Source organism: Python bivittatus, unplaced genomic scaffold, assembly GCF_059951505.1.
Source record: "Python bivittatus isolate LINGU-HERP-01145 unplaced genomic scaffold, Pbiv_v1 ctg000680_np1212, whole genome shotgun sequence".
Lineage (NCBI taxonomy): Eukaryota > Metazoa > Chordata > Lepidosauria > Squamata > Pythonidae > Python > Python bivittatus.
Genome location: NW_028277095.1, coordinates 7,240,948 through 7,481,759, shown reverse-complemented (window position 1 = coordinate 7,481,759; position 240,812 = coordinate 7,240,948). Strand labels below are relative to the sequence as shown.

Sequence of the window (240,812 nt, the reverse complement as noted above, 5' to 3'; positions counted from 1 at the left end):
GGCTGTTCTGGGAAGTCTTTGGGACTTGAGTGCAACCATCTCCCAGTGCCAGGAATATTACATTAGTTTTTTGGTTTTTTTTAAGTCCATAGTGAAATATTGTATTTCTGTTATTTTATGTTACTATGATCGTTATGGTGTTGGCTGTGGTTGGTTTTGCCCACCCCTTAGAGTCACCTTGACGTGGTTTATGAATCCATAAATAATTACTAAACCAACCCAATTACTTAAATGGCATTGGTAATTTAAGCCTAAGTACAAATTGATGCAAGAGAGTTATTACTAGGAATCCAATTATAAGAATTAAAAATACCAAATCTATCAAAACATTATTGGGAAATTCCCAACAACGGGGCAACACATAAAACCCAGGCAGAGCTTCGGTCAAACTGTTGTGGCCGCCAGTGTGACCTTTTTGACCTCACCCTGCAGATCCAGAGAGCATTTTCCTCTCCTATATCCCCAAGCACAGGAACAAAAAGAAAACCAGATCTTCTGCAGAGGCTCTTTGGAGCCAACATTTGGTTCCAACAGCACTGAAGTGGGCTGGTCACAATGTCACCATGGTGGCCATAATCGTGCAAGCAAAATCTCGCGGGTATTAATTTAGAGCAAGAGTTTGATGTCTGTTGGTACTTAGATCTGTTGCGGGGTGGGTCGGAAGTCAGTCCGGTTTTTTTTTATTATTTTTATTTTTAAAAAACTTTTATTAAGATATATAAAAAGCACAGTTAAAACACAAATCAGAGAGTATAGAAAAGAAAGAAGATAGAACTAAAAGAAAAAGACAGAAACTAAAATAGTGAGAACAGATAGAAAAATGAAACGGAAAGTGACTTCCGACTATCTCCAATACAGATATAAGTACAAATTTAAAAAAGGTTAATTTCTTATACTAATTAATCCAAATTCACATTATTTCTATCGGCACAAACCGATCATTAAAATTAAAATCATTAATTAATTAAAATCATTAATTCCCCAATCAAAGCTTCAAATTGGAAGTCAATTCGTTTTTTGCTGTTTTTTCCTTTTCCTTTTCTTTTCTGCACGTTTGCTTTTTACTATTTTCTCTTTTTCTAATTCCTTCTTTTTTTCTTTCTTAATACTAGTTTTGGTCCGTTTTTAACTGTTCCTTTAAAAAAATGTAATGAAGTTATTATATTAAAAAAACCTCGCATGCCTTGGACATGCAAGACAGACAAAAAAGGGGCAGGGCTTCGACGGCATGGCTGTGGTTACCATCTTGACTTTTTTGACCGAACCTGAGGACGCCCCGGTCCCAGACAGTTGGAACATTCGATGGGGAAGTCTGCTTCTCTTTTAGATCACGACTGGCTTTCCAGGGAGCCTCACACCAATTGCCCCGTGTGCTTTCTCTCCTAATTGCAGGAATCATCGTGGGAAAAGGTTCGGATCCAACCAGGGCTGGTCCTCTGTCATTCCAGTTGCTGCTGATTTCGACTGTGTGTGTAAAGCCTCCCTTCCCGGAGCTCCTCACTCCCTGGAGAGCGAGTAAAATTGTGGATGATGACCGTTTCAATCCGGTTCCTCCTGTTTTTGATGCGGCTGGCTGGCGTAGATCCAGGGTTTATGTGGCAGGATTAGACTGGCCAAAAGGACACGGGATGGATGTCAAACACCAAAGCCTCTTTCTGTACCTGGCAGGTTTTCTTTTTAAGGGGTGATGTATCCCCAGAGTATTTCCAGGTTGTAATTGCTCGGAGTTACCGCTGCCCAAATCAGGAAGATGGTGTTAGAGACTTCCAATTTGTTCTGTTCAGCTGAGAGCAGTTTGAGACATCAAGGATGTGATTTATTCCTGAAACTCTTAGCAGAAGAGCCCCAGCTAATCTTGTTATCGTCCTCTTTGCCTTCTCTGCCGTGACCTCACTCCGATGCGGGGAGAGGAATTAGATAAATCTCATCTGAATGCAAACATACGAACTTTGTATTCTCAGACTGGCACCCAAATGAAAATAGAACAGTCGTTTAAAATTTGCATCCTGGCAAATGTTGCAATGCGCTCCCTCGATAAATATCTTTTAAAGGCGTATGGGGGGGGGGGGAATGTGTATATTCACAGGCCTAATGTATTAGAATTATTGCAATATGGAAAATAGTTTGCAAAAACAATGTATTGCGGACAAATGAATATATATTTGAAGAAATGTATATCAAATGGAGGGGGGGAAAGAACCGGACATGTTTGCAAAAATAAAAAAAAATGAGATAAACTAAAGTGAACTAATTTGACTGTCCTTAGAGACACCCTCCCCAAGCCCCCAAAGCTCTTTTCCAGGGTTGAGAACACAGCAGGCATCTCTTGCAAATGAGAGATGGGTGTACCTTTAGAAAAGCATGAGCTATTCTGTTATTTCAGGGTGCAAGGAATGTCGTGAGCTGAGAAGCTCAGGAAGATGGGGCTGAGGGGGACAGAAAGTCCTCGTTGGAGCCAACAGATAGCAGGGCCCAGGGCCTTCCTTGGTGTCGACTCATTTTTTTCTCCAGAAAAGTCAAGATGGAGATTAGAACTGACTCAGATGGGGAACACTAAGAAGCTTCTACATAGCTAGTTTCATGCACTCGATTAAACCATGGCTTGGTTTGACCATGCTTTGGGGAATATTCCAAAATTCCTGCAGGGCACACATTGAGCTAAGCTGTAAACTAAAGTTTAGACGTTATCTTGGTAGGGTCTTCCCCCAGAGCCAAAATCAAATCAACCAGAGTTGGATTTAGCCTAGTGCAGTGTTTCTCAACCTTAGCAACTTTAAGATATGTGGGCTTCAACTCATGGCTGGCTGGGGAATTCTGGGAGTTGAAGCCCACATATCTTAAAGTTGCTAAGGTTGAGAAACACTGCCCTAGGGTATGAGTTCAGGCCTATATCCACTTAGTGCAGGGTAGACTGTTCCACCAGGAAGGGCATCTTTTGGAACATGGTGGCCATCCCAAGGTACCTGAATCTTTGGGCCAACATCTCCCCCAAAAGTCCAAGGGCAGATCCCCCTTCCAGATTACCCCATCATGAGCATGAGTCATCCATCATTCAGGGTGGCCAAGAATACTTAACATTGTCCTCAACTCACCCCCAGCCAGCCGTTAACAGAACCTCTACTTGTGCTCTTCCTGGCTGGACACCAAGAGCGCTCTTTCCCACCTTCCCCCAGTCAAGCCGTGCTTCTGGTCTGCATGCTGCATTGCCATTCCTTGTAAGCAGCCCCCTTCATTCCACTTGGGGTGGGAATCCCCTCCCTTCGGTCACCAAATGCGGCTCACTGCAACTTTGGGGTTGGGTTGGGGTTTTTTTTACAAATTCATCAGGGGAAGGTGAAATGTTGGAGCCAAACCTGGTGTCTTATTTAGAGGTTGCAGAACCCCCTGGTTCTTTGGGCCAACCAGGAGCAGATGGACACTGGGTGAATTGCATTTCTGGTCATCAAGTAAGCATATGAAAAGGTGGGCCAGATCATGTTTGTACACCACTGGTTTTGCTGCAAGAACACGCTGTGCGTGACGGCTAGAGACCAGTGAACAATGATCGCTTCCTAGTCCAATGCATGTGGACATCTCCAGGGGGAGGCAAGTGTGCAAATGACACAGGCTGACGTCACCTGCCCTCCCTGTGATTGTGAGTTAATCCATCGTTTGCCCAAGACATTGAAACATAAACATACCAACTGGACTGGATTTGTCCAAATGCTAAGCCAGCAACACACACAGTTCTTTATATTATATATCCTGTATATTATTAAAGTTTTTTTAAAAGGGAGATAAAAACTAAGACAAAGAAAAGAAAAGAAAAAGAAAGAAATCAAAGAGAAAGCTAAAAGTGCAAGAAAGGAAAAGAAAAGGAAAAGAAAAATAGAAAAGAAAGAAAAAAGATACGAAGAAGTAGCTTCCGATCTTCTTTACAGCAGTTATAAGTACAGTTATAAATTTGCCTCTTACTTTATGGTTACAACATAACTCTCTTCTTTCTATGATCTACCCCGTCAAAAACATAAATCCTAAGTTCATTTTTTTCTGTTTCACACAAAAAGTCCGTAAGGGGTTTCTAGTCAGCAATAACCGTAGATATCGTCTTTTCTCTAATCAAAGAAGTCAAGGTGGCCATCTCAGCAACTTCCATCATCTTCACCAGCCATTCCTCCGTTATAGTAGTGCTGAATCTTTCCATCTTTGTGCATACAACGATCTCATTGCAGTCACCATCCACAAAATCAAAGTTCCGCGACTTTTTTCCAACTGTTCATCAGCCCCAAAAGAAAAACCTCTGGTCTCAATGCTATATTAATCTTTAAAGTCTTTTGAAATAATGTACATATTTGGATCCACTTTTTTAGCTTTTTTACATGTCCATCAAGCATGATAAAAAGTGCTCTCTTGTTGTTCACATTTCCGGCATAAATTCAAAGTACCCTTATATGTTTTAGACCATTTTTCCAGTGACAAACACCAACAATACATCATTTTATAAAAATTCTCTTTATAACATAATGTAAACTTCATTCCTTTCATCCACATATTTTCCCATTGTCCCATCTGAATATTATAACCAAAATTTTAGCCCACTTTAATCATACCTTCTTTCACTTGTTCTTCTTCTGTTTCAAATTTCAATAAAAGTTTATACACTTTAGCAATTATATGTTCATCCTTTGTACACAATGTCAGGTTCGGTCAGCACGAGGCTTCAGGGAAGCACGGGGCTGCAGGGAAGCTCGCAACCAGACCACGCGGAATCCACCGGCGGTAGCTAGCGGGGAAAAGAGGAACCGAAAGCGCCGCTAATTAACGAGCCACCTGCGGCCAGCTAAACAGGAAAACCGCAGCGGAAGCTTTTAATTACGAACTGATAACGGCGCGAGCAAGCAAGGAACGGGGCCGCAGGGCAGCGAAACAAGATCGCAACGCAGCACAGAACCCGCGGGTCTGCACGTAGCAGGGAGGGGCCAACCCAGCCGGAGGGGGACTGGCAATCAAGGACAATGGACTCTGACCGACCCTGCCATCATGAACGATCAGGGGGGACATTGGGGGCCTAATAGCCCACAGCCGCAACGCGATCACGAGGCGGGAAAAAGCGCGGGAAGGGGGAATATAACAAGTGATGCAATTGTACCAAGCCAGTCCTGGCTTTGCTTGTGACTACTACGTTACGCATGAGTAAACCTTCTTTGTGAACCACACGTGTCACGAGAGTTTCTCTGTCGAACGGGGCAAATCTCACATAAAGCCAGGACTCACCGTCAGCGCTACCCAGTACCACCGAGGAGCGTTTTCTTTCTCAATACAGGCATGACCAGCGACGAGGAATCCGTGGGTCAGCTGGAGCGCGAGGGATCCAGGCTCGCGGAAGGGCGGTCGGAGCCGCCCGGGAGCGACGGGGCAGCGGCCAGGGCCGGGCGCACTCCATCCGAGCGGTGGTCGATGGGCGTGAATCAAGGACCAGACGATTCGGGCGTTACGATGACCCGGGGTTCGGGGTTCCGGAACCGTGAGTGGAGCGAGAAATTCGCCCGACTAGAGGAGAGAGTCGAGCGACGCCTAGACGCCGTGGAGGCGATGCTCCAGACCCTACTACAGAGAGTGGGGCCACCGGCGGTGAACGAGGAGGCGAGCGACAGGGGGCGGTCCGACACCCCCGCCGGCACCACCCACGGCGCCCCGGTCGGAGGACCAACGGGCGGCAGACGCCCTGAGACTTCGAGGTATCACTGGGAAGTTCTCAGGGGACCCCGAACAGCTGCCGCACTTTCTGACGCACGTCAGGGGGTTCATGCAGAGGGGTGGTCACCTATTCGCCAGAGACGAGGACAGGGTATCCTACGTGGCCGAGCTGCTAGATGGCCAAGCCGCCAGCTGGGTGATCGGGCTGTACGATGCCAACGCGGCGGAACTACGGAGTTTCCCGGACTTCATGCAGGCGCTCCGGGACAGATTCGAGGACACATTGAGCGCCAAGCGGGCGGAGGACGACATCCTACAATTCAGGCAGCGGGGCAAATCGGTATCGGAATATGCCCTGGAGTTCCGGAGGTTGGCCGAGAAGCTCGCGGACTGGCCGGAGTCCCTGAAGGTGAAGTATTTTAAGAGGGGACTCAACCCAGAGATCCTGGAACGGGCACTGGGGCGGGACGACCCGGCCACAGTGAAGGATTGGATCTGGCTGGCCGGAACGGCGGAATCGGCGTGGCGGCAGATCCAACAGAGCACAAGACGACGGGACCAGACGAGGGACCGGCCGAGGGAGAGGACCCCCGAGGAGAGACGGAGCGGTCGACGACAGTCCACCGGGAGGCGAGAGGCGACCAGAGCCCCGAATCTGTGCTTCCGATGCGGAGGCAGAGGCCACCGAGCGGCGCAGTGCCCGACAGAGCGGGAAGGCGCCCCACCACGGCCCGAAGTCAAAACCCCGCGTGCGAACGGGAAAAGGACCGGTGACCGACCGCGGAAGGGGGCAGTGGCGGTGGTGACCGAGAAAGGACGCGGGGGGTGGTCGACCCCGGAGACAGCATCCTCCGGAGAGGACTCGGGGCCGGCGGGAAACGAGGCGCGCTCGCACTGAACGGCGTCCCAGTGCGAGCAGGGGAGTCGAGGCGCGCGGACCCAATAGGAGACGAGGACTGCCCACCGTTCCGGGTGAGGATACACGTCCGGGGGTGAGATCCGGAGGGAGGCGCAGCTACGGGCGCTACTGGACTCGGGCTGCACCCACTGCTTGATGCACCCAGCGGTGGTCTCGGGGCTCGGGCTACAGCTGAGGCGCCTCCGGGAGCCCATTTCATTCAGCCAGTTAGATGGCACGCTGGCAGGGGGGGGGGCAGCTCAGTATTATACCGAGCCGGTCCAGATGACGATCGGGAGTCACCGGGAAGAACTGAGGTTCGTGGTGGTCCCGGTGGCCGACTACGCGGTGGTACTCGGCTTGGCGTGGCTGCGGCGGCGGAACCCACGAGTCGATTGGACGGCGGAGGCAGTGCGGTTCGGGGTCGACAGACCGGCGAGGGGCGAGAGCAGAGGGGACCGAGCCGTGGAGACGGAGGCAGCCGCAACCACCGGCGGACAAGCGGAGGGTCCGGGACACCGGGAGACGGGGCGAGAGCAGATGGGGCCCGAGACCCGGGCGGCAACAGCAACAGCAGCAGCAGCAGCGCCGGGACCCCGGAGAACCGCCACGATCCCGAGGCGAGGGGAGGCAGCGGCGACTGGCGAGGCAACCGCAAAGCGAGGGGCCGGACCCGGGGAACCCCCGACGGGCAGCGGAATCCCGAGGCAGTATCGAGACCTGGCGGCAGCGTTCGGGGAGAAGGAGTCTGACCAGCTCCCACCACACCGGCCCAGTGATTGCGCCATCGAGCTAGAGCCAGGAGCGACCCTGCCTAAGCCAAAAATGTACTCCCTGTCGAGGAGGGAGATGGGAGCCCTGCGCGAGTTCATAGACAAGAACCTAGCACGGGGATTCATCCAACCCGCGAAGTCACCATTAGCGGCCCCGGTGTTATTCCGGGAGAAGAAGGACGGCTCGCTCCGTATGTGCGTAGACTACCGGGGGCTGAACGCAATCAGCACGGAGTACAAATACCCCCTCCCTCTGATGAAGGACTTGATGTCGCATCTGTCGAAGGGGAGGGTGTTCACAAAACTGGACTTGCGCGAAGCCTACTTCAGAGTTAGGATCCGCGCAAAAGATGAGTGGAAGACGGCGTTCAACACCCCGCTCGGAAGCTACCAGTTTTCCGTGATGCCGTTCGGATTAAAAGGGGCCCCGGGGGTATTTATGCAGCTAATTAATGAGGTGCTGCACGACCTACTCTACCGGGGCGTCCTGGTCTACCTGGACGACATCCTCATCTACACCGAGACCCTGGCGGAGCACGTGAGCCTGGTGCGCACGGTGCTCCAGAGACTGCTGAAGGCACAGCTGTACGCAAAGCTCTCGAAATGCGAGTTCCATCGAGAGCAACTAGACTACCTCGGCTACCGAATATCCAGCCGGGGAATTGAGATGGACCCGGCGAAAGTAAGGGATGTCCTGGGCTGGGAAGCGCCGCGAACCCGGAGGCAACTCCAAAGCTTCCTAGGGTTTGCGAACTTCTATCGTCAGTTCATCCCGAACTTCGCCCAAATCGCCCTTCCCCTAACCGACCTGCTAAAAACCAAGGGCACTGGGAAACCCCCCAAGCCCAGCATGGCACTCGCGTGGACTGCAGAATGCCAGGGGGCGTTTGAGGAACTAAAACAGCGGTTCACCGCAGAGCCGATCCTGCGCCATCCCGACCCAGACCGGCGGTTTATAATCCAAGTGGATGCATCAGACGTGGCAACGGGAGCAGTCCTGCTCCAACCCAGCCCGGAGGGGCCATCCACCCGTGCGCCTACGCCTCCCGCAAATTCACCGAGACGGAGAGGAGGTGGATGGTGTGGGAGAAAGAGGCGTACGCGGTCAAGTGGGCGCTGGCCACGTGGAGGCATCTACTGGAGGGGGCAACTGAACCGTTCGAGGTGTGGACGGACCATAAGAACCTCGAGGCCCTGAAGACCCCGCGTAAGCTATCCCCCAAACAGGCACGGTGGTCCCAATACTTCGGGAGGTTCAGGTTCACACTGAAACACATCCCCGGGAAGCGCAACTTCTTAGCGGATGGACTGTCTCGCATGCCCCAACACGCCAGCCTACGGGAGGAGATCGTGGACTCCGTCATCCCCGCCAGCAGGCTGGCTGCAAAGGCGGTGACCCGAAGCCAGACCAAGGGGGAGCGATGGGACGCGGCGTCTGAAGTAAGGCAAGGGTTCGCGGAGGCAGCGGAGCGGGACGGTTGGCTCAAGCAGAACCGAGAGGCGCTAACCGGCCAAGAGGGGTTGTGGTGGCACGAAGGAAAGCTGTACGTGCCCGAGGGTTGCCGACGGGAGGTCATGGAGAGAGCCCACGACAGCCGGAGCGCGGGGCATTACGGCTTCGTAAAGACACTCCACTTAATCCGGCGGCAGTTTTGGTGGCCCACGCTCCGGAAGGACGTGGAGGCGTACTCCGGGCGTTGCCCGGTGTGCGCAACAGCGAAAGGAGCCAAAGGCAAACCTAGAGGCCTACTCCAGCCGGTAGCGGAACCCGACGGCCCTTGGCAAGAGGTCGCCATGGACTTCATAGTGGAGCTCCCGGAGAGTAAGGGGAAGACCGCCATTTGGGTGGTCACGGACTTATTCTCCAAACAAGCGCACTTTGTAGCGTGCTGGCGAGTCCCCACGGCCGAGGGGCTGGCGAAACTGTTCGTGCAACATGTCTACCGACTCCACGGCGCACCTCGACGTATCGTCAGCGATCGGGGCGGCAACTTCATCGCGCGGTTCTGGCGGGAGTTCCTGAAGCGGGTGGGGACGAAACAAGCCCTATCCTCCGCGGCGCACCCGCAGACGGACGGAGCCACGGAACGCCTGAACGGGGGGCTCGAACAGTACCTGCGCTGCTACGTGGGGCACCAACAGGACGATTGGGCGGAGCTACTACCATTCGCGGAGGTGGCATACAACAACGCCGTCCACAAGAGCACCGGGTTCTCTCCGTTCAAAGTAGCCACCGGGAGAGAATTCGTCCCCATGCCGGAGCTGCCTCAGCCGGAATCCCAGATCAACTCCCTGGACGCCTGGTTCGCCCAAATCGACGAGACCCGGCGAGCGGCGCACGCGGCATTGCAAAGAGCCAAAGCCGACTACAAGAAGCACGCGGACCGCAAGAGGCTCCCCGAGGAAAAGTGGAAAGTGGGGGACCAGGTGTATCTGTCAACCAAAAACCTAAAGACGCACCAGGCATCGAAAAAACTCAGCCCGAGGTTTGTGGGGCCGTTCCCCATTTCGGAGATCATCAATCCGGTGACCGTCAGGCTGACGCTCCCGAAAAGCCTCGGGAAGATCCACCCGGTGTTCCATTGCAGCCTGCTAAAGTTGCACCAGCCGGGGAACGCCTGGCACAAGGCGGAGGGAGTACCACCACCCATCATGGTCGGGGGGGAGCAGCATTTCGAAATCAACCGGATACTGGACGCCCGGAGGCACAAGGGGCAGACCCAGCTCCTAGTGCAATGGAAACATTTCCCAAGTCCCACAGCGAATGGGTGAGTAAAACCCACATAAGGGCGCCGGACCTAGTGCGGGACTTTTACAGTAAATACCCCGGGAAGCCGAAATAGGACCGAGGGGGGGAGTTGTCGTCAGGGGGGCGGCATGTCAGGTTCGGTCAGCACGAGGCTTCAGGGAAGCACGGGGCTGCAGGGAAGCTCGCAACCAGACCACGCGGAATCCACCGGCGGTAGCTAGCGGGGAAAAGAGGAACCGAAAGCGCCGCTAATTAACGAGCCACCTGCGGCCAGCTAAACAGGAAAACCGCAGCGGAAGCTTTTAATTACGAACTGATAACGGCGCGAGCAAGCAAGGAACAGGGCCGCAGGGCAGCGAAACAAGATCGTAACGCAGCACAGAACCCGCGGGTCTGCACGTAGCAGGGAGGGGCCAACCCAGCCGGAGGGGGACTGGCAATCAAGGACAATGGACTCTGACCGACCCTGCCATCATGAACGATCAGGGGGGACATTGGGGGGCCTAATAGCCCACAGCCGCAACGCGATCACGAGGCGGGAAAAAGCGCGGGAAGGGGGGAATATAACAAGTGATGCAATTGTACCAAGCCAGTCCTGGCTTTGCTTGTGACTACTACGTTACGCATGAGTAAACCTTCTTTGTGAACCACACGTGTCACGAGAGTTTCTCTGTCGAACGGGGCAAATCTCACACACAATTCTGTTTCAAACTCAGTCATAGAATGTTCAAAACCCTAAACTTTTGTCTACTTTAAATCTTTCTAATAATTGTAAATAGGAGAACCATGGACAACTATATCCCTCTGCCACCAGTTCTTCTCTTGATTTCATTTTACATTCCCCTTGGCAAAATTCTGGTATCTCACAGTGTTAGCCATTTAGGTATTTCTCATCTATAAAATGCTTCTTGTGCTGAGAGCCACAAAGGTGTTTTCGGGCACAGCCTGGGTTTGTATCTATTCCATATTCTCAATATGACACATCTAATACAGTGATTTTTGAAATCCACATCGACTTAACTTTGTCGTACCATAAATAACCAGGCCACCCAAACCTCGAATCATGTTCTTCTAACTCCAATAATCTGCTATTTCTCAGCATCACCCACTCTTTCACCCAAACTGAACAGCAAACTGCAAAATACAATTTCAAATCAGGTAAACCCAGTCTTCCTCTTTCCTTTGCATCTTGTAACACCTTATATTTAACTCATGGTTTTTCCCCCTGCCACACAAATTTAGATATATCTTTCTGCCATTGTTTCAATGGTGCATCAGATGTCAAAACAGGTATCGTCTGAAATAAAAACGTCATTGGAGGCAAGACATCCATTTTTATCATAGAAATTCTCCCCAGCAATGACAGTTGTAGTTTCTCCCTTCTTAATGTGTCTTTTTTAACTTCATCCCATGTCTTAACATAGTTATTTGGAAATAACATACAGTTCATATTTGTCACAGTGATACCCAGATATTTTACCTCCTTCTCCATTTTAAAACCTGTTTTATTCATCCATTCTATCCAAAATATTTTCATATTTTTGTAACATCTTTGTCTTCTGTTTATTAATCTTGAAACCTGCTAATGCACCAAATTCTTTTAATTTGCCCATTAATATTTCCATTCCCTTTAAAGAATCTTCTGAACCAACACCAAGTCATCTGCAGAAGTCCTTAACTTATAAATTTATTTTTTAATCTTTACTCCCACAATCGTCTCATCTTGTCTTACATCTCTATTCAGTATTTCAAGAACCAAAATAAACAAGAGAGGAGACAGTGGGCATCCTTGTCTTGTTCTTTTCTGTATCTCACAGAGTTTTGTTAGATCTCCATCAGCAATTATTTGGGCTTTCTGTGAAGTGTAAATCGATCTTATCCATTTTATAAAGTTCCCTCCAAAATTCATATCTTCCAAAACCTCGAACAAGAAAGCCCAGTTCAAATTGTCAAAGGCATTCTCTGCATCTAGGAAAATGAGTGCGGCTTGTTTTTCATGATGTTGCTCCAAAGATTCCAAAATGTTCAACACATTTCTCATATTGTCCTTTAACGGTCTTTTAGGTAAAAACCCACCTTTATCCTCATGAATAAATTCTTGCAAAATTATTTTCAGCCTATCAGCTAGAATCATTGTGAACAACTTGAGGTCATTATTCAACAGTGATCTTGGCCTATCCTTTCTTGCCTTCCAGAGTTGTGGGTGCTCCATCACTGGAGGTTTTCAAGAAAAGATTAGACCATCAAGGCCTTGGGTAAGGGTTGGACTAGAAGACCTCAAAGGTCCCTTCCAACCTTATGATTCAATGAAATCTTGTCCCTCTTTAGGTATGAGGCATCTTTCCAACTCTCTGGCATCTTTCCTCCCTGTGGGATAGAGCTCATCGTGTTTTGTGAAGGTTGTAGAAGTTCATCCTCAAAACATTTATACTAAGAACCAGATAATCCATCTGGTGCAGGCAACACACACCTAAGAGGTCGAAATAACCAAGCTTTGCATGTTCTGCAAACACTGGCAGAGGCCTTTCTTTGATCCAGCTGTGTTCTGCAAATGGTGCCAATGTGTGAAGCATCGGTGATAGCACACCAGCGCATATGGTTTGAAGACAGCTTTCCTCTCTCCCCCTGGCCCACAGAAATGCCAGCAGAAGGGAGACCCAGCACCTATTTTTAGCCACGGCTATTTTCATGCAGCCGCAGCGTTCCAGATGTTGCACTTCGCACACGGCATAGTGGGTCTTCAAACACTTGGCGTAATTCATCCTGAACTCTTTGGGGATGTTGGCCCTCAATAAATAAGTACAGTTTTTAAAACAAAAATGAGCAGCAAGAACCGTAGTCGGTTCTCTTGCTCTTCAGAGCATCTTGTAGCTGAAAGGTAAGAGAGGGCTGGAGAAAAGTATATGTAAAGAGCACAGATTTGTTAATGAGGAATTTGCTAGACTCACTAAAAAAAAAAAGATGGAAATTTCCCCACTACTGTTTTGCTAGCAGGGGACAATCAAGCCTTATCCGTGTTATGATGTCATTCGAAAAAGCTTTTAAGCGGCAGCAGCAGGGCTAATCTTTATCAGCCAAGAACTATTGTATAAGTGCCTTCCAGCCTCTGAACACGCCATCTGCAAACGGTGCGGAAGAACAAAGAGAGCCCTAACAGAGGTGAATATGTGTGGCTCAGGGTTGAACTGTGGAGTCCTTGGGGTTCTCTGAGCTTGGTTCTTTTCTTGCAAACGTTTCATTACCTGGCTAGGTAACATCTGAAGAGAGATGAGATCAAAGAGAGCCCTATTTGATCTGCCTCGGCTCAGTGCTCCCTCACGAACAATGGCAATTCAGGGACGCGACGACCTTGCTGAAGTTAGCAGTGGGGAAAGTAACCTCGCCTTTCCTGAGGTCCGGCATCCTCCCTGCTCAGGGGTTCCAAAAAGAAAAGAGGGCGAGCGCCACAAGGGGATTGAAGCCCCACCCTTTTACGATGAGCATCGCGACACATGGAAATAAGGGGCTTTGATTGCATGGTTGTGGCTGCCTTGACTCCCCTGCAGAAGCCCCGATCCGGCTTCTGGCTATGTGCTTCCATCTGCATCGTACAGAGAGCATTATACATGCTGCCTTGAGTTGTAAAAGGCGGGATATAACCCAAATAAGTAAATAAACACGCTGAACTGGGTGAAAAGATGACCTGGGCTCTCCCAAGGCATCAGACTGCTAGGTCAGCTAGGCCCAGGTGAATTGTACTGCATGATCCCAGCCAAGGATTTTAATTAAATGTCTCGAAAATGCTCTCCCAAAGCTCATTTTCCTGATGTTTTGAAGCTCATGGGTTCTCTGCACGACTAAAGGAAAATACTTTGCACATTTGCATTAAAAGCGTCTGCATCTTTTGACCGCACGGGTTCAAAGCCGTCTCGGCATATAGACTTGCCGACATATTCGGGGAAAATGCTTTTTCTCAAATAGGATATAGAGACAGAAAGTAATACTTAAGAAGTCCTTTAAATAAAGTGTAGATCGATATTCTGTGCTGAGCATGTTTGTTTATTGTGATGTATGAAATAAGCCACAGGGGCTAATTTCCCACCAAATCAGGGGCATTTACTGTCGAAAAAGTCGAGATGGAGGCTGCGCCATGACTGCCACCTTGACTTTTTTGACACCCTTCCCCCTCCTGCCTGACCGTATGTTTAAAGCACTTTATATTTGTATTTATCAACTCTCTGGCAGAGCATCTGCAAATCTCTGGCAGCCCCTTTTGGAGACAGGACTGAATCTGGTGGAAATTATCCTCTTTGGCCTTTTCCATTCAGTTCGTGGTTGATAACGGGCCAAGTGTTGTCCAGCAATCTTTTTCATAGCTGGAGATTTTTGGAAGCTTGTAGAAATGCCTTATTCCTTTACTCCCAGGGCAGTGAAGAACATTTGCTAAACGGTGGCTAACTAAAAGCCACCTGGCACGTAACGGAGTTAGAAAATGGCCCAGAGAACATTTTTCATCCCATCAGACAGGTTCCTTCCACTCCGTCCATTTATCACTTTTGACAAATGGGTGATTACTCTTAATAATGTGGACATTTTTTATGGAAGGCACATCACGATCATTATTCACCCTCTAATAACCGCTCCGGTGAATTACTCTTGGGTCTTCTGGCCTTAAAAGGAGAGGCGAGAGACTCCCTTGAGTTCAGCTGTTGTAGGAGGAGACCCGGGTGAGTCGATGGGGGCAAAAAATCAGGGATCTGGAGGCATCTTTTCCAACGCACAGATTTGATTAAAAAGCACCGGCTTTCGTGAGCCGCAGCTGGGTTAGTCCATGGGGGCCAAGCGTCAGGAGGCGTCTGGTGTATCTTTTCCAACTCGCGCATTTTAGAAAAAGGTGTAAGGAACGGTTAGACTAACTGCCTATTTTGCTTCTGTACCTCAAGCTTCGGCTGACATAGGAACTGTTTGGCTGAAGGTCAGTTAAAGAAACCAGGAATCTTATAAACGTTATAAGGTGCTAAGCATATAAAAGTTATGCTGATTGTAAAGGGACATTGTAACAGTTTGCAGAGGTGCAAAAGGAAATGGAAAGATGTGGTTAAGCTAAAGGCCAAATGTCTTGCTTGTTCATATCAGAGCTCCTAGACACATTTCCTGAGCATGCAGGAACTTTTGCACCTGCTCTTGCTTCTAACCACACTATGGGTTCCACATCCACATCCTCTGCACGATTTGGGTAGGTTAGATAGCAATGCCTTATATGAGGAACCCCTGGAATAAGTGAGGACTAGAGACTTAATTGTCGGTTTATGCTGCTTAAGCTAATGTTTTGACAACCTTGGAAGGCGGGCACACTTGTGTGTGTGACCCTCCTCCTAGATGCTTCCTGATGACAAAAAGGTATAAAAGCTGTTGTAAACTGTTCTGGGTGTGGCTGTTCTCTGTCTTTTCTCTGCCAGCCGGACAGAGAGTGGTCCACTCTGCTTTTCTCTTGGCCAACAATAAAAGCTGAACTTTCTTTGGAAAAACCTCGGTCTAGAGTCTCGTTGGAACTTATGGATTCTGGGCTAGAAAAACCTTACAAAGGCATCAGCTTTTGGCGTTGCAAAAACAGCCCGGTTTGGCTTACTCCATTCAGACACCCAGGTGTGTCTGGATCGTAAGGAACCCACCCTCCTGGCTGAGAGCAAGGAAATGCTGGCAAACTGCTTTCAGGCAAGCTTTGCAGCAACCAAGGTTCGATTAGACCACACAAAGACCGGCCGAATGTAATGCCGCGATAAAGTTTTACTGATGGAAAGTGTTCAGCTGTTCCAACTCACTTGTTCCCACTAGCCCCCCCACTTAGCGAATCCTACTCAATTTGGCTACTCAAGGACTAGCTAGAGCAGTGTTTCTCCACCTTGGCCGCTTGAAGATGGGTGGACTTCAACTCCCAGAATTCCCCAGCCAGCACAGCTGGCTGGGGAATTCTGGGAGTTGAAGTCCACCCATCTTCAAGCGGCCAAGGTGGAGAAACACTGAGCTAGAGGCATGAGAGCCACCAAGTCTGGACTCAGAATGGGTCCAAGACCATGCTCCAGGGGCCCAAAATCCATGTTTCATGGATTTGTAAATTCAGTGGCTGTTGATGGGACTGAGGCTCCGCGTGCAGCTTCTCTTCCTCCCTTTTCCGATGGCAATTTTCTGCTGGCCTTTTGGCTCCGAAGGACCTGGTTCCTTCTGACCTGCTGTCCTAAGGCATCTCTTCCCAAGATTTCTGACTTTCTCCTCTCTGCTACGCACCTAGTTCATTTTTCAGCTGTGCCTGCAATTGTCTGCTTCAGCCTGGTCTCACAGTGGACGGAAAAGGTGCTACCCGAATTTTTCCTATGGGGATTTATGGATAACCAATTAGAAAAGACGCATGGAAGATGGGTTTTATATCTGCCAACGGCAGCAAGATTATTATGTGCGCAACGCCGGAGACGTGTGGAAACACCCGCGATGGACGACTGGATTGTGAAGATGGCAGGATTTGCAGAAGTGGCAAAATTGGCCTGTTTGATCAGGGATAAATACTTTTATAAAAGACTTTTATGGACTTTTTTTTGCTGAAAATGGGGAAAAAATGGAAATGGCAGTTTCTGGATTTGCTGATTAACAAGGGTTGAATATGGGATAGAAGGGAATCATGGAATGTAATTTAAAAAAGGGAGGAGAAATAATAATGTTGCAACTGCTGTAAAGAAGATCCGAAGTCGCTTCTTAAATTATCTTTTTCTTTTTTCTTTTTCTCTCTGTATCCTTTTTTTACACTTTTTCTTTGATCTTTTTTCCTTCTCTTAACTTTTCTTTACATAATTTTATGTTTATCTTTTATTTCTGTAAAAGTTCTTAATAAAATATATATATATATATATATATATATATATATATATATATATATATATTTTGTGTGAGTCGCCCAGATGGGCGGGGGAGAAATTTTATATATATATATATATATATATATGGGGGACGCGGTGGCACAGCGGCTTAATGACGCTGAAAGTTGCCGGCCAGAAATGGTCGACGCTTCAGCGGTTCGAGTCCAGCCTTCGCGTTAACAGGGTGAGCTCCTGTTTCCTCCCCAGTTCCTGTAAACCCAACAGTTCGAAAACTCACGTGAGTAGATAAATGGGTACTCTCACTCCGGTGGGAGGAAAAATGCTGGCGCGGCGCCTTGCAAAAAAGGAGTCGGGAGCAGTTGCCGGTAAGTGCGAAAAACCGTGTGCGCCTGAAAAGGGCGCGAAACAACGGAAACCCCACCTCCTGCGCTCGCCAGCTGGGCTCTGCTCTAGGAAGGAGGCTCTGGCAAACCACTTCCGAAACAATTGCCTTGAAAACTGCAAGGACTCGTCCAAGCAGTCACTGCAGAGTCGGTAACGACTGAGCGCAGATAAAATATATATATATATATATATATATATATATATATATATATATAAAGATGGAAAAGGTGCCACCTGATTGCATCTCATTTTTGGAGTTCAGCTGGAACTTGGAGAGCAGTGTTTCTCAAACTTGGCAACTTTAAGACGTGTGGACTTCAACTCCCAGAATTCCCCAGCCAGCATGGGGAATTCTGGGAGTTGAAGTCCACATGTCTTAAAGTTGCCAAGTTTGTGAAACACTGTTGTAGAGGCTACATAGAAACTCTGACAACAAAGCCGAAATGGGCTTCCACTGCTGTCTTCTGAGAGGCCTTTTTTTCTCCAAGTTAATTGTTTTATTGCATTATAAAGTATTAATAATACATTATCGAATACAGATAATACCCGAATACAGTGGTATTTACACAACAGAAACTGGAAACTGTGACCCGGCGGTGATTTAGATAAATTCAACCTTTAAAGATAAGGAAAAAAAGTTTAGATCATATATAATTTGGTATATAAATATGATTTCTAAGATGTTAATGAACCTAAGGTTGCTTAAGTTGTACAATTAATGCTAGCTTTGATAAAAAGTCACAAAAAGCATTGAATGATTTTATCATGTGAAAAGGGTTTTGATCTTTGAGCTGAATACTTAAGACTAAAGTCTCCACTGTATTATTATTTATTGTTATTTATGAATGTTAGGGGAGCAGTCTTAACATTCATAACGTAACAGTTTTAGCTTTCCAGTCTCGCCTACAGTGTTGGGATCTGCTGGTGGTCTCCCATCCACGCCCCTGAGGACAATCAGTTGTGCTTGACTGTGTCACACACGACACAGAACAGCTGAGTCCCCTAAATTCCCCCTGCCTAAATAAATGCAGATCTTTTATTTATGTATTGTTTATTTATTTGTACATCACATTTATATAGCCGCCCATCTCGCACAAGCGACTCTGGGCGGCATACAACAATTAAAATAAAATAACGCGCGAATAAAGACAGGCATTATAAAAAGATAAAAAAGTGATCATTAGAATAAACACATTCTCGTACATTTCAAAAAAAGATTTAACAGAAAGATTTTAAAATATACCAACCCCACAGAGAGAGCAGAATATCGATCGTAGTGGAGACATCTAAGAAGGTCTCCGGCGCCCGAAGACCCCAGGCCTGATGACACAACCGGGTCTTGAGGGACTCCCTAAACAACAGCATAAAGACCTTACAAATCAAGATCTGACTACTTAACAAGCTGTTCATCATTGTTAAGGCAGTCCAGTAGCTGGGCTTTCACCACAAACTTCCAACCCCCATTTTAGCGTAGCCTAATTGTTGTGAGAATCCAGCCACTGAGCGTCTTTCGACCCCTCAGCTCAAAAAACCGCGCTCTGAAATCCGCACCGCTTGGCCTGTTTTTCTGCACAAGACTAGCCTGGCCAGCGAGTCCTGGCCAGGGGAAAGAAGGAAATCTTTAGGGAGGCTGATGAATCATGACATGATTTGAGAAAATGCATCTCAGGAAGATGCAATGAAGATGCAACCAAGCGACGGAGACCTTGCCAAATACTGACGCAGAGGAAAAAAACTGATCGTGGTCAGGGCATTCCAACTTTAAGGATATGAGAGAGGGCTTCTTCTCGGACCAAGTTACACAAATTGCACGCAACCACTTGGGATGGTCGTGTGAACGTGCCCCTTGGCCCCTGCCATGCTCCCTGCCGTGGGTCTGTAAGGGGGACAAGTCATATTGTGGGCACATCATGTGGTGGCATCTATCAAATTCCCCAATTATCCCTCTTCTCCCTCATTTATTTATTTATTTATTTTTAGGTTCTTTTAATTAAAAAAGAAGGAAACCGTAGCACGTACCAAGCTAAACACCAGCTTTGGGCATGATCTATATTTACACCCCCCCTGAGGATACTGTTAGGAAATAAAATCTTGACAGTTTATAGCAGTGTTTCTCGACCTTGGGAACTTGAAGATGGGTGGACTTCAACTTCCAGAATTCCCCAGCCAGCATGGCTGGCTGGGGAATTCTGGGAGTTGAAGTCCACTCATCTTCAAGTTCCCAAGGTCGAGAAACACTGCTTTATAGTCTAAGGTTGTGTTTGCTTTGGGTATTTGAATATTTTGTGGCTGGTCACCCCATCTTGGCAGCTGTGTTAGTAAGAATGCCAACCACATGTTCTCAGGCTCCAAATTCCACAGTCCACCTGTGCCCACTATCCCCAAAAGGTTGTGGGGTGCTGTTTCCTGCTTAGAGATAGATGGTTAGCATAACTTTCCAATGCATTAAAGACAGTTTTGGAAAGAAAACGTGAAAGAAAATTCAGTAGGTAGGACAGAAGGCCTGGGTAGAAAATTCTCCAGTGAGGGTGACCGGGAAGCTTCTGCTGACCTGCCTAAGACTTACAATTCTCCAGTTCTCCAATTCTCGGTCCAGTTAAGGTAGTCTATGGGGAAGGGGGTCTGCATGGGTTGGTGATGCTCCCAGAAGCAATCAGGGTCATGAAAAATGCAAAAAAAAAGTTCAGAGTGACCACAACAAATGCAGGAGAGTCTGCGGGGAGAGTGGTGCCTGAAATTTATTTATTGATTATTTATTATTAAATGTATAGACCCTTCTTCTTTTTAACACCATGTTGGAGCTGCAATGTAGGTAAAAAAGGGGTGAGGCTTTGATCCTCTGGGTGTGGGCACCATCTTGACTTTTTTGACCTCTCTCCTGGTAGCAACAAAACAAGCATTTGAAGAAGATTAAGGGCACCGTTCCTTTTTAAATTTAATTGGGAGAGATCTCAATGGATTTAGTTACTCAGGGGCTGCTATTCTGACACTCAGGTTGCAAAAACCTTCCTGCCGTTCTGGAAAGACGGCCGCATAAACAGAGCACCTGGAAGAACATGGTCTTCCTAAGATTGCTGAGTGGCTTGAAGTTAATTCCTGGATTAAAAAAAAATCCTTCTGGAAAAAAGCACCACACAGTAGGATTCCTTTCCTTTCCTTTCCTTTCCTTTCCTTTCCTTTCCTTTCCTTTCCTTTCCTTTCCTTTCCTTTCCTTTCCTTTCCTTTCCTTTCCTTTCCTTTCCTTTTTTTTTTTTTTTCAGTTTTGCAGGGTGAAGCACGAAAATAATTAAAAAAAAAAAAAATCCAGCTGCTTTTGGAGAAAAAAAACGTTGGTCCTCTTTTCTTGGAGGAAGCATTCGGAGATCCAGAGATAAATGATTTGCTCTAGAAAGGTCAAGACAGAAAGAAACCCTTTCTCTTTTGATGGAAAAAGAGAGAGACTTTGCACTGTCTCTCAATGGGGGCTTGGCTTGTTTGTGGCCATCCTGCCTTTGATGTCAGCCAGAAACGGCCACAACAAAAGATCAGCTCAGAAGCTCCACAGGATCAGCCGTCACCTGGCGCTCAGGTCTGCCTCGGCGGCGGCTTCAGGCGTTGGTCTGACCCTCAGTGTGGACGGGTTTATGAGGTTCATTGCAACAGGCCCGCCTGTCACCTTGACCAAGGCCAAAGGAACAGCTCTGCTAAGACTCTGAGAGGCTGATTTGGATCTCCCCTCAAAGAGAGAAAGGGATCTGATGCCAGGGATCCTCGCCAACAGGTAGGGGGATTCACGGCAGTTATTGTTTTAAAAACCCTTCTGCACCAACCCCCGGCACTCTAAGCTCAGCCAGACCCATTAAAACCCAAAGGAATCCACTCGTGACACCCAAAACCAAAAACAACCTCCCCGCCAGTGTCCTTGGGATACTCTGGCAGTTCCCCATCGCCGGTTCACAGCACTGGCGGCAGGTCATCGTCCTTTCGGTGCCAGGGCCACAGGCGCCGCCAACGTTCCTCGGGGAGGCGCTCCCTTTCCACCTCCCGCATGCAGGCGACGTGGTCCCCGATGTCATCCATTGCCCGCTCTGCCCAGTCCTACGGGACTGTGCCGCTGTGGTGCTCCACCTCCTTGGTAGTCCCTTGATTAGGGTGTTTACTGCTTGATTTTCTGTCTTGGGTTAATCCTGGTTTAATCCCTGCTTATCTGGGTGATGATTGCTGGCAAGGAGATGTTCTGGCCTTTTTGTTCCCTTTCTATTATCTCTTTTGAATCGTGTGTAGCCGTTGTTTATCTCTTCGTACCTGTGGATGGCTGCCTTGTCTGAACACCAAGCTTCCAGGAATTCCCTCGGGTTTTTGGGTTTAGCTTACATTTCACATTTTTCACATGGGTGGCAACATACGTCACTCATGGGGAATGGTGAGAGGCAGGGCTGTCTGCGGGATATGGTCAAAAAAGTAAAAAAAGTCAAGAGGGCTGCACATCGGTGTCATCAAAGCTCACTTGGTTTTTTTTGGTGACTGCATGTAAGACATAAAAAAAAAAAAAGATGGAGCTCCTATCATAGCATTGCAGCCTCATCTTAACTTTTTTCTACCATCCTCTGCTAAAATCTAGCACATCTGGTGGGCCAAGTGACTGCCATAGCTATCTGTCTGGACCAAATGTAAGGCTACCCGTCCCTTTAAATCAGTGTTTTTCAAACTTGGCAACTTTAAGCTGGGTGGACTTCAGCTCCCAGAATTCCCCAGCCAGCTGTGCTGGCTGGGGAATTCTGGGAGCTGAAGTCCACCCAGCTTAAAGTTGCCAAGTTTGAAAAACACTGATTTCAGTCATGCTGGTTGGGGCTAGGGGGTGTTGCTGGGAGGGGCAGTTCCCACACAGCTGGCCTCGCCAAAGGTGTGTGAATCTCATCAATGACGCTTTGGCATATTGTGGTCTCACCTTGGTGTCACCACCTGCTTTGGGACTTGATAAAACCATGGCTGACTGGAAGCTGAGGATCTGGGATCTGGAGATCCAGAATGACAAAGCCAACGTTTCCCCTCCCTTTTGTACTACAAAAGATCTCCTGCCAGGTCTGTCCCGAGATATTTCTTTAACATCTCATATCACTCTTTGCTTTGGCCCGCATTGGGGCGCTACCCGTTAGGGCAGTGATGGCGAACCTTTTGGGCTCAGCGTGTCCAAAATTTGGAAAACGCCTAACTTGACTCTGCTGGTGTGTGTGTGTGTGTGCACACTCTGAGCACACTCACACTCTGAGCACACTCTGAGCACACACACACTCTGAGCAAAAGAGGACTAATTCTTTAATATTCATTTATTTTTTAAAAAATACAGTCCAACTGAGTGTGGTGCTATGCATTATATAGCATACATATAAATATGTATTATATTATATATATATAAACATATATAAACATAAATAATACATATAAATATGTATTATGTTATATATATAAACATCGAATAATTACAAAAATGGCATACGAGTAAAACAAAGTCAGTTGCTTTGGTAACTCAAACAGAGAATCCTTGTTGTCAGGTGTTGGTGAACGCTGGCGTGTCACCCAAAACATCGTGGTGTGTCACCTTCAACACGCGTGTCATAGGTTCGCCATCACTGCCTTGGGGCAATAGGTGGTAGATCGATAAACCTCCCGTAGGAAACTGAACTTGCTGCTGTTCGGACTTGGAGGCAGAATCTGCCTTATACGTGCCACTAACACGTCCGTTGTGCACCCCCCGGCAGTCAAGCTTAATACTCCCCATTGTTCATAATCCTGATTGCTATTCTGAGCTGGAGGCTGTTACGCTCCTCCTGGGTGACCGACCGCTCTTCAGAAACCTCCAGGAAGGTTGCAAATTTCTCATGGAGAGCCGAGAGTGTTGTGTTATTAACTGTTCGCTGCTCATGGTTTTAGGATTTCCGGGCAATTTTTAAACACCCCTTTTTATAGCGATCGTATTGTATTGCTGGTCTTGTTTTCTCCTGTTTGGCCTCGGACCGTAAATAAATTTGGATTGATTGATGGATGCTCTCTCCCAACTTTTGATCTAATTCTGCAAAACGGGGAGCACGGCACTGCCCGCCTCCCCGCTCTGCCCCCGCACAGAGCAGATACGGTCCTGTTCAGGCTCCTGGGGCTGGGGGCCTGCAAAGGAACTGGTGCACAGATTCGACCTGAAATAAATCAGACCCCAATAACTAAATCAAGAGGCTATCATAGACTCCTGGCATCCTGAAGTGGAAAGGGATCTTAGAGGTCGCCGAACACCCCCCCCCCCGCTCTGTGCAGGATTCACTCCAGCATCTCTGCAGATCTTCATCCAGCCTCTGTCAGGTAGTCTTCAAATAAATCGCATACCTTTCTGGCTGGGGAATTCTGGGAGTTGATGTCCACATGTCTTAAAGTTGCCGAGGTTGAGAAACCCTGGATTAGATGCTCTATAAGGGTGATGGGAGTCTCAGATTTCCTCCCAATTAATGTTACATGAACTCCTTACGCCATTTGTTCAGAACAGATACTGACAATCCAGCAACCGTGTTTACGAATGTGGGTTTTATGTATTGTGTGAATCCAGCCTGCGTTGTTGAAACCCAGAGGAACTTGCAGGGACTTTCCTTCTCTTCCTTGGGTGCACGAGCATCTCTCACCAAAATTCAGAGAAAGCCTTTTGTGTCCAGGTTGCCAGACACACGAGACGGCGTAGAGACGCCCTTCCGAGTGCACTGCAGGCTCAAGGGTGCGCGGCAACAAGGCAGCCGCTGCGAGGCCCGCCGAGCCAAACTTGGTTTGCTCACACCTGCCTTCGCTTGACGGCAGCTTCTTGCCTTGAGAGAACCTCACCTGTTTGGCAACGCAGCCTCCAACGTGGACGTGGAAAACGGGCAAACTCGGACACCGGCTGAAGTGGGTGGCCCCAACCCAGCTCGGGCACGGCCTTTCCCTGCTGAGGACCGGGAGGCTCGCCCTGCGGGGGCAGGATGGGGGGCTGAGCGATCGGGTTGCGCTGCGTTTGGAGAAAGGCAGAGAAAAGTCGGAGCGACGGAGAAGAAGGGGGAACGCTGTGGGGATGGTTGCTAGGGAAACCAGCAACCGTAGGCTGGCATGTTGCCTGCCAAAGAGGAGAAATAACAGTTCAAAGGTAAACTTGGCACGGGGACATTTTCTTTTGTTGAGGATGCTTTTCCGAGGACAAAAGCCGTCGGCAGCGCCTGCCTAGCTCCACTTCGGGGTCTCTTCTCCACACAGCCCAGGCGGGCCTCCGGGGAGTAGCCGCCAGGGAAGAGCTTGGCAAGGAGGCTTGGATTTTGCAGGGCTGACCGGAGAAGGAAGAAAGGAAGGAAGGAAGGAAGGAAGGAAGGAAGGAAGGAAGGAAGGAAGGAAGGAAGGAAGGAAGGAAGGAAGGAAGGAAGGAAGGAAACGTTTCCAATCCGTGGCCAGTAACTTGTCGGTTGGGTCCCCACCAGCAGATGTTTGAAGATCTGGTAAGTGTTCTTCATGCCTGGCACTAGCAGGTGCCATTGCACGCCCTCAGCCACAACCGAGGGAAAAAACCCACTGGCCTCTTTGGGGGTCTGTAGGAAGCTCCTGCTCCTGTGCGTTCCTCTGGCTGCAGCACTGCCCCACAGGTTTGGTAGTCTTCAGACGCGCAGGTTTTGCTTGGGGAAAAAAAAATGTTTGCTCAGTGCCCACGGATGCCTTTTCTCCCAAATGCTATGCCAGGGGGAGGTGGGATCAGGTCCTGCGAAGCTAATGTGGGGCAGGGAGGTCTTGGCCAGTAGACGAACCAGGCCACTGCAATCAAACCAAATGTGTGGGGAACCCAGTGGCAGCTAACCTGGCTTGAGGCTTCAGCTGGTGGGGCAAACCCAGGCAAAGAATTTTTGGAGCCCGGGAGGCAGGCCCAAACAGCAGGGGTGCGCAACCAGGGCCCTTTTCTTCCTTCGAAGTCAGCTTTCAAGGGTGGCCCAGGGTGGCATCCGTGTGATGGCAGCCAAGGGGGAAGAACTGGGGGGCTGTGGATGCGTGCTTCCCTAAGACAAGTGTCGTAAGCCTGTTGGGGCTTTTGTGCCTGTCGTTTGGTGCCCCGAAGGGGGCCGAGGGCTGCGTACAGATTGGTATCCTTGCCCTGCTGAAGTCTCAGAGCTGGGATCCAAGTGAGGGGGTCCAAAAAGTCAAGATGGGGGCTGTGATGTCCCTGGTTTAGCTCCACAGCATTGCCCCTGTTTGCAAACACTTCCTGTTTGATTTGGGGAGGGGGCGATGTTCAGCTGGGAGTGGGGGCCAACAGGAATTCTTTCTCCCTCCTTTCCCTCTAGGGTGGCCCTGGGGCTTTTCATCATCACCAAGTGGTTTCTTTTTTATTGCAATAATAAAGCGCGCTCTTTAACGGGAAGAGTGCTCGTGCGTCCGTCACAGCAGAGAGGGGATATAGAATGAATTGGGCAAGCCAGCACAATACTGAGGAGTCCCCAGAAAAAGACGGGGGTTGTGTTCACACAGCCGACTGGCACTGGTTAATCAACCATCAGCTAGCCAAACACTCTGGGTTGCTGTCACAAGCTAAGTGAACCATCAAAAAGCTAACCAAGGTTGGCACAACCACCCCTAAGACGTTGTGCACATAGAGGTTCTCTGACCTGCTTAAGTACATTGTGGGAATAGATGTTGAGAGGCAGCTGGGAGGACTATTGTAATAATTACTGATCAAAAATTCAACTCAATTTAAAACTCAGTTCAATGTTTAAGTAAATTAAAAAGTAGTGATCCTCACGCTATTCAAAGGACTTCATTCCAACTAAAAATTGGGCGAATTAAGTTAATACAGCAGGAGGGGAAGCAGGTCGTACTATTACTTTACTCTGGTGTAACAGTACAGATGCTGGACTAGGAGCCTAGCCCCAGCCTGGAAGCACCCTGGGTGGCTTTGGGCCAATCGTTCTCTCTCACCCAACCTACCTTAAAGGGTTGTTGTTGGGAAAAAAGAGAAGGAGAGAGTGGTACACTGCTTTGAGCTCCTAGAGGAAACCCAGGATATAAATCTAATAAACGTATAAATAAATACCCTATAACAAATTCCTAGTAAGATCCCATCAGCACCACTGAAGTTCTCGAAGAATCCTTCTAGCTAGTGTTCCATGGATGAGAAGGACTTTGGTGGCATCAGACAATCTTGGCAGAAATTGACTAGACAGCCCTGGACCATCTCTTATCTGTCAGTGACACCTCTTCTCTTCTCTTCTCTTCTCTTCTCTTCTCTTCTCTTCTCTTCTCTTCTCTTCTCTTCTCTTCTCTTCTCTTCTCTTCTCTTCTCTTCTCTTCTCTTCTCTTCTCTTCTCTTCTCTTCCCTTCCCTTCCCTTCCCTTCCCTTCCCTTCCCTTCCCTTCTCTTCTCTTCTCTTCTCTTCTCTTCTCTTCTCTTCTCTTCTCTTCTCTTCTCCTCCCCTCCCCTCCCCTCCCCTCCCCTCCCCTCCCTTCCGCTTTCTCTCCTCTCCCCGCCCCTCCTCTTCTTCTTTCCCTTCCCTCCCCTCCCCTTCCCTCCCCTTTTTCTCTTCTCTCCTACATTTTCTACATTACATTTAGCTGAAGCAAAGTAGCATTTCCCACCCCAAGCACTTTGGCTACCCTTCTGCAGCTTCTGAAAGGCCAGATCAGGAATATTCAGGAACGTCTGGATCCGGCTCTCTTTATTCCACAGGAAACCCACTTTGTCCTCAAGGGGCACCAGATCTCTGAAGCAGCCCAGGTGGGCCCAGCTTTGGGATTCAGCCGAATTCGGAGCACCCCCCCCCCCATCTAAGTGCACGCCCAAGCAACGTTAGGAAAGCAGCACGCAGTGCCGTGCCACGCTCTAAACAGAATGACCTCTCTTCTTAACATTGATTGCGTTGTCCTGGGTCATATATGGCTACCTGTGGAAAGGAGAAACGCCACTTTTGCTCCGGAGAAGGGCAAAGCAGGTGCGAGCAGAATAAAGGAACTCACAGGGCACACAGCCAACCGAACAGAATTTTCAACCATCTGTAATTTTCGGTATAAGAATAAGGGTTTTGCAAATATGCTTCTAAATTCATCTGTGCCATGTGGGCTGCACAGCTTTCCTCCAACCCAGTGCCCTCCATCATTGGATTGCATCTCCCATCATTCTGAGCCAGCCGAGAAATTGGCCAAGGCGTTTGGAGTTGCACCACCCAGGCCATTTCGCTCTCCCTTTGCAGGTCTGTGACCCGAGCAAAGGGGCTGCTGGGCTCTTCCGGAGCTAGAGCTGTTCGAAAGCTGCCGGGCCAAATAAGGATAACAAGAGAATGAGAGAAGAGCAAGTTAGATATCAAAACATGGGCTGGAGAAGAGGGGCCAAAATAGTCTGGCTGCCAGATGGTGCACCTGTCGTGGGGTGTCAGCACAGCATGGTCAAAAAAGTCACAATGGCAGCTGCGACAGTGAAACTCCACCTGCTTCTTACGTCAGGCTGTCAGGGCTGAGATTTTCACCCTGAAAAGAAAAAGAAGGGGGAGCTTTGGCATGCAGGGAGCATCCTGACCCCCTTTTCAACTCAGGGGCATTGGATTTCAGTAACCATAATCTGTGGGCTGGGCTGGCAGGGGATGATGGGAGGCATGAGGCTAAGCTTACCATCAGTGAAAACATTCATTGTGTCCTCAGGACCTTTCTAAGACTCTGAGAAGTTGGAGTGGGGTGGGGTGGGGTGGGGGGCTGGCAGAGCGGCTTGATACTCATTTCTGCCCCATGCCCTGTTTCCTTCTTACTGCATCCTACACTAGATCCATTTTTTGCCATGGCTCAGGACATGAGACAGTGTGGGGGAACCCCAAATACGGCAGTAACTCTTGAGGTTGTCTGTTGACTGCGAGTTTTACCATATTGAATGAAAAATATCAACCTATCTACTTATTTCAATACTGGGGCATACTATGGGTAGACCCCTCCCTAGGGTGGGCCCAGGGTCCTTGCTCCACTGCGCCCACAAGATATGTCTTAAAGGTGTCTTAAAGGTGCTCCTTCGCCCCCCACAAACCAGAGCTGGTGAGCTCCGGTTCTGGCAATGCTTTTTGATGGGGAACCCAGTCAATGTCTGGGTTTATGGACAGGCTGGGAGTTTCACGAGGCCCACTGTCCTTGCTGATTCAGACAACACTGTCCCCGGTTGCGCTTTCCACGGGTGCTGAGATTTCAAGACTTCTGTTCACAATGGCTCCACCGTCATTCCCAAGCATTCAAACTGGAACAAGGCAAGTCCGGCCAGGAGTAAGGACAATAGCTGCAGATGCTATAGAAGTACATATTAGAGCAGGGTTTCTCAACCTTGGCAACTTTAAGATATGTGGACATCAACTCCCAGAATCCCCAGCCAGCATGGCTGGCTGGAGAATTCTGGGAGTTGACGTCCGCATATCTTAAAGTTGCTAAGGATGAGAAACACTGCTTTAAGAGGTGTGGATGTCATCTCCCAGAATTCCCTGGCCAACAAGTTTTAAGATGTTTGGACATCAACTCCCAGAATTGATGGGAGTTGGTGTCTTCTGTTGGGAGTTGATGTCCCATCAGAATTGATGGGAGTTGGTGTCTTCTGGGAGTTGATGTCCACACATCTTAAAGTTGCTGAGACTGAGAAACTGTGGTCTAAACAAACTACTCTGCAATCTTTGTTCTTGTGTTTCTTTGACACTCAAGCGGACGTTAGTGGTGGGCCCTCATTCCTTGCAAAAAAAAGTCCTCTCTGCATTTGGCTCAGCGTCAGAACCAGCTGCGACAGGATAAAAGCAAAGCAAGCTGAGCTGTGATTGCAATTAGATCCTAGCTTTTAGATCAGGGCGACAAGGCTTCTAGATATGAAAGCCCTTCTCATCCTTACTTCCTGTGATTTCCCATCGTTATAATTGCACATCGGGGGGATTTCACCATGAAAAAAATTGTTTTCAGAAGGGCATGATGGATGTTGGGTTGAAGCATGGAGGAAAGAGAAGTTTCCTTAAATCATCTTCCAATTGTTTGGCAAGAGATGTTGGCCATCATCAAGGACCTCCACAAGGGGAGTCAAAAAAGGCAAGATGGCAGCTGCTGATTGCACAAAGACAGCACCTGTAATAAAGGGGCAGGGCTTTGATCACACCATGGCAGCAGCCATCTTGACTCAAGCAAGATAAAGTATGGATTGATTGCAGAATGTGCCATTAAGTCATTTTTGACTCCCAGTGACCACATAAATAGATTCTGTCCATGACTATCTGTCCCTAACCTGGTTCTTCAGCTATTTCAATGGTGTCCCCATCACTACTGCAACTGAGTCCACCCATCCTGCTGCTGGTCCTCCTCTTCTTCTCTTTCCTTGCACCTTTCCCAGCATTATAGACTTCTCAGTGGAGCTAGGTATTCAGATTGATTGATTGATTGATTGACTGATTATATGCCATCAAGTTGGTGGTGATTCTTAGAGGCCACATAGCTAGACCTTCTCCAGGATGATCTATAGACCCTTCAGGTCTTACTATAACTGAGTCCCTCCCCCTTGCAGCTGGCTGTCTTTTTCTTCTCCCTCCTTCCACCCTTCCCAGCATCAGAGGCTTCTCCAGGGAGCTGGTCTTTGCACAATGTGTCCAAAGTAGGATAATTTGAGCCTGGTCATTTGTGCCTCGAGTGAGAACTCTGGGTTGATGTGCTTGATGATCCACTGGCTTGTCTTCTTGGCTGTCCACGGTATTCTCAGGAGTCTTCTCCCACACCAAAGTTCAAAAGTGTCAATGCTCTTCCTCTCTTGCTTCTTCAAAGTCCAACATGGAGTGTCACAGGGCCTGCACAGTTCTGATCTTTGAAGGTATAGGCACATCATGGCATTTGAATATCTTTTCCAAGGCCTTCATGGCTGCTCTACCAAGTGCTGGTCTGTGGCTAAGTATAACCCTGCCTGATCCAATGAGTACTGTAGCATCTTTTGCTTCTTCCCAGCAACCAAGAGACTTCCCGTTTACTGCATTTCACTAGATTCCACCTACACGGTCTGCCAAATTTCTGGACTGACATTTCTCAGGATTTTTCCCAGTGTCAAATTTTCTTAAATTTTTCTTTTCTTGGCACCATTTTTTGAAAATGAAGATGTCTTTGCTGGGTAGTTCTGAAATAATCTCAGCTAGTATTGTCTCCTCTTAACTAATCACAGTTGATCCGTACGTTCCCGGAGACCTGGCAATGTAAGTCCAGGTTCAACATCCAAATGTGAATAATATGCATTTTTTCTGCAGCCAGCAGGGAAATGAAGTTAATAACAGTGGCAGAGTGTTCTCCTTGCTTGTTGTTGCTTAATCTTAGCTTCCTACATCAAAGATCAAATTTAGGATTCTTTTGTTTGCATCCCCTAAAATAACTGTACCTTTTTTCTTCTCTTCTGTCAAATGCTGGTGGATATGAAAATTGTAATAGCAACTAAACTTAGAACTGTGAAACCAGGATGAAGCAAACAAGAGAGAGAAATGAAGAGAGATCCATATTTGGAGCAAAGTGACTGTGATGGTGCTTTTTAAGGCTATGCAATTTGACAGTCAGGCTTTTTGGATGGACCTCATTCCTCTGCCCGAAATAGCTTTTCAAGAGGAATTGGCAAGGAAAACAATGAAAACAAGTCGAAACAGATCATATAATTCCACCGATTCCCACTGCCAATGATGGTTTTTCTCTGGGTTTAGACAGAAATAATTGTTTGATTAAAGGGAATAAAAGATCAAGTCTTTTATGGGCTTTTATGTATTGGAAGAAATATTTGCTGGCAAATGGGGAATCACATGAAATAGGATTAAAGGTCTTTTACGGCAGCTTAAAAATGCATAAACAAGGGGATTAATTTGACATAAAGTAGTGTTAGAATGGGGAATGTCCATGAGGATTGTCCATGAGGATTGTTCTTTTTGGTACCTTGAGCAAAAATGACTTTCCCACCCCCAAGGCATGATAAAAAGAAGGTTGTTTGGACTGAAATCTAATTATTGATACATTTAAAATCATAGAATCATAGCGTTGAAAGGGACCTCAGAGGTCATCAAGTCCAACCCCTGCACCCTGCAGGATTCACTACACCGTCCCTGATAGAGCACTGTCCAGCCTCTGCTTGAAAACCTCCAGAGAAGGGGAAGAAACCCCTCCACGTGGTAACCTGTTCCACGGATAGACAGCTCTTACTGTCAAGAAGTTCTTCCTAATGTCTCATCCTTATCTACATCCTTGAAGCTTCATCCCATGGGTTCTAGGCTTGCCCTCTGGAGCAAGTGGGAATAAACCCTCTACAATGTGACCCTCTACAGCCCTTCAGATATCTGAAGATGGCTATCATGTCCCCACTCAACCTTCTCTTTGCAAGCTAAACATATCCGGGTCTTTTAACCATTCCTTGTATAGCTTGGTTCCCAGTCCTTTCCCCATCTTGGTAGCCCTTCTCTGGACTTGCTCCAGTGGATCGATGTCCTCTTTAAATTGGGCTGTGCAGAATTGAACATGATACTCCAACTGAGGCAAAGTAGAGCAGGGACATGACTTCCCACGATCTGGATTCAATGCTCCTCTTGATGCTCCTCAAGATGTTGTTGGCCTTCTTTGCCTTTGTTGACTCCAACCCAGTTCTGGGCTCTTTTTAGAGTTTGTCAAACTGTGTGCTACAGAATCGTAGGGTACCGCAAGAACTTGACGGGTCCATGAGAGACTAAGGGCAAACAAAATCTGAAACAAAAAATTCTTTTTCTTTTCTGCAATTGTTCTATTATCTTTATCTTGTGGTCAAGTAGCAGATTGGCACCCAATGTTTTTGGGCCCCCAAGGACCACGGTGGGTGCAGAAATGAACTCCAAACTCATCTGTCCGAGGCCTCCTGTGCTTGAGTATTATGTTCTTCTGATAGGTGGGAAACCCGGAGCATCCAGAATGAAGCATTTCCTGACCCAGGGTTTCTCAACCTTGACCACTTTAAGAGATGTGGACGTCAACTCCCAGAATTCCCCAACCAGCCATGCTTATGATTTTCAAGTATCCGTAATAGATTGTGACCAACTGAATACATCTGAAAGTTTGACAGTAAGTGTGAAGCTCTGCAGAAAGAATAAATACCACAGACTGGGCTCAGCACAGAATAACATGATGAGCTATGATGAATTCTATCCATATTATTAAAAGTCTGTGCTAATTTTGAAATTCTATAAAATGGTAATCGAGGCTCTATGCATACAGAAACCCACATTTCAAGAGGAGGGACAATAAGTTTGTTTGTAACTGCTGTAAGGAAGTGGGGAAGTCATTTCTTTAGGTATCTTTTACTTGCCTTTTTCTTTTCCACATTTTTTCTATTATCTAGGAGCAGATTGGCACCCAACGGTTTTGGGCCCCCGAGGGCCACGGTGGGGGCAGAAACGAACCAGGGTGTGTGCGGGGGGGGGTGCTTTTTCTGACCACTCAGAGGCAGGGCTGGCTACCTTCTTTTCTTTTGGGGGGCTATTTTCCTCTACGGTTTAACGGGGATGAAACTTGGCAGCTCGGGCGGCAAGTCAGGCGGCTGCAGCCAGGCGGCCGGGGCTGCCGGGGGCTGCTTTCAACCTGCTTTCGGCCTGCCAGCCCGGTCCTGCCCGGCGACCCCACCTCCCCAGGCGGCAGAAGCCGCTGGCCAGGGATGATGGGCGTCGCAGTCCCAGCCGCCTGGGCTCGCGCGCCTGCCGGGGGCGGCTTGGGCGCCTTTCGGGCTGCCGAGCCGGGCAGCGGCGGGAGGAGCGGGCGCGGGAGCCGAGCCAGGCCAGCTGGGCACGGTCGCCGGCGGCGGGGCTGAGCGGCCGGCGCGCACGGAGGAAGCCGCCGCCCGCCGCGCTCTGGGCGAGCCAAGCCGGCATGCAGGTAAGGCGGGCCGGCGCTTCGGGCAGGTGCGGAGCAGGTCTCGCTTACAACAGCCCTGCAGGGTGGGCTAGGGCCAGCCCAGCCTCGCTCTCCAGAGCCGCTGCTCTGCGCCCCGGGACCGCCGGCGAGCCCGCGCGGAGGGGGCTGGGCTGGGGCCGGGGCCGGCTGAGCCCCTTCCTCGGCCAGGAGCACCCCGGAGAATCTGGGGCGCGCAGCCTCCCCCGGCAGAGGCCCTCGGGGGCGGAGGCCGAGATCGCCCATCCTCCCCAGCCAGCGAGCGGGCTCTGGTTTAAGCGGCTCCCCGTTAGAATTTGGCCACTGCACCCCCCCCCCCCCATTGCTTTCTGAAAGTCTGAGAAGACTCACCTACCTGGCCGGCTTGTTGTGAAGGTTAAAGACGGGTTAAGTTGATTTTTGAACCGTTGAAGGGACTGAATGGCTATGATTAGGTTTTCAGTATAGATCCAGAAAGAGTCCATGCCGGGAGGGGCTGCTGGCTGTTCAAACAGGCCGCTGTGCCCCCCGGAGAAATATTTGGCTTTGGGGCCCTTCCCGGTGAGAGATTGTGGGGAGGCTGGAAAAGATGGGAGGGAGCAGAGCCAAACCCTCAAGGAGCAGAAAGCCGGTTTCTCTGATCTGATTCTCTGATCAGTGTAAATGACAACAACGGTGTATTAAACTGGCATGCCACCCAACTTTCAATTATTCTGGGTGGTTCACAACAATCGAAGAAATTACAATCAAATCGATAAAAGATAAAAGTGCAACAGACCAGGCGGAATGAAGCGAGGGGTCTCGCTCTCCCTCGCCAAAGAGCCAGGTCTTCCAGCCCCTTTGAAACACCTCTGGGGGGCCATCTGGGTCTTGGCGGGGGGAGCCTCCTTCCAGAGGGCAGGCACTGCAAGAGAAAGGTGCACTTCCGGGGTCCTGATAGTGGCATTGTTTAGTCGAAGGAACCTGGAGCGTGCCAACCCTGCAGGATCAAATCAGTCAGGCAGATGTTATGGGAGACAGGCGGTCCCTAAATTGATAGGCATTTGTTTCATTCATCGGATGACGGGGCCTATGATGGTGGCAGAAGCCCAAACCCTGCCACCCAGTTAAGATGGAGGGCATTATCCATGCAGCCCCCGGGAGTCAACCTCAATTGGAGGAGATCTGGCTGTCCATCTGTTCCTCCGCTGGGAATGTCCTTGGCTCTCTCGTTCTCCGGAGACCCCCAAAGTCCTTCAGAACGGCCCAGATCCTCAGCAGTTGTGTTTCTTGCAGTGAGAGACGGTGGGGAGGCTGGGAAAGGAATGGAAGAGAGAGTTGAGCCAAACCATCAAGCAGTGTTTCTCAACCTTGGCAACTTTAAGCTGTGTGGACTTCAACTCCCAGAATTCCCCAGCCAGCTTGCTGGCTGGGGAATTCTGGGAGTTGAAGTCCACACAGCTTAAAGCTGCCAGGGTTGAGAAACACTGCATCAAGAAACAGAAAGCGAGTCGGTTGGCATGTTCTCTTGCAATTCAGCCCAGGTTTCTCTGATCTGATTCTCTGATCAGTGTAATCAATCCAGTTTTGTTTCATTCATCTGATGACGGGGCCTATGATGGTGGCAGAAGCCCAAACCCTGCAGTTAAGATGGAGGCCGTTATCCATGCAGCCCCCGGGAGTCAACCTCGACTGGAGGAGACCTGGCTGTCCATCTATTCCTCCGCTGGGAACGTTCTTGGCTCTCTCCTTCTCCGGAGACCCCCAAAGTCCTTCAGAACGGCCCAGATCCTCAGCGGTTGTGTTTCTTGCAGTGAGAGATGGTGGGGAGGCTGGGAAAGGAGCGCAGGGGAGGGTGAGCATAGGCACTCAAGAGGCAGGGGGGGAATCCTTGGGCAGCTTGTTTCGTAAGTGGCAACTCAGCCCGAGTGCAAGAAACAAGAGGAGGAGCATCTCCCATCATTGGAAGAGACACTGCTGTAACAAACCCACTATATAGGAGGCTGGGAATTCCTCTTACCATTTCCAAGATTCTGGAAGTATTTACTCCACGTCCTGCACTAAAGAGACTTTACTGAAGTCTGTGTAGTTCAGTGTTTTTCAACCTTGGCACCTTGAAGATGTGTGGACTTCAACTCAAGGCTGACTGGGGAATTCTGGAAGTTGAAGTCCACACATCTTCAAGCTGCCAAGGTTGAAAAACACTGCTTTAGGGTATACCTTGAGCTTCTGGCTTTGTTAGTGAGATGTTTTACATGCTTACTCCAAAGTAAGCACCAATGAGTTCACATAGGCATCTCCCCAAATTTGCAAATGTACTTTTTCCAAGATTCTTCCCTTGTTCCATTGCTGCTTGGAAAAGATTTGGAAAGGTGAGCTGAGCGGAGTTCAAGTGTCCTACAACTTGGCTGCGGGCTAGCATGTTCCCCAAACCAGTTCATGACCCCTGAGCCCCTGAGCCCTTGGCAGCCAGCGGTGGGTAATGGTGGGGGACAAGCCATGAGACTAGTCTCAGCTTCTGCTCACATCTGGATAAAGGGTTACAAGGGGGAGATGAAGCCATGGGTTGAAACTGGACCATAGTCACAACGTTTCCCTACATGTTAGCCTAGACCCCATCTTTCAGAATCAGGGATCTCATTCCCCCATATAAACATCATTTATATTCTCTTCTATTGGATAATAATAGCACAGATCTTTCCTGCAACGCTGTTGTAAAGGTTACTGAGATGACAGTGTAAAGTCCTTGGAACTTTGAAAGGTACTTCTGTAATTCCTAAAACGGTGTTTTTTGGGGGGGGGGGGTTCTGAGCCTTGTTTTCCTATCGTCATGTCGGGAGCAGCCCTAACACACCTCTCAGGGTAGCCATGAGGACAAATCAACTGGAAGTTGAAAAGCACCCGGCACAGGGAGAGGACTCCCTTGACTTCTGATGTCTTCACGGATCCATCTGTGTACTTTCTTGGAATGATTATTATGATTCTTTATTTAAATGTATTGGCCACCCAACTCCAGTGGGCTCTGGAATTATTTATTTGTTTGTTTGTTTGTTTGTATTGGCCGCCCGACTCCAGCGGACTCTGGGCGGTGTACAAAACTAGAAAAAACGAAAACAGCTGAAAACCTAAAATCAGACAGACAGCCCAGGTTAAAATGACCCAATCAACACATCAGCAAAACAAAACAGGGGCCTTAAAGAAGTCGTAAACACCCACCGCAGGCCTGGGAGCAAAGCCAGGTTTCCAAAGCTGCTTCACATCCATTCTGGCTCAGCTTCTTTCAAGACAAGTTCCTCAAATAATGCTGTAGCCCTGTAGGGAAGGCTCCTTGTCATGACAGGGCCAACGAGTTGAGCGTCTCCTCCTCCTCCTCTTGAAGAATCGCAGACCCTTTTGGTGTTGCTTTGCTCCTCCTCTGTCTCCAGAACTGACCTCTTGGCGCTTTTGCTGCAGACCCTCTTCCCAGTTTCTCCCCCTTCCCCATCCCATTCCTGCTCAGTGCCATTCTTGAGGTGGGAATCCAGGGCTGCCCAGAAGAGAGGGAGGGGTGACTGCCGCTCTTATCCCAAAGGCCAGCAGCAGCTGGAGCAGCTTTTGGGGATCGCTCCCTCTCCAGGCTTTTCTGTCTGGAAGGGCAGCCTCTCTGTCTTTCGGGGTGCCCACAATGGAGAAAGTTGGGGGGGAGGAATCTACACACTTTGCTCTTGTTAGATGCACCATTAAAAGCAGAGAGAGAGGGAGGGAGGGAGGATTCCTGGAGATCAGGAAGCGCCATCAGTCCCAGCTGGCATAGCCATTGTGGGAACGGTAGGGCACAATGTTCAGACAACAACCAGCTTGGCGTCCAGCAGGAATGCGATAAATCATTTGCACATTTCCTGCCAGCGTACCAATCAGGAAGCCGGGATGGGCTGAAGAACCTTGCGGATTGCCCCCTTGGGTTGGTGCCGCCCTCCTGCTTTAGGTGTGGCAGGGTGACGGGAGATCCTTTATGCGCAGATGGCCTAGCCGTAAGGAAGGGACATGCAGATAGCCGAAGCAAGCAAGATGCAGAAGACCCCAGACTGTGATCATTACATTAACGCTTAAATAGAGGTAATAGTTAATTATAGTGGCTGTTCACAAAGGCTTGGGTCTGATGAACACAAACATCCTGGAATTGGTCAGCTAATTAACACCTGCAACGGGGGGACAATCCATTTCCTTGTTTCAGGCTGTAGATGATGATTAGTAGATTGTAGTCCGCGGGAGCTCACGGCTGTGTCCCATCGCCAGGTGACGGGACCGGCTGCAGTCCTAGCCTGGCACTGGCTTTGCCCCACCGGAGGGGCTGGCGAAGCCCCGTTTCCTTTTCTTCCTCCACATGGTGTGTTTTGTCCCTTACATCAAGGTTCCTCAACCTTGGCAACTTTAAGACGGGTGGACTTCAACTCCCAGAATTCCCCAGCCAGCAAGGCTGGCTGGGGAATTCTGGGAGTTGAAGTCCACCCGTCTTAAAGTTGCCAAGGTTGAGGAACCCTGCCTTACATTGCTGAAACGAGGCTGGCCATCGAGTGTGTCCCAAATGCATAGAATTGCAACTCCCCCAGTCCCTTGCCATTGGCTGTGCAAGCCGGGGATGATGGGAACTGAAGTCTGAAACATCTGGAAGACACCAGGGAGCCTGATTCTGGTGTTTAGGGTACCCCTAAGTTCTTGCTGCTGTTTTCTTTTCTTTTCTTTTTTTGGCAACAAGAAGATGGCTTGGCAGGATCCAGGTATAATGTGAATAAGATAATCTGCGGGGATGGGAGAATCAGAGTCTTTTTCTTGTGCTCGTTGGTGTCGCTAATTATTCTGTCCAATAATCAGAGTTCTATCAGCAGGTTAGAAAGTTATTTTTAAAATTTCAGAGGGGGTTTGTTTAAGAAGGTTTTTCTCCAAGGGCCGCGAGTTATACATTTTCATCTAGCTTATTGACGTTTTCACGTTGATGGTCCGCTGCCTAGAGTCACTTGAGTAAACGCTGTACGAACATTGAGAAAAATTAAATCAACTGCATGTATTTGGGCTGCGTTTAGAATTTTAAAAAATGATTCTGACGCTAAATGTGGAGAAACGGCTGTTTACGGTAGACGGTGAAACAGCAAACTGTATGATGATTGTGGAATATTCCTAAGAGTTTGCTCCTTGTGGTAGATCTGCCTGCAAACTTGATAGCAAGATCTGGGTATCTGATTATTAATTAATTAATTAATTGATTCATTCATTCATTAAATTTATCCCCGCCCATCCTCCGGGCGGCTCACAACTCATTAAAACAATAAACAAATATACAGTTACATAAAACCTAAAAACCTGTACAAAACAATTTACTAAAAAAGAAAGAGTCCAGGAGGCCGATGGTTCAGAGCAGCAAACGCCAGGGCTCTATGGGGTTAGTGTTGTCCACAAAACCATGGTTTCAGCCCAGTCTTTTAACCCTAACCCAATGAAAGGCTGCACTCGAGAAACTTATTTACTCATTTATTAAGGCACCTTAGCAACAGAGGACTCCTTCCCAAGAAGAGAGCCCCGAACAAAGGAAACATGTACCTTTTATACTTTTCAAGGACAGCATTACCACCAGAGAGTACATGATTGGTCACACAGTTGAGCATGTGGACTTATGCCAAAATACCATTACACCTTTCCAAGCTATAGGTGCCCATGTCCATGAATCTTTCACATTTGCTTTCTCTCTTCTGTCTTTCCTCCTCTGAATTCCCCCTGGGCTTGACAGCTATTTACCTATCTAATCAACATCTTCCCCTTCCGGTCAATTAGCAGACTTAAAACAGAGATTAATGACCCACTCGGTTGTGGAATGCGAGTCTGCATCTCCAAGTGAGGAGTGTAGGTCCAACAATTTATGACCTCAGTTTAATTTCAATTTTTATTAATTAGCTCCACTTTTGCTGATGTCACTAGCCATCCCCACACCTGATGTCTTCCCTCCCCACCCCAGGCCAGATGGCAGAGCCAGGTCTTCAAATCCCTCTGGAAGGCCAGGAGTGAGGGGCCAATCTCACCTCTGGGGGCAAGATGTTCCCAAGGGCGGGGGCTACCGCAGAGAAGGCCCGCCTTCTGGACCCCGCTAGTCAGAGCTCTTTTGCTGAGGGGGTCCAGAGCATGCCCTCTCTGTGTGATCGGGTGGGACGGGTTGAAGTCGTAGGGGAGAGGCGGTCCCTTGGGTAACCCGGTCCCATGCCATGTAGGGCTTTAAAGGTGATAACCGACACCTTGAATTAGACCCGGAAGCAAACTGGTACCCAATGCAGCTCATGGAGCAACAGTGTTATATGGATCCCTCTTGGGGCTCCAAAGATAGCCCGCGCGGCTGCACTCTGGACCAGCTGTAGCCTCCGGATACTCTTCAAGGGTAGCCCCATGTAGAGTGCATTGCAGTAGTCTATCTGGGAGATAACAAGGGTGTGAGCGACTGTTCCTTTCAAATCAGCCTCTGTTTTATCGTTCCTGTACATTTGTACAGATACATATTCCCAGTCAGGATGGTCTCCTTGTTCTGCTGGCAAGCGAATTATCAGCCTCCCTGCGGGCTTTCTTCATGTTTTATGGTGGCAGAAAGTGATCTGCTGCCCCCATTAACCTGGACACAGATCTGGATAAAATGCGGCTGGAATGTGGTGGAATCTCTCCCAAACTGATTGAGTACAATTGGGAGCTTGGTAGAGCTGTTATTTCAGCTTTTTTAAAAAGGACTTTATTAAATTTCAGCAAAAAGTAAAATATAGAAAAGTCAAGAATAAAAAGAAAATAGCAAAAGAAGAAAATACCGACAAAAAGAAGTAACTTCTGGCTTTCTTTGGTACAGGTATAGATATAAAATACATTCACCTCTTATTCTAATATTTAAAAAAACTACAAAATAAATCTATATCAACAAAAAATATAAAGAAGTACAAAGTATTTCTATAAATCAGTCATCGATCCCCAAAATCAAAGTTTAATTTTTTTGAGTCTCAGGTAAAAAGTCCAGAGTGGTTTTATTTCAGCTTTTAAACTTCACTAGATTCTCTAACAACCAGAACAGCTGCTGGGGAGCGAATGTTTCTGTACGAATGAATTCTATGCTACACCCACAAGCCTGGATTATTTTTGCACGGTCTTAAAATGGGCATAAAATTTGGAAGGAGGAAAGAGGCTGAAAGAAAATTGTAGCGTGCCATCTTCCGGGCACGGCTTTAGGAATGCATCGCTTTCTTTCTGTACCTCCTTCCTTCTTCTCCCCACTCCCACCTCTTTAAGACATTGATCAACTGCTTCTCATTGTAAAATTTCAAACCCTCTTCCCATAAAATTCAAACAGTTTGAACAATAGGTTAAAGCAGTTGATAAAAGGGTACACTCAAACATTGCATAAATATTTTTTAAAAATGAAGTAAGCAAGCATTCTGGCTGGGGAATTCTGGGAATTGAAGTCCCTACATCTTAAAGCCACCAAGGTTGAGAAACACTGCCCTAGCACAGTAATCTGGACATGGGTCAAGGTGGGGTCTGGCAGAAGGGCTGGATTAGTTCAAAGGTCAAATGGCTACACTCACACAACGTGCTAAGCTTGGGTAGTGTTAACGTTGCATAGTTTTTCCCCCCTAGTTTAATGGGTTGTGTGAACCTAGACCACACAAGTGTCTCATGCCTTGTAGAAATGTTGCTAGTGTTTTTCTGTATGCACAGGAAGATCATTTTCAACAAGAGGAACTAGACGATTGCTCTCTCCTTTGAAAAGAAAAACATTCTCCCGATTTTCAGAGCTCCAAAAAGAAATTAGGACAGCCCATGGAGAACATGAGCTAACAGCACATAGTGGCATGCAGATAACCTGCTTATCCTGGTTACCAGTACTGAGTTAAAACATTTCTTGGGATTGCACAAAACACTGAACCATAAACTAACCAAAGAAGCAGGGTTTGTACCTCATGCAAAACCACCAAAAGTTTTTAAGCAAGCTTAGCGTGGTATGTAAATGCATCTCCTATTTCTTTAAGTGACCTGGTTATGTGACCTCTCCTGTATTGGAGAGATGCCGTGAAAACGTGAGGGAATAAAGGTTTACAATTTTGGAGCAAGCATGCGGGCTACCAGATTTGGATGCAAAGATCCAGACAATCACTAGATGGCAGCAAAGAGGGAGATCCTTCTATAGCAGGGTTCCTCAACCTTGTCAACTTTAAGACGGGTGGACTTCAACTCCCAGAATTCCCCAGCCAGCAAGTCCACCCGTCTTAAAGTTGACAAGGTTGAGGAACCCTGTTCTGTAGTTCTTTGCTACCATCTGAATGTTTGCAGTCCAGACCTGGAAGCCCTAGCAAATATCTGAAGACCAGTCAATGCAAGTATCTATACTGTGATCTCTAGACTAGTTAAGTTCCTCTTTCATTGACACAAACATATACTTAGAAATTGTTTGCAAAATACAGAGTGCAAGAATAATCACTGTGCTTTGCTTGAGTCTCATGCTGGCATTGCTAAACCACGATCTGCACTTCATTTACTCTGCAAGTCACTGGGGCTAATAACCTTGAGCTTGACTTCCCCCGCTGATTTGATTACATCTGTAGTGAATCTGTAGTTGCAGGGAATCAACAGAGAGTGACTGTTGCAGGATCATTGACCTCCCTTGTTGATCCCAAGATAAGAGTTAATTTGACTCTTTGTCCCTGAACGGATGGGATGTTGTCACCTGTAACAAGTAGGTTGCACAAATGCTGTCACAGCTGTCTTCTGAATTTGAGCCAGGCTGACAGTGACATTCCCTCCAGCTGCTGAACTTCCCTGCTTCTGGCCACCTGCAGCTTTCTCTGTCACTAGGCTTCCCAATCAAGGGATCCTAATGTACTGTTCCAAGGGCCGACATGCAGCGATTCTGTTTTCTCTCCCTTAGACTATATATTTCTAGTAAGAGAAAAGGACATGAGAAAATACAGAAGGGTTATGAGTTTCAGATGGTGGAACACGATTGCACAAGCTCAGGCCTGTCTCCATGCATCTTTAGAAGCTTGGTAATGTGCAAATAGGCCCACCTTAGTTAGGTGGTTTGCAGTCTCTGTGGTAGCTTTCTGAAACAGATGCCAATGTCGGTGGCCTTAAGCCCAATATTAATTAGTCATAAGCAGTGATTCAGGCTGAAAACAGAAGGGGAAGGTACAAAATAATTGATACCAAGCAGAGGCAGATAGGGAAGCAAATTAAGTCTATGTCCCCACCATGGTCCCCAGGACCTTCCACAATGGCTGTTGATGGACCTCGGTGAAGACCAAGAGACAACTTGGTGGGAGAAGCAAAAGTGTGTGGATGAGTCTAGGGCACTCTCTTGTCCTGAAGGTGAGACTCCTCCCCACACACAAAAAAGAGGGAAGAACCAACTTGGTTTGGTCAATGTCATAAAATGTAGAAGGTCACATCTTTTTGTCCCATGAGTCAAAATAGTAGTAGTGGGAGCTCAAGGTCATCAGCCTTCTGGAAGAAGACTTTGAATGAATGAACCAACAAGAGATAGGTGGAGCTGCACCAAAAAGCAGAGAGGGACTCCTGGTGCATCGTGCGGCAATGCTCTCCTGAATTTTCTTCAACCGTTCCTGTGCAGTGTGATGAAAGTCTTCAAGGTGCTTTCAGTTCTTTTCTAGAAAAGAACATTTTGGTGACGTTCTCCTGGGTAGGATCTGGTCTTCTTGGGCTTGCTTAGGTACAAAACGGCCAAGGGGAATATCCTGTCTTCCATAATGTAAGCCTTCCTCCACTGTTCTGCAGCCTCTTTTGCTTCCCACCCTTCTATTCCCAGGGGGATTTTTCAGATGGGAACATATGGGCAGCCAGAGAGGCTACAGAAAGATTGAAAGATATGTCACAGAGACCAAAAAACACCAACAGTCGCTCTTTTGCTACCCTGCAACTAGCAAGGAAGCTTAAAAGCACCATTGAGAGAAATTTGAAAGGAATTCTCAAGCACCTTGAGAATAAGGCATAAATTAAGTTGAGTCTTTTTTGGAGAAGAAGAAAGAAGAGAACCCTTGAGAAATGGCATTTTGATTTTGGCACAGTAATATCCATAGGCTTCTTCTAGTTGTCTGACTCAACTCCAGGACATCATGATCGATAAACGACAGACATATTAATTAGGATAAGAGCAGAGAAGTTTGAACTGGTGAGGAGAACAAAAGCTTCTCTGCATTTTTGACTGCAGCTTATGGCTGGTGTGCAGAACAGCAAGTCAGGATAGCATGTAACCAGTTCTGTCTTGGCAAGAACTCTACATACACCATGTTGATGGAATCTCCTTCCAGCTGAACCACAGTTTCAAAACTGACAGAAGCAGAGGATCCTGATTGAAGTCCTTGGGTGATGTTCTCGGCTCACATTCGCTCATTTGCCTTAGTTTCTTAGCCAAGAATTCAGGAATATAGTATTTCTAGGAGCTACAGACTGAACTCTTGCTATGAAAAATATAGGTAACCATGCTGCTCCGTGGTGTGCATCCATGAAATCTATGCTAATTGGATTGTAATTAAAGCACTACAAAGACCCAGCACACTAACTTCTGGCACGTACCCATGTTTCTGACGAAGGCCTAACCCTGGTGGTTCTCAGACAGCTACTGAACAAATGCTGTGAAATGTAATTGTTACTGTCAGAAACGATTTTATATATCTTTTAGTTTTTTCTGGACAGGACGGAAACCCAAACCCAGAAGTGCTCTTTGGGGTGTTAATTTAATGTTGCAAGTGGAATTGGTTAGACAGGTGAGCATGAATGAGAATGGACTCATTTGCAGTGCCCAGTTTCTCAAAGCTTCCATTCTGAGATTGCAAATCTCCACATTTATCTGTGTATTAGTATTTGCTTTTTAAAGCAGCATCTGTTGAAAATCCCAATTCATACATTACTGTGCTGTAAAGGGAATTAGTTATTTACGGCATTTCTGCATACCTCTTTATAATCAGCTTGAAGCCTGCTGGAAACCTACTCCAGAATTCAGGGAGAAATAATTTTAGGAATGTTAAAAGAGAGAAAGAGAGAGAGCGAGAGAGATCCGTGAATTAACTGCTTTGTTTCGGTAGTAATGACACTATCTCCTTTCAATTCAATTCACAGTTCCCTAATTTAGTCATGATTTCACATTTCTAAATCACGAAAACACTTTTCCACGTCACCATTTTGGTGAAGAAAGGTGATTCAAGATTCATCTTTTCACCATCATCGCCTCTGTGTGTGTCACTCCTCTCAATACATTGCTTTAAAGTAAGAAACATTTCCAAACATTCACTTGTCATTTTCCTCTGCTGCTCTTCACTTTTCAAATAAAGGGGCTCCAATTGTCACCGAGCTGGAGAATATTGTGTTCCCGTCGTGCAGTGCAGTATTAAGAATGTTCAGCTTCTCAACTATGGCCATTTAAGCATGCTAACGTTATGATTACATTTTGGCGGAGCACCACATCAGCACTTGGATGATTTTCCTTGGCTGGACGCTGGTAAACTTAGATTAATTGGTTATTTTATTTTACTTATATTTATTCTATATTATTTATAATTACTGTGGATGTTTTGACTGTTACAATTGTTGATTGACAATTTTTGTCCATTGTTTTGTAAAACTGCCACGAGCCTGTATTAATTTGGCAGTATACAAACAGAATGAATGAATGAACGAATGAACGGAGTTTGCTCCTCAGGTCAAACATTCATGTTAAAATATTCTGCCAAGACAGCCATCCTGTTGGATGACAGAGCAGCAGAGAAGGCGTTCTGTTTCATTTCCTCGGCATCTGCTTCAAACTACAAGTGATTCTTCCCAAGCACAATTCTCATAGTGTCTCTTTAGCAAGATTTTATTGAGAAGACAGGAACTGAACGACAAGAATTCCAGCACCTGAACTATTTCCAGGTAGAACCAATATATGCCTGTGTACATTGGGAGGGGATTTTTTATTTTCTAACAACCTTCCTGCGATCCAGTGAGGTCTTTTCACTGATAAACGAGAAACTTGCAGCGGGGTGTTTGCATCACCATCTTCTGAATCTCCATCAGTCTGGGAACCAATTCGGCAAATGTCCTTGCCTTTAAACCTCTTCTCTTGAAGCGGCCCACAGCTCTGCTGGCTGTTTTCAGAACACTGTGCAGTTCGGGGCTTAAATGTCCTGAAGCGAGGGCTGCTGTGTGGTGGGTCCACACAGCCCGAGGACCCCTGTCTCGAATTAAACCTTGAATCTCTCCATGCTGATTGTCTGGAGGGTGTGCTTCAGCAGCGCATAATCCCACACATGTGCTCGAGTATTTCTCAGTAATCTTGAAAAAGTCCTTCACTTTCTGGTCCCTATCACTTTCTCCAGAACAGTAAATCTCCCTTCATTTGGCCTTCCTCAATCAATCAGTAAATCTATTGATATATTATTAAATGAGCAATCTTTGCGCTGCGTGGACTTGTCTCTTGGCTCAACTTGACAAGCGTAATAGCAAGCATATTGGTAGGAGTTGTAACAAAGTTTTCTCCAAGTGTTTGGCACACTGTGCTCTTATGTATACAACTTAAGAAACACTTCACTTTTAGCTGCCGTGGTTTGTTACACCTTTGAATGAAATGAAGCCAAGGCTTGTTAGATACCCTTTCTGCCAGGCAGAGAAATCTGCAAGATGACAGGTGGTGTTGCCCTCCAAGCCCAAAGGCTGGGGGCTTAGAGAGTGATGCCCACACCTACCATCTTGCAGATCTTGACCCCCCCCCCACCCCCAGTTACTGCTGTCTTTATAACTGGTGTCAAAACACCTCTTTAATTTGTTGGGTTTTATATTCTTTGCAGAAAGAGTTTTGTGCCAAATTGCATGCAGAAGTGGTTGCTTCTAATTTACCAGGGCCCTTGGGAAGCCAAGAGAAAGCTAGCTCTCATACCTTCTTGCCCTGTGCATTGTCTTGCTTCCTTACTAAGAGACACAGAATCTTCATCTTTTCTTTTGACGCGTGTCAGAAACTTGCTGTCAGCCCCACCAGGTAGTCCAGAGCAGGAAATCAATGCCACAGGAAGGCTAAAACTACTTTTATTGAGATGGGCTATAAGAACAGAATCTTGCAAGTTGGATTGTGCTCGACCCCATCTTATACCCTTGTGAATTAGGGAGGTTTCTGTCTGGACCACTTCTGAATATTATCTCATTTCCCAGGGCTTAAGAAATGTTTCAACCGTTTTTGCCCAGGGAACGGTTCCTGCGTATCTCTGCCAAGGTCATCTTCTTTACCCTCCACTTGCTCAGTACAATTTTTGTGATGTTGTGGAAATGCACCAGCCTCGTAGACCTCAGTTTTGGATCCTGGGAGAATGGAATCTTGCTATGGGGAGTAGTAACGTGATGAGTTTAAAAGGAAAAACAGAGCCGAAACCCTGTTCTTTGAAATGAGTGCAAGTAGACAAAATGATGTTTCTGCAAATACAGAGTTAACATATTTTCAAATGAAAATGTTTAGCAGAATTATTTTTTAAAATGTTAACCTTTGAACAGGATGGGAAATAGAATCGCTATGGGGAGGTCTGGTGGATTTTGTGGATACGCCACATGTACACTCAAATTCTTTATTGTGGGCAATTAAACACGTTATCTCACTGAAGTTAGGAAAAAATAGGAAAGGAAATTTCCTTTGCTGGTTTGCTCTGGGTACCAGACAGATACAGTACTCCTTGTCTTAACTCTGCTTCTCTTAAACTGCTCTTAGCACGCTGGAGCTTGTAAACACTGGCAGGCTACAGTAGTAAGTCCTTTTTGACACACTCAGTTCCAGCGCACAAGCACCAGGAGAACATCACTGCCCATCTCATGCTTGGGGAACATCACATTCCCTCCGTGCTATAGCTCCCCGGCCCCTCCTCCCTTCTCTGTCATAATTCCCTCTGCAGAATGAGCATCAGGCCAGATGGTCAGAGATTTATGCCATGTTTATTCCTCGGAAATGCAAATGCTGTGTGTTAAAAAGAGAGAAAAAAATACTTGGGATTCATACAGGGCTGTGGCAATGTCTCATATTGAGCATATTTTTGCATCTCTCATAAGCATGTGTTAGACTTCAAAGTGATGCAAATCTTTATATTGCAAAGAAATCAAAAGTGTCATGAATCCCAGGGGATTCATTACCATTACTTTCTATTCTGTAGCCACTTTCTAATTTACCTCCTTTCCTGGATTCGGTGTGTAATTTCCAGAAATGGAAAGCAAAGAAGTTGAATGCAGTTCTTAACTATATACCAACTGGTTGCTTATTCAACTGTGCATATAACTATGATTGAAGTTTGGTTATTTACTCAGCATTAGCAAATGGGGAAGAGAAATACTGCTCCTGTTTTTGCATTTGGGCCGAAATGGAAAGAAATTGCAGGAGAATAAGGAGAACGTTGTCTCATAAAATGATGAGATCATGGCCTGGCTAGGTTCGCACAAGATAATTAGACCGTGCATCCTCATCATTTTGTAACATGTTTTGTAACATCATTTAAACATGTTTAACATGACATTATTCAACTTGGATTAATAAACATGATGGTTGTGTTCACATAGCCTGCATTGCCCAAACAGATGAGCAATATTCTGGCTTAATGTGGCCCATTTCATTCCTTGTTAGGATAGTGAGTGTGTTTCCAAAATACACCGGACCACAAACCATCCAATCCAGTTCTAGCTGTCTTGTGTGTTGTGAGAGCTCAGCTCCTGTAATAATCTGAGACTTGCTTAATGATGGCCTGCAAATTGGGGTGGGTGATGGATGAAATGACTGTGTTTCGGTATTGGTGAAAAGGGAAGAGAGAACAGAAAACATTAACACCAGACCCGGATTTCTAATTGTAACTGAAACGAGGCAAGATCCACCTCTTCTATTTTAAGAAGTAACATGAAATGATCTGTACAGTAGTTTCCTTTCTACTGATTCGGCTAAAACGGTCGTACCATTTGGTTTATTGGCTGGGGGAGTGTTGCGGGAGGTGACAGGGTCTACCCTTTGAAATAAAACAAATACTTTAAAGGGCTTTTGCTCTTTGGCCATCAGGCTGGCCTGTAAGGGCCATCGAGAGCCAAGGGCCTGGACCCTCGCACCCAACTTCATTCGAGAAGGTGGAGAGATGATCCCAGACCCAGAAGCCCTGGTCCTCTGGAAGGAACCCCGGCATGATCCAGGGAGGCGTATTGCTTCTCCTGGGTGCAGGGGGATCCAGGGGGAGAGAAGAGCATGCAACAGCCGGGGGTGGAGATGGAATTTAAAGTAGGTAAATACATCAGCCCAAAATAAAACTAGTTAAAAGCACGTATAACCCCCGCCCAACAACACGCCGCTTTCCCCTTCCCCCTGCCGGCTGCGGGAAGCCAAGCCTGCCTTCAGCTCAGCTTGCTGGAGGGAAGGCAGAACCCCCAGGAGGGTTGAAACCTCCCTCTTGCCTTGCAGCCGCCCAGGCGAGGCTCCTCCAGCATCTGTCTGCAAGGCTGTGACCTACTTTTAAGTGGGGCACATAAGCCGGGAGGGGGAGAGGTGGGACTGCCTGGCCCTTGGCCGGGTGGGTGGGGGGGGGGTTAAACTGGAAGTCCGCCCCTCTTCAAGTTGCCCAGGTGGAGAAACACCGTCCTAAGCAACATTATTGGCAATGGATGGAAGGTTCTCAGGAGCTAAATCAGCGCGGAGGATCCTGCAAGAACATCGTTGCAGGTGAAATTCAGCTGGTCAAGGGCCGAGCTACCCAGTTAGAAGGAACAGCCCTTTGTACTAAACCCGCAGCCTTAACGCAAAGCTTCGGGGAACGCAGGGCTGCCGTATCCGGGCTGCAAAAGTTGGGATTGCAGCTACGTGGCAGCAGAGGCATACGGAGAACTCTGGACTTGGCTGAAATCTAAGTGCCGTGTTTTTCAGACCTGGCAATGCGAAGAAGTGTGGAGTTCAACAGTCCAAACATCCACAGTAACTATAAATAATATAAAATAAGTATAACTAGATGAAAATAACCAAAGCTTACCAGCTTCTAGCCAAGGGATATCATCCAAGTACTGACATGGGGCTCCACACTGGTAGATACAGTCAATCTTCCCTTAAACCAGTGTTCCTCAACCTTGGCAACTTGAAGAGGTGTGGACTTCAACTCCCAGAATTCCCCAGCCAGCATGGCTGGCTGGGGAATTCTGGGAGTTGGTCCACACCTCTTCAAGTTGCCAAGGTTGAGGAACACTGCCTTAAACAGTCATAGCAGAGAGATGCAGATGCTGTGTTATGTCATGCGCCCATCGATGGGTTTTCCATAACTTGATCCCCCTCCCTACCATTCTGATAGATTCTATATATGTCTTCTTGCAACACCACAGAGTGCCAGGCCCTGGATGACTCCCCAAATTAATGCACTCTAGATAGCCATTGGCAGTGCAAAGGTCCATGAGTTAAGTTCTTGGTGGAAGAGTTGAGCTACATAGAACAACATCTGGCTGCCAACATAGAATGATTCCCAGTAAGGATGAAGACAGGGCTTGCCTCTTAGTGATCTAACATACTAGACCAGTGTTTCTCAACCTTGGCAACTGTAAAAGGGGTGGACTTCAACTCCCAGAATCCCCCAGCCAGCCACGTTGTTGATTCTGGAAGTTGAAGTCCACACCTCTTCAAGTTGCCAAGGTTGAGAAACGCTGCCTTAAACAGTCATAGTAGAGAGATGTAGATGTCGCGTTATGTCATGCGCCCATCTCTTCAAGTTGTCAAGGTTGAGAAACACTGCACTAGACGTAGCCCAATTCCGTCTTGTGAAGGAAACAAAGGGGGAATGGAGGCCACTGATCTCCTCTCTGTATCCTTTTAGGATGAGAATAAGGAAACTGATGGCAGCCTCTTGGGTGACCCAGGGCAAACCCCGCCCAGGAAGAAGGAGAACGTGAAGTGGCAGAAGCCGCGGCTCACGCGCAAAGCGCTGATGAAATGCTGCCTGGTAAAGTGGATCCTATCCAGTGCTGCTCCGCAGGGGTCAGGTGAGTAGCGAGGTGTCGCGGGGCGGAGAGTTCTGCAGGTGGAGGCCAACGTGTGGCAGAGAGTTCTGTAGGTCGCAAACTCTAGGATGGAACGAAGAAGTTTCCTCTTCTTTTCTCGGTTTATGGTTGGGTTTTTAATAGTGGACAAGACGGAGAAAAACAGGGTTGTTTCTTTGCATGAGGAAAGAGGGTCTGGTTAAGAAGGGTTGGGCTGATCCTATAGTCTGAATGGGACATCAAAGCTCATATTTTGGATGATCTCGAGATCTTTCCACATGCTACAAATTGTACCTTCCTATCTTGTTTGTTTGTGCTGGGCCTCCACTAGAAGCTTCAAGGGGATCCTCTAACTTCATATTCCCAGAGTTATGTTCACTACCAGTTTTGTTTCTGGCTGGAACTCATCAGGCATAGGTTGGATCTTGTGTATTCAATATTTTACCGGCATTTGAAGTCACACGCCTTGGACTTTGATGACGATAGTGGAGGCATTTAGCTTTTAGAGCAGTGTTTCTCAAACTTGGCACTTTAAGAGGTGTGGACTTCAACTCCCAGAATCCCCCAGCCAGCATGGCTGGCTGGGGGATTCTGGGAATTGAAGTCCACGCCTCTTAAAGTGGCCAAGTTTGAGAAACACTGTTTTAGAGCTATTTTGTGGTGTCAGCTGCTTGTAGGAAAGGAAGCCTATAAATGTTATGAATGGCGCACCTCTCTACTCATTTTCCCTCTTGGAGCTACAGATGTTAATTTTATTGGTGCCTCCTAGCACTCATTAGTGAATATAACCACTGTAACTATCTTTCCATCCGCCCATTCATCCATCCAGATTTTGTGAAAGTCTCAAAATGATATCTTGGTTAAGTTGTGGCTATGCAATCAAGGAGGTTCTGGGTGTGGAAGGAGAAAGTTCAGGCATTCACTTGCAGGACTGGATACCCAGGAAAGCCATTTTAATTTGTGCCTTTAGATGGGGAGGGGGGGAAAAAAACTTGAAAATTATAGTTGGAAAACGGGCTCCCTCTAGTGGCAAAGGCCTGACCCTAATTTATGGCCTGAAGAACTACAGTACCGCTTGTTTCTTCGCAAAAGGTTAAGTGCGTTTTATTGGTTCAGGAAGCTACCAAATTTAATCCAGGAATGCAAAGCCTGCCCATCTTATATGGGAGGGGGAGGGGGCTGCCACATTTTTACTGCTGCATTTAACACAGCTAAATTTAGCAGCTTTCCCCAACAGCTCTCCTCCTTGTTGGAGAAGCCTTTCTCGGATGAAAATCTTGGGTCTTAGATGCACGGGAGCAGCTCCATCATTTTAAAGAAAAGGCAGAGAGGAGGTCCACCTTCATCACAAACTAGGTATCCTACATTGAAAGAAGGAGCAAATCTCTTGAAAATGCCCCAAGGGAGGTGGGGGGAGAGGGGGGAGGGAATGGATCAGTAGGAGAAGCTGTGTATCCTTTCATCTGGTTCAGCAACGGGGTTGCACCTTGGTGGTCCATCTCTGCCTAGGATACAAATATTTGGCCTTCCCCAACAGGTCCTTCAGCTCTTAGATGGACAAGCAAACTCGCAACCATGATTAGTTTCATATTATTGCAGCAAGCTGATGGCACAGTAGGGTCAAAAGAGAACAAGACAGTCACCAGCACCTGCAGGGTGGCAATGAAACATGTCTTGTGCCAAGACATCACACTGCAAAGTATGTGATTTATATATGGCATTGAGAGACAAGTACTTAAAGGTGAGCATTCAGCTTTGGTGGGGACCTTGCCCATCTGAGAGGGGCCCCCATTCTAGAGCTGCCGTGGGCGGTGCTCAGCCTTCTGTGCTCAGGGGCTCAAGATGGATTGGCAACGGGCTGGGACCGGGCTCTGCTAAGCAGATGGGTAGATTGTATCTTGCAAGCTCAGTTGTGCTTCTCAAGAATTGGCATTGGCCATCGTATTTTAGTCTATCCATGAAGGGGGCTGTAATGGCCTGTGAGAATGACCTTGGGAGACAGGAAGATATATAATGGTATGTGGGAATGACCTTGGGAGACAGGTGGAAGAGCCGCAGCTGAGACAACGGTCTGATAAACGAAATTTGAGTCGTGGGGGTGGAGAAAGTGTCTCAGAATGGACCTTCCCTAGTTCTCTGGAAAGTAAAGGCAGGGGAGGGGGGAAGTGCTTTCAGACTTGTGAGATTCTGTTACAGGTGGTCCTTGTTTAACGACTGCCTCATTTAGCAACCGTTTGCAGTTACAGCGGTAATGAACAAGTAACTTTACGACCAGTCCTTGCATTGATGACCTTCACAGGTCTGTGAAAGCTGAAGGAAGACCATCAGCACCGTTGCGGTTTTACTTTGCAACCACTTTGCTAAAAGACCAAGTTGCCGGTCCCAATTGTGGTTGGTAAACAAGGACTGCCTGTACTGTAACCTTACAATAAAGGTAGCATTAGTACCCATAGTTTTGGTCTCCTGTCTGGACTACCTCAAAGGGCAGACATCACAGCCTTCCGTAATTTGTTATTTGTACATCCACTTGCTGCTGGTATTGCAGCAAAGCTGCAATGAGGTGCTTGGCTTATAACGGTGTACCCCAGGGAGGCCGTTTCTAAAATTCAAAGCAGGATCTTCTGCCTCTCTAGAAAGAGAGTATGGGACTTCAAGACTGATTTGCCCATCTGCAAAGGACACAGGCTTAACCTGGTTTTGTTTCTGCTCCCTTGGGGGAAATAGAGATGGGCCTTTGAAATCCAGAGCTCACTGGGCACATGGTGCACCCCCCCGCAGCGTTCGGAGGGACTGTGTCATTCATAGAGTCTTCACTCCAGAGGAGCCCCCCCGCCCCCCAAAGAACAGAATCATGGAAAGTCCGTCCCAGTGGATGTCTGTTCAGGAATTGCACAGGGTTCTCCGGAAATTACTTCTATGCAACTTACATATGGCTGCTATAAGTTCCCCACCCTAACTAGGTTTCCCTGGAAGGAAATCCCATGGGTCCCAGGATCCTCGCTTTCTCCTGATAAGCATGTAGAAGATGGCTGCTGGAAGCAGACTAGGAAGCCCCATCAGCAAGTCAGGTCCTCAACAGGCAACCGGGCCCAGTCAAGGCTGCAGGAACACTTGTGGCCCCAGCTAACAAGGGGTGGTGGTGATGATTTTTGAGGTTACTTAGCTTCCTGCTGACTCAGGCAGAAGACCATATTTTCTTTGCCCAATACTGATGGCCAAGTAGCTAAATTAACCGAAGGCAGCTCGTGGCAAGGGGTTCCCCACGTGCAACAAAACGCTTCTGTTTGGCTTAAGCACGTAGCGAAACGTGAGTCTGGTTGCTCCAAGAAATGCAAGGAGGCCATCCTGGCTGCTGCTGGACTCTGGCCAAATTGTTGGACTTTCAATCAAGTAGCTGATGCCAGCCAACAATGGGAAAGTTGGGGCTTGCTTACTTGTGTATTATTCAGGTTTCTAGGACTAACCAACTCATCACCACCCAACCCTGGTGACATCTTCCAATGAAGATGTTGGGGAGGTGGTGCAGCTGCAGCTGGAATGAAAAAGCATATTACTCAACTGACTCCTAGCCCATCAGTCACTGTCTGCCTTCTGCCTCCTCATTAATCGTGCAATTCCACTTCTTCACCCCACAACACACACATACACACAGAGGTATTCCCATCCTGTGCCTTGAAGAACATCCTAGTTTACAAAAATAAAAGCTTTACACACTTAGCAATATGCTGTCAAGGATGGGAGAGTTCTGCAGACTCAAGATGCTCTTAAGGGTAAAGAAGTCAAATGAGAAGTCCAGATCTATATCTAGAGGCTACCTTTTTTTAAAAAAGAAAAATGCATGGAATATTTTCCATACAGCAATACTAAAATCCAGGGGTATCTGCACAGTGTAGTCAGAAAAGTCAAGATGTCAGCCACAACGGTGTGATCACACTCTGCTTGCTTGGAAGCTTCTACATGTTTTGATTGTACCTTGGTGGCCAGCATCTTGACTTTTTTGACCATACTCTGAGGACACCCCTGCTAGAATCAAATAAGAGAGAAAACATGTCATTCAGGGATCTGCATGAACAGCAAAGTCATGGCGAATTCAGTGCAGAAGAGTGACAGTTTTGAGTCCAGCAAACACAGGAATTTGAATTTAGAGCATTACTGAGTGGAGCAAATTATTACACCGCCATGGTGATCCAGTGAAGGAGGAAACAGTGTGCTCCAAAGGTGATCAAATGCTAATTCAGTGAGATTGGAAATAGTGCCAGCTCCTTTCTGATTGCAGTGACTGCTCAGAACATACCCAGCCATTTATTACTGTAATGATTAGAGATGATTTCCAACATCTGTCCCACCAGGAGATCAAAAAGATCAACATGGTGGCCGTGACCACACAATCAAAGCCCTGTCCCTTTTTACATGCATCCAGGGCTTTGACTGCACAGTCACAGCAACCATCTTCACTTTTTAACCTCCCCTCCTGCTGTCAGCCCTTTGAGGTAGACCAGGTCAGGAAACAGACACACTATTTAATTGATCTGGGTTATCATAACAAAACCTTGAAAGCTTCTGAGTTTCTCCTTCCCTCCCTCTTATACCAAAGAGAGTCAAGGTGGGGCGATCTTGAGTTTCTTCTCACACATTCCTGTTTTTCTGGGCTAAACTTGTGTTTTACTAGCGGTCACCCCCAGTTTTCTTGAATGTCACCTCTATCGCTGGAGATGCTCCTGTGTCCCAATTTGTTTCCCTTCGTTTCTTTCTTTCTTTCTTAATGTGGTGCCCATTTCTTCTCATCTGTAAGACCTGAGCATCTCTTTCAATCTGAGGGAACTTGACATTGCTATTCCAGCCTGGTTATTCTCTAGGAGAAGAAAAAGGAATCGTGAGGAATGTTCGTGTCTGCAGCGGAGAGTCTAAAAAACTGATAACGTTGTCAGCTTGGAGAGATAAATGGGAGATGCAGTTTGGGTATCAACAAATATTGAGTGCAATGTCTCTTGGCTGGCTGCCATGCAAACATTCTTGGATATCAGATGAAAGCAATCTTGCTAGGATGACAGGCTCTAAATTAACCCCAGGTACCCAATCGTGCCATTTTGCAGTGCTGGGTTGCTTCTAAGAAGGAAGGATGCTCCAACACACTTTCCTGTAATTCGCTGCATGGCTTCTGTGCAGTTGGATGGAGGCCAGCAGGTGCTTCTGTGAACTGACAACCGTTCTACCTTTCGCCTGAAAATAAATAAGCATGTTGTTTGCTCTCACCTTTAGCAATGAGAGTAGGTCATGCAGGTTAAGCCAAGTAAAGGTCTAGTTCAGTGTTTCTCAACCTTGGCCACTTTAAGAGGTGTGGACTTCAACTCCCAGAATTCCCTAGCCAGCTTGCTGGCTGGGGAATTCTGGGAGTTGAAGTCCACACCTCTTAAAGTGGCCAAGGTTGAGAAACACTGCTCTCGTTGATTGAACTATCCATTTGGGTGAATCATATATTTACAAGTATGTCCTTGTGGGTTTTTTTTTTTAATGAACCCTCTTCGGTCACTAGTTTCTACCAGCTTTGGCCTATTATCCAGTTGTGGCTCTCGAGGTCCTAAAGATAGAGAAAACATCCTTGCTTCCCTTTGCTTCGCGTTTATACCTAAAATTTAGAACCGGACCAAAAAGTCTCAGTTGGGCTGCAGAAAACGCCGCCATCTAATGGTCATCTGTGTTTTTGCAGCCCCGCTCTGGTCGCCCTAGCAAAAAAGGAGTAAATGCAGCGTTCACCTCCTGGCCAGGAGGTATGTGGGATTCTTGGTGGATGACTGCTTTAATTCCCTTTTAAAAATCTGCTTTCCAACCTTTTCTGTCCCTTTGAAAGGACCCCAATTTATTTATTTATTTATTTGCATTTCGAATTTGCCACCGCCCATTTCACCGCAGAGCGAAATTAGGTTGGGCAAGGAAGCGGCGGCTTGATAGCATGAAAGGATCCTTAATTTTAATTTAAATATTCGTGTTTACTGTTCTCCTTTTGGGGGGGACACTTGTTTGCCTTTGATTCTGACTGAAAGTTCTTGGGCTTTTTAGATTTCAAAAAAAGCAAGGTAGATTTTGCAGATTTCAGTGGGGTAAATCACAGTTCAGTGCTAAGATAAGCTTTCTTTCCTCCAACGCAGCTGCAAGGAAGGGTTTGGGAGCCTTAAACAAACTATAGTTTGTTTTTGCATCCGGCAGCCTTAAACAAACTATAGTTTGTTTTTGCATCCAGCAGGGACAAGCCTTAAACAAACTGTAGTTTGTTTTTGCATCCGGCAGCCTTAAACAAACTGTAGTTTGTTTTTGCATCCGGCAGCTGGTTTAAATAATAAATAGGCTACACGTGGATGGTGGCTTATGATCCTGGCTTGTTGCAACAAGCCATAGTTTTTGACCTTGGCAGGGTTCCTTGTTCTGGGGTAACAGGGCTTTAGGTTGAAAGCAGATGCTGAGGTTTCCAGCTTCCCTCGGCTGCCCCAGAAGGGGAGAAGGGGCAGAGTAGCGTTATTCCCGAAGTCATCCCCGAGCAGTTCCTGTGGCTTGGTTTCCCCGAAGAGCAAATCCTGCTGTCTTCTTGCATTTATCCCCCCCTTTAGTAATCTGTCCTTCACTGATAGCCTGAATTATGCAGTAACTGTCTTAGATGCAGCTGGTAGAATGAAATTACAGCAGTGTTTCTCAACCTCGGCAGGTTTCAGCTGGGTGGACTTCAACTCCCAGAATTCCCCAGCCAGCCTTGCTGGCTGGGGAATTCTGGGAGTTGAAGTCCACCCAGCTGAAACCTGCCGAGGTTGAGAAACACTGAATTAGAGGCTCACAGTCCTTGTACAAAGCCGGCGAGGCAGCCTTTGGATCCAAGGACAAAAATAGCCGAGTGATTTCCACCCTCCCTTCTCCTCTTTTAAGCAAAAGGTTCCGAATGAATGGGCAGGTTTACCACCTGCATAAAAAATGGGCAGCGAGGCCGGTATCTTCTCTCTGACTCTTTTGAAAGCCTGCCCAGCGGCCCCGCTCACCCTGAGACGAAACAATGGAGCGCGCGATCTCTATGAAAGTGGCAGAAGCCCAAATGCCACCGTGGGGAATGGGGAAGGGCGAAGGATGCTGTGGGCGTTTATGCATTCTGAAGGCCAAAGGGAAGTCGCCCGAGCGTAGGGTCCAGCCTGGTGTACGCAGCTAAATGTTTCCTGGCTTTTCTCCCTGTTAAGTCATGCACAGGTTGACCCAGAAAGTCAGAAATGAGAGGAAAGCAGAAATGTAAGGTCATGCTACTGCTGCTGCTGCTGCTGCTGCTGCGGGGAAGTTTGGGGCTCAAGGAAGACTCAGCTGGAGCCAGAAGGCCTCAGGGCATCTCCCTGCCTGTAGGGAGAGGTCAAAAAAGTCAAAAGGACAGCTGTCGCCACGCCCTGCCCTTTTATACATGGGTTGCATGTGCAAGAAGAGATGGGGCTTCCATCACATGGCTCTGGCTGCCACCTTGACGCGTGCACACACACAAACCAGGGATGCCTCTAAGCTCTGGGTCAGCCAAGGGCGGTGGTGGTGGCAGAGGAGCAACATGGAAGGGTCTTGAACGAGGAGGCTGATGTGGCTCTAATAGCTCCTGATAAGGAGCAAGAGGAGAGGGAGGAGGGGGCTGAGGAGGGGGCTGTGTTCCTCCTGCACAGTTGTGGGCTTCGAGAAGAGGGTCCGGATGCCGGTCTTTGCAATGCTCACCGCGCTGCTTTAGTCCACATGGTCACATCTTTGCATTTTGCCCTAACCCTAACCCCGTGGCTGGAAGGAGTCCTCCCAGGACATTTTTCACCCCAGAAGTGCAGGGCTCTTTCCGAAGCTCAGACATCTTCAGCGGGAAGAAGAGCAGATTGTGAACCAGTTCGGTAGTTTCCAGGTTGCCTGCTATTTATTTTACTAGATTCCTCTTTTGGATCTGACATCAGAGCTGCTGTCCTGGGGATGAACCCAACCAAGCTCGCCTTGCCTCTGGAGCCCGCTACTCACAAAGGGCCAGCCTGATCCCCTGGAAGACCCGGGGCGTGAATTTCAGGGTCGGTCCCCTCTGCTGACAACGACAAAGGCTTCCGATCTCCCTGGAGCATTTCAGTGCCGCTCCTGTGGCAGTGCAGAGTCAGATCTTAGTCACCCCGGTTGGTTCAGCCCAGAGCAAACATGTCCTGCTGCTTCTGGATCCATCGATGGGGTCGTTCACGGCTGCAGGCTGGAGTGCTGCAGGGCCAGCCGGCGTGCAGAGCAAGGCAGATGCTCTGTCTGAGTTGATGCTGCTGGGACGTGCTAAACAGAAGCTGCTCTGGATCTGGTGGTGGGCCGTTCGAGGCAAAGGGGAACGTTGGGTCTCCTTGCAGGGCTCCAGGTCCGTAGCAGTTGACATTTCTGCCCAGTGCCAGAGTAGCTGGGCATATCAGAAGGACCCCCAAGGGAAGCAGAACCTTCTGTCGGCTACCAGCTGGGCCTTCTCTTTGCCTTTTCACCTTTTGATTTTAGTGAATTCTTTATATTTAAGAAATGCGATACGCTGCCCACTCCTTTCGCAGCTCAGGGAGCCTCTGCAGGTACGGTAGAAACATGGCTAATATAAAATACCAAAGCTGAAACAGCCGCATTAAAAGACTAGGAAAGTAGAGTTTTAGATCTCTCCAAAAATACTGTACGAGGCCTTGCTTCAGGTCCATCATGTGCCACAGACAAAACTAAATTGGTTGTTGATGTCCAGTGTCTCCGCAGAGGACTTCTTCCAAGTCCTCCTCAGTGACCTAAGTGGGTGGGACAGATGGTGGTGGTGGGGTCCTTTTGATGGCTCTGCAATAGCAGCGGGCCAGGTGTTGGCACAGATGCTGCAAATACAAACCCTTGAATTCAGATTACATCTCAGTGATCATTTATTTATTTATTTATTTATTTATTTATTTATTTATTTATTTACTTTTATTTATCAAACATATATGGCTGTCCATCTCACAACTTATGATTTGCCTTAAAGTTCCATCTTAAATCAGCGTTACATTAAATCATCGCAAATAGGGCACGTAGGACCGCTGTGTTCAATTGTTCTTGCTCAACTTCTGGAGTTTCCCTTGCAAAACAAATCAGAACCAAACAGACCCAAATGTTCTCCCTCTTAGAAAGTTCTGGACTCGGTCCAGCTCATTGGAGGGAGGAGATGGATCAATCCTGCTGCTGCGAGGGGCAACCATGATCTAGTTCTTGATGTTCTTCTGGGAGTTCTTGATGTTCTTGATCTGAGCTCCCCGGTGCTTAGAAGAACTTACTTCAGGTTGTAACATTGCAACATTCTGGGGTCCCCAAGACCCACTAGTGGCAGATGAGGCAAAGAAACTGAGCGTGGCATGAGACCACAACATGAGTTAATTGCTACCTGATCTTATGAGAAGGGAAACCATGCATGTAGTTGCCATGTTTGGTGAGCTGTGCCTGTTCTTGGTGCATCTCATTTGGCCTTCTGATTCTCTTCCTAGTATAATTTTGTCAGGCATCTGGAGGTCACCTTGCAAGTCTCAACTTCAGAAATGTCCTAACATCTCTAAGAAAGCCCATTCTTAACCCAAAGATGCCAACATATTGACAGAAAGTTGGGATGTAGAAGCCAAGCTCTGGCTGGTATGATAATGGGACACGTTAATTTCTCTCACTCAGTTTAGCCTGTTTATTTATTTGGTTTATTATTTATATCTTTATTTGGTTGTCATTTCCAACAGGACTTTCACTTAACAAACCACACAGCAAAGTTTTCCTTTTTTCATATATTGATGATCTCTTTGGTTGTTGGAAATCATCCAGGGACATGAATGCCGGGGTGAAGCATTCCTCTGGAGGAGAGTATCCTGTCACAGCGGAGAGCTGAAGGGACAGTTGTGCTCCAGCGGTGTAGGGGGACAGGGAGTACCTTAGCTCAGGGTAACACTAAGCTAAGATCTTCCTGTAATTCCCCAAAAGAATGTCTTTGAAAGAAGCTTTCCCCCCCGTAACTTATCTTCAGAGTATTTGACAATTCTTTCACTTTTCTCTTGGTGGGCTTGAATTTCTGGTTGAAAGTTGACAGAGGAAGCAACTGCAGGAGGCGGTGGGACACCTTTCCCTCACAGAAGCCCCCTGACTGCCCCCACTTTCCAAGGTGAAAAAGCCCCCTGATGGAATTGGAAAGGGAACTCAACACTTCATGTGCCAGCCTGTTCCACTGGCTGACAGCTCATATAATCAGTAAGTGTCTCCTGATGTTAGCAGAACCTGCTTCCTTCTGGTTTAACCTCTTGGTTCTGGTCCTGCTTGTGGAGCAACAGAGAATAAGTCCATTCCCTTTTCAGGTATGTCAAGATTGCTATCATACTTCCCCTCAGTTGTGTCTTCTGCAGGCTAGCCATAGCCAGTTGCTTTAACTTTTCCTTACAGGGCTTAGTCAGGGTTTGAGCAGGTTGTGCTCCTTAACTCCATTTGTATGTGAACCCAACCAGTGTTCAGTTCCAGGTTCTTCCTTGTCGTGGCCACCTGATTTCAGGGTGTCAGCGAAGGAAGTCCCTATGTGTTTCATAAGGTCTCCCCAAAAGTAGGGCTGGATTCAGGTGCTTGCAAGCTTCACCACTGTGGTCACCAACCACGAAAACTGCTGAGTTCATGGCCATCTATTCAGCTGAGACAGAGTGACAAACACAGTTAATGTGGAGTGAATCAATACAGATGGAAAAATCAATTGGGGAAATGAATTATTGCCAGGGATAATCTGGATATGCAAATTGTGCCTCCAAGGCATGGCAGAGGCTACAAGCATCAAACACCATGAAGTGTTCAGAAGCAGAGTGAATGCCATCTGAATCTCAGAGGCTCTTGGCCTTGGACCCCAGGCCATCGAGGGCGGCGTTTTTTCAAACTTGGCCCCTTTCAGAGGTATGGATGTCAACTCTGGAGAATTCTGGGAGTTGAAGTCCACACCTCTTCAAGCATGCTGGCTGGGGGATTCTGGGAGTTGAGATCCACACCTCTTGTAGTGGCCAAGTTTGAAAAACACTGACCTAGGGGCTACTTTAGCAGTTCTGTTCTTCTCTGCTGCACCAAACGCGAGACCGCTTTGGTTGTGGGCCTGGAAAACCTTGAAATCCCACCTTAGAGGAGGAAGCAAAGTGACCCAGAGGAGAGACTCAGGTAGCTTCAGTGAAATGGAAAAGTGCAAGGGAGTCAGAAAGGCCTCTGTCCCTCCCAGTGACCTGGTGTTTCTTGCTGTACTTCTAAAGTTAGGTTCATGATGGCAGGGTCGGTCAGAGTCCATTGTCCTTGATTGCCAGTCCCCCTCCGGCTGGGTTGGTCCCTCCCTGCTACGTGCAGACCCGCGGGTTCTGTGCTGCGTTGCGATCTTGTTTCGCTGCCCTGCGGCCCCGTTCCTTGCATGCTCGCGCCGTTATCAGTTCATAGTTAAAAGCTTCCGCTGTGGTTTTCCTGTTTAGCTGGCCGCAGGTGGCTCGTTAATTAGCGGCGCTTTCGGTTCCTCTTTTCCCCGCTAGCTACCGCCGGTGGATTCCGCGTGGTCTGGTTGCGAGCTTCCCTGCAGCCCCGTGCTTCCCTGAAGCCTCGTGCTGACCGAACCTGACATGCCGCCCCCCTGAAGACAACTCCCCCCCCTCGGTCCTATTTCGGCTTCCCGGGGTATTTACTGTAAAAGTCCCGCACTAGGTCCGGCGCCCTTATGTGGGTTTTACTCACCCATTCGCTGTGGGACTTGGGGAAATGTTTCCATTGCACTAGGAGCTGGGTCTGCCCCTTGTGCCTCCGGGCGTCCAGTATCCGGTTGATTTCGAAATGCTGCTCCCCCCCGACCATGATGGGTGGCGGTACTCCTTCCGCCTTGTGCCAGGCGTTCCCCGGCTGGTGCAACTTTAGCAGGCTGCAATGGAACACCGGGTGGATCTTCCCGAGGCTTTTCGGGAGCGTCAGCCTGACGGTCACTGGATTGATGACCTCCGAAATGGGGAACGGCCCCACAAACCTCGGGCTGAGTTTTTTCGATGCCTGGTGCGTCTTTAGGTTTTTGGTTGACAGATACACCTGGTCCCCCACTTTCCACTTTTCCTCGGGGAGCCTCTTGCGGTCCGCGTGCTTCTTGTAGTCGGCTTTGGCTCTTTGCAATGCCGCGTGCGCCGCTCGCCGGGTCTCGTCGATTTGGGCGAACCAGGCGTCCAGGGAGTTGATCTGGGATTCCGGCTGAGGCAGCTCCGGCATGGGGACGAAATCTCTCCCGGTGGCTACTTTGAACGGAGAGAACCCGGTACTCTTGTGGACGGCGTTGTTGTATGCCACCTCCGCGAATGGTAGTAGCTCCGCCCAATCGTCCTGTTGGTGCCCCACGTAGCAGCGCAGGTACTGTTCGAGCCCCCGTTCAGGCGTTCCGTGGCTCCGTCCGTCTGCGGGTGCGCCGCGGAGGATAGGGCTTGTTTCGTCCCCACCCGCTTCAGGAACTCCCGCCAGAACCTCGCGATGAAGTTGCCGCCCCGATCGCTGACGATACGTCGAGGTGCGCCGTGGAGTCGGTAGACATGTTGCACGAACAGTCTCGCCAGCCCCTCGGCCGTGGGGACTCGCCGGCACGCTACAAAGTGCGCTTGTTTGGAGAATAAGTCCGTGACCACCCAAATGGCGGTCTTCCCCTTACTCTCCGGGAGCTCCACTATGAAGTCCATGGCGACCTCTTGCCAAGGGCCGTCGGGTTCCGCTACCGACTGGAGTAGGCCTCTAGGTTTGCCTTTGGCTCCTTTCGCTGTTGCGCACACCGGGCAACCCCCCGAGTACGCCTCCACGTCCTTCCGGAGCGTTGGCCACCAAAACTGCCGCCGGATTAAGTGGAGTGTCTTTACGAAGCCGTAATGCCCTGCGCTCCGGCTGTCGTGGGCTCTCTCCATGACCTCCCGTCGGCAACCCTCGGGCACGTACAGCTTTCCTTCGTGCCACCACAACCCCTCTTGGCCGGTTAGCGCCTCTCGGTTCTGCTTGAGCCAAGCGTCCCGCTCCGCCGCCTCCGCGAACCCTTGCCTTACTTCAGGCGCCGCATCCCGTCGCTCCCCCTTGGTCTGGCTTCGGGTCACCGCCTTTGCAGCCAGCCTGCTGGCGGGGATGACGGAGTCCACGATCTCCTCCCGTAGGCTGGCGTGTTGGGGCATGCGAGACAGTCCATCCGCTAGGAAGTTGCGCTTCCCGGGGATGTGTTTCAGTGTGAACCTGAACCTCCCGAAGTATTGGGACCACCGTGCCTGTTTGGGGGATAGCTTACGCGGGGTCTTCAGGGCCTCGAGGTTCTTATGGTCCGTCCACACCTCGAACGGTTCAGTTGCCCCCTCCAGTAGATGCCTCCACGTGGCCAGCGCCCACTTGACCGCGTACGCCTCTTTCTCCCACACCATCCACCTCCTCTCCGTCTCGGTGAATTTGCGGGAGGCGTAGGCGCACGGGTGGATGGCCCCCTCCGGGCTGGGTTGGAGCAGGACTGCTCCCGTTGCCACGTCTGATGCATCCACTTGGATTATAAACCGCCGGTCTGGGTCGGGATGGCGCAGGATCGGCTCTGCGGTGAACCGCCGTTTTAGTTCCTCAAACGCCCCCTGGCATTCTGCAGTCCACGCGAGTGCCATGCTGGGCTTGGGGGGTTTCCCAGTGCCCTTGGTTTTTAGCAGGTCGGTTAGGGGAAGGGCAATTTGGGCGAAGTTCGGGATGAACTGACGATAGAAGTTCGCAAACCCTAGGAAGCTTTGGAGTTGCCTCTGGGTTCGCGGCGCTTCCCAGCCCAGGACATCCCTTACTTTCGCCGGGTCCATCTCAATTCCCCGGCTGGATATTCGGTAGCCGAGGTAGTCTAGTTGCTCTCGATGGAACTCGCATTTCGAGAGCTTTGCGTACAGCTGTGCCTTCAGCAGTCTCTGGAGCACCGTGCGCACCAGGCTCACGTGCTCCGCCAGGGTCTCGGTGTAGATGAGGATGTCGTCCAGGTAGACCAGGACGCCCCGGTAGAGTAGGTCGTGCAGCACCTCATTAATTAGCTGCATAAATACCCCCGGGGCCCCTTTTAATCCGAACGGCATCACGGAAAACTGGTAGCTTCCGAGCGGGGTGTTGAACGCCGTCTTCCACTCATCTTTTGCGCGGATCCTGACTCTGAAGTAGGCTTCGCGCAAGTCCAGTTTTGTGAACACCCTCCCCTTCGACAGATGCGACATCAAGTCCTTCATCAGGGGGAGGGGTATTTGTACTCCGTGCTGATTGCGTTCAGCCCCCGGTAGTCTACGCACATACGGAGCGAGCCGTCCTTCTTCTCCCGGAATAACACCGGGGCCGCTAATGGTGACTTCGCGGGTTGGATGAATCCCCGCGCTAGGTTCTTGTCTATGAACTCGCGCAGGGCCCCCATCTCCCTCCTCGACAGGGAGTACATTTTCGGCTTAGGCAGGGTCGCTCCTGGCTCTAGCTCGATGGCGCAATCACTGGGCCGGTGTGGTGGGAGCTGGTCGGACTCCTTCTCCCCGAACGCTGCCGCCAGGTCTCGATACTGCCTCGGGATTCCGCCGCCTGTCGGGGTTTCCCCGGGTCCGGCCCCTCGCTTTGCGGTCGCCTCGCCAGTCGCCGCTGCCTCCCCTCGCCTCGGGATCGTGGCGGGTCTCCGGGGTCCCGGCGCTGCTGCTGCTGCTGTTGCCGCCCGGGTCTCGGGCCCCATCTGCTCTCGCCCCGTCTCCCGGTGTCCCGGACCCTCCGCTTGCCCGCCGGTGGTTGCGGCTGCCTCCGTCTCCACGGCTCGGTCCCCTCTGCTCTCGCCCCTCGCCGGTCTGTCGACCCCGAACCGCACTGCCTCCACCGTCCAGTCGACTCGTGGATTCCGCCGCCGCAGCCACGCCAAGCCGAGTACCACCGCGTAGTCGGCCACCGGGACCACCACGAACCTCAGTTCTTCCCGGTGACTCCCGATCGTCATCTGGACCGGCTCGGTGTAATACTGAGCTGGCCCCCCCCCTGCCAGCGTGCCATCTAGCTGGCTGAATGAAATGGGCTCCCGGAGGCGCCTCAGCTGTAGCCCGAGCCCCGAGACCACCGCTGGGTGCATCAAGCAGTGGGTGCAGCCCGAGTCCAGTAGCGCCCGTAGCTGCGCCTCCCCTCCGGATCTCACCCCCCAGACGTGTATCCTCACCCGGAACGGTGGGCAGTCCTCGTCTCCTATTGGGTCCGCGCGCCTCGACTCCCCTGCTCGCACTGGGACGCCGTTCAGTGCGAGCGCGCCTCGTTTCCCGCCGGCTCCGAGTCCTCTCCGGAGGATGCTGTCTCCGGGGTCGACCACCCCCCGCGTCCTTTCTCGGTCACCGCCGCCACTGCCCCCTTCCGCGGTCGGTCACCGGTCCTTTTCCCGTTCGCACGCGGGGTTTTGACTTCGGGCCGTGGTGGGGCGCCTTCCCGCTCCGTCGGGCACTGCGCCGCTCGGTGGCCTCTGCCTCCGCATCGGAAGCACAGATTCGGGGCTCTGGTCGCCTCTCGCCTCCCGGTGGAACGCCGTCGACCGCTCCGCCTCTCCTCGGGGGTCCTCTCCCTCGGCTGGTCCCTCGTCTGGTCCCATCGTCTTGTGCTCTGTTGGATCTGCCGCCACGCCGATTCCGCCGTTCCGGCCAGCCAGATCCAATCCTTCACTGTGGACGGGTCGTCCCGCCCCAGTGCCTGTTCCAGGATCTCTGGGTTGAGTCCCCTCTTAAAATACTTCACCTTCAGGGACTCCGGCCAGTCCGCGAGCTTCTCGGCCAACCTCCGGAACTCCAGGGCATATTCCGATACCGATTTGCCCCGCTGTCTGAACTGTAGGATGTCGTCCTCCGCCCGCTTGGCGCTCAATGTGTCCTCGAATCTGTCCCGGAGCGCCTGCATGAAGTCCGGGAAACTCCGTAGTTCCACTGCGTTGGCATCGTACAGCCCGATCACCCAGCTGGCTGCTTGGCCATCTAGCAGCTCGGCCACGTAGGATACCCTGTCCTCGTCTCTAGCGAATAGGTGACCACCCCTCTGCATGAACCCCCTGACGTGCGTCAGAAAGTGCGGCAGCTGTTCGGGGTCCCCTGAGAACTTCCCAGTGATACCTCGAAGTCTCAGGGCGTCTGCCGCCCGTTGGTCCTCCGACCAGGGCGCCATGGGTGGTGCCGGCGGGGGTGTCGGACCGCCCCCCCTGTCGCTCGCCTCCTCGTTCACCGCCGGTGGCCCCACTCTCTGTAGTAGGGTCTGGAGCATCGCCTCCACGGCGTCTAGGCGTCGCTCGACTCTCTCCTCTAGTTGGGCGAATTTCTTGCTCCACTCACGGTTTCGGAACCCCGAACCCCGGGTCATCGTAACGCCTGAATCGTCTGGTCCTTGGTTCACGCCCATCGACCACCGCTCGGATGGAGTGCGCCCGGCCCTGGCCGCTGCCCCGTCGCTCCCGGGCGGCTCCGACCGCCCTTCCGCGAGCCTGGATCCCTCGCGCTTCAGCTGACCCACGGATTCCTCGTCGCTGGTCATGCCTGTATTGAGAAAGAAAACGCTCCTCGGTGGTACCGGGTAGCGCTGACGGTGTCCTGGCTTTATGTAAGATTTGCCCCGTTCGGCAGAGAAACTCTCGTGACACGTGTGGTTCACAAAGAAGGTTTACTCATGCGTAACGTAGTAGTCACAAGCAAAGCCAGGACTGGCTTGGTACAATTGCATCACTTGTTATATTCCCCCCTTCCCGCGCTTTTTCCCGCCTCGTGATCGCGTTGCGGCTGTGGGCTATTAGGCCCCCCAATGTCCCCCCTGATCGTTCATGATGGCAGGGTCGGTCAGAGTCCATTGTCCTTGATTGCCAGTCCCCCTCCGGCTGGGTTGGTCCCTCCCTGCTACGTGCAGACCCGCGGGTTCTGTGCTGCGTTGCGATCTTGTTTCGCTGCCTGCGGCCCCGTTCCTTGCTTGCTCGCGCCGTTATCAGTTCATAGTTAAAAGCTTCCGCTGCGGTTTTCCTGTTTAGCTGGCCGCAGGTGGCTCGTTAATTAGCGGCGCTTTCGGTTCCTCTTTTCCCCGCTAGCTACTGCCGGTGGATTCCGCGTGGTCTGGTTGCGAGCTTCCCTGCAGCCCCGTGCTTCCCTGAAGCCTCGTGCTGACCGAACCTGACATCAGAGGTATGGATGTCAACTCTGGAGAATTCTGGGAGTTGAAGTCCACACCTCTTCAAGCATGCTGGCTGGGGGATTCTGGGAGTTGAGATCCACACCTCTTGTAGTGGCCAAGTTTGAAAAACACTGACCTAGGGGCTACTTTAGCAGTTCTGTTCTTCTCTGCTGCACCAAACGCGAGACCGCTTTGGTTGTGGGCCTGGAAAACCTTGAAATCCCACCTTAGAGGAGGAAGCAAAGTGACCCAGAGGAGAGACTCAGGTAGCTTCAGTGAAATGGAAAAGTGCAAGGGAGTCAGAAAGGCCTCTGTCCCTCCCAGTGACCTGGTGTTTCTTGCTGTACTTCTAAAGTTAGCTCCTCCAATAAGTAAGAACCGGAGGGACAGAGTATGCTTATCGCTTGTTTATGATGTCCTAAAATATACCCAAGGCCGCCTCTGTGGAAATTCTGTGGCTTACTCACAAGGAGTCACGATCCTACTTTACACTCAGTATTTAAAGGAGGAAGAAAGCCATCCGCATCAGCAGTGGCTCCATTCAGACATTTTGCTCCAATCTTTAAGAAAATTTCTCTTGCAGCGAGCATCCTCTGCATTGGGATTTTTCTTTTAGCACCTAGCCAATGAGTCAGTGAGTTGGATTTAGTGGCCAGGAGACAACCAAAAGTGAACAAGGATGAAGCTTAACACAGTGTTTCTCAACTTCAGGAACTTTAAGACGTGTGGACTTCAATTCCCAGAATTCCCCAGCCAGCCATGCTGGCTGGGGAATTCTGGGAGTTGAAGTCCACACGTCTTAAAGTTCCCGAGGTTGAGAAACACTGGTTTAATGAGTCACAGAAAGACACATGTTGGGTTAGTCTGACTATTCCAGCTATGCCAGCATTTGTAGGCACACAGAGGTCATTAGAAAATCCTCAGAAAGATCAGAAAGATTGCCAGCATCCATGTTATGTACAGATAGTCCTCGACTTACAACCATTTGTTTAATGACTGTTCAAAGTTATGACAGTGCTGAAAAGGTGACTTACGACCAGTCCTCACACTTGCGACCGTCACAGCATCCCCGCAGTCACACAATCAAAATTTGGGCACTTGGCAACCGGCATGTATTTACAAGAGTTGCAAAGTCCCGGGGTCATGTGATTGCCATCTGCGACCTGCCCAGGGGGCTTCCAACAAGCAAAGTCAATGGGGGAAGCCAGATTCGCTTAACGACCATGGCAAAAATGGTCGTAAAATCAGGCACGACTCAATCACTGCATTGGTTAGCAATATAAGTTCTAGTCCCAATTGTGGGTGTAAGTTGAGAACTATTGGTATTTCCCAACATAGTAGGGCTGCTATTAGATTTCGAGGTGTCAGTTCTTTACAATGGCACGCCTCTGACTTTCATGCATCAGATTTTATGTTTTTTGGCTTCCAACAGAGCTGCAGTCCAGATCTAGGAGAGATAGCTAAAAGGAGGAAAAAAATTCAAGCCTGCAAAGAGAAGGACAGAGTGGAAGCAGAGATGGTGGAGGGGCCCTCTGCGGAAGTAGGAACAAAGAATGAGACTATGGATAGCTCCAGTAAGCTCCGCTGATAAACTTCTCCAGTTTTGTTATATTGCTATTACATTAATTTCCACTTCATCCCTGAGAGTTCAAGGAAGGTGATGTTTTCCTCCCCTTTCATCCCCACGGAAACAAGCCTGTGAGGTAGTTAGAGTTGAGATGTTAATTCTTGTTTTTATTGTTTTATTTCTGGCTTCTGCTTTGGGGGAGAGAACCGGAGGGTATGCGTGTATTTAAGAGATTTAAGAGGTTTTGCTGCCTTAAATATGAAGGTAGTCATACCAGTTTGGGGCAGGCAGACAAACCTGACCTTCAACATTCAGAATTATTTTGTTTAGAGGGAGACGTTCTGAGGCCCACCAACCCCATCATTGATGTACGAAGCAGATGACCCAGCAGTGGTGCTCAGCAGCAGCAGCAATCAAGGCCGTGGGTCCTTGGAAGACCTTGGGGGGAAAGCATAAGTTTCTGGGCTCGTTTCTGAGCAGCTCCTCTCCCCAAAGCCTCAAAGGTGCTTTCATCAAACTGAATGAGATCTGGTAAAAAGCACGCAGCGCCGTTTTTCTGCATCACATTCATTCTGCTGCTGCCTGCTGGAGACCTCAGAAAGTCATTTCTTGTAAGAGCCGAGTCCGGTTGAAGAACACTTTCAGAGGGTCTTTTCTTAAAGGCAGCGTCCACAAACTGAGTGGAGAGTGCAAAAAATTCAGAGCGTGCAGCTTCTTCATCTAACAGGGAAACCTTTCCTAACTTTTGGACTTATCCTCGAAGGCAGTGTTTTTCAACCTTGGCAGCTTGAAGATGGGGCTGGGGGATTCTGGGAGTTGGTCCACCCATCTTCAAGCTGCCAGGGTTGAGAAACACTGCTTGAAGCCCATCAACAGCCCTCCATGCTTGCGAACCTTGGTCTTATGGAAGGAGAGGACAAGCAGAGACCAAGGTCAGGGATCCAGTGGGCACTTTTGGGGAGGAGAAAAGAGGTTAAGCATCTCTAGTCCAGGGACCAAAACAGCTGAGACAATATCAGAAACCCAAAGAGCAAGAGGCAACCCCATGTTTGGAGTTAAGGGGAAGAGCTAAAACAAGACTCTGACTGAACAAGAAAGGCCGTAGACCATATTGTTTTCCTTTTGCCCAAGGCTTTTACACAGAGGCAATAGAGGGTTTCATCCAAACTTCTCCTGGTTATAGCCTCTTAAGGAAGCAGCATCAGGAGAAATTCTCATCTTCCATAGAATCATTACACCCGAGAAGCATGACCTTGCATTTCAGTGCATTGCTCTACTGCTCACCCTCAGGCTTTGTGATCTTGATGGCTGGCTAGAATCTGTGGGATCTGGTGCCTGAAGGGCAGGTTGTGAAGAAGCAGAGGGATCTGGCCACATGCTTAGATCTTCTCTTGTAGGCGAGAGTCCAGTCATAAGGCTTGTGCTCTCCTTTCCAGTTCTCTCATCTCTTTGGACAAAGACTTACTCACAGGGCCAGGACCGCCCACTGGGTGGTACAAGATTTAATTTCCATCAGAAAATCTCTTGGTAGTGCCAGGGCATTGCCCATGAATCTGAAGAAAAACACCACCCCGAGAATGTGCAAATATTTCCCTCACCTGTGCGTGGCTCATTGTAACCCATTTAGAGGGAGTAACTGTAACAGAGGGCACCGGGTTGAAGAAGGCTGGCCATTATATCTGTTTTGACTCCAACCCTTGGACTTTGCAGCCACTTTCTGCTGAAGGACATCCATCATCCTTTGGAGCAGTGTTTTCCAGCCTTGACAACATCCAGCTGTGCAGACTTCAAACCCTAGAATTCCACAGCCAGCATGGCCATTGATGAGAATTCTAGGAATTGAAGTCCACATACCTGGAAGTTACCAAGGTTGGGAAACACTGTTTTGGAGGACACAGATTTGCCACCCTTCTCCAACTCAGGAGTTGGCTTTACAGTATGGCTGAGGAAAGTGTGACTTCCTTGATGTGGCTGAACTACAAGTCCCAGAATTCCTCCTTGGTTTCAAGTAGGTGCTTCAGTGACAGCTGGAGTGTCCCAGGTTCCAGCCCTACATCCATTAAGACATGTAAAGGAAATATCCTTCTATGGGAGCCATATATCTGTAGTGATGAAGGCGTTGGACTGGGACTGGACTAGTCTATTGGCCACAAACTCCTTGGTAGACTTTAGGCCAGCCACGCTAAGCTATTTCACAAGGTTCTGGTTGGGGGAAATAAAACTGAAGGAAGGGGTACCATGTACGAAGGCTTGAGCTTTTGGAGCAGTGTTTCTCAACCTTGGCCACTTTAAGACGCGTGGACTTCATCTCCCAGAATTCCCCAGCCAGCATGGCTGGCTGGGGAATTCTGGGAGATGAAGTCCACGCGTCTTAAAGCGGCCAAGGTTGAGAAACACTGTCGTGGAGGAAAAGCAACCCAATATAACGAATAATGACCCCCTTGTGAAGAACGCATCAACAAACCATGATGCTTCCAGAATAAAGACCTAGCGCGGAGGCGTCTCCTGCAGGCCTCCGTGCTTCAGCTGCTACTGAGACAGCTGTTTTCTGCAGGGCACACGCACCATTCTTTCAAGGCGATTTTTGCATCAGCCCTTGCAACACGGACCCTTTGCCCAACGCAGCTGAGAAAGTCACCTTCTTCCTGGAGCACCGCCTGATCACAGATGCTCCAGCCAAGTGGGGAGTTGCCATCTTTGTAGAAAGGTGGCTGGGACACTGTCATTCCTAGTGAGCCTTTAGTTATGAAGGAGTTGGGTGGAAAAGTATCTCCCCCCTCCCCCAAAAAACCCTGCAATGATCCGTCCGTGTTGCAAGAGATGGACTCGGGGAGCTCACCTACTCCCATCTTTTTCTGTTGTGTTCTGTCCTGCATCATGCAGCCATCGGAGATACGACGGGAAAGGAGCGTTAAGTGGAGCAGGATTCTGCCTTTGTGCCAGTAGCTGGACAAGACAGCTGATTGGAGGACATTCAGGGCACGTTGAGCTGAAACTAAACCATTTTCTAACCCCACCTCACACTAGCTGGGTACAATTGTTCACATGACATATTATCCTCTCTGAATCCCCTGAGATGTGTTGTGCAAGGGTTTTCAAACACAGGGTGACCGCGATTCACTGAAATAATACATGAGTTTGTGTGACTAAAACTAGTGAGTTCATTGGGGTTAAGGCTGGGCAAGAAATAAATGTACCACTTACTTTTAATAATTAAACTTTATATCTTTAAATAAACCGTTAAACTCTATAATTAAACTTTAAATCTGCAATTTGCAGGGCTTCTCCGGCTTGGTGGCATCACACAGAGGCATCCACAGGATCCAGTGCTTTTGTCCAAGTTGACCAAAGCAGGATTGCACCATTGTGCATGTGTTTGTGTGATGCTGTGATGCACATGGGAAAGAGGCAGAACTGGCATTGCAGTGGTGCAATCCTGGTTTCATAATTTGCTTCCCCGTGTGGACACCTCTGCTACCACAATGGTGCACTGGCGTCTGTGCAGACAAAACCAGGATCAAGTTTGGACAGCACCAGGTTGATTGAGTTGAGAAATAATTCGCTTAGAACCTGCTGATCCACAGTTTGAGAACTTCTGATACAGTGTGAACTTATTTAGCGTAATCAGAAATACAGACCTGCGTACAACTTTTGCACAATCTTTCTCAGAATTCCTGCTGAGATGAAATCGCTTACTCAGTGGTGGCTCCACTGAAACGGGAGTGAGCTCCGTTGCACACAAGGGCGTAGCCTTTCTATCCTGCTGGTGCAAAAACACGTGAGGGTTAGTTACCCAAACCGGGGTCAAGGCAGAGGAGTTTCGCCAGGCTACCTGCTAGACTTAAATGAGGCTTTCTATTTGTTTCAAGTCCCCAGGAGTTTTTGGGAGCAGGGACTTCCAAGGGCAAAACAGAACGAAAGCGTTTGTGCCCAGAAGGAGGTGGGAATGGACAGAATGGTAATGGATAAGCATGAATAAAATAAAAAATAACATCCCTAAAAACAGGGAATTTCCAAGTTTGTGGAACCCGGAGGTTCCGTGACGGCATTCTAAGGGAAGAGAGAGACTAAGGGGGAAAAAAGATCACTTGAATCCAGCCACTTTTCTGTCACTGGAATTGTGCCTCATCATCAGGAGCTCTGGCAACTTTCATTATTTTTTATTTTATTTTTATTTTTATTTTTACTTTATTTTTATTTTTCTTTTATTATTATTTTTTAAACTAACAAGTTCTGTGGCCTGAAAAAGCTTGAAACCCCATAGTCTAGACCAGTGTTTCTCAACCTTGGCAGCTTTAAGAGGTGTGGACTCCAACTCCCAGAATTCCCCAGCCAGCTGCTGCTAGGTGGGGAGGGTGGTGGCGATCTATTTCTTTTTCCTTAAAGCAGTAAAATCTCTTAGTCCAAACAAGAAGGTCCAGTTCCTTCAGCCCAGAGATAAAGATAAAATCTCCATCCAGTGGAACTCCATGGGCATAGCCCTGGGCATGTCTTCATGGGCACTGCCATGTACTTTCCCTGGCACCACTCTGAAAGTGGTGTGCCATGGTCTCCTGTAAGGCTTTCTCCAACTTCCCAGGCTAACCTATAGCCCCAGGCATCTGCAGGAGCTTGGTCCTTTCCTCATTCTGACAAAATCAGCACCATGTCCCTGTTGTACGTGTGTGCAACATCATGACACACATACGAAAAGGACAAAGCTTGCATTATGTGCCACAATTACAGCTTTCAACATGCTGCCTCCCCATGCCACCCTCTGCAAACACTGATATTTACAACCCTGGGATCTCCTGGTGGTCTCCTTTCCCCAAAGCTGTCATTTTTTTGGAGAAGTAGCTGTGCAGTGACCGCAGAATGGTAGAGAACTATTTTTATGTGTTTTTAAAAATTATTTTTAAAGCATTTGAAGGAACAGAATCAATAGCTGCAAAAAAGAAGAAAAGAAGATAAAAAGAGGCATAATGGATAAAGACTAAAACAAGGAGTTTACAATTATACAATTTGAAATTAGTCAATTAATTAATTAAAAGCACAGAACAAAATTCCTTGAGTCGTTTAAAAAAAAAACCTACAAAAATCTCTATAAAACCCTGAACTATTTAATTTCAGTCCCTTTAATCACTGATTTGAAAAGGTAAAATTCATATCTGCAGAAACTTTGCCCAGCTTAACGTGCCCCGTTGAAGCCATACGTGGTTTTAAAATCAATACATCTGCACTGCTGAAAACCATTTCGTTCTACGACAGTCAGAAAAGGAGTCCTCTCCAACGTGTACCCGTTCAATCCATGCAAGAAAGGAAATAAAATAGAAATGATAAAAATGAGCATCAAAGGAAAAGGAGAGGGATGAAAACCACGGCAATCTGGACTGCATCATAAGGACCTGGAAGAAGCCACTTAGCACCATGGCATTGCTGATGCTAATTATGCTGTTTGCATCATTTATATCTTGACGGGCAGCTGGTCCTCCCCTTTTGCTCCTCCTGCAGACGCCCGGGGTCTGCGTTCAGCCCTGAGCGGTCCATCCTGAACGGTAGCGAACTGTAGCACAAAGCGTACTGACCATTTACGTGTGGTGGGTATTTCTGTCTGCTAGCAATAAAATCCATAAAAGTCATTAATGCATCCCGGGCGTTCAGCACAATGAGAGGAGAGTTGCTGCTGGTGTAATAAAAGCATTGTAGAAAGCTGTCAGCTAAAGATTCTACTTGATCAAAACTGAAAAGGCAGATGCAGTGCTAAATAAATTCACACACACACACACACACACAAAACAGCTCTGGGGAGGTGTGCAAAATTGGACTTGGCAGGGTCTCTTTATAGGTACAGTGGCCACATTTTTCTGGAAAAAAAAAAGGACAATCGTGCAAAAGGGGCAAGAGGTTCATAAGGATAAAAAAAATAATTGTTTATTTTATTTTTATTTATTTATTTATTTATAAATTTTATTGTGGGGAGATGGGCGGGGACAAATTAAATAAATAATAATAATAATAATAATTTATTTGTTTATTTATTATTAAATTTGCATGCTGCCCATCTCACTGCAGAGTGACTCTGGGTGGTTTACAGTAAAAAGAACAAATATTAGTTAAAATAGAATAACTATGAATTAAAATACATTACAGATCGACTTCCTTTATAAATAATATAGTTTATGTTTATAACTTGGCTTTACCAAGGGAAATTCAAGAGCGACATCAAGAAAAACTTTACGAAAAAGCGTATTCTAATAAAAATATCTAAAATCAAACAGTGTAGGTAAATTTATTTTAAAAAGACCATCCAATTTCCATATTTTCCATATGAACGTGGAGGACTGTGCATGAAGTAGTACCATTTGTATGGCAAAAGTGAAATGACCAAAAGAAAGGACAAAAGTGAGTTTTTGATAAATAAATAGATCTAAAGGACAGCTTTCTGAAATAAAGGACTGTCCTTTATCATAAGGGACATATGGTCACTGTACTTATAGCTCCGGGACATCCACGGGAGGTTGTCTGCAACTACACAATTGAAGCCCCTATCTTGACTTTTTTAACCTTCCCCAATACTTCTGGGAGGGTAGGAGACCTTTGGCGCTGGGTTAACACAATATCCAGTTGCAAATTCTTTTTTTTTAAGCACCAAGTTTTTACAAGCTTGCATTTGGAACTGGAAACCCTTGGATTGGAAACTCTCCTGCAGACCCCTGCAAGTTGAAAATAAGAATAAGAACTTACTGAACCATTGATCACCGGCAGTGGGGAACATCTTCCAGTCCAGCCTTTGGGCCAGACCCCATTTTGTGGCAGGGAGAGGCGGAACATTTCCGATTCTTTGCAGATGTGCAGAGCAGCAAAGCAGGATAATGCACGCTGTATATCAATCTAGACTTGACTTGACTGGATCTTCCCTCCCTCCCTCCCTCCCTCCCTCCCTCCTCATTCATTTTCCAATAGTTGGCCCCCAAAGTAAAATCAATCCACTTTCAAAACCAACCAACTCAGCGCATTGGTTTATTTTTTATTTATCCCCACCTCATTCAGGTGCCAGCACCAAACGGAACTTTTCTACAAGTCCTGAATTCCAGAAACTCCCCCCTGAAAGCTGAGCAGGAAAAATACACCACGGAAGCTCCAAGTTGCCGTTCCGGGGACATTTCATCCTCCCAAATTTGCTTCTGGATGCCGGGCACCTCCAGGAATCCTGGGGATTACAGTGGGACAGGGATGGGCAACTTCAGTGTGGCCAAGAGGCTGCGCATGAAGAAGGAAAAGTCCTCTCTGGGGTGCAGGGGCTGTGGCCAACGACGTCATGATGTGGCCGGGGAGGGGGGCAGAGGCCAACTTTCTGGCCTTTTGTGGTTTTGGTTGCCACAATGCAGGAAGGGGGCAGAGGCCCTGGAGAGAGCAGAGAAGAACAGCAAAGATGGTGAGGGGCCTGGAGGCCAAGCCCTGTGAAGGCCCGTCAAAAGAACTGGGTGCATTTAGCCGCGAGAAGGGGGGGGCAGGACAGCCGTCTTCCAGCGCTCAAGGGGCTGTCCCAGGGAAGGGGGCGGGCATATCTCTGCGGTTCGTGAGCTTAGGATAATAACCGACGGGTGGAAGCTTCACAGGCAGATCCAACTCAAAGGGACGTCCTGGCTGCGCGAAGCAGGGGACCAGCTCGCCTGCGGAAGTCATGGATGCTCCACCACTGGAGGGTTTCAAGCCCAGGCTGGACCGCCATTGGTCTGGGACGGTATGAAGATTTCTGTCCCGGGCAGGGGGTTGGACTGCAAGACCTTGAGGGCCCCTCCCCACCCTCTGATTCTACGATTCTGTAGTTGAACACAGCGCATATCGCTTAAGTGTTGCCCATCATGAGCTGCATGGAGCATAATTCTGAGACACGACTGGTGCAGGGGAAGCGTTGAGAAAAATCTCGGAGAAGGCACGCAGTGTTGAAAGTGTTGGAGGGGAAGAAGGGATAAAATGCCGTCCCATTAAAGGGTGCAATGATGGGGCCCAGTTGGTGAGGAGTTCTTGCCCCCCTCCCCAAACATCTCCCATAACCAGCAGGAAGGGGAGCAGACAAGCCAGAGACAGAGAGTTGATTGGAGTGGCCATTTGCACATATCCCCAGAAACGGCCAGAAAAATAAAAATAGAAATGCAGTGCAATGCACCTTAGTGTTTGGAGGGAGACTGTGACCAGCTTGGGGTGCCTGCAGGGTATGGTTAAAAAAGTCAACATAGTGGCCAGGTGGTGTGATTGAAGCTCTACCTGTTGTTTCTGCCCACCAGGTGTAGACAAGGTCCTCTTCTGAAGGGACCTTGACTTGTGAACCTCTCTCTCTCTCTCTCTCTCTCTCACACACACACACAGACACATTTTCATTAGTCCCTTGGTGGAACAGGGAAACAGTGAGTTGTTTTTTCAAGTTCAAGGATGGAAAGATGAAAGTGGACTTTTAGGGGTTTTTTTAAACTGGGTGAAATTGACAAAAGTTCTGCCAGTTTCCCTTTCCAGGCCAAGTGACAGGAAGAATGGCCTGCCTACCTCCCTTCCTCCCTTCCTCCCTTCCTTCTTTCCTCCTTTGCTTGCTTCCTTCCTTCCTTCCTTCCTTCCCAAGAAAAGAGGGGGTCTTGTGCAAGGGGACCTGAGAGACCCACCTACAGAAACGAAAGTGAGGGGCACTCACTTTCCCAGCTCAGGTGGGGGGATAAAGAAGGAGATCAATCAACCAGTTAAAGGCCTTGGTAAACATCGCCTGGACAGAACCTCAGGACATCTCCATGGGCAAAGCAGAGGAAGGGGTTAAAATCCAGAAAGGGATTTCTTAAAGTGGCTTCCTTGCTCCCCAGTTTTTCCTTGGGACCTGAGCAGCCAAGCCTGTAGGGCAGGGTTCCTCAACCTCAGCAACTTTAAGAGGGGTGGACTTCAACTCCCAGAATTCCCCAGCCAGCCATGCTGGGTGGGGAATTCTGGGAGTTGAAGTCCACCCCTCTTAAAGTTGCTGAGGTTGAGGAACCCTGCTGCAGGGTGAACCATTAATTTATGGCTCAGCATAAAGTCATAGGAACCCACCCCCCGGTTGACTGAGGAATTCTGGGAGTTGAAGTCCCTGCATCTTAAAGTTGCTGAGGTGGAGAAACACTGCCTTAACCAGCTGTGTGAACTGGGCCATCATGTTAAGCCATTATATGGCTCCTTTGTTTGAACAGAGGATGTTACATCAGCTCCACAATGATCTTCGGCTAAACTGGCTTAGGTTTAGTGTGTCGTGCGAACCCAGTTCTGCCTCCTGCCAATCTGGCCGGTCCTAACTGTGTCCTTCAGCTACAGTTTTGAGAAGGAAAAGAGGATTTTATTTTATTTTATTTTATTTCTCTGCAAATGATTTGGGAGGGGGTGGAGTTGGGGGGAGGTTGGCACGTAGGAGCTAAATTTCCCTGGGGAGGATGGAGATGTCCACCAGCTCCCCTGCCCCTCCCGTCTTCGACCTGCTCCCCGCCCCAGTTCTAGACCCCCAACTTGGCCTATGCTGTTTATTGAATGCCCGTGTTAAGTACATGCTTGGCCCGATCCCAGGGACACAGCTAAACACACAACCATAAACTCAAATAAATATCCAGAACCATTATAGTGCACAGCGATGAGGCCCTGATTGATTGCCTTCGATTGCTCTTACCACAGTGGAATAATACCTGCTTACTCATAGTTTATTAAAAACAGCCTCTTTCCTTTCTCGGCTCTTAATAATTCATGGCTCTAATTGTGTAGAAAGGCAAACTTTAATAGGCCAGCCCTGTCGTCCTCCCTCTTCCCTCTCTGCGGCGCTGAGCCCTCTTCCTCGGCCCTTCCCTGCGCCGTGGCTGGGGCTGAGATGCCTGCCTGGCGCCCACCCCCCTTTCGGCCCTGCGAACCCCCCCCGGGCTCCCCACGTTCCTTGTGCTGCCCCAACCAGCCGCTCCGCAGTGCTGCTGGGCTTGCCCACGTCTCAACTCCGTCTCCGAGTCCCACAAGGAGCCCTCTCCGATTTCGCTTAAGTGTGCACCTTCACCGACACGTGTGGCGAAGAGCCTTCTGCCAGCATCGGTTTGGGCTCCGCTGAGGGGATGGGGTTTTCTGAGCATCCGTGGAAAGTTTTTTTTCCCTGCTGATTTGGGATTTGGAGAAGCCAAGATTAAACCACAGACCAAGCGTCTGTCTGGTTCACTGAGAGCCAGGGTTGCACTGCGGTTAAGGCTCTGGACCAGGGCTGGGAGACTCAGATTCAAGTCCGCCTTTCGCCAACAAAACTCCCGGGCTGACTTTGGGCCAGTCCCTCTCTGTCAGCCCAGCCTACCTCACAGGGTGGTTTGTTTTGGGAAAAACAGGAGGAGAAAAGAGAACCTCCTTGAGCTTCTGGAGAAAAGGCCATGGACTGTATAAATCTAATAAACCAACACAGAGAACATTCATCTCTTTTAGGGTGGCGTAACTAAACATCTAAGGACCACTCCCTGCCCGCCCCCCAGGTCAGTAGAAAAGCATGCCACAGACAGACTCACGCAGTAGCCAGTCTGTACCATCTTTCGCCCCCTAAAGAAAGAAACCTCAGGTGTTCGATAGAGCAGATTTACCCAGCCCTGGCCCTGCGGTCAGAGAGGAGGCGAAGGAAGAGCTCACGCAGACATCTAGCTGGCACCTCCTCTGTGGGAGGGTCGTCGGGAGGATCACAAAAGCCATTAATTACTTCATCCGTTAATTTCTTGCAACATGCCAAAGTCTCTTCTGTAGTGTTTCCTGGCGACTCCAGCTCCACCCTCCTGAAATTGCCCCAGTTCATTGGAACACACTCCATGCTGAGCTGAAACAGCTTCTCTCTTTTCAGGTGGCTTTAAAAACCTACCACTTAAAACATACTTTTAACTGTGGGTGACTTTGTATTTATTTTCAGCATCTTTGGATTTAACGCTGGCTTTGTACTGTTATGGTAAGCCCCCAAGGACTGGGGTAAGTTGCAGAAAAAGGGAGGGAGGGAGGGAGGGAGGGAGGGAGGAAGGAAGGAAGGAAGGAAGGAAGGAAGGAAGGAAGGAAGGAAGGAAGGAAGGAAGGAGGCAGGCAGGCAGGCAGGCAGGCAGGCAGGCAGGCAAGAAGGAAGGAAGGAAGGAAGGAAGGAAGGAAGGAAGGAAGGAAGGAAGGAAGGAAGGAAGGAAGGAAGGAAGGAAGGAAGGAAGGAAGGAAGCAGGCAGGCAGGCAGGCAGGCAGGCAAGAAGGAAGGAAGGAAGGAAGGAAGGAAGGAAGGAAGGAAGGAAGGAAGGAAGGAAGGAAGGAAGGAAGGAAGGAAGCAGGCAGGCAGGCAGGCAAGAAGGAAGGAAGGAAGGAAGGAAGGAAGGAAGGAAGGAAGGAAGGAAGGAAGGAAGGAAGGAAGGAAGGAAGGAAGGAAGGAATAGCTGACCTGAAGAAATGTTGATGGCTTTCAACTCAGGTGCGTGTAAAAGGGATGAGAACAATGACTATTGTTTGTGTTAAGTGCATCTTACTGCCAACATCAGACACAGGACCAGATGTCATATACTGGGGACACCCAGATACTGGGGACACCTATATATTAGAAGGGGATCCTTGTGAATGTTCCAGAGCTGTCTGTCTGGCACCATGGTCAAACAATTTTGGGTTGATCCAACACTGTTCTTAAATACCTTGGTGCCATACAATAATAAAAGAGAGGATTGCTTCATTTGGGACAAGGTATTCTTGGAATGCCTTCCCCTTAAAAGAAATGTCTATGTCTATATCAAGAGGGACTTGGTAGGGTTGTATGACCTATTGGGAAGAGGGCTTTCAAAAGGACCAACCCAGGGAAGGACTGAGGCCACCTTTGTCTTGTTGCAGGCTCACTGGGGCAACTTGAAGGACCTTCTCTATCATCTGAGCATGTAGGTGCCAGCACAGGCAGCACTTCGACTACATGTGCTCAGTGGACGCGAGGAGGCCCTCCAAGGGGTTGAGCCGAGCTTTGGACAGAACAATTGGGCTCTGACTTTGGAGAAATACTTCAGACACTTTGCAAAGCGCTCAGCCCTAGAAAAACTCCTTTGAGTCAAGCTGGACCTCCTGTGGTTTCACATACACCTCTGTATAGTTTCCTTGACAAGAATATAGAAATGGGTATTTTCAACTGTTGGGGTTTGTCAACAGTGCTGAGATTCTCTAGAGCAGGGTTCCTCAACCTCGGCAACTTTAAGATGGGTGGACTTCAACTCCCAGAATTCCCCAGCCAGCATGGCTGGCTGGGGAATTCTGGGAGTTGAAGTCCACCCATCTTAAAGTTGCTGAGGTTGAAGAACCCTGCTGTAGAGATCTCCAACCCAAATACTAACGAGGCTCAACACTGCTTAAATTCACAGCCCAGACAAGGCCGGCATGTTTCATTCTTTGCACCCTAAGGTCAAGATATTTGTTTTATTTTCTCAAGCATTTTAATTCATCAGAGGACATCATTTGCTGAACGCTTTAGTTGCTGTTCCAGTAGGGGGTTAAAGTTAGGGTTGGATTGAATATTTTAATATTTCATGAGATAAATCAATGATTGCCGCTCATTTGCCCCGAAATAGCTTGGCAAGTGGGCAGTCCTATACGTTAAATGAATGAACAAGCGGAGTTCTGCATCTGGCTGGCAAAACTATGTAAGACCTCTTGATGGCAGCAAAGAGGCTGTTCTTTCAGCGCCTTTTGGCAGCCATCTAGCGTCTTCTGAAATGCTTGCCTTACGTAAACTCTATTGGAAAAAAAGTGGAATACAGATGTTTAAGTAAATAATTTATTAAATAAAGACACGGCTGGGGGGCTGACCTGCAGTCCTCTTTGGCATTCCAGAGTTTTTATTCCATTGTTTCCCAGCCCATCCCCAGCGTTGGGGAGGCTCGACAGTGTAATCCAGCATAACTGGTGGGCGCCAGGTTGGAGAAGGCTGGGTCGTGCTTGGTTTTGCTGCCTGGCATTCATCATCAAGCCGGCGATGACCTGCTCTCCATAAGTACTTTGCAGATTTCTGACTGCCAGTCTGAATGAGGTCTCCGATACAGAGAATAACTAAAACCCCGTGCCTACCACACATTCATCTTCATCCAGCTCAAACGATCTTCTCTGACCAAACAAAATCTCTTTGGGCTTCATTTATTAAAAGACTAATGCCAGGCAGTTTCTGCCCCCCGTCCAAATTAAACATCTTGCACTTAACCCAAGATGCAAAGAGGCAGCCGGTCCCCTCTTAAGCACAAGATTCATGGTGGGGGTTGCTGCTGTGATTTATTTATGCTTAAAATTCTAGACTGCCCAACCTCAACAATTCTGGGCGGCTTAACTTATAAAAAAACAGTAGAAAAGCAAGATTAAGAGCCTCAAAGGCAGCAGCATCCGAGGGGAGCAACCACCACCTCTCTCCCGCACCCCCGGACCCCCGGTCACCCCTTATTCAAGGTCTGCAGCCTCATTTTTAATGCTCCTTTAAGGGCTGGAAAGGTGGAGGCCACACAAATGATCGTTTTCAGGGCTTTTTAGAAAGTGAAGTTATAACTGTACAGCACCAGGGGGGGGGGGGGTGACAGGGCCACATACATAAAAACGGGGCAGGGTTTCGATTGCACCATGGTGGCTTTTGACTTTTTGGACCCACCCGCAGACCCCCCGTGATACAGCAGCAAACTATCACCGTTTGTCTGCAGACCACCCACCTCTGCATCCTTGTGTGCAAATATGCTTTGTTTCTATGAAAAAGCGTTGATCAAGCATGCCCAGCCTCCCCCGTGGCTTTGATCGCCCCCACCCTGCACCCCTGACCCTTCCAAAGTGGTCCAAATTACAGCTCGGATCGCCTGCCGTTTATTGCCAAGATTGGGGTGCAAAGTACAAATAAAGATGCCCTTGAGCAGAGCTCCTCGTGATGATCTGACACGTCCATGCAGGTTCCTTGGCAGAGATTCAGAAGAGGTCCAAGATGCTTTTTCACTTTCCCAGACAAGGTGTACGAGCACTGCCTGGAGGTCGAGGCTTTCTCGGCTGAGGCTGGACCTGGAGATTTGGCAGGTGGTGATTTAAGGATGGGGCTCTGGAAAAAGATGTCTACGGTGGGAGGCAGGAAGCCAGACTGAAGAATTCCAGCAACTGCCTGGAGGAAATGCAGGCCTTCTTTAGAGTCAAAGCCTCTCCCTAGTGCAATGGGCTGTGGGAGGAACAGGGGACCCCTGCCTCCTGTCATTGTAGAAGTCTAGCCTGGTCTCCGGCTGTTGGCTGGTGATGTCCATCGGGTTGGAAGGGAGTTAAGAGGTCATCAGGTCCAACCCCCTGCATGCTGCAGGAGGTTGCCAGAACTAGTCCTCACACCTCGGTCTCCTGTCCACAGGCACAGTCTAACCTTGCTGGGCTGTTTTTGGGTGGCTTGCCGGATTTTTATTTCATTATTTTTTTGCAGCTTTGTTGTTTTATATTTTGAGGTTGGGCTGTTTTATTGATTGATAAGCCAGTCAGTAAATACTTCCCTAACTAAATCCACATGAATGCCTGACTAGGACAAGTTAACTTCCAAGATTTGGGTGTGGGAGGGAATGACTAGAGGATGACCTCGTGCTGTGTAAGGGATTACAGTTTTATCCTGTTCTGCATCAAAACCATCTCTGGGATAAATCACTGGGTGGGGATTCGAATCTCAGGTCTCCCTGGATGAGGGTGGGTACAGTCTCTACAGCGCACGCACAGCTCAGCAATATCTTGGCTAGGAGCTGCAGAGGAGCGTGGCTGAAACGACTCTTTGCAAAGAAAGACAATATTGAAGTCAGAGAAACTGCCATATTTTGTACATTCACATTTTACCGTAGTGACGCGGCTGCAACAATTCAGCCTTTCTTTCTGCAAAGTAAAATGTGATGCTGGTCGTCAAAAAGCGACTGTGTTGGGCTTTCTTTAGCGTGCGGACCCTCCGATCCCATCAGAAGCCAGCTCTTTCAGTACCTTCGATCCTTGAATGGCAACACGAAAGAGCACGTCTTTACACGCCAGGAAAACCTTGGTGGGTCCTTCCTGCGTGAAACCTGCTGTGGTGAACATGTGTGTGTGTGTGTCCCTGTGTGTACGCAAATCCACCGAGCTTCCGTGGGCAGATCCTTCTAACGCGGTCCCACCACGGTTTGAAAGAGCCCGCTTGGGAACGCGGCGGGGAGGAGCAGCAGAAACACCTGGTGGTTTCCTGGCCACGGTCTTGCCCTGTGGCTGCCTGAGCTGCGTGCCAGCCTGACCTGTGGTGGCAACCCTGTCCTTTTGCCAGCACCTTGTGGTGAGGGAGAGCAATGTCCAGGAGGGAGTTGCGGAAGAACGCAGAACAAACACGCCGGCCCATTTCTCATCAATGGCATTCTTCTCTCTCTTGGAAGGGGGACCATTGGTTAGGCCTTCTGCTCGTCTGGCCCAGCCTCCGTTGCTGATCTCATTTTATTGCGTGCCCCACTGCCGTTCATGGCCTGACACCTTCCTGGCATCTCGGGCTACAAGTCCCCTGATCCCCAGCGAGCCCTTGTGGTGCATGTGATTGCTTAAGCGTACCATTTGCCACTTGCAATGTTTGTAATAAGTTCGTATGCTGTTTGGGGTCCTGGTGGAAATGGGCATAGATGGGTTCTAGCACGGAATCTGTCCTAAGGGGGAAAGAGCAGGAACAAGCAGGCTGGGGTGGGTGGGATTTCTGAAGTTCTCCCAGCTCTCGGGAAGATAAAAGAACATAGCAGATTGGTGCAATTAAGGTGGAAATGAGTGTAGCCTGGTGGAAACTGGCAGCATTGAGTGGATTTGGAAGCATTTTCAGATGCTCTTGTATTTAAGTCATTCTTTGACTAGTTGGTCCAAAGGAATTCTGATAGATTTGCAAACCTGGCCTAGATTTTGGGGCAAAGACGCAGCAGCGTTCTCTCTGCCCATGTGGTTAACGCCACCTCTAACACATGCCTCTTGGATCACCAAACCGTATATTCTTTGTTCCCTTTATAACATTTCGCTGGAAGGGATTTTTATTACCAACACAGCAGTCTTTTTTTTTTCTTTTGGACACTAGCCCAAACAAGATCTTTGGGGAGACGGTTCTAGCAAGCAGGCGAGCAAACAAGCCGAAGAACTCTCCAGGTTGTGCGATGGCATCCATTAAACCGACTGGCCAATGTTTGCTAATGCACCCGGGATTGAAAGAATGCAGGCTTGGAGCTTTTATACATTTAAACATCTTTAATATTTTACACGGAGAGAAATAGGGATCAATGTCTTATTTAGATGGGGATGTTTAGGGGGTAAATGTTCCCCGCGCCTTTCCCAAATGAAGGAGAGGATCTAGGAGGAGTGGGACAGGGAGAGGAGATTAAAGAAGTAAGTTTCTAAAGTGAGGGCGATGCCTGGGCAGGTATTTAAAAAACGAAGCAAGTACTCTCGGTGAATTATAGCCTATGGATGTATTATAATAGTAAGTTATTTAGTTATGTTCTGTGAAGAGTAAGAGTGGAATGTAAGGCTCCGAGGTTGCAAAGCCAGATGTGGCAGAGATCTGTAATGGGTGTCCAAAGTGCAATGTGTGTAAAAAAGGGGGATGGGGCTTAAATTGTGTGTTGCATCTGCCATCCTGACTCTACATACACACACACACACGGAGTAGATGCTTTTTGGCTGGAGACGCCCTTTGGAGAGTTGCGAGTGCATGGGGGGCACACCCAAAAACAGCTGACATGCAAGACTTGCTTCTTCACAAAATGAGCAGAGGGCCTGGCTACTCATAAAACAACCCCTGAGCAAACTTTGGAGGTTTTCTGGGGGCACCTAGGTGAAAATAAACCTGATGCCACAAGTTAGGACTTTGCTTGGCAGGCCAGCTTCCCATTTACTTTTTCACTGAAAGACTCTTGGGGAAAAAAGGAGGTGGGGAGGGAGTCTCATGGAAGCAAAAGCGATACCTTGGGGCATTTATGGGCCCAGCACTACCCACGCCTGAGATAGGAAAATAATAGAATTATGGAGTTGGAAGCATCTAGCTGGGGGTCCCCCAAACTGGTCAAGGGTTGATGGAACTATCCAAGGGGTCAGTGTTATTATTATTATTTGTAGTGCTATTCGTTAAAGTCATATTTATTAAATTATTTGCATATAATAAATGTTTGGGGGTCAATGAACAATCTGAAACTTCATTAAGGGATTGATGAGCTGAAGAGTCTGGGGACCCCTGATCTAGCCCAACCCTCTGTAATGTGCAGGAAGACCAATTCAACCATCCTTGGGACATAGGTGCCCAGCCTCTTTGTAAAAACTGCTAGTGATGGAGAACCCACCACCTCCATAGTGTCAGCCTTGCTAGGTAGACCAGCCAGGAAACATGACCAGATGAGCTAATTTGCCTTTATTGTAAGGCTACATTAACAGAATCTTGCAAGTCTGAAAATACAATTCTCTCACTGTCTCCTTTACAGCCCAAGAACCTAGGGAGGGTCTCTTCTGAGCCTCTTGCCCCACCCATTCTCCAGCTGTGGGCTATGCTGTCTCTTATCCAACCATTGTCTTGTCTGCAGCTCTTCCCCCTGTCTCCCAAGGTTATTCCCACACACTATTACACTCTCTCTCAGCCCTAGGGAAGAGGCAATGACAAGCTACTTCTGAAATCTTGCCAAGAAAATTGCAGGGACTTGTCCAGGCTGTAGCCAACAGTCAACACTGAGTCGAAGGCACACACACGCACCTTGACTTGCTGAATCATTAACAACCACCAAACACAAGGGTGAAAAGCTTTGTTTTCACCCTATGTTGTTGATTAGGCTATTGTCAGCCTCGGGGGGTAAACCAGATAGAAATCACAACTATTGTATTGTAAAGCCACGTTAACAGAATCTTGCCAGTCTGAAAGTACAATTCTCCCGCTGTCTCTTTTACAGCCCGAGAAACTAAGGAGGGTCCCATCTGAGATGTTTTCCACCCTCCCATTCCTTCTGTGGGCTCAGCTGCCTTTTATCTGACTGTTCCCTTGGCTGTGGCTCTTCCCCCTGTCTCCCAAGGTCATTCCCACAGACCATTACAACAGGAAGACTGTTCCTCTGCTGTTCATGTTTTACCCAAGTTTTTCCCAATATTTAAAACAAATCAGTAGTTGCAACTTATACTTATTATTTCTGGTCCTTGTCTCTGTCCCCATGGAAAGTAGTTCCAGACCATCTTCCCTGTAGCTTCCCTTTATGTTCCTGAACTTTATTTCACTTTTGTTATTTTATTATTTTATTTTATTGATTTATATGGCCACCTATCTCAAATATATGACTCGGGGTGGCTGACGGTATCAAAAACGACCAAAGCATGTATAAGAAGCATGAGACATATAGCAGCTGGGAAAATCAGAGAATTTCAGCATAACTAAGAAGCAGGGTCCGTCCCCACTGGGGACCCCAGACACGTCTCCCTTAAGCCTTCTTGTATTATGATATGGACATACATCTGACTCTGAAAAATTATCTGAACGAAGTTAGGTAGTGATGAACCATTTTCTCACCTAGGGACCTTTCTGGAATAACCTTCCGTGAGGGGTGGGCTCCTTTCTGTCCCACTAGGATGAACATTGGAGAAGCAAGAGATTCAGCAGCTGCCTCTGCACTTTGCAAGCACATTTTCTTCCCCTGTAAAACCATTGCTCTGGCTGATTGAGTCAATTTATTTTCTTTTTCTTCCAGCTCTCGTTGCTTTTTCCCCTCAATTTCAATTTGCTTGTAACAAGTTGTTGTAATTCTGGTGCTTTTATCTGCCTTTATTGGAGGAGTCCCACTGCTGCTGGATTTTATAGCTCCATTGGTATAATCCTGTGGCTGTAAGCATCAAACTATGCTCCGTCCAGAAAATATGTACTAAGGAAGCAGTGCTCTTCATTCTTAGCTGGGTTGGGGAATATATTTAGTGGGGTCCTTTCTAGTTTATTTGCTCCAGACGCAGCTGCTAACACACACGATTCGAAGAATTCATATCTCAGTTTCCCTAAAAATTGTCCTAGAGAGCTGGAATGTAAGAGACAGAAGTATTCCAGTGACCACCTTGACTGGCAAACAGATCTGTTGTGAGAGATGCTGTGTAATGTAGTAGGTTTTTTTTTACTAGTTATGGGGAACTAGGCTTCAATCTCCAAAGCTCGCAGGATGATTTGGGCAAGTGACTGTTCCTTAGTCTTAACAACCCAAAAGATGAGTCATGAAGTGGTGAGAACCATGGAAATAACTGAGCTCTGGGGGGGGGGGGGGAAACAGGGTGTAAATATTATATGGAAATCACCCTACTAAAAGCTCCAGAGACAGAGCTAAATACTCAAAATGCATTGGAGCAGTTGTAGGGATTAATGGAAGAACTTTGTGCCACGAGCTAGGTACTTCTCTTCCATGTCAACCTCATAAGTGTCAGTGCTTGATGAGGTGAGATGCTTGGACAAAGAGGCCACCTTTGGACAGACCTTCACCCAGATAACAGTTCCTGCAAGAAACTCGCTGCCACCAGCTCAAGCTGTTGGGGACAAGAGTATTTTTCATGATTTAAAATAGGAGTCAAGTGGCAACGAGGGCAAGTTTTTGCAAGTTACGGCCTCCTTCTTCCTTTGAATGGCATCCAACTGAGAATTGTGTGTATGTTATGTGAAGGATCCTGGGACACACCCCACAGCTGGAGCAACCACGATACCCCCCTTTTTAACTCACAGAGGAGCCCAGTTGGTAGCAGCATAAGAAAAGATAGGAATTGTAAAGAAGGCCATCTGCAAAAATTGCAAAACAATAATTGTGCAACTTTTTAAAAATATGACTACTCTGTTTAAGAACGAGTTCCGTTCCCAAGGTCTGTCCTTAAGTCGAATTCGTATGTAAGCTGGAACGGTATTATTGTATAATACTGCATAAGTTGTTCAGTATTAATGTGAACCATTGTGCATTTCACTTGAATCATCATGTATTTAACTCAAATTTTGCAGCATTTGCTACATTTGCTTAAACTGGGCGTTCTTAACCCGGGGACTACTTGTATCTTATGGGTGATGTAATGGTCTGTGGGAATGACCTTGGGAGACAGGAGGGAGAGCCGCAGATTGGACAACTGGCATGTAAAAGATATCTCAGCCCACAGAAGGAAAAGGGGTGTGGGAAGCGTTTCAGAAGGGACCCTCCCCAGTTTTCCGGAGAGTAAAAGAGAGGAGGGGAGAAATACTTTCAATCTTACAAGATTCTCTTAATGTAACCTTACAATAAAGATAGAGTTAGTACTCATCGTTCTGTTTCTTGTCTGGACTACCTGGAAGGGCTAACAGGCATTTTCTAAAACCGGTTGAGTTGAATGAAAATGCAGTTTTTAAAGGAGCCAGACATTCCCTGTATTTTTCTTCAGGGAAACACCAAAAGCTTTTTCTTATAGCTGCTCTCTGATTATTTGGGCAGCCGGGTCTGCAGGGGGAGTCAACAAAGTCAAGGCAACACGATCAAAGCTTTGCTGTGTGTTTACACGTGTGTGACACCTGTGTCTTGACTTTTTTAAAAAAAATTATTATTAGTATTAAGTCTTAATACATTATATCGTTTCAGTAGTGTTGTTTATGCAGTACTGATTAAGGACTATTGCCACTCTATTGCAGTGTTTCTCAGTCTCAGCAACTTTAAGATGTTTGGATTTCAACTCCCAGAATTCCCCAGTCAGCCATCCTAGCTGGGGAATTCTGGGAGTTGAAGTCCACACATCTTAAAGTTGCTGAGGTTGAGAAACACTGCTCTATTGTTTAGATAACACAGACTGTTGGACATAAAGAGAGGAAAAAGAAGTATTCTATCAAAATGCATTACCAGTTGGGATGTCAGTATTACAAGCATAAGAGTGACTTTTTTTATCCAGAACCGAGCATAATATTAAAAAGAAAAAACTGCTGTAGTTTCAAAATATGTGTTTCAAGGTTTCAATCTCGAGCTGATTATTTAGTGTTAAAGTTTCCATGATATTGTCATTCGCTCTCTCTCTTTACATACTACATATTATTCTTTTCTATTCTATTCCGGCATCTTGGAAGATATTATCACTTATGTATGTATTTGGTTTTATTGTATTTTTAGACGATTTTTATTCTATTTTTGTTGTTGTTGTTGTTTAGTCGTTAAGTCGTGTCCGACTCTTCGTGACCCCATGAACCACATTGCGCCAGGCCTTCCGGTCCTTCACTGCCTCCCTGAGTTTGCTCAGTTTCATGCTCATTGCTTCAGTGATGCTATCTAACCATCTCATCCTCTGCCGTCCTCTTCTCCTTTTGCCTTCAATCTTTCCCAGCATCAGGGTCTTCTCCAAAGAGATCTCTCTTCGCATTAGGTGACCAAAATATCTGAGCTTGAGCTTCATTATCGATCCTTCCAATGAGCAATCAGGGTTGATTTCCTTTAAGATTGACTGGTTTGACCTCCTAGCAGTCCAGGGGACTCTCAAGAGTCTTCTCCAGCACCACAGTTCAAAGGCATCAATTCTTCGGCGCTCAGCCTTCTTTATGGTCCAGCTCTCACAGCCATACATTACTACTGGAAAAACCATAGCTTTGATTATGCGGATCTTTGTCGGCAAGGTGACGTCTCTGCTTTTTAATATCCTATCTAGGCTTGCCATAGCTTTCCTCCCAAGGAGCAAGCGTCTTTTAATTTCATGGCTGCAGTCTCCGTCTGCGGTGATCTTGGAGCCCAAATAAATGAAGTCTGTTACTGCTTCCATTTCTGCCCCTTCTATTTGCCAGGAATTGATGGGTCCAGATGCCATGATCTTAGTTTTTTTAATGTTGAGTTTCAAGCCAGCTTTTGCACTCTCCTCTTTTACCCTCATCAAGAGGCTCTTTAGTTCTTCTTCACTTTCTGCCATGAGGGTGGTATCGTCCGCATATCTGAGGTTGTTGATGATTCTCCCTGCAATCTTAATTCCGGCTTGTGATTCTTCCAGCCTGGCATTTCTCATGATGTACTCTGCATATAGGTTAAATAAGCAGGGTGACAGTATACAGCCTTGTCGTACTCCTTTCCCTATTTTGAACCAATCGGTTGTTCCGTGACTGGTTCTAACTTGCTTCTTGGCCCGCATACAGATTTCTCAGGAGACAGGTAAGGTGGTCTGGTACTCCCATCTCTTTAAGAATTTGCCACAGTTTGTTGTGAACCACACAATCAAAGGCTTTTGCATAGTCAATGAAGCAGAAGTAGATATTTTTCTGGAACTCTCGTGCTTTCTCCATGATCCAGCGAATGTTGGCAATTTGATCTCTAGTTCCTCTGCCTCTTCGAAACCCAGCTTGTACATCTGGTAGTTCTCGGTTCACGTACTGCTGAAGCCTAGCTTGTAGGATTTTGAGCATGACCTTGCTAGCATGTGAAATGAGTGCAATTGTGCGATAGTTTGAGCATTCTTTGGCGTTGCCCTTCTTTGGAATTGGAATGTAAACTGACCTTTTCCAATCCCGTGGCCACTGTTGCGTTTTCCAAACTTGCTGGCATATTGAGTGCAGCACTTTAACACCATCATCTTTTAGTATTTTAAATAACTCAGCTGGAATACTGTCATCTCCACTAGCTTTGTTGTTAGCAATGCTTCCTAAGGCCCACTTGACTTCACTCTCTGGGATGTCTGGCTCAAGGTCAGTGACCACACCAGCATGGACATCGGGGACATTAAGATCTTTCTTGTATAGTTCTTCTGTGTATTCTTGCCACCTCTTCTTAATCTCTTCTGCTTCTGTTAGGTCCCTGCCTTTTTTGTCCTTTATCATGCCCATCTTTGCACTAAACGTTCCTTTGATATCTCCAATTTTCTTGAAGAGATCTCTAGTCTTCCCCATTCTATTGTTTTCCTCAATTTCTTTGCACTGTTCATTTAAGAAGGCCTTCTTATCTCTCCTTGCTATTCTCTGGAAATCTGCATTCAGTTGCCTATATCTTTCCCTTTCACCCTTGCTTTTCGCATTCCTTCTTTCCACAGCTATTTGTAAAGCCTCATCAGGCAGCCATTTTGCTTTCTTGCATTTCTTTTTCCTTGGGATGGTTTTAGTTGCTGCCTCCTGTACAATGTTACGGACCTCCGTCCATAGTTCTTCAGGCACTCTGTCTACCAAATCTAACCCTCTAAATCTATTCATCACCTTCACTGTGTACTCACAAGGAATATGATCTAAGTCATACCTGAGTGGTCTAGTGGTTTTCCCTACATTCTTCAATTTAAGCCTAAACTTTGCAGTAAGAAGCTCATGATCTGAGCCACAGTCAGCTCCTGGTCTTGTTTTTGCTGTCTGTATAGAGCTTCTCCATCTTTGGCTGCAAAGTATATAATCAATCTGGTTTCGGTATTGACCATCTGGTGATGTCCATGTGTAGAGTCGTCTCTTGTGTTGTTGGAAAAGAGTGTTTGCTATGACTAGCTTGTTCTCTTGACAGAACTCTATTAGTCTTTGCCCTGCTTCATTTTGTACTCCAAGGCCAAACTTGCCTGTTATTCCGGTTACTCCTTGACTTCCTACTTTAGTATTCCAATCCCCTGTGATGAAAAGGACATCTTTTTTTGGTGCTAGTTCTAGAAGGTGTTGTAGGTCTTCATAGAACCGGTCAACTTCAGCTTCTTCAGCATCAGTGGTTGGGGCATAGACTTGGATGACTGTGATGTTGAATGGTTTGCCTTGGATTCGCACTGAGATCATTCTGTCGTTTTTGAGGTTGTACCCCATTACTGCCTTTCCCACTCTCTTATTGACTATGAGTGCAACTCCATTTCTTCTAAGGGTTTCTTGCCCACAGTAATAGATATAACGGTCATCTGAATTAAATTCACCCATTCCCGTCCATTTCAGTTCGCTGATTCCCAAGATGTTGATGTTCAGTCTTGTCATCTCATGTTTGACCACATCCAGCTTGCCTTGGTTCATAGATCTTACATTCCAGGTACTATACAATATTGTTCTTTACAGCATCGGACCTTCTTTTCGCTTCCAGATACATCCACAGCTGAACGTCCTTTCGGCTTTGGCCCAGCCGCTTCACTCTTTCTGGAGTTACTTGGAATTGCCCTCCGCTCTTCCCCAGTAGCATACTGGACACCTTCCGACCTGAGGGGCTCATCTTCCGGCGTCATATCTTTTAGCCTTTTAACATTGTCCATGGGGTTTTCTTGGCAAGGATCCTGGAGTGGGTTGCCATTTCCTTCTCCAGTGGACCACATTTTGTCAGAACTCTCTGTCATGACCTGTCCGTCTTGGGTGGCCCTGCACGGTATAGCTCATGGCTTCACTGAGTTACGCAAGCCCCTTCGCCACGACAAGGCAGTGATCCATGAAGGGGTATTCTATTTTAACTGATATTTATTTGTTGTTTTTACCACCAACCACCTAGAGTCACTTCCTCGTGAGATGGGCGGTGTCTAAATTTGAAATGAGCAATAAAAAATATAAAAAATAAAAATATTATGAAAAAGAGGTAGATCAGCAAAGCAAATGTAACAACGGTTAAAATACCAAAAAGGAAGAAGAAGAAGAAGAAGAAGAAGAAGAAGAAGAAGAAGAAGAAGAAGAAGAAGAAGAAGAAGAAGAAGAAGAAGAAGAAGAGGAGGAGGAGGAGGAGGAGGAGGAGGAGGAGGAGGAGGGGGAGGGGGGAGGAGGAGGAGGAGGAGGAGGAGGGGGAGGGGGGAGGAGGAGGAGGAGGAAGGGGAAGAAGAAGAAGAAGAGGAAGAGGAAGAGGAAGAGGAAGAGGAAGAAGAGGAGGAGGAAGAAGAAGAAAGTGAGAAAGGAAAAAGGGGGAAAAAAGAAAAAAGACTTTTTTGACCCCCACCCTACTCTGCAGACACCCCCCTGCCTTTTGGCTAGGGGTTCTAGGCTCTCGTCCCAATTCCTTTTGCGCACGCGCATCTTCTCATGCGTTCTCCACTGACTTGTTGGTCTCTGCGCACTTTTTGTTCGCTGCATGGCTATCCAGCGGAACTACCTGTTACCTGATTTCACATTCAGAAAGGGTTTCTCCTTTCTTCGAAGGAAAGGGTTCCCCCCTCCCCACCCCCTTGAAATGAATTGGATTTATGCTGCTGCTCTTTTAATGTGTGATTCGTTCCGTCCCTTCTGGTGAGGTTAAGAACAAGCTTGTCTCTCAGTCATTCAGCACTTAAAATGAATAATTAAAAAACAACTGCATAATAGAAATAGATAAGGAGCATAAACCTCCTAAGCCACAGGACACGAAGCAAAGTTCCCTTTGCTTTCTGCTATGAGTTATTGAGCTTTTTAAAATCGTTTCCTGATGAAGGCAAAATTCTTAAATTGCGGCGATCCATCTGCAAAAATGACAGGGAGGGCAATTTATCATTTTTTTGCCTTTCTAAGGCCCCTGGATGAAGCGGGTTATCTGGACCCTTTTCAGTCTGGGTTCAGGCCGGGGCAGAGCGTTGGTCGCTCTTGCTGATGACCTCTGGAGGGCCCAGAGCGGGTGGTGCGACTGTCCTGGCTGACCTGGAGCTCACTGACCATAGTTCCCTTCTGGACTGGCTTCGGGGGCTGGGCGTGGGGGCCCTGTTTTGCAGTGGCTCTCCTCCTTCCTTCCTGGCCAGTTCCAGTCGGTGTTAGTGGCCCCTCAGGGCTCGGATCTCTCCCCTCTCAACATCTGCATCGTGGTGCAATATCATCAGTGTGCTGATGATACCCAGCTATGCATCTCCACCCCTGGCCGGGCAGGTGATGCTGTTACGGTGCTGTCCGAGCGCCTGGAGGCTGTAAGGGTCTGGGTGGGGATGAACCAGCTTGACTCAACCCCGGCAAGAGGGAACGGCTTTGGGTTTTTGGCCCCCAGAGCCTGTGACTTGTCGTCTTTGACTCTGGACGGGGTTGCACTCCCCTGGACCAAGCTGGTGCGCAATTTGGGGGTCCCCCTGGACTCACAGCTCCTGCTGGATGAGCAGGTGGCAGCGATGGCCAGGGGCGCCTTTGCACAGATCTGTCTTATGCGCCAACTGTGTCCTTTCCTGGCCCGGGAGGCCTTGCTCACGGTCACTCATGCCTTGGTCACTTCCTGTTTGGATTACTGCAATGCCCTTTACGTGGGGCTGCCCTTGAAAGCCACTCAGAAGTTCCAACTAGTCCAGAAGGCAGCGGTGCTCACAGTATTGGGTTCTCATAGGTTCACCCAGGTTACACCTTTACTGCGTGAGCTGCACCGGCTCCGAGTTTCCTTCCAGGTGCAATTCAAGGTGCTGGTTATCCCCTTGAAAGCTCTACATGGCATGGGACCCGGTTACTTGTGGGACCGCCTCTCCCTAAGAATATCTGCCTGTCCCACTAGATCGGATAGGGTAGCACGCTCCAAGCCCCCCCTACCTAGTGGGACCTCGGAAGCGTGCCTTTTCCGTGGCTGCCCCTACCTTGTGGAACCCGCTCCCCCCGGCGATTCGGCAGGCCCCCACCCTCGTAGCCTTTCGGAAGGCCGTTAAGAGCTTTTTACCAAGGGGCTGGAATAGGATGGTATAGATAGAACGTATGGAAGGAGGACCGCCGGAGTTTGCTAAGGTGACGATTAAAGCGCAGGGTCTTTGTTCCATTGTTTTCCTGTTTTATGATGGTTTTATAGTTATGGATTTTATTGTTGTTGCGAGCTGCCCAGAGTTGCTTAAGATGGGTGGTCATATGAATCTTTTAAATAAATTAAATAAATATATAGGGTTACATGCTGTTGTGTAAAACACTGGCTTTTTAAGAAGTCTTTAAAGACATCTTAATACACATGCAGTTCACAGGCTAAACCAATGTTTCTCCACCTTGGCTGCTTGGAGATGGGTGGACTTCGACTCCCAGAATTCCCCAGCCAGCCATGCTGGCTGGGGAATTCTGGGAGTCGAAGTCCACCCATCTCCAAGCAGCCAAGGTGGAGAAACACTGGCCTAAAACATACCGAGTCTTTAAAAGATGCATGGGACCTCAGGTGGCTTGTGGTCCTGTGGCTGCAAATTATGGGAATTGAAATCTCGGCACATCTGGAGGGCAGCAGGTTGGGGAAAGTGATGGAGACCTGCCGCAAAATGGGGTGGCAGAGGGGCCTTTTTATACTGGCCCCATTTTCAAAGCAACACACTGCCCCTCAAAAGCTGCCTACAAAGGAGGCCATTCCTAAACAGTCTGCGAGCATCGTCTGGCCGGGAACAGCTTGAGGCACGAGAGCCTTTTGGAAAGGGGTTCCCCACCTGCTGTTGAGCCTGCCAGAGAAAAGGTGCCCTGAGCTTCCTCACAAGGATGCCCCCCACCCTGCCCCAGCCTCTCTTAATTTTCTTTCCTAGATGGGAACTGAATTGGTCTCCGTTCAGGAAAAGTGCTCTGCACATGCTCAGAGGCACTGCCGTTCAACCATTGGAAAGGGGGAAAAAAAGATGTTTGGTTTTGAAACTCGATCCTCAGCGGAGGGGTGGGGGGCACCTTTGGTCCACTGGCTGCCAAATCATGCTCCCCGAGACCTCCGTTTGGCCCTGGACTGTCCTGATTTTCCCCTGAAGGCTGAGCGGTTCACCTCTGCTCTGCTATTCCACGTCAAGTTTGAAATAAACTGGCCCCAAGCAGCTACACTTGATCCTTCCATCCCCGGGGATGAGGCTGGACCACAGCGTCGTTTCCATGGTGACTCTGGTCTCCTGCATCCTGGATGCTGCTGCTGCCAGAGCCCAGAGGAGAAGCGCCCAGCCTCCTCCTCCTCCTCCTCCTCCCCCTCCCTCCAGGTGGGGGCTGATATTTTATAGCCGCCCTTGGAGCCAATGGCATTGCAGGCAGCCGGGATGCCAGCAGAGATCAGGCGACTCCCTTCTCCCACATCTGCGGTGCATTGCAGGGCGTCCGGGGTGCTTCGGAGGAACTCTGGTTGACCCCTGCAGGCTCCTGCGCCGGATCAGGCAGGCGGCGACTTCTCGCTGGACCCTGGAGACTTTTCAGCCATGACGTCCCCTGAGCTTGGGAAGACGCCGGAGCTGCTCCGCCGGGATCCCTCTGGCCCAGCGTTGCTGCTGGGAGAAGTTTTTGCTTCCAAGTTTTGAAAGTTTGAGGGCTGGCTGCTGCCGTGGCTTTTTCCTTCATGAGCCCGGAAGGACAGGCCCCTCTCGGGTGCCGCGCCGCCCCCACCCGCCCCCACCTTCTCTCCTTCTCGCCTGTGCCCACTTCTGCCCCGCGACGGCCCCGGGGGCACACCTGAAGGAGGGTTTGCCCAGCAGCAGCCTTTGCGGGGGAGGCGGACTGGGAGATGGGAGCCGGTGGGGTCAAGGCAGCCAGCAGCTGACAGCGGAGCGCCTCCCCGGCACCTCGGCACGCGTGTTCCCAGGGGAGCTGCGCTGGCCCTGGAAAGGGGTGCGACTCACATGCCCCCAGAACTGCCCTGCGCCCACCGCAGGACCCTGGCTGGCCATGGCGATCCAGGGAATGGAGCTTTGCGCTGTGGCCGTGGTCATTATCCTCTTCATCGCTGTCCTCAAACAGTTCGGGATCCTGGAACCCATGTCCATGGAAGGTAACCTGGGAATGTCCCCTTTACTGTCTCCAATTCTGCTGCTTCTCTAATGTGGCCGCCTCGCTTTCCCCACCCCTCTGTCTCTCTCTCTCTCTCTGTCTCTCTCTCTCCAAACTTCTTGTATTCCTGGTCCAAGACGTTGCTTGTGAAGACGAGTCTTCGGCTCCTTGAATGCTCTCGTTCCATGCCTCTCTGCTCCCATTTTCCTTTCTGACTTATTACTCAGACTGAGCTGACCTCTCCTTTCCTCAGCCTGCTGCTGTCCTTTCCTTGGCTCTTAAGGAATCTTCTGAAAGCAGAGATTTTTGCCCATCTTCCCCAGGAGGGTAACCCCATCTTCCCCAGTTGCCCGAGATAAACACGAGCCAAAAGCTTTGCAAAGATTCAGCTGACCTGAAGCTTTCGCATTTCACAGAACTCTTCCTTGGAACCCCAAAAATCAAGGGGGTGGAGGGGGAAATGTCTTGAAAGGGCAGGTGGGTTGGCCCTGTCTGCTCTCCCAGGACTGAGAGGGAGATGGTGGAACATCTTGCTGCCCAATCACTTATAAATAATATAATAATGAGTGTGTGTGTGTGTGTGTGTGTGTATTCCTTCGTTAAACCCCTATCTCACTGTTCCTCCAGAAGCTCAGCATGGAACACGTAGTGCTCCTCCATCTCCTCCTCCAACCTTTCCCCACAGCTAAGGGGTAGCTTGGGCTGAGAGATTTGACTGGCTCAAAGGCATCCATGGGTGACCCCCACCACACTCTAAATGGGCACTTAGCTGTGTGCAGACCGAAGGATAGCTGCTAGGAAGGAGAGAGTGGCACCTGGCTTTGTGGCCCCCAAAGTTCAACAACTTGGACAAAGTCAAGCAGGTGGGCCCTGGATGGTTCTGAAAGGAACCCATGGTTGAAATCAGCTCTGAGCTCTGTGAAAGAGGATGTGAATCAAATACGTTAGGGCTATCACATACGGACTGCAAAAACCTGGGTCACTCCTACATGGCAGCAACCCCTAACTCTTTGCTGCCCTCTAATGACCCCCTGGACTTTTGCAGCCCAAGTATTTTAGGACCAAAGTGGGTTCCATTTCTCAGGAGGTCAAATGGGGCAGTTGTACCCTGCCACCTTCTCTCGTTCCAAAGATGGTGTCTACCATCTTCTACCCAACTTCAAAGTGAAGACTCTCGTGACCTCATGGACACTTCCATGTCGTCTTCTGGGCAATTGCACTGGAGAAGGTTGCTTATTGGCTATTTCTTTTTGGCTATTTCTGACCAGGAAAGCCCCCTAGCCACCACTGTAATTTCCCAAGAATAATTAGGAGGCCCTTGTGAGGCCCTTGTCTTGGAAAAAGTGATCCTGAAGGTTGTCCTTCTGTTTCACAGCTGCCAGTTTCCAATTTAAGGTATCCTCATTATTCTGATCCTATAAGAAAATAAAGTCAGGCAGAGTGGAATTTGTGGAATTTGGCAAGGGAAATTTCCACAGACTACACATTGTCTTTCCCTAATGTGGACTCCAGGGTGGAAATTTGTTCACAGTATCCTCAGTGGACAAAAAAACCACAATGCAGAAAGAAATTAAATTGGCACAGGGTGCAGAAGGCAAGTGGGAAGGAACTTAAAAAAACATTTTACCTCTGATCTGTTAAAAGTTTTAGAAACTTTGGTAACTAAAGAAGGCAGTAGCTTTAGAGTAAATCAGAAGTAGTTTGAAAAGAGGTTCCCTTTCTAGAGTATGTTGTGAACCCATAGTCTTTGAAGTTGAGTAAAAAGAGCCAGAAAGGTTTTTGCTGATCTGATTTAGCAGGGTTGCAAACAAAGTTATTGTAGACACGGTGAACATCAATCCTTCTTTAAAACTACTTCAGATCACCTCAACATCAATCACTTTCAGCTTTTAAATACCCCCAGTTCCATTCCTTGCGGGGCATCCCTTCACTGAAACATACTGTTTATCTGTCAAGCCATGACGTCATATGTAAAAAGTTTCAGAACTTAGCCAAGTTTTGCAGATTGTGGAATTGAATGCAGGAATATGCAGTGTCAGCTCATGCAAAAATAAAGAAGAAAGTGATGAATGTTGAAGGTGTGGTGGTACCTGTCTGAAAAGCTCTGTTTTATTGATAACCCCAAACCGAGGCAAATGTCAGTTCACTCCCTGAATTTCCAGATTCAGAATTCTGCAAACGGGATGGCAAATCCTGCAGTAGGCAGACTTATCAGAGAGAGGGGATTCAAGGCAGAATCTGTTTTCTTGTGAAACAGTAGTAAAGAAAGTGACTCTGAGCTTGTGCAAAATGCATTTTGGGAGAACCACCTCCCAAGGCTGGTGTAATTGGTTTTCCTGCACACTGCAGATGGTTGGATAGATGATCTTTGGGATCCAATTCATTGTCCTATGCATTAACTTCTGGAGGTGCTGCATGTATTTATACAGGGGAAAGGGGATGAAAAATACGTTTCTCTTTCTCTGCTGCTGTTGCTAACATGAAAAAATGAAAGAATATTGGCAATACCAGATCCAAGGGTCAGCTCTGTTCAGGTGTCTCACCCACATGCTTTGCTCTAGGGTCGCTTTCCCCAACCTTGTGTTTCCAGATGTCTTGGACTTCCATGCTTGGGCCTGGTCAGTAGGATAATTGAAGTTTCAGCCCAAGAATCTGGAGATCTGCTGTAGATATTTTGCAAAAAAGATCAATGCCTTTTTTGTTTCTCTGTGATTATATTACTTATTCTTCAATGCAAGATATAAGTCCTTAAATAGAGGAAACCTATGCTGAATTTACAAGGGGAAATCCTGAGAAATGTACATTATTGTCAATAGAGGGACAACAAATGTGGATAGAATCATGATTTTATTTTTTTAAAAATAAAGCTAGCTAGAAAAACAGGGATATTCAAGTAGAGTCTTCATTAGAGGAAGAAAATATTGTATACAGTTCATTAGAAATCTTATCCAGGTGGGAGAGGAAGAAAGAGGAGATATTTGTTGTTGTTTTCTGGGCACACTGTTGACATATATATCTTTCATTTCCAGATTTTTTTTCTCTTTTGTTGTTGTTATCATTATTATTATTATTGTTCACTTTTTGTAGGGAAGGTTGCAGAGATGGTGGTAGGACAGAATTTCTGGATTACCTGCATCTCCTTCAGCAGGTACAGGATGGAGACCACCTTGGTCTCTCTTGCGGATGGCTTGTGGTGGGATGGGTGGTCATGGTGCACCTCTCCTGGTCCTGTTGATCCACCATGAAACCTTTGGGAACCCCTGGGAGGGTTCAGGATTGGACCCGCTCTTCTGCAGAGGTTCCAATCTTTCCTTAGAGATAGGCCAGGTCAAGAAACAGGACAGCCAAAGATTCCAGGAATGTTCTTCATTGCACAGTATTAAGGTAGAATTACAGACTCTTGAAAGCCGGTCTGATTTTGTTATACTGAACACAATCAAGATGGTTATTTTGAGTTTCCTTTTCATGCTTGCTTCAGTCCCTGGACTCTGAAATCTCGGATGCAAGTCCTTCCTTGGTGCCTTGTTCCTACCTTCCCCAAGATCAGCTCAAAATCCCTTTGCGGGCAGTCTCAAGCTAGCATTGATGGGGGAGAAGAGACCAAGCCCTTCAGTGGGCTGGGGGGGGGGGGAGCAGGGCCTCCCTCCCTCTCTTATTCTCTTTAACATGTATATGAAGCCACTGGGGGAGTTCATCAGTCAGTTTGAGGTGAAGTATTGTTTATTCATTCAGTCAGTCTGCGCCCAGTCACAATCAAGCCAGACAGTCAACCACAACACAGCTAAAATATCCATATTAGATCAATTAAAACTGTTCATAAAATATATATAATGTAGAAGAGCAGTATCTTCAGTCTGCTCATGATATCTACCCCCAGGTGGGGTGCCTGGAGGTTGTGGGGGACTGGAACAGACCCAGATTGAATCCCATCAGGACATAACGAAATGCTTGGGCAGGGTCCTTCTGGTGCCATGGAAGGTTCTCTTGGCCTCTTCATTGGAGGGAGTAGGTTCTCCTGCTAGAGCAGCAAGTGGAGGCCATGGTCAAGAGAGCTCCTGGCCAGTCTTAGTTGGTCTGCCAGTTGTGACCTTTCTTGGACCAGGATGCGTTGGAGACAGTGACTCAGGTCCTTATCATCTCCTGGTAAGATTACTACCATTTTCTTTACATGGAGCTGCCCCTAAAGATGACTGGGAAGCTGTGCTGTGCAGGACCCGGGTTCTCGACTGCTGACCTGGTTTAGCAGAAGAACACCCATGTTGCAGGGACTGCTCTGTCTCCCAGCAGGCTTCTCGGCCCAATTTAAGGGGCCGGTAATTACCTCTAAACCATCTTGGGTCCTTGCTATCTTTGGGGCCTTCCCCTCCAAGTGGAATTAGCCAATCCGGTTAACCAAGAAAGGATATTTAGGGCTCCCATCCCCAAGGGATGGGCGGTGATAGGGAACCAGAGAATAGCCTTCTTGGTTGCAGCCGCCTCCCTCAGAGAACAGCCTCCCTCCTGCTTTCTTTGATCTCCTGCTTACAACCATCTAGAATCTATGGAGTAGGTGGCAGATAAATGCATGTCTCAATAAATACAGATTAACAGCAATCAATCAGAAAAACTATTCCAGGGAACTCAGAATCTTGTGTGATCCTTGGTGATTTCTCCTTGTAGTTTTCCTGAGCGCAATATTAATGCAACTCATTCTGAAAAAGTGAGGTGGAGAACATACCACTTAGCAAAAGTAAACAAACACATTTTCTTTCATTGATTCCCAAACAAGGTTTCCTCTCTCTCTTCATGCATTTTGCTGTTATAAGCAGGAAGATGGAACCACTTTGTGCTTGGATTCATATTCCCAGGGCCCAGGTCAGCCTTCCCCCATCTTGCAGATCCTTTCTAAATAATTGCAATGTCTGGAATTCCCAGCTAGCTGCCGTCTGGGAGCTCCAATACCCAGGAGAGTGCCAGGTAGACCCCATGGAAGCAATAGTTGACACAGCAGATGGTGATGATCCCAGTTGCTTAACCAGGATGATTGCAAGAAACAAGCCTATTGAAAACCACACTGAGACAGGCTTTGTAGTCATTATCATTATCACCCTCCTGATATTTCACAGATGGAGAGGGGAAGCAAAACAGTATATTGCCTAAGATGCTTTAAAGAGTTTACAGTGGAAGTAGGAAGTGGAACAAGGACACCCTAGTTCCCAGTCTTGTCCCATTGCCTGCAGGTGCTGAGAAAGGATATGTCTCTCTCCTCTGAATGTCGTTTCTCCATTCACCATCTCATAATTGTGGGAGCTCATAAGCATTTTGGTCCACCCAGAGACCTCCAGATAACACCACTGCACTGTGAGCTGCGCTGCTCCCAGTAGGCTTCCATGTGCAATTCAAGGTGTTAGCTGCTGCATAGAAAGCCCTACGTGATAGAGGGTGAGGTTATTCGTGGGGCCACCTGTCTCCTGATGGTTCTGCTTGACTCACCAGAACCAGCAGGGTGGGGATGCTCCAGGTCCCTCCCATGAAGTAGTGTCATTTAGCGAGACCCAGGAGACATGCCTTCTCTGTTGTCATGCCTGCCTTCTGGAATAGCATTCCCCCTGAGGTTTCGTTGGTCCCGTCCTGGTTAGCCTTTTGGAGAGCCTTAAAGAACTGGCTGTTTTCTCAGGTGTTTGGCCAAGAGGTTAGGTGAACCCAGCTGAATGATCAAACAATTGGAGATGTGAGTTATTTATGTCCCTTGGCTTATACTGTGTTCTGCTGTTATCATCTAAATTCTGTTATTGTACAGTTTTAATATATTGTGAGCTGCTCAGAGTTGTAGGAGCAAGATGGGCTGCCATATAAATTGTTAAAAATAAAATAATGTCATCCTCAACCGTCCGGCACAATGCAGTGGCAGAGTATCAGTAACCATTAAGGGAGCTGAGCAGCTGATGATAAAATACTAATCAAAGAGGAAAACTTGCTTGCCGGAGCCTTAAATCAAGAACCTGAAACGCATCCAAGGAGGCCTCAAGGATGGCCATATCTCCCCTTCTCTCTTCATCTGCACCCTGGCAAAAGCCCTGCCAGGAGGGAAGGAGGGAGGAAGAAAGAAAGAAAAAAGAAAAAGAGAAAGAGAAAAAAGAGGGAGAAGGAGAAGGAGGAAGGAAGGAAGGAAGGAAGGAAGGAAGGAAGGAAGGAAGGAAGGAAGGAAGGAAGGAAGGAAGGGAGAAAGGAAGGAGGGAAGGGAGAAAGGAAGGAGAAAAAAGAGTGAGGGAGGGAGGGGAAGGAGGAAGGCAAAGAGGAGAGAATCCCCCAAATGCTTGGATCCCCAGATGTCTTTGTGTGGAAACAGGGGAAGAGCACCTGAGACCACCAGAAGCCCCCACAACCAGCTCGCCTTGACAACAGCTCAGGGTGGGTCCAGAACAGCCGGGTGCTGCTCATCCTATTTTTGAAAGACGCTCACCGTTGCTGCATCATGCTTTGCTCTGCCCTTGCCGAAGCGGACAATCCTGCACTACCTTTCAGTGCTTGTTTGGGAAAAGTAATAATAAAAAACCCTAATCATCATAAATCTGCCAAACAGAGACGGTCTTAAGGTGAGGAAAAGCACAACAGTGAATTTGGGAGACCGAATGAGATTGGATAGGAGGCCCTTAGCTGGGATGGCACAAAGCTTGTTCTGCTGAGTCAGAACAGAAGATCCTTCTCGGCCAGCATCTGCTTGCAGGTCTGTCGACGAGGCAGGTTGGGCGGATTTGATGGAGCTCTTCTTCCAGCTTCACATACCTCAACCTCCAAGGTCCTGGACCAGGCAAATGCATCCTGAAGATAAACTCTCTGAGTCAGCGTGGAAGCAACTGAGATATTTATTTGCTGAATTTATATGCTCACATATCCTGCGACTCTTCAAGGAAATCTAAAGAAATGCCTCATCTCATGGCAGCTGTCCTTCATCTGGTGCTTTCCAGAGGGCATGGGACTACTGGGCCCAGAATTCCCAGCCAGCTCATTTGGACCCTCCTTTGCATCTTGAGGACAGTAGTGCAGAGAAGGCTGTTTCTTCAGTCTTCAGTCCATACTAAACCTGCCTTCAAGTGATCATAGAAAAATAGTATCCCAAGAGTGGGAGGGGCCTTGGGGGTCCAACCCCCCCAACCAGAGCAGGAATCCTCAGACCATCCCAGACAAATGGTTGTCCAACCTTTCTTGAAAACCTTCAGTGATGGAGTACCCACAGCTCCAGGAGGCATGTTGTCCCTTTGCTTGGTAGTCAGGAAATTCCTCCTTATTTTGAGTTTGGATCTCTGTAAAGCTTCCACCCACTGGTTCTTGTCCTACCCTCGGGAACTACAGAGAAGAAATCCACCCCTCTTCCCTGCGACAGCCCTTTGGGTATTGGAGGATGGCTGTCATGGCTAAGAAAATGCCCAGTTCTTTTGACTGTTCTCCATAGGATTTAGCCTCCAAGCCCCTCACCATCTTCATTGCTGTTCTCTGCACTCTTTCCAGGTCTTCTACATCCTTTTTGTATTGTGGTGCCCAAAACTGGACACAGTATTCCAGGTGAGGTCTGACCATCTGTCAGCCCTTTGAGGTAGACCAGACTAGGAAACCAAAGTCATGCATGTTAATACTACTTTTATGATAAGGTTACAATAACAGAATCTTGCAAGTCTGAATGTGCCTCCCCCTTCCCTGCCTTTATCTTCATGAGAACTGAGGAGGGTCAAGTCTGATACACTTTCCCAAATTACAGTTCTGTCCCAGATTCAGATTTCTTTTATCTGATGATTGTCTTGGTTGTGGCTCTTCCTCCTGTTTCTCAAGGTTATTTTTACAGCCCATTACATCATCTTCTCTTGGCCTACCCAACACTTATAAATATTTGGATGAGATAATTTTTTAGAGCATCACACACTTAAGTTGAATGTTTTGTAGTCCAGCAAAGAGACAAAGAATGTAGTCATGAAGCCTTGTTGAACACTGAGGTCTTCTGCCCTTTTCTCCTACTCTCCATCTCCAGTCCCTAAGAATGGAAGACTTTGTAAGCATTTAGGAAACAACAATGAAAAGGTTGATGGCTGCTGGAGCCCCAGCCCTAAGACCAAAGATTACAACTGGGGCTTTTGAATAATGGGGACCGTGAAATTATCCTTCATTTTTTCCTGCCAGTTCTCATTCGTGTACATGAAAGTTGAAAGTTCTTTCTGGGAAATTGTTCTGGATCGTATTTCTTATTTGCCTGGGTGATGAAGGATCAAGGGATAGATGTGAATGTCCTGCCTTTTTTTGAATATCCCTCTCCAGCCGTGTCCCAAAGGAAGACTGTTTTCAGTCACATGTTTAAGGTCTTGCTAAGAGTCAGTCCTGTCTTTGGGAAAATGGAAAAGGAATTTCTCCTTTCCTGGAAAACATTACTGGAAATTGTCCATTAATGGAAATTGTCCATTCAGCTTTCTTGGCCAAGACATTTGGTGAATAATCTTGAAATCTTAGGCTATAATAGGAAAAAATAGTAAATAAGGTCTCCCTTAAGAGAGGTGTATAAAATTATTCACAGAATTGCATAATATTAGAATCTGAAATGATCCAGTGAAACGAACTGAATGAGGAGACACTGAGGAAAGTAAAATGAGATGACATCCTTACCCAGAGTACAGTTAGCTTACTGAATTCAATGCTTCAAAACAGTTGCTTGGAAAAAGCAGGAGACAACTCCTGTCCTTGTGTCCTGCTTATGTGGGTCCAAGACATGTCTCCTGGATCAGTATGGAGAAAAGGATGATGGACGAGATAAAGCTTCTTCTTCGTTCCATCTGTCTCCATTACTGCAGACTTTCAGGAGATTTACCTTTTTCACAGGGCCTTTTGTTTATCCTCTCAGGTTTTCTCCACCCACCTTCCAAGAAATATACGGAGTTTGTCCACTTTCTGCAGTTAGATGAAGAAGTGATTTGATTTGATTTTTCCTGAGAAATAGATGAATCTGTCATTCTGTTGCCTGACAGCAACCACTGAGCGATACACTGATCAAAATCCATGGTTCATAATGCAAAGGCAGTTCAGGTTAAGTGGGACTGATTATTTTAGAGATAGCCTCTGCCTCCAAGGTATATTTTTCTTTGTGGAACTCACTTGTCAAAGAGACTCCCCAGGTCCTTGAAGAGCGAATTCTGCAAGAACCCAGATTAGGTCTATCAGGAATCCCTTCATTTCTTTTAAAGCAGTATCCCTTCAAATCCTCTAGCTAGTTTCAAAAAGTAGAGACCAGATCTTAGAATCACAGAACCCATAGGAAGAATGAGTTGAAAGAGATCTTATAGGTCACTGAGTCCTATCACTGCTCAGTGCAAGAATCCACTAAAAGATCCCTGACAGGAAAACCGCCAACAAGGGAACATCCATCACTGTTCTAGGGAGATGGGTTAACAGCTCTTACCAACAGCAAATTCTTTGTTTCTTGAATTTCAACCTGTTGATCCTTGTCCTGCCTTCGGTTTCAACAAAGAACAGGTCTGCTTTCTGTCACAGAGGATAATCTTTTAGATCTGTGTAGATTGCTATCATATCTTCTGTAGTCTTCTCTTACGCAAGCCAAATGGTACTCTTCTTTGACCACTGCTCACAGGACTTGGTTTCTAGGTCCTTATCATCCTGGTGGGGAGCCAGTTTGGTGTAGTGATTAAAGGCACCGGAATAGAAGCCAGGAAACCCTGGGTTCTAGTCCTGCCTTAGGTATGAAAGCCAACTGGGTGACTTTGGGCCAGTCATACTCTCTCAGCCCTAGGAAGAAGATACAGGCAAACGATTTCTGAAAATGTTGCCAAGAAAGCTGCATGGACTTATTCCTGCAGCCACCTGGAGACAAGGATGAATCTACCATCACCACCACTTCTTCCTGGTGGTTTCCCTTTGAACCCACTCCAGTTTCTCCATGTTCATGGGGAAGTGCCCAAAACTGGACACAGGGCTCCAAATGCAGAATACGCAGTGGAACAATTACCCCCCATGACCTAGATGCTTCTTTGAGCACAGCCCAAGATCACATTGGCCTTTTGAGTTACTGCATCACAGAGCAAGTTCACATTTAGCTATGGCCCACCAGTATTCCTAGGTCCTTTCACGTTTCTACCAAATGATATTTTCCCAGTCTTCTTAATTGTAAAGTGCATGGTGGGGAGAAGGTTATGCAAAGATAGAATTCTGGGTGGTGGTTGAAAACAGACTGTAGTTGTTCCACACCCCACCCCGCACCCCATAGTTGAGGCAGGTTTTGATGATAATACTTACGAGGATCATTAGTATATTACATTTATGACTCTCTTTTTCTCTGGGACTTCAAGGTTCTTTACAAGGGATCTCACTCATTTTAGCCTCAAAATATTTATTTATTTATTTATTTATTTATTTATTTACTCATTCATTCATTCATTCATTCATTTTATATAGCCACCCATTTCAGACCAGTGACTAAAATAATTCTGTCCAGTAGGCTGGGATAAGAAATTGACCAAACCAACATTTCCCAGTGAGTGATAACTTGAATCTTGATCTCTGCAGATCCAGACATCTTAGCCATGAAGACTCCTGGGTTTTTAAAAAATTATGCTTTGTGTTTCTTTGATTCATTATAACCATATATTTTATTTTGATATTCTGGTCTATTATTAAAATTAAAATTTCTATTATTCAGATCACTGCTGCTCAAAGGCATTGGAATTCACTTCCCACAACTGCCTAGTTAGCATATTCCATGTTGGCTAGAGATGATAGGACCTATAGTCCAATGTGCCTGGAGGTTATCAGAGGACAGCTGGGGTTATATATCATCTTTGATATATACCTTGAAAGCTCTTCTGAATCATGAGGCAGGGAAGAAGGTTTAGAGTGGAAAAGAAATTAGAACATCAGTCCTTCCCACTGGGCTGGTGATGGGTAGGTGACAATGGGTGTTATGTTCTGGCCCTCAAGTGGCCCAAACTGGTGCTGGGGCAAGCTGGTTAGGTGGATCAGTCCTAAGGCTATCTCTAGTTACTGGTCATGATGGCTACATATTACCTTCATTATCTGCCTCTCCAGTTCCTGAGGATCATGGATGGAAAGTTCTTTTTAGAGCTAGATGTTTAACATCTTGGATTTCATGACCTGACAGGACCTTTTTTAGTTTATTACTCTCTGTGTCTACTTGGGAGCAAGCACCATTTTGTTGCATAAAGCCATCAAGTATCTTTATAGTCAGCATTCCACGAACCCCCTTTTGGGTCTCTGCATCCTGAATCAATGTAATCTTTTTTTCCTCCATTATTTTTCATCTGACCAAGTCAGTGCTGTAGTCCGGTAAATCAAAGCTTAAGGGAAGCCCAAAATATTGAAATCAGATTTCAGATTATGCATGAATTGACTTGTGTTATTTCCTCGAATAAAGTCCCGATCTGTTTGATAATTTGAAATGTACAGTTGCCTCATTCTAGGCCCCTGTTCCTCCCTCTGAGGATCTTGAGCATCTCTAATGAGAGACTTGCTGAAGTTCCCTCCTGTTGATCACATTAAAGAAAGTAAGAAAAAGAAAAGAGTTGTGTCCATAGGCCTCTTATGCAAGCCATAAGGATGTTATGTGCGTCATGATGTCCTTGTGCAGATAATACAAATTATGGGTGTTACCACTGATGCAGATTACATGATTTATCTCATTTGCACAGTGAGGTCATAACATACATGATACAACTCATACTGTTGTACTCAGACCTTGCTGTCTTGACCAACCTCCCCTCCTATTTCTAATTCTAGGAAGCCCATTAGCAGGATCCAAACTTGGTGTATAGTGGGAGAATTTCTATGGAGATCAGTTGATATACTGTATATCTGAATAGTTCCAGTATTTTTCTTAAGTTTTGGGGGAATTCTTACAACGCCTGTCTGAAATATTTCTGATCTTTTAATTTATGTGTATTGTAGAGTTGTGGTTTATACATTCTAAGAATAGAAAATATTCTTTTAGAAATGTTGATTTTGTTAAAAAATAGTCTCATTCTGTATTTCGTTACAACATTATAGATTAATATGTAGCTTAAGTTAATTTGTAGAATACAGTTTATAAGATTTGTATACTTTCATTCGATCCTCCTGATGAATGATTAGTAGGCCCAAAAGATTTAGGACATCATTAATTACCTGTTACTATTATAACATATAAATTGTATAAGTGCCCATTTATATTCCTTGTTTACTGGAAAGTGTCTGCCGCTTATTGACATTGTTTTTAGTTACAAACAAGACTTGAAATTAGCTAAGAGAGGCAGCTGAGTCATCTCCTGCTGTCTTGTTAATTATCTTGCCTTGAAATAATTCCAGATTTTTCCAACTCTGCTGGAAATCAAAAGGATGAGCGATAGTAAGAGTGATTTCAGAACTGGTCAAGATCGTTTCTTACATTCAGCAACTGAAACTGAGACCCAAAGAGACAGAAATACATTAGACCAGCCGTTTCTATTCCATAATAGCTATCAAGCATCTTCCAAATGTCTAAGCATGTGATTCCTTTTAAGACTTTTCTTTCTTTCTTTCTTTCTTTCTTTCTTTCTTTCTTTCTTTCTTTCTTTCTTTCTTTCTTTCTTTCTTTCTTTCTTTCTTTCTTTCTTTCTCTCTCCCTCCCTCCCTCCCTCCCTCCCTCCCTCCCTCCTTCCTTCCTTCATTCCTTTCTTTCTTTCTTTCTTTCTTTCTTTCTTTCTTTCTTTCTTTCTTTCTTTCTTTCTTTCTTTCTTTCTCTCCCTCCCTCCCTCCCTCCCTCTTTCTTTCTTTCTTTCTTTCTTTCTTTCTTTCTTTATTTCTTTATATTTTTCTTTCTTTCTTTCTTTCTTTCTTTCTTTCTTTCTTCCTCCCTCCCTCCCTCCCTCCCTCTTTCTTTCTTTCTTTCTTTCTTTCTTTCTTTCTTTCTTTCTTTCTTTCTTTCTTTCTCCCTCCCTCCCTCCCTCCCTCCCTCCCTCCCTCCTTTCTTTCTTTCTTTCTTTCTTTCTTTCTTTCTTTCTTTCTTTCTTTCTTTCTTTCTTTCTCCCTCCCTCCCTCCCTCCCTCCCTACCTCCCTCCTTTCTTTCTTTCTTTCTTTCTTTCTTTCTTTCTTTCTTTCTTTCTTTCTTTCTTTCTTTCTTTCTTTCTTTCTTTCTTTCTTTCTTTCTTTCTTTCTTTCTCTGGGAATGCCTGTGGCAAGGAGGTCCAAAAATTAAGTAGTTCTAAGCTGAACGGCTGGTTCTAAGTTGAAAGATGCCTCATTTCTGGGTTTTCGATGCCAAACCCCTTTGCAGATCATCTTTGCCCATCAGGCGCACTGCCCAGTGGTGTCCATGGAGAGGGGTCAAAATCTGCCAGAAGGTGGGCCCAGCATTGTGATCCAAGCCCACTCTTTTGTTTGTGCTTCGATGTTGCATGCGCAAAAGGGGTGGGCTTGGATTGCAACTGTGTGCCTACCATCTTGAAGACACACCCTGCGGGCCTGCTGTTTCTGCAGGTTGCCTGCAAGTTTTGATTGATTTGATACAGTTAGAGTTTTTCTGCTCTTGAATGCCTACTTCCAGTCTCGCTTTCAAGAGAAGCCTGGCAGCTGAGCCCCTTGCCCTTGTGCAAGCCGCACTATGTGCGTGTGCCATAAGGCTACCAGAACTGGGCTGCAAATGTTCCAATGACCACTAGGGGGCAACCAAGAGTTTTAACATTTTCTGAATCTCTTTGCTGCCATCCGAAGGCTTTGGCAACTCGGATCTGTTCATTCTAGCATTGTGTGAAAGTCACAAGGAGTAGGTTGAAACATTTCATCCAGCGGTTCCCAGCCGTTTCTATGCCCCACACCCCTAGGAAATGTGTGACTAATGTTCTCACCCCCTACAAAAGTAATATCACATTTGAAGATGAAGAAGTCTAACTTCTAATGAGGTGAACAAATTGAACTGAAAAAAATAAGCTTTTAACTCAGTGCATAAAATGGTTGCACCCCCTGAAATTCCATCTCACACCCCCTGGGGGTGTGGGCACCCCAGGTTGGGAATCCCTGATTTTGTCCCTTCTTTCCCTTCTAATAATTACATCAATTTTAATGAAGAGCCTCCTTCAACCAGTGGCATATTTTTCCCCCCAGATTTGTGTGGAAATCTGAAAAAAGACAGCTACTTTTGGGAACAGCAGAGAAGAGCTTGCTTATGTATGGCTTGATGCTCTATAGCAGTGTTTCTCAACCTTGGCCCCTTTAAGACCTGTGGACTTCAACTCCCAGAATTCCCCAGCCAGCCAGGCTGGCTGGGGAATTCTGGGAGTTGAAGTCCACAGGTCTTAAAGGGGCCAAGGTTGAGAAACACTGCTCTATCATTTTTGGAAAGGCACACAGCCTACTCACCAGGCCCAGCCTTGCTTAGCTTTTTGCAAGATCAGCAAAGGTCAACTAGGTGCTGCCTCCTGAGTGGAGAGGAAAGCAGAAAGCCCTTGAAAAGTGGGTTTTTGACAGATGGCATGTATTATTTGGAGCTGTTCCATGAACTGGAGCTCTGAAGGATGGTTTTGACCTCCATCATTGCACGATGTTTCCAGAAGCTCTGACTGGTCAGTACAAACAGTAACATTTTACGCTTCCCACTGTCTCCAGCCAGCAGGTAATTTGCTTATTCAGTGTGGAAGACAGATGTCGGACTACATCTGGAAGGTTGTAGATTGGGAAAGTCTGATTTATATGCTTTGTGTCCTATGCAGGAAACATCTAAAATGTCCTTATGGGAAAAGCCCACATAAACAAACAAGCAAATATCTAAAAAGTCCTTATGGGAAAAGAAGGAAGGCAGGCAGGCAGGCAGGCAGGCAAGGGGAAGAGAGGGAGGGAGGAGGGACGGAGGGAGGGAGGGAAAGAAGGAAGGATGGATGGAAGGATGGAAGGAAGGATGGAAGGAAGGCAGGCAGGCAGGCAGGCAGGCAGGCAGGCAGGCAGGCGAGGGGATGAGTGGGAGGGAGGAGGGACGGAGGGAGGGAGGGAAGGAAGGAAGGAAGGAAGGAAGGAAGGAAGGAAGGAAGGAAGGAAGGAAGGCAGGCAGGCAGGCAGGCAGGCAGGTGAGGGGAAGAGAGGGAGGGAGGGAGGGACGGAGGGAGGGAGGGAGGGAAGGAAGGAAGGAAGGAAGGAAGGAAGGAAGGAAGGAAGGCAGGCAGGCAGGCAGGCAGGCAGGCAGGCAGGCGAGGGGAAGAGAGGGAGGGAGGAGGGACGGAGGGAGGGAGGGAGGGAAGGAAGGAAGGAAGGAAGGAAGGAAGGAAGGAAGGAAGGAAGGAAGGAGAAGGGGAGGGAGGGAGGGAGGGAGGAGAAAAGGAGGAGAGAGGCAGGCAGGCAGGCATTATGGGAAAGGTCTAAACAACCAAACATCTAAAAAAATCCTTATGGGAAAAGTCTAAATAAACAAATAAGGTAAACATTTTGCCTGGGTGTTCAAATGACCCAGAACCACCCTTATCAGGAATTATGGAATTGTGGAAAGTGAAACGGAATTGGGAAAAGCCGGTTTGCTAAAGCTGGGGATTGATGCAAGGAGAGGAGTTGTGCCACTGAGTTGCCGCAAGTCTCTGTTTACTGGAAGGCTGAAGCAGTTACTTTTCTAAATACCAAACGAATGGATAAACAGTTTTGCTGCATGGCTCTCCTCAGGCAGTCGCCTTGCCGAAAAACCCATCACTCAGGAACATCGTGCCGCGGCTGAGAAACTTTTGCAGAATTCTCTAGTGATGCAATAATGGAAGAAATGCCCTCGGCACTTGCTTGGAGAGCCTTCCTCATTGCTCCTAGGTTAATCCAGCAGCACTAAAATGGATCTTGGGACTACGCTGGTTGTGTTTCAAGGATAGGTTTCATCACCAGCTAGTCAACTGTGTTGTCATCCAACTCATTGTGCAGTCCAAACTCAGCTGCTGTGGTTGTGTTAATAGTCCAGTGTGTTGAATGGACTGAGAATGTTGGACTGATTGAGTCAATTACAGTAATGTTACCTATGAATTAAAGGAACCGATTTTAAAAAGAGGAGCCCAGAGTGCAGGCTAAATACAACTGTATTTTATAGCCTGGGTGTCTGTTCATACTAAACCAGGTCTACTTTTAGCCCTGGGTTGTTGAATAAGCCACAGAAACCCCAATGGCTGCTTTTCACCCAGCATGTTAAGCCAAGCCAACTAGGACTAACAGTGGTGGGTTCAAGAGATACAGAAAATTTCTGAGAGCTCAGTGAATTGGATAAACCCAGGCCTATCTGATTAGTTGATCTGGGCTTTAAATCCTCATTCAGCCATGAAGCTCACTGGGGAAACTTCAGACAACAACGTCTGCCTATCCCAGGTCCTTGGGAAGGACTCGCTAGGTGGATAGAAATGTCAAATCCAGTCTGAACATCTGGCTGACTGCGACCAACCATAGTTTACTAAATGTATATGCTGCCCGATTCTCAATGACTCTGGGCGGCTCACAACAATCAAAGAAATCACAATCAAATCCATAAAACATAAAAGATAAAGATAAAAGATGGTGATGAAGTGAGGGGTCTCGCTCTCCCTCACCAAAGGCCTGGGTGAAGAGCCAGGTCTTCAAGCCCCTTTGAAACACCACTGGGGGGGCATCTGGATCTTGGGGGGGGGAGCCTCGTTCCAGAGGGCAGGCGCTGCTACAGAGAAGGTGCCCTTCTGGGATTCCCACAGATGGCATTGTTTAATTGAAGGAACCCAGAGCATGCCAGCTTTGTAGGATTGAATCATCTGGGCAGATGTTATGGGAGACAGGCGGTCCCTCAGATAGCATCCCCTCAGTCCTATTTCCTTCCCAACGTTGTTCTGAGGATGAAGTTGGTGAGCTGGGTGGGATAAAAACAAGGTCTGGATTACCAGTATGGATATCAATTCTCCAGTTTTCTACATAAGTCTCAATGGACTGAATGCAAGGATCTTGTTGGCTGTTGGTTCTTTCAACAATCCTGCCCCAACCTAGTAGCGCCTCCACACGTTGGCCATTGTGGGTGGCCTAATGGATGTTTTGGCCCAATTTATATTGAGCTCACGTGGAAAGGCTAAAAGTGTGTATAGATAACTGAAACCCATGTGGTGGAGGGAGCCAATTCCATCTGAATTCTTTCATTTGACTTTTCCCCTGTCCCACCCTCCAACAGCTTTTCTTGAAAAAAGCAGAGCACTTTATATATGTGTTTGATAAGTCAAGGACCTTGGTGGCCATATTTAAGGGGAAATGTTGATTCCGTCTCATCCCTGGCCCACTGTGGAGGCAGCCTTCTCTTTAGCTGTTCCAATGTCCAAGTGATGGTTTCCCTCAAGTCTTTCAGTAGGCCGTTGATGGTGACAGTACAAAGGGCCTCCTTCCAGCTGTGGAAGAAGACAATTGACAGAACTACCTAAATAATGTTATAAGGCAGCTTGCAAAGTAGTTATTTGGAATTCCTTTCTCACACGTCTCTCGGGACCAAGACATCTTTTTTTGCAACCCGCCCCCTTAACATCTCTGCTCCTTCCTTCCCTCCTTAACAGCTCTCTCATGCCTTCCCCGAGGACAGGTCTACATTCTCTTAGAGAAATCTGGCGTTACATCAAATGCAAACAAAGCTTCCACACCTTGCCAGCTCCAGCTGGATGAATTCTAGAGATTTTCTGCTCCTCAATAAATATGTCCATGCATCACACTTGTATGTATGTATGTGTGTATATATTATATATGTAGGTACAGGTAGTCCTCGTGTACCACCTGCCTTGTGCAACAATTGTTCAAAGTTACAACAAAACTTAAAAAACTCCTTTGCAACCAATCCTCGCATTTACGACGGTTGCCACATCCCTTAGTCACATGACCACCATTCTCATGTTTCCCAACTGGCTTGTGACAAGCAGAGTTAATGGAGAAGGCAGAAGTAAAATTGTAAGTCGTGGTCACATGATTTTTTTGCTTAGCGACTGTGTCACTTCACTTAATGACCAAAGGGGAAGTGAGTTTGTAAATCTGTTGTGGTCACATGATTTTCCACTTAGCAACCATGTCACTTAGTGACTGTGTTGCCAGTCCCAGTTGTGGTCACTAAGTGAGGGCTACCTATATACATGTATGTGTGCATGTGTGAGTGTGTGTGTGTGTGTGTGTGTGTGTATACACATGAACACACCTGCCAAAAGCCACACACCAAAAAGGTCCAGTCAGGACCATAAACAAATAAATGAATTAATAACTACTGATTAAAATTAATTGCCTGTAAATAAAGTACCCACTTACACAATTAACTCATTGCCTGGCCACACAGTAATACGCAGAATTGTAAAGACCAATATTCAGCTGACACCAGAGCTTTTCTTGCTGGGACAAACAACTAGAAAAGGCTTATGGATGATCGTTTTCGTATATAGTAACCGCCACAAGATTACTATAAGCACAAAGATGGAAAGACTGAAATACCTACAATGGAGGAATGGTTGGTGAAGATGACAGAATTTGCAGAAATTGCAAAATTGGCTTGCTTAATTAGAGAAAAGACAATAACTACATTTGTCAGTGACTGGAAACCCTTTACTGTATGGACTTTTTGCTGAAAACGGAAAAAAATAAACTTGCAATTTATGGGTTTGACCATCAGAAAGAGTAGAGTGTGGAAAGAAGGGAGCCACGATGTCACCTTAGAGAGAGAGGATAAAATCTGAATGCATTTATAACTGCGGTAAAGAAGGTCGGAAGTAAATTCTTTGTATTTTGTCTTTCGTTTCTTTTTATTTATTTCTTATTTACATATCACTTTTCTTTACTTCTCTTTATCTTTTTAAAATTTGCACTGCTTTTATTCTGTACAACATTTCTCATGATAAAAGACGAACCCATCGCCTGGCCACCTGTCATCCTCACCTGCATACACCGCCCTCCCTACACCTTCCCACGGGATGACAAGGGGGTCGGGGAGGGAGCAGCTTCCTCGGGAGGCACAAAACGAAGCGAAGTGAGGGCCCGAGTTGTGTTGCCAGTTGCGTTTAGGCCTTATCCAAAGGATTAAAATTCAGCAGGTAGAGATCAACCCCCCACCACACACAAAAAAAGCTAGTTTTCAGAGGTATCCACCCTGGAGATTGGTGACAGAGCAAGTGACGAACGTGCACCGCAATGTTGTGATGTAAACGGCATCTCCTCTTGATGTCACAACACACGTGCACACAAACAAAGGAGGTTTGTTTGCTTTGGGCTGAGTGAGATGTGGTTTGTAAGCCAATCTTCTTAGGTGGTTGAGCTTGGTATTGGAGCCCAGCCACTCGCTCTTATTCAGCAAACCATGATTAAAGCAAAACCATAGCTTTTGGTGTGGTGTATAAACCTAGCACATATTAGTGGCCAGTCTGAGACTAAAGATTTATCCTATTATTTGCTTTATCATCTTTTACAACAGGTTCCTGAATATGTTATAGGGCTTGGGCGGGGTCAAATAAGTTAAGATGGTGACCACAAGCTTACAATCAAAGTGGGGCTTCTTTTTTATGTGCATGGTGGGGCCACAGCCACCATCTTGACTTTTTTAACCCCCTGGGGATGCCCCTGATGGGACTCAAGAACATCAAGGTCATTATTCTGGAGGAAGGGTAAGATGAAGCTTTATTCTTCTCCTGTATGAGCAAGTTTAGAAGTGCAAGCTATCTGTTCTCAGTGAGAAGTTTAATGCACAATCACACACATTTTCTTTGTTATGGTAGTCCTTCGGGTTCAAAGAAGACATGCTGTTGTGCAGTTCATCTGTGGACACGGAGGTGGCTCTGCAGTCCCAGTCTGGAAGCACAGAGTCTAGCACAGTGTTTCTCAACCTTGGCACCCTGAAGATGTGTGGACTTCAACTCCCAGAATGCCCCAGCCAGCCATGCTGGCTGAGGGATTCTGGAAGTTGAAGTCCACACATCTTCAAACAGCCAGGGTTGAGAAACACTGCTTGAAGCCCATCAACAGCCCTCCATGCTTGTGAACCTTAGTCCACACATCTTCAAGCTGTTGGTCTAGCACAGTGGGGGGACTGGAAGTCCTTTGTCGCAGGAACTGTGGGCATTCTTCTGTGACGCCGCTCATGGTTTTTGATCAGTTTTTGGCGGCATCTGTCTTCAAAGCTGGTGCAGGGTTCATAGCATGGGGCTCGCCAGCGGGTTCTATCAGCGGCCACAGCTTCTAGATCCCTTGGCTGGATGTCATGGTGACATAGAATTTCTTTCACAGCATCTTTGTAGCACTTGTGTGGTCAACCTTGAGGTCTCTTCCCAGACTCCAGTACACTATAGAGCAGTGTTTCTCAACCTTGGCCACTTTAAGATGTGTGGACTCCAACTCCCAGAATTCCCCAGCCAGCCATGCTGGCTGGGGAATTCTGGGAGTTGAAGTCCATACATCTTAAAGTGGCCAAGGTTGAGAAACACTGCTATAGAGCAACTGGTGAGGCGTATGGTGGTCATCCATTCTGATGACGTGTCCCACCCACCACATCTGGGCTCTGATCATCAGGGACTCAATGCTGGTGGACTCTCCGCCATCCAAGACCTCCAGGTTGGAGACACAGTCTTGCCAACGAATGCCAAGGATGGACAAGTACTAAACTGCAGTCAAATGCTTTCCTAATATATTGTCGATTGGCCGGGTCATTAAACCAATTATCCTGCAAATGGGCATTTCTACAGGGGGGACCTTTAAAAGCAAGCTTGCCTTCTTTTTACAGACAGCAGCGACAGTGAGTTGGAGCTCTCAACTATCCGGCATCAACCCGAAGGACTAGACCAGCTCCAACTTCTAACCAAATTCACCAAAAAGGAGCTGCAGTCCCTCTATAGAGGTTTCAAGAACGTGAGTTTTTCTTGTCCACCTGCTTCTCCTTTTCTCTCCTTTGTTTATTTTTACGTTTTTCATTTATGCATTTAAAATACGTGTACTCCTGTACTCAACACACAGGAGCTGTGATGTTTATTCTTTATTTATTTCACAATCTTTAGAGCCTGCCCCATGCCTAGCAGAGTCGGGGTGAGGGACACAAGATCCAAGCAAACAAAATTTTAAATCGGCCCGCAAAATTCAAATAATCACTTCACTGTCTCTTTCTTTCCCAGCGTTCAGAGAGAGAGAGAGAGCTCTTCAGCCTCCAGTATACGCAGTGACGGGGAGACCACCACCTCTCTTGGTCCACCAGTTTCTCTCTAGAACCTCTCTGATTCCACTATTAAACTATTTTTACTCTCAGGAGGTTTCTCCTGAGGTCCAGTTGGAATCTTCCTTCCTGTGAGAACGTGGCTATAATTCCATGTTCTGCACTCTGAGAAGGCCACTGCCTTCTTCAGGTACTATATGAACCCCATCGGTCATCTTTTCTCAAGGCCAAATGCCCAGCTCTCTTCACAGGATCTGGTCCCATCCCTTGCCTGTCTCCTTGCCCTTCTCTGCACATCTTCTGACTCTTCTGTATCCCTAGGAAAGTGTGGTGCTCCACAAGGGGTTTGTCTCACCGCACTACCTTCTAGATGGCCTCTAAGTGCCCTTTTCCATACATCTTGAAGAAATACTGGGTCCCCTTGTGTTAAATGTCATTCCTCCATGAGTTTGACTCTGTGGTTCTAATAGTTTTGCCTAGAGATCTACTGGGAGGAGGAAGATCCCAAGTTTCAGGACCTCCATCTTCTAGTTTCAGGATGAGTTGCCTGTGGGTGGCATGGTTCCAGACTGCTAAGAGTGTGCCTCACGGCTGAAATTCAGAGGCAGAGTTTTTCTTTTTCTTTTTTTCTTGGTTTTCTTCTCCAGAAATAAGGGTGGAAATGGAAAAAGGAGGCCTCTGGGAGACAGCCCAGTCCCATTTCTACCCCGAACCATCTCCCAAACTATTCCAAACTGTGCTGTCAAACTTCTATTGTTTTGCTACCAAATGTTGATGGTGTCATTTTGGTTCCTGGGGGAGGGATGAGAGTTTTTTCAAGTTTTTCAACACTTTGCCTCCTAGAAGTTTCCAGCTCTCATTCCCTGCCTAAGAAGCCCGTAAAGACACTAAAAAAGCCCACCAAAAATCAGGCCCACCTCTCCTGTGACACCATCATCCTTCCCGCAGTATCACCTGTGGGCCTCCAGCTGGTTCGGGGAGTGTATTGCAAACCGCAGTTCTGGGAAAGTCCTCACTTTTCTTCTAATGGCATGCCATTCTCAGGCCCCCAGTCCATCTTTCTTGATGGAGTTTTTCTCTATCTCTGTAGCTTTATGACATTGGACCCTACCAGCTTTCTTTTACCCACATGTCCCTCACTCCACTGTCCCAGGTTCTAACAGAAATGGACAATAATAGAGGACCCACCCCAGTTCATCGGTCGACTCCTTTCAACTTGAACATTTGGCCTTCTGAGGAAAAGTTTCTTCTCGGTCTTCTGAAGGGAGAAGTGATAGTAGTCTTGAAATATCTGAAGGGTTGTCCCACAGAAGAGGGAGGGGACTTATTCTCTACTGCCCCACAGGGCAGGAGCAGAACCAAGGGGTAAACCTACAAGGAAGAAGATTCAGGAGGAACTTCCTGGCTGTACAAGCAGTCAGCCAGTGGAACAGCCTGCCCCAAGAAGAGGTGAATTCTCCTTTGCCAGAGGTCTTCAAAGAGAGGCTGAACGGTCAGAGATGCTGTAGCAGATCCTGCACTGAGCAAATGGCTCAACTAGATGAGTCTCCTTCCACCTCTATGGCTCTAATCCTGAAATCACCTGTTTCAGTTACATGTTTCTAACAGCGATTGACCCCACTCAACCTGTCCAGACATTAAGTAATCCCTTGGCCTTGGTTTACGCACTGTGGGTCTGTAAACCATATGTTCATCGTTCATATGAAACTAGCCCGTTGTAGCTTATTCAACAACTGTGGTCAAAGAATGGATTAGTATAGGGACGGACAACATGCTGTCCCCAACTCTTTCTTGCAGCCCCCATCACAGTAGTCAGAACTTGGCAGAGCTGTCCCTCCCATACTGAGTCCAACATGCTCCAGTGTAAACCCTAAAATACTATGTCATGTGTATGTGTGTGCATGCGCATGCGTGTATGTATACTCACACCAGTACACACCAGGAATGATCTGCAAATCCTGCAGTCCTGACACAGCCCTGCCCAGGCCTGCAGCCCCCCGCCCCCAAAGTTGTCCAGCCTTAGCCCTAGGGGTGTGACTTCATCATAGGGTTGCATCAAGCTGTCCTCCCAACCATTCGCTGCATTTCCTCCCCAGACAGAAGCGGTGCAGTTCCAGAAAAATCCCCAAGTGGCCCAGGTTCCTCTCCATCTCTCAGAAGGCCCCCCTGGCACAGAGCTGGGCGGTTGAGTAGTCCTGCTCAAGAAGCCAGGGGAGTTGGTAAGAACTTTCCCCCCTTCCAAGAAACCACCTCTATCTTCTGTGCCATGTATCTTTAATCACTTTCCTGTAATGCTTGGCTCTTGACGGCGGCTGAAATAAATGCTACCCTATCTGTAGTTTCTGAGTCACTTCTTGGTGCCGCCACAGCAAGACTTCCCTTGGAGGATATCCCAGAACCAGCTGGCACATCCACGGCCTTTGCTTTCAGACACACTCTCTGGATTCCAGCTGCGTTAGCACTGCTGCGCGCCAAAGCCTGGCGCTGCCCGTCCTCCAAGGCATCCCTTTGGCTCCAGTGACCCCCAGATCAAAACCTCTCTTTTGATCCCCCTGCTTCTTAGTCAAAAGACAGCCTCGGGTTACCTAAAAAATAGATGCGGCACTCCAGCTCCATCCAGGGCGTGGAGAGCCCCTGGCAAGCAAGGGTGGCCGTAGGGGGCATGGGGGCAAAAGTCTTTGTTTTTGAAAAAGGGTGTAGGGCTTCAATTGCATGGTCACGGCTGCCAGTTTGGCTCTTCAGACTCCCCCTGCAGATGTCCCCGTCTGGTGGCCCCATAAGGAAGAGCTCATCTAAGACTTGGTGGTGGGGCAGGTGGGCCTGAGGTCATGAGTTCTGCACTGCAGCTTTAAGTCATCATCAGTTAATCTGGACTTGCTGAATTGAGGTGGGGTGGGGGACAAATTCAGACCTCGATTTATGTATGATCCTAAGGGATGGGCAACGGCTTGAAGTCTGTGGCTTCAGCTTTAAAATTCTTACATTTTTATAGCTGAGGCTCGACTAGGATGATGCTATCGTGTTCTGATCAAAGGGAGCAGGAGAAAATTTTGGGGCCTTATTTGGGTGGTTTCAAAGAAACTGAGCAAGGTTGGGCTCGGTGTGGAGAACACCAGAAAGCCCCAAATGGTGAATTAGACTGGGAAGATCAGCCAGAAGAAGAGCAACACGGCCAATTATTCTTGTATTGTTGCCCAGAAAATGTACATGGGGTCACCGGGTATCAAGCTCAACTCAAAGGTGACTTCACTTTAAGCGTATTGAAGCCTTAGCACACCTCTTTTATTATCTTTCCAGATGAAACCTGGAGGAGAATCATCCCAACATTATAATTGGATTTGCTAATGAATATTGGGGGCATGACTTGGGTGACCTTTGGGGCTGTAAGAAAGAGGGCCAGAATAGCCCCCAAACTGCCCACTTCTACCTTAAAATCACAGTAGATCAACTCTTTGGAGCAAGGGAAGCCTTGGGAAGGAGATGAGGTGGTCTTCAGTCAAGAAAGAAAGGGAGAAGCAGAAGAAAAACTTGAGTTGGCCTCCGAATGCCAAGTCAATGTGGGAGTTTGTTCCTTTCAGGTGTAACTTCTGTGTGGTTTGCCTTTAGGAATGTCCCAGTGGCCTGGTGGATGAAGAGACCTTCAAGCTCATCTATGCCCAATTCTTCCCCCAGGGAGGTGAGTCTGCCATGCATCTCGACAGCTTTTATGGACCAAGTGATTTCTCAGCTTCTTCAGGGGGTGGCATTTAATTCAGAAGCAGGAATTCCTAATAGCCCCTTCAGGGTTGCAGCAGCCTTGATCAGAAGCCCTCGAAGTGTGCTCAACTACTATTGCCAGAATTCCCACCGGGCCTGGCTGGGCCTTGACAGATTAGAAGGGAATGTCAAGTTGAATCAGAATAAAGGGTTTTCTGGTCTGGCATACAATTCCCACACTAGTCCTTCCAGTTGCCTTTGAGAAACCCACAAACTGTATGTTTCTTACGTTTTCTTGTAGGCACTTTAGCTTAGTCAGGAATTGAGCAGGATGGCCGTTTTCTAAATATATCCACAAACACCACAAGAACTGGATATCTGCACATTCCAGTATGAACTGACTTGACTGGCGCCTCCTGGGCATCTACAGTCCTGCAGGATAGGACAAGCCTTTGTCATACATTCCAGATGTGCATACATTGCGTGACTTGTTTGATTCATAATACGTGATCAGCCTTAGCCCAAACAGATCAGCATCTGGGCCTAAGGGTTACACTTAGAGCAGTGTTGTCCAAACTTGGCCACTTTAAGATGAGTGGACTTCAACTCCCAGAATTCCCCAGCCAGCCATGCTGGCTGGGGAATTCTGGAAGTTGAAGTCCACTCATCTTAAAGTGGCCAAGTTTGGACAACACTGGCTTAGAGAAAAGAAGAAGCTCCTTCGATGGGGTTTTCTTGGACTTCGCTTAAGAACCACACAGGAATTCACAGCCAGCAGCTGTGCCTGGGAAAAGGAAATATTGGGGCAAATGCTTTGAAAAAGCTACAATACTGTTCAGCGGCATAAAAAAAGTACTCAGACGATCAACTATTCCTTCCTTTTACTTATCCTGCTGCAAAGCCTGAGCGTTTAAATTTGCATAATATTAACATTTCCCATGGCCCCCTGGGATGAGTTGAAAATAATTTAAGATTAGGCTTTCCCAGATGAGCTGAAGTCTGACTCTTATTTTATTTATTTATAGTTCGAATAAATGAAGTCTGAAGTCTGATTTGCATTCTCCATGAGTGCCCAGCCTGCATGACTATTGGGCGTGTTGGCTGAGGATGATGGGATCATCCAGGGGGTACCAGGCTTAAGAAACTAATTTTAATAAAGTCATCCTTGAGACAAGCTTGGCTTTCTCTGACTTTATGGACCCGTCTGTATAGTTTTCTTGACAACAGAAGCAAGGGGTTGCCCACTGTTTCTTCTGAGACGGTGTTTGATTTCCCAGTCTAGCTTGTACTTGGGTCCAAAAATATTCCCTTGGTCCACTCATTTTGGAGGCCAAAAGTGGGGTGCAGTAGCCTGTGGGAAGCGTGGTATCAAATCCATGCTCAGCCTAAGCTCAGCCTAAACAACTTTCTTCCATTCTCCCTTCCGTGATGATAAGAGAGAAGAGTCACTTTGGGTGAGATGGGTGGCTATATACATATGATTGATTGATTGATTGATTGATTGATTGATTGATTGATTAATAAATAAGGAATATCTGACATGGCGTCCTGGGGAAGGAATTGGACCCTGCAGGGAGTAAAGGAGACTCTTCAAGCTGGCATCTCATCTTCTTCCGCCATTTCTTTTGCAGATGCCACCATGTATGCCCACTTCCTGTTCAACGCCTTTGACATGGACCGGAATGGAGCCATCCGATTTGAAGTAAGGTGAATTTTCTGTATCTTGGAGGGTTAGCTCTTTGGATAGAAACCAGGCAGTTGTCCTGAAAAGAACTGAAGGCAGGTTGAGATGCTTCCCTGCCCCATACAGGAGACCAAGGAGATTTGGGTATGCTACTAAAGCGGCTGACCCAGTTTTCCCCAGTTGGAGATGAGGGGGAAAGGAGCCGTTCACCAGGATCAGACTGAGAAAGACGGGTGAGGTAAGAAAAGTACCATGGTGTCCTCAAGGGAGGACTTTGGGGCAGCTGAGTGTCTTCCCATTAATAGAACAGGAATTCAAACTCATATGGATGGGAACGGGCTAATATGTGTTAGACCATTAAGTGAAAAATTTAGAATTCCCCAATCCCATCACCCATTTCAGATTTGGGCAAAATGTCCATAGTTCTCCTTTTTGGAGCTGTGTCTCCACTCAGCCCAGTCCTTCTCTTGATATGTCAGTCCTGGGAGACCAGACTAGGAAACTGAAGTTTTTGAACATTAAAATTACTTTTATTATGAGGTTATAGTAATAAAACCTTGCAAGTCTGAATGTGCTTCTCTCTCCCTCCCTTTATCTTCAAGAGATCTTCAACAGAACTAGAGAGGGTCAAGTCTGAGACGCTTTCTCAAATTACATTTCTGTCCCAGACTCAAATTTCTTTTATCTGACCGTTGTTTTGGCTGAGGCTCTTCCTCCTGTACCTCAAGGTCATTCCTTCCGCCCTTTAAATGGTATAATTTTCACCCCAGCCCAGAAAGCTTCTTTTCCAACTTCTGCTGAGCATCAGAGTTGGGTTTTATTCAAACACGTCTCCTAAAAGTTTGTTTTCTTTTTAGTTGAAAATGCTAAATTTGCAGAGGAATGCTATACATAACTACTCAAAGGTGTATCTATGGATATTTGTGCAAATGGCCCAGTGTGCGTAGGACTATAGCCTGATGTGTGTGTATATAGTCAGGCTTTTCCACATGGCGGGGAGGTGGGAGAGGAAAGAAGTCAAGATGGCGGACATGACTGCATGATGGGAGCTCCACCCCTTATTAGCATGAGGGCAAAGCTTTGATCACATGGTTGCACCAGCCACCTTGCATTTTTTGACCCACGCCCCTCCCCTGATGCCCCTGTGTATAGTGGTTGTAATTACAATACCTTTTCAGTGTATGCAAATTGCCTTCATTTGATAAAAAGAGGGGAATGGGCGGGCAGTGTCTGAAAAGTATAATTATGAATATTGTGACCTTCCCGAAAAATGCATTTTTACCTGTGGAGAAGAAGCAAAAGGTGTATCTCATGCAGCAATTTCATATGTATATGTAAAAATTTTACCCTTTTAAATCTTCCTAGTTGTCCTGAAAGTGTGAGATAAATAGATAAAGTAATTGTGTCCATTGAAACATCACAGATAATATCGGTGCTCTGATTCATTGCAGCCTTTTTGGACCGAGGCTTGTCCAGATAAATCTAGATCTGGAAAACAGGAACATGAAATTCTGAATCCAAAATTAGAAGCAAAGGAGTCAGATTAATATGAAAGGAAGTGATCTGTGAGGCATCACATGCCCTTTAAAGTCCCAACCGCTTGAGACAGAATTTCTCAATCTCAGCAGCTTTAAGATGTGTGGACTTCAACTCCCAGAACTCCCCAGCTTGCTTCCTGGTTGGGGAATTCTGGGATTTGAAGTCCACGTGTCTTAAAGTTCGTTTAAAATGTATACCCTGAAAAATAGATTGGGAATAGTAGAAGCTTCTCTCCTGAGATGAAGGGGGTGGAGCTGGAGGAGGGATTTTTAATGAGGCCGGTACTTGGATGGGAGACCACCAGGAAGACCACTAGGGCTGTAAACTAAACTGAGGAGTCAGAAAATTTCTTTGGAAGAAAACAATGGCAGATCCTGCTGTATTGCTTCCAAGAAAACGACAGAGGTGTGTCCATGTCCTCAGCAGGAGCTGAGTCTGAAATCTCTCCTTTTCCTCTGCACGGGAAAGGATGGACACAGTCCTGATACTGCTAAAAGGTCTGGATGGCTGATTATTACACTTCTGTTTCTTCTTTTGAAGCAGTTATCTTCAAATATTATTTCATGTAAATAGTTTTAAAAAAATATTTTATTATTTATGTTAAATTTAAATTAACTTAAATAATGTTGAACATCATTTGAATTTACAGCTTTAAAAATAATGATTTTTATTGATTTTTTTTTTATTTCTTTCTCTTTTTTATACGATTACATGCATTTATCCTTGGGGAGCAAAAAGATAAATAAAGCTTGTTCAGAGTTTTATGGAGATTTCTAGGTTGTTTTTTTTTTTAACAAAATGTACTTAGTTCTACGCAATCAATCAGTCAAATAATTAATGAAATACTGAACTTTAAATTTCATGACAATTGTAAACCCCATTTATTTACTGATATCTTGTCCTTTTATCCACTACTTCTCTTCTCTTCTCTTCTCTTCTCTTCTCTTCTCTTCTCTTCTCTTCTCTTCTCTTCTCTTCTCTTTCTCTAGTTATTTATTATGAGTTTCTTTTTCTTTCTTTTTTGAAATGTTTTAATAAAACTTAAAAAATAGGCATTATTGGGGTGCATTTGATTTCTGGGGAGTGTGGTAGAGGCATAAATTTGGATACATGACAGAGGCATGATGATGGCTACAACTCTGACCCTTTTTCATGTGCAAAATATAAAAAAAGATCAGGTTTCCACCCTATGGTTCCAGCCGCCATCTTGACTTTTTTGACCCCCCTCCCCACACAGACAGCTATGGTGGCACAGCTTTCTATGGTTAGCCTATCACTTCAATAATGCCACAGTAAACAAAGGCACAAACTGAACTTCGGGGCTGCATAATTGGATAACAACAAAGCAAATGACAGTTTACATTTTGCCCTTGATGAATTGTAGGCACTAGGAACCCAAGGCCTTGTTTGCATTTTTTCTCCTGAAAGTGTGAATATGGGTTAATATGTCCCTGAGTTAAGAATGTCCGGGTTACAGATGACCCATAGTTAAGAACGGAGCCTATTGTAGCAAAATTCGAGTTAAATACACAATGCTTCGAGTTAAATGCACAGTGGTTGGAGTTCATTACACAATACGACTCATCCAGTATTATACAATAATATTGTTCCGACTTACATACAAATTCGACTTAAGGACAGACCTTGGGAACCGAACTTGTTCGTAAACTGGGGACTCGCTGTATAATAAACGACAATACACTTATTATTCGCCTGACACACTTAATCAGGCATGTTAAATATTAACTGCTGCGTTCATATCTCTCCAGTGGCTTGTTGATGTCTAAAACTTTAAGACCGGGACAAATTAACCCAATTTCCACAACATTACAGGAACAAGCTTTCCGACGGTCCCTTTGCAACCACCCGGGGAGCTGAAAACCGCGATGGCTCTCCTTGGGAAGAGTCCTTAGAACCAGGAAGCGATGAATAACTTAACCTGGTTAAATACGTCGCCTAGTTAAGCAGGCGCCTTGCTTTCAATGCGAGCCAAGCGCAGCGTCACCTCGGCCGTTGCTGGTGGTTCTTGCCGTGCTCAGGGGCAGTGACTGACCCGCGTGTGCCTGTTGTTGTCTTGAACAGGACTTTGTCATCGGCCTGTCCATTTTGCTGCGTGGCACGGTGCATGAGAAACTCAGCTGGGCATTTAACCTCTATGACATCAACAAGGACGGCTATATCACCAAGGAGGTACTAACTAAATCCTACATCAATACCCGGGACGCCCGGGACAATTTCACGCCACCCTGCTCCAACTTGCAAAGTTGCCAGGCTCTGCGCAGCAGTGTTCAAAATTCGCCAGAGGGCGACCTGTGTTTGGGGCTGTCAGGATCTGCGCAAGCTAGAAATTAAAGCTTAATTAAATGTAGACTAGTGATGCATAGTTGACAGGGTTAAATGTTAGAATGGTTAATTGGAGCCCTGTTTGCTTGTTCCTGCCATCAAAGTTAGGAGAGAAGGGGGAGGAAGGTGCCAAGCCAGGTGCTACCGTTATCTCTGCAGAGGCGCCAACAAGGTCAAGCAACCGTGAGACCAGGAGAAAGGCGCGAGGAATTTCAAGCAGGAAAAGAAAGGAGAAGGGGGGGAAAATGGGCTTAAAAAGGGAAGGTTTTGCTTTGTAGGCTTAGACTCAACAAACTATGGATGCTGTGCATTTCTCCTAATAAAGAAATCTTTAATGGAACTAATTAGAGTCCAGAGGATTTGCTGAACTTGGGAAATGAGTGTGCAGACTCTGACAGGGGCTCAGCTTTGTAAGCGAGGTTTAATGAGCACCTTGTTCGTCATATTCGAGTGCTTTGTAATTTGATAAAGTCTTCCACATCCTAGCCTTTTATGCTCCCCTACACCCATTTAATGCTCTTACCCCTTCTTTTAGATTCCAGCTTTTTATATATACGTTTAGTATCTATCTATCTATCTATCTATCTATCTATCTATCTATCTATCTATCTATCTATCTATCTATCTATCTATCTTTTACATCTTCTAGCTTTATATATTTTTATTTGTACTCTTGATGTATCTTTTATGCTTTTTTCATGAGTGTACCCCACCCTCCTTATGCTGGTCTATGACCGTAATAAAGATTTGATCTGATACTTACTAAAATGCCAGGTGAGATGCGGATGGCAAGCCTAGCGCACTGGCGCTGCCACACGTCTGTGGTTTGTGAAACCCTGCTTGTCCTTATGAACGAAAGCAGACCCTCGCTTTGTCTTATGACCCATCACTGATAAATCGGTCCGTTGTTAATCCCCAGAATTTTTAGGGGCTGCTTTATTAATGCATTATCTGCATGGATTAGGGATCAGCAATCTGTCATGTTTGGTTTTGCCATTTTTGATGACAGATCTGTCAGGTTTAGTCTGTCAAATTTGACTCTTTAAAAAAAAAAAAGATTGTTTTAAAATGTGTGTGCATTTGGACACGCGTTCTTCCAAATCTGTGCATTTTTGTTCGCAAGTTGGCCCAGTATAAAACTTTTTTGCAAACCATGTTTGCAATCCATTCATAGTTGTGCATTATTTCCACGAATATTGCAGTTTTGTTCCGAGTTTGCCCTAAGGGACTGCAGACGTCAACATTCAGAGAATTGTAGTTTTGAAGGAGAACTAGGTCTTGGTTCGTGAGTAGGTCTGAAACAGTGAAATGAGAAAAAAAATTAAGTATATACTAAGCAAATGTCTCTCCTGTTCCCTGGTATGAATTGTGGAGCACTGATGTTTTTTCAGGTTTTATTTAAGGTCTCTGTTGAATGTGTCTGCAACATGGATAAGTACAAGCAATGTCTGCAGGGTATGGTCATATGTGTGGCACATTAAAAAAAAAAAACTATTGTAGCTGCCATCTTGACTTTTCTGACCATACCCTGCGGTCGCCCCTGATAAACACCATCGTTCTTCTTACGTGTAGTAGCTGGGAGTTTGTATGCTCGTCTTTTAATACACAGCTAGTTTGATAGACTCCCAAATTCTGTCCTAAGAGAAGTTGCCTTCTGAATAAATTATGCTAAGTGTATGCATTATCTTCACGTAATCAACTTGCATCCGTTCCTATTTTGGATGATCTACATCTGCTGAGCCCAGGAGAAGTGAGATCTTGGTAACGATTCCTTTTGCCCGCCCCATCCGTTTTCGAGGCTGTCTTGGGGGCTAGAAATCTGCCTTTTTCTTTTTATGTCTCGGACATTGTTCAGTCCGTAGCTCTTTCTAGAATCACTGCATAACCATCATGCACAGCTCCCAGGAACTTATTTCAAGCTTTAATTCAGAGGAAGCTTGAGCCTGCTGGGAATTGCGGACAATTTGTCCAACATTTCTGGAAGTCACGGGCAAAGTGAGCAAATATGAGAAAGTTGACGAAATGAGTTTTCTCAGGGCTCTGAGTTCACAGCCCACTGGGCCTCCTGCTTCTCTGCCCTCTTCCTCCAACCTGGCACCTCTCGTCAGGCTGATGCATCTCTCAGTGCCTGGTCTCCAAGCTGGAGAACCAGCCTCTCCCACTGCCAGACCCAGAACGGCTTGGCAGATGGACCCGGGGTCTGGTGGGAAGGGGCAGTCTAAAGTGGCCAACAGGTACAGGGTGGATCTCACTTCTGAGGGGGCACCTGAGCACACCACTGACAGAATTGTCGAGGAAGGGCATCAGATGGTAAGGTTTAAGGAAGAAAATGTGGCCGCAACACCAGAACAGCTAAGAATGACTTCTCTCCATTTGGTTGGCCTCCAGACAGCATGTTCTGGGGATCAGATGCAAGGTGTGGCAGAAGAAGAGGTTGCTGGAGCATGTTGATGGCATGGTTAGATGGAAGGAAGGAAATCTGCCCGATATAAATAATCACAGGGACTGAGCATTCAGCCTCTGGGAACCATGGGGGTTTTAGTCTAGTGCATTTGGAGGCCGGAGGGATGATAAAAGTTGGTCTGGGGTTGTGGAGAGGAGATTTAAGGATAGTGGATGGAGTAGCTGATGATCATTCAGTGGCTGATGAGTTTGCAAGAATAAAAGCAGGACTCTGAAGGACAGAGGTCAGATCCTGATTAGAGTAATAGCTCTTGCTTTCCACACGTTATTCACTGAGGAGCAGACCCTACCTCTATCTCCAACCCCCGTCAAACTGCCGTGCCTTGGTGGAACATTCTCTGTGAGATTGCCCACTGTCAAAGCTTTCTTCTCCTTCCCTGCCAGGAGATGTTGGCAATAATGAAATCCATCTATGACATGATGGGCCGCTATACCTACCCGAGCCTGCGGGAAGATGCTCCTATCGAGCACGTGGAAAAGTTCTTCCAGGTAAAATGAAGAAATGGATTCTGCCCGTCGTCAGCAACTGGGGATGAAGACAAGCCACCGTGAAGTCACGTGTGCCATCACATCATGGCGCAAATGACATGGATTATGCCATCATCGTGCAGCTTATAGAATTGGCATCATTTGTGTGATGACTTCAGGATGCCCATGAGGTCGCTTGCCTCCTCTTGCTGCCGTGCAGTCTTCAGCCAGTGTCTGCAATGACTGCATGACTCAATGCGCAGATGCTGAGAGTAGCAAGTGGGGTCCACAAGGAAGTGTCAGAGTATTAAAAAGGCATCTAAGGCCAGTCCAAAAAAGGGTTACCTTGTTTGTTCTCCATTTTCTTCCAGTGGCTCATTGGGGCAGTTTTTCTCAACCTGGACGCTTCATTTCCCAGAATTCCCAGGCCCAGCCAATGCAGAGGATTCTGGGAATTGGAATCGGCACAGCTGGGGGGCACCCAAATTGCACTGAGGTTGCATCAATGTTGCCTGAGCCCTCTCTGAGTTGTGCTTACAAAACCCACTCCATAAAACTGGCCTATTCCCTGTTTTTCTTGAGGGGGGCATAGAAGGGGGCAATTATTGACACCGGGTTGTACATGGATTGGAAAGCTACCCTTTGAGTGCAGGAACGTAGCAGCCGAGAGCAACTGATGCTCTAGGGCAGTGTTGTCCAAACTTGGCCACTTTAAGATGAGTGGACTTCAACTCCCAGAATTCCCCAGCCAGCATGGCTGGCTGGGGAATTCTGGGAGTTGAAGTCCACTCATCTTAAAGTGGCCAAGTTTGGACAACACTGCTCTAGGAAATCTAACCAGGCGTCACGGATCAGGGAGGAAACTCCAGATGGGTGTCTGGGGGGACGGCGTGCTACTTCTGGGGCTAAGACCAGCGCACCCTTGGATCAGCGCCTCCCACTCACAGAGCACATTTTGTCTTGCAGAAAATGGACAAGAATCAGGATGGCGTAGTCACAATCGAAGAGTTCTTAGAGACTTGTCAAAAGGTGAGTCCTTCGTGGTGGCATCCTGACCCTGCCCCGTTTGAACCTGCAAGAGTTTTTTTTTTTTTTAAAGTTTAAAGCTTTGGTGGGGCAGCCTGTCACCCCCCGCCTCACCCCGGTCCGAAAGGAAGAGGCTGGCCGAGCCTCCAGAAATTTTGGGTGATGCTCTCTTCTCTGGATAACAGCGAGACTTCTGTCTCTCCCAGTCGTGATTCGATCCGACCGAGGCAAATTGCATTTATTGCTTTTGCTGTTTTCCGTAAGCCTGTGTAATCCCAGGACTTGCCCAACAGTCTCTGGCCCATATTCCTTCTGCATTAATATTTGGCACCCACAGTTTCACCCTTCTTGGCAAGGCAGAACCGCCAGCTGCCAGAACAGCCGGCCTGTCGTGCTCCTGCGTGAGCCATGGCTCTGGGCTCACCTCCTGGCTGGAAAATGCTCAAGATGCTGATACAGAGACCCAGCGGGCAGCCTCCTCCGAGGTCAGCTAATGCTGCTCTCTCCATGTGCTGAATGCAATTCGGCCTCTAGCTTTATTTTTTTAAATTGAACTGTGATTAGCAAACATTATCAAGTAACTAAATTAACAGCAATCCAAGATGCATAGAGAAAAGAGGGATAGAAAAAAGAAAGAAAGAAAGAAAGAAAGAAAGAAAGAAAGAAAGAAAGAAAGAAAGAAAGAAAGAAAGAAAGAAAGAAAGAAAGATCTAATAACAAAAGAAACAGGTACTATCCATGCACAAATTTTCCATCCATGTAAATTATTGTCATATTCTGGTTTATTGTTATTTTGGGAAACCATAAAATCCATCCAAAGTTGATAGAACTGGGGGTCCTGCCTCTCATTATTTTAACTCTGATTTTTTTCTAACGTGGCAATGGAAAAGGCCTTGTTAATCCACTCTCAAGTGTTGCGTTATCTAGAGTTTTCCAGCGTTGGGCAATTCTTACGTGAGCTGCTAAAATCAAGCAGATAAGTTGCTTATTTTTAAACCTGAGATTTGGTCCTATAAATAAATGCAGTAAGTCTACCTCAAAGCAACCTCTTCTGAGGACAGCTAATTCTGCTTTCTCCGCGCGCTGAATGCAATTGGGGCGTCTAGTTATAAGTCCTGCAGAGATCAGAAGGAAGGCTACGTCGAGGCCACAAGGGTGGTGGAATAAGGCAGATGTGCAGCGGGTCCCCTCCTTGGGTAGATGAATGCTTTAGGGTCTACAGCAGTGTTTCTCAACCTTGGGAACTCTAAGATGTGTGGACTTCAACTCCCAGAATTCCCCAGCCAGCATGGCTGGCTGGGGAATTCTGGGAGTTGAAGTCCACACATCTTAGAGTTCCCAAGGTTGAGAAACATGGGTCTACAGCATGCTTCTTCCCTTGCCTATTTCTTGTGTGTCTGTGTGTGTGTGCTTACAAGTCAGTGTTGACTCCTGGTGACCACCTGGACTAGTCCCTGCAGTTTTCTTGGCAAGATTTCAGAAGGGCTTTGCCCTGACCTGCTTCCTAGGACTGAGAGAGAAGGACTGGCTGAAGGTCACCCAGCTGGCTTTGTGCCTAAGGGAGGACTACAACTCACAGCCTCCCAGTTTCTAGCCTGGTGCCTTCACCACGACACCCAACTGTCCCTCAACACCTAGGAAATTGCTCTACTAAAGCCCAGAGCCAAGAGATCTTCCTTCCTCTGAACCTCCGGTGTTTCCTTGTGTTTCTTTCTCTGTTGACCTCTCTTGCTTCTGCAGGATGAAAACATCATGAGCTCCATGCAGCTGTTTGAAAATGTCATTTAGGACGCTCAGGTTCCTGCCTGTTTTTTCCTGATCCATCTGCCTCCTTGGCCTGCACTTAACTGTAGACGGACCCCCTCCGTCTTTCTTGTGAAGCACACGTCTTTTGGAGAAACACCAACCAACCAAAAACTCTTTTTATATCTGACGAAGGGAAGGGGGGTGAAGACAAAAGAGAGAGCAAGGGATGTGGCTGGCTGACAAAACTCCCGGATTTTCCTGATGGCAGCATCCGGGAACAGGAGGGAGGAAGGAGAGGAAGGGGTTGGGGGGATCTGGGCCCCGTCTTGGCATGTCTTCTTGGCTCAGGGAGAGGGATTTCCAGCAGTGTGGCGGGTTTTTTTCTAAAGAGTAAAAGATTGTCCTGCTCCTCATTTACTGAACTGTAATCCTCAAACATCAGACCTTTCATGACTTGAAGAAAACGATTAAAATTTTCCTCTACAAGGTTTAGTTTTGGGGGCTTCTGTTCACTTCCGTGGATTTCCCCAGAATTTGGGAAGGGCTGGACACAGGTGCTGAGGGGGGCTCTCCCGCACGGCCTGTCGGGGAGAACGTCTGGTCCCGGGGAGCCGCCACCTGGCCCTCCAGGCCTGGCCCTTCCTTTCAGCTGAAGCGAGCAGAAGGACGCTGGTCAGTTCCAAAAGGGCCATCTGCTTCCCCCGTGCGCTGAATCCCGAACTAGCCCACTGCATTTTTGCTAAGCGCGCTATGCAGACTCAGCCCTGGGTTGAGTTTTCGGCAGAGCGACAGCGTGCCATGCAGACCCACGTTTACGAGAACTAATGCGGGCTGAGTGCGTCATCCTAACGTGGCTGGGAGGGGGGCATTACAAGGCCACCCCGGGATGATTTTCTCAGTAATCACCTTCTCCTCTTCAGAAGCAGATTCAGTGACTGAGTGATGGCATCGTTGGGGGCGGGGGCGGGGATGCTTACTAGTGTTCATTCGGAGCTCCGTTTTAGCCAACTGCCTTGGCACCAGGAGTACCCATGGGAGGGTCAACACAGTCAAGATGGCGGTTGCAACCACAAAGTCAAAACCCTGCCTCTTTGACCGTCAGGTCACAACTGCCACCTGGACTTTTCTGGCCCTCCTCTGTGGACCCCCCTGGTTGGCACACGCAGTCTGGAAATTGTGGAGGACCCCAGTGAATCCCAAGGGCGCATCTTTTGGCAATGAACATCCTCCCTCCCTCATTTGCCTCTTTATTTTAAATATTCTTTCGTGGAAACCAATCAGGGGAGGTTGGCATGCGGCGCCCCCAAGCAGCATTGCCTGATATCATCCCTATTTCCAAGAATGAAATGAGTGGGCCCATAAGGATTGGAGGAGGTGGCGGAAAGGTGGTTGACTGTGACCCAGTTTCTTTGGAGAGTGTCCCTTGCTTAGAAAATAAAAGGAAAAGTAAAGTTGGGTGTGGCAGGAAGTGCCTGAGCAACTAAACCCCATAGTTTGCCTTCTTCTAAATACGGTGGCATGACTGGCCTTGCGCAGCACAGCAAACACTTTGGAAACAGCCAAGTTCTTCTGGCTGCCATTGTGGACCCATAACCTGCCTTCAAAATGCCAAAGGTGCCACTTCCTTTGAATGATGGAGCATGCCTGCAGTCATGTGCTGGTGGAAGGTAGGACTACACATATATCTGAACTTATATATGATCCAGTAGGACATCTAGTCTATTTTCAAGTTTTCTTTCCTCCAGGAAACTTCTCCGTTGACTGATCTGATCATGGATTGTTAGGATTTGTGTAGAGTTGGTGGAGAGAAGACTTATAGGAAACTCAGTGTGCAGATGGACAAAACTCTGAATTCTGGACCTGGAACCTTCTGATGTTCTTTGGAATTCCTGGTTGCTTTTCCTAGAGCGCATCATTCCTGGTGGGCTTGTAATTTTCCAGATTTAGATGGCTTCTGACTAGTTTCACTTCCAGAAAAAGACGAACCACCTCTGGAACATCTGGACTGGTGCATTCTAGCAGGAAAGCAGAATGTTCTGGATTTCCAGAAACATCAGAACCTCCCATGGCTGGAACATGGAGCTCTAGGTGGCCCTAGAGAGGATGGATTGCTCTACACTGAGAGGCCATTCATCTTTCTAGATGTGTTTATAAGCGATGATGTACATCAGTGCATGCCTATACGGATTAAATTACAGTACAAAACAAGGGAGAGAAGGAAGAAGCCCTGTGTGTGATCTACTCAGGTGGCCACCAGAAACTTCCAAGGAAAGAGAAAACGCTCAGCTGAAAAGAAAACCAGCTTCGCGTGGGGCCCATAGTGGATTTCTAGGAAACTAATCCCAGTTTAGAAATGAAAAATGGCAAATGGTGTTTCCTTTGGCAATGCTCCAAAACAAGATAATCTAGAACAGTGTTTCTCAACCTTGGCCACTTGAAGATGGGTGGACTTCAACTTCCAGAATTCCCCAGCCACCCGGGGTTAGGGGTAATTCTGGGAGTTGAAGTCCACCCATCTCCAAGTGGCCAAGGTTGAGAAACACTGATCTGGAAGGCCAAACAAATTCATATCCTCATTGGCCAAACAAAAATCATGGCCCTGAGATGTTCTCCCTTGGCACTGGAAAGGGGACTTACCCCTTTCTTCTTTCTCCATGTCAGATTCCAAAATTCCTTTTTTCTCAAGTTCTGGGTACCACCGATGGTGGCTCCTGGCCCCTCTTTCTCTCTCACTGTCTTGCCTGGGTGCTCCAGTCACCTTGGGCCAGTTAGGGTCTCCCAGGGCCAGCCAGCTTGCATCGTCCTCTCCTGTCCATCCCCGAACCCATCAGGACGTTGCAAGTTTGCCCTCCAAGCAGCCCCGGTGCCCAGCTTAAGGAATGGCCGCATGACTGGTAGCCAGCATCCCCCAAAACCTCCCTTTGGGGCGAAGCAGCCCCGGGTTCTTGTTCTCTGTGAGATTCCGCCACTGTCTATTTTAATAAAATAAATGTAGGAAACATCGAAGAAGCTTCTGCCCCTGCTGTTTCTCTTCTCCCGTCCACAGGTGTTGCCCTCCAGTTCCCACCATCGCCAGTTGGCCCTCTGGGGGTCTACAGGGGACCTGGTTGAGCTCGGCTGGTTTTTTGGGGGCTTGCCACGAGTTTGCAAAAGGAAGACGCTGAAGCATTTAAGACCGTCTTTGCAAAGCAGAACATATTTATGTGCTCTGGGCAAACATAAGCTTAAACGTGAAAAAGGGTTCCCTTTTAGATAAATGCAGCAATGCTACCTCCCGGGTACGAGAGTTGGGGGTCATGAAAGTAACTGCTAGAACAGATGCGTTAAACTTCTGGAAATGAGGGGCTTCTTTCCTTCCCCAGAGGGTGATCGTTCTGTTTGCAGTCCAAAAAACATAAAGTCCCGGGTTTTATCTGTATTCTTACAACATGCTAAGCGTATCTTGTGGTGAACAAGCCACCATAACTAAATCTGAACTAAATTAGCCACATGATATGCGGGGTGAACCAGGCTACTGCGCAAAGCCCCATCTCTTGATTCCTTTGGGTTTAGCCACAGAATCATACATTGTCCATGGGAAGGGATCACAAGGGTCACCTAGTCCAACCCCTGGATGGATTCTGCTCACACACCTGGAGTTTAGGAAAATCACAAAGAGGGAGGAGAGCAACAGTCTTCCTCCACTCAAGAGCACTGGCAGGAGAGTCAGAAAAGTCAAAATGGTGGCCTTGACTGCATGAAGACTGGCTCCTTTTTAAAGGCGTTGTTGCAGACACATTGGAGCTTCAATGATTATCATTTATTATGAAATTTTTTAAATCCCCTTTTGTATATATAAGTCAAGGTGGCGAATATACCGAATAGTCCTGCCTCCTATTTTCCCCACAACAACAACCCTGTGAGGTGGGTTGGGTTGAGAAAGAGCGACTAGCCCAAAGTCTCCAGCTGGCTCATGCAGTTGTAGCTGCCATTTTGACTTTTATGACCTCTGTAGACATGACTTTTATGACCTCTTTTATGACCTCCCCTGTAGACAGCTCTGCACTAGGATAACATTCCTGTTGAGCTGACTCCAAGATTCCTTTCCTGAATAATCTCCACCGGGTCCGATCCTGCTGGGTTCATGCAACGTACTTAGATCGTGCATGGCTCAGTGTTTCTTCTGGCACTTGGGCTTGTTCTATAGGCCCAAGAACTGTGGCTTCTTCACCCGGGGTTAGGGGTAAGCGTGTTGCACGAGCCCAACCACTGTGTGCAAAGGCACAGCATATTCCCAGGGCGGGGGATTGTATTGGAGAGTTTGTCTCGATTGCGCACTCATGACATCGGTGTTTCTCAACCTTGGCTGCTTGGAGATGGGTGGACTTCAACTCCCAGAGTCCCCCAGCCAGCATGCATGGACTTCAACTCCCAGATTTCCTCAGCTGGGAGTTGAAGGCCACACATCTTAAAGTGGCTGAGGTTTAGAGCACTGGTCTACGTGATAGTTCTCTATGGTAGAATTCTGATTAATACCATAAAGCTGTGTTTCTCAACCGTGGCAGCTCGAAGATGTGTGGACTTCAACTCCCAGAATTCCCCAGCCAGCCATGCTGGCTGGGGAATTCTGGGAGTTGAAGTCCACACATCTTCGAGCTGCCAAGGTTGAGAAACACTGCATTAAGTTAAGAGGGGGCAGGTCTCTTGGTGAGACCTCTTGACCAACGTGTGGTGGAGAACTTGGCTGGAGACACCACGAGAAGGACAAATCATACAAGACTAGATGAAGTAAAACCAGACTTTACCCCGGAAGGGGCTGAAAACGAAGCTAAAGCTTAAATATTTTGGACACGCAAGGAGAAGGTAGGAGCCTCGGAGAAGACCCATCTGACGGCATGAAAAAGTCTCAAGGGAGGCCAGCAGAAGACCTCCTGTCCTTGATGGCGCAAGCAGCAGCTTGTAGGATCTCCACGAAGCCGCCACCGACAGACAATCCTGGCAAAGTTAATGATGTCCAACAGGTCAGGAGTTGGAAGCCACTGAATGACCTAAAAACCCCCCTGCAGAGATGGTCCTTTCCACCCCAACCTCCTTGGCTGGGTTCACACGTGAGCATGGGCAGAGATGGAGTGCTTGTGGTTCAGCCTGTGTGTGAATCGGGCCATTCCCACATAGCATGCTCGCCCCAGCACGGCCACTGTCTTTTGTCCACCCGAGTCTGCGGTTGCACGAACGCAGCCCAAGCGACGCTTGCAACGTTTTGCACCAACGCGCATCCCTTTGCAAGGGCTTGCCATGAACTGCATTCGGACGTTCTCTCGGGAGCAATTACAGCTGCTCAGGGATGACGGTGGGGAAATTGCGAGAGCGCCGACTGGGCAACAGACCCGGACTTTCCACTCCTTTTCAACCTCCTTTTACAACAGCGCGGCTTTCCGCTTGGGGGAGCCCGAGGGAACGAAGAAAGAGGAGGATGCCGGGAATTGCAGTCTTCTCTTGCTCGGAGGAACTACAGAAAGCAGTGCGCATGCGTAGTTGTGATCGTGGCTTTCGCCTCATACAGCCATAGAGATAGATAAAGTGTAGAGCTGCCCCTGAGTCACAGTTACAGAACTCTTGAGAGTACAGTAGGTGCAGTTACAAGATATATAATAAGCCACATATATAGGGAAAGGATGGGGGGCAGAGTAACTTTCCCCCCCTGCTTTACCTTCTGAGAGTTGTAGGTGCTCAGTAGGGAATCCTGAAGGTCAGGTGTTCCTGGCCGTGTCTTTACGGCAGTATTTCTCAACCTTGTCCACTTTAAGATAGCTGGACTTCAACTCCCAGAATCCACCAGTGCAGCATCTCTTAAAGCGGCCAAGGTCGAGAAACACGATTTCTTCATCGTATTAATCAGATTTCCATCAAAAAGCAGTGCTTCTCAATCTGGGCAAGTTTGACGGGGGTAGACTTCGACTCCCCTCTGAGGAATCTGTTAAAGTCCATGCATGCTGGCTGGGGAATTCTGGGAGTTGCAGTCCACAGCTCTTAAAGATGCTGAGGCTGAGAAACAGGAGGTCGAGCCGTCACCCGGTGCAAAAGTTAAGGATGCCACAGTACAAATGGGAAGAAAACTGGGAGCCGCTACAGCAGCGTTTCTCCGCCTGGGGAACTTGAGGCTGGCTGGGAACTCAAGGCTGGCTGGGGAATTCTGGGAGTGGAAGTCCGCCCCTCCTCAAGTTCCCCAGGCGGAGAAACGCTGCACTGGAGCTTCTGCAAAAGGGCGACCGGGTTACCGCCCGCGCATCTCGGCTTCTTGCGACCCCGGCCAGGTTGCAGCCCGACCTCCGTGTCGCCCAGCGAAGGAGGGCGCGGTGCAGGGGGGCGCGGGGGGCGAGCCACCCGCTTCGGGGCTCAGCCGCGCCGCGCCCGGGGCGCCCCTCCCGCCCGGCCTCCCTCGCAGGGTTGTTGCTGGATCTCGGCGGGCGCCGAGGAGGAAGGCGGGGCAGCGCAGCGCAGCGCAGCGCGGCCGCAGCCTCCTCCCACGCCGGCGCTGCCCCCGATTCGGAGGGCCGGGGCGGCGGGGCTGCCCTCCAGGGAGGGGCCCCGGGGCCCTCCCCCGCGCCCCTCCGGCCCCCAGCGCCGCCCGCGGCCCCGCCCTCCGCGGCGCCCCGCGAACCGCTCCCTCGGCGCGCCGGGCGGCCACCAGGGGGCGCTAAGAGTCTCGCGGCTCCCCGGATTGGCTTGGACTGGATTGGATAGGGACGGACGGACGGAAAGACAGATGATGGATGGATGGATGGATGGATGGATGGATGGATGGATGGATGGATGGATGGATAGAGATGGATGGATGGATGGATGGATGGATAGATAGAGATGGATGGATGGATGGATGGATAGAGATGGATGGATGGATGGATGGATGGATGGATGGATGGATGGATGGATGGATGGATAGAGATGGATGGATGGATGGATGGATGGATGGATGGATGGATAGATAGAGATGGATGGATGGATGGATGGATGGATAGATAGATAGATAGGGATGGATGGATGGATGGATGGATGGATGGATGGATGGATGGATAGATAGAGATGGATGGATGGATGGATGGATGGATGGATGGATGGATGGATAGATAGGGATAGATGGATGGATGGATGGATGGATGGATGGATGGATAGAGATGGATGGATGGATGGATGGATGGATAGATAGAGATGGATGGATGGATGGATGGATGGATGGATAGAGATGGATGGATGGATGGATGGATGGATAGATAGAGATGGATGGATGGATGGATGGATGGATAGAGATGGATGGATGGATGGATGGATGGATGGATGGATAGAGATGGATGGATGGATGGATGGATGGATGGATGGATGGATGGATAGATAGAGATGGATGGATGGATGGATGGATGGATAGATAGATAGATAGGGATGGATGGATGGATGGATGGATGGATGGATGGATGGATGGATAGATAGAGATGGATGGATGGATGGATGGATGGATGGATGGATGGATAGATAGGGATAGATGGATGGATGGATGGATGGATGGATGGATAGAGATGGATGGATGGATGGATGGATGGATAGATAGATAGATAGATAGATAGGGATGGATGGATGGATGGATGGATGGATAGATAGATAGGGATGGATGGATGGATGGATGGATGGATAGATAGGGATGGATGGATGGATGGATGGATGGAGATAATAGGTGGATGGATGGATGGAGGATAGATAGATGATAGATAATAGATGATAGATAGAGATGGATGGATAGATAGATAATAGATAGATGATAGATAAATGATAGGTGATAGAGATTCTATCTATCTATCTATCTATCTATCTATCTATCTATCTATCTATCTATCTATCTATCTATCTATCTATCTATCTATCAAACTTGTCACCGCCCATCCTGTCGAAATGGCTCTGGGTGGTTTACCAAACGGTTAAAATCAATTAAAACTACAAAATTGCAATTACTATTCATGAATAGAAAATAAATAGATCCAAGAATAAGTGTATCCCGTCTCTCAGGGAGCGGCACCAAGGCGCCAGCCGCCCCCAGCCTGGGTGAGATTGTAAGAGAGGGATGGGGGGGGGGGGGAGAGACCAGACTTCGTTCAGCCTCCTCCAGGCAAATTCCCCACCTGTCTTCCTCCACCCACCTTGGCTAAGAATCCACCTTTGATCCCCAGCAGGGTTTCTCCACCTGCCCCCTTGAAGATGGGTGGGCTTCAATTCCCAGGACTTGCAGTGGCTTCCTCCAAGACAGGCTGGGCGTCGCCGGCTCATACAGGTGGCAGGGAGCCAATCAGGGTTCCTGGGAGAATCAAGCAGAGCCAGGCAGGAAGCTCAGGCAGGCTGAACCAGTCTCTTTGCATTCTAAAATTCTGTTTAGCACAGTCTGATTGTTCAAACAACGCCGTTAGACTGCAAAAAATCATCATCATCATCATCATCATCATCATCATCATCATCATCATCATCATCATCATCCATGGCTATTTTTATAAGAAAAAGCAAAGGAAGGGGCGAGAAATAAAACTACAGTACACAGAACTAGTGTTTACTTTACACCAGTGTTTCTCAACCTTGGCTGCTTGAAGATGGGTGGACTTCAGCTCCCAGAATTCCCCAGCTGGGAGTTGTTCACACATCTTAAACTTGCTGAGGTTGAGAAGCGCTGCTCTACACGATCGGTCTCTACGGCAGAATTCTGTTTAATGCCATAAAGCTGTGTTTCTCAACCTTGGCCCCTTTAAGACTGTGGAGCCCCCAACCATGGCTGGCTGGGGAATTCTGGGAGTTGAAGTCCACACGTCTTAAAGCGGCCAAGGTTGAGAAACAGTACATTAGAGGAAAGGGTAAGGAGAAAACCCACTTCTTGGGTGCCATCCCAACAGGGGTTCATAGCGGGTCCTAAACTGTGACGCTTTGGAAAACTTTTAAAAACCCACGGCTGGGTTCAAGCAAAATGCGAACCCCCATTGCAAGGTTTGCAGCGTGGTGCCCTGTGATTGCTTCAGGAAGCCTCAGCAAAGCAACTATATATTTATATATTCATTTATTTTTTATTATTTCATTTATTTTTTATTATTTCATTTATTATTATTTATTATTTTTGTTTTGTGCTATACAGAGGCCGTTTTCTGACTCCGACTGCAGCCGTCTATTACTGGAGGGTGCCTTCGATGCACGCGCTTTGAAAGCCTCCCGCCAAAGAAGCAGGTCCCCTCTGCATTTCCTATCTCCCGCGTCCACTCCCCGGAAAGCCTCCGACGGAACGCTCTTCCGGCTTCACGCGCCGCGGGGATACCTGGGAACTGTAGTCCGCCTGGCTGGCGAAAGCTGATGCAGCAGTGCGCTCGGGCGTCCCGCTGCGGCTTCTCCTCCCGGCGGCTCGCAGGTACGTGGGGAGCGGCGGCGCACGGACCCAGGTCTCCCCCCACCCAGGCTGGGGTGCGTGCAGCGTCCCCCCAGATTGCAGCTGAAGCTCCCGCTGCAGAAACAGGGGCGGACCCGGGACTGTTGCAAGCCAGCCAAACGGGGGTCCTGCTGAAGTCCACCCATCTTCAAGCTTCAACAAGTTGGGGAGGGGGTCGAATAAGGATTTAAACACCCCCCCCCTTTTGTTTTCCTCGCCTCGCCCTTCCTCAAGGTCATTTTTTTCTCCATGCACTTTGCCCTGTAAGGAAAGGGAGGGGTGGAAAAATGCACCCATTGCAAACGCTCGTTCGTGGGGAGCGGCTCGTTTTTCTGCGCGAAAGGAAAAGTTGGGGTCCGTTTTATCCCGCCTTCCTGGAATTGCATGATGCTTCCTCCCACCAGGGATGGATCCCGCTCTTTGACGCCTTCCTTGGCCACCACGAGGACTAGAAACTTGTTTTCTTCAAAAAAAGTAGCAGCAGTTGACGTTCCCAGAAGGGAACGGGGTAGTCCTGCCTTCTGCACCTGGGGTTTTGCAGCCCAACTCTGGAAAAAAAGTGTTTCTCAACCTTGGCAGCTTGAAGATGGGTGGACTTCAACTCCCAGAATTCCCCAGCCAGCATGGCTGGCTGGGGAATTCTGGGAGTTGAAGTCCAACCATCTTCAAGCTGCCAAGGTTGAGAAACACAACTCTGTATACCACAGAGAGGACTCTCAAAGCATATTTCTGATGTTCTCAGATGGAACTTTGCCCCCTACCCTGCTCTGCCTTGGGTTGACACGCCACACAGAGCCAAAGTTTCTTGACCAACCACAATTGGCAGACCATGGTTCACTCTGATACTGGTTATGTTTGCACAACACGCAGGGCCGAACTAGACCGCCGAGCCCAGGAGACGATTTAGAAGGGACTACTAGTAGAGTCAGGGCAGTTGAAGGAACGCTAGTGTGATGGAGAGGTTCAGCTGTTGGCCTAGAACTGGCGTTCAAGCCCATCGTCAGCTGTGGAAGCTCCTGGGTGGCTTTGGGACAACCGCTTTTTCTCAACCTAAGAGTGTGGTGGTCGTGGGGATAAAAGTGGAGTAAGCCGTGCTGTGGAGGCTGCCCTGAAGCAAAGGGAAGAAACACACGTGAGAACAGAGGGAGGGCCAGGAGACCCCAGGACCACTTTCTAAGAGCCCCCTTTGGGTTCTCTTCAGGTTTGGATGCGGTGTCCACTGCCAGGGGTTCTTCCTTTGGCCCTCAAGCTGAGCTGGGCTTGGAAGAACGTAGGTTGCAGGGGGATTTCCCAGCTGCGCGGGGCCATGAGGCTGGTTCAGTTCCATGCCAAAGGGTCAGCAACCGAGCCCCGGATTGGGCTGGAGGAGCGAGATGGCGGCAGTGTGGTTGACCTGAACGCTTTTGACGCATCCTTGCCCAAGACCTTGCGAGAATTCCTGGAGGCAGGGGAGCCAGCGCTTGCAGTTGCCAGAAGGTATGTGAGAATGGAACTACTGGCTGGTCCAGAGGAGAAGCAGGGGATGAAGAAGAAAGGTCTCAGTTGCAAGGCTGCCAGAACTTTTAAGGTGGCAGGGAGTAGAGGATGAAGCTGGAGAGACGGGAAGGGAAGTGTGGGGAGAAGAAACCCCTCTGGGATGCTCCTTGGAAGCCTTGCCCATATTCCCAGCTTCATCTACAGACCCCTTTCCAAAGTCACCTTTTTGGAAAGGTCTGTAGCTTAGCCTTCCGGCTGAAATGGAGCTTGTTACACAAATTTCTGCCCTTCCTACCTGTTGAGCAGGTACTGTAAGTTCCTTACTAGTGCAACTCTGTAGAAATATCACAATCTTCAGTTACACCAGGGATGTCTACAGGATGTGGTCCAAGAAGTCAAAATGGCAGCCATGACGGTGTGACCAGAGCACACAAAAACCAGGCAGAGCTTTGATTGCATCATTGCCATCGTGACCTTTTGGACCATTTCACGTGGACGCTTCTGATTCACGTCATCCATGATGCACCACTCTGATGGGTTTCCAGCAAGTAACCCTGGAGTCCAGGCTGAAGAGAGGGAACCCTTCTCGGGATTAGTGCAGTAGGTTTGAGAGAAGTTTCATATTATCATTCAGGATATGCAGATCTTGCCTTTCTCCTTAATGCGGTGAAAATGGAAGTCCATTATACTTGAATTTTATGCTGCCTTCCTGTTCAAAATAAGCAGAAAGGCTACAGAAGAAAATGAATGTGCAAAATAGAAAACTGGATGTGCAAAATGAGACATGGAAATCATGCTGGGAGGAATAAAATGATTGGGCTCCAAAGGTTTGGCGGAAGAGATGGGTCTTAGCTGCTCTCCTAAGACAGAGAGGATCAGAGGCATCTCTTGAAGGACTGCATTCCACAGGAGGGGAGAGATGAAGGAGAAGGGCCACATCCTGCATTTGTTGTGTTGTTTCTTACAGTGAAGCACATTTGGTAGATTTTGGGAAAGCCAAGATCCTTCTAACCCCATCTACCACATTCAGAAGAGCAGTTTCTTGTACCATCTGTGGTTGTCCTGCAGCCCCTGTTTGAAGGCATTGATGTTTTTGAGCTCCTTCCACAGAGCACAGCAATCTGGCTGTCCTTCTCTGCCCCGGTCTGAACTGACCCTCTTGGCTCCCATCACCAACCCAGATAAAGTGATCTGTGTTGGCATGAACTACGTGGACCACTGCCTGGAGCAGAATGTCAAGATCCCCAAGGAGCCAATCATCTTCAGCAAGTTCCCCAGTTCCATTGTGGGACCTTATGATGCCATTATTCACCCGGCGGAGAGCAACGTGAGTCTGTTTGCAAGCTGGGTCCTTTCAGAGAAGTGGTGGGAATGGTCTACCTGATATGGCTTCCAGGAGGTAGGGAGAAGCAATGTGGCAGGCAGAAGCTGGGATGGGTCCTTCCACCTGTTTTTTGTATACATACCAAATGGTGTCTAAAATAGTCAGAAAAGGGAGTTTGCAACTTTGGTGTAGTGGTGACTAGGAACAGGGAGACTGTGACTTCTGGTTCCATTGTAGGCATGAAACCAGCCAGATGACCTTGGGCCAGTCCCTCTTTCTCAGCCCTAGGAAGAAGGCCAGGGCAAGTCACTTCTAAAAATGCTGCCTAGAAAACTCTAGAGACATGCCCATGTAGGTCACCAGGAGTCAAGTATGACTCAAAGTCAGTATGAGAGTCAATCTGATCTAGTGGTGAAGGAGCTGGACCAGGAACAGGGAGACCATGAGCTCTAGTCCCATCTTGGGCACAAAGCCAGCTGGGTGACCTTGGGCCAGTCCCTCTCTCTCAACCCCAGGAAGAAGAAGGCCAGGGCAAACCACTTCCAAAAATGTTACCAAGAAAACTGCAGGGACTTTTCCAGTTGCCAGGAATCAAAGCTAACTTGAAGGGATAAAAAAAACCCAAAACAAATGTTTCCAGTAAGTACATCTAAAATCTTAGCCAACATTGCCTATGAAAACAAATTTCCGATCAAAGTTGCAAATCCCTCCATCTGGACGACCATCTCCTCCCACCCCTAGACAGCCTCCCTTGGATTGGAGGCCTCGGCTTGTTTCCCATCCACCTGAAGAAGGTTTTTGGACCTTCTTCGGATGGGGAGGTAGGGTTTACGGTTGGGAACGAGAATGGAAAGTCTCAGGGGCAAAGGTCTCCTGTTCTGGCCCCTCTGTACCCCTTGGTCCTTCCAAACCAGCTGATAATTGTGCTGCTGGATTTTGGTGGCAAAAGAATGTGATTTCAGGCAAGGAGAGGGCTTATAGGGGTTTCAAGGGTTGAAATAGGAGCAGTTTACCTTCCAGAGGCCTCTCCCACCATTATTTTTAAAAAGAAAAGAATTCTGCTGCTGAAAATTAGCCTTTTCCTGCCAAACTGGAATGCTGGGGACTGCTGATAGTTGTGGATTGCTCACCCTTTTCCATTATTTTGAATAGGATGAACTCACAGAAATGAGTTAAGTCTCCTACCTCTTGCTCGGGGGCTCCACGGGGTCTTTCTGTGTGTGTCAACAAAGTCAAGATGGCAGCCATGACTACGCAACCCAATCTTTGGTCCCTGTTTTACATGCCTTACCTGTGCAGCCTCCAGTCTTTTTCTATGGCAGACAATACAGGTAGTCCTCGTTTAACGACCGTTCATTTAACGGCAGTTCGAAGTTACAACGGCCTTGGAAGAAGTGCTTTATGACCTGTACTTGCACTTACAACCATTGCAAACCATTGGACCACCCTCTGCGGTCACGTGATCATGATTTGCAACCTTTTTTACAACAGCCATTAAGCAAATCATGTTATTAAGTGAATTCCAGCCAAAAATGTCCATTGGGGAAACTGGATTCACTTAACAACCATGCGATTCACTTAACGACCATCATAAAAAAGGTCATAAAGCTGGGTCTGGTCACGTGGTGACTTGCTTAATGACCACCCCACTTAACAACCAATTTTCCAGTCCCTGGCATGGGCGTTAGGTGAGGACTACCTGTATTTTCAAGAGATTCTTTTTCTGCAGAACAGTGGATGTTATAAAATTAAGTGTGAATGTCCTTGTTATTGTTTACACCCCTTGCAGCATTACAGCTATACTATTACTTAAAAATCTAAATAATTTGCATCAGCAGGACTGTTGAGGTGCTTCTCCCCTGGCTTGTATTATTCCCTGGGCTGTTTCTACCTTAGCTCACCTTGGACACCCCCTTGCCATGGACACACTCTCCTGCAACAGGTGGTGGGACAGAAATGGGGTGGATGGTCCTCTGCGGCCATTCTGGAGTCCCTTGGCCCTTTGGGCAGCAAGCCAGAGGCTCATCCTTGTGTGTTTCCTCTTCTAGGAAATTGACTGGGAAGTTGAGCTGGCCTTTGTCATTGGGAAGAAAGGAAAACACATCCAGGTAACTCAGAAGTTGGCAGGGAGCAGCTGAGAGTTGGCGTTAGAAAGTAGCCTTGATGATGTTTGTCTCCCTTCAGTTTAGCCACTCTCCAGCGTAAGGAGAGCCGTAGTGTGGCCCTGAATGTGTCTGCATGGGAGTAAATTCGTGCTATTTCTTCCTTAAAGGTACAGAGAGGATTGCAGCTGAATAAGGAGAAATCCAAAGGCCTGTTGTCCTCTGTCAGCATTGTTAGTGGCCTTGGAGCTCTGAGGCATCTTTTAACTTGAAAAGAGAAAGGTCTCCATGCCCTTGGAGCGGTTTGGTCTAATTGGTCATGATGAGCAGACAAGTGAAAGGGAAGAGAGGAAGGACAAGCAGATGTAGAATGAAGGCATGCAAAGACATTTAGGGCTTGGATGCATGGGGGAGCGTGCTATGGCCCCATGTGCTCCTTCTGATGAGCATCTAGTTGGCCCTGGATGGAACAAAAGACCAGTGGGGTTCTCTCATTCTCCAGCACTTTCTACTTTCTCCCCAAGACTTAAGACACAGGGCTTCAGTCTCATTAATGCTTCAGCTGGGATGACTGGAAGGTCAGACATCTCACAGCATGCTGAAGGACTTTGCCGTGGTCTCTAAATCCTAACAGGGTCAGCCCCTTGGAGTCAGATGGCGAGGTGGCCAAGCCGCACCATCTTGTTGATGGCCAGGGCAAAACCAGGGCTAAGTTAGAAGGTAGAGACTAGATCCAGATATGCTGGCAAGAAGGAAGGAATGGGAGAGTCTCCCAGGCCCCCCAAAGGAAGCGGTGGGGCTTGGGAGATTGGAGGTGGGGCTTAAGACCGTTTTGGTTCTGCTCCGAGGCTTTATTGTTAGTCCCACTGAAGCCATTGGTCGTGGAATCATAGTGTTGGAAGGGACCTTTGAAAGAAGCAGGAAAGGAGGGTCCTCTCTGCTTATCGATTCTGTTATTGTCCAGTTTGATACTGTCTTGATGTTTTATAAGCAGAGTTGGGTGCAAAACTGCTTTCAAAAATTTATTTCTGCCAATACATTTCAGCTGAATTTATTGGCAGAAAAACTGGGCGAAGGCATTGCCTGAATTTCTCCAGCGGAAGGAGAAATTTTCTAATTTTCTTTTGCCTTTGTGGTGAAAATGTTGTGGAGAATGAACAGCTGGTCTTCAAAGGGTGCTGGAGAGAGAAGTATGCCATAAAAGACAGGATGCTTATAAATACCCCTTGGCTGTTTTATCCGTACATTCATTCAGGAATATCTCGCTGGACCTAGGACAATGTCACCCGGATTCTCTTCTCTTTTGAAAGAAGAAATCAAAAGCTTTGATCAAACCGAGTGAGAATGGGATGAAAATAAATGTCACAGAGGGCCTCCGGCATGAGTTCGTAGTTCTGGCCACTTGCTACTTTGATTTATTTTAGATTAGCCTTCTCCAAATGGTATCAACTCCCAGAATCACAGGTAGGAGGGGAAAGAGAGAAGGAAGGAGAGAATGAGAAAATGTGCCTTTTCTTTTTTAAAGAACATTTCTATGTGATGTTAAAACTCTTGAAGCATTGTATTATTTCAATGTCGATTTCAATGCAGCCACATTTATATAATGTGGTTGAACATTACGAACACTCTATTATTTAGACAGCTTGAAGTATTGGGAATAAAAAAGAGAAAAGTAAAACTTCCATCCGTGTTAATTGCAATTTAGGGTGTCCACGTTACAAAACATCAAATGATTTGACTTTTCATCCGAAATGAAGTATAGCATAAGAAAAGAACCGCTGCAATTCACATCGAAGTATTAGTTCTGTATTAATAGTTTCGGTCTTGCGAATGCATGCGCTTTTCAAAGAAAGGGCAGGAGGGCCCCAGGAACAAAACCAGGCAGGTGACAGATGGGTGACAGGTAGGAAGCACCAGATCTTCTGAGCCTGGCCTGACTGGACAGAAGGGACGGGGCAGATGCTGCCGAGCATCTCGTGGCCACAGAGCCATTGTGGAGCAGGGGAGGGAGGAGGCTTCTGCCCAGCCCAGATTCCCAACTCCCTGTGCCCTGACACCCAACAGATGCCAGAGTCTCCTTGCATGAGATGGGCGGCTATATAAATATGATCAATCAGTCAATCAATCAGTCAATCAATCTTGAGGTAGAATATTTTTGTGGCCTCCTTTTCTTCCTCCCCAGGAATCTAATGCCATGGCCCACGTGGCTGGTTTTATGGTGGCCCACGATGTGAGTGCCCGAGACTGGCAGATGAGGAACGGGAAGCAGTGGCTGTTAGGGAAGACTTTTGACACCTTTTGCCCGCTGGGCCCAGCTCTCGTCACCAAGGACTCCGTGTCAGGTTTGGAAGCTGCAAGTCACTCTTCTGGCCTTCTTTGGGCCTCCTTGTTTTGCAAGCTGGAGCAGAAGATAAGTGGTGGGGCTGCAGTTGCAGGGGACTCTGGAGGATAGGGATTATCTGGGCCCCTGGCAGTCTGGGTTCAGACCTGGGCATGCAACAGAAACTATATTGGTTGTGGTTATGGATGAGCTTTGAAGGAGCTTGGATGGAGGTGACACAACCGTTCTTGTCCTCCTAGATATCTCAGCAGCTTTTGATATGGTGGACCACCAGTGGGAGATTGGAGTTGGAGGCATGGTGTTGTGGTGGTTCCACTCCTTCCTGAGTGGGTGGGTCCAGAGGGTGACAGTTGGGGGAGAGAGAGTTTGGACCCCTGGGAACTTTGTTACAGAGACCCTCAAGGTTCAGTCCTCTCCTCTGTCCTCTTCAACTTCTATGTAAAACCTCTGGGAGAGGTCATCAGCCAGTTCGTGGTGAAGTATCATCAATTTGCTGATGATACTCAGTTATGCAACTCCATCGCAGGCCCATTGGAGATGCGGGGGAGGTCAACCCAAACAGGACAGAGGGGCTGTTGATTCAGATGCCAACTAATTCCAGGACTGCACATTTTTGACTTGTGATGGGGGTGTGCTCTCCCAGAAAGAAGCAGGTTTGCAATCTGAGGGTCCTCCTGGACTCAGATGCCTGCTCCAGTTACAGCCATACCTGGAACAGGATGCACTGAAGACAGGTCACTCATAGCCTTGTCACCTCTCAGTTAGATGACTGTAACTTGCTCTACATGGGGCTGCCCTTGAAGACCACCCAAACATTTCACTGGTCTGGAATGAAACATGCTTAGCGGTCAATCCTGATACTGCCACATTACCCTTTTGCTACAGAGGTTGCCCTGGTTACTAGCGGGTTTCTGAATGGAATTCAAGATGCTGATCGCTACCTATGAAAACCTGTATGGGTAAGGCCTGGGTATGTGGAGGTCGCCTTCCCCTCTAGTTTCTGCCCATCCTACACAGGCCAGGGAGCACCTGCTGAAGGTCCCCACCTACCAGGAGGTATTGAAATGGTATGTGGGAATGACCTTGGGAGACGGGAGGAAGAGGTGCTGCCTAGGGAACAATCGGATGAGGGGGAGAACCCACAGCTGCATATCGGGCAGAGGAAGAAACTCAGAAAAGATTCTCCCTAACTGATCAGGCTGTAAAGAAGACCGCAGGAGATCTGTACTTTCACACTTGAAGATTCTGTTAATGTAGCCTTACAAGAAAGTAGAATTAGCTCATCTGGTCGTATTTCCTGTCTGGTCTACCTGGGAAGGCTGACATCAATCTTGCAAGCCCAAAAGTACAAATCTGGCTTTGCATTTTAATTGCATTTTCATTTTTTATTTGTATTTTATTTGGAACACTTAATTTCTGTAAGCTACCTAGAGTCCAGCTGGTTTTAGGAAGCAAGAAAAAATTTGCAGACCAGCGAAGAAATAAATAAGATGAGCCTGCCTTGATTGGGATCCGAGGGGTTAGCATGGGGGAAAGCGCTATGTAATTCAGTCTTTCTCCTTTGTATGCATTTTGGAGGAACATGACAGTAAGCAATTTCCTAGAAACAGAGTGTTCCAAACACCCACACCCACAAACACACACACACACACACACAGCTACCCACCCAAGCATACCTGTCCCTTGGCTTAATTTCTGGTGAAACATTTCTGGATTTAAAGACATTGTAGAGGGCGTCTGCTTTGCACAAAAATGTCCTCTGAGATGTTTTTGTAATGAATCTAGCCAGTGCGGTAGGCATCTGAGACCCTTGGCTTGGCTGGGAGAAGCAGAGCAGAAGGACCTTTCTTGAGAACCATTGCTTTCAGTTAATCCATCAATCAGTTGGCCAGCCAGCCATGCTGTACACCTAAGTGATCCTGTGGGCAAAATACTGAGGAAGCCAGAGGATCATCTCCAAATAAAAATGATCTTTCTAAGATTGGAAAGTGAGGCTTGGAATCACAGTGCCAAGTCATCTTTCCTCTTTTCTGCCCTGCAACTTCTCCCAGCCTGGTCTTCTCCTGCTCTCTCCCCACTTTCTGGCTGGCCTCCGGGGTCCTCTCCTGGCCTGGATGTTTCCCTTCCACTTCCTGCAACTGCTCCCTTCTAAATGCCTGGCTGTGCTTCTCCTCATTGGGCCATTGCAGTTGACCCAGAAAGCATCTTTGCTGGGCTGGGTGGTCAGAGGCCCTCAGTGCCTGGGGCAGCCCTCATAAGGGTGCAGATCAGCCAGGAGGGCACCAGAGGGCAGAGAAGGAGGGCTGCCCACATGGCTTGACTCCAAGGAGCCTGGGGACGCCCGCTTGGGAATGGCTGGAAGTTGCACACTGGTGATGTCCCCCTTGTGTTGTGTGCCGATTTAAATGACAGGCTCCCATACTTGCATTTGCACATATAAAGGTGCAGATTTCGTACAGGTCTCTTGTCCTGTTTGGAAAGTGCATTTCCTCTTTTGGTTCTGTTTTAACATTCCTGTTCTGGGAAAACAACGTCCCTTTAATTTTATGGCTCTATGCTCTCCTGTTCCTATCCAGATCCTCACAATTTGGGCATCCGCTGCCGAGTGAACGGTGAACTTGTCCAGAACAGCAGCACCAACCAGATGATCTTCAAAACAGAGGCGCTTGTCGCATGGGTTTCCCAGTGAGTGTTGCCCCCATCCTCATTCTTTGCAGTGACCTCGTAAGAAAGCCGCCCATGGGGGCAAAACCCAGCACAGGCCCAGGTTAAGGTGGCAGTTTTGACCTTCAGAAGAGGGTTGGGGTTCCACCACCGACAAGTTCCACTAAGTTCCACTACTTCTGCTAGAGCATCCTTCCCCAGTCTCGATGCTCTTTGGATATGTTGGACAACTCCTCCCGTTGGCCTTGTGGCTGGAAAGGATGGGAGTTGCAGTCCAACATAACTGGCAGGTGCCAGAGCAACATAAGAGGCATTGTCAGAGGGTGAAGAAGCAGAGGGTCCCAGCCAGACTCAGATCGCCATTTTCTCCTTTCCCATCTACACACAAGGAGTCTCTAGCCAGAATTTGGAATGCCTGGATCTCCTTCAGGGCCAAGTTTTGGAAGATACCTCTGTGGAGTTCAGGCAGGAAGCCATGTCTCCGTGAGCTCACATGCTTATTTGTTGCATTTTCTATTGTTTATCCTAAATGTGGCACTTGGGAAGTCTTGGGTTTTATAAAATGAGCAGCATAGTTGGGATTGAGGGAGCTGCATTTCTGTGAATATGCTGAGGTAAAGACAGCTGAAATCCTGAGAACTCCTAAAAGGAAATGTTGTTGCCTTCCCCAGGAGTAGCAAAGCCAATAAATTCTCGAGAGGAGGAAGTAACCTAGAGGCACTTCTCTCAGGGATGGTCAAACCAAGTCCTGGATGGTTCCTTGACCGTTCCTTCTGTAGCTATGGCATCAGGCTGTCCGTGGACGCTTTTTGAATGATATATGAGGAGAAGCAGTGAAGATGGAATGGTGGCTCAACTCATTTGCCTCCCATTCCAGCAAAGGAGGGCAGGGTTAGGGAATGGGCCTGGCGACACCACTGCTCATAAGCCCATTGCACCCCCTTCAATCCGATGCCTCCAGATATGTTGAACTATAGCTCCCCAAGAAGATGGGAAGATACGGTCCTAACGCATCTGGAGGGCATCAAGCTGGGGCAGACTGGCTTCAGCATGGATTTGTGGTGGTCTAAGCTACTGTCTTTACAGCTGTTCAACAGTTTTGGCAGAGTTATATATTGTTTGATTGAATTTGTAGCCGCTTGCCTTTTTCTTGAGAGCGCAAGGTGGCTGACAAGAGTTAAAGGTAAGTCCTCCTTGAGGTCAGCTTGATTCCTGGTGACTTTATGGATGCATCTGGGCAATTTCATTGGTGACAGTCAGAAGTGGATTGCCATTACTTTGAGATGGTTCTTTGACCTCAGTCTGGCTTACAGCTGTGGGATCTACTGGTAGAACCCTGTTCAGTTTTTCAAGACCAGCTAGACGCTGTCACCACCTAGCTGAGGTCACCCATAATTCTACCCTCATTACAGTAATCTTGTGAGAAAGATTACTGGGCTGAGAGTGAGTGACTGCCCCAAAAGCCGCAGGTAACCTTCCATAGTTGAGGGCTCTTAAAGCAGGATCTTCTTGTCCAGATGTGACATCTGAACCACTAGCTCTCCATCAGGCTGTTCTTGTTCTGCTAATTCTTTCTAAGTCTTGCTGTGCTTGATGTTCTTTGCAGGTTTGTCACACTGTACCCAGGAGATGTCTTCCTCACTGGGACACCACCAGGGGTTGGAGTTTTCCGGAAGCCCCCCACTTTCCTCAAGGTGACTGCTGTTCCTAGTTCATCAAAGGTTCTGGTCTTCTGCCCTTCTTGGAATGGTTTTGAGTGGAGTCATTTCTGGGATTTCTGTATTTTCTTCTCCCTCTGCAGTGTTGACATCAGTAGTCCACTGCTCTTTTCTGAGCACAAAATGGCACATCAGTTGTCATTCGAAGCTCCATAATCCAAGTCCTGCAGAGGTTGTAGGCCAGCCCAACTGCAGGATGCCAGGCTGCAAAAGGCCATTCTGAAAAATGTGCTTAGGAGTGCCGCTGAAATATCTTTTATTTCCCAATCGCTTTACCCCCCTTGCATGTGATGTACTGCCCCATTTTGGGAGGGCAGACAGGCAACCCTGTCTGGTTCCTGCAACCCTATATGCAGTTCTGAACTGGGAAATGTAGTCCAAACGGGCTGTTTTTCAGGACAAACTTTAGCATGGCCTTACATTATGTGTTTAGGACTTGAAGTGCGCATTGGGAGAGAGAGGTTTGAGGTAGATGAGGTCTGTGTGTGTTGGAAATTGCATCTTCCTGGGAGCGTGCTACCTGTTCTTGCAATTCATTAAGGGACAGGGCTGTTGTAATCCTGTTGTCCCGACAGAGAGGAGATGAAGTACAGTGTGAAATTGATGAGCTGGGAACCATCTGCAACAAGGTGATGTGAAGATTTTTCTGCTGCGTCCCTCCACGAAACAATCGGCTGGAGTTAAAATCCATGAGCACCTTCACTGATTCTAATCATGAGCGTAAATAGGAAGTTCTTACAATTCTGATGATGTCTCCTGGAATTACTTCTGCCACCCATCGCAAGCGGAGGTGGCCGTCAAGCTAAAATTCAGAAGCCACCAGCAATTTGTGGACATCTCAGTTAAGCCAAGAGGAGAAAGGCAACATGGGTGAGCGGTGCCCTTTAGTGATACCCATGCAAGTTTACACCCAAGCAAGATTATGATTTCTGGTGAGGTACCTGTGATGGACTGATGTTGGTGCTGGTTATCTCCTTTATTACCTGAAGGTTCTCCAGAAGGTTGATTCAGAATAAAGCAGTTTTTGACAAACTGAGATTGGGATCTAAATTGTTTTAAAACTTGCAGATGGATAAAAAGGAGGGTGCTGCTGTTCAGTCTTTGGCTGCGCAGGTATTTTTTGGGAGAAAAAAAGGCAGAGAGAGCAGGAGGGTTTTAGGTGGGAGGGAGCATCAGCTGTAGTTTATCTCCCAAACTTCCCTGTAGGAAACCTCTTTCCTGTAAACTCCCCAACCCCCAGCACAGAAGCACAGAATTTAAATCTTGGGCTATAAAAACTCGGGTTTCTTAGGTCAGGACTGGCAGCTGTAGAAAGAATACCCCAATCTCCAAGGCCCTGATTTCTTTTAATAGTTAAATAATAAATATAGTTTCTACCAATTACAGAGCTGCTGCGATAGAAGATGCAGCTATTTTAATTTCTTATTCACACTCAGGAAGAGTATGGATCTTTTGCCTGCTCTTGCAAGCTGTTGTTGATGGCAAAACAAGGGGGGGAGCAGAATAAGAGACTTGGGGAGGGCTTCTTGGGGTGGACATAATACCTTAAAAATTTGGTAAATGTTGACATTGAACATAATCGGCTAGCAATAACCAAAGTCTGAATGTCAGTACTGTAGCTCTCAACAGTCTGGTGGCCGACAGATGTTTCGAGCAGATGTTCTCCCCAGCCTTGGCCAATGGGAGCAGCAGCAAAGAATTGGGGGTGGAGAAGCCCAACTTTCTGCAGGATGCCAGGAAACCTGTGGGGGGTGTGCACATTAATTCCCCTTGTTACGCGTAGTGCCAGAAGGGAGTAAGACTTTAAAAGCAGAGGTTGGAAAAGGAGATACAGTCCCAAGTAGTCCCTGTACCCATCTTTCTATTCTTGCAAATTGCCCTTTGTTTCCATAGATCACTTCAAATGTGTTGTCTTTTCCTTTAAAAGTTCTCCTCCTTCTTTCTGAGCATCTCAGCTCCGTCTTTCTCTGTCTTTGCCTACCTCTCACCCTTTCTTTGCGTATCTGCTTTGCGATTTAGCCCCTGCTCATTCTTCCTATACGACCAACCCAACGTACCTCTTTCATACCGGTCTGTCATTTATATATTCAACTCGCATTCCTTCAAGCACCCATTTGGACGCCCTCCTTGTTTTAGCACACTCACTTCATAAGCACCCTCTGCAAAACTAAGTGGGCAAAACACACACTCATGCGCAGCTCTTCTTGCTTTTTCAGACAAATGTCCAGCACCACACACAGCATCTGCACATCTGAAAATTTCTGTATTCATTTTCCCATCGTTAGTAAACATTCTGCCAAGTTCCACAAATTCATCTTCTCGCTCTAGCTTTTTGCCCCTTATATATAATTTGCAATCATTTGCTCCATTTTCCCTGTGAAAAATAACTTCCTTGATCTCTGATCCATTAATGATCAGATTTATACTCCTCATTGTATCGTGCAATCTGGCGTTCACTGAAAATCATTCAGGCTGTCAACCATCGACATGGCATTATGTGTGTACAAAAGTACACACACGTTCACATTCCCAACACACACACACTTAACATCACCCCAAGCATTCTTTAGACATTTATCCAGGAATATGCTTAAACTCTGAAAAAAGAGGTGTCAGAACTGTTTGCTTTATATTGACACGGAGTTTGAAATATTAACTAATCCCAAGATACCTAAAAACGTTGACAATGAAAATCCCGATTTTTTTTTACAGATACATACCTTAGTACATACAAACATACCTTAGATCCAATTGGAAGCATATTATACTTATTCCAACTGACTGAATAACCAAATAGTTTATCAAATTATTTTATAATATCCACATATTTTAGTAGAGATCATTGATGATGATTGCGGGGGGTGCCTTCGAGCCCATTTTTTTACTCCTGGTGACTGCTTGGACAAGTCCCTGCAGTTTTCCTGGCAAGGTTTTTCAGAAGGGGTTGGCCCTGGCCTCCTTCCTAGGACTGAGAGGAGGTGACTGGCCCAAGGTCACCCAGCTGGCTTCGTGCCTCAGGTAGGATTAGAACTCCCGGTCTCCCGGTTTCTAGTCTGGTGCCTTTAACCACTATACGAAACTCTATTTGAGTCAGCCTTGACTCTTAATGACCACATGGATGAATCCCCGCTGTTTTCCTGGCAACATTTTTGGAAGTGGTTTGGTGCTGTCTTCTTCCTAGGGCCGAGAGAGAGGGACTGGCCCAAAGCCATCCTGCCATCTTCCGTGCCTGGGCAGGACTAGAACTAAAGTGTCTCCGTTCCTCATCCATGACCTTCACCACTTGCCTCTATTGGTCCTCCAACAGTTTATAAACCTATAAATAGTTGATGAAACAACAGTACCCACAAATTCTGGTAGAGAAGATGGATAATGATCAGCTGGACCTATGCTGTCATCTGCACGCAACAATAAGTTTTGCTCGGCCACCGTTCTAGTCAAGTATCCCTCAACTGTCTAACGTTCCACACCACATTAAATATAAGATGAAACATGGGACAGATCTCACAGAACATCTCGACAGGTGAAGAAATCATTCCATCTGTAATTAGAGTTTACGGATTAAAATGCCACATTTTAATCCGATCCACCGAAACAGAAGGTAATCGGCTTTTCACCAACACACGTTCCAAAAACTTAAATTGCACCACGTCAAGCCCTTTTTACTCATTCGGAGAAGCCACCGCTGCCAAGTAAAGCTTCTGACTGTATTTCTAAAATAGCAATTAACAAGTAATGTATTCTGAAGCTTATTGCCCTTTGAGAACACTAAAGCTGCACAGGATGAACGATCAAATGTAATAATACTCTCTGTAATTTCTCCGCCATAGCTCCTGTCAAGATTTTAGCATTCAGGTTTAACAAATAAATCGGGTGACGGCTTATCCTGCACACACCGCTAGATTTTTTTATGCACTGTCAGTATTCGTTATATAAGCTGCAGAGAAAGAAGGAAAAACGTTATTCACAAAAGCATCATGAGAAACCTTTAAATAGAAATAATACTATGTTGTTGGCTGTTGGGTTCAACCTAGAAACCAAATTAACCTGTCCCCACCCCCCGTGCTCCCAAGAGATGTGTTTTGTACACTTTAATGAATACTCAGTGCTCCTTTTTTAGTAATACAGAGAAGATACAAACAAGGTTACTAGCCTGAGTTTGATCTCTGCCATGCGCAGCGGTCCTTAATGGTAAATGCCACTCTGTTTGGGCACATTTTGGCCGCCAGGGTTAGGGTTAGAACCTCTAATCTGGCAGGTTAGAACCTCTAATCTGGACTTTGCAAGACAAGATACTTCTGCCTGCATCCCATGAATTTGGAGGTACCTGTTTCTTGGGACACAAATCCAAGTATATAATCACCTTCTATCTTTATAGAGAGATGGCAGAGTTAATCTGTCTCAGCAAATATTGCAACACGATCACTTGTAGATAGAACAAGTCTACAGAGTCCAGGAGAACAAATGTCAAAATAAATCGGTGCGTTATAAAATATGTTGCTTCTTGTCTTCAAGCTAATCACTGGCTATGCTGGCATAACCCACTTCACCAACATGCTGCACTTGGTTAGCGTTAACCCTGGTTAGGTTTTTATGGCTTAGAGTGTGTGCGCACCCAGCTAGTGTGGGTTAGTTCATGATTCCACAGATTGAATGAACCTAGAAAATGGGTTCCTTCAATAACTGGATTATGCGTGTTGTGTGAATGCAGACACTGTGATGTACAGAAATAGAAACAGCTAAAAGATGTGGGCTTTAGTTTAAGAAGAGATTGAGAGCTATTTTGATAATGTGGTGTTCTCCCACAGATCCTACCATCCTGTCACACGCTTTCATCTTAGGTAGCACCCAAGCAGAGTATATGTTCTAAAGCAGCATTTCCATCACAAATGAAGTATTTCAGCTGTAGTTCTGGCTCCTGAAACTTCATTGCTAGGGTTGGTTGGCTGAGAAAAAGTAGGTGTGTGCAGGAACACCCTTAGAAGATGGCTGGTGTGGGTCTCCCGGGGTGTGTGGCCGTGTTCTGGAAGTTTGGGTTCCTAATGTTTCGCCAGCATCTGTGACCGGCATCTTCAAAGGGCAGGAGCACAGTCTGTGCCCGGAAGACCCACACCAGCCATCGTATTCTGGCCATGAAAGCCTTCGACAATACCCTTAAAAGACCTTGACTCCATATCCTGCCGCATTTTAGAAGGAGTTAAAAAGAATGTTTTCCTTCTGGCTGGCGGTTCCTTGTTTCAGAAATGGAATTTTTGATAACACGAATATAATACAAACCACACTCATAATGCTTCAATGCTAATGGGTTTTATTAACTGAACTCGCTTCATTGCTGGCACTCCAAATTCCCTCTTCCTGGAAAACCACATTTCAAAACTAGAGCCACTAACGAAACAGCAACCAAAATGGAGGGGTGGGGGAGTAACTGTCTCTTATCCAGATTTCCCACCATGAACCTTGAAGCCACAGCTTCTGCCTGTTAAAGGAAGACCTATTAAAGGTTCTAGTAGATAAATTGATGAATGAAATTCTCCAGTTTCTTTTGATTTTCTTGGGCAATGAAAGTTTCAGAGAGGTGAAGAATACATTCCTTTTCTTCTGTCACTTCCTTGAACACCTGGAAGAGAAATCAAGATGGGAATCCTTTTCCAAGAGACCAGATAGCTGGCAAACTGACACACCTACAGGGCTTTCCTAATTAGTAAGCATTAATAAATCCCTGTATGGCAACCAATGAAGCTTTTGCACCATTATCTTTCACACAGTAGACGAGTATGGTGCTAACCTTGAAGAAGGAATGTAAGAATGGTTAAGTGAATGTCCACTTAGTCCAAGGAAGGAAGAGCGAGTGAGAAAAGCTCAAGATTACCCTGCCTTGATTTTCTTAGGTATAAGAGGAACAGAGGGAAATTCTGGCACATGTTCAAGATTTTTTCACTATATCTTACACTGATAAAGTAGAATTCCAGGAGTCCTTGCATTGTATATTCCCTGCCCTGGCCTAACTTGAAAGGTTGACCCACATTTTGCACTATGGTGGAGAGGAGATGACACAGGTCTGGTGTTTTCCTATTTTCCAAATTTCCTATTTTACTTCTCAAGAACAAGCAGCTTAAAACCAGCACAGTGTCCCCTTAGCAGTTAAGGGCATTTTAATACCAGTTGATCTGGGACAATCATGGAAGAAAACATTTCCCTGTGGTTCTATAAATTGACCTGATGATCAGTGTTCATATTGTTTTGTGTGTGCAAAAACAAAGGAGAAACTCTGCTGTTGCCAGCAGATTGCACAGAGTACCCAGCTATGCATCTCCACCCCTGGCCGGGTAGGTGATACTGTTATGGTGCTGTCCAAGCGCCTGGAGGCTGTAAGGGTCTGGGTGGGGATGAACTGGCTTTGACTCAACCCTGGCAAGATGGAGTGGCTATGGGTTTTTGGCCCCCCAGGGCCTGTGACTTGTCATCTTTGACTCTGGACGGGGTTGCACTCCCCCGACTGAGCTGGTGCGCAATTTGGGGGTCCCCCTGGACTCACAGCTCCTGCTGGATGAGCAGGTGGCAGCCGTGGCTAGGGGGGCCTTTGCACAGATCCGTCTTGTGTGCCCACCGCGCCCCTTCCTGGCCTGGGAGGCCTTGCTCACGGTCACTCACGCCTTGGTCACTTCCTGTTTGGTTACTGCAACACGCTCTACCTGGGGCTGGCCTTGAGGACCACCTGGAAGATACAACTGGTCCAGAATGTGGTGGCACATGTAGTGATGGGTGCCCTTAGGTTCACCCATGTTATGCCCCTGTTGTGTGAGTTGCACTGGCTCCCAGTTTCTGAAAAGTGCTCAAAACCTGGGTTTTCCGCCAAGCGCTGAGATAGGGTGAGATGGATTTGTTGTGGGCTGCACAGGGAAGTGCAACTGTGGTGCCAAGTCTACTGGTTTAATGTTTTTATTACAAATAGATGTTATTTTACTTTTGGGTTGTGAGACACCCAGAGTTTGGTACAAGATGAGCAGCCATATAAATTTTTTAAATCAATCAATCAGTCAGTCAGTCAATCAGCCTTGGAATGCTTCTGGTACGATTAGAGTATTTGTTCTGAATACAAAAAGCTTCAAATTAAGGATGTTTTGCATATCACTCTTTTACCTTATTTACTTTTGGGGGGGCGGGGAGGGACTGGATAGAAAGGCTTGGGGGACCATTTGCTTCCCATTTATGGTCCTAAAGCTACACATGGTGGTATCTGCATGTATGTTTAGCTTTAGGTTATCCCAAAGAGTGGACAGATAAAAGCAGGAATGGTTAATAATGCAGCAAAAATTTTTTTAAAAAATCTTGTCCCTATGGGGAAGTAGCTTTTCAGAAAGGAAGCGAGGTGCAGGATTTGAATGATGGTGCACAGGACTGTTTCCCTTCTACATTATAGTCCTGGAGTAAAAACACCTCTCTGACCTTGAAGAGGAGATGTCTTTGTTGGCTAAATAGGAGCGGATGGAGATTCCTGTGATGAGCACAGCCTGGGAGGAGAGTTAAACCGTCCTCCCCTTTAGATGTGCCACATCCTGAAACCTGATCCCTCTGTCCTCCCAGCACTGTTCTTTTAAGAGGAAAGAAACCCCCTTTACTTTCTGAAAAGCTGCATATTGGAACTTGGATTCTGAAGCTTAGCTGCAAAGGTTTTTGCAGTCTGGCGAATCTCAAGAGTGTTAGGTCCTTACCCCTAATTCTTTGCAGATGCGAATGGCAGTGGCAGTCAAAGTTCTGTTGGCACATTCTGAAAAGTAAGCAAAAGAAACCGCAGTAAAGCATTTGGATGCATCTCAGGGTTAGGATAGGAGACAGCCTGAAATGGCTTCCATAGACTTGACTGTCCAGGTGAATCTTGTCCTCGACTTACGACCACAATTGGAACTTCTGTCGCGAAGCGATGCAGTCGTTAAGTAAGTCGCATCTGATTTTACAACCATTTTTGCTGCAGTCACTAAGCGAATCCAGCTTCCCCCCTGACTTGTTGGAAGCCCCCTGGGAAGGTCACAAATGGCAATCATGTGACCCCGGGATGCTGCAACCATCGTAAATACATGTCAGTTGCCAAGCACCCAAATTTTGGTCACATGACTGGGGATGCTGCGATGGGTGCAAGTGTGAGGACCGGTTGTAAGTCATTTTTTCAGTGTCGTAACTTTCAATGGTTGTTCAACAAATAGTTGTAATTTGAGGACAACCTGTACTGTATTAGGCACTGGGGGCAGAGTTGGTGCCCAGAAAATAAGCTTCTAGGCAAAATCCACAGGGTTTTCTACACATCCTTGGTTAAATCGCTAAAAGAAGAACAGCTACTAGTGTAATGCAGCAGCTGGAAGACTGACCTTTCCAAAGTGAGAAGTCCAAGGCTCTTTTAGGCTAGCTATTCTCTCTGCTTCAGTCTAATTGGAATTATGATATATAACAGGAGAAGCATTGGAAAATTCAAAAACGGTGTAAATACAAATTATGACATGTTATTCTTTAAGGTGGATACAATACACACGAGGATAGGGAGATTTTGGGAGAAAGAAAAAGACTGAAAAATGTAAAATGTTGGGAATCCTTAACACTGATTAAAAGGGGATGTGGGAAATGGCTTGAAATCTGATTTAAGCACACACACCCATTTTGTATTTCTATATGCTACAATGAAGAAAACTGAATGATTACATAAACAATAGATATCGTGAATAAAGTCTGTGTCTCAGAAAATCTCTGCCCAGGAACCTGCTAATTTTTTTTGCTAAATCTGCATTAACAGCAGTCACTGAGGACATGGGGGTTGGGGTGGTAAAAAAGTCAAGATGGCAGCTGCAGAGTTTTTTGGAAACCCCCCTCCCCGAATCCCCTGGTGGTCAGGGTTCAAATTTGTGGGAACTGTGTTTTTCTTTTTGTTAAGTACAACCTCTGCCCCCCAGCTCCACCAAGCAGTGAAAAACAACGGCCTTTAAACCCCCCAGAATATATTTTCAATTCCAATTGTCAGTTGACTTCTCAGAATTGAACATCTTCTATTGAACTCAGGCCAGAACTTGGATGAGGGAGACTGTCCACCCAACTGGAGTCAAGCATCATGAGATATTTCTATTCTCGTGCTTAACTTCCTCCTCTGCCAATCCCAACATTTACCCTATTTTTAGCAAACCACTGTCAAAAGTTACTCCCTTTCCTATCTTACGACAATAAGGTCAGCTAAAACAATGGAACTGTGTCAGCCAACCAATTCAAGACTCTCAGCAACTTGATATGGTTAAGTTCAGCAGAACCATGCACTTCATTAGCAAGTTCGTAAGAGTTCAGCAACCTTGTCAACGGCCATTCCATTTTGTTCTTGATTCATTTCTACCCTCTTTGTATAGTAAAACCTTGTTTTAATGGACTGAGGAGGGAATTGTCTGTTATTCAGAAATGAAGGTAGGTCACTGTGGTGATTATATGTCAGCTGTATGATGACAATGCCTACTGTCTTATAAAAAATATCTATTTATTGCATTTCTATCCCGCCTTTCCTGTATGATAGGATTCCTTCATTTCTTTCCACAACAACAATCATGTGAAGTAGTTGGGCTGTGAGGTCCAAAGTCACCCATGGAGTTTCTTGGCTATGGGTGGACTAGGACCGGGGTCTCCCTGCTGTTAGTCCAACATTCAAAATGCTTGCTTTCACACTTGGTCCAATGCACGCAAAGGGTATTCTACTGAGGTCTGGTAAACTGAGAGTTTACTATTATGACTTCTGCTTCTGTTCCAGCCTACAAAGTCCAACATATTTGAAGGGGGTGCCAAATGGGGAAAAACTAAGAGGGCCAATGTTCTCCAAGCTGTCTTTTTTTTCTCATGGTCCCCTGCTAAGGCCATCAGTAGAGGATGAGCTTCATCTGTCCAAGGCTTTTGGCCGGACACATGGAGAGCTCTTGGTAGACCTTCTAGCAGGTGGGTAGGAATGTTCATGTTTCACTTTGAGGAAGAGGGAGGGCCACAATGAGTAGGACAAGGATGCCAAGTGGATGGATCCATCTGACCCCTGAGAACAAAGCCAGGACTTCCCATTTTTCCTGACAAGGAGCGGGGGCTAATTTAGGATTCATACTACTTCCTTTTTAGTGTAATTTGTGATGCAAATCAACTTGTTGATTTTATACAATTATTGAGGGGTGGGGGGGAGGGAGAGGAGGTGTTCCACAAAAGGACCCTAGCAATGCAGGGGGAAGGGCCTCTCCTTCCCATCCCCCCAGGTAGGCAATGTACCCCTTCCTGGCCATCAGATTTCTATCTTTATTCCAACTGAGTGCTGCATTCTGGTCCCTACATTTTGAATTAGGCTCACGTGGCAAGAGCAACAGACGTTTCTCGCTGGAACTGGGGCCTTCCTAATCCACAGCTCAGTTTCCTTGCTGCTCCTTTACCCCAATTTCACCCTTCCGATGTCACACTGCACCATCTGGGCTTCTAGACTCACCAAAGGAACCGTCCTCTCTCGCCAGCCTCATCAAGACCTGGTACAGCTCTTCCATGTACAGAGATTCTACAGGGAAAATGGTTAGCATAGTTAGACAGCCTTAAGGATGGGCCAGACCATCTTCCAAGCAAAGATAGCTCAAGAGGGACTCTTCCCTGCTATGGACAGATGCTCGTATATCACAACAAGTTGTCTTGCAAATGAAAATCCCAACATCAAATACAGAGCAGGGAATTCAGCAGTATCATTGAGTGCATTTTCAAACCAGACTGCACCCCTCTCCCCAAAGCCTCACGACAGCTTATCAATAAAGCACAAGTTAAAAAAAAAAAAAAAGGAAATCTCTTCAAATTCAAGATAGTAACTTATACCGTATTCAATGTATTCAATAGTCAACGTATTAAAGGGAAAAGTATATTTAAGAGGGGTGGAACTGTTTAGACCAGTGTTTCTCAATGTTGGTTACTTTAAGATGTGTGGATTTCAGCTCCCAGAATTCCCCAGCCAGTCCATACATCTTAAAGTTGCCAAGGTTGAGAAACACCGGTATAGACAACTGAAGAGGTTCTGCTGTTTGATAACACCAGTTTATTGCAAACACAGATGGTATGAAAAATAAATATGCAGGACATAGCTGTGTGCTAGGATCGTAGAACTCACCAGATGCTATCAGGGGGTCCTTCGGCAAGGTCAGGAACAGAGAGCCCAGGCAGCTTTCTTGTGACTACCTCTACACCCAAGAGAGTGTTGAGTTGTTTTGTGGTGACAAGCTCCCAGTTCAGGGTGACCAATGCTCTCAAAATGCTCTGGAACCCTTCATAACTCTCTGGGGTTTCAGGCGAGGAAGAAAGAGATCTCAGAAAAAGACTTTTTGAAAACGTTGCTCTCATTCTAATGGTACTTTGCTGGCCTCTCACCCAATTGGCACTGCTTTACTCACCCAAACAAGCCGGCTATGGGTCAGAGGCAAACAAGGCCTTGGGCCAGAGAAAGGCCTTCCAACAGATCCACGGCTGCTGATAACCACCTCCTCTTGCAATAGTTACCTGTCTTCCATACACACAGAAAGCTACTCAAAGCTTTAGAAGCCCAATTCACACCCAAGGTTTTAAGAGCAAACCTTCCCCAAATGCTGCCATCACTTTCCTGGAAAAAATTATGGCTGCCCCACGCCCCCAAAACCCAGTTGGGAAGCCCACCTGGCTGAGGGAAATCCAGTTCTTGAAGGAAGGCAATGGCTCTCTCTAAAGTCTTCAGCAAAGGGCCAAGGAGGGAACAGAGGAACACAAATAGGTTGGAGCAACTCTCCAGCTGACTTACCTAAGGGGAGAAAAAGGATTGTGTAAGGGACCCACCAAAGACCTGAACCACAGAAAGGGAAGGAACCTACAGCTTGACATTGATCATCACAAATGGGGAACTGCTTGACCTTCTTGTGGGTGACTTTTCCTTGGGACCATCCCATCTGAAAAGGGGAGAAAGCGGTCTTGTATTCCATTCTGAATGCAGCTTCCAAAGATTTTGGAAGGGTGGACTGCAGGGCTGGAGCCAAAGCCAAGACCTGCATGGACTCACCTTCCCCACACCACTTTCTAAACAGAGCGAAAGCCTCCAAGCCACTAGAGCAGATTTGAACCAAAATAGGGGAAACTGGTTTCTTTTTTGCTTGAGATGCATGCTTTTCTTCTAGATGGACATGATCTCTTTTTCTATTTTTGTTTTCTCCTTTTTGAAGTGTAAGCTGCCGGAGTTCTCTGGAGTTAGGGAGGGAGGGAGGGAGGGAGGGAGGAAGGAAGGAAGGAAGGGAAGGGAGGGAGGGAGGGAGGGAGGGAGGGAGGGAGGGAGGGAGGGAAGGAAGGAAGGAAGGAAGGAAGGAAGGAAGGAAGGAAGGAAGGAAGGAAGGAAGGGAGGGAGGGAGGGAGGGAGGGAGGGAGGGAGGGAGGGAGGGAGGGAGGGAGGGAGGGAGGGAGGGAGGGAGGAAGGGTTCCTCAGCATTTTTCAGGCCTAGGCTGATACTGCTGGCAAAAAGTTGGGGGCCATTTGGGTGAGACACAACACAAGAAGGATGTGGGGTCCCCTCTCCTTATGAAAACGACCGATCTCTTTTGCAGATATTTGTCTCAGCATGTTTCAAGGAGGAGGCAATAGCTGTGGGAATTCCGTTCCTCGCTTGGAGGGACGTCTGCCTGCCTTCTGCACCCAGAAGATGGCACTGTCTATCCAGAAGCTTGGGAGATGCTGGGTGGGACAGGAAGGCAGCCGCGCCAGGCGAAAGATGCTCGGGCGGGAAGTGTGATGAGCTTGGCAGGCCCCCTCGTTCAGCCCCAGCCGCTTAATTACAGAGAACTTTGCTTCCTTTTGATAAGAGGGAGGGAGGTTTCAAAGCGGCAACCCACACTGCTGGCATTTGAAGAGACAGGTTGTGAACTCCGGAAGCGTCATGCGTGTGCCGAGAAACAAAAGAAAGAGGAATTGATATGATAATTCGATGTTCTTTTTACAATGGGGATGAGGAAGAAGCCTTCAGGGCTGGCGGTGAGGTTTTTTCCTTTCTTCCCACATGATTAGTTAAGAGCCTTGCAAGAGCAGGAAATGTGACAGCAGCACGCTTTCCCCTCACCCTTGGCATGCAAGTGCCATGCACAACAACACCCAAGAGTGACGTTGAGCACTGCTCTTCCCCACAGGAGGGAGGTCCATAAAAGATCTGTTCCCCAAGTGCAGATGAGTAGATGAGATCTTCTCTGGCAAGCCCTAGCCTTTTCGGACCTAGACCTCATCTGCAATTGCAACTGGCCAGGCAGAACTCTTTCATTTTTCTTAACTGTTCCTCTTCCTCCGCCGTTTCTCGCTCCTGGTGGAGATGGCGGGCTTCCCTTCGCCAGATGTGTTCGAGCAGAAGCTGGATAACCATCCTTTGAGTTGAACTTAACTCTCAGGGCTTTCATGGATGCATTCGTAGAGTTTCTTTGGCAAGTCTGGAGGCCCTCTGCTCCAGCTTCTTCTGGCCGTTTTTGACTTCCCAGTTTAGCCCACAGCTCTGGGACTTCCTGGTAGACTTCCATACCAAATACTAACCTGATCTGACCCAGCTTAGCTTCTCAAGATCAACAATGGTCAAGCATGCTTTAAGGGTTAAGCTGAAACATGGGTTTGAACGACCCCTCCAACTCTAGGATTCCTTGATCCCAGACCTGCACTTTTTACACTTGCATAGGGGAAGAAACATATTGCTATGTGCAGCTTATCATGGGATGGTTGGAAAAAGCTGCCTGGGTGGGAATAAAAATGTGGCAGCTGTGATCCTTTTGCCTCTGATGTCTCTCTTGTTCTTCAAGAAACAACTAAATCAATGGACAGTGTCTCTCCTTGTATTTGATACCATTCACTTTGTGTCCTACTCAAATCAGTTAACCGAGCAAAGTTGCTCCTGATTTAGTTTGACCTGCCCATTTCTAGTAGGGAGGCGCCAGAAGGCAAGGTGTGTTCCCTGTCTGCACTGTGGCCACTGGAAATGTTGAAATAACAGGGATGCGTGAAGCAAAGCCGAGTCCTCTCCATGAAACAGTTCAGCCCGGGTGGAGGCAACACAGTTTGCTTTGCTGAAGCAAAGAGAGGCTGCTCCCTCAACAAAGCAACTGGGTGGCCTTGGCCACTTTGGGTCAGTGCTGGAGAAGATGGCACTCTCCAAAGTCATGCTAGGCACAGCAGCTTTGGGACTGTCTGCAGGGTCCTGGAACCACCCAAACTGGAAGACCATCACCACGTGTGGAGCGGGCTCGAGGCCGGCTGCCTCCTTGCACAGATTGGGACATAACTTGTGGAGCCACCCAGCCTTGAAGACCTTTGGATCCTTCCTGCTTGCCCAAAATTGCCATGCCAATTGAGCATTGACCTGGGCAGCTTTAGTGCACACCGAGAGGGTCCCAAACTACATTGCAACTTCTTCCCACTCGTCTCTCACCCTAGGCCATCACAAAGCAAGCTTCCTCTTACTTTTGCCTCTTTGCACACCCAGCAGCCCCTTCCCTTCATCCTCTCCATTTCCATCAGCATGGATTCCATTCATCCATGATGTTCTGCAAGGGTAAAATCTAACCCAGGCCAATACTTTCCGGGCTGGCCATACGATCTGCAAGCATGTGTGTGAGACTCCATCAAGACCCCACGGGTCCAGGCTTAGCCCACATGAAGGTCTAGCAAGAGCTTCAAAGGAGGAAAGGTATGTGAGCATGGAGGGAAAGGGTCAACCCAGCATTCAGGAGGGTCTCTCGTTACTTTGAAGCAGCACTTCCCAGCTTCGTGCCCGTAGTCACTGTCACTGTCGCCAAAGTCATCGGTTGCTTTCCACAGAAGCTTCTCGGTGAAGCGCTTCTGGGCTGTGTCACACAGGAAGTGATCACTGGGCACCTGCAGGAGGGAAAGAAGAAGAGGCACCCATCACTCTCAACTCTGGGAAACAGGGAGAGGAGCAATTGAGTAAGTTAATGGTCCAATGGAGCCGCTGTGAACCTCAAGCACCCCAACGAGACAGGCCACTCTTCTCTTTGCCCTGAGCAACACGTAGCTCTGATCTTGCTGTTGCCCATCAGTTTCCAACAAAAGAACCGAGGCAACACTGTTAATCTTTCCTGCATTGCTAGAAAAGCTGGAGAAACCAGACATTCAAGGCTGGCATGTCCTTAATCTCAACCTTGGCAACTTGAAGATGTGCAGAATTCAACTCTGCTTGCAATTGCCAATTTCTGGCTGAGAGGGAACTGTCTTTTTGGCCAGCGAGGAATAATTAAAGCAACTTTTCTTTTTTTGCTGTCCTCTGGCTGAATTAAAAAAAAAAAAAAACTTCTGCGAATCAAGTTATGCCAGTTGAGTTCCCTGGCTGCAGTGCAGACACCCACGGTCACACAAGTTCCTGTCCTGGATTCATCATCTCCTGCCTTGTTCTTTACAGGACTCATCTCTAAAGACGTAGCATGCCTTTGAGCAGCACCTCAAGCAGAAACAGAGGTCAGGCAGGACATTTCGACCAAAAAGCAACCTTCTTAAGATACAAGGCTGAGGCATTTCCCCAATTTTAATTCAGGGTGGGGGGAAAGGATACAGATACTCCTCACTTAATGACTGCCCTGTTTAGCAACCGTTTGAAGTTACGATGGTGCTGAAAAAGTAACTTCATGACTGGTCCTCGCACTTACAACCGTCACAGTGTCCCACAGTTACGTGATTGCCATTTGCGTGCTTCACAGCCAGCTTCCAACAAGCAAAGTCAATGGAGAAGCTGGCAGTAAAATTGCAAGTTGCAATCATGTGATATCTTGCTTAACCTTGGCGCTTAACGACAGAGGTGCCAGTCCCAATTGTGGTTGTTAATTGAGGACTACTTGTATCTTGTTCATTATAAATATGGTAAAAGTAGGTGCAACGATGAACAGGGAAGAGCATTCCTTACCTCATCGGCCACCAGCAGTCCACACTGAACCAGCTTGTCCACAGCTTCCTGACAATAGTAGTACACGGACTGGCAAGGCTGGGAGGAAGCAGGAGAAGGCATCAACGTCTACATGAACAGAGAGCTGGCCAACGTACGCACCTTGGAAGAGCATGAATTATTCAAAAACATTTGGCTCCTCCCGTCTTCCACTTCTGTGATTCTCAGATTGATTTATTAAAATGCTTGCTACCTGTTAGCTTTAATAAAAAGGCCACAGTTATAACAGGGGTTAGCAAGATGCTCCTCACCCCCAAGACGTCACCCAAACTACAGAAGTGTGATTTTCCATGATTTAGGGCCAAAGAAGAAATAAAATATGAGTGGGAGGTGCCCAATCAACTTAATTTGAGTTACTGTTAAAGAACACATAGGTAGTCTTTCCTGACCCCAAAGCTGCACCAGTTCATATGCAAACAAGTATTTCCTCACACAAGTATATACCGTACCCAGACCTGTCTGGCTGCAAACTTTCCTCATCTCCCCTTCCTCCCAATGTTTTGCAACAGCACCAGAAACCACTCACCTGATGAACTTCAGCCTTGTAGGGACCAACCTGCTTGGCTATCAGCCAATAACGACAGGCAATTCCCTTCTTGGTTAGCAGAAAAGGGGTCGAGCTCCTTATGGCTATGTCAGCCTTGTGAGGTAGTCCAGACAAGAAGCACACCCAGGAGTGTAGCCTTACTTTATTGTAAGATACATTAACAGAATCCCATCCCTCACTTTTACTCTCTGGAAAACTAGGGAGGGTCCCTTCTGAGACGTTTGCCACACCCTATTCCTTCTGCAGACTCAGCTGCCTCTTATCTGACTGTTGCCTAGTCTGTAGCTCTTCTTCCTGTCTCCCAAGGTCATTCCCACAGACCATTACAGGCTCCCAGGGCCACACTTTTTGCAGCCAAGGGCCCCAGACTGCCCATCCATAAGTTACCGGGGAACAAAAATATTTACAACAGATTTGTCACCCCTTAAAAGGACTTCGCCATCACTTTGATTATGCCTGTGGCATGTAGATGATCTTGCCTTTGCAAAGCATCTCGGAGGGATCACATTCCTGGGCACGGCTGCCCACAGTTCCTGCTGCTCAAAGCCTCCCCCAGACTAGGACTGGCATTGAGGTGATGAGAAAACAGTGCACTCTGTTAGACTCGCGATGGCAATTCCACGTCTTGCAAGGGAACCCAACCTTGCAAGAATGGGCAAAATGGAGCAGCTCCAAAACTTTATTTCCAGCACTGGTTGTTAACTATAAAGCCCTACGTGGCATAGGGCCTGATTCCTTGAAGGACCGCCTGTCTCCCATAACGTCTGCCCAGAAGATTCAATCCTACAGGGTTGGCATGCTCTGGGGTCCTTCGATTAAACAATGCCATCTCTTGGGACTCCAGAAGGGCACCTTCTCTGTAGCAGCGCCTGCCTTCTGGAACGAGGCTCCCCCCCCAAGATCCAGATGCCCCCCCAGTGGTGTTTCAAAAGGGCTTGAAGACCTGGCTCTTCGCCCAGGCCTTTGGTGAGGGAGAGCGGGACCCCTTGCTTCATCGCCATCTTTTACCCTTATATGTCTTATTTTATTTGATTGTTGTGAGCCGTCCAGAGGCATTGAGAGTTGGTGGCATACAAATTTAATAACCCTCAGTGAGGCTCTACCTTGACGTGGTTGTGGGGCCTGCGTACTCCGAGGAGGATGAGAGCTATACCAGAGGTCCAACCATACTGGACAGGTCTCATCAGAGGAGTCAGATGAAAAGTGTTCCTCCCATAAACAACATGCTGTTTTTATTATCATTAGGGTTGGTCGCACAGTCAGCCAGATGTTTAGACAGGATCTGGCATTTTTATCCACCTATCCAGTCCTTCCCAAGGACCTGGGATAGGCAGATGATGTTGTTATTATTATTAATTTCACCATGAATCACTTAGAGCAGGGTTTTTCAAAATTTGCTCCGTGGAACGTGCTGGAATTTTACAAGAAGCCAAGGGCAAAAAGTGGGGAAAGTTCACTCATATGCAGCCCATCTTCTGTCACTGGAGTTTTGCCTCTTGAGATCCAGCATTTTTTAAAAAAACTAACGGGTTCTGCAGCCTGAAAAAAAGGGAAAGTCTTTGACTGTCGCCATAATCAAGCTTTGGACAATCACTCTGTTCTTTCTTTATCTGCAGAATGGGCGGTCGTAATACTGACTTACATTACAGAGAGCTCGTTGCAATGACTGCAATGGGATTACGCACTTGAAAATGTTGTAAGTATTGTGAGAGAAAAACTTTTAGTAGCTTTTTGTATGTTTTAATGTTGATTTTGACTGCATTTGGTAAAAGCCAAGCTAGCTAAAATGTGGCCTTTAGGGCAATAACAGGAACTAGGTAAACTTGCTAGACTAAGCAAACTGTTGATGGGAAAAATGTGACAAAGGACAAATGGAACAGGGAAGTGTGGTAATATTAGCACTGGGAACGTTATGATTCAGTTGCAAATCCTGAGAGTCATGGCTGGGGTTTGCGGTTTTTGAGGATAAAAGGGATTGCAACTAAGGGGACGGGACCACTTGGCCAAGCTGTCATACCTGACCGCTTGCTCATGCTGGTCCTCATTGCAATGTGAATCTAAGTGAGTACCTTGTATGCTATTGGCTGAATTTTATTTGCTTAGTGAACTAACACTGAATAAAGCTTTTAGAGCTTTGAAGTGACTTATGTTCGGGTGTGTCTGTCTCCCGTGTTTAACGAGGTTTTTTCCCTGACAGTATTCATAATCTACTTGCAAGTGAATCCATGCTCGCAGGCAGTCTAACGATCCGTAGCTGGTAATTCAAGCCCCATCAGAGGCACAGCCCAATGACTCAAAGTAGGCATCTTCTCCAAGGGGGCACCTTTCTTTAACTCAGAAAATCTGCCTGCTCGCATCGAGCAGTTGCTCTGTGACAAATCTCGAAATACCTCTGAAAACAAAGCATTTCCTAGAATGCCAAATCTCTTTCCAAGTCCTTCAGGAAGAAGGCAAACACGAATTGCATCCTCGTGTCCCTAAAAAACTCACTGAGCAGTAAAACAAGAGTTATGGCTACGCTTCCCCAGATCCTTAAGTCCCTCTTACTCCTTCTGTATTCCCCTTTCAAAACTGCAGATGGAAGCACGTTACTGCGAATCGGAACAAAAGCGCTTCTGTATTTTGGAAGAGACAAAAGGAACAAAGAAGGAGCTGTGGGTTTTTTTTTTAAAAGCTTTATCAGGACCTGCCTTTGCAGGTGAGGAAGCTGCAAGGAGAAAATCCATCAGTTGCTGCAAAATTAACTTAACTTGCAAGTATGCAAGTATGAATTCTGCCGAAGTACCATCCTGTTTCTCTATAGGTAGTCTAGAGACTAAAGCAGTGTTTCTCAACCTCGGCAACTTTAAGATGTGCGGACTTCAACTCCCAGAATTCCCCCAGCCAGCATGCTGGCTGGGGGAATTATGGGAGTTGAAGTCCGCACATCTTAAAGTTGTTGAGGTTGAGAAACACTGGATTAGAGATACAATCTGATGCTAAAGGCCTTCTGAAAACCTTGGGTCTGTCCCTTGCCAACTGAAGGGTAAACTGCAATTTTTACCTTTTTAAAAATAATTTTATTATTTTTAACAAAGCAATCTTCAATCTTAAAGAAAATAAAACTGAAAAAGAAATTAAAAATATAAGAAGGAAGCGAAGGGGAAAAAAATCTGTCTTCTGTTTTATATTTATCAACAGTCATTGGTTGACCAATGAATTCACTACTACAAGATTCTTGTAAGGTATCAGAGCATCTCTGCCATAGTAACACACATTGCTGCATCCTTTGATCTGCAGTTTTTATCTTTGAAAAACAGAGGGTTAACTGAACCATTCACCCAATGAACTGGATTTACAAGACGGCTAAACCACGGAGTAACCGAATAGACTGGATTTCATAAAGTAGGCCAAAAGGGGATCGGTTAGTTTGTGGGGATGATGGTTCTGGTGCAAACTTATGCAGAAGAAGATAAATTTTCCCTACCTGGCGTAGGAGGAAATCTTTGGGTAGCAGCTGGACCAGCAGGACAGATTTGTTATGAATTTCTTCCTGGGTCAGGATGACGTCTCCAAGCTGCTCAGGGCTTCCTAAATAGGGCAGCATCTCCACCAGAAGGGCGTTGATGGAACAAGCTGCAAGGAAGACGGGGAGACTCAGCCTGCATTTGCCACTCTTTGCCCAATCATATGTGTGTCCTTAGTAACACGCCACGTAGGTGTCACCAAGGTCTTCCTTGTCCCCCTGAGCTCCAAAAGGAGCATCTGTGAACACATACCTGGACAAGATGGTGTGGTTTTTTTGGTCTTTTTTTCAGATTTTTCAGAGGTGTTTATTTAGAAATTCAGCGGATTTCTTTCCATGTAAATATAATTAGAACATTAGAAGATACAGTGGTACCTTGGGTCACGAACGCTTCTGTTCACGACCAATTCGGGTCACGAACAGCTCTGTTCGCAAAATTTTGCCTCCGTTCGCGAACGCCTGATCGGGTGACGAACAGGATCCGCGGCCATTTTCCCTGCCGTGACACGCGGTTGTGGCTTCCTGTAGGGAGGGGGACTCTCCCTCCAAGCAATAACCGCCTCCCCACCCGCCTTCCTGTCCACCATGCCAGAAGTCGCGTCGAGCAAGGTTAGCGTTCTCTCTCTTTTTACTGTATTTTGTGTCATATTTTTGTGGTTTAAAAAAAAAAAAAAAACATATGGTTCAGAACAGATTCACCGTATTTACATTGAACCTTATGGGGAAATTTGATTCGGGTCACGACCAATTCGGGTCGCGACCAGAGTCGCAGAACGAATTAAGTTCATGAACCGAGGTACCACTGTACATAGTTTTAAAGGTAATCGGAGTACATCAAGATATTTTACAACGGTAGCAAACCTTTTATTTATTTATTTATATTAGAATTTTTGAATACAATAAAAATTTTTAAAAAATTAAAGGAAAGATAAGAAAAAGAGAAAAGAAGGGAAAAAAAGAGAAGTGGGAAAAAAGGAAAGAAAATATAGAATTATGACTTCTGCCCTTCTTTCTATCAAGCAGTTCCCATCTCCCTCTTTTTCTCCCCTCTTACTTTGTAATTCCCTTCCCCTCCCTTTTAATCCTTCCTAGTCCCCAAATCCATAATCCATAATCCATTCCTTCTTTTCTTCTTTCAACAAAAAGTCCATATAAGGTTTCCAATCTTTCAAAAAAGTTTTTTTTTCATTTTTTCCCCCTGACCAGATTGGTCAGCTTCGCCATTTCCACAAGCTAACAAGATGGTGAGTTTCAAAGTGGAAAGTTACTTGCTCTGGAGATACTGCAAACCTCACAGCTTTTAAAAGAGGTTTGTTTCAACAGGCAAGATCTTATTTATTATTAATCAGTCAATCAAACCTTATTTCAATCAAAGACCAGTAGAGAAAGAAGAACTTTGTGTGGTGCACCAGTTATGCCCTTTCCTGGATCGGGAGGCCCTCCAGTCAGTCACTCACACCCTATTCATCTCCTGTATGGACTACTGCAATGCGTTCCACATGGGGCTACCCTTGAAGAGTATCTGGAAGCTACAGCTGGTTCAAAATGCATCCACGCGGGCAATTTTGGGTGCCCCAAGGATGGCACATGTAGTACCTTTGCTGCGGGAGCTGCAGTGGGTGCCAGTTTGCTTCTGGGTCCAATTCAAGGTGTTGGTCATCACCTTTAAAGCCCTAGATGGCATGGGTCCAGGTTACCTGAGGGATGGTCTCATCCCCATTACATCAACCCATCCAACCTGGTCAGGCAGAGAAGGTATGTTGCAGACCCCATCTATGAAGGAATGTTGACTGGCGGGGCCCAGGAGGAGACCCTTCTCTGCTGTTGCCCCCACCCTGTGGAACACTCTTCCCCGAGAGGTGAGGTGGGTGCCCACTCTCCCAGCCTTCCAGAAAGGGGCGAAGACTTGGCTCTGCCAACTTGCATGGGGTGAGAGGGGATATAACCAACCTTGGGGGTGGCTGGTGCCTTGAAGACGCTCCCCTTGAAGACGCTCCATGAGTCTACTCTTAGTTAACATCAGCTTCTTGGATGCTATTTATTATTCCTATAGGAACCTTTTGTAATGTGTTTTTAATAATTATTTATTCTATTTTAATTAATATTTATTCTTCTACTGTAAACCGCCCAGAGTCGCTCTGCAGTGAGAAGGGCGGTGACCAATTTGAAATATAAATAAATAAAATAAATAAATTAACAAACTGTTTAACAGTGGAGGAGGACCAAACATAAAACGCAAGCTAGAAGAGTAACACGGAATATTTGTTACCTCTGTAAACTACGCCTCTAGGGCCAAAAAAACTAGAATATTCTTTGTCTAAAACTAAGGCACAAAGCTAAAAATCTAAGATAGAAGTAGGTTAAGATAAAATAGAATAAACTGACATGTATCTATATATACTTACTTGTTTCACTCTATACTGGTCTTTGACTGAAATAACATTTGACTGACTAATAGATAGGCAAGATCCTGGTGCGTAACAGCTTTCCTCAAACCGGAGCTCTCCAGATTTTAGGACCAGAAAAGTGACAGCCAGCATGGCCAATGGCCACCCTGCAAACTGCAGTCCCAAGGACATCTGCAGGGTCCCAAACGGGGGCAAGCTAATGCTTAGCATCCAGGTGAAGGGTGGCTGTTCACGATGTGTTGCAAAGCAACACTATGGAAGGATGACTGCCTCTTCTTTCCATTGCTCCCTCTACGGCAGTGTTTCTCAACCTTGGCCATTTTAAGCTGGGTGGACTTCACCTCCCAGAATTCTCCAGCCAGCATGAGGTGAAGTCCACCCAGCTTAAAAATGCCAAGGTTGAGAAACACTGCTCTATGGTCTCACCTTTCGCTAAACATTGACTTGAAAGCAACTTCTAGCATGGTCCTACCTTAGCTATCTGTAAAACCCAACAGTAACAGTTTTCCTTTGTGAGGAAAAGAAATCTAATTCCAATGAGTTTTGCTCATGGTAGGAAACAAATGGGAGTTCAGGAGGTTTGTTTTCAGAAGAGAGAGAGTGTGTGTGTGTGTGTGTGAGAAAGATTGTTCTTCAGTACGCATAATTCCTACAGAAGTCTCAACCTCAGGGCCTGCTTTTTGTGTGGGGCCAAGACGGCTCAATAATGTAAGGTCATATCCTCAAGTCATCTTCATCTCTTTGTAAGGTCATATCCTTCATGGAAGGTAAGACTCTAGGCCAGTGTTTCTCAACCTTGGCAGCTTTCAGATGTGTGGACTTCAACTCCCAGAACCTCATTTTAGCCCACGTCTTAGCCCACTGCATCTTTAAATATTCCTTATTTGGAAGTAGTGTTTTCCCTCTTCTCCCAGCACAAATCTTGTGGTATGGACAACCTGGACATACTTTTTTGCTGAGTTTAGGATGTGAGGAATGCACATTAACATGGCTGTTAGGAAGTGCCTAGAGCAGGGTTTCTCAACCTTGGCAGCTTTCAGGTGGGTGGACTTCAACTCCCAGAATTCCCCAGCCAGCATGGCTGGCTGGGGAATTCTGGGAGTTGAAGTCCACACATCTGAAAGCTGCCAAGGTTGAGAAACACTGGCCTGGAGTCTTACCTTCCATACCCAACAACCGCCGCTTCCAAACCCCAGCTCACCTTGTGAGGAGAAACAAATCAATCAGCACAATTTGAAGGGGTGGTGAGATGGTTAGAAGAGTTAAGAACAGGGTCTGATGGTGACCTGCTGTAGAGAGTGAGAACCAAGGGAAGAAAAATGGCTGGGAAGGGAGCCATAGAGATAGGAGGCTGATGGCTCTGATAGGCAAAGAACCACAGGAGAAATCCAGAACTTAGAAGATAGAGCAGGTGAAGCCTGCAGAGAAGTTCCTGCTTCTGCCCATATACCAGAATTATCCAGCCAGTCTGTCTCGTGTGGTTTTAGCTAAAGTTCAGAACTCCTCTGAAGCCATCAAACCAACAGCAAGCCAGGTATTTAAGCAGGCTGTGAGACTTGGAGAACCTGTATACTTACCCCCAACAGCTTCCTGGATGAAGACAGGCAAGAGAGCCGTGCTGTGCTGGCTCAGCTCCCTGATGGCTGCCTCGGTCTTCTTGGGAGCCACCAAGATATCCCCCAGTGAGAGGCTATAAAGGGAAATGCAATCACGCAGCAGGAACAGGGCATGAAGCATCACATCGCGCACCCGGCCAGAAAACCCCACATCACAGTTGCGCAACAGGATCTCTTCGGTGATCCAGACAAAGTCTTGCATTAGTCGAGAAAAAAAAACTCCCTGCCAGAGGTAGGGGGAAAGAAAGACAGGAAAATAAATACATTATTGATGCCTTGCAACTTCCTCTTTTAATTGGGAAAACTGTTGGGCTCGGGACGACCCTGCTCCTCCCAAGGAAGTTTGGACAAGTTTCAAGATTCCGTTAATATACCCCACAACAATAAAAGAGCATTCCTGGAATCTCTGGAATCTGTTTCTTGACCTGGCCTACCTCAAAGAGCTGACATCAATCTTGAAAGCCTGTCCAAGTTTCTCTCTTGGACAGGTTTTCAAAACAGGGTTGAGTTTCTTTCTCACACTTCTATCTCTGGACTGTGTAGTATCTTCTCCAATCCTTCCTTTATGCCTCTTCTTCGTACCTTCCCCATGGGCAGCTCTTTATTCCATTATATGGAGCAACTAAGTTTTAAGTAGATGTTGTTCTCCTCGTCTGAAATGCTACCAAATGAATTTGGCCATTGATTTTAATCTACTGGGATCACAAGTCAGGACAGAAGTCACCAATATGGAGGAGAAAAAAATGCTAGGTCTGGTACAATCAGCAGCTTTCGGGATCACCCTGGACATGAGTGGTGGGAGAGGTATAATGATGTTATGATACTTGAAGGAAATCCAAACCCTCCCTGTCACTTCTGGAAAAATACCAACTGAAGGTGGCGTTCATTAGCAGGTTTATTTTTTGACGGAGACGCACCCTCAATACATCAGGAGCCATCTGGTCATCATTCTTAAAGGGATTGTTCTCCATGATGCTGATGGGTTTGATGTTATTAAAAGACAAAACACTATTTCTGAAGATCCTCCATGACTTTCTCACAGTAAAGATGACACAATTTGGCTAGTCGCATTGAAAGGGTGGGAGGAGAAGCACAGCTAATCTTAGGCATAGTAGCAATGCTAAAAAAAAGGACTGTCTTTTAGGAGGGCAGGAGAGACATCCAGACCTGTAACAGGTCCCGCTCTTGGCTAACTACATGGCCAAACTCCAGGTTTCCAGTCCAGATGGGGAAAATCATCAGGGAGAACAAGATTAAGAAAAGGCAATCTTGCAGATACAATTCCCAGGTCAGCTTGTGGCAAACGTCCACTCTATTCTGCACTGGCCAGACGTCCTTCAAGGACTGGTCCAGTTTGGGGCATCCCACTTTAAGGAAGGTTCAAGTGCACTGATGCAAGAGAAAAGAAACAAAGAGTCCATAGTCCTATGAGGAAAGTTGATGACATGGAGCATGTTTTGCCTTGGGAGGAGAAGGTGAGAAGCACTGGAGATACAGCAAGTCATCGTGCACCTTGAGGTTCTACCGAGCAAGCCATTCCCCGTCATCTTCAGGGTCCACAACCCTAAGCAAGTTCACAGGAGAAAGTGGAACCCCCCCTGCGCCCTTTCCTTTGCCTTCTTACCTCTTGATGCTTGTGTACCAGAAGGGCAGACAGGATCTGCACCGCCATGATGGCCGAACATGATGTACCTGCTAGAAAGGTTAAAGTGGGCAGAGTTAGCAAAGCCTATCATGGTGAAAAGCAAAGTTAAGCTGCTGCAGTTAGTGATGGGGCTCTTCTGGACCAGCTCTTAGGAAAAGGCTGCTAAACAGGGCAACTCACCCAATAATCGGATCAGGAGATTTAACTCTGGCCTGAAAAATATGTCACAGAGTCCTTATTTCTACCACCGAAGGCACATTTGCCCAACCACCATCTCAAATAATGCAAACGGATGAAGCTGGGTGAAATTTTACTCAACGGAACCCAATTTCTACCTGTTTTATAAATTACGGCAATCAAGAACATTATATAGCCATTTTGCAAAACAATCTGAAAACAGGTATTACTTTGCATTATTCGTTCTATTTATCAGCCAGCAAAGATTCTCAGGAACTGAGGTTTGCAGCCAAGAACTTCATCGCCTCTCATAGCAACACAGCATTAAAAAAAAATGAACAACTCAGCCCTAAAACAGGTGACACATGCTTGGATTTTGGCTGATTAAATTAATTGATACTTTGGATGTAGAAATCAGGAGGCACAGGACATAGGGGAAGAATTGTACATTATTATTATTATTATTATTATTATTATTATTATTGCTCTCCAAGTCTTAATACCTTGTTTAAATGGGATTTATCTGGTAAGGGAAAAAAAGGAAGAAGCTGCAAGAAAATACAACATGGATCCAAAGAGATGATGTCGTCTGTACCCCAAGAATGCAGTAAATGAGTCAAAAAAAGTCCCTTGGTGCCACAATTCTATATTCACTTACTGAAAAATCAATCCTACTTAAGGTGTTAAAATGTTTATTTCTTTGAGAAGAGAGATTACTGCTACTTTGTGCCAAGCAGTGCTGCCATGCTGAATTTCATCCACCCCTGATTTCTGAGACTGGAATTACCGGTGCCATTTTTACTGTCCGTAGTAATTTTGCCTATAATCTGGAAAAGGATCCTGGTTGTCCAAGTGAAAATCCAAAACGATACCATGAGAATCAACATTCAGGCTGGCCCAGATCATGCTCAGATCTAAAAGGGTGGTAAACAGCAACAAAGGGATGCAGAGCCAAGCTGGAGGAAGGAATGAGAGAGCCACTAAGGAGGGATTTGCAGAAAAGGTGTCTTGGTCCTGAGAAAGAGGGACGGGTGAGAAAGAAACTCCAAGTAACCCCACCTTGATTATATGCCGTATATGATGGGACAGAAAGAAACTGGGGCAGGCTGACAAGTTTCTGTTACTCTACTTTAATAGAATGAAAAGTATTCCTGGAATCCCTGCCATGCTTGTTTCTTGACCTGGCCTGCCTTAAAGGGCTGACATCAATCTGCCTCTCCAAGTTTCTCCCTGTCCCATCTTATCCTAAACAAAATCAAGGCAGGATCATTTTGAGTTTCTTTCTCACGCTTCCCCTTATCTTAGGACCAAGTAACCCTTTCTTCAAGTCCCTCCTCACCGCTTTTTCATACTTTTCCCAAAGGTCTCTCTACATTCCTTTACAAGAACTTACAGCCAGGACGTAAACACCCAGACTGTTCCTTGAATAAACTTTGTGGGATCAAACATAGAACATGCTTAGGCTGGGGACGCGTGCTGAGTTCTCCATTTGGGCAACCAAAGAGAGTTGTGCTTCTGTAAGCCAACATAGGGCACCTTCTAGTTCTCTGTGCAAGCTGCACTGCATTGAAAGGAACATTTTACACAAAACTGTGTCACACTCACAAACCCATTTGCACAGGATGGTTTCTCGCTGGAATGCAACAAGGTACATACAGTTCTTTTCAATCTTCTTGCTCTTAAAACCTTATTTATGTTAAATAAAGCTAAATCTTCCTTCTCTCTGAAGCAGCCTTGCCCAACTTGGTCCCCTCCTAATGCTGTGTGTGTGTGTGTGTGTGTGTGTGTGTGTGTGAAAGCTAGGTTGGTTGTGAATGCAAGGAGTTATAGTCCCCCAAAAGATGCCAGGCTGTGTTAAGGCTAATCTAGACATTGCTTGGCCTTGATTCTTGCTGCCATATCAACTCTGAACTAGGTCCTCACAATATTATAGCTAAAAGCTACCCCAAGGCCTCTATGAGTCCCTGAGCCAAGGAAGCACAGAGCCTCGGCTGGTTCTGTCTTCTATAAATGGAATAATGAGTAAGAAGATTGGTAGAGAGGTGGAGGGAAACTGGGCTACATCATACAGGCAAAGATACAGTTGAAGTCTTGGGTCAAAGGAAGATTAAAACCAGGCACCAGAGGTGGTCTGGCAGGAGAGAGGAACATGAAAGGGCCAACTGCTCCTTAGGAAAGTTCACCGCTCAGAAGCTGAGTTCTTTCAACTGTCACCTCCTGCCAACTGTCCACCTCCTCTGGTCACTAGAGGTCCTCCCATCTTTTGTCCAAATGGCAGGGCTCATAAAGAGGAGGGCATGAAGCCTGGGGGTGGGGGCTTCAAAGGGCTAGACAGAAAAAAACAAAAAGATCAGATTCCCAGGCTGCTCCTTAGTTTTAGGAAATTACCAAACAGCGCAATTATCCTTCGTTAAACGTTTATAAGCAACGGGAGAAAACAAGGCTAGGTTTTTGGGCTGCTCCTTCTAGCAAAATTCAACGGAATCTCCATACTTTCTTATCCCGCTTTTTTTCCCCTGCGTAACCTTTAGTAACACGCTCTCTTTGCTGGAGAGAACATTACAAGCAAAATTTTATCTCATCCTGAATACCGTTTTCAATAGCACTTTGATGAGCTACAAAATACCGCCATTGTGCTTCTCTACGGAGCAAACCACGGATACAGGTGAGCCTGGCAAGGTTTGTGTTTTCTGACACATGCATTTTGCTCTCCAATTCACCTGCACAACATCATTCATGTTCTGAGATCTAAAGCACTCCCATAGGTATGGTGCCTCTCACTCCTAATCTTACAGACATCCGCCTTCCCAATGAAGGAAGAGCCTCATGACAGAACAAGATTTCACGGTGATTATTTGAGGAGTACTTTTAGGAAAGTAGTGATAGGAAGAGGAGTGTTCTCTCCTCCAAAACTGGAATGGACCAGAAATGCAAAAGACAACAGACTTTGGTATTGAAAAGTAAGAACGCCTTTGAAGATTAGCCACAGTTTGTCATGGCTGCTTGGAGAGGGAACTCTTTCTTTTCTTTACTTCCCCATCTAGCTGTTTCTTCCTCTCATCTTATATTAATCTCGTTTCGTTCCTTTCTCTTCTATCCCTTCCCGGAGAAGCTCCTCTTCTTCCTATCTCATCTGACATCCTTCCTGCTTTTCATTTTTTCCTGTTACTGGTGGAATCAGAATACGTACGTGCATGTGTGAGAGAAGGGTAGAGGTATGCAGATGGAGGAATCAATTTTATAAACGGGATACTTTATTTGGTAGGTGATTGATTTTACCCCGTAGTTCATCATTCATTTTTGCAAACCTGGCCCTGCTCTTGTTTGCAAAATGACTGTTATTGAGCATACAAGAACACACATCCAAGCACGACACATGGACACATCTATTGGGAAGAGGGAAACCTCCAAGGATATTTCAGCTGGAATTGAAAACTCTAGGTTGGCAAGGGAGAGCTCTACTGAATAGGATTTTTATCTGTGTGTATATATATTAGGTGTTCACACGTATGTGTTTAACTCTGTTTATACACACCCATTTTTACTTGTGTTTATATATACAAGTAGGTCATGATTAGCGGAGTTCAAATAATGCAACATTCAATTTAGTGTGAATTGTAAATTGACACAGGTCATGTTTAATGTGACCCAAAATTCAGTTAATGCGAGGCTAGCACATGTGCGATTGAGACTAGCACAAGAGCAGTTGAGGTTGGGATTTTAGACGCTGCTCATCTTCATGCATGCAAAATGGAGAAAAGGAAGATTCCGTCAGAGGAAGACAGTACAAGTTTTAAAAAGAAGAGGCTCGTTCTTACATTAGAGCAAAAATTTGATATAACTGAACAACATGAACGTGGTCATAGCAACGCTAAAACAGGATGAGATGTTGGAATGCCTGAATCTCCGGTAGAATTTTTTGGCTTTTATTTTGCTTTCTATAACTACTCTGTGACTTTGTTAACTATACATTCAAGTTATACATATATTCTTTTTATCCTTTACTGTAATACTTCATTAATATACGTACATATAAAAATTAATGTTTAAAAATGTTCATTGCCTATTTCTGAGCTGGAACCAATAACCATATGTAATGGAATATGGGAAAGACCTTGGGAGACGGGGGGAAGAGATGCTGCCCAGGGAACGGTCAGAAAAGAGACAGCAGAGCCCGCAGCTGCACAGCGGGTGGGGGAAGAGGCTCAGAAGGGACCCTCCCTATTTCTCAGGCTGTAAAGGAGAAGGGGGGAGAATTGTACTTTCAGACTTGCAAGATTCTGTCAACGTAGCTTTACAATAAAGTAGAAACAGCTCATCTGGTTGGGATTCCTATCTGGTTTACCCCACGAGGCCCACACCATATTATCCATAGAAATATCATTTTGAATGGTGTGAATTCGAATAATGAGACCATTTCGTGGGATTCATTAACTGCACTGAGACCTACCTGTGTTGTTTTCCTGTACACCTTTGGGGGAGGGGGGAATCATCCAAAATCCAGGGTCATTTTCCTTCCTGAATGCAGGGGATCATCTCTGCATCTTCAAGGAGGTAGGAGAGTAATTTTCTGTCCCTTGTGTTTGTGGAATCTCATGGTATTTCTCTAAAGTAGTGAATTCACTCTCCTTCCATAAAAAATCTAAATATGCACACACAAATGCCAGCGATTTCATGGCATCTCTGGCCAAATTATTTACTTCCTCTGCAACTGATGGAGGTTTTAAAGGGGAAGGAATTGTGTTAAGGACTACCCAAAGGCTTGTTTTTTTGTTTTCCGGGAATTTCAATAAAACAATTAAAAAAGCGTATGGATAATCTGCCCTTTGGACCTATGAAACTACCCTCATGGTGTCAAAATTCCTCACAGTATTCCTTTCTGTTCCGCCTGTGGACACGTTTCCATTCCTAGCATGCTCCGATTCTGCCATCAGGAAAGAACGCAGTGAACCTTCACCAACGTCCTCAATCAGCTCTGCTAACAGTAGACCTGACCTTGCTTGACAATATATAAGTAGAGTGTAGGAACTTACTATTGCTGGCCTTAGAAGGTCAGGCATTTCATCCACAGACGGGGATGAAATGACAACCAATCCACGACAGGAGAACCACAAATTGCCCATGTCAGAGATTTATACCCTTTGGCATCCGGCTTTGCAAATTCCAAGTCTGGTGTTTATAAGAGCTTTTTACACAAGGCCCACGGACAGGCCTTTTGTCCTGGAGACTACAATTCTGCATATGCCTGCACGAGTTTAAGTCAGCTGAAACTCAGTGGGACTTGTAGGCAGCCAGACCTAAAATTGTTCTGGAACTCCATCAAAGATCTTCTTGGGACGGATACCTAGCCAGAGTGCTCATATTTCTCTTGTTTGCAACAGTCCAGGAAAGAGGGTGCAAAAAAGGCTAAGATGGGCACTGTCTGAGGTTTCCTTCCTAGTGGCCAAGAGACCAAATTATGTTATGCATTTGCTGGGTGTGCAGCTTTCTGGGAAGAAATTCTCCTCCAAGATATCAGCACAGCCATCCCCTAATCATCTGTATATACCTGCAAAAGTCATTGCAAGCTCAAATTTATGTTAAAAATGTGCACAACACGAAGGGTCATTTTATCATGCCTGGTGGACTTGTAAACAAGCCAGAAATTTCCAGGTTCAAATACATATAACGGTACAAAGAATTCTAAAGATCAACATTCAACTGAAACCAGAACTTTCCTTGCTGGGTTTAATGGAGTCAATTAGAAAAGAGCCATGGAAGAGTATTTCTATGTATGATTACTGCTGCGAGACTATTCTATGTGCAAAAATGGAAAGATTCTGAAATACCCACAATGGAGGAATGGTTGGGGAAGATGATGGAACTAGCAGAAATGGCAAAATTAACTGGTTTGATTAGAGAAAGATCAACAACTACGTTTATCAAAGATTGGAAACTCCTTATGGACTTTTTGCTGAAAAACGAGAAAAATGAACTTGTGATTTATGGGTTTGAAGATTAGAAAAGGTAGCTTAGGGAAAGAAGGAATTATTATGTAACCTTACAGAGAGAGGGTAAAATATAAACGCATTTATAACCGGTGTCAAAAAGATCGTAAGCTGCTTCTTTATAATTTTTTCTCTTTCTCTTTTCCTTCTTACTTATTCACGATTCTTCCTTATTTTCTTTGTTTCGTTTCTAGCATTTGTATTGTTTTTATCTTGTTAAAAATTTCTTCAATAAAAATTATATCTAAAAAAATAACAAGCCATTGCAAACTCAGTGCCCCCCCCCTTGACTGAGACAACTGTTACAGAAAGTTATTAAAGGGGTGTGCAAAATCCTTTGATTCAAACTGTTTTCAAGGTGAAACTTCATGAAGCTTCAGCATGGATGCTGAGCATCCCAGAAGTGGCTCCAGTTCTAAGCAGAGAAGTGCTCACTCTTAACATGCTTGTTTCAAGCATGGAACATTTCTCAAGGGCTCCAAATTATCCATTTTGCCCTTGCAACAGCAGTTCCACACTCTAAACAGAGAATTTTACTCTCACATTGAAATGTTGTGCACACGGCTAGTTATTATCTGGAAAGCCAGTTTGGTCTAACGATGAAGGAGCTGGACCAGAAGCAGGGAGACGGTGAGTTTTAGTCCCACCTTGGGCACAAAGCCAGCTGGGTGACCTTGGGCCAGCCCCTCTCTCTCAGTCCTAGGAAGAAGGTGGACAGGGCAAACCACTTCTAAAAATGCTGCCTAGAAAACTACAGAGACATGTTCATGTAGGTCACCAGGAGTCAAGTATGACTCGAAGTCAGTGTGAGAATCAATCTGATCTAACAGTGAAGGTGCTGGACCAGGAGCAGGGAGACCATGAGTTCCAGCCAGCTGGGTGACCTTGGGCCAGTCCCTCCCTTTCAGACCTAGGAAGAAGGAGGCCAGGATTTGTCCATGTCACCAGGAGTCAAAGATGTGCACATACTTGCACATAACCAAATTATTATCCAGTCCTCAAATGCTAGGCTGAGATTCTTATCAGGATACTGGACATAATTAGGGCATATATTGTTTTTTTCCCACATCCCAGCTAGCAATGTCTTCTGGTCCAAAATGAACATTCCTGCCTGCTCTTCTGCTCTTTCTCTGGATGGGAGGGCATTCTAACCACTTCTGGCTCGATCTATAGCTTCATAATGACTTGATCCCATGTGTTCATGGCTTTCGTGCTTGAAGGTCAGATCTAGTTGTCCTTATTATGTTATACATCAGCTGAGCTAGACTGGTGAAGCTTGAAATTACAATGGCTCAACCTCTCAGTTGGAAATTCTCGTGTTTTCTGCAGTTATTTCTTGTTGAGTCATTTAGCAACGCCTAAGATCGCCAGGTAAATTCCACGCTGGCAGAAGGGAGTCCTTTACAACTCTGACTTCTTGACCCCATCTAGAATTGTCTTTCTCTCTACAAGAACCTAAGTTCAACCAAATAACAACATGTCTTCTTCTTTCCATAAAATAAGCAGGTCTTTCTGCTTTACTATCTTCTCTGTTGCAGGGAAAGAAGGCACCTAAATGTTCTTACAGGTGTGACGGACCCCCACGCTACCTATGACTTCACCCCAAGTGTGCGTTAGGTGATGGAGGCCCTCATCCTAGCAGAGGAAATAATGCTACCACCAGTCAAGGGTTATCAAAGTTATCTTAACTGAAAAAATATATATTTACTAGCAGCTCTTAAATCCTTACTAGCAAACAGTAAGTCAATAGAAACTGAACTGCATTTGGAAGAACATACCCAGGAGGATGGGGTAGACCCAAATGGTTTTTCCTGCTGAATAAATTGACTGCAATAGGCCAGGATGAGCCGTTTGCTTTTTAAAAATTTATTTCACTTAAAAAAACCAAGAATTTGCCTCAGTAAGGTAGGCTTTTCCCAGGCAACACTCTCATCTCCCCGAATCATTAAAAGAGAGACAGGGATTATGTGCTCATGAACCATTATACAAAGTCACGCAGGCTGTGCATTAGCGCAGACAGAACAGTTCAAGTTATTATACTAAAATAACTGATAATTGGGAAGTTACATCCACACTCAGGGAACAGCAATAAACTAAAAAACACACCTTGACATGTGAGCCCCATCTTTTATGTAGCAAAGACTGTTAAGCAACCGAGTGGGACTGGCTAGTAACCGGCATATTCTGAGTGCTCCAGTTTCACAAGGACCATCTCTATCACGCAAGCAGTGACAATATGGTCACATCCCACAGGAAGGGCTATTCTCCACTGGAGGAACCTCACTTGTCCTTTTTTTAAAAATTTCTCAAAAGCTGGGAAGAGCAGGAACTCTTCCTCTGGGCATCGGAAGTATTTTCAATGCTCTCCAAACTGCAACATCACCCACATTTACACCTGCTGTTCTGGAGCTTGGAGCTATGGAGTGACTGCACTACAGGAGCACTTAGCACTTAGAACAGGGTTTCTCAACCTTGGCAACTTTAAGAGGTGCGGACTTCAACTCTCAGAATTTCCCAGCCAGCCATGGGAATTCTGGCAGTTGAAGTCCATGCGTCTTAAAGTTGCCAAGGTTGAGAAACACTGACTTAAAAGCACTCTGAGGCTCACCATAACGCTGGAAGCAACATGGCCATAGGATAAGGTTGATGTAATGGTCTGTGGGAATGACCTTGGGAGACAGGAGGAAGAGCTGCAGACTAGGCAGTGGTCAGACAAGTGGCAGCTGAACCTGCAGAAGGATTGGGGGTGTGGAAAGCATCTCAGAAGGGACCCTCCCTAGTTTCTTGGACTGTCAAGGCAAGGGGGGAGAAATCCACTTTCAGACTTGCAAGATTCTGTTACTGTAACCTTACAATAAAGTTAGAGCTAGTACTCATGGTTGGTGATTCTTGTCTGGACTACCTTTAAGGGCTGACAGTTGAGAAATCCACCCAACATTTGGCTGGCTAAGCTTCTCCTTCTTCTCCTCCTCTTCCTTCTTTCAAATGTCTTTGATGTATCTTACCCTTTCCATGCCTACTTTACACACCCAGAATTTGGGTACAAGGTCGGAACAGCCCCCCTCCTCTACTGTTGCTGCCAGTTAACGCTCAGTTCCTAAGCAGTTCCTGCCATGTCTCACTCAACCTGACGTGGGAACAAACCATCTGCACGTAGCATTCTGTCTGCCGGCACATGTGTCCTTGACAAAGAAACAACACCCTTCTCTTCACCTCTGGGATGTAGAAGGGACCCAGATGGCACGTCATCCAAGTAGGTAACATACAGGCAGGCACAGGCAGCAGAAACACAACACAAATGCATCCACAATAACATGTCAGAGCGGGGTGAAAACAGCCTGCTTCTGCTTAGAGCTTTCTCCTGATGTCTAGCCAGGGAACTAAGTAACCCAAGAGACACTGAGACTTGAGAGCTGGAAAATCTCACTTAGACATGCACTTCTTTAGCTGAACATCTCTGGATGAAGTGTTCTGGGAATCCAGAAGGTTTCTCAAAGTCTAATTTCTTGTTTTCCAACTTCTGAGAACGAAAGAACATGTTCTATGCTAAATACTCTATGTTTATTTCATTCTTACACTGAAAAAGGTTGTATTTTTGTACTTTATTCATCACTTTACATTCAGGACTTGCCCTTCTTCCAGGAGGCTGGAGGGAGAAGACAGAAGCATGTTCTCCCCAGTTTTACTCCCCAAATAATCCTTGGGATTGGTCCAAGATAGTCTCTCAGAGATGCTCTAATGCAGGGTTTTTCAAACTGTGTTCCACAAAGCCCTATCGATGCATGAGAACTCGATGGGGTCCCTGAGAGAGTATTGGGGAGGGGGGAAAGGAGTTCACTCAAACACAGCCAATTTTCTGTCACTAGAACTTTGTTTCTCGATCAGGACTTCTGGGATTCCATGGGGCTGGAAAACTTTGAAAATTTCTGCTCTGCAGGCTGGCTTCATGCTTAAGGCAGGACTAGAACTCATGGTCTACTGGTTTCTAGCCTGGTGCCTTTAATCACTACACCAGGGGTTCCCAACCTGGGGTGCCTGCACCCCTAGGAGATGCGAGATGGAATTCCAGGGGGTGCGACAATTTTATGCACTGAGTTAAAAGCTTATTTTTTTAAGTTCAATTTGTTCACCCACATTAGAAATTAGACTTCTTCATCTTCAAATGTGATATTACTTTTGTAGAGGACGTGAACATTAATCAAACATTTCCTAGGGGTGTGGGGCATAGAAAAGGTTGGGAACCACTGGGAACCACTGCACTACACCAAACTAGCACTCACAATTTTAACAACACCAGCTTCTTTCAAGCAGGTGCCAGCCGGAATTATTAGACTGTGGCCCTCATCATCCCAGCATGCCCTTGGTCACTCAGGCAGGGGAAAATGGGAATGGAAGCCTAAGCACCTGGAGGGCACCAGCTACACATGTCATCCTGATGGAAAAGAAGCCCAATCTTGGTTTCTGAATGAGTCAACCATCCTTCTGACTGGAAATTGGTTGGACAACTCCAGCACCAGCATAAAAAGTGACACCTTGCTATGCTTCTGGTAGCCAAAAGTCAGAAAAAGTCTGGTATTCTTTTCAGACTAAACACTGTATTAAAAGGTGTCAGCTTTCATGCACAAAAGCTTATGCCTTTTAATAAAGAGTGCTACTTTTTAGAAAAAGTTTTGGCTATCATAGAAGAACCATAATGTAGCCTACTTCAAACACATTGTGCAAAGACCTAATTCTCTGGAGAAGGCTCTAATGCTGGGAAAGGTGGAAGGAAAGAAAAGAAGAGGACAACTAGCAGCAAGGTGGAGGGACTCGGTTACAGTAACAATGGAAGCACCATCGGAAGACCTGAAGGATCAAGCTGGGGACAGAACTTCCTGGAGAAAACCTATCTATGGGGTCACTAAGACCCAACAGCAACTTCATGGCACTCCATCCATCCATCCATCCATCCATCCATCCATCCATCCACCCATCCATCCATCCATCCATCCATCCATCCATCCATCCATCCATTCATCCATCCATTTCTATCTGGGCAAGTCATACAATTCCCAGAGAGGCCCATAGTCCTGAAAAAGATGAAAGGAAAGAGGACAACCAGCAGCAAGGTGGATAGACTCAGTCACAATGGCGATGGGTGTACCATTGGAAGGCCCGAAGGACCAGGTTGGGAACAGATTGTCATGGAGAAAATCTATGTGGTTGCTAGAAGTCAACAGTAACTTGATGGCACATAATCAATCAATCAATCAATCAATCAATCAATCAATCAATCAATCAATCAGAGGAACACAGATCTCCTCTTACAATGTCTGCAACAGGCAGTATCAGATGCTCAAACTCAGCTGAGGGTGAGCAGAAAGAAGGGAGCTTGCTGCTGAGACTCCTTCAGGAGCAAAGCAAACACAGAGGGATGGGTAGGAATAGAAGGACGGCCCTGATTTTTCACTCATGCCCCATTCCAGGTTCCTCTCGCCAATGAAGCTGCCCAGGAATTGACCATCTAGGAGTCTTTTTTTGCAAGCAGATGAGACAGGGCAACTACTTACCACTCAGAGCATGTATGGTCAAATTGTCCAGCAGAACCTGTTCCTCTGTGGTCAGTGCCACGACATCTTGGGAGCTCGTCGGCCAACATTCAACTTTCTCATAATCCAGAATGCTGGAGCTATTAAACAAGACAGGAGAATGAGGATAAGGTGAATAGGAGCTTTTTGGATCAATACTGCTTTATCTATCTATCTATCTATCTATCTATCTATCTATCTATCTATCTATCTATCTATCTATCTATCAATCATCTCTATTAAAAGTGGCTTCCCTGCCCAGGCCCTTTATGACTTTTTTTGGCTTCAGGGTTTCATTACATATGTAATATGTCTGTGGAAAAAACACAGCAATTAATGATGTTAATGTGATGAAGAATTATACTGCAGAAATATGGAACTGAATGTCTTATGAAGAACACTGGCTCTATCAAGGCTGAGGTTCAGCAAAGAGAATGATCCTGTTGGTGGAAAGAAATTTATACAGATCTGACAGATGCATTCTTTATTGATTTTTGAAATTTCTGTATACATTTAAAATAGGAGATGAAGCAATGTATTTTCATACAGTCTAGATCAGTGTTTCTCAACCACGGCAACTTTAAGATCTGTGGACTTCAACTCCCAGAATTTCCCAACCAGTGTGCTGGTTAGGGAATTTTGGGAGTTGAAGCCCACAGATCTTAAACTTGCTAAGGTTGAGAAACACTGGCCTAGATAAAATAATGGGTCAAAAGAAATGATCTAATCCTATATTAATATTATATGGATCTTTTTATTTCTTCAGTTTTAGTTCATTCTAATCATTATTATGTACAAATGCTTTTAACTGTGTTATCATTGTGGGAATTTTTTTTATTACATTTCGATTGTTATATTTTATAAAGAGATAAAGTCTTGCCACTTCGACCCACTGAATGACTGACTTCTCATCTAGAAGAGATTCTAAATGAACTGGGGAGACCTTTTGAGTTCCTTTCTAGCTGTCTTCCCGTGATCCAGCAGATGTTGGGTCTCTTCACCTGCAGTTGGGTCTTTCCATCTTCCTCAGTCTGGGCCTCGCCCTTACAGCGTGGTGTGTCTCCACAACTCTCACACAGACTTACCACTTGCCAAGAATTTCAGGTAAGAGGAGTTCCTCCAAGAGCTTCTTGGAGCTGCTCTGCCTGAAAAAGCTGTTCATCACAAAGTCCTAGGAAGAAAGAAAGAGGACCTGATTGCAGTGACATCTGAGGCTGGCGTACAACCTGTTGGCTGCAGAAACATCCCCCCCCACCCCCACCAGCCAACATTTTCTTCAGGCACCGAGGTCTACCATCTGCAGTGACCTTGTGGGTGAGTGGGGATAACTTCACTTTGTTCCACGCCTTGTGGTCTTTTTTCACCCCCCCATATTGGAGACATTGGGGGTTCAGAATACATGGGGGCGAAATCTATCAGAACTTGGAGGCATCTATTTTACTTCTTTAAAACAGAGTGAAAACATTCTTCAACAGTTTGCTGCCAAGTGCCATGATTCTGGCTGGGTCTGGGTTGCCCATCTCCATTCTAGGGAGAAGGATTCACTACTGTCAGCCGTTCAAGGTAGACCAGACTAGGAACCCAAAGTCACGCATGCTAATTCTACGTTTATTACAAGGTTACGGTAACAGAGTTTTGCAAGTCTGAATGCACTTCCCCCTTCCTGGCCTTTATCTTTGTGAGAACTAGGGAGGGTCTTCTCTGAGACGCTTTCTCAAACTACACGTCTGCCCCGGGCTCAGATTTCTTTTATCCGACTGTGGTCTTGGTTGTGTCTCTTCCTCCTGTTCTTCAAAGTTATTCCTTCTTCCCTTTGCAACTACTAGCCAGCAACCACTTTTCCCCACAATTAGGACAGGGGTGTCTGTGTGTGCCCATGTGCCTCACAAAATTCAAGATGGCAGCCACCACTCTGCAATTGAGGCCCCCGCCCCTTTATAATGTGCACCCCACATGCAAGACTGAAGGGCACCACAACACATGCATAACAAAGGCGGGGCTTCCATCACGCAGCCACGGTTGCATCGTGAAGTTTCCCACGCACACCCTTGCACAGATGCTGCCAAGTCAGGGTGGAGGTCAAAGGGGCCTCCTCTTCATACCTGCAAAGAGAAGGGCTGAGCGAGATCGATCCGGACGCAGCCCAGTCCTCGACAAGCTGCTCGGCAGAGAGTCCACACAGTGGTCCAGAGCCCAATAGTCTGGGTGGGGTTCTGGGAAACAGAACAAGCAGTCCAGACATCAGTTGTGGCCACCATTGGGACTTTTTGACCCCCTCCCTGTGGACACCCTGGTTGTGTCATTTGCTTGGCTTCAGTTTGGACTCTGGACCAAACAGGGCAGCAGAATTAGGCAGAAACATGCAGAGGAGGTAGAGCAGGCTGGGAGAACTTTTAAATTCTCCTTCAGGTATTTGTTGCAGTCCCAAGGAAGATCTAGGACTATGGAGGACATCTCTAGGCCAGCCCACTTCCTAGCCAGTCCATTTTCCTACTTGCAGCTACTTGTTGTTAAGCTTCTTACCAAAGCATTCAAAAATGAGCTTCTCCCGTCTGAAAGGACCGTGGAGCTATTTACCCGACATCCTGAACCCAGGAGAGAAAAGCTCCATTCGAGGATGGCGGAAGCTCTGCAGAATGGCCTCAGCTTGGCCTCCAGCAAGCAATCTGCGCCTCTCTGTTTTGACTAGCTCCCACTCAGATAAAACAAAATGGGAATCCCTTCACACATGAGCTGCAAATACAGGCAACACAACAAGCAACACGTGTGCCCTGAATGAATTAAAGTGAATACATTTAATTTCTATTCCTTTCTATTTCTAGAACCTCCATCCACTGTTCCCTTCTGAGGTCAACAACATATACAACATTAAGATAATGGCATTCCTCAGTCCAGCATTTTCCAGATGTCTTGGAAAAGGGACCTGCAGAATTCCCAACTCTACCACATCTGGAAGATGCTGGATTATAAAGGATGGAGACAGATGACAGACAGACAGATAATAGTATTTATTCTCCAAATGCTGTACAGATAGTCCTTGCCTAACGACCACAGCTGGGACCAGAAACTCAGTTGTTGAGCGAAGCAGTCATTAAGTGAGAGGCTCACACTGCTTTGCTCAATGACTGCAATCTGGGCACTCCCAGTTGCAGTCATTAAGTGATCTCCCAGGTCGTTAAGCAGACAAAGTGAAAGAGCTATCTACTGAAGCATTTCAGCTCTTTGCTCTGTCCTCTTTCCCCTCCCCTCTCTCAGCGGTGAGCTGAAATCCCAACGATTTCAGCTCCCTGCCTTTGCATGGTTGAAAGGGGAAGGAAAACCTTGCAGTGGTATGAAGGCAGGCACTTCAAATTGTGAAGATTTGAGCTCCGAAAGTGCCCACCGCTGTGTCCCCTCCGCTTGCAACCTTCCCTGCCGGCAGGGAAGATTGCAAATGGCAATCACCTGATCGCAGGGCGCTTGGCAACTGGTTGTAAATGCAAGCTGGTTGCCAAGTGCCCGAAAGGTGACCACGTGTCCACGGGGGATGGGGCGGTGCGATGTTTTATGATGGCCGGAAGTGTTTTACGGGCTCTAAAACGCCCTTTCCGAGGCCATCATAATTCTGAACCGTCGTGAAACGAATGGTTGTTAAGCAAGGACTACCTGTAGTTCATGTAGCTTGACAGGGACCAGATGTACAGAACAAGGAAGCATTACTGAGCTACTGGGGAGAGGAGACACACACCACTGTTTGTAGAAATGCAAAAAACAAAAACAACCACAAAAAAACAAAAATTAAGGAGAAGAGAAAACTCTAATGCCAAGTGTTGGGGGTAGAGTGGGACTGAAAGCTGAAGAAGATAATTATTTTATGTCCAGAAGTGCCATGGCTGCTAAAAAGGAAAATGCTGGAGCTCTTCTAACGGAGGCTGAAGTGGATCCTCCACTGATCAGATTCTCCACTGAACAGATCCTACACCAGTGTTTCTCAACCTTGGCCACTTGAAGATGTGTGGACTTCAACTCCCAGAATTCCCCAGCCAGCATGTTGAAGTCCACACATCTTCAAGTGGCCAAGGTTAAGAAACACTGTCCTCCACTGATCAGCCCTAGATGACCTTCAAGTTTCCTTCCAAGTCTAGGACTCTCTGATCCTCCTCTCCATTTTCTTGCAGCAGCCCCATTTTTTTAAAGCCTGAAAAGCTTTGCAGGGGCCTTTGGCCACCACTGTCCTTACCTCCTGCCCCCAGTGAATGAAGTCAGGAGTCTTCTCATAGGAGATACCAACGGGCACTATCATGATGTCCGGGATAGCACCAGTGTGATAAGCGTTTAGCACCAGGCTCAGCCAGGCTCTACTGGAGGGGGAGAGCTGCTGCAACCCAGAAAAGACCTCTTCCAAGAAGATCAGCAGGGGTTGCTTGCTCAGGAGGAGTTCTTCGATGTACTAGGAGAGAAGACAGGAAAACTGTGTACGGGATGACCATCCTTTCCCACACGATGGAAACTTTTATATGCATCTTATGCTCAGCGTCATGCTGTGATTAAAATAAGGAAGCTAGTCGCTCCTTTTCAGACTAACCAATCTGATTAAAAAGTATAAGCTTTTTAATAAAACTTTATCAGCCTGAAAAGGGGCTATCAGAGTCCTCCTTAAAGTACTTGGAGATCACGATACACTTACTGTTCATGCAACGTTCATGGAGCTCCCAATGCTCTGATGAAGTGAGCTACAGCTCTCAAAAGCTTCTGCCTTTTAATAAAATGGGTTAGTTGGAAAAGGGGCTATCAGACCTCTCCTGATTCTGGGTTAACACAGACTAACATGGCTCTCCTCCTACAGGGTGGTGATTTAGGTGTTGACCTAAGAGATCCAAGTTCAAGTTCTGGCCCAACTCCAAAGCCCCATGGGTGACTTTGGGCCAATCCTTCTCCCTCAACCCACCTTACTCCACAGGGTTGTTCTTGCGATGGGGATAGAATAGGGGGTGACCTTGACCATCCACAGAAACAGCCAATATAATAAATCTACAAGTCCACTTTATCAGACTCGATTATTGCAGGCAGATTAGATAAAACTGCCCACACGGCCATCAAAAAAGATAATGAGTGAAAAAAAAAATCTGGAAACAATCAAATGCAACACGTTCAAAGGATTTCTAACACTTGTGTGCCAACTGAACCACGAGGCGTCATTCACAATAGCTACAAATGACAACATCATCCTTTGTGTGTCTCCTTTAGAAGAGAGGAAACCAGCAACCTCAATTAAGCCTTGAATGAAGAGAAAGCTCACTGCTCTTTTTACATTTCTTCTTCCTTTCTTTTCAAAAAAAATCTTTGAAGATAAGATGAGAAGCAGGGGGAGGTCTAAAGATAGTTTTCAGAGAGTGTGGCAGGGTATCAGTTGACCGCTCTCTGTTCTTCTCCATGACCAGGAAAACTTGAAAAATACACTGCAGTTTGTTCAAATTTGAAAAATACATTGCTAGAGAACTTGTACCGTTTTTGACTGGCCAGGTTCACTTGGAATGTTGAGCATGGGATTTTAATTCTGGAAGCGTGTATGGAATAGATACACACTTAGGAGGATTGGACCCAGCACGTGGACTGAGTACTGTCTTTGAAACTATTCATCTGGGAAGAAGAATCCCAGCTTCTTCTCCCAAACAGGCCCAACAAGGGGAGGGAGAGCATTTGTTCAAAGCGAAGGTCCATAGAAGGAGCCAAGATCTTTTCCTTTCAAAGTTGAATAGCAGTCACATCATCGTTGTCATCATCAATTGTGAACTAGACACCATCCTCTCCATCTCCCCATAAGAACTGAAGAAGGGTCTTCTTCAGTTTGAAAGGAGGGAAAACATGGGCAAGGAATGATATAACTAAGGTCCATAAAACAATAGACTGTTTGCAAACATGGTTTGAGAAAGACCTTCCCTCCAGGACTGACAATTCAATGTCCTTCTTCATGTGGCTTATTCTCCACCCAGAACATACAGCTGCAAGAAGAAATAAGAACCACAGAGAGATGCCCCCAAGTTAGAGAGTGAAATGGAACCTCCATGTTCTACAACCAACCTCCAACGATCAGCGGCTGGAGGCAAGGCACTGGGGCAGAGCCATCTCTCTTAGTCCAGCCCTTTCCAGCCACTGGTGGGATTTCCCAACGTCAGCCACCTCAGCTATCTGTTGATGGTACATCCCATACAGGGTCTTTTCCTGCCATGGCACTTCCTTTGCTCGAACTTCCTCCCATGTCTGCTGCTGCCTCAGACATTCCCTCAGCAGATCCTCTTAGAGTGCCATCTTACTGATGTACTCCTGGATGCTCTGGGTTTCATCCAGGGCAGTGGCTTTGACACTCACCAGACCCCACCACCCTCTTTCCGGCTGGTGTAGAGTCTCTGGGTGTTGGACTTGGGGTGGAAACCTCTGTACAGTGTGAGGAGCTTCCGGGTCTTCACATCGGCAGCCTCCATGTCCTCCTTTGGCCAGCTCACTATACCAGCAGGATATCTGATGACTGGCAGGGCGTATGTGTTGATGGCGTGGATCTCTATATATTCCAGAGCCGTCTGACTCCCCAGGCCGTACGGCGCTCTCCTGCTGGACCTGTGCAGGCTATGTTCTCCTGAAAGGAACCCGTCCTCTGAAGATGGCCACAGCCTCCAGGGAGAGGAACGCATGTAAGATTTGCGTGCATGCCTTAGGCATCATGTAAGCATATCAGGAGCAACAGAGGCAGCTGGAGGGATGGATCCAAGGCCAATACCCCACGCAGCCGCCCTCCTTCTCTGCCATGGCTGTAGCTCTCCTTCAGCAGCTACGAGGGCCAGCTCCAGTCCTTCTCCATTTCCAGCTGGATGTTTGCATCTAGGTAATAATGAGAACTCCCAAGGGTCAGTCCCTCCGCAGGGCCAGGTCGGAGGTGACCAGGAATCTCCCAAGGTCATTCCAAAGGAATAAAAGGACTCCACCCCAATGTGGGCCACTGAGGAATCCCAGCTGGTCTACCACACACGGCTGTTGTACAGAAGACATGGATCCTTCCACACGTGCCTCTTCAAACCCCTCAGAGGGAAAATCATACTCACTGTGTGGGTATGGAAACCTCTGTACAGTGCAAGACTGCCCATTTGGGGGTGGGCAGTGGACAGACGTGGCATCTGACTGCCTCGTGGGCACTCTCACAAAACGGCAGCCAGGAGAGTTTGGCTAGTCACAAAACCCCACTTCCCCAAAGGCTGTCCCACCCTCCCAGCCCCACAAGATGGCCCTGACTGCACGTCCATGGCCAACCAAGCTGCTGGGCTGAAGCCAGTCAGCATTTTCATTTTTAGTTTATTCAATTATTGCACTTTATCCTGTTCAATTATTGTACTGTATTGTATTTTACTTTATTTTATGACAGCCAGTGGGGCAGAGGCACTTGCATACGTTAAGATAATGCTGGAGCCTGGAGAATATTTATCAGTTATCAAGGTTGTTGTGATCGGTTTTTAGATTTGTAGTCCGTCTTTCCTTCAAGAGCTCCCAATGGTGCAGGCCGCTCTCCCTCCCACTCTTTCCCTCACTGACAACCCTGCAGTGTAGGTTGGCTAAGAATGATGGGCTAAAGTCATCCAGTGATTTTATAGGTCAGCGCGGCTTTAAATCTGGTTCTGCCCATTCACTGCTATACCTCACTGGCTCTTGGGGCAGAGACCTCGCCCGATGCAATGGGAGGTGTCTGCAGACAACCCAGCAGGATCCTCCAGGTACAGAAGGATCACACAGAGAAGCAACCCGGCGGGATCCTTGAGGTTCAGAATGATCACAGGGAGAAACACATGCTTCTTTGTGTGATCATTCTGAACCTCAAAGATCCTGCTAGGTTGTCTGCAGAAACCTCCCATCGCATTGGATAAGGTCTCTGCCTTTTCAACTTGCACTTTTCCAATCTGAAAAAGCGTGAATTGAAATACAGGTAGTCCTCGACTTATGACCACAATGGGAGCAGAACTTCATCATTAAGCAATGCTGTTGTTAAGTGAGTTGTGCCCAATTTTACAACCTTTTTTGGTGCAGTCATTAAGTGAATTTGGCTTCCCCCATTGACTTTGCTTGTCGGAAGCCCCCTGGGAAGGTCGCAAACGGCGATCACGTGACTGCAGGATGCGGAAACTGTTGTAAATACATGCTGGTTACCAAGTGCCTGAAGTTTGATCACGTGATTGTGGAGACACTGCGATGATCATAAGTGCAAGAACCAGTTGTAAATCACTTTTTTTCAGCACCATCATAACTTCAGTCATTAAACAAATGGTCGTAAATCAAGGACTACCTGTAGCCAATTTAATCCAAGCATTAAAGAAGTGGTTACATTCACAGGCCTCCAGCCAAACGTTTGAAGTCACTTCAGACTCCCTGGATAACCCCCTAGGTCCTTCCATCATTAACAGCAAGGCCCTCCCAGCCCCCCATTCGCTCCCAGCCCCAAGCAGTCCACATTTCCCTGTCCTCAAAGATCAAATGCTCAACTCACTGAAGCCACCACAGCTCTGGAGAGGGCGCCTTCGTCACTGTCCCATCTCTGCCCCACTCCCTGGGGCAGGAACACCCCTCCCAGAGAGGCCAGCAGGGCCCTGGACCAAGAGGAATAAGAAAGCCGTTAGTTTACAGTGAGATAAAAAGTATCTGGCCTTTTTGCAAATATTCAGAAATACAGGGAGACATTTGCTCTGCAGGGCAGGATTCTATCTCTTGCAAATCTTCACTGCCTTTTGGCATGCTGAAGTTGGAGAGCCTCCCCCCCCACCCCAAATGTGGAGAAATAAGGTCTGAAACATGAAGGTCAGGGATAAGGTGTTTGAGGGGCAGGAAATGGGATTCTAGCTTCAGCTCAGGGGCTCAGAAGTAAGGGAAAATGTGCAAAAATAAATATAAGCGTGCATTTAAGTGTGCACTTAAGTTAGCCTGCAGGCCCTCCTTGACTTAGAACAGGGTTTCTCAACCTCGACAACTTTAAGAGGTGTGGATTTCAACTCCCAGAATTCCCCAGCCAGCCATGTTGGCTGGGGAATTCTGGGAGTTGAAGTCCACACCTCTTAAAGTTGCCGAGGTTGAGAAACCCTGAGTTAGAGAATCAAGAAAGCCTTGGTTCTGAATTGTGTGTTTCCTAATAGGGTGACTCAAGACCCCAAAAGTCTCCAGATGGTAAGCTAAATTCCGCATGTTCGTTGTGGGCAGAACACATCCCGCCAATTATTAAAACACTGTTATTTCATTTAATAATGCTCATGAAATTGGATTTATTAGAAACAAATGGCACTCAGCCTTGGCAAAAGTGGTAAAAGCTTTTTCCAAGACAGAGCCTCCCACACAAATTGCAAAAGAAGGAGACAGGTAAAAGGAAGGGAGAACTGCACAGGAAATGAAGATTACTGGCTAACTAGCAGTTGGGGTGGAAAAAAAATCAGAAGTGGAGAAGCCTTACTCAGAAATGTTAGTTGTGCTTTGAACAACATCCTCTCCTTCATCTTGACAAATGCTACAATCCTCACTTCTGTATCCACATTTACATTTCAGGCAACCCACACACCGAGGAACAGTGTTTCATGTCACTTAATGAGTTTATGGCCAAAATTATATCTGAACCAAAGATACCCTGACTTTCATTTTAACTACTGCGTTACATGGAATCCAAATTCATCCTGCCCGGGGTTTGCATGGGACAATCCAGTGGAATATATTTTTGGATAATAAACTGGAACAAGGATAAGCTTCACCAAACATACAGGGAGTCCCCAGGTTAAGAACTCCCAGATTACAGACAACCCATAGTTAAGAACGGGACCTACTGTAGCAAAATTCGAGTTAAATACACAAGGATTCGAGTTAAATACACAATGGTTCAAGTTCATTACATAATACAATTTTTACAGTATTGTACAATAATATTGTTCTGGCTTACATACAAATTCGACTTAAGGACAGACCTTGGGAACGGAACTCGTTCGTAAACTGGGGACTCCCTGTATTAGTCTGAATTTCTCCCCCAAGTAGTTGGTTGTTAAATGGGAGATGAGCACCCTGGAGAAATACACGAGAAAGCATAGGATCTAACTCCACAAGATGCAAGTCCAACTTATAACTTACCCGCATGTCAGATTAATATATTGTTTATTTTGTCTATTTTTTTCTTTATCGTGTACAAACAATAAGTAACAATACAGTGGAGACATTAGTATTAAATATTCAGCTGAAGACAGAAGCCTTTATTGGACAACAAATATTTTGATGTAATTTGCAGTTGTTTATTAATCCTATATTTAGCTTTGGATATAAAATTTAAACCTTATGCTCAGAGCACCAAGGTTACAAATCATAGTTAACACTGATATCAACCCCTTCCTGTTCTCTATCTTTAAAGGTTCGAGTTATCTAAACATTAGTGCATTAATCATTTCTAGTCAATACTGCATAAAAAGCACTGAATCAATATAATGTATTACTCAGGTCTTATAATAACATAATAAAGCAGATTTTTTAAAGAAAGATTAAAATATTGTCCAATATGTTGAATCTACCTGTAGGTTGGAGTGAAGGTTTTGTTCTCCCAAGCCACTCTAGGCATGGTTACACCCTGGGAGAGGAAAAGGAGAGGAAGCCACAGACCATCCAGTTGAGATTTGTGAGTTGAAAGAAAAACCATGGGGGTATTCTCCTGGTTGTAGGGGAAAAATATAGAGATTAAGTCCTAGCAAGAGGGAATAACATGGGGATGCACTCCAAAAGGGGTATATAAGGAAGAACTATTTCGGTGCTCTGAAGATCAGGGGCTCCGAAGCTTTGACTCAAGGATTATGGTTCCTGAATACAGGTAGTCCTACTTAACAACCATTCGTTTAGGGACCATTTGAAGTTACAACGGTGCTGAACAAAGGGACTTACAACCGGCCCTCGCACTTACAACCGTTGCAGCACCCCCATGACCACATGATTGTGATCCGGGCACTTGGCAACCAGCTCGCACTTACGATGGTTGCAGTGTCCCGGGGTCACGTGATCGCCATTTGCGACCTTCCCAGCTGGCTTCCGGCAAGCAAAATCAATGGGGAACTGTGTGATTCACTTAACAACCACATGAGTCCAAAATGACTAGAGGGCATGTTGGTAGGAAAGACAATCTTGGAAGAAATGTTCAGATTACATCCAAATCTGTATGACAAAGACCAACATTAAAATAAAAGAGGTGGTAAATCAAAGGTTGTTCTTGTTCTTATTTATTAAACTTGTATACTATTGCTTTTCCACCTCCAAACCATGGATTTGGAGCCAGTTATTCAGAATATCGCAGACTGCAAGAAGAATCAATTAATCACTTTTGGATCAATTAAAGTTTGGATGTTCCCTTCAAGCAACGAATGGCAAGCAGGAACCTAGATAGTTTGGACACGCAATGGGGGCGGATGGTGGACTAGGAAAAATTATGCTTGATAAAACTGTAGATAGGAGGAGGAGGAAGGGAAGATAATAGATAAGCTGATGGATGTGATCAAAGAAATTCCTAGAATGCCGTTAGAAGGGCTACTAATTACTTATTACTAAACTGAGGTCAAGATGACAAGCATTTATCTAAAGTCACCAGGAGTCAAACTCATCCTGATGGCACCTAACTAACTACCTCCTAGGGTGTCCAAAAGGTTAAATGCTCAACAGTTAAGAGGATGCCCCTTTGGATGATGCAGAAAGGTCAGAGGTTTTCATCACCCAGAAGCCTGGGGTAGCCAACTGCACATTCCTATTTCCCCAATGATCCATTTCTTCCCTCAACCACTGCAAAGGAAAAGACCAGCTCTCAGGAAGACATATTCTCTTACCACCTCTCCTGCTCTGCGCACCATCTCCAGCTGCCCTTTGTGGACTATCACTCTGAGGAACATATGGTTCAGGAATTTTAGCAGAACCCAGTGACAGAACCTAAGGGAAGAAAAGGTGTTGAGGGCCAGAGAATCAGGACACTCTGCTCAGCAGCTTCTAAAGGGGCTTGGTGGGGTTGACCATAAGCTCCATAGTCAGGGAGAGATGGGCATTCTATCATCTGCTGCATTTTTCAACAAGGGGAACTTCCTTAGTCATCTCACCTTGCTGGATAGGTTCTCTTCCAACCTAAGAAGGCAAATCAATGACACTTTGGCATGTTGTGGACTCACCTTGGCAGCATCACCTGTTTTGGGACTTAATAAAACCCTGGCTGAACTAAAGCAGAGGATCTGGGATCTAGAGATCCAAAATGACAGAGCCAAAGTCTCCCCTTCCTTCTATGTAGCATAACCGCTGTTCCTTCCTGGTCTGTCCCTTGATATTTCTATAACATCTTATATGCTCCACATAGGAGACAATTTACTTTGGCCTGAATTGGGGTGCTACCCATTAGGGTAATAACCAGCAACAGCCGGTAGATCTTTAAGCATCTCATATGAAAGCCCAATTTGCTTCTGTTCAGACTCAGAGGTAGAATCCGTCTCCCACTGGTATTAAAATGTCCATTTTATGGCGATCAAGTTTAATATTCCCCATTGTTAATAATTCTGATTGCTATTGTGACCAGGAGGCTGTTACCCTCCTCCTGGGTGAGACCGCTCTTCAGAAACCTCTAAGAAGGTGGCAAATTGTTTAACCAGAAACTGTCTGGTTCCTCCTCAGTGCTATTAACTGCTCAATGTTTTAGGATTTTCTTGCAATTTTTTTAAAAAAATTCTTTTTTGGATATTGTACTATATACTGGGCTTTTATTGTGTTTGGTCTCGGACTATAAATAAATTTTGATTGAAATGACCTGAAATTAAGTGAGTGTTCTCTTCCTTGCAGACAGATACACTTGCAATGTTGATTCTCCATTCCTGTTGCTGTCCCCCAGCCTGTTTTGTCAACTGGGGTCATCGCAAGAGCCCCAACACATTCCTCAGCTCTTTTTCAAATTAATTGCGTGCACGCCACCCTTGGTTTTCCTATTAGTTCCTATGGTGTGTTAATTTGTAGATGATGAAAGGTAGTGACTTAATAACAACCCTCTTGTACTCTTTGGTTCTTATCTTTAAGCTTCAGAGGCATTTTTCAAAATAAGTCTGCTGTGATTAGCAGCTATCTGCACTCACAATAAGCCACTGCGTGGGTTTGTGCATTTAAAGTTTGTCTCTGCAAATTTATCCCCTTCCCCCACCCCCAAAGAAATCATGGGTTTACAATTAAAAGTGACTTTGGACCTCATGCTAAGCAAAAAAATAAACCAGGTTATGACCGAGCATTGCTTTGCAGACTAAAGTGATGTCAGCAAAGGGGAAGATAAGATAGAAATTTATTTAGCAATTGGTATGGCTCCTAAGGTTCTGGCTTACAAATCTATGCTCAGGTAAGATCAGGATAAAATCCCTAAAATGTTAAAATCATGAAAAAAAAAAACCTAGAAGGCTCCTAGGTTATGGGGAAAGGGGGTGGCGGCTTGTCTCAATTCAAATGGTGTTTTGTTATGTGATATAGGTCCTGCCATGGAAAACAGAAAATTGACTGTCGAAGTTAAGGCTTATCCATCACCAGATCTCCAAAGAGAGTTTTCCTGCTGAAGGCCTGAGAACACAGGGTAGACAAGAAGCAGGGCTAGGGAAAGGGTCTGCAAGGGGGTCAAAACAGTCAAGATGGCGACCACAACCCTGCCATCAAAGCCCCACCTCTTTTTATGTGCGTTGTACAGGACACATTCAAGATGCAACACCTTCTACCATCTGCATCCAGAATTTAAAGATTAAAATGAATATGTTTAGGTTTAATATTGCCAAGAGTCTTTAACACAGTGTTTCTCAACCTCCTCAACTTTACGATGGATGGACTTCAACTCCCAGAATTCCTCAGCCAGCACGCTGGCTGAGGAATTCTGGGAACTGAAGTCCACCCATCTTAAAGTTGAGGAGGTTGAGAAAGACTACTCTGATGCCACCGTGAGATTTCTTTCCAAATTAAAGACAATCAGTGGAAAGTAGGTTGCCTACAAAATATTCCTATACACCGTTCCTTTCAACTTCCTACATTCACAGCCCATTTCTCCAATCTGGCTACCTCCAAAACTAAGGATTCCAGCAAAATATGGGACTGCTGCATCTTTTCTATCTCTTGCCGGGGCAGTTCTGCACTGCTCCCCAAAGATTCATAACAAGCCATTTCTCTCCACCTTGAAACGGAGCGTTAAAGACCCCCTCCGGCACCACTAAGGGAACCAGCATTAATTGAGAGCTAACGAGCTGATAAATTATATCCTAGGTATTGTTCCAAAATCATTTTACATAATCACAAGGTGTATTAAAAAAAATAAATAAAGCAAAAAGAAGGATTAATTCACAACAGTGAGGCCAGGCTGTCCTACTGCTATATTGCTTGGCGGCGGGTTAAGGAGGGCACATTTAATTAAAAGGCTTCAATAAACTATGTGCTTGTTTGCTTGTTTGCTTGACATCATTTTTATAACAACCTCTGGCAAAATCAGCTTGCATCACGGCTGAAGCTTTGGAGGCTTGACATGAATTAAAAAAATTAGGGCTGCTAAAAAAAAAACCCATAACTGTCTTCTCCCATCAATTTCCAAAGCTCAGGAGATACCCACATGGTTTTTCGAATAACCAAGCTGGCCAAACCCACTGAGTTACAGATTTAACATCCCCATAATGCCTAGCTAGCTCAGCTAGCGTCAGCCTCAGTTTCCTTTTTATTGCTTAGCACACTGTCCCGACCAAGCCTGTTTGGCCAGTCTGTAGTGGAACGCATTGTCCCAAAATGGGGGAAGCATGTTAGCTGGCCACAGCCAAGGGTGTTTATTATTTATGTATTGCATTTATGACAAAGTACTCTTGGGCCTCTATGCCTACGAAGATCAGAACTGTGCAAGCCAGGGTATTCCCGGTGATACTGTATGGAAGCAAAAGTTGAACTTTGAAGAAGCAGGATAGGAAGAGGATTGATGCCTTTGAACTTAGAGAAGACTCCTGAGAATACTGGGACAGCCAAGAGGACAAGCCAGTGGATCATCTAACAAATCAACCCAGAGTTCTCCCTCAAAGGCACAAATGACCAGGCTCAAATTATCCTACTTCAGACACATTATGCGAAGATCCAGCTCTCTGGAGAAGGCTCTGATGCTGGGAAAGGTGGAAGGAAAGAGAAGAGGAGGACCAGCAGCAAAGGGGATGGACTCAGTTGCAGCAAAATGGGTGCACCGTTGGAAGACCTGAAGGATCAGGTTGGAGACAGATCATCCTGGACAGGGTCTATCTATGTGGTTGCTAAGGGTCAACACTGAGTTGATGGCACATAATCAATCAATCAATCAATCAATCAATCAATCAATCAATCAGTCAACTCCTAGGCCATGTCAATTCAGAAAATCTAAGTGACTTATAAGTTAGCAAAAATATGTAACATGAACAATAACTATCATATCATCAACTACTGCAAACCCAGTTCAATCAAGCCCCAATGTAATTTTTATAAAACCATAATAAGTAGCCTTGTAGTCAACCTAGGGGCCTACTTACACATTTTTAATCTTAAAATCCCTAAACATTTATCTGCAATCACTGCACGTGCAGAGCAGTGATTCCAGATAAATTCTCTTTAAAGGCCTCCAAGCACTGCTATCCAAGTTCTGCCGTGTACATCCTGGGAAACCCGTGGGCATCTCTCACACAATGGGGTAGACCCCTTAGGAGCTGCCCCCATTTTTCCCAACTCACAAGACCCCATGGACAGACCTGCAGTGTGTGAACACGAAAAGAGGCTGTAAAAGCATTCTGATGAGATCTGGGGCCAAGGCTGGATGGGGTACCAGGAATCTCTTCTGATTGTGAAAAGTGAGAAAGAAATACACTGTGCTTAAATATTCTCCAGAGGCACTGAATTGCAACCCAGAATTCTACTCAAAATCTGAAGGTCCCCAAGATGGAGATGGTCTTGGACACCTTCTGGGAGAACCTGGATGAAAGGCCTCTCCATCTGGACCTCCCTTTTGATTGCCAGAGAAACTGCACAAAATGTGTGTGAAAGCAGCAAGCTGGTCTGTGCTAAAAGCACAGCGGTCCCCTCAACTCCCCTGCACCCCTCAGCTCATCCCAAGACAGGCAAAGGGCAAGATGTGAGCCTACCTCAAGAGGAAAGGGGAGAGGGAGGCTTGTATCTGGCAGAGGATTCTCTGGATTTCCTTCATCCACTGTTCTGCAGACAAGTTGGTCCCTGGAGCATCCCCTGAGCCTTTTGGAGACACAACATCTTGCACTCTGGTTGGAAAAAGAAAAGGGAGGGGGGCGGAGAATGAAAGCATCTTTGTAAGGCATCAGGAATGTCCCAGGGATGAATTCAGTGACTATTCATGTTATAATAGGTACAACCACAAATAAACACTCTTGTTCCTTTATTCTTACAACACTGAACAATGCCAAGGTCACAAAATCAGGAGAGAGAGATGCCTTACCACATCTCACCCTGCTAAGCCCAAAACTCAGTTTGTTGCAAGTGGCCATGCCTTGGAAATTCCAGGCTTCAAAAATCCTATGGAGAGGCAAAGATTATATTTTCAGTGGTGCTTGGGCATGAATGGATGGATGGATGGATGTGTGTGTGTGTGTACAAGTGTACAGGTAGTGTGTGTGTGTGTGTGTGTGTGTACAGGTAGTCTCTGGGTTAAGAATGCCCGGTTTACGGATGACCCATAGCTAAGAACAGAGCCTACTGTAGCAAAATTCAAGCTAAATGCACAGTGATTCGAGTTCATTACACAATACTACCTGTACAGTATTATACAATAATTTTGTTCTGGCTTACATACAAATTCGACTTAAGGGAACAGAACTCATTCTTAAACTGGGAAGTACTTGCATGTGTATATATATATATGTATATGCAGGTAGTCCTCGTCTAGCAACTGCCTTGTGCAGTGACCATTCCTAGTTACAACAGTGACGAAAAAGTAACTTTGCCACCGATCCACGCATTTAAGACCTTTGCTGGTCTGTAAAGCAAAAGAAAGCCAAAGTCAGATTGTAAAACTGTGGTGTTTTGCTTAGCAACCACTTCACTTAATGACCGAATTGCCAATCCCAACTGTGGTTGCTAAATGAGGATGACCTATATACATACACACACACTTCTTTCTCCCAAGCTTGCCATCTCCAAGCAAACAGATCTTGCGGGGTTTCCAAGCAATACAGAAGGCAGCCCAACCTGTTGAACAGCAAACAGCACAGCAAAAAAAGGGGGTGCATGAGGAAAGAAAGAAAAGCGTGTCTCCCAACATCATGCAATTCATGGGCTCGGATCCGCTGTCCAATGGTGGGTCTGCCTCACTGTATGGAAGGGCCTGAAGACACCCTTGCTGCAAAAAGGGGGCTCCTCTGAACCTTAAAGCCTTCAGCACAAGAAGGCTGCTTTTCCTGGATAATACTTTATATATTTCATAGTAACTTATGGGTTTCTAAGGCCACCAAAGGAAAAATTCAAGGCAGTGGACAGAGTGAAATTGTCATAAAAAAGGCATAAATGGAGAGAACAATACAAACAGGGTTCCATCCACCCATTATTCACCAATTGCCATGTCAGAGATGCCAATCCATGTTTGATGTACAAGAATACTATTAAAAGAGCATTATTAAAAGGTTAGGATAGCCAAAGGAAAGTCCCCTGAAGCCAAGCTTGATTTCTGGGGACCTCCTAGACTAGACCAGCCTGTAGATTGGCAGTTCAGAAGGGGTCTGGCACTGCCTCCATCGGAGACTTTTTTTTTCAATTTCTCAGTCTAGCTTGCAGCCATGGATTTCTTAGTGGTCTCCAGTCCAAACTACTAACCAAGTCTGATTCTGTTTAGCTGTTCTGAGACTAGCCAAACTCATCTAGGCTGGCACATTGTTGGACAGAAAGCAAATCAGTGTAGCAAAGAGCCAGATTTCAGTCATCCAAAGGCGAAAACCTTCAAAAGCGAAGGAGCAGATGCCTCTTTTCACTCCAACACAAAGTGAGCAAGATGAATAAAAGAGGTGCACAACAGAATCCCTTGTGGACATATGATGCACCCTGTAGCTTCTTTTTTGCACTTTTCAATTTGCTGCACCATCTTTTGACCAGGAAGGTCAGATGGGAAGATCTTTTCCGTGACCTTTTTTTTTACATCAGGGGTCGCAAAGGCTAAGATATTCAGCGCTGCAATTTAAAAACATAAAATATTTGTGTTTTTAAAAATCTCACTATCTGCACTTGAAAAAAATCACATCACGGAATTTTTTTGAATTTGCTCCAGTCATTCAGAACGTTGAAAAACATGTTTTTTTTTCCTCCAAAAAACACTGTGGGTTTTTTTTCCCCCAGAAAAAGCAGAGTTTCTCCCCAAGGGAGGCATGGTCTTACAAAACAGATGGCGATAACTCTGTAAGATACATGTTATTTTACCAATAAATCTATCTAAGCCTAGAGATGGCTTTATTACAGCCAGCAGTCAATTAACATGATTCTTCCCCCCTCTTTTTTTTTGGTAAAAAAAAAAAAAAATCCAAGCAGAGGGCAGCCAGAAATAAAAAATGGGGTTTAATTGTTGTTTGCTGGCAAAAACAGACAGGCCAACGCTAACAGGCTGCAGCCAATGTGCTCTTGGCCAGTAATTGGTGATTGCCAGCAGAAAACAAGCGGGCTGGCCTGTTTTTTGCCCATAAGCAAGGAACAAGAGGGGTTTTCATGGCATATGGGCATAGGCTTATCACAACACAAGCACGTAAAGGAGGGTCTTGCCCAATGATGTCGCCGTGGGGTGGGGTTTTCCATCCCTTCTCCAGAGTATCTTCTGTTTTCAGTATCTGCTTTCCTTCAGGTTCCATGTTATGCATTTTTAAAGCCCTTTTTAAAACACGCAGTACCTTGCATTAGTCATTTTTATGAAAAACCTATGCAATTCCCAGTGACATTTTTTGAAACAGCACGCTCCCACTTTCCGTGGTGCATTAACATTCACAAGGGACACAGAACCATCTTCGGTGTCACTTGTCAAGACGCCCTCAGTCACCAAGGGATTTCAGCAACTTTGCCTTAACAAACTCTGTTTGCAACAAGCCAGTCTGTAACTTTTCCATTCCGGGCCAGCTCCAAGGTTCAAGAAGCAAACGCGACAGCCCAGGACTCTTCCCCAGGAGCTCTGGATACTGGGTGACACAGCTCGGCACCAAAACAAGATCTGGAAATAGCTTAAAAGATACGTGTGCGTGCGTTCGTGTGTGTGTGTAAAATGTATCCCCGGAAGATCCCCAGCCACAAGAACCAACATTTTCCTCTGATTTTTCTCTGGTTCGGAATTGGGACTTTTAGGGGCAAAATGGGTGCCTTAAGCCTCTACAAATGACACCCCCCCACCCAAAACCCTGCCCGCTCTGGCAACATCCTAAAACTCTCAGGAAATGCAGCCTCCAGGCCAAAAAAGTGACTCAGCCCTTATTCATTCATTCAATCAATCAATCAATCAATCAATCAATCAATCAATCAATACATTGACATGCCTGCCTATCTCACATATATGACTCTGGGTGACTGACAATCAAAGCAGAATAAAAACCCAACCAAAATTATCAACGTATCATTACAATTTGGAGGAATAAGGGGTAGGGATCTAAGGTAGGAGCGTTAAGTGGGTTCAGATGCCACCAGGACATCAGAAGCAAATGAATACCTCTTACTTGGTGGAGCTTATCCTACGGGACGTGGCCGGTGGTGTGACAGAGAACACTCCCTGGGATACGATTTCACTGATCCCAAAAGGAAAGTTCTCCACGCAAACGCGCTCGGCCGAAATCCCACAAATCAGAATGCAGTAACTGTTTCAGGTTTGAGTTGGGGGGTTTTTGTCCTGTATTTTAACATCTATATTGGCGTTTTACTGGTGTTTCTGTACTTTAAATTCTGTATTTGTGTTTTATTGATCTGAGGCTGTAAATAAATTCAAGGACAACGCAGTGTGTACAGATGCACTGCGATCGCCCAACAAAGGGAAGATTGCAGACAGCAGCTCCAATCTGCTGCTGGAGACATATGGACACTAATGTGTGTACAGATGGGTTACACACCCACCAAGCAAGGTGTCTGAAGGTTAGGAGCATTGCTGGAAAGGGTCGGGATGGGCAAACCACTTCCTGGTTAGGCGAACTGAACAAAGGAAGACTGTGCCGACAACTTAAAGATTAACCAGTGAATTAGTTCCTTGCATATAAGCCAGGGGTAGGCAACCGAAACACCTCCCTTGGTGGCCACCAGCTATCTGTCCCGCCCAACTTTTTCTAAATTATTATTTTAATTTTAAGAAATTAATCTGACCTCCAAAGCATGAGCCTCTAGGGTAATGCTGCTTTGCACAAATGCCTCTGGATCTCCTAAAGGTGCCAATTCTGGCCAATGTCTCCTGTGGCACCCTTCTGTGAGTGTGCTAACCACATGATCTCCCAAATGTGTTCCTGGCCCCCAAAGGTTGCCTACTCCTGACATAACGTTTCAAGGATCGGATCTATCTCACTAAAGGGATGGTACAAAGTTCCATAAGAGACATGTTTTAAGTTCATAGAGCAGTGTTTTTCAAACTTGGTTGTCCAAACTTGGGAGGTGTGGACTTTAACTCCCAGAATTCCCAAGCCAGCCTTCTGGGAGTTGAAGTCCACACATCTTCAAGCATACTGGCGGGGGAATTCTGGGAGCTGAAGTCCATGCCTCTTAAAGTTGCCAGGTTTGAAAAACACTGTGATCCAGCATCCAGAATTAAGCAGATTTGCTGTTCCCGAAGAACTGCACGAAAGGATGCCAGGTGGCTCCTTGTTATGCCTTGCAAGTCTCTTGAACTCACAAACAGGCTGATTAAAGAGCAAAGGGCAGGATTTCCTGCACTGTTTCCATACACACTTAAGAATGCACAAGGCAGACCCCCAAACTGAGGGAACGGCAGCTTCTTTTCTAACTGGAAAGATTATGCGCTGGTGCTTGGAGAGGCAACAAGCAGAGGGGGGTGGCAGAGGCATACCAAATTTTAGAAAAGCAGAGAGAGAAATCTCTCTCTCAGAATATTAAAAATTGAGGTGAGGGGATTATTCAGTGAAACTGAATGGCAAGATAAAAGAGACCCCTTTTCACAAAGTAATTGTTAGCCTGAACAATGCACTGGCACCATGGAGTACTGGATGCTGAGTTAAATGAATTCTCAGGGGATACACACTGTAGTTGCTACACTGAAGGTGGAATATGCCTTTCTGCGCTGGGGGCACCGGGCTGCAGAAACACCGGACTGATTCTGCTCAAGAGTAGCTGACCGGCCGACTAGAGAGACGGACTTTGTAGAAGAAGAGCCATGTTATGTCTAAGATCTGAAGGAGTCAGGTAGCATCTTTTCCAAGTCACAAATTTTATTAACCTCGTGAAAGCTTATGTCTTTTAATAAAATTTGTGATTCGGAAAAGGTGCTCCTTCTGATTTTTTTCTGAGAAACCGGTGGATCACCTCGGTCAGTGTTTTTCAAACTTGGCAACTTTAAGCTGTGTGGACTTCAACTCCCAGAACACCCCAGCCAGCATCTGTGGACTTCAACTCCCAGAATACCCTAGCTAACATACTGCCTAGGGAATTCTGGGAGTTGAAGTCCACACCTCCTAAAGCTGCCAAGGTTGAAAAACACCTACCTAGATGTAATTCTGGTTTGTGGAAGTTCAGCTTTCTCACGGCCCCAAGTTTTTAAAACCCAGCACTGGATTAATGCAATGCACATGGATGCTTATTTATTGGGGACACAGGAAGAACATATGTTGAAGGCCAGCATGCCTGCCCCATAAATGTCAGAGAAAGAAAGTAGTCCACCACTGATCAAATCAGCATAAACCTGGGTGTGAAAAGTTTTAACTGATCCCCCAGTAAGTTATTTAACTGCAGCTGAACTTGGCCTGGCAACGTGCATTTTAGCTGCATGTTACTTGCAAGTGAAACGCTAGTTATCGAGAGGCCTCTTTTCTTTATCCTTCAGATAAGCGGATTGTCTATTTCCTAAAGCTGTGCCAGTGTGTTGAAAAAAAAATCTCTCCTTTGCTTCTCAAAAAGCCTTTTTTTTTTTTTTAAAGCAGCCGCTAGTTTAATGACATGGCAGGTTGGGTTCGTCTGCTGAACAGGGCCACCCGACACTTTCTCTAATCAATAAAAATAAATAAATTCTCCCTTGAGTCAAGCTTGACTTCTGGCAACTCTGTAGAAAAACTCTATGGAAAAAGGCAGTTTTTCTGGCAAGAACATGGTAGCAATTTATTATATTCCTTCAAGATGCTTTTTCAGATTTCTAGCCTGGCCTACAGACATGGGAATCCTGGTGGTTTCCCATTCAGGTATTAACCAACTGCAACCCTGCTTAACTTTTTTGGGCATCAACCTCCATTACTGGATTCTGCCACCAGCCAGTAGATATCAGCCAACAGGTCCTTACCCCCAGTTATGTGCTGACTGACTATCTGAGACATAGATTGGTCCTGGAATGAGCAAAATGACTGCCTGCTCCAGAAGATTTTCTTCCCCCAAAATAATAATCACCCCTTGAATGGTTCATCAGCTTGGTCAGAAAGAAAAAGAGACCGTTTTGGTGCTTCTCAGAACATTCTGCCCCCAAATGATAAGTTTAGCACATCTTTCCTACTGTATCTAATAGTCTCAAAGCAGGACTACTACAGGACCATGCATGCTGCCTCAATCCCCCCCTTTCTCCCACAGATAAGAAATATCTTCCAGGGCAAGGACAGGACGTGCACACTCTTTGTACCACAAAGAGAAAAGTTTACACGGGATACTTTCTCTCTCTCTCTGAAAGAAGGAATCCCAGCTTCATAATCCAGACCACTCGGCGCTTAGAAATCCTTCCCGTCTCACAAAGGATGAAAGAGGTCTCCTATAATCATGCTGCGCAAGGCACATTCCAATGTTGAGCGCATCATTGGATGCAGAGCACGCACAGTCATCAAAGCACGGCAGAGCTGGCTTTCGCTGATGACCCTGGAGGGGCTGATAAACTGCTAGCAAGCCACCCCTTCCAACATAAAGCTCAAGGATCCCAGAGCTGTTTGAAAATAAGGAACGGGTCCACCCAAGGAGATCCGGGAGGGAAGGGCTACTAGGGCCCTGCTCCACTGACGGACGTCCATCAGCCTCTCTTCTACCTGGGGTATCTGGACAATCCCCTTCTGATTATGTTTTGGAAGAGCTGGGTAAAGGTGGCATTTTGGGAAGATCCCACAATCCCTGAAGGGTGGTGGGTTGGGTTGGCTAGAATGTAATTTATGTTTCTGATTGGGTTAACTTTAATCCTACTTGGGTTGAGTGTTCTAAGCCATCCGAATCCTTAAAATATCCTTGCATATCCATCAAAGTAAATGAAACAGACAGGTCAATCAACAGATGCCCAACGTGCGTGGGCTAAACCACCAAGTGAAGTCTCCATCTAACAGCAATACCTTTGGGTACGGAAGAGTCTTTCCTGGAGATTGGGGGGCATTTCAGCAGAAAGATTCCAGTCACACACAGTGAGGAAATGACACAGTCTCCTTACAAGCCAGCCTCTGTACCTGGAACCAAAGGTCCACATCAGTTAGAAATGGTAACCGCCACATGGATTGTCTTCTTAGAAATCATCCATACCACAGGTCAGGGGTTATCCACCAGGGTGGATGTCAAGAAAGTCAAGGTAAAGGCAACAATCATGCAATCAAAGCCTGCCCACTGTCTATTCAAAGGGGGCGGGGCTCTGGTTACATGGTTGTGGTTGCAATCTTGACTTTTGCCCCCCTTGTCACAGATTAAAAATGGGGAGTACCGCTGCTCCAAATGCACCACTGGTACATACCCCACTCTCAGTTGCTCAGTTTGCACAAAATGTAACCTCTGTAAATCACCGACTTGACTGATCCCCCCTGAAGCTTAGCAAAACAAGGTCCTTGTAGGTATCAGGAGTAAAGCTCAACTCCAAGGAGGTTCTACCTTTGTCAGAGTAAGGGTTCCCAAATTCCCTTATCATCCACTCACAAGGCCAGATGGATCCCTATGCGTTCCCCATTTTCTCCACTACTTCGGTTGTGGTTATGAACAAACCTGGAACTGGGCTGGTTTATGAACCTATGGTCAACTCCCTTCCCTCCTGGACTTCAGGAGAGCAGTAAGACCTGGCTTTTGCATCTCACCTAGGAGGAAGGCATGTTTGAATGCTGGAATGCATTGGTGGTTCTAGGAGTTGGTAGGCTTCCTTTGGCCCTTATGATGTGCTGGGATTATTCTTCTTTCTGGGAGGACATATTCCTTAGATTTTTGCGGGGGGGGGGGGGCTTCTTTGGATATAGTTTTGAATGTTCACCACTCAGAGCCTTGGGATGGGTGGCATTCAAAGTAAGTAACTTGGTAAATTAGGATAAATAAAAGTAAATGGTAAATGTGGCTTAATATTCATCATGGTTTGTTAAACCAGCCAGCAAAGACGATCCAAGGACTGACCCTTCCTAGTATAGCAGGGTTAACAATCCTTCCTTGCTGAGTTGGTTTTAAACCTTGCTTCTTAATTCGTACTTAATAATCAAGCCAGAGAAGTGACAGTCAAGTCAGTTATTTTTCCTTTCCTTACAGACCACTCCAACCATGAATGACCCTGAACGGTCTACATCGCAGCTTCCATGAATCACGTGAAAAACAACACAATAAAAAGAAGAGAAATCAGTAAGATCACGCAACCTACATTCAGCACTGAGAATATTCATAAGCCCAAATCAGGAGACTTTCTCCTACCAGATAGAACAAGAACACCGCATTCCAGCCAACAAGACCTGAAGGAATAACTATATTTTAATGGCCACCATCTTGACTTTTTCAACCATACCCTTAGGACACCCCTGCTTGTCTCTGTGGCCTCCAGAGATGGCACTCCTGGGATGAAGGACTCTGGAGAGAACTCACTCTACCCAATCTTGTGTGGCTATAAATATGTAATCATTATTGTGGTCATAGCCTTATTTCCTGGGTCTGTATTTGACTTCTATCTCATTACCTATAAACCCAATTCTTGGCTGCTTCTAAGGACATTCAAGATGTTAATTATGAGGGGAAATACATTTGCATAATCTATCCTTAAAATGCAGAACACAGTAAATTACTGCTGCTCTTCCTTGCTATGGAATTCATGCTGCCTTGTTCCAGATAGCTCTCAGAAAGCCGATACGCTCTGATGGCACGGGATAACGTGATCCAGATCTAACCTTCTGTCATCCGGCTGGCGTGAAGGAAAGGCTGGGAGTCGCAAATCTGATGCATCCAAAGGATGCCAAGTTGGATCTAGAGGGGCTCAAGTGGCCAGCCTTCCATTTAAATCAACAACAACAAAACCCAAACCCCCAAATTTTTGCTTTGGCTGTGGTATCAATCAAGTCTTTTCTCTCCTCCCCGCTGTTAATAACACTGAGCACTTTAGGGATTTCAGTTTTCAAAGAACCTCATGAAGTACAATTAAAGTAATTAGGAATTCTTTAATGAGAATAAAGTCTTTAATCCTCACTCAACTCCTGTGAGGTAGAAAGCTTTGTTATCTACATATTAATTCAGAAGAGATGGGAGACAGGAGTGGGAAGGAAAAAAAAATATAAGAAAGATCAAGACCCATACGGAATCAGCGATTAAGTCAAAAACAGCAGTCTTTCAAAGAAGGGGCCCAGATCTTTTCATAAACAGCAGCTTAATGAACAAGACCTAATCCTACGCATCCCACTGACATAAACAGGGCATGCAGAATAGGGTTAGCAATACAGGCAGTCCTCAACTTATGACAATTTGTTTAATGACCGTTTGAAGTTATGACGACGCTGAAAAAAGTGACTTATGACCAGTCCTTGCAGTTAGATCATCACAGCATCACTGCAGTCACATGATCAAAATTTGGGTGCTTGGCAACTGGCATGTATTTATGATGGTTGCAGCATCCCAGGGTCATGTGATCACCATTTGCAACCTTCCCAGGAAGCTTCCCACAAGCAAAGTCAATGGGGAAAGCTGGATTTGCTTTACGGCCACAGTGATTCACTTAACGACCATGGCAAAAAAAGGTAAAATCAGGTGCAACTCACTTAAAAACCACATCACTTATTGACAGAAGTTCCGGTCCCAAGTGTAGTCGTAAGTTGAGGACTAATTGTAATTAACAGGACCCCCTTGGGTTAAGACAGGCTTGTGTTAACAGCTTTTCTCCATCCAGTTTACTGCTTTGGATAAAATACAACCTATTTTGTGGTAAAGAGCTATTTAAGTGCCCAGGATGACTTCTATGATGGTGCACACTGATGGAAAGGTATTTGCCTAGTTTGTACAGTTTGATCTATCACTTGCTAGTTTAGCCATAGGAATGTCTAGTCTTAGCATGGCAATATGGATCTTCTGTTTGTAACAATACTCCTGGAAGAGATCATCAAGATTTGGGTGCACCGGGGAATCCAAAGTCCACACTGCTGAATTTCTCAATAGTGGAATTTCCTCAGCCCTGGATACCTAAGATTCCTTAGGCATTCCTGCATGTGTGACTGAATAAACGTGTACTGTATTGTTAGAAGAACAGAGAAAAATGTCTTTGGCAAGAGTTTTGCAAATCTTTTCAAAAAGGATTTAAGCTGAACTGGAAGACAGTGCTAGGGATTAAAAACATGGCTGTACACAATAATGGAAAGAATATTCCAAGAAAGAAAATTTGGCAATCCTGAACATACAACGGAGACCATTAACGATGGACATCCACACAGTCCAGGGTCTGTATACCAATACACAGAGTTGGTAACCAATGGGACAAACTAGATATCTTAATATGGAAGAGGAATATGCCTTGACCGGTGTCACAAAAACTTGATAGGATGAGAGTCAAGACTGGAACCTAGAACTCAATCAAGCCAAGGGTGTTTCTAAGTGATTCTGCACTGTCTTGGAGAGGAGTAACAAGTGGGGTCCCCCAGTCTCCATCTTCTGCCCAGTGTTTTCAACATCTTTGTAAAACACCTAAAGAGTTATGGACTGGAAGGGAAGCTTAGCAAATTGCCAGATGACACCAAGTGAAGGTAGTTGGCTAATCTCTTAGAAGACAAAATCAGCAGATTGGAACATTGGGCTAAATCAAACAGGCTGACATTCAACTGTGAAAAGTGTAAGATCCAGCCTCTGGTAGGAAACATCAAATGGAAGGTACAGATTTGGGGAGAACCAACTAAGCAGCAATGCACAGATGCCTGCATTAAACAAAGGGTTGGACTAGATTATGTAGAAGTTCTGATCCAACTCCCACATTTTATGATTCTAAAATTCCTATGGAGATTGCAGCAGCATACAACGTTCCTGGAGCATGGTGGGTTAAGCAAGCACCGAGGTGGAAGCCAAGCCAGATGGCTTTGCGAGCGCAATCATGAGTACAAAAGAATGAGTTGAATTCATGGTCAAGGCCCCTCGGGAGGTGACACGTGGGTGAGTCCAGGCAATGGTGAATTCATCCTTGAGGGAGGGGGTGTTTCCAGTCGTCTTTAAAGAGGCGCTGGTGCACCCCCTCCTCAAGAAACCATCCCTGGATCCCACCGTACTGGACAATTTTCATCCAGTCTCCCATCTCCCCTTTTTTGGGGAAGGTGGTTGAGAAGGTGGTGGCATTGCAGCTTGAGGGGATACTGGATGAAATGGATTATCTGGACCCTTTTCAGTCAGGTTTCAGGCCCGGATATGGGACAGAAACAGCATTGGTGGCACTCATGGATGATCTCTGGCGGGAGCGGGATGGGGGTAGTGCATCCATCCTTGCTCTTCTTGACCTCTCAGTGGCTTTCGACACCATCAACCATGGTATCCTTTTGGGCCAACTTAGGGAGATGGGGGTGGGTGGCACAGTTTTGTGCTGGTTCACTTCCTTCCTCCAAGGTCGGTACCAATTGGTGTTGATTGGGAGCGAGAGGTCCAGCCCACGGCCCCTCTGTTCTGGGGTACCGCAGGGTTTGGTACTCTCGCCACTCCTTTTCAACATCTACATGAAACCGCTGGGTGAGATCATCCGCCACCATGGGATGAGGTATCATCAATTCGCAGATAATACCCAATTATACATCTCCATCCCGGGTGATCTGAGTGATGCTGTGACCGCCCTTTCATGGTGCCTGGAGGCTGTGGAGGTCTGGATGGGGAACAACAGGCTTCAGCTGAACCTGGTAAGACGGAGTGGCTGTGGGTTGGAGGCTCCTCTGTATCTGGAGGTTTACCATCTTTGGTTCTCGGTGGGGTTGCACTGCCCCAGACAGACCCGGTGCGTAATCTGGGGGTCCTCCTGGACTCACGACTCCTGCTTGAGGAGCAGGTGGCAGCCGTGGCCAGGAGGGCCTTTGCGCAATTTCATGTTGTGCGCCAGTTATGCCCCTTCCTGGATCAGGAGTCCCTCCAGTCTGTCATTCATGCCCTGGTCATCTCCCATACAGACTATTGCAATGCGTTCCACATGGGGCTACCCTTGAAGAGTATCCGGAAGCTGCAGCTGGTTCAAAATGCAGCTGCGCGGGCCATTTTAGGTGCCCCAAGGATGGCACATGTTATACTGTTGCTACGTGAGCTGCATTGGGTCCCAGTCTGCTTCCAGGTCCAACTCAAGGTGTTGGTTATCACCTTTAAAGCCCTACATGGCATGGGACCGGGTTACCTGAGGGACCGTCTCACCCCCATTACATCGACCCATCCCACCTGGTCCGGCAGAGAAGGCATGCTGCGGATCCCGTCAGTGAGAGAATGTCGACTGGTGGGTCCTAGGAGGAGAGCCTTCTCAGTCGTTGACCCCACCCTATGGAATACTCTCCCCCCAAAGGTGAGGCGGGCCCCTACCCTCCCAATTTTTCAGAGGGAATTGAAGACTTGGCTCTGCCAACTTGTGTGGGGCGAGGAAAGACACAATCGAACCTGGGGATGGCTGGTGCCTTGACGATGTTCCCTGAGTTTATTAGCACTTAATTAACACCAGCCTCTTGGAAGTATCATACAGGAAGTTTGTTTTTAGCATATTTTAATTAATTAATTAATATTTATCTAGTTTAATTCATGTTTATTCTGTTTTTACTGTAAACCACCCAGAGTCACTCCGCAGTGAAATGAACAGTGACAAATTTGAATTACAAATATAAATAAATAAATGGGCTGGATTCATCCATCCTCCTCAACTCACCTGGTGTTTTTTTCGGTTATCTTGACAGCATTGCAAAATCCCATAGAGGTGAGATGCTTGTGAAAGAAAGATTCCTGAAGATCAAAAACAGACACAATTTAAAGACAGCAGCTTCTCTCCCTTCTTCTGGCCTCTAGAGTCAACAGCCTTCTCTGTTCTCCCAGCTAAAAGAGAGAACAGCAGCACAAGACACTAACAATGATCGTGGGCTCGTCCTCATTATGACATTGATCTTCCTAACTCAGAACAAGGGAGCCAAGTTTTCTCTCCATCAGTGACCTACCAGATGTTCTAGGACAGTGTTTCTCAACCTTGGCCACTTTAAGATGGGTGGACTTCAACTCCCAGAATGCTGGCTGGGGAATTCTGGGAGTTGAAGTCCACCCATCTTAAAGTGGCCAAGGTTGAGGAACACTGCTCTACAAAGTTCACAACCACTCCACCTTTGAAAAGGAGGTTTAGCCGCCACCAGCCAACCTCATCCTCAATCTAATCAATTTTTTGCCAACATGGGGCCCTCTAGGTATGTTGGGACACACAAGTCCCAGAATGAAACATTGGACAAAGGGATATACTGCACTTTCGTCTTTCCTGCCCTTACTGTCTAACTTCCTAAGATGCCCCTTACTTCTGCTATTACAGAATTCATGTAGGTCATATCATTAGATATTATTAGGATATTTCAGAACCAATGATATAATTTATTTTAAAAATCTTGCTTACTATGAAATGCTATTTCAGCAGTGGTTCAACTGTTTAACTCAATTACCTCTTTTTCCCCCAATTCAAAGAACAACTACTCTCTGTTGTTGTACACGAGCGTCTCGGCGACAGCCGTCCAAAACTGGATCCTCGACTCACAAACAAGTAATTACAGTTTGCTCCATTACCCTTAGGATATGCCCAAATTTCTCCCTTGGGAGAATTTGCTCCCAGTTTAAAAACCACTAGTCTATATAATAATAAAAGGAACAATTTTAGAAAAGGGTTTTGTTTTAAAAAAAAATAACCATGGAAGAAGCAAAACTGAAGAGAAGAAAGCAGTATTTTTAGGGAAGGAAAAAAAGGAAGGAAAAAAAGAACCATTAATAAAAAAAAATTCAGGCTATTAACAAGGAAAGATGTCTTAAATGAAAAACAGTTTAATAGTGGAAGATGTTAGGCTCCCACTGTAGATGTATTCAAATAGAGTCTAAAGAAACTTTGTCTGAAATATTTTAATCAGGATTGTCCTAGGTAGGGAGTCGAAGGTGACCTCTTCCAACTCTAAAATTCAATGAGTTAACTAATCATTGCTAATCATATCCAAGCAAAAAATTGAGGGCATCAGTTGTCTCTGTACATCAGTGTTTCTCAACCTTGGCAACTTTAAGATCTGTGGACTTCATCTCCCAGAATTCCCTAGCCAGCATGGCTGGCTAGGGAATTCTGGGAGTTGAAGTCCACAGATCTTAAAGTTGCTGAAGTTGAGAAACACTGTTCTACACTAATCTCCATCTTTTGATGGTTTAAGAAAATCTATTACAAGCTGATCTGCCCCTGGTGCAAATTTCTGGAAATTTCAAGGACATTAAAAAATAAACATACAGGCACTAGTTCCCCCCAAAGACCAATTTCTGCTTCTGTTACCCCTCCCCATCAATACTAATGGAAAAACAGAAGCAACAAGCAAATTCATGAAAATAGAGTTTTTTCCATGTTGACTAATCAGCAGCATGAGAACCCAATAAAAGCAGAATAAAAAGCTGAACAAAAATAGATTTTGATATAGATGAAAACCAAGCCAGCTTTCCTCATCCCTCACTTTCCATCCACTCCTTACCCAGCTTTTTGGAGTACATTTTTGGCAACAGCGCCCGACAAAGGGACGACATTTGCCCAAAAAGGGTGTGACAATTTCCAGCTTGACTCCCAACTCCATGGTCAGGTTTTCATCTGAGGAAGAATCAAATAACTTTAATTACTCATATGGAAATAATAAAATTGGCAAGGTCGATGTTTCCAAAAAAGTAGTATTAGACAAAGGATATTTCATTTAAAGATTCTCTTTAGCAGAAATCCATCATATAGTGTGCTAGCAGTCCAAATGTTCATGTTGTTTTTAACCCTTATGTATACTTTAATAGCAACCTTTGGGGAAAAAGTATGGAAGATGGAAGATGGAACCATTAAAGGATTAATGGTTGAATACTTAAATACGATGTCTATTACTCAAGACTTCAGTACTCTAAAGTAGTGTTGCTCAACCCTAGCAACTTTAAGATGTGTGGACTTCAACTCCCAGAATTCCCCAGCCAGCATGGCTGGCTGGGGAATTCTGGGAGTTGAAGTCCATACATCTTAAAGCTGCTAGGGTTGAGAAACACTGCTCTAAAGAATCTCTCCGTAATCACACTATAAACCCTGTTTCCAAACTGGATTCTCCAGCAGTTTCAGCCTTTCTGGATAAAGAATTTGGTGTGGGATTTTACTCATTGTTTAAGCGCAACACAGCCCAGGCAATACATGTTGGAAATAATCCAACAGGTGCGGCCATCTGCTCGCCAACACCTATATCCCAAAACTATTGGCCTAGTCAGGTCTTCCTAGCTCATGGTTAGGCAAGTGGACAACCTCCAAACTGCTTCTTCTGAAACCCACCACCCACCGTTCAACATGAGCCCACGGAAAGTCTCCTTAGCTTCTCTGATATCAACATCTGCATTTATTCTGAGGTCTTCATCTAGAGCCACATCTTCAGGAAAGATCTGGCTAGAATCAGATGCAAGTTCTTGTTTGTATTCCTTGTGTGTGCGCCTAGGTTCCTACGAACAAAATCAAAGTAAATCCAGTTCAATAATTAGAGTTTGCAGCAAAACGTTCCTATGGAGCAAGGGGGAAAGAAGGAGCGTTTCAATGCCACCTGTAGTGTGGAAGGCTGGTCTCTCCATCTCTTTCTTTGCCTGTTTGCTGATAAAAGTTTCCTACAGCATAGATTGAGGCAGCCTGTAATTCCTTTGGCTACCTTATTCCCCATGCGCCCACTTTCCTGTTTTTATTTAAAATAAAAATATTTCATTAATGGTTACTCTACTGCTGGCGTGGTACTAGGACCACAACCTACAGAAGCTGCTTGGGCTTGGCCAAAGGGAGAAACTGAAGCCATGTGCTAGTCCTGGGGAGGCAGGGAGAGGGGTCATCTCTCCTGCCCCCAAGATGCTCAGAAATAAGGGAGGGGATCCCATCCCACTTAACAACAAGGGGGAGCAGCTTCACTACCTGCCCACAGGTGGGACTCCTTCACCTGTGAGGACAGCTACGTGTTGGTGAAAGACGCTCTCCTACACTTCCTGCCTCTGCTTTTGGAAAAGCCACCCAGGAACAGTTTTACATCTTAGCTTTCTCCCCCCTCCCCATGTTAAGTGTTTTAATAAAAAGTAATGTTTTGTGTTGCGATTGCTTGGCACAGTTTGCGCACCACCAACATCCTTCTAGCGATCGGGGGGTCTAGAATAATAAAAAGTGAGGGGGATTTTTGTTCTGGGGCTTTCAGAAAATTACCTATATGCACACATACAAAAACGTGGTAAAGAAACACACGCGTACAGTCACACAACGGGGAGGCTGGAGGCATGATCCATTATTCTTGGAAAGAGCATGACACCATTTAGCCTCCGTTCCCTGCTAAAACAACAAGGTAAGCAGCACGCGGAGGCTTCTGCGTTAAGGAAGCCCAACTACACCCTGTGAGCTCAGGACATAAGAGCTTGGTGGGATCAGGCCAAACCCACCCACAAAAGATGATCCTCTCAGAACTGGCCGGCAGCACATTAACAACCCACCTCTATTCCAACCTTGGAGAACGCAGAAAAACACTACCATCCTACTCCCCTTTCAAAACTCTTTGTATTTGTCTATTTGCTTCCCACTCCTGTTTCAATCTGTTGTGCACGCTTGCAAGAGAGCCGAGGAGACCCACGTTATCATATAGCACGACGAGAAAAAAAAAGCGGGAGGGAGGGGTACCATGTATTCACAACAGCCGCAGGCAGGTATTTGTTCAGTGCAGCTGCCTACACACCATTAGAGCTCCCAGGATAATCTCCCACCCAGCAAGCAAACCAGGAATGAAGTATATTGCTTTTCGATCCTGTATTTACGAGACCCTCGCCCAGAAGCTGACAAAGTCCAACCGAGTCAGAAGAAGAGGTCAAGTTCTTTGGTAGCCCCCCTGATCTTTCTTGCAGCGGTCTCAGCAAGGGGAGGAACTGGAGGCATTTCAACAGGAGAAGCTTAACGCCTTCCGAAAGAAATCAATTGCTCCACAGGCTCTTTCCATGAGGAACAGAGAAGAAAGCCCCCATCAGCAGGGACAGCCAAAGTCCAAGGAGATGCTGGGGGTGGGGAGGCAGACAGAAAAAGATTATCCTTGTCATACTGCTTTGATATCATTTCGATTGACTTTTCCCTCCCACATCCTCCCCCAGCTAAAGGAGAGAGCCTGGCCAGGGTCCCTTAAGGAAACAGCAGCTGAATCTACAGTATCATCACAGGGGCAGAGATACACAACCATTTAAGCTCAGGTACCCCAGCACCAGGGAGACTTTGGTACCCAAGTGAATGCTTTATTGCAAAGCTTCTTTGCATATAGGCACGCAACACACGTATCAAAAGTGGCAATTTGCTTCAGCTGGTGGTAGCATCTCACTGACCTTGCTCAGAAGCTAAGCACGGTCAGGCATGTCCTCTCCAGGGAATCCCAGGGTGTTAGGCTAAACAGGGAAGTTAGAATAAAAGCAGTGGCAAAGCAGTTCTGTAATTTTATTGAGAAAACTGCATGGATTTTGTAAGTCACCAAGAGTACAGCTTGACTCCAAGGTGATTTTGCTGACTCACCAGCATTGGAAGACACCTTTGACCTGCAATGGTTGATTCAGAGGCAGTACTCGCTCAATACTGTTGGGCGCCCATCAGCTAGTTGTCTTGGGTGAACCATCTAGGAGGCTGTAAATCTGGAGCTCAGATAGGCCAGGTTCACACTATCTCATGGTATAACCTCATGGTTTATGAGGTTCTGGCTTACTGTTGTATAAATCTAGCCATCATGATTTCAAATAATATTTATGCTTTGGTTTAGAGAAAGCTAGAAAATCTTATTGGGGATACACCAACCTTTCGAGGATCTCCCACCTCTGCAAACATTCTAACGTACCAAGCTATATCTTCACACCTTTCTTCTCTCCTTGCCTTCCTGATGTCACCCCAAGGTCTACATCGCCTCCAAGGCCTGGACTTTTTCCTGCTTCCCATCTTGAATCTGCCCTTTCAAAACTTGTTGGCTACTGACCCCAAACATCATGCTAATTCACGTTCACAAAAGCCAGTCTCGTTTTCTTCACCCAAGTATCGCATGGGGTCAAGCAATGGTTGGGATGGAGGACATGTCTGTGGAGGGAAGTCCAAAAGGGCAGGATGGCAGATGCTGCATCTGCCATTTTACCTTTTTTGATCCTCTCCTGCAGATGCTGCTGGGCAAGATATATAAAAACCAGTTGCTCACTCAACAGAACAAAGATTACACAAAGCTGAACTTCTACACAAAAGGTTGAATGTTGATTATGGGAACTGAAGTCCAACTTAAACCTACATTCCTGGAAGCAACTTTCAATGAAATTAATATTGCTGTCTATCACCTCCCCTCCCCCTCACACACACACTCACAAACACACACACAACTTTTGGCCACGTAGGCCCTAAACTGCAAATATTGTCACTGTATTTTCAGTTGGTTCTTTTTTTAAGCAATACAACAATACTGAATAAGATCCCTTTAATCTGATTATATATGCAGCGATCAGCACACCTACATTTTTTGGGTCCTTAACAGCAAACAATTGCCGCAAGGACGACGTTCAACATCACATTAAATGCCACACAGAGGAATACAAATATATTATTTTCTCCACGCTTATCCCTAAAGTAGCAATGCTCCCAAATTCTTTTCATCTGCTCGGGGGGATAATTATACATACCTATAATAATACTCTCCAAATCAATTTTTGCATCGCAAACAAACCCCATGCCGAGAGAAAAGATGGATGTTTAAGGTGGAGGAGAAAATATAAGTCAGGCTTAGAAATATAAAGTTTTCAGAAATACCGAAGCTGTGGAGGAGTGGGATAGGTATGGAGAGTCAATACTGTAAGGAAAAACAGAAATACATGTAGTACTTTTCCAAAAAACATACTCAGCAAAGTTATTTTACTACCTAACAAGATAAAAGGCATCCTTTGCCATTCAACATATAATTATCCTATTTGATCTATTTATGAAATCTGCATGGCATTCTTCAGGAAGATGTTGCATTCTGTCCAATATTGACTCTCATGCCTAAGACCTCAGGTTCAAAATGCATACATTCCTAAGTTACTACAAAGTTATGAATACAGTATGCCTAATACTAGAGAAAATTAGAAAATGCTGCTTATTTCCAAGTTTCCAATTATTCTACTGGAATTTAAAAAATGGGGGGAGGAGGGGGGAGGGAGGACTAAAATCTCAGATTTTTTTTCCACCAGAAATGCTCAGAATTCTTCCTTTGGTCTTTCCAATTATGCGAATTAACTTTATGCACTGCCTTTCTGCCCCAAACTGTTCTTATTTTCCTTTTTACTTCAAAGCAGGAGGATGAGCTAAGAATGTCTGATGGGCTTGGGGTGAACCAAGATCAAATCTTACTCATTGACTTTTGCGTGTCACTGATGCTCCTTGGGGAGAGATGACAAAGCTAACATGGGGTGACCCCTCCTCTCGGCATGCCTACAAGCGATCTGAATTATTCCAAAGAAAAAGGTCACGTACAGATGGGATCGCTGCAAAACAGCTCTCCCTTTTCCCCCTACGCAAGTAAAAATATGGATTTTGTCCTCTGCTTTGATGCACGACATGCCAGGAGGGAGTAAGAGGCCACCTCCATTCTTTCTAGACATCTCTAACCCGGTTGCATTCCGTGCAGAACTTTAAAGCAACCGAGTGTGTCAACACCCACCATAAACAAGTTTCCAATTTTGGAAGAGCTCACATCAATTCTTCCCATGTAAAATGTCCCTGTAAAACCAAGCCCACATCTGCAAAGGCTGTAGGCCAGTGCTTCTCAACCTCAGCAACTTTAAGATGGGTGGACTTCAACTCCCAGAATTCCCCAGCCAGCATGGAGGCCAGAGAGGATCATTCCACCAAGTCACATCTGCAGCAGGTCCTGCTCACTGGAAAGACAGCTCAGTGTGTCTCAAACCTGGCAACTTTGAGACATGTGGACTTCAACTCCCAGAATTCCCCAGCCAGCATAAAGTTGCCAAGTTTGGGAAACACTGATATAGCTTTATGGAGTAGTCAGTTGACCATATCATGATGCAGCATGCATGGGGGGTAAAACATGCATGCTTTTCTAGCACAACCTTTTCCTTACCAACTGGTCAACTGCAAAGCCCTGTTGAATCGGCTGGAAACACACAGGGAGATACCAAGTCAGGGAAGGCCAGGCGTATCTACAATGGTGGGGGGGTGTCATCTTGACTTTTTTTCAACTCTCTCTCCCCACCACTGTGGCCATCCCTGCATTAGATTGTAATATGCATGGTCAAAAGTCAAGTTGGCCACCAGGACAGTGCAACTGAAGCCCTGGGACACTCATAAGAAATAGGCAGAGCTTCAACCACCCCACTGTGGCCTTCAACTTGACTCTTTTGACCACACCCTGCAGATACCCTTGGATAGTTCCTTCGCAAACACTTTTCTGCTTCACCTCTGCTTTGTGGTAGATTAAAAGTTCCTGGTGCTAAAATTTAATGTGTCTGTTTCTCCCAGACAAAGAAAGAACATGTGGAAGATCGCTCTCCCTCTGAATAGATCCAGCATCTCCAAAGGGGCGGCATGGAGGCCCCCGTGTCGAATGCGAGAAGTTCTCCTCATTATCATCCAGTTGATCTTTCTCATTAAGCAGTCCAGCCTCTCCCACTCTGAAAGATGTTCCTAAAAAATCTATACTATTTGGAATATCTAAGGCTCTGGGGTTTTAAAACTTCCTGATCAATGCATGTTAACATTTCAGAGGCATCTTCCTTTGAACAAAGACAAGGCCATTCCTTTTCAAATGGGTCTTGGCTACCCGTTAAAATTTACATTCCCACAGGAACCAATTATAATAGGGTTGATATCACAAGGTAGAGTTTTTCTGCCATCTATCAGGCACAATACTCCACTAACATACAACACAGCCAAAAACCTAGCATATTTTAACATTTTAAAAGATACTGTCTATAAATACACATGGCTACAAACTGAGTTAATTAACGATAAATAAAAATGTCGCTCCTAAACTTCCAAAATTTTATTCAAACTTTATTTATTAGGTCAGCAAAACTGCCCACTTTCAAGATCTCTAAGGAAACTGACATCAGTGAGCTTTCAAGGCTCAGTTTAATTAAGGACTTACTGATTCATCAAGGAATATGGTTGGTATTTAAAAGTGACCATCTTTATCATGATCAATTTTAGGCAGGCTTAGGGTTCCTATTAAAGCCTTGGAAAAGATATTCAGATGTTGTGATGTGTATATATCTACAAACAACAGTATTCCCTGTGATGCTCTATGGAAGCAAAAGTTGGGCTTTGAAGATGCAGGATAGGAAAAGTATTGATGCCTTTGAACTTTGGGGTTGGAGAAGACTCCTGAGTAGATGGCAGGGGACATCCAAGAAAGCAAACAAATGGATCATCGAACAAATCAACCCAGAGTTCTCACTTGAGGCACAAATGACTAGGCTCAAATTATCCTACTCTGGACACATTGTGCAAAGACCAGCTCCCTGGAGAAGGCTCTGATGCTGGGAAGGGTAGAAGGAGGGAGAAAAAAGAAGGCGACCAGCAGCAAGGTGGAGGGATTCAGCTGCAGTGGTGATGGGTGCACTGATGGAAGACCTGAAGGACCAAGTTGGGGACAGAATGTCATGGAGAAAATCTATCTATGTAGTTGCTAAGAGCTGACACTGACTTGATAATACATAATCAATCAATCAATCAATCAATCAATCAATCAATCAATCAATCAATGTTCTTATGTAAGAGAAAGCAGATTGGAGGAATAGAAATCCAGTCAGTAAAGATACTCCCAGATGCAGACTGTAGAACAAACTATTATTAAGGTCAAATACACTTAGAAAATTAAAGGGATTTTAGATGTGGCAAGGAGATTCCAATGACAGGGCATACAGTCAAAACAGAAGGTCAATATAAGCAACAAATTTAGTATCCTTCAATTACTGCAAAAGAGAAACTGAGAAGTTATGGAAAGAGATAAGAGATATTTTAAAAACTGAAGCAAAAAAAATATACTTCCAACATTTCAAAGAGGAAAAAAATCCAAGTGGCTTTTAGAGTAAGCTATCAAAATAGCCCAAAAAAGATACAGGATGAGATCTTTAGGCAACCAACTGGACATATGATGACCGAATGCAAACTTTCAACACCAAGCAAGAAAGGACAAGGAATGATACCTCAGTCAGTAGAGAAAATAACCAAAAAAGGAAGAAGTTTTTAAGAAGATCAGAGAAAGCATAACAAACCATACAGCTGTACTCAAGAACAATCATGGAAAAGGCCTAATAGAGGCAAATGGAATTAAAGGAAAATGGAAAAAAATATTATAGGATGAGAGAAAGAAATTGTAGGGAAGGAATATATACAAGAATGGACTCCCCTAGAAACTGAGAGGCAAGAGATCAGAGATCAAATAGTGCAGGTGAAATACCCACTGAACTGCTTAAAAGATGCAGAAGAGGTAGTTAAAGTGCTAACAGCCGTAGGTCAACAAATACGGACCTTGATTGTAAGGCCCAAATTTGGAAAAGATTGGTGTATGCTGTATACCTAAACCAGAGAAGGGAGATGCAAGAGAATGTGCAGGTTGCTAAATTAAATCCTCACCAAACAAATGTGTAAATTACCAAATTAAATCCTGATGGAAATAACGTTTTATTTAAGGTCTTACAAAGTAGAATAGAGCCATAAATGAAGGGACCTGAGATCAGATGCTAGCATAAGATGGATAAATGCAGAAAGAAACAGAAATGAAGAAAGAAGTTTACCCTTTTTTTATTGACTGCAGCAAAGTTTTTGATTGGGTTGTTGTTGTTTAGTCGTTAAGTCGTGTCCGACTCTTCGTGACCCCATGAACCATATTGCGCCAGGCCTTCCTGTCCTTCACTGCCTCCCTGAGTTTGCTCAGTTTCATGCTCATTGCTTCAGTGATGCTATCTAACCATCTCATCCTCTGCCGTCCTCTTCTCCTTTTGCCTTCAATCTTTCCCAGCATCAGGGTCTTCTCCAAAGAGATCTCTCTTCGCATTAGGTGACCAAAATATCTGAGCTTGAGCTTCATTATTGATCCTTCCAATGAGCAATCAGGGTTGATTTCCTTTAAGATTGACTGGTTTGACCTCCTAGCAGTCCAGGGGACTCTCAAGAGTCTTCTCCAGCACCACAGTTCAAAGGCATCAATTCTTCGGCGCTCGGCCGTTTTTATGGTCCAGCTCTCACAGCCATACATTACTACTGGAAAAACCATAGCTTTGACTATGCGGATCTTTGTCGGCAAGGTGACGTCTCTGCTTTTTAATATGCTATCTAGGCTTGCCATAGCTTTCCTCCCAAGGAGCAAGCGTCTTTTAATTTCATGGCTGCAGTCTCCGTCTGCGGTGATCTTGGAGCCCAAATAAATGAAGTCTGTTACTGCTTCCATTTCTACCCCTTCTATTTGCCAGGAATTGATGGGTCCAGATGCCATGATCTTAGTTTTTTTAATGTTGAGTTTCAAGCCAGCTTTTGCACTCTCCTCTTTCACCCTCATCAAGAGGCTCTTTAGTTCTTCTTCACTTTCTGCCATTAGGGTGGTATCGTCCGCATATCTGAGGTTGTTGATGATTCTCCCTGCAATCTTGATTCCGGCTTGTGATTCTTCCAGCCTGGCATTTCTCATGATGTACTCTGCATATAGGTTAAATAAGCAGGGTGACAGTATACAGCCTTGTCGTACACCTTTCCCTATTTTGAACCAATTGGTTGTTCCATGACTGGTTCTAACTGTTGCTTCTTGGCCCGCATACAGATTTCTCAGGAGACAGGTAAGGTGGTCTGGTACTCCCATCTCTTTAAGAATTTGCCACAGTTTGTTGTGATCCACACAATCAAAGGCTTTTGCATAGTCAATGAAGCAGAAGTAGATATTTTTCTGGAACTCTCGTGCTTTCTCCATGATCCAGCGAATGTTGGCGATTTGATCTCTAGTTCCTCTGCCTCTTCGAAACCCAGCTTGTACATCCGGTAGTTCTCAGTTCATGTATTGCTGAAGCCTAGCTTGTAGGATTTTGAGCATAACCTTGCTAGCATGTGAAATGAGTGCAATTGTGCGATAGTTTGAGCATTCTTTGGCATTGCCCTTCTTTGGAATTGGAACATAAACTGACCTTTTCCAATCCCGTGGCCACTGTTGCGTTTTCCAAACTTGCTGGCATATTGAGTGCAGCACTTTAACACCATCATCTTTTAGTATTTTAAATAACTCAGCTGGAATACTGTCATCTCCACTAGCTTTGTTGTTAGCAATGCTTCCTAAGGCCCACTTGACTTCACTCTCTGGGATGTCTGGCTCAAGGTCAGTGACCACACCAGCATGGACATCAGGGACATTAAGATCTTTCTTGTATAGTTCTTCTGTGTATTCTTGCCACCGCTTCTTAATCTCTTCTGCTTCTGTTAGGTCCCTGCCTTTTTTGTCCTTTATCATGCCCATCTTTGCACTAAACGTTCCTTTCATATCTCCAATTTTCTTGTAGAGATCTCTAGTCTTCCCCATTCTATTGTTTTCCTCAATTTCTTTGCATTGTTCATTTAAGAAGGCCTTCTTATCTCTCCTTGCTATTCTCTGGAAATCTGCATTCAGTTGCCTATATCTTTCCCTTTCACCCTTGCTTTTCGCATTCCTTCTTTCCACAGCTATTTGTAAAGCCTCATCAAACAGCCATTTTGCTTTCTTGCATTTCTTTTTCCTTGGGATGGTTTTAGTTGCTGCCTCCTGTACAATGTTACGGACCTCCATCCATAGTTCTTCAGGCACTCTATCTACCAAATCTAACCCTCTAAATCTATTCATCACCTTCACTGTGTACTCACAAGGAATATGATCTAAGTCATACCTGAGTGGTCTAGTGGTTTTCCCTACATTCTTCAATTTAAGCCTAAACTTTGCAGTAAGAAGCTCATGATCTGAGCCACAGTCAGCTCCTGGTCTTGTTTTTGCTGTCTGTATAGAGCTTCTCCATCTTTGGCTGCAAAGTATATAATCAATCTGGTTTCGGTATTGACCATCTGGTGATGTCCATGTGTAGAGTCGTCTCTTGTGTTGTTGGAAAAGAGTGTTTGCTATGACTAGCTTGTTCTCTTGACAGAACTCTATTAGTCTTTGCCCTGCTTCATTTTGTACTCCAAGGCCAAACTTGCCTGTTATTCCGATTACTCCTTGACTTCCTACTTTAGCATTCCAATCCCCTATGATGAAAAGGACATCTTTTTTTGGTGCTAGTTCTAGAAGGTGTTGTAGGTCTTCATAGAAGCGGTCAACTTCAGCTTCTTCAGCATCAGTGGTTGGGGCATAGACTTGGATGACTGTGATATTGAATGGTTTGCCTTGGATACGCACTGAAATCATTCTGTCGTTTTTGAGGTTGTACCCCATTACTGCCTTTCCCACTCTCTTATTGACTATGAGTGCAACTCCATTTCTTCTAAGGGTTTCTTGCCCACAGTAGTAGATATAATGGTCACCCGAATTAAATTCACCCATTCCCGTCCATTTCAGTTCACTGATTCCCAAGATGTTGATGTTCAGTCTTGTCATCTCATGTTTGACCACATCCAGCTTGCCTTGGTTCATAGATCTTACATTCCAGGTACCTATACAATATTGTTCTTTACAGCATCGGACTTTTTCTTTTCTTACATCCACAGCTGAACGTCCTTTCGGCTTTGGCCCAGCCACTTCACTCTTTCTGGAGCTACTTGGAATTGCCCTCCGCTCTTCCCCAGTAGCATATTGGACACCTTCCGACCTGAGGGGCTCATCTTCCGGCATCATATCTTTTAGCCTTTTAACATTGTCCATGGGGTTTTCTTGGCAAGGATACCGGAGTGGGTTGCCATTTCCTTCTCCAGTGGACCACATTTTGTCAGAACTCTCTGTCATGACCTGTCCGTCTTGGGTGGCCCTGCACAGTATAGCTCATGGCTTCACTGAGTTACGCAAGCCCCTTCGCCACGACAAGGCAGTGATCCATGAAGGGGTTTGATTGGGTAGATTATGCCATAATGTGGAACATATTAAGGCTAATAAACATACCAGAACTTCTGTTTAGCCTTTTGTAGAATCTTTACAATGAGAAAGAAGCCTCTGTAAGAATTAAGTTTCGAGAAATGGGGTAACAGGAAAGGAAGTGAGGCACAAAACCAGTTTAACGTGTATAGCAAATAAATCATAAAAATGGCAGAGAAGACAGCTATAATCAAAACTGGTGGCCAAAGAGCTAAGAGTTGGAAGTGTAAAGATGACACCACTTTGTAAGTTGAAAGAAGACTTAGAACTGTTTAAAAATGGAAAGTCTGGGTTGGGGGGGTGGGGAGAGATAGGACAAAGAAACTATCAACTAAAATGCTTAGTGAACTTAAACTGGATGGCCAAGAAGTGAAGTTTTGAGTTTCTTGTATTCAAGAGTAGACAAAAATGAACAGATGTTGGAGAAGTAAAGAGGGGTGTAATCCATGGAGGACAGTTTCATGATACAAAACAGTTTCTAGTGGTAATGCACAGCAGTGAAGGCAGAAAGTAGAGAAGAATAAGAGAAAGTTGGATGTCCAAAGGAGTCTTTGAGGAGCAGTGATAAAAACAGTGCTGTGCTGTAAGCTTCGTCCTTTTCATTCATGAATCATGGTTTCATGTGCACATACAAATTGGGGGAGGGGGTGACATACAGAAAAACACTGCTTTTGTTATTTTAACAAGCATCAGATCCCGTGGATACCTCTTTAGATACCTTCAAACAATGGATTTGGAGAACATTAAGAGTGTCAAAGACTACATGAACATTATCCCAAGCTACGTGAACATGACATGAACATTGAGAATATCACGAATTACCAGCATATTAAGGACTTTGGTACTATCTTTCCAGACTAACAAATTTTATTAAAAGGCAGAAGCATTTTTTGAGCCACAGTAGACTAGCACAGCTCTTCTCCTGCAAGAACCTAAAGAGCTTGATGAACTATGCATTGTTACCTGATGGGGGCTTGGAAGCAGGAGTTCCTGGCCCCACACTCTTTGGCACTCCCTCCCCGTGGGAACTGGATCAGGCTCATCCTCCTGGGCTCCTGCAAAGCTTTGGAGACCCCCCAGTTCCATCTTACAAAGGAGGGGGTTCTGTGATTTGAAAGGGGGGATTGTTGGCTTTTATCTGACTTTTTTGTATGCTCATAAGCATTTCTGGAGTTATTTTTTATGCTTACATTGTTAGCTGCCTAGAGACTTTGGGAATGGGTGACATGTAAGCAATAAATGAAAAAAATAACTACAAGAACTACCCCTCAGTCTGTCCTGGGTCAAACACAGACCGTTCTCTCGCAGCAACAATCAGTAAGCAGAAACTCAACAGACTTGGGCATGTGGTGGGAATAAAAGACTGGAAGAAAACAATGATGTCTGAGGTAAGGTTGAGAAGAGAAGGCTACAGATAAGCAGAAGGACAGAATCCAAGAATTCACCAGAAAACCCTTGGAAAAGCAGTAGATTTCCAAATAATCACCAGAGACAAGTCCAGATGGCAGATGTTTGTCAACAGAAACACTCAGGGTCAGACCAACACAACGGTGGAGCAAAGGGACCTCCAGGTGGACAAACCAGGTACAAAGCTGCTGTGTGAACCCACGTATGGAACTGATAGTTTAACTGTTACTCCCTTTTTTCCCACCTGGGAGAAAAAAAAACTTTTTCCCCCCTTTGCTTGCAGTGACTGGTTTGAGGGAAACTCCTGAGGGGCTTCATGGAGAGCCAATAAAACACAAGTCAACTCAGAACTTGAGGCACAAACCACCAAGTTCAAACTATCATTCATGGTATCTTTAAAGAACAAGATAGTGGAAACACTGGCATTCAGCTCATAGATTCCAAAAGATCTTTAAATTTTTTCCCCTTATTGTTAAAAATAATGTATTTTATTTTTATGGTTAATTTTTCATCAAGGATAGACAGAGCCATAACTGGACAACTTCTATAACTTCTTTGTCCACTTACTGATATTATATCTTTGCATCAATGACTTTCTTTTTTTTTTTTTTGCTTGTTCATTTTCTCTTAAAAACAAGATTAATAACATTGGTTTGTAAAAAAAAACCTATCGTATTTTGAACGCCTTACGAAAAGACCAGGCTCTGCTGAGAACTCCATCGTGCTGGGAAAGCGGAAGGAAAGAGGACGGCCACAGCAAGGCGGACAGGCTCAAAGAGGGGCACCCTGCACGGCTGGGAGTCCGAAGGGCCAGGCTGGGCACGGATCCTCCTGCAGAGGGCCTGGCTGGGCGCTCACTGGCAGCTCGCACTGACTTGGTGGCACCTGATTGATCAATCACCAGTCACTTGTTTTAATCCCCAGGATTAAAGTCGCCCAGAGTGGGTGGCAAGGATGGGTGGATGGATGAAAGAAAGAAAGAAAGAAAGCGTCGAAAGGAAGAAAGAGTCCAGAAAGAAGGGAGGGAGGAAGAAAGAAAGAAAGAAAGAGTCCAGGGAGGGAGGGAAGAAAGAGTCCAGGAAGAAAGGAAGTTAAAAAAAGATTCCAGAAAGTCCAGAAAGAAAGGAAGTCAAGAAAGGGTCCAGAAAGAAAGAGAGGAAAGGGAGGGAGGGAGGGAGGAAAGGAAGGAAGGAAGGGTCCAGAAATAAAGAGTCCAGAAAGAAAGGAGGGAGGGAGGGAGGAAGAAAAGAAAGAGTCCAGGAAGAAAGGAAATAAAAAAAGAATCCAGAGTCCAGAAACAAATGAAGGAAGTCAAGAAACAGTCCAGAAAGAATGAGAGGGAAGGAAGGAAGGAAGGAAGGAAGGAGGGAGGAAGGGAGGGATCAAGAAAGAAAGAAAGTCCAGAAAGAAAGGAGGGAGGGAGGAAAGAAAGAGTCCTGGAAGAAAGTTTTAAAAAGAGTCCAGAAAGTCCAGAAAGAAAGGAAGTGAAGAAAGCGTCCAGAAAGAAAGAGAGGAAAGAAAGGGGGAGGGAAGAAAGCGTCCAGAAAGAAAGGTAGTTTTTTAAAAAGAGTCCAGAAAGTCCAGAAAGAAAGGGAGTCAGAGCGAGCGAGAGGGAGCGAGAGAGTCCAGAGAGCGGGCGAGCAGCCGCTGCCGGTTTCTTCCCCGTGCCGCGGACCCAAGGCCAGCGAGGCTCCCCGCGCCCCCCCCGCGTCTTCGGGCTCGCCCCGGGCGAGGCTCCCCGCTCCGCCTCCCGGGAGGCTCCGAAGCGGCGCCCGACTTACGACCTGCAACCCCCGAAGGGCGCCGAGCGCTCCCTCCGGAAGGCGCCCGGGCGGGGCGAGGCGAGGCGAGGCGGGGCCGGGCCAGCGCCGGGAAAGGGTCGGCCGCGGCGGCCCGGGCTCCCGCCCCACTCACCGAGCCGAAGCCGAAGCCGAGCGCCGGCGCCGCCCCCGCGGAACTGCGAGCGCCCCGCGGGGCTTCTTCCCGGGACACGCGGAGCGGCGCTTGCGTCCGCACGTGCAGGCCGGCTCGGTGCGGGAAGGCAGGCCGTGCACGCTTGGAACGGCGGCCGGGGGAGGACCGCCTTCCGAAGGGACGGGCGCATCACCCCCGCCCCGCGCACGTGGGAATGCGCCTTTACTTCAGCCTCAGCCTGCTTGAACGGGCGCGGTGCTTTGCAAGCGTCCGCAGGACTCGGGGCGCCCAGCCAGACCTCCACGGACTGGCAGCGCCCGCGATGCGCCAAGCCGCGCCGCGCCAGCCCGCATCGGCTGGGCTCGACGCCTCGAGCGGGGCAGCAAGACTCGAAGGGGCCGCCAGCGGGCGGGAAGGACCGGGGCTGCTGCAGCTTCGGGGGTCGGCTTTTGTGCAGGGCGGACTTGGCTAGCTAGATGAGGCCACCCCGCTGGGCTCCTGGGGGGCATGAGCAAGAGTTTTCACCTCTCCCCCACCCCAGAATGAGGGCCGAAAAAGGGAAGGGGTCTTGAAACTGCAGGCTGCCCCCCTTCCCCTGAGTGACAGTATTCAGCTGGATGGTCCAGTTCAGTGTTTCTCAACCTTGAAGATGTGTGGACTTCAACGCCCAGAATTCCCCAGCCAGCCATGCTGGCTGGGGAATTCTGGGAGTTGAAGTCCACTCATCTTAAAGTGGCCAAGTTTGGACAACACTGCCTTAAGGGTTGCCTGAATGCTTTGCCCCAAAGAAAATAGACCAAGGCAATTAAAGATCATTTCTGAAGGCTACCGGTCCAGTCCTGGAGTTTTGCTCCACCTGGTTTTCAGCTGGGGCTTCTGAATGAGCCGACGATGATGACATGTTCAATTTTCTCTCTTCAACTTCCATGTTCAGCATGGAGAGGTAATTCTAAAAAGATAACCTTGATATACTTGAAAGGCTCAGTTACCCCAAGTCTATTAAAAACACATTCATGTATTGATTTAAGATCATGCAAATTCTTTTCCAAGTTTGTCACAGAGGAGCCAGCACTACTGCATTACAGTAACGGAACAGAATAACTGTAGTAATATATTTATTCTGTAGTTGATCTAAGCCAGTGTTGTTCAACCTTGGGAACTTTAAAATGTGTGGACTTCAGCTCCCAGAATTCCCCAGCCAGCCATGAATTCTGGGAATTGAAGTCCACACATCTTAAAAGTTCCCAAGGTTGAACAACACTGATCTAAGCTATCTGCTTCTGTTTAATTATTATTCTTTCCTTACATTCTGATGAATTCTTAGCTTGGTATTCTATAACCAGACAAGGAAGAGAGACTTTGAAAATCTGAACTCCTTGTGGTATTTGGGGCCAAGTCCCAAATTTACTTAGGTGCCAATTATAACAGTTTGGCCTTGAATCAATTTTATTCTCCTGAAGAAAAGGGATGGGATCCTAGGATACAAAGGAAGTTTCTTCTGATCTGGGCAAATCTTGATCTTTGAGAAATCGTGAGGAACAAGTGAAATGCCAGATGATAAGAAATGGCCAAGTACTCTCCCTATTTTTTGAAAGGATGGTGGGGAGAAGATCCATGGATCTACAGACTAGCGTGATATTGATACTTGGGAAGATTTCCGAGCACAACACGGTGTGAAAACAACAGTGTTTTCTAGAAGTAAATGTGGATTTTTCAAGAACAAGTCTTCTCAGTGTTATTCCAATGTTTTAATTGGGTCATCTTTTTAGTAGAATTGGGGAATGCTTTGAATATAATATATCTTGAATGCCACAAAGTATTTAATAAAGTCCCCCATGATATTCTGGCTTGCATGCTGCTGAAAGATGGACTGCACATCTACTGGGTTGGTCCATAGTCAGGTCAAAATTGTACTCTGTCTCAACCATGGTTCCCCATCAAGTAGAGAGAGGTGTCATCTGGAATTCTGCAGAATATGTATGATTCTGGAACTGGCACTGTTCAACATGTTAGCAAAATATAGATCAGTCTGGGAAGAGTCTAGAGCAGATCCTAAACAGACTGATCTATAGGCACCTGGAAAACAATACAGTGATTTTATCATGCCTGGTGGACTTGTAAAAAAGTCAGAAAAATTTGGGTTCAAATACATACACTGATACAAAGAATTTTAAAGACTAAGATTGAACTGAAACCAGAACTTTTCTTGTTAGGATTAATGGACAGGTAACTAGAAAAGAGTCGTGGAGGACTATTTTTATATATGATCACTGCTGCAACATTACTATATACACAACAATGGAAAGACTCTGATGTACCCACCATGGAGGAATGGTGGGTACTAGCAGAGATGGCAAAATTAACTTGTTTGCTTAGAGAAAAATCAACTATTAGGTTTATTCGTGACTGGAAACCCCTTATGGACTTTTTGCTGAAAAGAGAGAAAAATGAATGGTGATTTATGAGTTGGACGAATAGAAAGGGTAGCTTATGGAAAGAAGGAAATTATGATGTAATCTTAGAGAGGGTAAAATATAAATGCATTTATAACTGGTGTCAAAAAGATCATAAGCTGTCTTTCCTTTCCTTTCCTTTCCTTTCCTTTCCTTTCCTTTCCTTTCCTTTCCTTTCCTTTCCTTTCCTTTCCTTTCCTTTCCTTTCCTTTTTTTATTTTTCTATTTTCTATATTACTTATTCACTATTCTTCTTTATCTTCTTTGTTTCTTTTCTAATATTTGTATTGCATTTATCTTGTTAAAAATTTCTTCAGTTAACATTGTATTAAAGAAAACAATACAGTGATTATTAAATGTATACCAGGATTTGTCAAGAACAAATCTTGCCGTATTAAGCATT

General features: G+C 46.5%; 3 protein-coding genes across 5 annotated transcripts; 2 read left to right on the top strand and 1 right to left on the bottom strand.

The window, feature by feature from the left end:
- Nucleotides 1-24,352: 24,352 nt before the first annotated feature.
- On the top strand, nt 24,353-133,994 carry KCNIP3 (potassium voltage-gated channel interacting protein 3). 3 transcript variants are annotated; one of them, XM_088151874.1, is made up of 9 exons: nt 24,353-24,806; nt 50,021-50,186; nt 118,129-118,253; nt 122,158-122,227; nt 123,879-123,949; nt 127,553-127,660; nt 130,661-130,765; nt 131,711-131,773; nt 133,511-133,994. In XM_088151874.1, the coding sequence occupies exons 1-9, from the start codon at nt 24,792-24,794 to the stop codon at nt 133,556-133,558; spliced, it is 771 nt and encodes a 256-aa protein (XP_088008000.1). In that variant the 5' UTR covers nt 24,353-24,791; the 3' UTR covers nt 133,559-133,994. The 3 variants fall into 3 exon arrangements, with proteins under 3 accessions (XP_088008000.1, XP_088008001.1, XP_007436420.1); XM_088151875.1 differs by lacking the exon at nt 24,353-24,806 and adding an exon at nt 33,042-33,200; XM_007436358.3 differs by lacking the exons at nt 24,353-24,806; nt 50,021-50,186 and adding an exon at nt 97,099-97,424.
- Nucleotides 133,995-142,765: 8,771 nt separating this feature from the next.
- LOC103058553 (oxaloacetate tautomerase Fahd2a, mitochondrial) lies at nt 142,766-155,601 on the top strand. Its single transcript, XM_007436359.4, has 8 exons — nt 142,766-142,922; nt 144,142-144,416; nt 145,527-145,743; nt 147,789-147,848; nt 150,025-150,184; nt 152,760-152,868; nt 154,454-154,541; nt 155,141-155,601. Exons 2-8 carry the CDS (start codon nt 144,148-144,150, stop codon nt 155,201-155,203), a joined length of 966 nt encoding a protein of 321 aa, XP_007436421.1. The 5' UTR covers nt 142,766-142,922; nt 144,142-144,147; the 3' UTR covers nt 155,204-155,601.
- A 3,705-nt stretch (nt 155,602-159,306) lies between these two features.
- GPAT2 (glycerol-3-phosphate acyltransferase 2, mitochondrial) lies at nt 159,307-223,154 on the bottom strand. The gene is made up of 20 exons (XM_088151910.1): nt 223,056-223,154; nt 221,234-221,307; nt 215,487-215,597; nt 208,137-208,268; nt 203,829-203,928; nt 202,536-202,672; nt 200,492-200,591; nt 196,205-196,414; nt 194,088-194,198; nt 193,071-193,156; nt 191,968-192,086; nt 180,234-180,304; nt 178,571-178,832; nt 174,547-174,695; nt 170,495-170,572; nt 169,324-169,455; nt 166,245-166,365; nt 165,046-165,111; nt 162,278-162,333; nt 159,307-160,182 (listed from the first exon to the last, which is right to left on the bottom strand). The coding sequence occupies exons 1-20, from the start codon at nt 223,152-223,154 to the stop codon at nt 160,069-160,071; spliced, it is 2,328 nt and encodes a 775-aa protein (XP_088008036.1). The 3' UTR covers nt 159,307-160,068.
- Between the last annotated feature and the right edge of the window lie 17,658 nt (nt 223,155-240,812).

Bases quoted from the DNA above. Each gene is read 5' to 3' on its own strand.
- KCNIP3 (XM_088151874.1), top strand. The intron at 118,254-122,157 runs GTGAGTTTTTCT...GTTTGCCTTTAG, and splicing joins TCTATAGAGGTTTCAAGAAC to GAATGTCCCAGTGGCCTGGT. The intron at 123,950-127,552 runs GTAAGGTGAATT...TGTCTTGAACAG, and splicing joins ATGGAGCCATCCGATTTGAA to GACTTTGTCATCGGCCTGTC.
- GPAT2 (XM_088151910.1), bottom strand. From the start codon at position 223,154: ATGGAGTTGGGAGTCAAGCTGGAAATTGTCACACCCTTTTTGGGCAAA. The intron at 178,833-180,233 runs GTAAGAAGGCAA...TACCTCTGGCAG, and splicing joins TGGTACACAAGCATCAAGAG to GGAGTTTTTTTTTCTCGACT. The intron at 160,183-162,277 runs GTAAGGACCTAA...TTTCTCTTCCAG, and splicing joins GCATCTGCAAAGAATTAGGG to GTGTTCAAGGAAGTGACAGA.
- LOC103058553 (XM_007436359.4), top strand. From the start codon at position 144,148: ATGCGGTGTCCACTGCCAGGGGTTCTTCCTTTGGCCCTCAAGCTGAGC. The intron at 150,185-152,759 runs GTTTGGAAGCTG...GTTCCTATCCAG, and splicing joins CACCAAGGACTCCGTGTCAG to ATCCTCACAATTTGGGCATC. The intron at 154,542-155,140 runs GTGACTGCTGTT...TTGTCCCGACAG, and splicing joins AGCCCCCCACTTTCCTCAAG to AGAGGAGATGAAGTACAGTG.